The 288358-nt window shown below is 42.0% G+C and overlaps 2 protein-coding genes and 1 non-coding gene across 3 annotated transcripts; 2 read left to right on the plus strand and 1 right to left on the minus strand.

Moving 5' to 3' along the window:
* Nucleotides 1-14311: 14311 nt before the first annotated feature.
* LOC120059530 (dystroglycan-like) lies at nucleotides 14312-35136 on the plus strand. Its single transcript, XM_039008657.1, has 3 exons — nucleotides 14312-14546; nucleotides 19831-20419; nucleotides 30937-35136. Exons 2-3 carry the CDS (start codon nucleotides 20051-20053, stop codon nucleotides 33220-33222), a joined length of 2655 nt encoding a protein of 884 aa, XP_038864585.1. The 5' UTR covers nucleotides 14312-14546; nucleotides 19831-20050; the 3' UTR covers nucleotides 33223-35136.
* A 15200-nt stretch (nucleotides 35137-50336) lies between these two features.
* On the plus strand, nucleotides 50337-50413 carry trnag-ucc. The gene has a single exon. It is a non-coding gene; the product is annotated as a tRNA-Gly (tRNA).
* A 47607-nt stretch (nucleotides 50414-98020) lies between these two features.
* On the minus strand, nucleotides 98021-224219 carry LOC120059531 (metabotropic glutamate receptor 7-like). Its single transcript, XM_039008658.1, has 10 exons — nucleotides 223632-224219; nucleotides 151634-151850; nucleotides 142289-142424; nucleotides 140257-140411; nucleotides 139421-139558; nucleotides 137558-137758; nucleotides 120355-120494; nucleotides 113774-114709; nucleotides 102660-102912; nucleotides 98021-99110 (listed from the first exon to the last, which is right to left on the minus strand). The coding sequence occupies exons 1-10, from the start codon at nucleotides 224139-224141 to the stop codon at nucleotides 99061-99063; spliced, it is 2736 nt and encodes a 911-aa protein (XP_038864586.1). The 5' UTR covers nucleotides 224142-224219; the 3' UTR covers nucleotides 98021-99060.
* Between the last annotated feature and the right edge of the window lie 64139 nt (nucleotides 224220-288358).

Below are 288358 nucleotides of genomic sequence, written 5' to 3' on the forward strand. Positions count from 1 at the left end.
GTTAGATTTTTTAAATTAACGTTACTACGACATACAGCGTGCGTTAAAGCGAGACCGCACCGAAATGAATGGCGGAATATGAGTTTTACATTTTTCAACAGAACAACGAATTAACATCATGAATAGAGCTCCCATCAGAATCTTGGGCAAGTTGTCCTTTGTCCAAAAGAATCGTTGCTCGGTTGTAGATTGTCGCCTTCAACTTTGGAATTAGCAGTAAACATTAGCCATGTGGCTAAGACGTGTCCAACTCACTAGAACGCAGCACAAATAAATACCCGAAAATCGCAATATACTGATATAAACTGATATAACTCGGTTTAAAATAACAACATTATGATGTCTTTAACACCTATATCGAATAAAAACAGAGCCGGATATATCTAAGGGCTATAACCGGAGCTTTCTAGAACGACATCCTGAGGTCCTTTTTGCGTCATGGCGAAGAGAAGAAAGGAAGTACACCACGTTGCCAGCCTATTTATAAGGCCTCAGATCTGTCTAGCGACTCCATTTCAATTCTCACTATTCGCTGACATCCAGGGGAAGGCGTATGCAGTGCATCTCAACCAATAGAATACATGCAAATTAACCTGTTATGGCTGCAAGGGGCAGTATTGAGTAGCCAGTTAAATCGTGCCCATTTCAAACGGCCTCGTACTCAATTCTTGCTCGTACAATATGCATATTATTATTACTATTGGATAGAAAACACTCTCTAGTTTCTAAAACCGTTTGAATTATTTCTCTGAGTGAAACAGAACTCATTCTGCAGCACATTTGTCATCTACAAGACCCTGCTAGGTAAAGTCCCCCCTTATCTCAGCTCGCTGGTCACCATAGCAGCACCTACCTGTAGCACGCGCTCCAGCAGGTATATCTCTCTGGTCACCCCCAAAACCAATTCTTCCTTTGGCCGCCTCTCATTCCAGTTCTCTGCTGCCAATGACTGGAACGAACTACAAAAATCTCTGAAATTGGAAACACTTATCTCCCTCACTAGCTTTAAGCACCAGCTGTCAGAGCAGCTCATAGATTACTGCACCTGTACATAGCCTATCTATAATTTAGCCCAAACAACTACCTCTTTACCTACTGTATTCATTTATTTATTTTTGCTCCTTTGCACCCCATTATTTATATCTCTACTTTGCACTTTCTTCCACTGCAAACCAACCATTCCAGTGTTTTTTTTACTTGCTATATTGTATTTACTTCGCCACCATGGCCTTTTTATATTTTTATTTATTTTTATATATATTTTGTTTGCCTTCACCTCCCTTATCTCACCTCACTTGCTCACATTGTATATAGACTTATTTTTTCACTGTATTATTGACTGTATGTTTGTTCTACTCCATGTGTAACTATGTGTTGTTGTATGTATCGAACTGCTTTGCTTTATCTTGGCCAGGTCGCAATTGTAAATGAGAACGTGTTCTCAATTTGCCTACCTGGTTAAATAAAGGTGAAATAAAAAAATAAAATAAAAAACATTTCCTGATCAGGAAGTGGAATGTCAGAAATCGATGCTCAGTTCAACTTCCTGCCTATACATGGGCATGATACATAAGAGTCTACGTACACTTCATACACCTTCCCCTGGTTGTCAAGAGGCGGTGAGAGAAGAAATTTCGTGTTTATCTTGGTCTGAGGTGGAATAAAAGCTCTTTGTTTGACGTGACCGTCCATATCCTGTTTCTGGAGCGTGCGAAAGAGGACATGGATTTGCCTTCTGTTTAGCTGTCGTTATGAACGACTAACATCTCCGGGATAGATTTTATTTGATACATGTGACCATATCATCGTAAAGTATGTTTTTTTCAATATAGTTTCATCAGATTATTGAAAAATTTTCGGGAGTTTTGCCGTGTTCCGTTCTCTGACTTTGTTGACGTTGGAGAACTTTGTGCCACTTGGCAAGTGCGCTTCCTAAATCGAGAGGGAAAATGAAGGTTCTAAATCCAAACACCGACTGTTCTGGACAAAGGACACCTTGTCCAACATTCTGATGAAAGATCAGCAAAAGTAAGAAACATTTTATGATGCTATTTCATATATCTGTCGAACTGTGTACTAGTCGTGGACGGCCAACGTTTTGGCTACTCTAAGCTATACCGAAGCTGCATAACGTAATGAAGTTATTTTTAGAATTCGAACACTGTGATTTCATTAATAACTAATGGATCTATCATTTCCTATACAACATGTATTTTTTAGTTATGTTTATGAATAGCTATTTGGTCAGAATATGTGTGTCAGAAAAAGTGTCAGTAAAATATCCGAACGTTGTGGGAAATAGTAGCTACGTTAGCATAATGGGTAACCACTGATTTCAGCTCTAAATATGCACATTTTTGAACAAAACATAAGTGTATGTATAACCTGATGTTATAGGACTGTCATCTGAGGAAGAAAATCAAGGTTAGTCAAAAATTATATATATTTTGCCTGTTTGTTACGATCGCTTACTTTTGCTACTGGGAAATTGCTTGTGTTTTTGGCTATTGTGGCTACGCTAATATAACGCTATATTGTGTTTTCGCTGTAAAACACTTGATAAATCGGAAATATTGTCTGGAATCACAAGATGCCTGTCTTTCAATTGCTGTACACTATGTATTTTTCAGAAATGTTTTATGATGAGTATTTAGTTATTTGGCGTTGGTGTCTGTAATTTTTCTGTCTGCTTTCGGTGCAATTTCTGACTGTAGCTGCAATGTAAACTATGATTTATACCTGAAATATGCACATTTTTCTAACAAAACATATGCTATACAATAAATATGTTATCAGACTGTCATCTGATGAAGTTGTTTCTTGGTTAGTGGCTATTTATATCTTTATTTGGTCGAATTTGTGATAGCTACTGATGGAGTAAAAAACTGATGGAGTAAGAAAAGTGGTGTCTTTTGCTAACGTGGTTAGCTAATAGATTTACATATTGTGTCTTCCCTGTAAAACATTTTAAAAATCGGACATGTTGGCTTGATTCACAAGATGTGTACCTTTCATATGCTGTATTGGACTTGTTAATGTGTGAAAGTTAAATATTTAAAAAAAATATCTTTTGAATTTCGCGCCCTGCACTTTGAGCTGGCTGTTGTCATAAGTGTACCGGTGTCGGGCTTGCACGCCAAACAGGTTAATAAACCGACCTCAGAACAGCTTGCAGATTTCAGCATTCTCACATCCTCATAGGAAAATTGCTCCAACTCGAGTTCTGTTTTACTCACAGATATAATTCAAACGGTTTTAGAAACTAGGGAGTGTTTTCTATCCAATATCCTATCCTATCCTATCCTAATCCAAAGATGAATAACTGGAGGCAGATTACGTCACAGTATCTACAACGATGTATAGTCACTGCTAGTAACCAACTTTGCAGATATTGGCATGACCTACTAGTGTAATAAATGCAAACCTGAAAGATCTTATGCAATATACAATTATAGTGTTGCTTAAATAAAAAAGAACATTGAATACATATTTGTAGTTTCTTTGGTGTATGTAACGAGAGAGAGAAAGGTGAAAGATAACCCCAACTCAGTGCTTGACTTGGGCAGGAACTCACCGGAGCTGAGTACTGGCACCTCAAATATTCCACTGCTTGAGCACCTGTTCCTCTCATAGAATACTAGATAAACATTATTGCAGAGTTCCTGCACCTAAATATAAACAGTGCCAGCACCCAAAAAGAGTACCGGCACCTATTTCAGTCCAAGTCAAGCACCGCTTCTACTCCCCCTAGCCCAATAGTCTACTCTCTCTTGCCCTCCCACTAAGTCTCTTGGAAGGACATGGGGTGTCAGCTGATTCCTAATCTGCTCCCCTTCTCGCTCTGTGCTCACACATCAAGCGTCAGATTGATCTGTGCAATCACATGGAAGCCCCTTGACAAATCATGCTATGTTAGACCTGTGCGAGGAGTGTGTGTGTGTTTTGTGTGTGTGTGTGTGTCTGCGTGTGTGTGTGGGGAGATCCGTTTATTGCAATCAGGTGAAGTCATTTACTCGTGACTTACTGGTCCACTGTATCGAGGGAGGTTGGCTGAAAGACACGTTTTCTGACGAGATGATATCAGTAACATGCCTTACTTTGATTAGTTAAGAAAACCCACAATGAGATCAAACACAAAAATAGTAACCTTATGTAATATGTGCACAGCTGAATGTGGTACTGTTATATTAAGAACAAGAACAAGAACCCACAGACCACCGATCTTTATGCACATTCAAAGAAGGATGATGTCAGTTTTATAATTTGTGCACAGTACAGTATAGTTATGTAATGCTTTATAATGTTAGATATTCTCTCTCTTACAGACACACTCTCTAGCTCCCATTTAAGCAGATACTGTGCTCTCTCTCTCTCTCTCTCTCTCTCTCTCTCTCTCTCTCTCTCTCTCTCTCTCTCTCGCTCTCTCGCTCTCTCGCTCTCGCTCTCGCTCTGTCACGCCCTGACCTGAGAGAGCCTTTTTATTTCTCTATTTGGTTAGGTCAGGGTGTGATTTGGATGGGCATTCTAGTTTTTCCATTTCTTTGTTGGCCGGGTATGGTTCCCAATCAGAGGCAGCTGTCTATCGTTGTCTCTGATTGGGGATCATACTTAGGCAGCCATTTTTCCACCTTTAGACGGTCTACAGTCCAGAGTCTCCAGCGACGGTCGGCAGTCCGGAGCTATCAGCGACGGTCGGCAGTCCGGAGCCACCAGCGACGGTTCCCTGTCCGGAGCTTCCAGCGACGGTTCCCAGTCCGGAGCCTTCTGCGACGATCTACGGTCCGGAGTCTCCGGCGACGATCCACGGTCCGGAGCCTCCGGCGACAATCCAGGGTCCGGAGTCCCCGGCGACGATCCACGGTCCGGAGTCCCCGGCGACGATCTACGTTCCGGAGCCTCCGGCGACGATCCACGGTCCGGAGCATCCGCGACGATCCACGGTCCGGTTCCTCCGCCGACAATCCACGGTCCGGTTCCTCCGGCGACGATCTACGGTCCGGAGTCCCCAGAAACGATCTACGGTCCGGTTCCTCCGGCAACAATCCAAGGTCTGGAGCCTCCGGCGACGATCCACGGTCCGGAGCATCCGCGACGATCAACGGTCCGGTTCCTCCGGCGACGATCCACGGTCCGGTTCCTCCGGCGACGATCTACGGTCCGGAGTCCCCAGAAACGATCTATATGGATCATATCTCTTTTTCAAGGCTGAGGGAACTGTGATTTTTGTCAGTACTGGGATCATAAATCAAATCAAATTGTATTGGTCACATACACATGGTTAGCAGAAGTTAATGCGAGTGTAGCAAAATGCTTGTGCTTCTAGTTCCGACAGTGCAGTAATATCTAACAAGTAATCTAACAATTCCACAACAACTACCTGATACACACCAATCTAAAGGGATGGAATAAGAATATGTACATATAAATATATGGATGGGCGATGACCGAGAGGCATAGGCAAGATGCAAAAGATGGTATACGATACAGTATATACATATTGTGGCAGCCGGCAGGGAGTGGTGATTGAGGGGAGATATCTGGCAGTCCGTTGGCTCCATCCCCGGGCCTTATATGGACTTCTTGCCCCAACGAGGCAAGACTGTAACTCGTTAAGCCAGGGAGGGTTTGGAGATAAAAGGGGGAAGCAGCCTGCAAAACAGGGGAGAGTAGGAGAGAACCAAGCGTGATATGAAGAGTGGGAGAAGAGAGCACACTATCTGTGAGATTACATTGTGACCTGGACTGTCGGACTAACCCCCTTGTGTACTGGACCGGATTGGCTGAGAACCTGAGTGTGAGGATTACCCCAGGGAAAAGGAACAGACAAAGAGAACAGCTTGTGGACTGTGAGGTGATCAGTGAATGTCCCCTTCTTTCCCCATGTACAAAAATCCCTAATAAACTTCCCCTTAGCATTCTATTTGTGCTACTAGTGCCTGTTTGTTATTTAACTTGGTGATGTGGAAACCCCACACCCTTGATCCTGCTACAATGTACAGTCGTGGCCAAAAGTTTTGAGAATGAAAAATAATATTTGTGTCACAAAGTCTGCTGCCTCAGTTTGTATGATGGCAATTTGCATATACTCCAGAATGTTATGAAGAGTGATCAGATGAATTGCAATTAATTGCAAAGTCCTTCTTTGCCATGCAAATGAACTGAATCCCCCCAAAACATTTCCACTGCATTTCAGCCCTGCCACAAAAGGACCAGCTGACATCATGTCAGTGATTTTCTCATTAACACAGGTGTGAGTGTTGATGAGGACAAGGCTGGGGATCACTCTGTCATGCTGATTGAGTTCGAAAAACAGACTGGAAGCTTCAAAAGGAGGGTGGTGCTTGGAATCATTGTTCTTCCTCTGTCAACCATGGTTACCTGCCAAGGAAACACGTGCCGTCATCATTTCTTTGCACAAAAAGGGCTTCAGAGGCAAGGATATTGCTGCCAGTAAGATTGCAGCTAAATCAACCATTTATCGGACCATCAAGAACTTCAAGGAGAGTGGTTAAATTGTTGTGAAGAAGGCTTCAGGGCGCCCAAGAAAGTCCAACAACGCCAGGACCGTCTCCTAAAGTTGATTCAGCTGCGGGATCGGGGCACCACCAGGACAGAGCTTGCTCAGGAATGGCAGCAGGCAGGTGTGAGTGCATCTGCACGCACAGTGAGGCGAAGACTTTTGGAGGATGGCCTGGTGTCAAGAAGGGCAGCAAAGAAGCCACTTCTCTCCAGGAAAAACATCAGGGACAGACTGACATTCTGCAAAAGGTACAGGGATTGGACTGCTGAGGACTGGGGTAAAGTAATTTTCTCTGATGAATACCCTTTCTGATTGTTTGGGGTATCCAGAAAAAAGCTTGTCCAGAGAAGACAAGGTGAGCGCTACCATCAGTCCTGTGTCATGTCAAAAGTAAAGCATCCTGAGACCATTCATGTATGGGGTTGCTTCTCAGCCAAGGGAGTGGGCTCACTCACAATTTTGCCTAAGAACACAGCCATGAATAAAGAATTGTACCAACACATCCTCCGAGAGCAACTTCTCCCAACCATCCAGGAACAGTTTGGTGACGAACAATGCCTTTTCCAGCATGATGGAGCACCTTGCCATAAGGCAAAAGTGATAACTAAGTGGCTCGGGGAACAAAGCATCGATATTTTGGGTCCATGGCCAGGAAACTCCCCAGACCTTAATCCCATTGAGAACTTGCGGTCAATCCTCAAGAGGCGGGTGGACAAACAAAAACCCACAAATTTTGACAAACTCCAAGCATTGATTATGTAAGAATGGGCTGCCATCAGTCAGGATGTGGCCCAGAAGTTAATTGACAGCATGCCAGGGCGGATTGCAGAGGTCAACACTGCAAATATTGACTCGTTGCATCAACTTCATGTAATTGTCAATAAAAGCCTTTGACACTTATGAAATGCTTGTAATTATACTTTAGTATTCCATAGTAACATCTGATAAAAAATATCTAAAGACACTGAAGCAGCAGACTTTGTGAACATTTATATTTGTGTCATTCTCAAAACTTTTGGCCACGACTGTACACATATGAGATATGTAAACATTATTAAAGTGGCATTATTTAAAGTGACTAGTGATCCATATATTAAAGTGTCCAATGATTTGAGTCTGTATGTAGGCAGCAGCCTCACTGTGTTAGTGATGGCTGTTTAATAACAGTCTGATGGCCTCGAGATAGAATCTGTCTCTCGGTCCCAGCTTTGATGCACCTGTACTGACCTCACCTTCTGGATGGTAGCGGGGTGAACAGGCAGTGGCTCGGGTGGTTGTTGTCCTTGATGATCTTTATGGCCTTCCTGTGACATCGGGTGCTGTTGGTGTCCTGGAGGGCAAATAGTTTGCCCACGGTGATGCTTTGTGCAGAGACCGCACGACCCTCTGGAGAGCATTGTAGTTGAGGGTGGTGCAGTTGCCGTACCAGGCGGTGATACAGCCCGACAGGATGCTCTCAATTGTAAAAGTTTGTGAGGGTTGTAGGTGACAAGCCATATTTCTTCAGCCTACTGAGGTTGAAGAGGCACTGTTGTGCCTTCTTCACCACACTGTCTGTGTGGGTGGACCATTTCAGTTTGCCCGTGATGGGATAGGGCAGTGTGCAGTGTGATGGCGATTGCATTGTCTGTGGACCTGTTGGGGCATATGCAAACTGAAGTGGGTCTAGGGTGGCAGGTAAGGTTGAGGTGATATGATCCTTGACTAGTCTCTCAAAACACTTCATGATGACAGATGTGAGTCATTTAGTTCAGTTACCTTTGCCTTCTTGGGTACAGGAACAAAGGTGGCCATCTTGAAGCATGTGGGGACAGCAGACTGGGATAGGGAACGATTGAATATGTCCGTAAACACACCATCTAGCTGGTCTGCGCATGCTCTGAGGACGCAGTTAGGAATGCCGTCTGGGCAGCCTTGCGAGGGTTAACACGTTTAAACGTCTTACTCACGTCTGCCACAGAGAAGGAGAGGGGGGGCCCACAGTCCTTGGTAGCGGGCTGCGTCGGTGGCACTGTATTATCCTCAAAGCAGGAAAGAAGGGGTTTAGTTTGTCTGGAATCAAGACATCGGTGTCTGACGTGGCTGGTTCTTTTTGTAGTCCGTAATTGCCTGTAGACCCTGCCACATACACTACCGTTAAAATGTTTAGATTCACTTAGAAATGTCCTTGTTTTTGAAAGAACCACATTTTTTGTCCATTGAAATAACATCAAATTGATCAGAAATACAGTGTAGATATTGTTAATAATGTCAATGACTATTGTAGCTGGAAATGGCAGATTTTTAATGGAACATCTACATAGGCGTACAGAGGCACATTATCAGCAACCATCACTCTTGTGTTCCAATGGCACGTTGTGTTAGCTAACCCAAGTTTATCATTTTAAAAGGATAATTGATTATTAGAAAACCCTTTTGCAATTATGTTAGCGCAGCTGAAATCTGTTGTCCTGATTAAGCAATTAAACTGGCCTTCTTCAGACTAGTTAGTATCTGGAGCATCAGCAGTTGTGGGTTCGATTACAGGCTCAAAATGGCCAGAAACAAATAACTTTCTTCTGAAACTCATCTGTCTTTTCTTGTTCTGAGAAATGAAGGCTATTCCATGTGAGAAATTGGCAAGAAACTGAAGATCTTGTACAATGCTGTGTACTACTCCCTTCATAGAACAGCGCAAACAGGCTCTAACCAGAATAGAAAGAGGAGTGGGAGGCCCCGGTGCACAATTGAGCAAGAGGACAAGTACATTAGTGTCTAGTTTGAGAAACAGAAGCCTCACATGTCCTCAACTGGCAGCTTCATTAAATACTACCCGCAAAACACCAGTCTCAACGTCAATAGTGAAGAGGCGACTCCGGGATGCTGGCCTTCTATGCAGAGTTCCTCTGTCCAGTGTCTATGTTCTTTTGCCCATCTTAATCTTTTATTGGGTAGTCTGAGATATGGCTTTTTCTTTGCAACTCTGCCTAGAAGGCCAGCATCCAGGAGTCGCCTCTTCACTGTTGACGTTGAGACTGGTGTTTTGCGGGTACTATTTAATGAAGCTGCCAGTTGAGGACGTGTGTACTTTTCTTTCAAAAACAAGGACATTTCTAAGTGACCCCAAACTTTTGAACGGTAGTATATGTGACTCCACTTTGTCCCCTTTACCGAAATGTTGCTTGTTTGATTGCCTTGTTGAGGGAATAACTACACTGTTTATATTCGGCCATGTTCCCAGTTACCTTTCCATGGTTAAACGCGGTGGTTCGCGCTTTCAGTTTTCCGCGAATGCCACCATCTATCCACGGTTTCAGGTTAGGGTAGTTTTTAATAGTCGCAGTGGGTACAACATTTCCAATGCACTTCCTTATAAACTCAATCAGCGTATAAATCAATGTTATTCTCTGAGGCTGCCCGGAACATTTCTCAGTCCACGTGATCAAAACAATCTTGAAGCGGGGATTCCGACTGGAATTACAATATGCTTCCTGAATATTTGAGCAACTGCACAATGGTCTGTGAAGAGACTTCTCTGTTTTAACAAGCCATTCTGGAAAAACAGACAGATAGCCTAGAATATTGTCATTATGGCATTTGCCTATTTTCAAGGTCTTTTTGCTAGGCAGTGTGTGTGATGAAAATTGGTTATTGCTGTCATAGCTTGAGGATGTGTCTGCGAGCTGTCATTATGCCTCAACTTTCCCTCCTTCTTTCATGCGTCAATCCCAAAGGAGCCTATGTCCTATTTAAAAACATATTAATGTGTTGGATAATATAACCAGCCACTCACATCAACTCAAAAGGGCCCTTCTGAGCCAATAACTTTAATTATCTTTATCTGGAACCACCCCAAATAAAAAAGGACGCAGACAAATATATAATTATAGTGTTTCTAAAGGATGTGTCTTGAGGTCGACCATTTTTAGCAGTCTGGTTGAAGACATGTTTGGCGCGGTCAGAAAGTCTACTCAGAGAGTTCGGTCCAGGTGTTTGGAGACAGAGAGTGTTGTGTGTTGGGAGGTCCAAACAGCTGACTGACCCCCCCCCCATTGAGTTGTCCAGCAGAGAGGATTTCGCCGGCGGCCCCAGACTGTTTCTCTCCCCTGGAGGATCTAACCCGCCCCATCTGCTGTGACATCTTCAGGGACCATATCCTCTCCTGTAGAGCTCCAGCTTCTGCGTATCCTGCCTTGAGCAGATCTGGAGCCCAGGAGGGCCAACCTGGCCCTGAGACCCTGCTGATGGAGAGGAAGCAGTTGTGCAGGTGTTGTAGGAGGATGGAGGAAAGAATGAAGGAGATGAGAGAAGTGATGTCATCATTGTCAGACAGGATCTGTGAGAGGCTGGTGAGGATCAGTAGGGATCAGTGAGTATCCATGAGGAGAAAGCCAAGAACTTGCTTCCGGATCCAGAGCTGGCCTTGGGACCAGAAGCACTGATTTACAAATAAAGATGTTATTATTCTTAAGAATGAATTCCATTAAATGAAGATGATATGGTCACATTTTTTTATTGATGTAGTGTGGGGGCAAATATAGAAATGAGTGAGAGCAACCCTAAATAGAGAATAATGGGCAATAATTTTATGAATAAATCATTCATAACCTGTTTATAAGTAAGGTCTGTACAGTATGTACTATTAATACATGACAATTGTTACTGGATGTTGATTTGGCAGTAAAACCAAACCGGCACACTAAGGGCAAGGATCGACCAGCGTGAAAACAGCTGCCATCTGACAAAACGGACTAACTGAACCTTGCTCCCGAGGAATTGCTGCACTGATCAATGAATGAGTGTCTTACTAGCAAGTGATGCCCCACTTGACAGAACAATCAATAGCATTATTCCTGGCTAATAAGACAACGTTTCCCATGTCTGTTTGACAAGCCCTGACCAACTACACAGCCAGAATAGGCACCTTTCCCTTTTTCCAGAATGGCTTGTTAAAACAGAGAAGTCTCTTCACAGACAATTGTGCAATTGCTCAAATATTCAGGAAGCATATTGAGATATTGTTGTACCATGGTGTTTAGTGCACTACTATGAGCTTACTTTTCTGTTGACTTGGAAAGTCAATGTGCACTGCATGTATGGTTTGCCTTTGGCCCTTTACATTTTCAACATCCACATTGTATTTGAACCTTCTGATCTTCCAGCTAGGTGTTCACTCAGCCAATTAACTGCCTTTTATGTTATTGCACATATTGATCATGTTTGTAGGCCTATTGGTTTGCACATCGTTACATGCTTGTTATCATCTCTCAGAGCAGATACAGATAAATCAATGTCATGATAGTGAATATGACTTCATCTGGACATCTGGGACTTTTTCTTCCACTACCCCAGGAGGATCCTGCAGATCAATTAACAAGTGTGTTTTGTGGTGCGGTTTAGAGGGAACATCTATTGGGAAGCCACAATGGAATGTTTGCATAATAAATGAAAAGACAAGGCACTGGCCATAGGCACTGCCCAAAAATGAACTTAAAAGAAGTAGCCTATGCATTTTGCACAAACGAAAAATCTGTACCACTCCACTTGTAAATATTTCCTAATCTTATTTGCCAATAACAGCAAGACAGACATAAACCTTCGGACGTAATAGTCAACTTGTTTCTCTTTCTATAGTTCTTTTTTCCAGAGGAACGGATGATCATGACTGACAGGCTGTTTGAAGACAAGCAGTACATTTCAACCAAAGAATCACCAACCATAAATAGATGGCTTCTTGAGTGCATTTGTTTATGGATTCATGACATACCTTTAAGTAACCTATACCCTTCAACTTTGAATATAACATTAGAGAATTCATTTTCCTCTGGCACTTCATCAGAGAGATCACATTTTTATGTGAGGTAAAAAGGCACATATAAAGGGATACCTTTCCATTTTTCAATCTTCATTATTAAATGAAAAGTGTGAATGGAGTGCAGGGGTCCAACAATAGCTTTCATTTATGCCTCATGTTCCTCAATTATTTAGTAGGGAAAGTGTTCCACTCAAGGATTGTTCAGGTTAATTTAAGTTGAAGTGCGCCTCTTATTAGGTGGAAGTACAAAGTCCTTGTGCAATCATTCCCAATCACATTTGAATATAACATACAAATAAAAACAGCATTTGTTATATTATATGATGATTAAGACTATGGTTAAAATGCCATCATTGAATGATCTTACAAAACATCCACAGACTGTAGGCTAGGCTATGTGATCTGTATGCAAAATAAAATTATGAACTTGGCTCCCTTACATTTGTAAGATTTATAGATTTATCAAAATTACATATTCATCAAAAATAATCTGAAGAGGGTTTTGTATCAAATAATGTTGGCTAAATGTTGAATCAACACATATCTTCTTCTCAAACTATAGTGTTGCAAAAACAATTACCACCTTCCCACTGGGCACACAGTGGGAAGGCAACAATTTGCAACAATTTCCAAGATTTTATTGAGTTACAGTTCATATAAGGAAATCAGTCAATTGAAATAAATGAATTAGGCACTAATCTATGGATTTTACATGAATGGGAATACAGATATGCATCTGTTGGTCACAGACACCTTTTTAAATAAGGTAGGGGCATGGCGGATCAGAAAACCAGTCAGTATCTGGTGTGACCACCATTTTCCTCAAGCAGCACAACACATCTCCTTCGCATAGAGTTGATCAGGTTGTTGATTGTGGCCTGTGGAATGTTGTCCCACTCCTCTTCAAAGGCTATGCGAAGTTGCTGGATATTAGCTGTAACTGGAACACTCTGTGGTGCACGATCCAGAGCATCCCAAACATTCTCAATAGGTGAAATGTCTGGTGAGTAACGTTGAAATGTCTATTCATAACGTTGAAATCAGCAAACCGCTCACCCACACACACTATTTGCCATCTGGCCTGTACAGTTGAAACCAGGATTAATCCGTGAAGAACACACTTCTCCAGAGTGCCAGTGGCCATCGAAGGTAAGCATTTTCCCACTGAAGGCGGTTATGACGCCGAACTGCAGTCAGGTCAAGACCCTGGTAAAGGACGACGAGCACACACATGAGCTTCCCTGAGACGGTTTCTGACAGTTTGTGCAGACATTTTTTGGTTGTGTAAACAGTTTCATCAGCTGTCCGGGTGGCTGGTCTCAGACGATCCCGAAGGTGAAGAAGCCGGATGTGGAGGTCCTGCGATGGCGTGATTACACGTGGTCTGCGTTTGTGAGGCCGGTTGGACGTACTTCCAAAATTCTCAAAAATTACATTTGAGGCGGCTTATGGTACAGAAATTAACATTCAATTCTCTTGTAACAGCTCTGGTGGACAGTCCTGCAGGAAGCATCCATGCTCCCTCGAAACTTGAGACATCTGTGGCATTGTGTTGTGACAAAACTGCACATTTTAGAGTGGCCTTTTATTGTCCCCAGCACAAGGTGCACCTATGTAATGATCATGCTGTTTAATTCATCTTCTTGATATGTCACACCTGTCAGCCCTAATGGATTATTTGGGCAAAGGAAAAATGCTCACTAACAGGGATGTAAACAAATGTGTGCACAAAATGTGAGAGAAATACGCTTCTTGTGTGTATGGAACATTTCTGGGATCTTTAACTTCAGCTCATGAAACATGGGACTAACGCTTCACATGTTGCGTTTATATTTTTGTTCAGTGTAGATGCATTTATGGCCCATTTTACCTGGGCCCTGTCAAAAACAAATGAGGGTGCGAATCTGAAAAGGGGAGGAGTCATCTACAGGCAGAACAATGATGGCCACAACCTGAAGATCCGAAAATGATGGGAGAGCAGAGCAGCAGTGGGGGAGGAGACTTGCACAGTGGTAACCTTTTCAGCTGACTATGCTACGATGTTTAAAAATACCTTGAAAACTAAGCAGGGTAGCGGTGACTTTTCAGGTTTGACCAACCAATTTGTCTTTATTTCTTGTGACACCCAATACGTTTAAACGATGGATATGTAGGCTTTTGAGTTGGTTTTATTTTCATACAGAGGAGAAAGTGAAAGGGAGAAAAGAGGAATGTCTTACCAAAAATAACAAGGTCAGTTTGGGGTTTCATCTTCTGCATCTCTCAATATTATAGGTAGCTATTTCACAAAATGAATCAGTTGTATCATTCAGCAGTGTCATATTTAACGTTATTTCCTAAATTATTAGTCTCTTTCATTACCATCCATTCTAAAGACTAACTTAGCTAGCACACTCCTCGATTAGACTGCATCTTCTCAGCGGAAGGTTAACAACAGTGGTCATACTTCGTTTCTCGTCAACATCTTCAAATAATGGATGGAAACGGGAGAAAATAGGCCACACGTTCGTATTTTGCATTGAATCGATTGTCTACATGGATTTCATAACTAACCTAGTTAGCTAACTACTTTGGGCAAGATAGGGTTTTAGTGTAGCTTGAGCCTACCTAGGTCGAGCACACGACTAGCTGGCTAAAAGCGCGAGCCGTTTTCTGCGTATAACAGGTGCATCTCTCGCTCGAGCACTGTTGTCTGCTTGGAATAATTTCCAAATCCTTTATTACACATCATTTATTACATATTTGCTACCAAAACAATCCGTTCATGTTCGGAAATGCATTTTCACTGATAAAAGGTTGCGTTGCGATTGACGTTTTGCAAGTGTTTAGCTAGCTAACGTTATAATGTTGAAGTCTAAAACGGAAGCTAGCTAGTTAGCAATGTCTAGCTTGCGAATTGTCCACGCGAATCGGGGCAAGTAGGGCCCACCTTTGTAATGACAGATTTTGGTGTATTTTGGTGTATCTGGACTATTTCGAGAATTCAATGTTAAATAATTTATTCTACTAACATGACCTAATTTATTAGCTATGTTAGCTGTTTGCCAGTTCTGTGAATATAGGGTTATTGCTAGCTTTATGAATATGAACTTATTTAAGTAACGTTAGCTACTTTTTAGCGCGCATATTTTGCATACCGGGGGCCTTTATTTATTTGACCTAGACTCGTTTAGCTAGCTAGATATTTAATTTAGGACTAGTTAGCTACATTGTCTCACCCTACAGCTAATCGTTTGGCTTTCAGACCTGGGATGTATTCATTACGGTAATTCTGTTGCCAAACGCTTCATAAACGGAAGCAAATGGAACGAAACGGGGAGGGACTTGCCCTAATTTGTCCAGTAGAATCTCTCGTTTTAGTTGAACGTTTTTCAACCGTTTGGATTCATGATTACACCCCTGATCGGCTCAAGTAACTAGCTAAATCAGTTGAGTTCTCTCTAACTCTGTTTTATTGGCTATATTGTCTTACAATTTGAATCGCATGACACTACTGCTTGGATTTTATTTTCACCCCTTTTAAGGTAGCTTACATACCCCCTATGTCAAGGTCAACATTGATAAGCCTACTTACTACTAGCTAGCTAAATTACTTGCAACTAGCTAGCTGTTCAATGGTTGGGGTCTGATTGGTTAACTTCTTAGAGAGGGATTTGGAACATCCAGTCATCTGAGATTGCAAGGTAAACTTGTCTAGTGGAAATATTTAATATTCAGATCATGTGTTATCCAATGGCTGCTTTGGTGGCTGTGGGATATGTCAATTAAATTTACTCTTAATGCCACTGCATTTGAGGCCCAATTATTTTTTATTGTTTTAAATTATTTCCCACTGTACAGGTCAAATAACAGGCAAATAATTGTAAAGGGGAATGAAGCATAGAATTTAATGTAAACTCTTCTTCCTTAATAGGAACTGTATGGAGCAGACACGGTCTATATGGGGATGAACAGAGCTATACTATTCTGACTGCAAATATACAGTAGGTAGGAAATCATTGGCATGGTAATAACATTTGCTTTACCTTACACAATTATTTGCGCAGCCCCAAGGCCTTATTCAAATTATATATAAAAAAAAAAAAACTGTTTTTAGTTTGAACCCTTTGTTTTATGTTATTGTATGAGTGGGGAGGATCTATATTCACAGTTTGGTTGTGATTTAGGCGACTGACAAACCTTCTCAAGATTACAACTTTCCCTGATTGCAACTTTGCCAAACTTGAAATCTTCAAAGTATCAATTGTATAAAGCTTCCAGAGGACGTTCTTTCTTAGGCCTATATCATCAAGGCCTATTATTGGAGGATGTGTGTTACTCTATAGTGAAAGTGCTCCTTGGCATTTTGTTGAATTTAAAGCACCTGCTGTTTAACAGATGGCCTAATTTTGGCTAACTGAGGCTTCCAACTAGGGCCTATGTCAATGATCTATGTTCTCAGGAATGGCTGTTGAATATAGGCTACGACTGAAAAGAGATGCACTTGTTTTAGGAGAACAGACAGACACAATAGACACATGAGTTAAAATCTACTCAAGTCTTTACAATTTGGTGTAACACGTCTGACTCCTTATGAAATTCACTGCTTTTGTGTTTGTTTTGATTGCATCATATTCCTCCTTGCTATTGCACTGTAGTTACGTATGGCGCGAACAGCAACACATAAAATACTTTTCTTGCTTGTTTAGGAAATGGGCTTTGAAATCAATCCTTGGTTTGAACACATGATTGAATCATGTTCAGGAAATGGGAACATGATAGAATCTAGGCCACAGTGACTAGAGCGCTCGCTTTGATGCATACTGTGGCACAAAGAGCTTTTTGCATGTAGAGCATTGCAAGGTGTATTTGCTAAACAAAATATAAACACATTTATGTAAAAATGACAGGCGTGTTTTACTTGCTTGTGCTCTTACATTTTAAGTAAAGGGAAGTGAATTGGATGATTGAGTCAAACAGTCCATAATGTAGGCCTAGGCCTGTTTTTTAATTTTTTTATTTGGAATTAAACAGCCTCTTCGAATGTAGGCCCTACCAGTTTGCCAGCTTGGCCTTGTCTCTTTCAAGGAGGCAGCTTTAGAAACCTATAGAAAGAATGACTCAACTGTGTTTCTATTCAGACTGCTCTGAGTCAGGGGCTCCTAGCAGAAGAGAGGAGAGAGCCTCATGCGGGGAGTGTATCGGGAGAGTGCAGACTAGAATCATCTCTGATGGTTTGATTGGGATCTGTAGCCTACTTCAGCATGTCTCAACATGGTTAAGGAGTAAGGCATCAGTGGGCCAAAAAAACAAGCCATCTACTGGTCAAACAAATGGTTAACAATCTTCTCAAGTTGAAAAGCAGATGACTGACAACTCAGTCTAATAGAGATTTAAGAACTTGCCAATTGCTTCAAATTATGCTTCATCAACAAATGGGAAATATGTATCCTTGCCTTGTAGCGGTACATTTTTGAGTAAGCCATGCATTTGAGATGGTGTTGTGTCTGCATCCAGCAAGGCAGATTAGATGCAGGACAGTGCCGATCGAAGGAACCCTGTGGATGGGGCTTAATTTAACTTTCCAGTTTACCCAGCTGGTGATCTAGTCATAACAATCCCATTCTATGGCAAAAACACTAGTGCTTGCTGCTGGCAATGGTCTACCTACCTCTGTAAAGATATCCATCTCTGGGCCTCCCGAGTGGTTCGATCCCAGGCTGTGTTGCAGCAATTGGCCCAGCGTCGTCCGGGTTAGGGGAGCGTTTGGCTGGCCGTGATGTCCTTGTCCCATCGCAATCTAGCGACTCCTTGTGGCGGGCCGGGCGCATGCACGCTGACTTTGGTCTCCAGCTGTATGGTGTCTCCTCCGACACATTGGTGTGACTGGCTTCCGGTTTAAGCGAGCAGTGTGACAAGAAGCAGTGCGGCTTGGCAGGGTCGTGTTTTGGAGGACGCATGGCTCTCGAGCTTCACCTCCCGAGTCCGTAAGGGAGTTGCAGCGATGGGACAAGATTGTAACTACCAATTGGATATCACAGAATTGGGGAGAAAAAGGGGTAAAATAAAAATAAGATATCCATTTATACCTACCTCTGTAAAGATATCCATCTCTACTTACCTCTGTAAAGATATACATCCATCAAAAAGTGTAGAAGTAAGATATGGTGGCCGACTGAGATTAAAGGTATGATATATTGAATGAATAAAAGCACGAAAACGTTACACTTTTCATTCCATGCTCAAATGATCGGCTCTCATCTTTGACTGTAGACTGAATCACTATGAGTGAAGGCTCCCTTGGAAGCACTTAACCCTAATTTTAGATGATTTGCTGCCTTTGCATCTAAGTTGAGGTTCTGCCATCGATCGCATCTGATAGCGAAAGCAATGTGATGACAGCGTTTGGCCTCTGAGCAGCGTTGGCCGGGCTGGCGGAGCAGAGTCAACAGACCAGGGATCTCTTAATTTCTTCACAGAAACTGAATGATGTTGACAGGTGTTTTAAAAGGGGGGAGAAAATGCTTAGATGCATTGTATCCTAATCCTCATCAGTTTCCTTTTATGAAGGGACAATGAATATTGGATCTAAGCTATATATATATATATATATGCCTGTGGTGCTGAACTTTCTCCTTTAATTAGCAACCAGGCAATAACATCTGTCAGAGTTGTAAAGAGTAGGTCTACTTTTCCCCAATAGGCCAAGTAAATGCTCTTTTATATGCAAATGTTCCTCCTAAAGATGGTCTGTTATAGTTCTGATGAGCTGACGTCACAGCCTAGCTTGCTTAGCATTAGGATTCTAGGCGATTGGCCGACCCTGGGCTGCCTGTCTTAGCACTACAGGATTGGGGTTGGCACAGTCGAGGCTCTAATTCCCACCCCCAGGGCACCTAATTAAAACTTACAACCAAGACAAATGACCTTTGACTCTGTCTGCCATCTCACGAGAACTGCTATTCTAAAAACTCCATGACATGCAAAGAGGAGATCAGTGGGAGATCAACATACCCTCTTAGCAAATGATTATGGCACTTGAAATGTTTCGATTTTCTCAGTCAGTATCGTAATAGTACTTTTGCTTGGTCTTCTGTATTTTTTTCGCACTTGCTTGTACTTAATCTATTGTTTTAGATTCTGCTTGTTCATTTAGTCAGACCTCCCATTAGATTGCTAGTTCATCATTACTATGACAAAGGCAAAAACAAACTTGTACATATGTAAATATACTCGTAAATATGTTTTAGCTCTCAGTTTTGCCCCAGTCGTTTGTTTTGTTGTCATTGATACATTCCCCCACTTCATGGGCCATTGCATTGAAATATTGTTGGCAAAAGTTACTTTCTCACTCTCTAAAAAATTTGTAAAACCCAACCCTGAATATCTGCTGAGAATTTTCTTTGTTATTATACAGTTGAAAAAGGTCACGCTCGCACAAGCATGAGAGGTCTTTTGGAGGCAAATAATGCTTGATGAGTTTATTAATTTAAAAAACGATCAGATTCTTACACGAGTTGATTCTCTTTCTTTGCAGTGGCTGACTAACATGGCTGACTAACTACCTGCCACGGACTCTTCATGGATAATAGAGGAAAACAACAAAGGAAACACAAAATAAAACCTCATTAATTATCAACAAAGACATTAAACATCCAGAAATAACAACCCACCATCGTTCCATCACTTTGACTTCCAGTACATGTGGCCTGAAATAGTCCTAAGAGAGGAGGTGGGGAACACATAGGCCTACCACTATGCACTGTAAACAGAGAGGCTGGGACTGTGGAGGTGTAGGAAGAACCAGGCCTCCAGGCAGAACTATCCCCCTGGTGCTGGGTGTCCTGGTGGCTCTGGTCCAGGGCATTGTACCTGGGAGACCGGAAGTGGAGGGCCTGGGGGAGATGGTGTTGGTGGACCTGGAAGCCTCCATGCACTCCTCTGTCCTCTCCGACTTGAATGCTGCAGCCTCTGTCACAGAGGGACCTTCCATGGGTATCCCAGAATCCCTGGCTGTGGTCAAAGAGGTGGCCCCCGTAGGCATCCCAGACTCTTCAGCGGTGGTGGGCCAAGGGTTCCAGTTGAGGATTCCACCCAGGTTGACGAATGGCAGTTGTAATGTTCAGGTAAGCACTCATGAGTAGGATGTTACTACCAAATAGGATTACTAAGACGTTTCTATTAAATTACTAGAGGGGCTATTGTTATGTAGTAGGTAGTGTAGTGTTAGCACACAGGTAGGCAACACACTATCTAGGTAACACTTCCACACTTGATCCCAGGTGGCAGCAGCCGGGTCCAGGGGTTGCCAAGGTTTGATTAAAGGGATTCTTCAGAATTTTGAGAATGAGGCCCTTTATCTATATCGCCAGAGTCCGATGAACTTGTGGATAGCATTTTTATGTGCATGCGTGCAGTTTGAAGGAAGTTGCTACACGCTAACGCTAGTTAGCATTGGCTCGCGAAACTACCTCTAACTTCCTTCATATTGGACACAGAGACATAAAAATGGTATCCACGAGTTCATCTGACTCCGGGGAAGTAGATAAAGAACATAAATGGTTAAATAAAGGGAAAAAGGCCCTTCTTGAACATAGGATGAGAAATTCGTACCAATTTACTAGAGAACCCTTAGATTTAAGTATAACTTTTGTATGACTGATGCCTTTAGTGAGAGGTCTAATGCTTTAATATTTAATAATTTCTGCATATTCGTTATGTAAATAGGCCCTTTTAATTTGATCTGGCTTGCCGTTCCAAATAAAATGGAATATTTTTTGTTCATATAATTTAATTTAAATAGCAGGTCACTAGGTGTAGGCAAAACCATAAGCAAATAGGTAAACTGTGATATGACTAAAGAGTTAATCAGGGGGATTTTTCCACAAATAGACAGGTATTTTCCTTTCCATGGTAGCAAGATCTTATCTATTTTTGCTAACTTTCTATAAAAATTTATTGGAGTGAGATAATTTCTTTCTTTTGGGATTTGTATACCGAGTATGTCCCACATCTACGTCAGACCATTTAATTGGTAAACTACATGGTAATGTAAAATTAGCATTTTTTTGTGATCCAATACGTAATATAGTACACTTATCATAATTTGGTTTTAATCCAGAGAGGATAGCAAAAGTATCTAGATCCTCTATGAGGCCGTGGAGAGACTCTAATTGTGGTTTTAAAAGAAAACATGAATCATCAGCGTACAATGACACCTTAGTTTTTAAGCCACGGATTTCTAATCCCTTAATATTATTGTTTGATCTAATCTTAACAGCTAATTAGATGGCAATAATAAATAGATATGCCGATAGTGGACAATCTTGTTTTACTCCTCTAGATAGTTTAAAACTTTCTGAGATGTAGCCATTATTTACTATTTTACACCTAGGGTTACTATACATAACTTTAACCCATTTTATAAGAGATTCCCCAATATTGAAATATTCGAGGCATTTATATATAAATTCCAGTCGTACTTTATCAAAAGCCTTTTCGAAATCAGCTATGAAAACCAGGCCTGATGTCCCCGATATTTCATAGTATTCTGTTGTTTCCAGTACTATTGTTTCCAGTTCCAGTATTCTATTGTTTCCAGTCTTATATTATCTCTAATGTATCATCCATGTTAAAAACCTGTCTGATTAGGATGAATAATATCTGACAATACTTTTTTAATTCTATGCGCCAAGCATTTTGCTAGGATTTTTGCATCACAACACTGAAGTGTAAGAGGTCTCCAATTTTTTAAATGGCCTGGATCTTTATATATACCACTTGGGTCCTGTTTCAGTAATAATGATATCAGACCTTCTTGTTGCGTGTCTGATAATCTACCATTTATATAAGATTGGTTAAAACATGCTAATAATGGTCCTCTGAGTATATAAAAGAAAGTTTTGTATACTTCCACTGGTATGCCATCCAGCCCTGGAGTTTTCCCATCCTTAAAGGCCCCAATTGCATCAAGCAGTTCCTCCTCTGTAATTTGGCCTTCACATGAGTCTTTCTGTGCAGATGTTAATTTTACATTATTATTAGGGAAAAAATCCATACAATTAGTTTCAGTTACTGGAGATGGAGGAGCCTGAAACGAAAACATATCCTTAAAGTACTTTACTTCCTCTTTCAAAATATAATTTGGTGAATCATGCGTGACTCCATCATTTGTAACAAGTTTTAATAATTTTTTTTGGTAGCATTTCTATATTGAAGATTGAAAAATAATTTGGTGCATTTTTCCCCATATTCCATCCAGTTCACTTTATTTTTACAATATATTACACTGGATCTTTCTTGAAGAAGTTCCTCCATTTCTTTTTGTTGGTACCGTTTTTATTGCTATCTAACTGTACTGTTAGTCCTTCAATTTCCTCTGTTAATATGGACTCTTTTGATCTAAATTGCTTTTGTTTTATAGATGAGTACTGAATTGCATGGCCTCTAAAGGTACACTTAAAAGTGTCCCATACCATACGGGGATCTGCTGTACCTATGTTATGTCTGAAAAAGTAAGTTATAAATTCTTCTGTCCTAGTTCTAAACAATTTATCATCTAGTAGGCTTTGTTTCAATTTCCAATATCCTCGCCCACGTGGAACTTCTGTAAGAGTAATATATATGCCAATTATGTGATGATCCGACCGCATTCTGTCCGCTATCAACACTTTTTAAACTTTTGGTGCCAGAGAGAATGGCAAAATAAAGTAGTCAAGACGACTAGCTTGATTAAGCCTCCGCCATGTATATCTCACTAGGTCAGGGTATTTAAGTCTCCATATATCCAATAATTCCAATATTTCCATGACATTCATGATTTCCTTAAGTGCCTGAGGGTGATAGTTTGTAGTGTGATTTCCTTTCCGGTCCATAGAGGTATTTAAGACCGTATTAAAATCTCCCACCATAATAATAGAGTCTAGTGTTGCTTGTAGAGTTGATCAATTCTTATATATATTTTCAAAGAAGCTTGGATCATCATTATTCGGACCGTATAGGTTAATAAGCCATATCTGTTTATTGTCCAATAACATATTTAAAATAATCCATCTACCTTGAGGATCTGTTAGGACAATTTGCACATTTGGATCAAAATTATTGTTAATTAAAACCATCACCCCTTTTGAATTTCTTTGCCCATGGGAGAAATATATTTTGCCCCCCCCAGTTCTTTTTCCACAAAACTTCATCTAAAACTGTTGAATGGGTTTCCTGTAAACAATAGATATTATATTCCTTCTTTTTTAGCCAGGTAAATACTGATAGTCTTTTCTTATTATCTGCTAGGCCATTACAATTGTAACTGGCTATACTTATTTCACCACTTACCATAATGAGACACAACTTTCAATTATTTTTATCAAAATATATGTTTGTAAACGTACCATTAAAAAGTAACATGATGATTGAGTGTCTATATAGCTGTACCATGATATTTGCATTGCTACTAAGTAAACCTCCAATTGGTCCCTACTATTCCACCCGCTAAAAGCCCTCCTCATCCCGAGTTGGGTTGTCATCCCAATGCCCGGCAGACCACCCTCGACCCCCTGTATCCCATAGCCCTGAACCGACTGGGATCCATCCTTTGAAAAGAGCACTCAGTGCCATTTACCGAATTGAAGTAGATCAATTGCCAAATGCATTTCCATCGCCCTCACCTCGATTTGTATTATATATAGCTGTGGATCATCCTCTATTGTCCCTAACATATTTTACTCCTTCGCAACAGTTGTGGGATACACACATACACCCACACACACTCAACCCTTACCCCCACACAACCATAAGCTCACTTTCTCAACAATTGCACCATCCCAGAGCCCAACTCAAGATAGGAGAGACATTCTTTGTTGGGTTGAGTGACACTGATACGCTAGGCTCTATTTGTGTTCTGAGAAATTAGTTGGTTTCCCCAAGTGATCTGTTGAAGTCAGTTTGTCAGTGAGTCTTTTGTTCCATTAGCTGACATGTGCTTTGCCACAGTAGAGGAGGTTCATCAGGTTTTGATTTAGCTGACACTTCTCTGTGTGCTATTTTATTTATTTATTTTTTATTTCACCTTTATTTAACCAGGTATGCCAGTTGAGAACAAGTTCTCATTTACAACTGCGACCTGGCCAAGATAAAGCAAAGCAGTGCGACAAAAACAACAACACAGAGTTACACATAAACAAATGTACAGTAAATAACACTATATAGAAATATATGTACAGTGTGTGCAAATGTAGAAGATTAGGAGGGTAAGGCAATAAATAGGCCATAGAGACGAAATAATGACTATTTAGCATTAACACTGGAGTGATAGATGTGCAGATGATGATTTGCAAGTAGAGATACTGGGGTGCAAAAGAGCAATAAAATAAATAACAATATGGGGATGAGGTAGTTGGGTGTGCTATTTACAGATTGGCTGTTTACAGGTACAGTGATCGGTAAGCTGTTCTGACAGCTGATGCTTAAAGTTAGAGGGAGATATAAGTGTCCAACTTCAGTGATTTTTGCAATTCGTTCCAGTCATTCCAGTGCAGCAGAGCACTGGAAGGAAAGGCGGCCAAAGGAAGTGTTGGCTTTGGGGATGACCAGTGAAATATACCTGCTGGAGTGCGTGTTATGGGTGGGTGTTGATATGGTGACCAGTGATCTGAGATAAGGCGGGGCTTTACCTAGCAAAGACTTATAGATGACCTGGAGCCAGTGGGTTTGGCGACTAATATGTAGCGAGGGCCAGCCAACGAGAGCATACAAGTCGCAGTGGTGGGTACTATATGGGGCTTTGGTGACAAAACGGATGGCACTGTGATAGACTACATCCAGTTTGCCTGAGTAGAGTGTTGAAGTCTACTTTGTAAATGACATCGTCAAAGTCAAAGATCGGTAGGATAGTCAGTTTTACGAGGGTATGTTTGGCAGCATGAGTGAAGGAGGCTTTGTTGCGGAATAGGAAGCCGATTCTAGATTTAATTTTGGATTGGAGATGCTTAATGTGAGTCTGGAAGGAGAGTTTACAGTCTAACCAGACACCTAGGTATTTGTAGTTGTCCACATATTCTAAGTCAGAACCGTCCAGAGTAGTGATGCTAGTCGGGTGGACGGGTGCAGGCAGCAATCGGTTGAAGAGCATGCATTTAGTTTTACTTGCATTTAAAAGCAGTTGGAGGCCACGGAAGGAGGCGAATGGCATTGGAGCTCGTTTGGAGATTTGTTAACACAGTGTCTAAATGTAGATGTATACAGAATGGTGTCATCTGCGTAGAGGTGGATCAGAGAATCACCAGCAGCAAGAGCGACATCATTGATATATACAGAGAAAAGAGTCGGCCCGAGGATTGAACCCTGTGGCACCCCCATAGAGACTGCCAGAGGTCCGGACAAAAGGCCCTCCGATTTGACACACTGAACTCTGTCTGAGAAGTAGTTGGTGAACCAGGCGAGGCAGTCATTTGAGAAACCAAGGCTATTGAGTCTGCCGATAAGAATGGTGTGATTGACAGAGTCGAAAGCCTTGGCCAGGTCGATGAAGATGGCTGCACAGTACTGTCTTTTATCGGTGGCGGTTATGATATCGTTTAGGACCTTGAGCGTGGCTGAGGTGCACCCATGACCATCTCGGAAACCAGATTGCATAGTGGAGAAGGTGCGGTGGGATTCGAAATGGTCGGTGATCTGTTTCTTAACTTGGCTTTCGAAGTTTTTCGAAAGGTAGGGCAGGATGGATATAGGTCTATAATAGTTTGGGTCTAGAGTGTATCCCCTTTGAAGAGGGGGATGACCGCGGCAGCTTTCCAATGATACAAAAGAGAGTTCGAACAGGCTAGTAATAGGGGTTGCAACAATTTCGGCGAATCATTTTAGAAAGAGAGGGACCAGATTGCCGAGCCCAGTTGATTTTTAGGGATCCAGATTTTGCAGTGCTTTCAGAACATTAGCTGTCTAGATTTGGGTGAAGGAGAAGAGGGGGGGGGTTGGGCAAGTTGCTGCAGAGGGTGCAGAGCTGTTGGCCGGGCTAGGGGTAGCCAGGTGGAAAGCATGGTCACCAGTAGAAAAATGCTTATTGAAATTATCGATTATCGTAGATTTATCGGTGGTGACAGTGTTTCCTAGCCTCAGTGCAGAGGGCAGCTGGGAGGAGGTGCTCTTATTCTCCATGGACTTTACAGTGTCCCAAATCTTTTTTAAATTAGTGCTACCAGGATGCACATTTCTGTTTGAAAAAGCTAGCCTTAGCTTTCCTAACTGACTGTGTATATTGGTTCCTGACTTCCCTGAAAAGTTGTATATCGCGGGGACTATTCGATGCTAATGCAGAACGCCACTGGATATTTTTGTGCTGGTCAAGGGCAGTCAAGTCTGGTGTGAATCAAGGGCTATATCTGTTCTTAGTTCTACATTTTTTGAATGGGGCATGCTTATTTAAGATGGTGAGGAAAGCAATTTTAAAGAGCAACCAGGCGTCCTCTACTGACGGGATAAGGTCAATATCCTTCCAGGGGACCCGGGCCAGGTCGATTAAAAAGGCCTGCTTGTTGAAGTGTTTTAGGGAGCATTTGACAGTGATGAGGGGTTGTCGTTTGATCGCGGACCCATTATGGACGCAGGCAATGAGGCAGTGATCGCTGAGATCCTGGTTGAAGAGAGCAGAGGTGTATTGAGGGCAAGTTGGTCAGGATGATATCTAAGAGGGTGCCCATGGTTATGGGAGGGAGGAGATTCTTCCCAGTCATGTTGCAACATTAGTGAGGATTCACAGGAAGACTGACTCTGGGGTTTTCGGGGTGACAAAGCTGTGTCTTGTGATGAGAATCAGGAGCTGGCGGAAAAGCTAGATCCACTGGTTTTGTCACTTTTTTTTATTTCACCCCTTTTTTCTCCCCAGTTTCGATCTTGTCTCATCGCTGCATCTCCCCAACGGGCTCGGGAGGTTAAAGGTCAAGTCATGCATCCTCCGAAACATGTCCCACCAAACCGCACTTCTTAACAGCCGCCTGGTTAACCCATAAGCCAGGTGCACCAATGTGTTGGAGGAAACACCGTTCAACTGACGACCGAGGTCAGCCTGCAGGCACACGGCCCACCACAAGGAGTTGCTAGAGCCAAGTAAAGTCCCCATGGCCAAACCCTCCCCTAACCCGGACGACACTGGGCCAATTGTGCGCCGCCCTATCGGACTCCAGATCACGGCCGGTTGTGATACAGACCAGGATCGAACACAGGTCTGTAGTGACACCTCTAGCACTGCGATGCAGTGCCTTAGACCGATGTGCCACTCGGGAGGCCCTCGGTTTTGTCACTTCTGGTTGTTGAGGAGCTGTTGACAGTTCCTGCAGCATGTAGACCTAGTGCTTCTGCTGTTAAGGTGGAGGAAGGTGAGGAGAATATGGCTAACGGTTCCATTTCAGTGAGTGCTTATGGCTAAAAAAGGTTTTACCTGAGTACAGAGCTGTGATTTCGATGGTTTTGTTTTGACTGGGTTCTGGATTTGAGAATGGCTTTCTTGAGGGTTTTTGTTGTCTGGTTGTGTAACCGTAGCTCTAGGGATTTATAGTGTACATATTTTGTCTCTTCAGTTAAGGAAGTTTTATGGAAAGAAAGAGGAAAAAAATGTATAAATGTTTGGAAAGTTAAGGGAAATAGATATGGGTGACCTATAGCTAGGTTTCCATCCAATTGGCGACAGATTTTAATGCAAATATTCTAAAATATATATTTTTTGTTTCCACCAAACTGACTGAAGATACAAATCAGTATGTGATGATGTAGTGCACACAATGCACCTTTTTGTTTAAGTTTTCAGGTACCGAATAAAAATGTAAAGTTCAATGTTTCCATCGCATTTTCAACTCTGCTGATAGTTTTGTTACAAAAACTTTTGCGTTAAATAGCAAATGCGCCTACTCTGGTCTTGGCACATGCACTCTAGCCAACAGCTCACAGATACGGTGCGCGTAGGCTGTGCAGGGAGGCTAGTCTACATGAGGAGATTATTATGGATAATATTTTTCTTTGTCAAACTGCAGTCAAGCATTGATCATCATGTCACCAGAATAAGACCCTCAATATTTATTGGAAAGGAGCATAGTTTAATCAGGATTTTTCTTTTTTGATTGCATTGGGCCTTGAAAGTGTCCTGATGGACTTCATATTGAAAATACAAACAAGATCTTTAGTTTTCTCCAGAGGCGATACCGTGAACATAGAGTGCATTCGGAAAGTATTCAGACCCCTTGACTTTTTCCACATTTTGTTATGCTACAGCCTTATTCTAAAATGTATTAAATAAATGTTTTTCCTCATCAATCTACACACAATACCCCATAATGACAAAGCGAAAACAGGTTTTTAGATTTTTTAGCAAATATATAAAAATTAGGGATGCACCGATATAAAACTTTCGGCCGATACCAATATCCGATATTTTCCTTGCCAAAAAACCCGGTACCGATAACCAATATAACATTTAATTCTTAAACATTGTGTTCTTAAACGCCCTTAAACATTCTAGTACAGTTAAATATTTGAAACACACACACACACACACACACACACACACACACACACACATACACACACACACACACACACACACACACACACACACACACACACACACACACACACACACACACACACACACACACACACACACACACACACACACACTGACCAAAAAGTTATTTTGTTGGCATTAGCAGTAAAACATAATCAAACCTATTTCATTCATTCACTTGCTTGCTTTGCTGTTTCATTGTTCATTTGTTCAGTTGTTTCATTCTCAACCAGGATTTCATCATACATGTCAAGCAGTGAAGTTTCAGCTCTGTCTATCCGTAGGGCCTCTCTTCCTCAGTACTCACTGTCACTGTGTCTGTTTCCATTTCACGTAAACCCTGTTTCTTGTCGAAGTATCATTCCTTGTACCTAGCATCGAGCATGGTGTCGAAACAGTAAAGAGGCTCAGAGAGAATGCCACCGACTCACTTGTTCACAGCCTCTAGTAGAGTACTTTACCAAGTTAACCCCATGGTCTGCGTCGGCAGTTTTGTTGAGCAGGCGTTTCAATGCCATGACAGAGGGTATCACGTCTGCTGCAGACGCAGTTGATGAGCTTATTTCTCGAGTCAGTTGTTCGAATGGAGCTAGGAGTGTGTTCATGTTTCCAAGTTTCAAACATGTTCTCAAATGCCATTGAAATGGCAGCAGCGGTATGAGAACCAGCACATTCTTAAGCATGCAACTGTTCTGTCACACTCAGCATGCTCATGGGTCTGGCATCGCTGGTCCAAATGTCAGTCGTGAATCTAATAGCAGTGACACCCATAGCAAGTAGCTCATGGATGTGCGTTTCAACAATACTTTGTAACTCCGGTAGGGCAACATCTGAAAAATAGTGCCTACTTGGTAGTGTGTATCGGTGCTCGACCAGTCGGAGAAATCCAACATCATCCACGACAGAGAACGGTTGATTGTCAAGGGCAATGAATACTGCTCGAGAAGTTGTGGCTCGCGGGAGCATGGTGGTGCTTGAATGAACATCCTATATCTCAAATACAAATAGCACGACATTCCCACATGTAGCCCTGAATTGTTTTCAATGGTAGATTGCGACAGGGCAGGTAAATGTTGAACTGGAAAGCAGAAATGCGCTGAGAATTTACTGGCCCGACTACGGGCCATTGTTAATGTCAGACCCTGACTCTATGTTCCTCTACCTCATTTCTGTAATTGTTTGTGCCCAACTTCTTGATCACAATACCGTACTTATTCCAGTCTTCCTGTTTATGCTGAAATACGTTTGAGGAGTTTACCTTGCACATAAGAGCCAGCTCTCAACATCTCTTTGTAATTGGGAACAACTATTACAGCCGAACAGAAAATGGCCTTCAATCTGTGTGTGGATGGAGAATGGAGAGAACCAATACTTTTTGGGAAGCATTGTAGTCCAGCTCAATAAGCTTAACTTTACGGAGCCACAACCGCTTGATTATTTCCTATTTCCCCTTCTACTTCTCCCAGCTCGTATGGCTATTTTGAACCTTACTGCAAATATTTCTGTTTGATATTTAACATACTCTAGGCCAGATCATTCTGTTGCAGCAATTTGTTTCAGCCTTAGGCTTCTCAATAACTAGCCAAATATTTACATATTTGCAATGCTATGCATAATATTATGTCTGTGTGTTTTTCTCTCTCACTGTATCACTGCTGGTTGAGGTTTACTGTGGTGCAATTTGTTCAATAAGGAGTTTATGAATGGGATAAGATTAATATTGGCTCCTTGTATTATTGGGAATGATATCCTGTCACATCGTAATGTCTCAAAATGAAGGGGTATGACTCGGGCGGCTGTCATTTTGTGAATAGGTGGTAACTGAGCCGAGCTTCCAGCTCACTTCAACAAAAGGTTGGTAGAGACAGCAATACACAGATTAAATGATTGAATGGAAAAAGTAAGACTGGGTTTTCCATCTTCAGGGCTGTATGATAAACCCTTTCATAATAATACCCTTAAGATTACTGTACAGTTGGGTAAGTTTTTATTGGCAGAATCTGCCTTTTGTGTGAAACACCCTCTCTTTTCAGAGTTTTATCTATGAGCCATAACTTTCCCCCATGTCTAAAGCGTTCTTCTCTCCTATTGCAGTTAACTGAGGTGGGAAAGGACAGCTTACCCTCCTGGCTGCACTGGGACACTGGGAGCTGCATCCTACAAGGCCTAGCCCTGGAGCAGGACAAAGGTGTCCACCATATCTCCCGCTCTGAGATAAACAGTGGCCATGGCCTGGAGGCCTTCTCTATTGAGGTGCACCTAGAAGAGCGAGCCGACACTGAGCCGGCCCTGTTGGCCCTCAAGGCTGAGAGCAACAACCACCAGTCCTTCATCTGCGGCAACGAGGAGCCCGTCACTGTCCTCACCATCATCTTGGATGCTGACCTCACCAAGATGGACGCCCAGCAGAGGGTAGGCCTGCTGGCCAGCATGAAGAAGTTTTCCGGTGTCCCTCTGGAGCACATGAAGGTGGTCCCCGTCGTCAACAACCGCCTGTTTGACATGTCCGCCTTCATGGCCGGGCCTGGAAATGCCAAAAAGGTGGTGGAGAATGGGGCCCTGTTGTCGTGGAAGCTTGGCTGTGCCCTTGACCAGTCCAACATTCCGAATATCAACAGCGTCCAATCACCTGCCAAAGACGGGTCCATGTCGTCCAAGTTAGGCTACCCAGTGGTGGGCTGGCACATCGTCAACAAGAAGCCCCACTTGGTGAAACGGGTCAGGAGGCAGCTGGGAAACACCCCCACTCCTGTGCCCTCCCTTCTCCCCCCAACCACTCATCCCGAGCCCCCTACTCGTATCATTCCCACCCCCACATCCCCTTCCATCTCCCTAGCCACTGACAGCTCTGTCCCCCCTGTCCGTGGCCCCTTGCCCTTGCCGGTGAAGCCCACTATCAGGCTAAGAGATCAGATAGCCCACACTCCTACTATAGGGGTTCCTCAGCCCACTAGGATCCTGGGCACCACCAGCACCATCCTTATACAGCCTACTATGACCCAGCCTGCTATTCCAGAGGCTACTGCTCTGCCCACCCCACCAAGCACCACTAGAAGGCCCAAGACTTCCACCACCAAGAAAACCAAGAAGCCCAAGATCTCCACTCCAGCGCCTAAGGAACCTACAACCACGACTAAGCCACCCAGACGCACCACCCATCTGTCTCCGGTTCCTGACTACAACAACGAGAAGCCCCAGCTACGCAATCCCATCGACGAGGTGAACGCCTGGGTCGGGACCTACTTTGAGGTGAAGATTCCTCCAGATACCTTCTTCGACAAAGAGGACGGCACCACAGACAAGCTGCGTCTGACTCTGAGGAAGAACCACAACGAGGCGGTGAGCGAGACCTCCTGGATCCAGTTCAACAGCACCATCCAGCTCCTTTACGGTCTCCCAGAGAAAGAACACATGGGCAAACATGAGTACTTCATGCTGGCCACCGACAAGGCAGGCATGAGCACCATAGACGCCTTTGAGGTCCATGTCAACCGTTTGTCAGTCAACGACAAACCCTCTGTCGTTTTTGCTGCCCGTTTCTACGGCGAACCCAATACACTGACCAACGACGTCCACAAGAAGATCCTCCTTACTAAGAAGTTGGCGTATGCACTGGGTGACCGGAACACCAGCACATTGACCCTGCGGAGCATCACTAAGGGCTCCATTGTGGTGGAGTGGACCAACAACAGCCTCCAGCAGAGCCCCTGTCCCAAGGACCAGATCACCGTCCTCAGCAGAAAGATCTCAGACCCCCAGGGCAGGCCAACTCTGGCCTTCTCCAATGCCATGGAGCCAGACTTCAAACCCATCAATATCTCCGTTCGCGGCACCAACAAGTGCCATACCTACACGTTTGTGCCCCCAGGAGAGGTGATTATCCCTGTTCCCCCTCCAGCCACTCCTTCCCCTGGCACGGGTCGTAGCACCAGTGACGATGTCTACCTGCACACGGTTATCCCGGCTGTGGTGGTGGCGGCACTACTGCTGATCACCGGCGTCATCGCAATGGTCTGCTACCGCAAGAAGCGCAAGGGCAAGATGAGCATTGAGGAGCAGGCCACCTTTATCAAGAAAGGGGTGCCCATTATCTTTGCAGATGAGCTAGACGACTCCAAGTCACCCCCGTCCTCTAGTATTCCCCTAATCCTGCAGGAGGAGAAGCCGCCACTGCCCCCTCCGGAGTACCCCAACATGGCGGGCCCTCACAGTACCCTGCTTAACCAGGATCTCCTGGAGTACTCCATCTACCAGGATGAGGACCCCAATGCACCCCCCTATCAGCCCCCTCCACCCTTCACTGTCCCCATTGAGGGGAAAGGGTCCCGCCCCAAGAACATGACATCATACAGGTCGCCACCTCCCTACGTTCCTCCGTAACGCTCTCAAAAGCCTGGGCTTTGGGATGGATGAGAGCAGTTGTTTGTATGAAAACAATTTACGTAGGGATTTTACATACGTACTGCAGATTAAGATGGCTTCGACATGGACGGAGTAGGCGACCACACCTGTATACGTCTACTACTGGCACAGGAAAACTACAGAGACAGTTTGAAACTCCAGCACTCTTTCTTTTGTTGTCCATCATAGTTGTGCTTTCGACTCTTGCTTAATAATCTTATTTTTAAATCTGTTCTTGCCAAGAATAATAATTTTTATCTTTGAAGATGTACTGTTTCTATTGTATAGAAAATAATGAAAATGCGGAAGAGACTGGAGGCTGCAGAGGCCTTGGATCAAATGTCACCATGACAACAGACTAGGAGGCTGTCATTCACAAAGTGAATCTTTATACAAATTACAGTGTATTGCTTTTATCTTTCTTTGGGCTAGATCTACTAAGATTTTGCAGCTGTTATTTTTAGAAGGGAGTCTAAGACAAAAAGGCAAACTAAAACCATGTTTTATTTACATCATAATCGTACATTTATATTATTCTCTTCATCTCTAGCCACGTTTCCACCCACAGTTTTTCTCAGAGTAAAGTCAATCTGTATAAATAAAATAAAAAAATGGCAGCTGTGATCGAAACAGGTAGTTTCGGTACAATTTTATAAATCATATCAAAGTTAACTTGGAGTCACACAATGATATGGTGTGTGTGGTCCTCCATGCAGTTTATTAGGCTACAGATTAAATAATTTATGACGAACTTCACAGGATGGTGAAAGTGCATGGTGATCTTGATGCTCTTTTCTAATAAATATTGAGGGTCTTATTCTGATGACAATGATGATCAATGCTTGACTGCCATTTGACAAAAATATTCTTGCTCTTATCCATAATAATCCCATAATGTAGACTATCCAACCCGCACAGCATACCCGCATTGTATCTGTACACATACTGTACCAAGGTACATATGCTATTTAACAGTTTTCGGGACAAAATGTTTGGTAGAGTTCAAAATACGATGGAAACACATTGAACTTAAGCGAAAAAGTACATTTTGTGTGCACTTTCTACATCACGCACTGACTTTTATCCTCAACAAGTTCGTTTGGTGGAAAAACACCACTGATGTGAAAATGCTCATGTTTCCTTAATGCCGATTTTTTTGTTGTTGATTTGCATGAAATCTATCTCCAATTGGATGGAAACTTAGCTTATGTTACCATTTGTTTCTCCTTGTAGGTTGTATCCCCTCTTGAAAATGACAGGTGTAAGACACCTAGTAAAACTAGCCCGTTGTGTCTTGCAGAACTAAACATTTGTAACTGGTAGCCTAAAAAGGACATGATTAAAAAAAATGTTTTCTTTAACAAATCATGTGACTGAAATATTCTCTGCTATACAGGTACTTGATCAACAAGTAAACCATAGACTCATAGTGAGTGACCCACACTTGTTCTTAATGTAATGGGATTACAAAACAGGAGTAATAATTACATTATATTCAGTGTATTAACGTGCCGCTGATCTCGTCCCTGAAACGGAGAGATCACTAAGTAGGCTAGCTGACTTTGATTATTGCGGGGTTGCCAAGGTAGTGACAAAGCAAAGCATGGCTGGTTTGGGCCCATAATGCTGAGATTCTGTGACTAGATAACAGAGAGAACTGACGGAAGTAAAGAATTAGGCTACTAGATTGATCAACTGTTTGTTGCTGTTGTTGATGCAAGTTTTGGGGACCAGTTCTCCCTTGGACCAGAGAGGTATACTACAAAGCAGGATGAATGAGTAGGGTAGCTGACTTTGATTTAAAAAATATATATATATATTATATAGATTTTCTGGTTCATTAAGAAAGCTAAACATAGACATGTGTTTTTGGTTGTTGAGTCATTTAGACCATGCCCATTTCAAGCTTATCTTTCCAAAAAATAAGTTATTTCAGAATATGTTAGCTGGCTAACTCATTGATCCTGCTTTGTAGTATTACACCCCCCCGGTCTCTTTAATCACAATGAGAGACTAACCATTAAGTAAATGAAATAAGAAAATTGAGGGGGAACGAACTGTAATATCACTGCCCTCTGCCTCTATGCTGCTGCACTGTATCGTTAGTGTTCTGCCTGCCTCTGTCATTATCAGTTGAGACAAGGCATGGGGACAAGTATATGTACATAATGGTGTGCCTATGAAACTGAAGATCTCCAAAATGTTACTGTTTTATCAGTAGAGTTGGTTTGGGAGGGTGGGTGGAAATCATTTTATATTTTGTTTGTCTAGATTTATGATCACGCTTTCATAAAACAAAAACAACTTTAATAGTTTGTGGGGGAAGGGAGATACATTTTTTGTTTTTTACTTTTCCATCACTGAAAATATTGCATCCTGTAAAGAATACGATGTGGGATGAAAACAAGTGAATAATGTACGTTTCATATCTTATGTCACCATAAGGAACAATGGTTGAAAAAATCTAATGTTTTTACAGATTTTTTGATACAGTCTCAAACTTGTTTTATGAAAATATATTAATAAAGTATATTAATAAATATATTAATAAAGATGAACTACTATTTGTAAAGCCTCAAAGACACTGTATGTTCCCTTCTCTGTTCAGTCTTTTTCCTTGGTGAAAACTGAATTTGACCACCACTGGTTTTGAATTATCACGTTACCATTTCTTCTATTTAATTTTTTTTTTTTTTAAACTTTTATTTAACTAGCCAAGTCAGTTAAGAACAATTTCTTATTTACAATGACAGCCTATGAAAAGTGGGTTAACTGCCTTGTTCAGTGGCAGAACGGCAGATTTTTACCTTGTCAGCTCGGGGATTCAATCTAGCAACCTTTCGGTTACTGGCCCAATGTTCTAACCACTAGGCTACCTGCCGCCCCTATTTCAAGCTTTGTAAACATTTTCTCACATTTCATATATTAATACTTCCATGAGATTGGGTTATTAGCTATGGTTAATGTCCATAAGATGTACCATGTTTACAGTATGTGTACTTAGAGACAGTATGGAGACTGAGACATTAGCTAATGACGCATTTTACATGATCACAATATCTGATGTGAATCTTGCAGTTGAATGAATCAGCAACAAATTTTCTCTTCACAAACTAGCTATCAGTATTTTAAATCATAATCATAAACATATGTGAATCTACAAATACCATGAGTTCATTTTTGTTTTGGATGAAAATGCTTGTAATGGGCCTATTGCTGCACAACCATTTTAAAGACATGCTCCGGTACTTTGGCGACTAAGAAAGTATTTTTTTTAAACTCCCGTTTTGGGCTCGATGTGTCTGTGCATTTCATACATGAAAAATCTATGAGCAGAATTACTGTTTTACATCAATTAGCCACCAAATCCCTAGTTTGAGAGCGACTGTTTTCTTGAAGCCGTGCTGTGCGATTTTCCCTACATTTCCCCCCACGGGGGCCAGCCCCCTATCAATTTAGAGTTCTAGCCACTGAACTTCAGCCCCTCGCATTTGAGGCCTGCCTAGTGTTATCCAATAAGGTTGCAGGTGGGCCCAATGGCTCAGTGCAGACAGCAGAGCGAGCAATAATGTCATGGTGCCCATATCTGCACGTGACGTAGTACACCCTTTTCGGGGACCACTTTTGACTCGTGAATGCTACTTTCAAAAGTAATGGAAAATCTCTTTAAGGGACATGCAGTTGCACAATTAATATATTTTCACATGAACAGGTGCACAAGCTACAAATGTGTATAATGAATGCAAATCAGAATCTTATTTAATCATACACATTGAACATGTGTGTCATTGTGGAGCTACTGTAAGCCAGAGGAGTTGTAGCCCTTCAAAAGGCTTATATTAAGCTTGCCCTACTTTGTCAAGGTTTTAATTAAAACTGCAGGTCTTTTGTACCTTTATCACTAAATGTCGTCCTCTTGTGAGAAACCATTGAGTGGTTGTGTCTACTCTGCATTATTCATGACGATGGTTTGGAAAGGTCTTTGTGTTTTACAAGCGCCACTTTTTAAGTACAAGAGTGATAGATTAGGGCCGGTGTTAGGGCCAACCAGGACCTTGTAAGGACTAAGTACACCACTTTTCTTCTGCCTTAAGAACTACTGAGAGATGGGCTTTTACTTTCCTGACTGATCTGGAATTCCTGATCGTTTGACCTTAGAAAATCCGCACTGCTGTTTCGCACACCTGTATCTAACAATCAAAGTTGACCGATAGCCTTTCTACCCATGATTTTCGTTTTTATTACAATCACATTCCTGATTATATGCCTGATTACTGTAGTATAAAAGCATTATTGAACATCCCAGTTCCTAGCTGGCTACTGCAAATTGGTTTCCACATACAAGCTCCACACATTTGTAGTAGAAATTACTGTATATTTTTGTAATGTAGATCTATTTAAATTCAGTGTAGAGAGGAGCCCGAAGTATAGTATACTATATTTCAGTATATCTTTTTTTAACAGCAGTGCTCCCACTATGTTTTCAGGTGGCCAGATTCTCCTCCAGTGCTTTTGGCTCCTACCTCTTTCCTGGGGTTATCTATTTATAACAATGACTAATCATTGCCTTAGGATTGTAACATTAGAGAGCTTTTGTTATGATGGCTTACTCTGGAAAGGTCAGAAGCAATTCTATTAGCGGTTGGTGACGCGTTGCAGACCCATACCTCACTGACAAACAGCCGTTTTTTGACAGAACATTTCCACATTTTCTCATCTGTCCTCTTCAAACACAATACAGTGCTTGAGAGCTATTCCTCTTCCCCCCCACCCTCAGAAAGCCACAGTTGGTAGAGTATATGACTCATAATTTGCTCCATGGTATGGGAGTCTTATGTGAAAATGTCTTATACTGTAGTGTGTATACTTAAGAGTGAATCATATAACGATGCTCATGTTAAGTTGTCCAATTGGTGCAACATGTATCATATTAGTGTCCTGCCATCCAGGATCTCTATACCAGGCGATGTCAGAGGAAGGCCCTAAAAATTGTCAAAGATTCCAGCCACTCTAGTCATAGACTGTTCTCTCTGCTACCGCACGGCAAGCGGTACCGGAGCGCCAAGTCTAGGTCCAAGAGGCTTCTAAACAGCTTCTACCCCCAAGCCATAAGACTCCTGAATATCTAGTCAAATGGCTACCCAGACTATTTGCATTGCCCCCTCCTCCCCCTCTTTACACCACTGCTACTCTCTGTTGTCGTCTATGCATAGTCACTTTAATAACTCTACCTACATGTACTGTACAGTTGAAGTCTGAAGTTTATATACACCTTAGCCAAATACATTTAAACTCAGTTTTTCAAAAAAAAAATACATTTAATCCTCATAAATCCTCATTTAATCCCCTGTTTTATGTCAAATAGGTCAAATAAAATGGCGCCGGAAGAAATGGCAGCAGTTTTACAGGCGCCCAACCCATTGTGTTATTATGCGGATTTTTTCGCGTTATTTGTAACTTATTTTGTACATAATGTTTCTACAACCGTATCTTACGGCAAAAAAGAGCTTCTGGATATCAGGACAGTGATCACTCACCTCGGATTAGATAAAGATTTTTTCTTCAACAAGCAATGGGCCAATGGGCCAACATCCCCATTATTTGCAAGAGGAAGAAACGCAGGTACAGGGGACACAGAGCGGGATGCCACGTGAGGACCCGCAGAAGGCAGGTAGGAAAGCTGCCGTTACAGTCAATATTACTCGCCAACGTGCAATCATTGGACAATAAATTAGACGAGGTACGATCACGAATATCCTACCAATGGGACATCAAAAACTGTTAATATCCTATGTTTCACGGAATCGTGGCTGAATGACGACATGGATATTCAGCTAGCGGGATATTCAGCTAGCGGGATATACGCTGCACCAGCAAGATAGAACAGCACACTCCAGTAAGACGAGGGGGGGTAGTCTGCATATTTGTAAACAACAGCTGGTGCACAAAATCTGAGGAATGCTAGATTTTGCTTGCCTGAAGTAGAGTATATTGTGATAAATTGCAGGCCACACTACTTGCCTAGAGAGTTTTCAGCTATACTTTTCGTGGCTGTTTATTTACCACCACAGACAGATGCTGGCACTAAAACTGTACTCAGTCAGCTGTATAAGGAAATAAGCAAACAGGAAACCACCCAACCAGAGGCGGTGCTCCTAGTGGCCGGAGACTTTAATGCAGGGAAACTTAAATCAGTTCTACCAAATTTCTATCAGCAATGTTAAATGTGCAACCAGAGGGAAAAAAATTCTAGATCACCTGTACTCCACACACAGAGACGTGTACAAAGCTCTCCCTCGCCCTCCATTTGGTAAATCCAACCACAACTCTATCCTCCTGATTCCTGCTTACAAGCAAAAATTAAAGCAGGAAGCACCAGTGACTCGGTCTATAAAAAAGTGGTCAGATAAAGCAGATGCTAAACTACAGGACTGTTTTGCTATCACAGACGGGAACATGTTCCGGGATTCTTCCGATGGCATTGAGGAGTACACCACATCAGTCACTGGCTTTATCAATAAGTGCATCGAGGACGTCGTCACCACAGTGACTGTACGCACATACCCCAACCAGAAGCCATGGATTACAGGAAACATTCGCACTGAGCTAAAGGGCAGAGCTGCCGTTTTCAAGGTGCGGGACCCTAACCCAGAAGCTTAGAAGAAATCCTGCTATGCCCTGCGACAAACCATCAAAAAGGCAAAATATCAATACAGGGCTAAGATTGAATCATACTTCACCGGCTCCGATGCTCGTCTTATGTGGCAGGGCTTGCAAACTATTACAGACTACAAAGGGAAGCACAGCCGCGAGCTGCCCAGTGACACAAGCCTACCAGACGAGCTAAATAATTGATATGCTCGCTTCGAGGCAAGCAACACTGAGGCATGCATGAGAGCATCACCTGTTCTGTAAGACCTTTAAACAGGTCAACATACACACGTCTGCGGGGCCAGACGGATTACCAGGACGTGTGCTCCGGGCATGTGCTGACCAACTGGCAGGTGTCTTCACTGACATTTTCAACATTGAGTCTGTAATACCAACATGTTTCAAGCAGACCACCATAGTCCCTGTGCCCAAGAACACTAAGGCAACCTGCCTAAATGACTACAGACCCGTAGCACTCACGTCCGTAGCCATGAAGTGCTTTGAAAGGCTGGTAATGGCTCACATCAACACCATTATACCAGAAACCCTAGACCCACTCCTATTTACATACCGCCCAAACAGTTCCACAGATGATGCAATCTCTATTGCGCTCCACACTGCCCTTTCCCACCTGGACAAAAGGAACACTCGTGTGAGAATGTTGAATGACTGGAGTCAGGTTTGTAGGCCTCCTTGCTCGCACACTCTTTTTCAGTTCTACAAATTTTCTATAGGATTGAAGTCAGGGCTTTTGGATAGGTAATTTTCTTCTTCATGATGCCATACATTTTGTGAAGTGCACCAGTCCCTCCTGCAGCAAAGCACCACCACAACATGATGCTGCCACCCCCGTGCTTCACAGTTGGGATGGTGTTCTTCGGCTTGCAAGCATCCCACTTTTTCCTCCAAACATAACAATGGTCATTATGTTCAAACAGTTCTATTTTTGTTTCATCAGACCAGAGGAAAGTGCGATCTTTGTCCACATGTGCAGTTGCAAACCGTAGTCTGGCTTTTTTATGGCGGTTTTGGAGCAGTGGCTTCTTCCTTGCTGAGTGGCCTTTCAGGTTATGTCGATATAGGACTCGTTTTACTGTGGATATAGATACTTTTGTACCTGTTTCCTACAGCATCTTCACAAGGTCCTTTGCTGTTATTCTGGGATTGATTTGCAGTTTTCGCACCAAAGTACGTTCATCTCTAGGAGACAGAATGCGTCTCCTTCCTAAACGGTATGACGGCTACATGGTCCCATGGTGTTTATACCTGCGTACTATTGTTTGTACAGATGAACGTGGTACCTTCAGGCGTTTGGAAATTTGCACCCAAGGATGAACCAGACTTGTGGAGGTCTACAATTTGTTTTCTGAGGTCTTGGCTGAGTTCTTTTGATTTTCCTGTGATGTCAAGCAAAGAGGCACTGAGTTTCAAGGTAGGCCTTGAAATACATCCGCAGATATACCTCCAATTGACTCAAATTATGTAATTTTGCCTATCAGAAGCTTCTAAAGCCATGATAGAATGTTCTGGAATTTTCCGAACTGTTTAAAGGCACAGTCAACATAGTGTATGTAAACCTCTGACCCACTGGAATTGTGATACAGTGAATTATAAGTTAAATAATCTGTCTGTAAACAATTGTTGGAAAAATTACTTGTGTCATGCACAAAGTAGATGTCCTAACCGACTTGCCAAAACTATAGTTTGTTTTAACAAGAAATTTATGGAGTGGTTGAAAAACGAGTTTTAATGACTCCAACCTAAGTGTATGTAAACTTCCGACTTCAACTGTACATACTACCTCAACTAACCGGTGCCCCCGCACATTGACTCTGTATTGGTACCCTCTGTATATAGTCTCGCTATCGTTATTTTCCTGCTGCTCTTTAATTACTTTTTACTTTTATCTCTTATTCATATCTGTTTTTTTTAAACTGCATTATTGGTTAGGGGCTCGTAAGTTAGCATTCTGCACATGTGACAAAAATTTGATTTGATTTGATGATAGGAAAGGCAAGTAAGATTTTTTTTACAGTCTAATGTAGGGTTGCAAAGGGAGGGTATATTACCAGTAAACTACCAGAATGTTGGTATCTTTCAAGAATTGTATGTATTCTATCACAGGACATCAAGTGGCCCTTTTGGGTACTTCAGATTATCACAGGCGTCTGTAATTATCTCTGGTCTTATCACGTAAAATATATACAATTATTAAATAATATAATTAAAAAAATAGAATGCCAAAGCTGTAAAACATTATACTAAATATAAACCATCAACCTTGTGAGTGCCGTTGGTGTTTAATATGAGGGTTTCAGCATGAAATATACTTATACTTTTTTACACACTTTTATTTATTTGACAATGTCAATATGTATTTGATGTCAATGTTTTGATATCAAACTGGTGGCAGTTGTGAAAAAAGTAAATAGTTGGACGAGTTGCAGAAGTAATTGAAATAATGCCGTTGTTGATTACATGCTTTTTTCATTAATTTGGCCATTTTTTCTTGAACCATATGGTCTGTCTACAGTCATGGCCAAAAGTTTTGAGAATGAAACAAATATACATTTTCACAAAGTCTGCTGCCTCAGTTTGTATGATGGCAATTTGCATATACTCCAGAATTTTATGAAGAGTGATCAGATGAATTGCAATTAATTGCAAAGTCTCTCTTTGCCATGCAAATTAACTGAATCCCCCAAAATCATTTCCACTGCATTTCAGCCCTGCTACAAAAGGACCAGCTGACATCATGTCAGTGATTCTCTCGTTAACACAGGTGTGAGTGTTGACGAGGACAAGGCTGGAGATCACTCTGTCATATTGATTGAGTTCGATTAACAGACTGGAAGCTTCAAAAGGAGGTTGGTGCTTGGAATCATTCTTCTTCCTCTGTCAACTATGGTTACCTGAAAGGAAACACGTGCCGTCATCATTACTTTGCACAAAAAGGGCCTTACAGGCAAGGATATTGCCAGTAAGATTGCACCTAAATCAACCATTTATCGGATCATCAAGAACTTCAAGGAGAGTGGTTCAATTGTTGTGAAGAAGGCTTCAGGGCACCCATGAAAGTCCAGCAAGCGCCAGGACCGTCTCCTAAAGTTGATTCAGCTGCGGGATCGGGGTACCACCAGGACAGAGCTTGCTCAGGAATGGCAGCAGGCAGGTGTGAGTGCATCTGCATGCACAGTGAGGCGAAAACTTTTGGAGGAGACAAGGTGATCGCTACCATCAGTCCTGTGTCATGCCAACAGTAAAGCATCTTGAGACCATTCATGTGTGGGGTTGCTTCTCAGCCAAGGGAGTGGGCTCACTCACAATTTTGCCTAAGAACACAGGCATGAATAAAGAATGGTACCAGCACATCCTCCGAGAGCAACTTCTCCCAACCATCCAGGAACAGTTTGGTGACGAACAATGCCTTTTCCAGCATGATTGTAATGTCTCTCGTTGGTGGTAGAAATAGTAGACCAAAGGGCAGCGTGGAAAGTGTTCATGATTCTTTTATTCAAAAAACACTCAAACAAAATAACAAAAGCGAAAACGAAAGCGCACAGTTCTGTCAGGCTAAGACACTAAACAGAAAACAAGATCCCACAAACTCAGGTGGACAAACAGGCTGCCTAAGTATGATCCCCAATCAGTGACAACGATAGACAGCTGCCTCTGATTGGGAACCACACTCCGCCAAAAACAGAGAAACAGAAATCATAGAATTTCCCACCCGAGTCACACCCTGACCTAACCAAACATAGAGAATAATAAGGATCTCTAAGGTCAGGGCGTGACAATGATGGAGCACCTTGCCATAAGGCAAAAGTGATAACTTAGTGGCTCGGGGAACAAAACATCGATATTTTGGGTCCATGGCCAGGAAACTCCCCAGACCTTAATCCCATTGACAACTTGTGGTCAATCCTCAAGAGGCGGGTAGACAAACAAAAACCCACAAATTCTGACAAACTCCAAGCATTGATTATGCAAGAATGGGCAGCCATCAGTCAGGATGTAGCCCAGAAGTTAATTGACAGCATGCCAGGGCGGATTGCAGAGGTCTTAAAAAAAAGGGTCAACACTGCAAATATTGACTCTGCAACTTCATGTAATTGTCATTAAAAGCCTTTGACACTTAAATGCTTGTAATTATACTTCAGTATTCCATAGTAACATCTGATAAAAATATCTAAAGACACTGAAGCAGCACACTTTGTGGAAATTTATATTTGTGTCATTCTCAAAACTTTTGGCATGACTGTACTATAAAACTCATTGACAATATGGACACAGATAAAAACATTTTTTTATACATTATTCAAGTATAAATTACCACATTTCCAAAAGATTGGCATAGATTTTCTGTTAATTACAAAAAGTACTGAAGATTCTTTGGTAAATTACCAGTAGCTTTGCAACCCTAATCTAGTGTACACTTGCAGTGAGTTATATATGATGCACTTATCCACTTGTTGAATCGATTATTCAAAAGTCCAGAGGACCATTATGAGTTTATATTTATGTTGGTCCTCTTCATAGAACCCACAGACATCCACTTCCGTGTGTTATGTCCATGCAATACACATCAGGGGCCTGCAAGAGGGTCCAGCGTCACAAATAATTCAGATAGAAATGAATTGTGCAGAACACATATGATTATATGTCATGTAGAATAGGTAATAATCATGTCAGTTTTATAAAGTTAAATTTCTGTATTATCTGCCACCTTCTGACCTTTTCACCTCACAGTTGAACTGATTTGATCAGAATGCCATTCAAAGTAAATTAACATGATACTTTTATGAAATTGCTTCATGGAATTACTTTTGGATAATATAATAATCTGTTCTTGTAGATCATGAATTAACAGTTTGTCAGACTGACTGTGCTGTAACTAGAGTGCAGTGGTGTGTTGGGAAATTGTGTCCCAAAAATATTTTTCATGCTCTGCCACCCCCACTTCATCCAAAATGCACCCATTAATAATGTACTGGGAATGAAGGTTAATGTATGTGATGAAATATGGATGAGTTTTATGAAAACCTATGCAGAGCTGACTTTTCAGTGGTCAATGCCTCTGATGCACGGGCTCTGAACCGGTTGGGCGGTTCCTGTTTCGGTCCCTTTTTACAGTTCTGTGCACAAAACTCACCATTTCAATCTGTCGCTGTACTGTGGCATTATTGTCACCAGTCACAAGACATGAGTTCATTCAGATTCTCCCTAAGTGAACGTACAACAGCCCGAAACCTGAAGATCCACTAACAATGTTTGTGTGTTGGGTTACATAACATGAGTTGAGCCAAAACACACTTTTTCAGACTAAATTGTGATTTCTCAGCTACATACCACTTGGGAAAGGAACCGTTATAACACTATATTACACACAGAACATACTGTATGATACTTTAATGAACTTACAAGCCTATGAGCAATGAGTTTGAACAACAAAACACACAAACTCATTCAACCACAGATGGAACTACTATATAAGAATAGCTTTACAGTTTATTTTTTTTTTTTTTTACAATCGCTAGAACCCATTTCTCAATACTTAGGTCACTTTTTCAAAACTCTTCACACAGTTCTAACCAACTTTCAGCTTGGCACAGCAGTTCATTTCACATCCAAAATGCACTAAAACTACCAAAACACTTCATACATGTCTCAAATCAACTCATTCTTCCATAACACTAGCAAAGGTTGTCACCCAACAAGCACACTTTGTCACTCATAAAACAATGACCTAAAAAACACTAACAAGTAGCATTACACAATGTTTTATTTTGTAAAATGTCTTTACAAAACAAGAATGACACCTCTCTACTGTTTAGAATTCACTGCAGTATATGTTACAGGAATGAATAAGACATGATGCAATATGCTTCAATATGTATTATGTAATTTTTTTGGCATTGAGTGATCCCAAAATACAATAATTTGTATATACACACCATCTACCGATACAGATACAGTAGCAATGCTAGTCAACCCTGTCTTCTGCATTTGGCCACAGGTTCTGTGACTGCACGGGAATGGTGAAATCCCATATTGCCCCATACAATTACAAACGTTGGCCGATTTCGTCTCACTGCAACCCTTTCCTCACCTGGCACAACCCTTCCATAGAGGTCATCCAGGAATGAAATGAGATGCTCGGTGTTGTATGGCCCAATTAGAGGTTTGGGTAACAGCAATCCATCAGAGGATATTGCTGCACACATTGTTATGTTGGCACGCCTCTGGCCCGGGACATCCACTGTGGCTTTTTTCCCAATCACATTCCTTCCTCGCCGCCGTGTTTTGGCCGAGTTGAAACCAGCCTCATCCATAAAGATGAATATGTGGGGTCTTTGCCTGGCTTCAATCTCCATAACGCTCTAAAATAAATCCACAAGACAACACAAGAGTTAGGCTATTACGGTAGTTTACATTATACCTGCCTCTGCCCTGTTTGGTTTTCTTCAAAACCAGTTCTGTTTTTTTATAGTCATCTTACCTGGACATATTGGTTTCTGAGTTGCTTGACTCGTTCAGAGTTCCTCTCAAAGCGGACAGTGTACAACTGCTTCATCCTGACTTGATGTTGTTTCAGGACTCTAGAAATAGTTATGCTTACATTGTGAATATTTCCAAATGTAACGTTGTCTGTCCCGAATCTCTGTTAGCTTTCTGACATTGTTACTGATGACCATATCAACGATTGCAGTTTCCTGCACAGCGGTGAAAATCAATTACAATTACACACAAGTGGGTTTGGAAGCTTTTCTCAATTTACTTCTGTAATGTGCAGTTCAGTCAGATTCCCTTGCAGAATGCACATCTTACCTGTTCTTTTAATGGAAATCTCTCACAACGGATGCCACTGTTTAGCGTTGCAGATTTGGCTGCACTCTCAGACCAGCCTCTCTCATTGATAGACCATTATTTATTACATGATCAATTATAGTAGCCCTAATCTCATCTGAGACTACAGCTCTTGATCTTCCTCTCAGTCTTCTTCCACCACGCATACGTACTCCTCTCCCTCTCCCTCTTCCTCTTCCTCTTCCAGCCAATCTTCTTTCTCTATCAGCCACTTCTCTATATCTGGCTGTGTACATGTTTACATTACAGTACAGCATTATTCCTAAGATGTCCCCTTTTGTATAGATGGTAATGAAATTGAAAGACTAACACCTGGGTAGGTGTTCAGCTACAATTGGAATCAGGTGTGGTTGGCCTAATTGTTTTGATAGTATTTCATTTTTTAGATTTGAAATATATTTCAATACGGTATTACTATAGAAATGTAGGTAATTGCTGTCTTGTTCAATTTTGTGTTATGTTAGGTTTTGAACTTAAGTTTAATGTGCAAATTGGCCTGTAGGTATATAGAGCTTTGGTGGTGGTTGTGTCTGAGTGAGAAAAGAATTCATGAAATTTGAAAGATATAGTCATTGAATGCATTTTGTGCCAAAGCAATAAAAAATGATCCACAGTTTAGCCCACATAGACTGCTGTAAATATGTTGTTTGTTAGCTTCACCATTTCACCATAAGAGGGTTTTTTTCAGGGTGGGATTAGCTGATGCAAATAAAATCTATCTTTTCAAGTGTTCGGCTGATTCTCTGGAGCCACATGGTGCAACCAGGGCAACCTCTCCCTGCGAGAGGCTGGGTAATTATGCCACTGTAATAATGCTCTCTCTCTCCCATTGACACAAATTATTCTAAAAAGACAATTATAGCTGATCTCATAATTAACATTGCTGGTAATGCATGGCGGCCTTTGTCTCAACGACACCCTATTCTCCATTTCGTGCACTACTTTTAAATAGGGTGTAATTTGGAACAGATTATATATCATTTGGGGCTCTATTTAATCAGTATCGCAAAAGTTCAGCGTTACAGCATGATTGAAATTTAAAGGCAATGTTCCCGCGTTAGCCGGAGACTGCATTCACGGTAAACCCTGCATATGTTGGCTCAATCAGAAATGTACCTTTACATTTCTAGCACGCAATCTGTAACACTTTAGAGATACAAATTGAACAGAGCACTTGGTCTAGACCATGGGTTGTTGTTGACCTTTGCCCTCCTGATGTGAGAGATGGATGTATCAGTTCCTTGCCAATAAAAGCAGCGCACTACTTGGTGATGTGGTGCACTGACTCCTCTGTGAACCAGTTGAAGTATTTTTCATTCTGCCATGCTGATGCAGGGATTCTTACTTACCGGGTAAACAAAAGGTGTCTGGATTGGGGTATAGTGCAGTGTTTTAACTGGGGTGCATTGGCTTTCATGTTTTTATTCCTTTAAGATATTGCGTAAGGTGTTTTGTATTAAGTGCACAGTCCTTTTTCTTCCACATAATGAATAATCTTGTCAGTTATGGTCATTAGACTTCTGCTGTAAAGTTCTGAACATTGCACAGTGTTGAATATCCCCCTTGAGGTTTTCTGCTTATGAGGCATTTTTATGGCACATATTTATTAGCCCATTAATCTGGAGAACTGATAACCTTCAGGTTATGTCAAGGGAAAACAAAAATAAAGAGAGTATGGAAAGAAGAAGAAGAAAAAGAAGAAAATAATTAATAAAATAAATAATAAATTACATTTGATAATTGACCAACTTTAATCCCATCCCATTTTTTTTAGCAGATATTTAAATTCACAAGACACTTTTCTGGAGACCATTAGTAGCTGCATATCAACTATCCACCCTTCTCCCAAAGTGTGCATTTAAACACTTTCTTGCATGGATTTTACAATGGTGGATGGAAACTGCCAATTCTTACACCATTCATATGGTTTTAAACCCATGTGCACACTTCTAGAAAAGGGTGGAGACTCAGAACATAACCAGAAACAAGTTTTAGATTATCTATAGTGATTGAATCATATACCATATAGGCTTGAATGATAATCAATAGTGAACATAGTGCCATCTAGTGAAAAAGTCAGTTATTACATAAATACCTCGCTCACTCCTGTATATTATTACTGAAACTCACAAACCAAAAGATGGCAGTAACACACCTTTAAAAGAGAGTGGAGAGGATTGGCCAGCAGCATACCACCATCCATCCCACTGCTGGCTTGCAGTGGGGCCAGTAAGAGGCACCCTTTTCTCTGGTCTAAAAAAAATATCCCAATGCCCCAGGGCAGTGATTGGGGATGTTGCCCTGTACTGTAGGGTGCCGTCTTTCAGATCGGATGTTAAACGGGTGTCCTGAATCTCTGTGGTCACTAAAGATTCCATGGCACTTATCCAGGCTATATCAAATAAAATGTATTTATAAAGCCCTTCTTACATCAGGTTGATATCTCAAAGTGCTGTACAGAAACCCAGCCTAAAACCCCCAAAAACAAGCAATGCAGGTGTAGAAGCACGGTGGCTAGGAAAAACTCCCTAGAAAGGCCAGAACCTAGGAAGAAACCTAGAGAGGAACCAGGCTATGAGGGGTGGCCAGTCCTCTTCTGGCTGTGCCGGGTGGAGATTATAACAGAAACATGGCCAAGATGTTAAAATGTTCATAGATGACCAGCATGGTTAAATAATAATAATCACAGTGGTTGTCGAGGGTGCAACAGGTCAGCACCTCAGAAGTAAATGTAAGTTGGCTTTTCATAGCCGATCATTGAGAGTATCTCTACTGCTCCTGCTGTCTCTAGAGAGTTGAAAACAGCAGGTCTGGGACAGGTAGCACGTACGATGAACAGGTCAGGGTTCCATAGCCGCAGGCAGAACAGTTGAAACTGGAGCAGCAGCACGGCCAGGTGGACTGGGGACAACCAGGAGTCACCAGAACAGGTAGTCCTGAGGCATGATCCTAGGGCTCAGGTCCTCTGAGAGAGAGAGAGAGCGAGAAAGAAAGAAAGAAATAAAGAGAGAAAGAAAGAGAGAGAGAGAGAATTAGAGAGAGCATTTTTAAATTCACACAGGACACTGGATAAGACAGGAGAAGTACTCCAGATATAACAGACTGACCCTAGCCCCCCGACACATAAACTACTGCAGCATAAATACTGGAGGCTGAGACACTGTGGCCCCATCCGACGATACGCCCGGACAGGGCCAAACAGGCAGGATATAACCCCACCCACTTTGCCAAAGCACAGCCCACACATCACTAGAAGGATATCTTCAAAGACCAATTTACCATCCTGAGACAAGGCCGAGTATAGCACACAAAGATCTCCGCCACGGCACAACCCAAGGGGGGCGCCAACCCAGACAGGAAGATCACGTCAGTGACTCAACCAACTCAAGTGACGCACCCCTCCTAGGGACGGCATGGAAGAGCACCAGTAAGCCAGTGACTCAGCCCCTGTAATAGGGTTAGAGGCAGAGAATCCCAGTAGAGAGAGGGGAACCGGCCAGGCAGAGACAGCAAGGGCGGTTCGTTGCTCCAGTGCCTTTCCATTCACCTTCACACTCCTGGGCCAGACTACACTCGGTCCCGTGTGGCTCAGTTGGTAGAGCATGGCGCTTCCAACGCCAGGGTTGTGGGTTCATTCCCCACGGGGGGACCAGGATGAATATGTATGAACTTTCCAATTTGTAAGTCGCTCTGGATAAGAGCGTCTGCTAAATGACTTAAATGTAAATGTACACTCAATCATAGGACCTACTGAAGCGATGAGTCTTCAATAAAGATTTCAAGGTTGAGACCGAGTCTGCGTCTCTCACATCGGTAGGCAGACCATTCCATAAAAATGCAGCTCTATAGGAGAGAGCCCTGCCTCCAGCTGTTTGCTTAGAATTTTTAGGGACAGTTACGAGGCCTGCGTCTTGTGACCGTAGAGTACGTGTAGAAGTGACAAAAGCATCGATACATTTTTCTGCATAATTTTTGGACAGAAAGTTTCTGATTTTTGCAATGTTACATAGATGGAAAAAAGCTGTCCTTGAAACAGTCTTGATATCTTCGTCAAAAGAGAGATCAGGGTCCAGAGTAACGCCGAGGTCCTTCACAGTTTTATTTGAGACGACTGTACAACCATCAAGATTAATTGTCAGATTCAACGGAAGATCTCTTTGTTTCTTGGGACCTAGAACAAGCATCTCTGTTTTGTCTGAGTTTAAAAGTAGAACATTTGCAGCCATCCTCTTCCTTATGTCTGAAACACAGGCTTCCAGCCAGGGCAATTTTGGGGCTTCACCATGTTTCATCAAAATGTACAGCTGTGTGTCATCCGCTTAGCAGTGAAAGTTAACATTATGTTTCCGAATGACATCACCAAGAGGTAAAATATATAGTGAAAACAATAGTGGTCCTAAAACGGAACCTTGAGGAACACCGAAATTTACAGTTGATTTGTCAGAGGACAAACCATCCACAGAGACAAACTGATCTCTTTCTGACAGATAAGATCTAAACCAGGCCAGAACTTGTCCATGTAGACCAATTTGAGTTTCCAATCTCTCCAAAAGAATGTGGTGATCGATGGTATCAATAGTAGCACTAAGGTCTAGGAGCACAAGGACAGATGCAGAGCCTCGGTCTGACGCCATTAAAGGTAATTTACCACCTGCACAAGTGCAGTCTCAGTGCTATGATGAGGTCTAAAACCAGACTGAAGCGTTTCGTATACATTGTTTGTCTTCAGGAAGGTAGTGAGTTGCTGCGCAACAGCTTTTTCAAAACTATTTGAGAGGAATGGGAGAATCGATATAGGCCGATAGTTTTTTATATTTTCTGGGTCAAGGTTTGGCTTTTTCAAGAGAGGCTTTATTACTGCCACTTTTAGTAAGTTTGGTACACCTCCGGTGGATAGAGAGCCGTTTATTATGTTCAACATAGGAGGGCCAAGCACAGGAAGCAGCTCTTTCAGTAGTTTAGTTGGAATAGGGTCCAGTATGCAGCCTGAAGATTTAGAGGCCATGATTATTTTCATCATTGTGTCAAGAGATATAGTACTAAAACACTTGAGTGTCTCCCTTGATGCTAGGTCCTGGCAGAGTTGTGCAGACTCAGGACAACTGAGCTTTGGAGGAATATGCAGATTTAAAGAGGAGTCCGTAATTTGCTTTCTAATGATCATGATCTTTTCCTCAAAGAAGTTCATGGATTTATCACTGCTGAAGTGAAAGCCATCCTCTCTTGGGGAATGCTGCTTTTTAGTTAGCTTTGCGACAGTATCAAAAAAACGTATTTTCCTCAATTAAGTTGGAAAAATAGGATGATCGAGCAGCAGTGAGGGCTCTTTGATACTGCACGGTACTGTCTTTCCAAGCTAGTCGGAAGACTTCCAGTTTGGTGTGGCGCCATTTCCGTTCCAATTTTCTAGAAGCTTACTTCAGAGCTTGGGTATTTTCTGTATTTTCTGTATTCTTATGACAAATGTTTTTTGTTTTTAGGGGTGCGACTGCATCTAGGGTATTGCCCAACGTTTAATTGAGTTCCTCAGTTAGGTGGTTAACCGATTTTTGTACTCTGACGTCCTTGGGTAGGCAGAGGGAGTCTGGAAGGGCATCTAGGAATCTTTGGGTTGTCCGAGAATTTATAGCACGACTTTTGATGATCCGTGGTAGGGGTCTGAGCAGATTATTTGTTGCGATTGCAAACGTAATAAAATGGTGGCCTGATAGTCCAGGATTTTGAGGAAAAACATTAAGATCCACAACATTTATTCCACGGGACAAAACTAGGTCCAGAGTATGACTGTGGCAGTGAGTAGGTCCGGAGACATGTTGGACAAACCCACTGAGTCAATGATGGCTCCGAAAGCCTTTTGGAGTGGGTCTGTGGACTTTTCCATGTGAATATTAAAGTCACCAAAAATTTGAATATTATCTGCCATGACTACAAGGTCCGATAGGAATTCAGGGAACTCAGTGAGGAACGCTGTATATGGCCCAAGAGGCCTGTAAACAGTAGCTATAACAAGTGATTGAGTAGGCTGGATATATTTCATGACTAGAAGCTCAAAAGACGAAAACTTTGTTTCTTTTGATAAATTGAAATTTGCCATCATAAATGTTAGCAACACCTCCGCCTTTGCGGGATATGGTCACTAGTGTAACCAGGAGGTGAGGCCTCATTTAACACAGTAAATTCATCAGGCTTAAGCTATGTTTCAGTCATGCCAATCACATCATGATTATGATCAGTGATTAGTTCATTGACTATAACTGCCTTGGAAGTGAGGGATCTAACATTAAGTAGCCCTATTTTGAGATGTGAGGTATCACAATCTCTTTCAATAATGGCAGGAATGGAGGAGGTCTTTATTCCAGTGAGATTGCTAAGGCGAACACCGCCATGTTTAGTTTTGCCCAACCTAGGTCGAGGCACAGAAACGGTCTCAATGGGGATAGCTGAGCTGACTACACTGACTGTGCTAGTGGCAGACTCCACTAACCTGGCAGGCTGGCTAACAGCCTGCTGCCTGGCTTGCACCCTATCTCATTGTGGAGCTAGGGGAGTTAGAGCCCTGTCTATGTTTGTAGATAAGATGAGAGCACCCCTCCAGCTAGGATGGAGTCCGTCACTCCTCAACAGGCCAGGCTTGGTCCTGTTTGTGGGTGAGTCCCAGAAAGAGGGCCAATTATCTACATATTCTATCTTTTGGGAGGGGCAGGAAACAGTTTTCAACCAGCGATTGAGTTGTGAGACTCTGCTGTAGAACTCATCACTCCCCCTAACTGGGAGGGGGCCAGAGACAATTACTCGATGCCGACACATCTAGCTGATTTACACGCTGAAGCTATGTTGCGCTTGGTGACCTCTGACTGTTTCATCCTAACATCGTTGGTGCCGACGTGGATAACACTCGCCAGTTTTAGCTTTAGCCAGCACCATCTTCAGAGTAGCCTTAACGTCGGTAGCCTTGTCCCCTGGTAAACAGTATGATCGGCCGTGATTGGGAGTCCCATTGTGCGGCGCACAATTGGCCCAGCGTCGTCCAGGTTTGGCCGGGGTAGGCCGTCATTGTAAATAAGAATTTGTTCTTAACTCACTTGCCTAGTTAAATAAAGATTACATTTAAAATGTTTATATCGTAAGAGTAGCGGTGTTAACCCCGGTGTCCTAGCTAATTTCCAAATCTGGCCTTCATGCCATCATGGCCACCTAATCATCCCCAGCTTACAATTGGCTCATTCATACCCTGCACCTATTCCCCAGGTCATTGTTGTAAATGAGAATGTGTTCTCAGTCAATTTGCCTGGTAAAATAAGGGTTACAAAATTAAAAGCCAAACAACACTGAACATAACCCAAAACAATCGTTTGTATGACAGTCAGTCATAAAATACAATACTTCAGAAATAACATCAGAACCAGACATGCCATAAAGTCACACTAAAATGGACAGCAGTAGGAACAGGGACATGTATTAATAATGTAGATGATAATTATCCTCTACGGGATTGGTGTCCGCGGGACATAGAAGTATCTCATATGGCCAGAACGCTTAAATTCGTCTTAATCTAACGGCACTGTCCAATTTACAGTAGTTTTTACAGTGAAAGAATACCATGCTATTGTTTGAGGAGAGTGCACAATTATGAACTTGAAAATGTATTAATAAACCAATGAGGCACATTTGGACATTCTTGATACAACATTTTGAACAGATATGCAATGGTTCATTGGATCAGTTTAAACTTTGCACATACACTGCTGCCATCTAGTGGCCAACATCTAAATTGCGCCTGGGCTGGAATTATACGTTATGGCCTTTCGCTTGCATTTCAAAGATGATGGTACAAAAAATATATATGTTTCTTTGTATTATCTTTTACCAGATCTAATGTGTTATATTCTCCTACATTAATTTCACATTTACACAATCTTCAATGTGTTTCCTTTCAAATGGTATCAAGAATATGCATATCCTTGCATCAGGTCCTGAGCTACAGGCAGGAACAGATCCTTACAAGTTTGACTGTCAATTTCATTCAAAACAATGTGGTTGCTGACTGTTTTGGAGACTTTATTTAATTGAAAAGTAACAGGGCTGTGTTACCTAGTGGGCCTTGGTGTTCAATGATGACATTTTGTTAGGATATCACTGTTATTTTACCATTCACCTCCAAACATGTGTGCCTGAAATTAACTATTTGTTAATAATAGCCTATAAGTAATGACATGATCCTCATTTAATTCAGCACACAATAACAAGTGTAAAGTCATCTCCGGGGTGACAGTAATAATTAGACAAATGTGATAAATTGGAACAACTGTGAGACTCCCTCTGTAATTCTGTTACTGATTTAGAAAGTTTAGGCTAATTGCATTTTCCCTTATTATCTCCTAAATTGGATTCATTCCAGAGACCGGAGAGAATATTTTTTTTGTCACTCATATATGAACAGTAAAGCTCCCATTCATATGAAAGGTTTGAATTATCTGTGGAATATTCTTGGAAGGGGGCTTGGATACGATAAGCAACGGGAAGAGACATACGTGTAGTCTTGGTTGTACTGACTTCTCCCCCTGATTTATAAAGCATGAGCCGCATTCCGAATGATACAATACCTTATTGGAGGCCACGGCACGAGTTTGAAGCAACAGTGCAAACTGTCATGTGGAAGGTTATTGGGGATATTTGCTTGAGAGTAGAACAGGGGGAGGAGAACACCAATAAAAATGACACCTGTTTAACTATCTTTAACCTTTAGAAATTATGTCCAACAAATCATCACTATTGCAACGTGTTTACTGTCTATTTACTTTTTAGATAAATTAAACTACATTTATCCCCCTAACATCGACATATTTTAGTAAGGTTGTCCTGTGCGTCTCAAAACAAAATCCTGCACATTTTCCTCTAGCAATTTTACTGTATTGAGTTTAATCTGGAATTAGTTTATCTCAGCATTAGTTACTCAACACAAAAATATTGCCCATTTTCACCTACAGTATTGTACTGTGTAAAGGTCCACCCTCCTGTGCCATGTTTGCACAGTGCTTTCATGTGTGTCCTCTCTGTTTCCCGGTGCACTGATAACCAGATGGGTATGTGTGGGTCAGTGAGTGTGGAGATGGGGCTTCGCCAGGCCCCTTCTGTTCTCTGTGTGGGGCCACTCAGGGGACCGCAACCCTGGGGAACAGGACATTAGAAGCTGCATCAGAGGATGGATGGATCACAGAGAACGATACACACACACAAGCACACATACATATCATTACATAAGGATATGAATTATTGCTAAATTAGAAATGCTGTACGTAGATGATCAGTGGAAGAACTAAAGACAGAGTATGGTCAGCATATACAGAATTGTCACGGCCATCGAATGAAGTAGACCAAAGCGCAGCGTGGTGAGCGTACACATTCCTTTAATTTAGGATGACGCCAACAAAAACAATAAACAATACAAAAACGACCGTGAAGCTTAAGGCTATAGTGCCACAAACAAAGACAACTTCCCACCCTGAAAGGAGGGAAAAGGGCTACCTAAGTATGGTTCCCAATCAGAAACAACGATAGACTCCTGTCCCTGATTGAGAACCATACCCGGCCAAAACATAGAAATACAAAATCATAGAAAACAAAAACATAGAATGCCCACCCTAGTCACACCCTGACGAAACCAAATAGAGACATAAAAAGGCTCTCTAAGGTCAGGGCGTGACAAGAATAGAGAATATGAATGAAAACTGTACTCACTCTCGTTTTTTCACAGATGATGTGGAAGATTGCTCCATTCCAATAATTTGTTATTTAAAATGTAAAAGGCACTCGCACATCTGAGCAATCGTTGTTGCAGGTGCATGGTAACAGTTTAATAACATGAGAGAAAAAATAAGAAACCCGCACGCTGCTCTTACTAGCAAGAGCAGTGTGCAAGGTTCTTCTATTTTCTCTCAATAATTTGAAATCATGGCATGAGGAATTTTTTGTAAAATCATCTTCAACTACATACCACTGTAGTCCATTACCTCCATTGTGATTATACATAATTACTGTAGCCTTTGGGAAGAGTTTATTCAAATATAGAGTGACCTGTCCTTCAGAGACAACTGCAAAATGAGTCACACTGTTATCAATTACATTTGAGTCCACAATAGAAGATAATTATTTGAATTTGGAACAGCTGTATGTCAATTTGACAGTACAGTACATTTCATGGCCAAATACAGACTGGTATTATAAGAGCACGTAACTCAATAAATCATGCAAGGCCTCAGTGTCCAAGAGCGAAACGTATGAAAATAAAAACAAAACACTGGACTGGTGGTTTTCACTGGACATAATTGTTTCTATTTAAAAGGTGCTTTATTGTCTGATTGTTAAGATACACCACTTCCTTTCTTCGTCAATGTCACATTCCTCTCATTTCTCCACAACACTCACTTTCTAGTTCTATCTAACCTTTCATTCCTTTCCACTCGAAAAGCGGTGACCTGTGTGGGTTGGGGAAATGCATTGTTTGTGCCATGCTCCTTGAAATCAAGGGCTTAGCTCTAATCATATTTCACAGCCAGTGCGGACTTATCTCTGTCACCTCTTGTTTAGACCACAGATGTGTCTGCCTTCACCTAAACACTGTTGGCTGTTCCCTCGCCATGGACCGGTGTTATGTTTCGCTTTTAAAATACATTATTTTTGCATTACATGTGCAGGCTCTGGCCATGTGAACATATTTTGCAGCATATTCACAGAAACCGTCATGTCAACATGCAGCAGTCATTTCAAATCCAATTTTATTTGTCACATGCGTCGTAAAACACAGGTGCAGACTAACAGTGAAATGCTTACTTACGGTTCCTTTTCTAACAATGCAGAGTTAAATATAAAGATTGAAAAAATATACTGAAATAGTGACACGAGGAATAAGTACACAGTGAATAACAAATAACAATAGAAAGAAAAAAATAGCATGGCTATATAAAGGGAGTACCAGTACTGAGTCGATGTGCAGGGGTACGAGGTAATTGAGGTAGCTATGTATATATAGGTAGGGGTAAAGTGACTAGGCAACAGGATAGATAATAGCCTGAGCTATAGCAGCTGCGTATGTGGAGCAGTGTGTGTGTGTGTGTGTGTGTGTGTGTGTGTGTGTGTGTGTGTGTGTGTGTGTGTGTGTGTGTGTGTGTGTGTGTGTGTGTGTGTGTGTGTGTGTGTGTGTGTGTGTGTGTGTGTGTGTGTGTGTGTGTGTGTGGTGTCAGTATGCATGTGTGCACATGTTATGTGTGCAGTGTTTGTGTATGTGTGTTTTGGGGTGTCGTAGTAGTCAGTGCAAGACAGTCAGTTAAAAAAAAGTGTCAATGCAGGTTGTCCAGGTAGCCATTTGATTAGCTATTTAGCATTCTTGTTTAGCAGTCTTACGCCTTAGGGGGTAGAAGCTGAAATAGTGACACGAGGAATAAGTACACAGTGAATAACAAATAACAATAGAAAGAAAAAAATAGCATGGCTATATAAAGGGAGTACCAGTACTGAGTCGATGTGCAGGGGTACGAGGTAATTGAGGTAGCTATGTATATATAGGTAGGGGTAAAGTGACTAGGCAACAGGATAGATAATAGCCTGAGCTATAGCAGCTGCGTATGTGGAGCAGTGTGTGTGTGTGTGTGTGTGTGTGTGTGTGTGTGTGTGTGTGTGTGTGTGTGTGTGTGTGTGTGTGTGTGTGTGTGTGTGTGTGTGTGTGTGTGTGTGTGTGTGTGTGTGTGTGTGTGTGTGTGTGTGTGTGGTGTCAGTATGCATGTGTGCACATGTTATGTGTGCAGTGTTTGTGTATGTGTGTTTTGGGGTGTCGTAGTAGTCAGTGCAAGACAGTCAGTTAAAAAAAAGTGTCAATGCAGGTTGTCCAGGTAGCCATTTGATTAGCTATTTAGCATTCTTGTTTAGCAGTCTTACGCCTTAGGGGGTAGAAGCTGTTCAGGGTCCTGTTGGTTCCAGACTTGGATGCACTGATACCGCTTGCTGTCTGGTAGCAGAGAGAACAGTCTATTTGTTGGGTGGCTGGAATCTTAGAAAACATTTTGGGCCTTCCTCTAACATTGCCTGGTATAGAGGTCCTGTATGGCAGGGAGCTCGGCCCCAGTGATGTTCTGGGCCGTACTAACAACACTCTGTAGCATCTTCTGGTCAGATGCCTTTCAGTTGCCATACCAAGCGGTGATGCATCCAGTCAACATGCTCTCAATGGTGCAATTGTATAACTTTTTGAGTATCTGAGGGCCCATGTCAACTCTTCTAGCCTCCTGAGGGACAAGAGGCGCTGTCGTGCCCTCTTCACAACCGTTTGGGTGTGTGTGGATTAGGGCTGTTACGGTGACCATATTACCGCCACACCGGCGGTCACGAGTGATGACGGCAGTCAAATTCCAAGTAACCATTTAGGCACGATAATTTGGTTTCTCCAATCTCTGATGCTGCTGATGGTCATTTGTATCCTACCAAACTTGCTAACTGCCTTAGCCAAATACATTTAAACTCAGTTTTTCATAATTCCTGACATTTAATCTGAGTAAAAGTCAGTTAGGATCACCACTTTATTTTAAGAATGTGAAATGTCAGAATAATAGTAGAGAGAATGATTTATTTCAGCTTTTATTTCTTTCATCACATTCCCAGTGGGTCAGAAATTTACATACACTCAATTAGTATTTGGTAGAATTGCCTTTAAATTGTTTCACTTGGGTCAAACTTTTCGGGTAGCCTTCCACAAGCTTCCCACAATAAGTTGGGAGAATTTTGGCCCATTCTTCCTGATAGAGCTGGTGTAACTGAGTCAGGTTTGTAGGCCTCCTTGCTCGCACACGCTCGCACACACAAAGTCAGGGCTTTGTGATGGCCACTCCAATACCTTGATTTTGTTGTCCTTTAGCCATTTTGCCACAACTTTGGAAGTATGCTTAGGGTCATTGTTCATTTGGAAGACCCATTTGCGACCAAGCTTGAACTTCCTGACTGATGTCTAGAGATGTTGCTTCAATATATCCAAATAATATTCCTTTCTCATGAAGTCATCTATTTTGTGAAGTGCACCAGTCCTTCCTGCAGCAAAGCAACCCAACAACATGATGCTGCCACCCCCGTGCTTCACGGTTGGGATGGTGTTCTTCGGCTTGCAAGCGTCCCCCTTTTTCCTCCAAACATATTATGGCAAAATAGTTCTGGTTTTGTTTCATCAGACCAGAGGACATTTCTCCAAAAAGTACGATCTTTGTCCCTATGTGCAGTTGCAAACCGTAGTCTGGCTTTTTTGTGGCAGTTTTGGAGCAGTGGCTTCTTCCTTGCTGTGCGGCCTTTCAGGTTATGTCGATATAGGACTTGTTTTACTGTGGATATAGATACTTCTGTACCTGTTTCCTCCAGCATCTTCACAAGGTCCTTTGCTGTTGTTCTGGGATTGATTTGCACTTTTCGCACCAAAGTACGTTCATCTCTAGGAGACAGAACGCGTCTCCTTTCTGAGCGGAATGACGGCTACATGGTCCCATGGTGTTTATACTTGTGTACTATTGTTTGTACAGATGAACGTGGTTACCTTCAGGCGTTTGGAAATTGCTCCCAAGGATGAACCAGACTTGTGGACGTCTAAAATGTTTTTTTTGCTGAGGTCTTGGCTGATTTCTTTGGATTTTCCCATGATGTCAAGCAAAGAGGCACTGAGTTTGAAGGTAGGCCTTGAAATACATCCACAGGTACACCTCCAATTGAATCAAATTATGTCAATTAGCCTATCAGAAGTTTCTAATGCCTTGACATCATTTTCTGGAATTTTCCAAGCTGTTTAAAGGCACAGTCAACTTAGTGTATGTAAACTTCTGACCCACTGGAATTGTGATACAGTGAATTATAAGTGAAATAATCTGTCTGTAAACAATTGTTGAAAAAATTACTTGTGTCATGCACAAGAGAAAATGTCCTAACCAACTTGTCAAAACTATAGTTTGTTAACAATAAATTTGTGGAGTGGTTGAAAAACAAGTTTTAATAACTCCAATCTAAGTCTATGTAAACTCAACTGTACATGTGATATGAGTAATGTAAGATATGGAAACATTATTAAAGTGGAATTATTTAAATTGGTATTGTTTAAAGTGACTAGTGATCCATTTATTAAGGTGTCCAGTGATTCGGTCTCAATACAGTATATATATGTGATATGAGTAATGTAAGATGTGTAGACATTATTAAAGTGGCATTATTTAGAGTGGCATTGATTAAAGTGACTAGTGATCCATTTATTAAAGTGTCCAGTGATCGGGTATCAATGTGGGCAGCAGCCTCTCTGAGTTAGTGATTGCTGTTTAGCAGTCTGATGGCCTTGAGTTAGAAGCTGTTTCTCAATCTCTCGGTCCCAGCTTTGATGCACCTGTACTGACCTTGCCTTCTTGGTGATAGCGGTGTGAACAGGCAGTGGCTCGGATGGTTGTTGTCTTTGATGATCTTTTTGGCCTTCCTGTGACATCGGGTGCTGTAGGTGTCATGGAGGGCAGGTAGTTTGCTCCAGGTGATGCGTTGTGCAGACCGCACAACCCTTTGGAGAGCCTTGCAGTTGAGGGCGGTGCAGTTGCCGTACCAGGCGGTGATACAGCCCGACAGGATGCTCTCGATTGTGCATCTTTAAAAAATTGTGAGTGTTTTCGGTGACAAGACAAAATTCTTCAGCCTCGTGAGGTTGAAGAGGCGCTGTTGCACCTTCTTCACCATCCTGTCTGTGTGGGTGGACCATTTCAGTTTGTCTGTGATGTGTAAGCCGAGGAACTTAAAACTTTCCACCTTCTCCTCTACTGTCCCGTCAATGTGGATAGGGGGGTGCTTCCTCTGCTGTTTCCTGAATTCCACGATCATCTCCTTTGTTTTGTTGATGTTGAGTGTGAGGTTGTTTTCCTGACACCACACTCCGAGTGCCCTCACCTCCTCCCTGTAGGCTGTCTCGTCGTTGTTGGTAATCAAGCCTAGCACTGTAGTGTCGTCTACAAACTTGATGATTGAGTTGGAGGCGTGCATGGCCACGCTGTCATGGGTGAACAGGGAGTACAGGAGAGGGTTGAGAAAGCACCCTTGTGGGGCCCCAGTGTTGAGGATCAGCGGGATGGAGATGTTGTTTCCTGCCCTCACCACCTGGGGGTGGTGCGTCAGAAAGTCCAGGACCCAGTCGCATAGGGCGGGATCGAGACCCAGGGTCTCGATCTTAATGACGAGTTTGGAGGGTACTATGGTGTTAAATGCTGAGCTGTAATCGGTGAACAGCATTCTTACATATATTTATATTCCTCTTGTCCAGATGGGTTAGGGCAGTGTGCAGTGTCATCTGTGGACTTATTGGGGTGGTAAGCAAATTGGAGTGGGTCTAGGGTGTCAGGTAGGGTGGAGGTGATATGATCCTTGACTAGTCTCTCAAAGCACTTCATGATGACGGAAGTGAGTGCTACGGGGCGGTAGTCGTTTAGCTCAGTTACCTTGGCTTTCTTGGGAACAGGAACAATGTTGGCCCTCTTGAAGCATGTGGGAACAGTAGACTGGGATAGGGATTGATTGAATATCAGACCAGAGAACCTTGTTTCTCATGGTCTGAGAGGCTTTAGGTGCCTTTTGGCAAACTCAAGTGGGCTGTCATGTGCCTTTTACTGAGGAGTTGCTTCCGTCTGGCCACTCTACCATAAAAGCCTGATTGGTGGAGTGCTGCAGAGATGGTTGCCCTTCTCCCATCTCCAGCGAGGAACTCTAGAGCTCTGTCAGTGTGACCATCGGGTTCTTGGTCACCTCTCCTTGACCAAGGTCCTGCTCCCCTGATTGCTCAGTTTGGCTGGGCGGCAGAAAGATGGAGGCCACTGTGTTCTTGGGGACCTTCAAAGCTGCAGACATTTTTTGAAACTCATAGCAAAGGGTCTGAATACAAATATAATTAAGGTATTTCTATTTTTAATTTTTTAACAAATTTGCTCAGTTCAGAAGTGCTGCAATAATTAATTGATTAGAGAGGGTGGTGGGAGCCTTGCCCCGTGCAAATACTTATACCCATTTCACACCAAGAAACAGGGTTTTACCCTGTATATTTGAAGTGGGTTTAACCCGTGTCAGACGCATTCATACTTAACCTACGACACAGGTAATAAGCATGCAGGGTCATTCATGGAAAATACCTATTCAGCACACAAGTTGTGCTGTTGAGCTTGGACATTACTGACTACGGATCAGTAAACACAGATCGACCCATACAGACCAACGGCTCACCCATGTTTTAAACGTGTTATTAGGCCCTAAATCTATCTTGATTGTTTGTGTTTTGAATATTGCGGAGGAAAGAATGGTTATCCGACCTGTTTGTGTGTATCACAGATCTGTGCATCAACCAGGCTATACATTCTAAAAAGGGCATGCCGGTCCATGGCCTAGTGGTTGGGAATCCCTGCTGTAAACAATCATCTGTTGGCTGACATTAGCCTGAATGTTCCCTTTGTTTCTCCCTTTAGGACATTTTTATAAAAACATTTTACTTAAACAGGTAGGCCAGTTGAGAACAAGTTCTCATTTACAACTGCGACCTGGTCAAGATAAAGCAAAGCAGTGCGACACAAACACAGAGTTTCACATGGGATAAACAAACGTACAGTCAATAACACAATAGAAACATCTATATACAGTGTGTGCAAAGGTAGTAAGATTAGGGAGGTAAGGCAATAAATAGGTCATAGTGGCGAAATAATTACAGTTTAGCTATCAAGGCACAAGGCAAGACCCAGATGCAGACACAGGAGGCAGATGGTGGGAGTCTTACAATATTTATTAATCCAAATGGGTAGGCAAAAGAATGATCGTGGACAGGCAAAAAGGCCAAAGTCCAGAAACAGGCAAGGGTCAAACCTGTTTTCCAGTTGTATGGTAAGATAATGTCTGTAGTCTGTTTCCATATCTGTGGATTTTTGCTAACATAATTGCTGTCAAGCCAACCCAATTTGTCATTAAAGAAGAGAAGGTGGCTTATTTCACAGCCAGTCACCGATAATGACTGTAACCAATCCTCTATTGGCTGACATTAGCCTGAATGTTCTCTTTATTTCTCTGTAGTACAGTAAAGGGGGTCAGACTCTATCCCTAAGACCAAGTCCTGCCTCTTCTGTTGGTAAGTTTATTTGCATTGTTTAATGGCATCTTTAAAGTGTTGTTTTTAACTAAGGGACAGAGAACTTTCACATCCAACACGAGTGATAGTAAGTAAGATGATGACAATGATGATAGCTACAAGTTCCTCTGACCTTGTTTCCTCAGACATGTTTTAAGAAGTCTTCCTAAGTGTCTTGGTTTTGTTCACTCCAAATTAGGCAAATATGACTCTGTGTATGCTACTTGAACACTGCTATTCATAAATGTGTCATTTCACATCAGAAAAGGGGCGGGCCCAGGTTCACAAATGCATTCATGATCCAATTTCAGCAGAAATGTGCTGCCAGTGTACACTACTGCCTGATTGGCTTGGCAGAATTCATGCAGAAAGGAAATTCGGTAATCTCATGGAGGTATTATAATAACAAAAACACTTATGTTATTCTGCATACAGTACTTATTAGTGTGCTTGCTGAAAGTTATTGTTCCTCTTCCGCCCACTTTATGCTCTTCCTATCTACTGTAAAAACATTTTAAACTATTATCACCACTTGAACTGTATTCTGTCCAGGGTTACATTCTATTTCCAGCTATGACTTTTCTTCTTGATACTACTTTTACATTTTATGTTACAGACCTTTCAATACCCCAAAATCTCCCATAGACTCCTATTCAATTTCCTCAACATTTCAAACTGGCCATTGTTAAGTCTGCTGAGTCTATTTATTGTAATTTCAAATTAAAAAAGCTCCTGAGTACTTTAAGGGCTGCTTAACTCCCACTTTGATACCATTTGTTTTCTTTCTTTCACTATCCTAAATACCCCAACTGCCCCAACTACTCTAAATACCCTAACTACTAATGAATGTAATTATATGAGAGAAACACTTTTAAATCGTCACATGCACATTGTTTAAGCTAGAGACTCCATTTATCTTTCCAGAGCCTTAAAGAGTTTTAATATATACACTGCTCAAAAAAATAAAGGGAACACTTAAACAACACAATGCAACTCCAAGTCAATCACACTTCTGTGAAATCAAACTGTCCACTTAGGAAGCAACACTGATTGACAATAAATTTCACATGCTGTTGTGCAAATGGAATAGACAAAAGGTGGAAATTATAGGCAATTAGCAAGACACCCCCAAAAAAGGAGTGATTCTGCAGGTGGTGACCACAGACCACTTCTCAGTTCCTATGCTTCCTGGCTGATGTTTTGGTCACTTTTGAATGCTGGCGGTGCTCTCACTCTAGTGGTAGCATGAGACGGAGTCTACAACCCACACAAGTGGCTCAGGTAGTGCAGTTCATCCAGGATGGCACATCAATGCGAGCTGTGGCAAAAAGGTTTGCTGTGTCTGTCAGCGTAGTGTCCAGAGCATGGAGGCGCTACCAGGAGACAGGCCAGTACATCAGGAGACGTGGAGGAGGCCGTAGGAGGGCAACAACCCAGCAGCAGGGCCGCTACCTCCGCCTTTGTGCAAGGAGGTGCACTGCCAGCGCCCTGCAAAATGACCTCCAGCAGGCCACAAATGTGCATGTGTCTGCTCAAACGGTCAGAAACAGACTCCATGAGGGTGGTATGAGGGCCCGACGTCCACAGGTGGGGGTTGTGCTTACAGCCCAACACCGTGCAGGACGTTTGGCATTTGCCAGAGAACACCAAGATTGGCAAATTCGCCACTGGCGCCCTGTGCTCTTCACAGATGAAAGCAGGTTCACACTGAGCACATGAGCACATGTGACAGACGTGACAGAGTCTGGAGACGCCGTGGAGAACGTTCTGCTGCCTGCAACATCCTCCAGCATGACCGGTTTGGCGATGGGTCAGTCATGGTGTGGGGTGGCATTTCTTTGTGGGGCCGCACAGCCCTCCATGTGCTCGCCAGAGGTAGCCTGACTGCCAATAGGTACCGAGATGAGATCCTCAGACCCCTTGTGAGACCATATGCTGACACATGCACATTTGTGGCCTGCTGGAGGTCATTTTGCAGGGCTCTGGCAGTGCACCTCCTTGCACAAAGGCGGAGGTAGCGGCCCTGCTGCTGGGTTGTTGCCCTCCTACGGCCTCCTCCACGTCTCCTGATGTACTGGCCTGTCTCCTGGTAGCGCCTCCATGCTCTGGACACTACGCTGACAGACACAGCAAACCTTTTTGCCACAGCTCGCATTGATGTGCCATCCTGGATGAACTGCACTACCTGAGCCACTTGTGTGGGTTGTAGACTCCGTCTCATGCTACCACTAGAGTGAGAGCACCGCCAGCATTCAAAAGTGACCAAAACATCAGCCAGGAAGCATAGGAACTGAGAAGTGGTCTGTGGTCACCACCTGCAGAATCACTCCTTTTTTGGGGGTGTCTTGCTAATTGCCTATAATTTCCACCTTTTGTCTATTCCATTTGCACAACAGCATGTGAAATTTATTGTCAATCAGTGTTGCTTCCTAAGTGGACAGTTTGATTTCACAGAAGTGTGATTGACTTGGAGTTACATTGTGTTGTTTAAGTGTTCCCTTTATTTTTTTGAGCAGTGTATATCTAATTTGGAACAATTAACAGAATCGTTGAGGAATCGGATCGTGAAGTATATGAATCAATGAAATCGTATCAATACCAAAACATAGTGTGTGTGAGTGCCAGTGAGTGGGAAATGGAGAGATTCAATTCAATGCTATGATAGCTCAACTGTGTAATTATCTGAACACAAATCATTTTGGGGAAAAATTACTTGTTTAACAGGTTGTTAAATTAAAAAACAAATTTAGATCATTTATTCATTGATATCAAAGAACCCTAGATACTTTTTAAATGTTTAATGGCAAGCTAGCACAACTATTTTGCATGTATATTCAAGATACACTCATGAAAAAAGTTTCCAATTTAAAGTTCTCTCAATACTACTATAGAGTAGAAATTCAACCATATTTGCCCACCCATGAAAAGTCCCAAGGTCACGTCATAAAGGCCCGATGATTGTAAGGGGAACGCTAATGGCACCAGCAGTCCAGTCTATGATGGGATTGTGTCGCTGGAACCAGGAGAATCCCAATGCCACGGAAACTTGAGGAAACTTAATCAGCATGAATTGGATTGCCTCGCTGTGGTTTCCTAACACTTGTAGGTTGATGAGAGTGGTATGAGTGACCCGGCCTATAGAGCGCCCATCCAGCACTCTAACGTCCATGGGAATGGAGAGGGGCTGAGTGGGGAAGACCCAGCTCTGACGCCAGGGTAGCGTCCAAAAGTACGCGGAGAGAGGACGACTGGTTCCCCCACAGCAGGATGGCATGGAAAGGGGTGTGAGTAATTAGAGAGGAAAAGTTCTCCATAAGGCCCACCAGAGTACTCGCCCCTTCTTGATGAGCCTGGTTTTTTAATTGGCAGTTAGCTATGAAATGTCCCGTAGCTCCACAATATAGACAGCTCTGCGTGTGGAGTTGGCGTAACCGCTCAGCCGGAGTCAATCTAGCCCTGCCCAGGTGCCTGGACTCCGAAGGAGGCGAGTCGGCAGCCCTCTGTGATTCCCGAGAGAACTCGGGTGACGTCAGGTTCACTCGGATATGTAGACTTCGGGGGTCTCCGGGATTCTTCGGAGGAAAGTTGGGAATCGGCGAATGAGGGCAACAGGGCAGAGATTCCCTCTCCCTCCTACGTTCTCAATGACGCCCATCAATCCGGATGGTCAAGGCTATGAGGGAGTCAAGGTCCATGGGCAGCTCCACACCTCTAGACTGAGGCAGATGGCCAGGCGAGTGCCCTCCCGGACATCAGAGTTATGATGTACGCTATCCTCGAGCGGTCCGAGGGGGCAACGAAGAAGGCTGCAGCTCGAAAATGAGGGAGCACTGGGTGAGAAAATCCCGGCAGGTTCCGGAATCTCCAGCGTAGCACTCCGGACGGAGGAAGAAAGCAGGGTTCTCAGGACAATGGGGTAGGCTGGGAGATTACGGATGTGACCCGCTGCCCAGTGATGGAATCCGCGGAATTGCTCCAGCAAAATCTCGAACGCCTGGTCATTGCGTTTTGCCAGGGTTTGGAGTCCCTCCATAAGATATTGCAGTAACTCCTCGTGTCGTCCAATGGTGGCTCCTTGCAGGTAGACAACATTGTGGAGCTGGTCTGAGTCTGCTAGGTCGGTCATGGCCAGTTCGTACTATCACGTTTAAGGGAAGACCCAGATGCAGACAGTGTCGAAGTAAAAAAAGTGTATTAATAGAACAGGGGGCAGGCAAAACGACAGGTCAAGTGCAGGCATAGGTCAGTAATCCAGATCAGAGTCCAACAGGTACAGAACGACAGGCAGGGTCAGGGCAGGCAGAGGTCAATAATCCAGTTTGGTGGGGCAAGGTACAGGACGGCAGGCAGGCTCAGGGTCAAGGCAGGCAGAACTATAGAAAAGACAGGAGCAAGGGGAAAAACACTGCTAGGCTTGATGAACAAATCGAACTGGCAACAGACAAACAGAGAACACAGGTATAAATACACAGGGGATATGAGGGGAGATGAGAGACACCTGGTGGGGGGTGGAGACAAGCACAAAGACAGGTGAAACAAATCAGGGTGTGACAAGCTCCCTTGTAAAAATTACTACATTTTACAACTAAGGTCATATGTCTTTTGAATTGTTGTCAGCTATTTCAACAAAAGCCTGCATACATGTCAATACATACTGTACCTACTGTTTATGTCAACACATATTCCTGTTAATTTACTAAAATCAGTTTGAAGTGCAGCTTGCTCACTCCTGCACAGGCATGAGTTAGTTAGAATGAGTTAGCCTTGTTCTTTCATTGCTTGGCTTACCCTCCTGTCATAAAAAAGTGCATTATGGGTAGAGTTCTGAAACAGATGTCCAGATGCAGTAGAAAAATATGATGGATAATTTAAATTTGACTTTTAAAACACTAAAATAAATGTTTCCTTTTGGGAAATTTCAACTGCTTAGGGGTTCTGTAAGTGATCTAAGTTGTTACTTTTGTGGATTTGTTAGCATGGAACCTTGTCTTTAAGGGCAAGTTTTAGGCATAATGCACATGGGCAGTTGTCACTAAGGCTAAAACGCACCAACCGGACGGTTGGCTGACTGCCCCTTACCCCGCACAGGATAGAGCAGACCAGAGTTAACCACAAAATCATTATATAAACACAGTTTTTCTAGCTTAAGCTTTATTTGAGTTATGGCAGAAGGAAATATATATATGTGTATGTTTAGAATAAATGCTATTGTGTTCAGATTTCAGTTTTATATGTTGACAGCCAAAACCCTGGACAACATAGGAAAAAGGTACAAGAAGGTCCTGGCGATCAACAAAAAGAAGGGAAGCATACAGTATCCACTGCTTCCACAGTGACCCTCTGGCAGCGATCATGCTAGTGGCACCGGAGTTCCTTCGCTCACAACCAGCGTTTGACAGCTCTAAAGAGATGCTCAACCAATATGCAAGAAGGATCACCTAAAAATGCGACAGCAGAGGTGAGCGATGCTATAAAAGAGAAGAGTCATTATGAACTGCTCCCTATCAGTCCTGTGAACTTAAAAATAACAACATCAACACAATACAATAAATACAACAAGAATAATCAAAACAAACACAATTATCACATATTATCTTCTTCAAAATGGATCTTAACTGTCCAATGGAGACCAGTAAGTGCAGCTTCAAGGTGGCCGGAAGGTTATTCCATGAGCTGGGGGCATAGAAATAAAAAGCATTTTTTCCAGCTCAGTGGAGACCCGTGGGACCTCCAGAACCAGCCAGTCCAGAGAGAGGGTCTGAAAATTGCTAGATCTCCAATTAATACGTGACCTGAGGTAGTGGGGGAGTCTCTGAAGAATTGCTTTATTTACAAAAAGTAGCCAGTGCTCGGCTCTTCTGGTAGGCAGACACTCCCAGCCATCAGAACTATACAAAATGGAGTGATGCGTATGAAAATTGTCCCAGTGTTAAAAAGCAGTGTTGAATGATAGCCTGAGTCTAAAAGTTTTTTTAACAGAGGCTGCCACATGCATGTATGTAAATTATATCACTATAATCAAGTACTGGGAGAAGCGTTGCTTGAACACTCTTCCTTCTACTTTCCAAAGTGAGGCAGAATATATTAATATAAAAGAAACCAATCATAATTCTCAGCTTTTTTGTCAGTTCTTCAATGTGTGTTTAAAAAATGTCGGCTCCCTTTAATATGCAAATACACAGGTCCTTAGGGTCAATATTACGAGACCTAGAGAACAAGATCAGTAAGTGATTTTCGAATTGAGTCCAAGCATGTTCAAGGTCATGAATGGCCTGCTGTACTGAGGGGGCACAAGAGTAAATAACTCTATCTGTGTAGAGATGAATGTTCCAGGTTTTAACAGATAAACCAGTGTTATTTATAGAAATAGTGAAGAGAACTGGGCCCAGAATCGACCCCTGCGGAACACCTTTCGTAATATTGAGGAAACTACATTTGATACCAACAGTAAGCACACATTGTGTACTGTCCAATAGATAGTTCTTGAACCAATTGCAAGATACCTGATCTAGGCCTATTTCAGACAACCTTTGAACAAGTAAGTAATGGTCAACATTTTTGCTTGGATTCCGCAAGTGCTAGCTGGCTGTACTACAGACACCTGTCGTCATCGTGGGAAAGACTTATTGTTATCTTTTCGTAAAACAACTGGTTGCAGTAAATAGCCAACCTGGATACTAAGGAGATCCTGAGGGAAATTGACGAGTACCAACAGCTTTAGGTTATGGAGGAACAACACACTCCATCATGCAAAGATCCGACTACCTCGCAAATAACTTTAAAAAAAAGAAAAACAGATTAATCTACAGACACAGACGATTACCGTTGAAGTAGAGGCTAGTGTTCTGGCTGGAATCCATGCAACACTGGACAAGTTGTGTGAGGAGGTAGCAAGGCCGAAGAGGAGTTATGATAAGTGTACAATATTACATATTGGGTCTTTAGAAAATACAACTTTTACATTACCCTGCAGTTTACCTATAAAATTGGCTGATAGTGAAGTAGACATACTTGGTATTCATATCACAAAATATATAAATAAGCTCTCCACAATGAATTCTAAAGTAAACTTCTGAAAATAGACAAGATCCTGCATCCATGGAAAGGTAAAAATCTGTCTATTTATGGAAAAATTGCCCTGATTAACTCTTTGGTCATATCTTAGTTTACTCACTTACTTATGGCGCTGCCTACTCCTGACGATTAGTTTTTCAAATCATATGAGCAAAACATATTTTACTTTATCTGGGATGCGAAACCAGACAAAATAAAGCGTGCCTATCTATATAATGAATATGAATTGGGTGGGTTGAGATTATTAAATATAAAAGCACTAAACGTCTCTCTAAAAGTTACACTTACTGAAAAGTTTTACTTGAACCCTAAATGGTTCTCAAATAGATTACTAAGAAAATCTCATCCATTAAAAATCCTACAATGTGATTTTCTGGATTTTTTCCCCTCATTTTTTCTGTCATAGTTGAAGTGTACCTATGATGAAAATTACAGGCCTCTCATCTTTTTAAGTGGGAGAACTTGCACAATTGGTGCCTGACCAAATACTTTTTTGCCCCACTGTAATTCACTGTATCCCAATTCAAGTGGGTCAGAAGTTTACATACACTAGGTTGACTGTGCCTTTAAACAGCTTGGAAAATTCCAGAAAATTATGTTATGCCTTTAGAAGCCTCTGATAGCCTAATTGACATAATTTGAGTCAATTGGAGGTGTACCTGTGGATGTATTTCAAGGCCTACCTTCAAACTCAGTGCCTCTTTGCTTGACATCATGGGAAAATCCAAAGAAATCAGCCAAGACCTCAGCAAAAAATTGTAGACCTCCACAAGTCTGGTTCATTTTTGGGAGCAATTTCCAAATGCCTGAAGGCACTATGTTCATCTGTACAAACAATAGTACGCAAGTATAAACACCATGGGACCATGCAGCCGTCATACTGCTCAGGAAGGAGACGCGTTCTGTCTTCTAAAGATGAATGAATTTTGGTGCGAAAAGTGCAAATCAATCCCAGAACAACAGCAAAGGACCTTGTGAAGATGCTGGAGGAAACAGGTACAAAATTATCTATATCCACAGTAAAACGAGTCCTATAACGACATAACCTGAAAGGCCGCTCAGCAAAAAGAAGCCACTGCTCCAAAACCGCCATAAAAAAGCCAGACTACGGTTTGCAACTGCACATGGGGACAAAGATCGTACTTTTTGGAGAAATGTCCTCTGGTCTGATGAAACAAAATTAGAACTGTTTGGTAATAATGACCATCGTTATGTTTGGAGGAAAAAGGGGGAGGCTTGCAAGCCGAAGAACACCATCCAAACCGTGAAGCACGGGGGTGGCAGTATCATGTTGTGGGGTGCTTTGCAGCAGGAGGGACTGGTGCACTTCACAAAATAGATGGCATCATGTGGGAGGAAAATTATGTGGATATATTGAAGCAACATCTTAAGACATCAGTGAGGAAGTTCAAGCTTGGTCGCAAATGGGTCTTCCAAATGGACAATGACCACTTCCAAAGTTGTTGCAAAATAGCTTAAGGACAACAATGTCAAGGTATTGGAGTGGCCATCACAAAGCCCTGACCTCGATCCTGTAGAAAATGTGTAGGCAGAACTGAAAAAGCGTGTGCGAGCAAGGAGGCCTACAAACCTGACTCAGTTACACCAGCTCTGTCAGGAGGAATGGGCCAAAATTCACCCAACTTATTGTGGGAAGGTTGTGGAAGGCTACCTGAAAAGTTTGACCCAAGTTAAACAATTTAAAGGCAATGCTACCAAATACTAATTGAATGTATGTAAACTTCTGACCCACTGAGAATGTGATGAAATAACTAAAAGCTGAAATAAATCATTCTCTCTACTATTATTCTGACATTTCACATTCTTAAAATAAAGTGGTGATCCTAACTTTTTACTAGGATTAAATTTCAGGAATTGTGAAAAACTGAGTTTAAATGTATTTGACTAAGGTGTATGTAAACTTCCGACTTCAACTGTATTACAACAAATATTATGTTCAGGAATGGCTGAAAATGCATAGCATTCATCTAAAATTGACCCTATAAATAGTACAGTTTGAAGATCTGGAAAAACCGGGTCAGTCAATTACTAATTTACTAATACTCACAATCTGTGAATTCTATTTGATTAGATTGATTGAAATTGTACGTTAAACATCATAGCATAGTAGAACGATATTAGTTGCGTAGAAATCCGAAATGGGTTGCCAGCAGAGATAGGTGGGATGGGCTGAGGGAAGCTGAGTTTTGGGATGTGGAATTGAAGACAAGTGGGAGTGGAGTTGCTGTGCGGGAGATAGAATGATGGTCAAAGATAATAAAAAAATAAAAAAAGTCAAACTAAAACATAATAAAAAGTATGTTTGATTGACGCTGTGTTTTTACAGCTATTACCGGTTTGCCTGAGGCTGATGCTGTGCAGGTGTTTGTACACATGCATATACACACACTCTCATTCAAATAAATTGATACAAGAACACACACATAAATGTAATAGTGCCAGACAAACATATACATTTGGCATTGCTGTTATGATTTTAGTTGTCCTTGATGTCCTTTCTTTTTTCATTTTTTTTGGCAGGTTTTTTTGCATTGTTGTTTGCTGTTTTCTTCTGTCTTTTTATTTTTTCTCTTTAGTTCAGTCTCTTGGTTGTTGGTGCACTGGGGGTTCTTGGGGGTGGGGAATGAATTGTATTTTTTATTTAAATGTTTCTTCTTGGGGGGACTGTGGGAGGTGTCTCGAATGGTTGAGGGACAGCTATTGGGGAAATGTGGAGGGATCTTGGAGGGATCTTGGAGGGTTTGGGTTCACGTTTTTTGGCCTGGTGGGAGATCTGTCAACGTGCCTTTGAGCAGGGCATTGACCCTGGATGCTTCTGTGTGTCGCTCTGAATGGAAGTCTGTTGGATGACTGGTATGGTGTAGTTGTTGAGCGGCTTCACTGCAAGTATATTGTATGTTTCGGATATTCAATAAAAAAGAAAAATATATATATATATTTTATATAGTAAGAGTCAACTGTATCAAACGCCTTCGACAGCTCAATACATAAGGCAGCACAATGATGTTTATGGTCTAAACAATATAGCACATCATCTAAGACAAGTGTATCCGCTGAAACAGTGCTGTGTCCAGGTCTAAAACCAGATTGCTGCTCATTAAGAATACAATGAGAAGTTAACAAGTTCTAAGCTGAGAATTGGCCAGAGACAAAATCTTTGGCTCGACAAGATAGCGTTGAAATTGGATGGCAGTTATCCAAGTCAGAAGGATCTCCACCTTTGTGTAGGGGGAGGATTTATGCCGTTTTCAAGATTTTAGGAATAACCCCAGAAACAATAGTCAAATTTAAATTGATAGGTTAATGATTCTGTAATAGGTTGTGGCAGAAAGCTGCAGCAAAAAGGATAAAGTGAGTCAGGCCCAGTGGATTTTTTTTTTTACATTGATTTTGAATAAGAGGCTCCTGAGTGGCGCAGCAGTCTAAGGCACTGCATCTCAGTGCTAGAGGCGTCACTCTAGCACTGAGACACCCTGGTTCGAATCCAGGCTGTATCACAACTGGCTGTGATTGGGAGTCCCATGGGGCAGTGCACAATTGGTTAAATAAAGGTTAACATTTATTTAAATTTTTTAAGTAAGCCACATAGTACATCCTAGACATCAAATGGTTGAAATGAAAATAAGGGATGTGTATCTGAGAATATATCATTCTCTGCAACCTGGCTCGAGTTGAGTAAAGGACTCCCTCTGCAGGGATCAGAGTTTTCAGAAGCTGTTCTATCAAATACGTGGCCAACTAAGGAAAAGTGGTTATTAAAAGCACCACACATTTCCAAATGATCTGTTATGGGAGCAGAGGCTATCATAACCTGCTGGGGTAATGAGGACAATGAGTTTTGTTTCAGAGATTTGACTACATTCCAGAAGGCAGCTGGATTCCCAACATCCTCAAATAAACATTTCAAAAAGTGTTGTATGTCAATTTAGCTTTTCTAAGGAGGGATAGACATCTATTTCTCAAGCATCTGCCCATTGTATCTGGCAGTCCGCCAGTCAGACGTAGAATCAGTTAGATTTAGCCCAAGCTTATTTTCTCTCCAAAAGTTTCTCTAATAGTTAGTGCGTGAGCCAGGGATTAGCTCTATGCTTTACACTTCATTTACTAAATGGTGCATGCTTATCTGCAGTAGAGTAGAGCAAATAAGTAAATACTTTTTAGGGCCGGATCCAAGTCAGAGATATCTGACACAACCTCCCATCCACACAATCCCAAATCAGACCAGAATTGTTGTACATTAATATTCCTATAATTTCTCTTTGTAATAATGCAAGGGTGAGATTTAGGTAGCTTTGCATCTCTTACGCCGGCAATGGGACAATGCTCACTGAACTCATTATCAAACATTCCATTGGCTGCATACAGTACTTATGAGGGGTGTCTATCAAAATAATATTTAAAATGTTAGATTTTTCAGGGTGTTCAAAGTTGGGGCGGGTTGGTTCAGTTATCAGCGGAGTTAGATTTGGCTCAATATATTTCAGCCTATCAGAAACTGGAAATGAATCCAAATTAAGATTACCCAAAATTAATAATTCAGATTTAGCATAGTTAGATGGCAAGTCAGACAATCGGCTAAGAGCACATGTTGAGGCAGAGGGAGGGCGATAAATTCCCACATCTGCCAACTCTGTCAGATCTAAAGCATTATAACCAGTCAGAGACACATCAGTATCCGGCACAGAATGATTTAACCAAGTTTCAAATATTACCAGAAAATCCACATTGGTTTGAGAGGCCAGAGTTATAATGAAGTCCATTTCGAGATCAAATTTCTGTCATTCACATGAATCAGTCGAATGCCGCAGCAGTGGGATTTCAGATCAGACTGAGTCTCTAATACAAGCTACTATGCTCATTTGGTAACCCCTCATTTGAAAATACCAGCTTGAATTGGTATAGATTCAAGATTGTCAAGAACTGTATCACATGCGTTAAAACAAGAGTCAATGATGGTTTCCTGTTTTCCTGACTCATCCCAACAAACATCAACCTGCTTAGGAGGCATTAGAAGCTAGACAACATGTATATAACTAATTGAACATCTATTGCAAGATACGTCAATGTTAGAGTTTACATAGCTGGCCATAAATGGATGTTATGTTTTACTTTAAGGGTTGGCTATGTAGGCTTCTTCAAACCCATTGCTTTCTACTACAGATAATAATATGATTAGGTTATGTCTTCACATAAAACAAACAACAGAGTCTGTCAGATTTTCAGTCATTCCAATTAATTTAATACCCATTGATCTTCAAAAATAAGACTTGGAAATATGGAAATATAGATTAGCCTAACTGTTTTACCTGAGCATAACTCAGAAATGAACTAATTAACCTACTCTGTTGTTTTTGATTCATGATTATGATGTTGTTGTCATGGACGACTGATTAGGAATAATTGGGCTCATTGCTTTGAGTTGAAAAATAAATGCTGCTCTCGGAATGGCATGCTTTGAGCTCTACCGAAAAGTGTTATTTGCATGTGAGAAATGTATTCCATTTGGTGCATTTGCTATAGGCCTATTGTTTAAATTTCTGTAGCTGTTTTTTTTTTTTTACCTTTATTTATACAGGTTTTTCTCATTGAGATAACGTCTCTTTTCCAAGAGAGACCTGGTCCAATAGCAGCAGGGGGAACAACGTTTCAGATAAAACAGCTTACATACACTAACACAGCGTTAAACAAAACTATAAACACACATACAGTACAACTGTGCTGCCATCCTGTTAGAAGGTAACAGATTATTTTATTACAAATGGTTAAGATGGATTTTCATTGTGTTCCATTGTGTTCCAACTGTGCAGCTCATCACGGCGGGCTCAAGCTCAAGAATAACCACACACGGTGGTTTGTTTCTACATTCATCAGCCAACAAAGCCTCTGTTCCTATGGAAGACCAGCAGTCTACGGTACAACAACCAGAGCCAAGAGTTCGACAGAGAGAGATGGAGGAGCCTCTTCAGCACACTGGGACCAAGTCTCAATCTACAAGATCAAGGTCATCAAAACAGTCATGCAGATCTTCAACGGCGAGTTCTGCAGCCATCAAAGCACGCGCCAAGGCAGACGCAGCGCGTGCACAAGTCTCCTATGCTGAGAAGGAAGCTTCTGTGATGAAGCAAAAAGCTGACCTCGAGGCAAGTTTATATGTTCTCCAATTTGAGAGAACAGCTGCTGCTGCATTGGCTGAAGCTGCAGCCTTTGAAGAAGCTGTAGAATCAGAACACAGAGAACTTCGCAAAGAACTAGACACAGGGACACAGCCCTTAAGTCCAGTCCAGCGTACTTGTGAGTATGTGCAACAACATGCTAGGCCCTACTTTGCTGAACTTCCATTTGAAGTGGAGAAACAAGAGCTTAGTGTTGACCCAGCTACATGCCATAATCCAGAAAGTAGCAAACAACAGAGCATGAGCAGAGACTCTCCGTTCAAAAGAAATGAACAGCAGCATGGTGTAAATGGGAAACAAGCCCACTTCCAGTCACACACACAAAGCGTCCCTGAGTCACAAGTGGCACCAGACCTCATCAAGTACCTCCTACGCCGTGAGATGGTGAGTTCCGGACTCCTGAAGTTTGATGATCGCCCTGAAAATTATTGGGCATGGAAAGCATCCTTTCTCAATGCGATCAGAGACTTGAATTTATCAGCCAGGGAAGAGTTAGATCTAATTACCAAGTGGCTAGGGGCAGAGTCGTCTGAGCAAGCAAACAGAATTAGATCTGTCCATATTTTCAACGCAACAGCAGGGCTTAACATGGTCTGGCAACGACTAGAAGAGTGCTATGGTACACCCGAAGTGATCGAGAATGCACTGTTGAAGAAAATTGATGATTTTCCAAAACTGGCTAACAAAGACAATCACAAACTAAGAGAACTAGGTGACATTCTTCTCGAACTGGAGTGTGCTAAAGTAGAAGGGTACCTTCCAGGCCTCGCTTATCTGGACACATCTCGGGGGGTAAACCCTATAGTAGAGAAACTTCCATTCAGTTTACAAGAAAAATGGATTGCACAGGGATCCAAATACAAGGAGGACTATCGGGTAGCATTCCCACCATTCTCGTTCTTCTCGAGATTCATCAGGAACCAGGCGAAAACTAGAAACGAACCCAGTTTCACCCTCTACACCTCAACTAACCAGGTGTCTATGAAAAGTGAGAAACCTGCCAGGTACAGCAGCAAGACACCTGTGACTGTATACAAAACCGATGTGTCATCTGAGCCCTCAGACCACCAAACCAAACCCAGTAAGACAAAGATTGAAAACCCTGACCATCACTGCCCGATACATAACAAACCTCATCCTCTTAAAAAGTGTCGTGGGTTTAGATACAAAACTCTAGATGAGCGCAAATCATATCTCAAAGAGAATGGAATTTGTTTCCGATGTTGTGGGTCAACTCAGCACAGAGCTAAAGACTGTAAGGTGTCAATCAAGTGCTCTGAGTGCAACAGCGACAGACATCTTGCTGCTCTGCATCCAGGCCCAGCCCCTTCAAATACAGACACTGCTACAGCAGAGAAAGAGCATGGCGGGGAGCAAGGTGACGATGCTCTTCTATCTGTCACCTCAAAGTGTACGGAGATCTGTGGTGAGGCAGTTAATCCAAGATCATGTTCAAAAATATGCCTAGTTAAAGCTTATCCGGCTGGGAAAAGAGAGAAAGCTGTCAAAATGTATGTAGTGCTTGATGAACAGAGTAACAAATCTCTGGCCAAGACAGAGTTTTTCAATCTCTTCAACATCAATGACAACTCTGCTCCATACACCATGAAGACCTGTTCTGGGGTAACAGAGACTTCAGGCAGGAGAGCCGTCAACTTCATGGTGGAGTCTATAGACGGACACATGCAGCTATCTCTCCCTACTCTGATAGAGTGTGATATGATGCCAGACGATAGGACGGAGATTCCCTCCCCCGACATTGCGTATCATCATCCCCATCTGCAACCAGTTATGGACAAAATTCCAGCTGTGGACCCAGACGCTCCCATCCTCCTGCTCTTAGGACGAGACATCTTAAGGGTACACAAGGTACGAGAGCAAATCAATGGGCCCCACGACACTCCTTATGCACAGCGACTCGACCTCGGGTGGGTCATCGTGGGTGAGGTCTGTCTGGGAACGGCTCACCGACCAGCCAATGTTAACGTGTTCAGGACAAACATACTTCAAAATGGTCGCACATCCTATCTGAGCCCTTGCCCTGACATCATCCAGGTAAAAGAGAACTACAACAGCGTAGCTCAGAAACACATCTCTCCCTCTACAGTGCACTCGAGAGATCCGAGCACAACTGTGAACACAGACAGCCTGGGATGTTCCGTGTTCGACAAAACACAAGACGATGATAAACCAGCACCATCAGTGGAGGACAAAGCCTTTTTGGACATTATGGACAAACAGGTTTTCCAGGATGATGGAAACAACTGGGTGGCTCCACTACCCTTTCGCCCCACTCGACGTCGCCTTCCTAATAACAGGGAGCAGGCCATAAACCGTCTCACATCACTTCGCAGGACGTTAGACAAAAAGCCTGACATGAAGCGTCATTTTATTGACTTCATGCAAAAGATGCTGGATAACGACCAAGCCGAACCTTCACCGCCACTAGAGGGAGACAAAGAATGTTGGTATCTACCCATATTTGGTGTTTACCATCCACAAAAGCCTGATCAAATAAGAGTAGTATTTGACTCCAGTGCTAAGTGTCAAGGCGTGTCACTTAACGATGTTCTGCTCAGTGGTCCAGACTTAAACAACACACTCTTGGGTGTCCTAATGCGCTTCCGCAAGGATTGCATTGCACTAACAGCAGATGTGCAACAAATGTTTTACTGTTTTGGTGTACGTGAAGATCACAGAGATTACTTAAGGTTTCTCTGGTATGAAGACAATCCAGATAGAAACATAACTGAGTACAGGATGAAAGCCATCTACTGCATGAGACGAGCAGCGCTACAGGGTGAGAAGGAACACGGATCAGAACCCAAGCAATATGTAGTGAGGAACTTCTACGTCGATGATGGGCTGACATCAGTAGCTACTACAGAAGAAGCTATCAACATTCTAAGAAAAACACAAGCAATGTTGGCGGAGTCCAACATGAAACTACACAAGATTGCATCCAATAGCAAAACAGTTATGGAAGCCTTCCCTATGGAGGACCGTGCAAAAGACTTAAAAGATCTGGACCTAGGAGTGGATCCTCTCCCCTTTCAACGGAGTCTGGGACTTTCCTGGAACCTGGAAACAGACAGCTTCTCATTCCAGGTGTCCCACAATGAGAAGCCTTTTACGCGGAGAGGCATCCTGTCCACAGTGAATAGTCTTTATGACCCCCTTGGGTTCGTGGCTCCAATTATCAATGCGAGACCCCTAGTGTCAGTGTCAACCGACCCTGACATGCCTGCCATTCTCACACCCTCAATGTTACTGACACAAAAGACCAGCGCTACCTCAGCCCCTTCTGGATACTTCAGCATGAACGACCTTCATGGAAAACAGTGGAAGCAAGTCCAGTGTCTCGCTGACACCCTTTGGAAAAGGTGGAGACAGGAGTACCTGACAACGCTGCAGAGACGCAGAAAATGGACAGCAGAAAAGCCAAATGTAAAAGTGGGAGACGTTGTCTTATTGAAAGACAGTCAGGCACACAGAAATGACTGGCCAGTCGGGCTTGTGGTCAAAACCTTTCCCAGTACTGACAAAAAAGGTTAGGAAAGTAGAACTAAAAATTGTCAAGCAAGGAGCTGCTAAGGTGTTTCTGAGACCAATCTCAGAGATTGTTGTTCTTCTTTCTGAAGCATCCTAGAGACAAAAGATACAAATAGAAAGGACATTATTTGTTTCTTGATATGTTTTATTTCATAGTGGCACAATTTCATTATACCAGGCGGGGAGTGTGCTGCCATCCTGTTAGAAGGTAACAGATTATTTTATTACAAATGGTTAAGATGGATTTTCATTGTGTTCCATGGTGTTATTTGCCCCCTAGTGGAGCTTTCTGGTACTTAGAATGTACGCAAACAGGAAGTAGAGAATTCGTTCTGCACGCATAGAAGCAGCTAAAAACAACGCTACGGTGCAAGTCTTTCAGTGTAGTTATTTCTTGTCACGCTTCAGCCTTGGAAAATATTTGTTTGTAAGTTCGATTCAAGCATTTAGCTAATGATGATAATCTTGTTATTGATAGAGTTTCTTACATATCAATGTTGGTTGGTTGCATTTACTTACACAAATTGCAATGCTTTTCATGTATGCCGTTAGCTGTATTACTTTGCTCGTGCGTCATGCAAACGAATTGTAAAATATACAATACTGTAGTTTTGTTACCGATTCTAGTGTAATATGCTTTGTTATTCTACATAGATGGTTGTACATTATTAGAGTAATGAAAGGAGTTAGTCAATTACCATATGAGTAGCAATTAGCTATATGGTTTGGCATCATGCCAGATGCATGGTACCTTAGCACGTGCTTTCTATTCATGCAACTTCAAATGTATAATGTGCAGCTACAGTATGTCGGTCTGAATTGAATACTAAAGTATATTCTTTTCTGTATTTTGCAGTTTTACAACTTTAACGCTTTCAGTATATTCATTCAAGAAAAGTCACGCCTTGGGAGTTTTATTGAAGACTTAGTTGTTAGCTATCTGTCTAGTTTTGCATGGGAACGCAACTCAAGGGCAGAATAACAACAAAAACATTTTACGTTAAAAACACGAAAGTCTTGACTAAAAAGAGCTGGCCTAAAAACAATTACACTCTTCTATGATATATACATTGATCAAGTGTTTAAACTCCAGTGTTTAAACTGTTTAAGTCTATCAAAAGTGTGTTTTGCTCTGTTCGCTTCCATTTGGTTCTCAAATGGTTAACGGTTTCTGTAATGAATAGGCTACACCTCTGGTTGATTGATAGGCAACTTAAACATCTTCAATTAACCATTACTAGGATAATGCATACTTTGAAATTATATTATGTGAGCTAAGTAAAAAAATAAAAAAATAATAATAAGATTTAAAAAAAAAATTTTAAATCACCGTAATTTGGGCTCTTTATGGACTTTTAACCACTTTTTAAAAAACGTAGAGTCGATTGACACACCGGTGCGTCAATCTAAGTAACATAATAAAAAAATCCACTTCTGCATCTGTGGTGAAAGGCGGGAGAACTAGAGCGGTGTTTGTCAGACATCCCGAAAATCGGTCTTCTCACAAAAATATCTCCAGAGTCTGAACGGTTTGACCTAAAATCTATTATGACCACTCTCATGAACATGATGGTGTCCTCCGTTTTACTCTACGACCCCCACAAGTGTCATGGGACTCGTCTCAAGATGGTACCGTCGATGTGCCAACTTCTGTTCGTAGCATCTTGAAACTTTTGGGCTACAAACGAAATGTGTACAGGACTCCTCTCAAGGTAACCAGTAACGTATTTTTTTTTTAATGGAAGTATGAAGGTTGTTTTGTGCCTATCCAAAATAAGGGGTTAAATAAAGTATATATATATATATATATGTAAATTTCCTGAACTTTCTTATATCTCCTAGATATAGGATGAACACTATTTTATTAATACCTGAAGGGGTCCTAGAATTCTAAATCAAATATCTAAATGATCCATAGTATGACCATCTTTAAACAATTCCATATGTCAGCTTGGAACCCGTCCCCCAACAGCTTAGACTTCTAAAAATGTAAAATGTGTTTTAGCTTAAAACTTCTGGGTTGTACCATTGGATTCGTCCATTAGTCTTTGTGTTTAACGGCGGCTAAGCTAGAGTGGTTTTTGTGAGACAAGGGTGGATCCCGAAGGGGCTTGGGGTCGGGACTTTTTACAAAAATGTCTGTAGAGTCTGAATGGTTTGACCTACAAACTATTAAAAGCTATCCATGAAAAGATGAGACTCTCACGAACATGTGTATGCAATAGTGTAATAAGCTGTTACAAACTCCAAACTCCACACAGTTGTCACTGACTAGTTGGATATTAATTTCCCAGTGAGCAAACAATTTCTTTACTTACAGCATTCAAATAAATACATTTTTATCAGGATGTTTGCTTTGACTGACAATTTTTAAAATGTCAATAAAACTCATATGAATGAAACTGTTAATGTGAAATTGTGTAGTGTTCTACTTGTAGCCCCGGTTGTCCTGAAAAGAAAATGCTGAAACAATTCATTGTGGGGCTAAATATAAGAGCTGGAGATGCAGCTAAATGCAAGTCAGATAAATGAAAAGCCGACGTTTAGGTTTAATTTTTCGAGATTAATAATCGTACTGTCCACAATACAACAAAAATTACAAAAATACATGTAATTTTGTCCTTAAACATTTAATTGAAATTCTGTAGAATTCCAATAATTCCTATGGAGGACTGCTCCTACTGGGGTGAGCCAATATGGCCGACCGGAGGCTTCAAAGTCTCTCAATAGCCAATACAGAGCAATCCAGGATTTATATACATTATATACAGTTGAAGTTGGAAGTTTACATACACCCTACCCAAATACATTTAAACTCAGTTTTTCACAATTCCTGACATTTAATCCTAGTAAAAATTATCTGTATTAGGTTTATTTTAAGAATAATACTATTAAGAATAATAGTAGAGAGAATTATTTATTTCAGCTTGTATTTCTTTCATCACATTCCCAGTGGGTCAGAAGTTGACATATACTCAATTAGTATTTGGTAGCATTGCTTTTAAATTGTTTAACTTGCGTCAAATGTTTTGGGTAGCCTTCCACAAGCTTCCCACAATAAATTGGGTGAATTTTGGCCCAATCCTCCTGACAAATCTGGTGTAACTGAGTCAGGTTTGTAGGCCTCCTTGCTCGCACAAGCTTTTTCAGTTCTGCCCACAAATTTTCTATAGGATTGAGGTCTGGACTTTGTGATGGCCACGCCAATACCTTGACTTTGTTGTCCTTAAGCCATTTTGCCACAACTTTGGAAGTATGCTTGATGTCATTGTCCATTTGGAAGTCCCATTTGCGACCAAGCTTTAACTTCCTGACTGATGTCTTGAGATGTTGCTTCAATATAGCCACATAAGTTTCCTCTCTCATGATGCCATCAATTTTGTGAAGTGCACCAGTCCCTACTGCAGTAAAGCACCCCTACAACATGATGCTGCCACCCCCGTGCTTCACGGTTGGGATGGTGTTCATCGGCTTGCAAGCCTCGGCCGGCGTTTGGCGGTCGGCGTTGCCGGTCTTTTAGCCATCATTGATCCACTTTTCATTTGTTTTGTCTTGTCTTCCCACACACCTGGTTTCAATTCCATCATTACATGTTGTGTATTTAACCCTCTGTTCCCCCCATGTCCTTGTCCGGAATTGTTTATTGTAAGTGCTTGTGCACGTTATTCTGGTGTGCGACGGGTTTTGTACCCAGGGTTTGACTGTTCTGTTTTACGGAGATTTTTATTATTAAACTGCGCTGTTGTAACACAGTTTTTGCTCTCCTGCGCCTGACTTCTCTGCCGCCACCCCTTACAAAAACTATAGTTTGTTTAACAAGAAATTTGTGGAGTTGTTGAAAAACTAGTTTTAATGACTCCAACCTAAGTGTATGTAAACTTCCGAATTCAACTGTAACTTGTGGTCAGACTCTCAGGCGGAAGAAATGTAAACTTGTGCCTTTTTTGAATACTGTCATGACGTTGGCCTGGGGGTAGGTTTATGACAGTCATAAATGCCTCTCTCTCTCTCCCCCCCCCCCCCCCCCCCCCCCCCCGTTCCTCTCCCTACTCTACTGATGTGACATTAGAAAGCCCCTTTGGTTAACATAGAGATTCTGGGAACATTAGAAGTTGGGGGGAAATGAACTATATTCTGGTAATCCGACCAACTGAACATATGCGGTGGTACTTAAGGTATATTATGTCAGTTCAGTTGTCCTTTGGCACATTCTCATCAATGATAGAATGACATAAACTCTACTGTGGAAAGTCTAAACATCAGAGGTATCGGATTCACATGGAATTGTTGTTTAATTCAAATGTTTGAATATGAAATTATTTGTGAAGAGATGAAATGTAATTTTAGCTTCCAAATGAGAGATTTGGGTTTTCATAAGTTTGCTCAACCAGTGGCCCGCCCCTGTGAAGAGACATGGGTTATAAACTTTTCAGACACACCCCTCTCCCTCCACTATATAAGCCATTGACGAAGATTTAACTTCCTGTTCCGAGGATATGAGGGTGATGATCCCATGTCAGAATGGTTCAGGTAATAACTACAGAACGAAACCAACCTCAGCATGAGCTTTGGTTGCGACTGGTATGAATTTATGAAATGGTATGAAATCTTATTCACTACAGAAGTGATACCTCCTAGCCGTTGAGTTAGCAACAGCTGCTACAAACGCAGGTTAGGAAGGACAGTCAGAGTATCCCGTCTACTACACAACGACGTTACTACAACGTATCCAGTGTCCACCAGAGACATTCTTCAAAGGACAGAGGACTCGGTTTGGGAACACGGTCTTCCATCTACCACCAACCTACTGAAGCGCAGCTCAGAGTAAATATTTATTGCATTTTCCTTTTCCAAATGGGCGGTAATTTAGAATGCATAAGATGCTGTATTTACGATAGCACAGCTCGCCTCTGTTCCAGTCTCCCGCTCTTTCACTCGAACCCATCCCCTTTTCCTTTGTGTAACAAGCTGTCATATCTGTTCCGCCCGCAAGGGACGTTTTCCTTTATGACGGCAATTTGTAATCAAGTTATGATTTAATTGTGTATGTGTGATTCTGTGTGATTAGTTAGGTATTTAGTAAATAAATAATTAAACCCAATTTTGTATTGCTGATTCAACTTGTTAGCCAGGGTTCGTGAAGATAACCAAGAATTTACAACTTTCAGATGAGACTAAAATAAGGTGACGATTAATATTGACTGCTATTGATGTAAAATATTATTAGGTCTTTAAGAGTTTATTCGGAAGATAACAGCGCTATAAATATTATTTAGTGGTGCCCCTCCTCTCTAGTTAATTACATTTACATGATTAGTTCAATCAGGTAATATTACTTACGGAGAATGTATTTTATAGAATAGCATGTCATAACACTTAATCCGGCATAGCCAAAGACACGACAATACCAATGAATGTCATTGAGAAAACCGTAAGGAGTAAAACATATTTTTTTGCAAACATCCTTTCTGAATTTTAAAGTTATCCTAAAAGCAATCATCTAGCTTTCCAAAACTATCTGTAATCCGATTACAATATTTTTGTTGGTAACGTAACGTATTACAGTTACCGTTTTTTGTAATCTGTTATATATAACAGATTACATGTCATCCCTTAATCCCCAACCCTGCCTACAACTATGAGCTGGTATTTCTATTGGAGAAGCAGTTTTTGTCTATCTTCATAATGTACTGTCTTACTGCTATTTCTGTCTCAAATGTGTTGTGATTTTAAAGGTTTATGTTTAACCTTTATTAACAAAGTTGGAAAATGTGTTGACATTAGGCTAGCTACATTAGTGAATGATAAAAGATGGAGAAATGCTAGCAAGCTAGCTTTACCCCCCTGTGTTTTTACTAGCTAAAATAGTTTTTGCTTTGAATCTGAAATTGGGAATCGAATTTGAATAGTTTAAATATTAATCTCCTGTCTCCTTATTTCTCCTGGTTACTCTATTGTCTGCAAAATGTCACATTAAAATGTCACACATTGGAAGTACAATTTGTTTTCCTCTCTCCTAATCTCTCCTCGTTAAGCTAATGTCTGCAAAGGTTGTTACATTGTAAGTGTATAGTAATTATAAAGGTTATACCCTACAGGGTTTCACTTTACATTAAGTTGTTTGCTCCTGGGTAGGTAGATGCTAATTACAAATATATTGTACCTAACTACATTGCTGTTAACACAGTTATTACTGTGTTAGTTGCATACTACTAGGGGCAACTTAATGTAAAGTGCTATCATTTTATTTAATCTCAGCCCACTTGAATCTCCCACGCGACTGTCTACAAAACGAGCTCTTAAGCAGATACAGCAGAAACTTCTCTATGTGTCTTTAGAGTTTGGAACAAAAAAAGGAACCTGATTTCAATTGTTTTGAAGTGGCAGGAATTGCCAGAATGCCACGTTGTTTTTAACGATTGCTGACTTGTCTTGAATTTCCAAGTACTGCCATCTCTTCAAGTCTGTCTGCCCACTTGTTATTGAGATACAGTATTGTTTGAGGTGCAGATCTTTTTTTATTTATTTGTTCTTTCATATTTTTTTCCTTCATTTTCTTTGTTTATGTGTTGTTGTTTTTGTCGCACTACTTTGCTTTATCTTGGCCAGGTCGCAGTTGTAAATGAGAACTTGTTCTCAACTGGCCTACCTGGTTAAATAAAGGTGAATTTTTTATTTATTTTTTATTTGCTCTCTGAGTTTGCTTGATTCGTTTTTGTTTGTTTTCTTTCTCAGTGGGATCTGTCCCCTACTGATTTCCTCAACACATGTGACACAGGCAATTCATTTGGTGGAGAAGAGGCTTGTCTTAATTGGGCATAAGTGGGATTTGTTTTGGCTGCACGCGAGAGGAATAACAGACTATGCGTTTGAGAAGTAAAGACTATCTGGTCCCAAAGGAACCTGGGAGTTGCCAGACGCAGCTAACAACAGAAACTCTGTGCTGGGATTCTCACACACATGCAGAAGATTCAGCAGCAGCAGCATCATGCCCAATCATTTGTCATGTCATGTGTCTACATCCACAGGTGTAATCGACTCCAGGGGGTCTTACATGGTAATTAAACAGGTTTCCTTCATACATGTGTTTCTCAGGGGATGTAGCTATGATGCATTGTAATCAATAAATAATCATGTACATTTTCAGGCACAAACAAGACGTGAACAGTGTTTAGCTTTATTTTCGTACATGGACAAATTGTTCTGCCTTATGTCATTTTCAACATACAGTACATTGATGTTCGGAGAAGGGGTGGTGGTGAGACTGGAAAGGGAAGAGAGATGTTGGAAGAGAGAGAGAGATGATGATGAATAGAGGCAGAGATGGAGAGAGGCATAAAAAGAGAGAAACAGAAACACAGAGGTGTAGTGGAACACATGGGCCGGCTAGTGGGAATCCTTTCTCTTACTCTCTCCCAGGAACCCATCTCCTCTGCATGACAGCATAGCTCAGTGAGCCTGATAATGTGGCATTCACGGGGTGAAACACAAGACAAGCAGATTACATTTCCATCAGTTTACAGGAAGCCGTAAACAATACACTGATTTAAAGTTCTCGGTCTTTCTGTTAGACACATATGCAAGCACAAACACAAACTCATGCATGCAAATGCAAGCATGCACACACACACGCACACGCACACGCACACACACACACACACACACACACACACACACACACACACACACACACACACACACACACACACACACACACACACACAAACACAAACAGGAACTAACAAAGAGTCACTAATAACAACCTAAATGAAACAGGTAGGGGTTTCTAAGGTGTTCTCAAATACACTATTGGGGGTGCCCACTAAAAGTAGCAAGCCATAAGTGCCCACTACATTTGCCCAAGAAATAAAAACCCATACAAACTTTTTTATATGGAGTAAAAAGAAAGTGGAGGAAACCAAATAGGGAGACAAAATAAAAGTATTTGTTTTCACAAATTTAACAGAACCTGGTATGGGCCTTCCCAACGGGACTGCTTCCAGTCTATTCTCCTCAGACCCTGGATCCACACCCCGTCTCCTGGTTGGATTGAGTGAATAACCTTCTCCTGTAATTCACCTGTTGGACACAAAATCTTGGACATACGGGTTTTGTTAACAAACAGTCTTCTCATGTGTTCTGCATCTTCAACTTCTATGTCTATCTGTTCTGGTCCCTAACTTTGGAATCGTGTCCGCCAAGTAAGTTGGGAACGCTTCTACCCATTTACTATAACTATTATAAATATATATTTTTTTAAGTAGTTCATTATCCAATAGGCCACAAAGTGTGTCCTAACCTGCTCTATCACCTGCTCCACTATCCCCCCTGTTGATACATGGCTCTGCCCATGTATCAATATTGCCGCATCTCTAAACAATGACTTAGGTAAGATTAGTAAATTATCCTTATGTCTGACATTATCTTGTAGGATCGCCCCTTTCATTTTCCACATGTCCAATTCTCCCTGGGGCGTTCGTTCTTGGCTATCCTGTAACAATTCTCTGTCAAGTGTCTTATCTTCTTTAAGATTTATCTGTGCTGCTTTGTATGGTTTTAAATGCCTATGTGCTTGTCTGTGTAAATAGTAACCTTTCTCTCCTTTCTTATTTCTTATATCTTCATGCTACTCCCCAACCATCAAGGTCTCAGCAGTGCGGGGAGGGCTTCTCCGTCTGCCCTTCCTTCTATCTGTCTGTCGCTCTTTCTTATAACAGTAAGTCAGTATCAAGTATGGGTTGTTTCTAAATATTGACTAAATGTCTCACTGTCACCCTGTCTGCACTCATGGATTTTAGAAAAATCAACCTGTCTATAGTATTAAACCTGTTTGGGCTGCAGGGGCAGTATTGAGTAACCAGATAAAAGGTGCCCATTTCAAACGGCCTTGTACTCAATTCTTGCTCGTACAATATGCATATTATTATTACTATTGGATAGAAAACACTCTCTAGTTTCTAAAACCGTTTGAATTATATCTGTGAGTCAAACAGAACTCATTTGGCACAAACTTCCTGACCAGGAAGTGGAAAGTCTGAAATCGAGGCTCTGTTCTACTTCCTGCCTATAAATGGGCATGATACGTATGAGTATACATGCACGTCATACACCTTCCCCTGGATGTCAAGAGGCGGTGAGAGAAGAAATTTAGTGTTTATCTTGGTCTGAAGTGGAATACAAGCTCTTTGTATGACGTGTCCCCCATTTCCGGTTTTCTGGAGAGCGCGAGGTGGTACCTGGATTTGCCTTCTGTTTAGCTGCCGTTATAGGTGACTACTATCTCCGGCTTTGATTTTATTTGATACATGTGACCATATCATCGTAAAGTATGTTTTTTCAATATAGTTTAATCAGATTATTGAAATTTTTTCGGGAGTTTTGCCGTGTTCCTTTCTCTGACTTTGTTGACGATGGAGAGATCCGTGCCACTTGGCTAGTGTGCTTGCTAATTCAAGAGGGAAAATGGACGTTCTAAATCCAAACAACGATTGTTCTGGACAAAGGACCCCTTGTACAACATTCTGATGGAAGATCAGCAAAAGTAAGAAACATTTTATGATGCTATTTCATATATCTGTCGTAGATGTGAACTAGTCGTCGGCGCCCAAGTTTTGGGTACTCTAGCTATACCGAAGCTGGATGTCGTAATGAAGTTATTTTTTAGAATTCTAACACTGTGATTTCATTAAGAACTAATGGATCTATCATTTCCTATACAACATGTATTTTTTTGTTATGTTTATGAATAGCTATTTGGTCAGAATATGTGTGTCAGAAAAAGTGTCAGAAAAATATCCGAACGTTGTGGGAAATAGTAGCTACGTTAGCACATTGTATAACCACTGATTTCAGCTCTAAATATGCACATTTTCGAACAAAACATAAGTGTATGTATAACCTGATGTTATAGGACTGTCATCTGATGAAGAATATCAAGGTTAGTCAAAAATGATATATCTTTTACTGGTTTGTCACGATCGCTAACTTTTACTGCTGGGAAATGGCTTGTATTTTTGGCTATTGTGGTAAGCTTATATATCGCTATATTGTGTTTTCGCTGTAAAACACTTAATAAATCGGAAATATTGGCTGGAATCACAAGATGCCTGTCTTTCATTTGCTGTACACTATGTATTTTTCAGAAATGTTTTATGATGAGTAATTAGGTATTTGACGTTGGTGTCTGTAATTATTATGGCTGCTTTCGGTGCAATTTCTGATTGTAGCTGCAATGTAAACTATGATTTATACCTGAAATATGCACATTTTTCGAACAAAACATAGATTTATTGTATAACATGTTATAAGACTGTCATCTGATGAAGTTGTTTGTTGGTTAGTTTGGTTGGTTCTTGGTTAGTTAGGTTGGCTTTGTGCATGCTACCTGTGCTGTGAAAAATGTCTGTCCTTTTTTGTATTTGGTGGTGAGCTAACATAAATATACGTGCTGTTTTCGCTGTAAAACATTTTAAAAATCGGACATGTTGGCTGGATTCACAAGATGTGTACCTTTCATTTGCTGTATTGGACTTGTTAACCTCTAACACCTCCCAAACCCGGATCCGGGAGCACCCCCATCAGTAGAAAAGCTACTAGCATAGCCTAGCATAGCGTCACAAGTAAATAGTAGCATCTAAATATCATTAAATCACAAGTCCAAGACACCAGATGAAAGATACACATCTTGGTAATCAAGCCATCATTTCTGATTTTTAAAATGTTTTACAGGGAAGACACAATATGTAAATCTATTAGCTAACCACGTTAGCAAAAGACACCACTTCTATACTCCACCATTTTTTTTACTCCATCAGCAGCTATCACAAATTCGACCAAATAAAGATATAAATAGCCACTAACCAAGAAACAACCTCATCAGATGACAGTCTGATAACATATTTATTGTATAGCATAGGTTTTGTTAGAAAAATGTGCATATTTCAGGTATAAATCAGAGTTTACCATTGCAGCCCCCATCACAACTCTCACCAAAGCGACTAGAATAACTACAGAGACCATCGTGTATTAGCTAATTACTCATCATAAAACATTTCTTAAAAATACACAGCGTACAGCAGATGAAAGACACAGATCGTGTGAATCCAGACAATATTTCAGATTTTCTAAGTGTTTTACAGCGAAAACACAATATAGCGTTATATTTGCTTACCACAATAGCAAACATCACCCCAGCATTGATTCAAGGCAAAAAGAGCGATAACGTATAAACCACCAAAATATATTAATTTTTTCACTAACCTTCTCAGAATTCTTCAGATGACAGTCCTGTAACATCATATTACACAATGCATATAGAGTTTGTTCGAAAATGTGCATATTTAGCGGCACAAATCGTGCTTATACATTGAGAATAGTGTCCAAATACTCAAGCAATCTGTCCGGCGCCATCTTGGAAAGGCCCCTATTCTTATCGAAAACTATTCATAAACTTGACAAAAAAAATACAGGTTGGACAGCAATTGAAAGACAAATTAGTTCTTAATGCAATCGCTGAATTACATTTTTAAAATTAACGTTACTGCGCAATACTGGGTGCGATAAAGCAAGGCTACACTGCACGTAATGGCGTCTTATGCATTTGATTTTTTTCAACAGAACAATGAATTATCAGCATAAATAGTTCTTACTTTTTGATGACCTCCCATCAGAATCTTGGGATAGGTGTCCTTTGTCCAAAAGAATCGTTGCTAGGTTGTAGAATGTCGTCTTCCACGTTGCAATTAGCAGTAAACATTAGCCATGTGGGCCAGAGATACCCAACTTCCTACAGCGCCAAGAAAATAAATACCCGAAAATCGCAATATACTGACATAAACTGATATAATTCGGTTCAAAATAACAAGATTATGATGTCTTTAAAGCCTATATCGAATAAAAACAGAGCCGGATATAACTAGAAGCTTAAACGGGAGCTTCTAAAACGACATGCCAAGGTCCTCAGTGCGTCAGCGCGAAGAAGCAAAAGAAGGGACACATCGATTCCAATCAATTTATAGACTTTCTGATCTGCCTAGAGACTCCATTTCAAGGCCCTCTATTCGCTGACACCCAGGGGAAGGCGTATGCAGTGCATCTCAACCAATAGAAGACAGGCAAAGTTATACACAGGTCTGAGAACAGGTTGGAAAAATCTGCATTCTCAACTCCACATAGGGAAAGTCCAGTTCTGTTTCACTTACAGACATAATTCAAACGGTTTTAGAAACTAGAGAGTGTTTTCTATCCAATAGTAATAATAATATGCATATTGTACGAGCAAGAATTGAGTACGAGGCAGTTTAATTTGGGAACATCAAGAAAAAAATAGTGCTAACAGCTCCCCCTATCGACAAGAAGTTAATGTGTGAAAGTTAAATATTTAAAAAATATATATTTTGAATTTCGCGCCCTGCACTTGAAGTGGCTGTTGTCATAAGTGTACCGACGCCGGGCTGCAGCCATAAGAAGTTAATCTCAAAGATTATTACATAGTTCATTAATAACCTCTTGGCGCACGGATCCCTTTAGCGATTTCATCAACAACCGCTGAATTGCAGAGCGCCAAATTCAAAATAAATTAATATAGCAAAACACAGTTTAGCTTGTTGTTAATCCATCTGTCGTGTCAGATTTTGAAAATATGCTTTACAGCGAAAGCAATCCAAGCGTTTGTGTGAGTTTATCGATCACTAGACAAAACATTACAAACACCTAGCAGCAATGTAGATTGGTCACGAAAGTCAGAAAAGCAATAAAATTAATCGTTTCCCCATCCCCTTGTTTACACTCATGTATCTTTGAAATATCTTTGAAAAGTCTGCATGTCTATGGTAATAGTCCCTAAGATTATTACAGAGCTGTGTCAATTTGTCTGCATAATCCCCATCTCCTGCCCATGGTAAAACCAGTTCTCCTCCTTGCCCTGGAAACCAGGCGCTCACTGCTGCCCAGTCTTTCTCCACTATCTGTCGGACAGCCCTTTCCAATTCTCCTGTATTTAGTTTAAAACTCTCGGTCAGTCCCTCCATATCTCTCCTAAACCCTTCTATTCCTGTTTTTGGATGTACTATTCCCTCAACACCGCTCTTGCTACATCTCTCTGAGTCCAGGGTCGATACACTTGTAAGGTATCCGATTGGTCAGCTTCGCCTGCTCTAGGATTAGGAAGCTCTATGAGAGGACACTGATCCTCTTCCCAATCTGATTGAACCTCCCTCAGCCCTGGCTTATTATACGGTGCTAATCACTTTTTAAGGTTAGACTCTCTTGGTTCTGGCTCTTCTTTCCTCTCCCTGGCTATGGCTTGCTCTCTCTGTTCGTGTTCATATCTTTCTCTCTCTCTCTCTCTCTCTTTCCCTTGTTCTCAATCTATCTTTCATTGTTTCTTCCTGAATACTTTGCTCTCTCTCTCGAATCCTACTTGGCTCTTCCTTCTTTTCACTTGCCCTCTTATTATTACCTTCTACTCTTTTCCGGGCCTCTGACAGCCACACCCTGGCTGTATCCAAACCTTCTGATTGTTGTCTCTGGATGTTATTACCACAGGTTTCATGCATCTGTTCTATTATAACCTCCAGCTTGTCCACATCTAGACACCCCATAAACCTGTATTTCTTTCTCCATTTCTTTCTCCATTTCGGACCATAATACCCATTCCTCTTCTCTTCAGACTGCATATACCTCTCGTCCCTGGTTAATTCCGGGACCTCCTTTGAGGATTTACCACCCATGTTTATTCAGTTACTGTTATGCTTATTCTCACAATCTATTTGTGTACTTACTCAATTACTACATTTATTTTCTAATATGTATTCTCACTTTCTATGGGTGTAACCTCCTTCATCCTGTTTGGAATAATCATATCTATTTTGCGCGCCTCCGGTAGATCTCGACTATCCTCTCCAAAATGTATTTCGACAGGGGATCTATATTCATAAAAAATTATGTCCCTGACCTACTTTCTTATAATTTTCCAGCAGATGTCAACAGTCTTTAGAAAGTTGTTTGAGGCTTCTATTGTGGACGGGGGTCGAATAAGAGCTGTTTCAACAAGTGGACTAGGCTGAGGCCTAGGACGTTTGCCTGCATCTGCGCGAGCGTTTGGACATGTGTACTACACATGCTAGCAAAATTAGCTAATTGGACATAAGTAATGGACATTATCGAACAAAACAACGATTTATTGTGGAACTAGGATTCCTGGCACTGCATTCTGATGAAGATAATCAAAGGTAAGGGAATATTTATGATGTAATTTCATATTTCTGTTGACTCCAACATGGCGGAGAAATGTTGTTAAATCTGAGCGCCGTCTCAGATTATTGCATGGTGTGCTTTTTACGTAAAGTTTTTTTTAAATCTGACACAGCGGTTGCATTAAGAACAAGTGTATCTTTAACTATATGTAAAACATGTATCTTTCATCAAAGTTTATGATGAGTATTTCTGTTATTTGACGTGGCTCTCTGTAATTACTCCGGATATTTTGGAGGCATTTCTGAACATGGCGCCAATGTAAACCGAGATTTGTGGAAAAACATAAATGTATTGTGTAACATGATGTCATATAAGTGTCATCTGATGAAGATGTTCAAAGGTTAGTGATTAATTTTATCTCTATTTCTGCTTTTTGTTACTACTATATTTTGCTGGGAAAATGGCTGTGTTTTTCTGTGGCTATGTACTGAGCTAACATAATTGTTTGGTGTGCTTTCCCCGTAAATCCTTTTTGAAATCAGACATGTTGGCCGGATTCACAACATGTGTAGCTTTAATTTGGTGTCTTTCATGTGTGATTTCATGAAAGATTGATTTTTATAGTAATATATTTGAATTTGGCTCGCTACATTTTTTCTGGATTTTGGCCAAGTGGGAAGCTACCGTCCCACATATCCCAGAGAAGTTAAGAACAAGTTTATCTTTAATTCTATGTAAAACATGTATCTTTCATCAAAGTTTATGATGAGTATTTTTGTTATTTGATGTGGCTCTCTGCAATTTCTCCAGATATTTTGGAGGCATTTCTGAACATGGCGCCAATGTAAACTGAGGTTTTTGGATATAAATATGAACTTTATCGAACAAAACATACATGTATTGTGTAACATTGAGTCCTGGGAGTGTCATCTGATGAAGATCGTCAAAGGTTAGTGATTCATTTTATCTATATTTCTGCTTTTTGTGACACCTCTCTTTGGTTGGAAAATGGCTGAATGCTTTCTGTGACTAGGCGCTGTCCTAACATAATGATATGTTGTGCTTTAGCCGTAAAGCCTTTTTGAAATCGGACACTGTGGTTGGATTAACGAGATGTGTATCTTTAAAATGGTGTAAAATACTTGTATGTTTGAGGAATTTTAATTATGAGATTTCTGTTGTTTGAATTTGGCGCCCTGCAATTTCACTGGCTAGGCGTGAAAGGTGGGACGTTAGCGTCCCAAACGATCCCAGAGAGGTTAATTAATTTTAGAATAAGGTTGTAACGTAACTGTAACGTCCTGACCAGAGTTCTTATGTGTTTTGCTTGTTTAGTGTTGGTCAGGACGTGAGCTGGGTGGGAATTCTATGTTGTGTGTCTAGTTCGTCTGTTTCTGTGTCCAGCCTAATATGGTTCTCAATCAGAGGCAGCTGTCAATCGTTGTCCCTGATTGAGAATCATATATAGGTGGCTTGTTTTGTGTTGGGGATTGTGGGTGGTTGTTTCTTGTCTCTGTGTTTTGTCTGCACCAGATAGGACTGTTTCGGTTTGCCACATTTTGTTGTTTTATATCGTTGTAAGTGTTCACTGTTTTTTCGTTTAATTAAACATGTTGAGCACTGGCTACGCTGCGTGTTGGTCCGATCCCTGCTACACTCTCTCTTCTAGTGAAGAGAGGGAAGGCTGCCGTTACAGTAACAAAATGTGGAAAAAGTCAAGGGGTCTGAATACTTTACAAATGCACTGTATGTTGCATTAACTTCTCCAATTTAACCAAAAATAAAAGTAAAACAATAGGATTAAGCCAGTTTCTCAGATGAAACTATCTCCTTTAAATGTTGATATTTGTCAACCTAACCCAATTCTAAATGACTTTAGTAATGCAGTAAATAGCCTAAAGTTAAGGCTATCTTACAAAGTAATGTACTAGTTTACATTTAACATTAAAATGAATAACTCATCCATGGCCACATTTTGAGGTTACTGTAACTATTATTATGTAATCCTAGAAAACGTGTATGTTCAAGATTGCCTCCAAAGGTCACAAAGGTCGCAGGTCTGTGGAGAACTTCGAACAGCATTGATATCTTGCACTTTTAATGTAATCTCAACAACAATCCAGGTAATTTGGTTGTGCTATTAATGTAGATGAAGCACAGTGATAACACATCAAGTTGTTGTATAAATACAACATATCTGACATTGTATTCCCATTTGAACTTTGTTGTGCTTTTAAATGGTTGAAAGTGCAGTAATAACACATTTAGAGTGTTAGCAGTTCATGTTATTCTTCAATAACACAGACCCCAAAGCAAATCAGGGGGAGAAAAATAGGTTTATTCAAATCATAGATGTTCTATAGATGTTATACTGAAAAGTAGACATTCATTCTTCCCTTTCCTCAGTTTTCTCCACAGAACAAAGCAAAAGGGTGTAATTTATAACCCCCCACCATAGCCTGTGGTTGACCAATTAAAAGTCCTTGCAGTAAAATTGGGCAAATGGCCAAATAGAAGTATCCTGCCTCAGGCTCTAAGTACAGACGATTCAGACCAATGAAAACGTGGCACACGTAGCTATGAGTCCAGGACTGACATTCCTACACAGGTTCTAAACAGATGTTGAACTGAAAACAACTATTTCCATTGATAATTCCCTATTGACCGTTAGTACTCTCTGACATTTAGTCATCTCTTGACCTTTAGTCCTCTCTTGACCTTGAGTCCTCTCTTGACCTTTAGTCCTCTGCGTTGTGTATTTATCTTCGAAATATTCTTACAATGACAACTACATAAGAGTGCATAAATATCACCTGTACCAGCATGAGTGAAACTAACGTCTGACAATGGAGGTGACAGGTGCAACATGTTCTGCCCAACGAGGATGGTACCCAATCAGTATGGGTCCACATCTAAACAGAACCAAGCGAATATTGACGAACACAAACACACACGTACTCACACGTGCACACACACAAATAATGATTGTATATTCATTGTTTGATTGTATAAAAGATGACAAAATGATTTTATTTCATGTTGATAATTGGACAGACAACATCACAGCATACTTGCATGAATGTTTCAATATGAATGTTTTTTTCCCCCACTCCATTGATAATTAAACACAATGTACTCTGTACAAAACTATATAAATCAAACATGCTTGCAGATGCAGAGGGGTCCATTTTAATAACAGATTAAAGCCATATTCTCTTGTGAATCAGGTAATTTCTTTAAAATAACTGAATAAACTGCAGAATGATAGTTAACATCATAGTCATTTTAAGAATGAATTTATCTTTTTTTTGTTTTACATCAAATAGAAAACACAAACATTGGCTCATGCAATGTGAACACTTTGTGCTGCTTTTCCCTTACCATCTAAAGCCAATCAAACATAGACTGGATATTTTTTTGTTGTCATCCAAACACGAAAATACTCTCAGATATTTACAAAAAAATATAGATACATTGCCCGTCACTCTGACATAGTTATTTGTGTTAAAATGGCTGATTTGAGTTGATTTCATAAAACAAAATGCATGTGGCGGAGCTTGCTAATTAAAGTTATTCAAACAAAATTCAACATAATGTTATCTCAGAAAAAATGAAAGATCAGGCACAAGGAACTCAGAAGAAACCTCACTTAACTTAAAAACAAACCATGAGCACTGCAAGAGAATATGACTTTAATGGATATTACAAAAAATATTTTGAAAACTGTTGAAATAAACTGTTCAGACATATTTTTTTCAGCGATTACTTAGTCCCACACCTGTATCACAGAGGTTGTTCACTCACTGTTAATGGAAAACCCTACAGAGAGGTTCCAGGGTCTGGTTCTAGAACAGAACAGAACAGAATGGACCAGGGCCCAGTTACCATCTTACAGCTGTGTTTGTATCTTCATCATTCATTCACTCCTCATGTCAAATATCTCCATCCCTCCGTTTTCCCTTTCCCCCTGCCATCCTCCTCTTCAGAAGACAAAAATGATAAAGGTTGACACCAACCACAGTCCTGGAGTGCATAGGTAGGTAGTGTCCCTGTCCCGGTATTCTCTTCCTGTGATCCCTAGTCTTGGTCATCATCACAGAGTAAGGACATGGAGCATTCCCTGGGAACCCATCAGATCCTGAGGTTGTTGTAACTCACATATGTTTTCTTCGTAGCTTGACCTGAGAAGCGAGGTAGGTCAAAGATTATAATGGCATCCAACAGCGCAACAAATTACAGTACAATAAGCAATGCACAAACATACACAGACATACACAAAGTAAGATATTTACATGCATAATATATAAATACCCTCCAACTCTATCATACATTCATGCAAGTGAACGTACACTGTTCACAATCATTGCACAATAGCTGCCTGGTTTAGTGCATTGTGTCCCTTCAGCAACACGACTGAGTCAAACTCTGGTTTCTATTTTCAGATACTAACCAGCAACAAAAAAAACACACACACACACAAGTGGTCACCTAACAAACGCTAGGGCAGGTGATGTGATCCCAGTCTCTATATTGCCATGGAAACGGGCCAGACTGTTGCCGAGAATCAAGGTACTGTGCTTGACTCCACCGATGCAGTGTTATCGCTCATGCCTAGCGGAGAAGGTCGATGCACATTGTGCTTGTTAAAGCAGAGACATACTGTAGCTTTGTAAACTCCTCTTCTTAATGCTGTAAATGTTGCCATGGTGAACTCCCATGAGATGTGCAATTAGTCTTACCACCTCCTTACAGTATTATTTTGTAGTCTTGGTCATTGACTATGATGAATAAAACATGTGTAAATGTACAATATATTTTTGCAGTTAGCCCATAAGCAGGCTTAGCTGTATGTGTGTGCGGTTGGTATAAAAAAAAGCTCGTATTTTCAAGGAGAAAGCAATGATTTTGCTGTGTGTGTGTGTGTATGTGTGTGTGTGTTTGTGTGTTTGTGTGTGTGTGTGTGTGTGTGGCACTCATGCATACAATGCATGTGTGTGATATACTGTATGTAGATATCTACATATCTCTTTAACCTTCCAAAATATAGTGCAGTGTATTCAGCTCACTGGAAACTACTGACTTCTTCTCCATCTGTCTCAGCCTCTCTCTTCTCGGTCTCGGTTGGGTGATAATTCCCTTTTCATGGTATTGATTGGTCATCATACCAAAATTGACGTAAAAATCTTAAAGTCATTCACACTGCTAATAATCACTATGGGGACAGCGAAGATACATCTCCAATATCTCAAAATTACAGGGCAAATACTCACATCTCTGCAAGGGATAATCATAGAGATATTAAGACTAATATCGATAGTGATGTACTGTAGAATCATCAGAGCTACTAATGCTCTTACTTAATAACTCTAAATCATTATGAGTCAGATCAGTCAGAGATGATCCCTCCTGAAAGGCACTATTTGGCGCTGTGACGGTTACAGGGGCTGACGGACAGTCTCCAGGGGCCAGGGAGCTGCAGTTCAAGTTTTGGGGGCGGTCATGCGCATACATTTGCCATTAATAAATGTAATTTCCACTGCTGCTAAAATAGAAGGGCGATGGGAGGAGAGAGATGGGGCGAGGGGAGGGGAGGCGATAAGAAGCGTGTGTAGGGGAGAGAGAAGGTGAGAGACGCACAGAGCAGATGACACAGTGTACATTTGGGAGTGCCTCTCGGAGATGAGCTCCGTCCGTGTTCCGCCAAGCCTTGCTTGGGATGTGCTGCAACGCCAGCTGTTGGCCCCCTACACAGTGTGTTCGCTCCACGAGCCACATGTGTCACTGGCAGGGAGACGATGTTACTCTCCTGACGCAAGCTCTCTCTCTCTCACTCACACAATTACACACATACACACACACACTCATTACACAGATGACAATGAACATCACAGTGCATTTGGAGGAATGTCCATGGAAAGCTGTCATATCAGAGCTGTAATTGAGAGAGGGGCACACCTGTGGATACCATGTGTGGTGTGTAAGGTTGCAAAATTCCTGGAGAGATTGAAGGATTCCCGGAATCAGGAGGGAATAAGCGGGAATTTTGCAACCCTATTGGTGTGTACCATGTGATTGGTAGAGATATAGGGCCAACGGGAACTGTGTTATTACCATGGTCTGTCAATCATTTCTTGATTTAGTGTAGAAAAATAAGACAAGCATGGAGCTCATATAGGGGCAATATACACTGAGTGTACAAAACATTGGAACACCTGGTCTTTCCATGACATAGACTGACCAGGTAAAAGCTATCATCCCTTATTGATGTCACACTTAAATCTGTGTAGACCAGTTAAATAAGGATTTTTAAGCCTTGAGAGAATTGAGACATGGCTTGTGTATGTGTGCCATTCAGCGAGTGAATGGGAAAGACAAAAGTTTTAAATGCCTTTGAACGAGTAGTAGTAGTAGGTGCCAGGAGCACTGGTTTAAGTGTGTCAATAACTGCAACGCTGCTGGGTTTTTCACGCTCAACAGTTTCCCGTGTGTGTGAAGATTGGTCCACCACCCAAAGGACATCCAGCCAACTTGACGAATGTAGGCTGTTCTGAGGGCAAACGGAAGTGCAAATCAATATTATTTTATACTCAGTGGAAATTAGAGATTCATGGTTTACATTAATCCTGCCCATCACAGGTATAATATTAATATCTTAATCCTCACCAGTCATGTTGGTGAGGATTATACCACACACTCTGCATTTCGACATTATGATATTATGATAATTAACACCATCAAGCTCACTTCATCACACAAACAGTGGTGTCAACGACACACAACTGGTGTTATAGATCATCTTTCCTCATTACTAGTCTTTAACACAGACCTCCTGTGCTCTTAGCTCCCAGCTACACTAAAGCAAAAGGCCTATTAATAATGTCACTCTACAGGAAAGGCCCTCATTGTAACGGTATTCCTCCTCCTCTACAACCGAAGAGGAGGAGTAGTGATTGAACCAAGGCGCAGCGGGTTGTGATGACATAATTTTAATAAAACAAGATGGGAAAAACACGAAACGAAACCACTTGAAATAATTAACAAAATAACAAAACAAATGTAGACAAACCTGAACTATACGAACTTACATATAACACTAAGAACGCACGAACAGGGAAAATAGACTACACAAAAGGAACGATGTACAAACAAACCGAACAGTCCCGTATGGTGCGACAAACACTGACACAGGAGACAACCACCCACAACGAACACTGTGAAACAACCTACCTAAATATGACTCTCAATTAGAGGAAACGCCAAACACCTGCCTCTAATTGAGAGCCATACCAGGCAACCCTTAAACCAACATAGAAACAGAAAACATAGAATGCCCACCCAAACTCACGTCCTGACCAACTAACACATACAACAAACTAACAGAAATAGGTCAGGAACGTGACACTCATATTGGTTAAGCAGTCATATACGAATGGAATAGCATGCTCCCGTGTGTACTTCCTGAACTTTTGGATGAACGTTTGGATGAATTTATCTCTGTCTGATAGCATATTATCTAATTATCGGCACAGTGGGCTCTGCTATGTGATTGACTCATGGTGAGCAGGGATCTCACTCCTCTCGGTATGATGTCACAAATACCATGGGGTTACATGTAAACAGCAACTAGGAATATAAATATTTAAATTGTGCTGCTACTTAAACTACTGGAGATACTATGCAGCCAAATGTGGTTGTTAAAGAATAAGTTCATTGCCATTTGCATGACTCACTCATGGGGTCGGTGGGCGGGTTTTCACACAGCTCAGATTTGGCCTCTCCGTTGGGCCTCTCGCTGGGCTTCATAGAGAGACGGGAGGACATGGTGGCGGCAGTGACCACAGCCTTGAAGCTCCTCTTCCTCTTCTGCACGTTAAGCTCTGGGTGGAAGATGATGATGTACACCTTGGGCATGTAGAGCATCCCGAGAGCTACAGAGGCACTGAGGTTCATAGAGATGGTGAGGGTAGTCGTCTGGATGTACAGCTGTGGAGGAGGGGAGGGGGAAAGTTGGGTGAGAGGGGGGTGAGAGAGAGAGAGAGAGAGAGGGAGAGGAGGGAAAAAGGGGGTGAGAGAGAGAGAGAGAAGCCACACTAGTTAGAATATAGTCTCATGCAGTAAAACCCCACATAACCCTTATCAAGCACTCACCCAGCCCTATCTACAGGTTGGTCTTGATGTATGGATGAGGGAGAGAGGCAAGAGCGAAACCTATCATAGTCATACCACAGAGATGCCTGTAGGTGGCTTGATGGATAACCACTGACGAAAAATTGGCCTTACCTAGAGTAAAGCAAAAAGCACCACACATTTCCTTATTGTTAATTTCTCCATTGGTGGTTCTATGTTTGCGTTCTGATGCTGTGGGGGGAAAGATACCACTTGTACTCCAACCATTCATACTCCTGTAGCATTTATGAGGCACTTACTATCCATAGTGTATGTAGCAGCAGTAACTGAGCAGTTGGCTGTGTCTTAATTGGCATGATTCACTCATTGCCTCTCCACTGCAGCACACACACACACACACACACACACACACACACACGATAACATACGCACTATACATACACATGGATTTAGTACGGTAGATATGTGGTAGGGGTGGAGTAAGGGCCTGAGTGTGTTGTGAAATCTGTGAATGTATTGTAATGTTTTTAAAATTGTATAAACTGCCTTAATTTTGCTGGACCCCAGGAAGAGTAGCTACTGCTTTGGCAGCAGCTAATGGGAATCCATAATAAATACAAATACAAATACACTGCGATAGCTGATGTATATTGAGCTTTTTGGCTCAAAATAGTGGGTTCTATATGCCCTTATACGACTTCCTTCCTTCACCTTACTCTTTGGAGACCATTGACCAGAAAGAACTGAATTAGCTAATTTAACTCCATCTAGCACCTTCAGATTAGTCATTGGACTGGCATAGGTCTGACTGATGTATTTAACTGTAGATTTAAAGTCCAATGCAGCTGTTTTTATCTCAATATCCAATACCTTCTAGGTAACAATCAAGTACTTTAATGTGATTGTTTTCAATAAAAATTGTCAAAAAGAAACAAAAAAAGCTTCTTAGCAAAAAGCTATTTCTCATACAATAATTTTGCTAGGACTGTCTGGGAGTGGTCTGAATGAGGGGCCTAATTGGAGGCACCTACTGGTAACCTAAAAACTAGCTGTTATTGGCAGGGAGGAGGCAAATACTATTTGTTATTGGTCTATTAACTTATACTGCCTGGTTATGTCGCCAGGCAGTCCAAAACCCCACCCATGGAAAACCTGATATTTCAGGTGGTCTTTTCATAATTTTCACAATTTGACAGTATTATTCCAACCTCAGTGTGGAAATAAACTCAGCAAAAAAGAAACGTCCTCTCACTGTCAACTGCGTTTATTTTCAGCAAACTTAACATGTGTAAATATATAAAAAGATTCAGCAACTGGCCTCTCGGCTGGCGCAGTGGTCGAAGGCACTGCAACGCAGTGCTATCTGTGCCACCAGAGACTCTGGGTTCGAGCCCAGGCTCTGTCGCAGCCGGCCGTGACCGGGAGGTCCATGGGGTGACACACAATTGGCCTAGCGTCGTCCGGGTTTGGCCGGTAGGGATATCCTTGTCTCATCGCGCACTAGCGACTCCTGTGGCAGACCGGGCGCAGTGCACGCTGACCAGGTCGCTAGGTGTACAGTGTTTCCTCTGACACATTGGTGCGGCTGGCTTCCGGGTTGGATGCGCGCTGTGTTAAGAAGCAGTGCGGCTTGGTTGGGTTGTGTTTCGGAGGACGCATGGCTCTCGACCTTCGTCTCTCCCGAGCCCGTACAGGAGTTGTAGCGATGAGACAAGACAGTAACTACTAAAAATTGGATACCACAAAAAAGGGGGTAAAAAAATAAAAGATTCAACAACTGAGACATAAACTGAACAAGTTCCACAGACATGTGACTAACAGAAATGGAATAATGTGTCCCTGAACAAAGGGGGGTCAAAATCAAAACTAACAGTCAGAATCTGGTGTGGCCACCAGCTGCATTAAGTACTGTAGTGCATCTCTTCCTCATGGACTGCACCAGATTTGCCAGTTCTTACTGTGAGATGTTACCCCACTCTTTCACCAAGGCACCTGCAAGTTACCTGACATTTCTGGGTGGGAATGGCCCTCACCCTTTGATCCAACAGGTCCCAGACGTGCTCAATGTGATTCAGATCCGGGCTATTTGCTGGCCATGGCAGAACACTGACATTCCTGTCTTGCAGGAAATCATGCACAGAATGAGCAGTATGGCTGGTGGCATTGTCATGCTGGAAGGTCATGTCAGGATGAGCCTGCAGGAAGGGTACCACATGAGGGAGGAGGATGTCTTCCCTGTAACGCAGGTGCTGTGATGCTGTGACACACCGCCCCAGACCATGATGGACCCTCCACCTCCAAATCGATCCCGCTCCAGAGTACAGGCCTCGGTGTAACGCTCCTTCGAGGATAAACGTGAATCCGACCATCACCCATGGTGAAACAAAACTGCGACTCGTCAGTGAAGAGCACTTTTTGCCAGTCCTGTCTGGTCCTGCGACGGTGGGTTTGTGCCCATAGGCGACGTTGTTGCCGGTGATGTCTGGTGAGGACCTGCCTACAGGCCTACAAGCCCTAAGTCCAGCCTCTCTCAGCCTATTGCGGACAGTCTGAGCACTGATGGAGGGATTGTGCGTTCCCGGTGTAACTCAGGCAGTTGTTGTTGCCATCCTGTACCTGTCCCGCAGGTGTGATATTCAGATGTATCAATCTTGTTACACGTTTTCTGCCACTGCGAGGACAATCAGTTGTCCGTCCTGTCTCCCTATAGCGCTGTCTTAGGCGTCTCACAGTACGGACATTGCAATTTATTGCCCTGGCCACATCTGCATTCCTCACGCCTCCTTGCAGCATGCCTAAGGCACGTTCACACAGATGAGCAGGGACCCTGGGCATCTTTCTTTTGGTGTTTATCAGAGTCAGTAGAAAAGCCTCTTCAGTGTCCTAAGTTTTCATAACTGTGACCTTAATTGCCTACTGTCTGTAAGCTGTTAGTGTCTTAACAACCGCTCCACAGGTGCATGTTCATTAATTGTTTATGGTTCATTGAACAAACATGGGAAACAGTGTTTAAACCCTTTACAATGAAGATCTGTGAAGTTATTTGGATTTTTACGAATTATCTTTGAAAGAAAGGGTCCTGAAAAACGGACAGAAAATCATGATTTTGACTGCACTGCCCCTTTACGAAGATTAAGCTACATAAACACATATTAGGCTTGCCTTTTTCAAGCAACAGTCAAAGACCAAAGACATGTACTGTAGTGGGCGGTTCAGGATTATTTCGCAAAATCATCACGTTGCTCATGTTTGTCAGAATTGTATAAAGACCACTAGGTGCTTTTATCTTTTTTTAAACTTACGTAACACCATTTATACTTACATTTTTAAACACTCTGGGCTATATCTTGGGTTTGTTCTGAATTATGTAACCCTATTCTTAAAAGGCAATCATCCTTCAATCAGCCATGTAGTTCACAGACCCACAAGAGGTCCTTCAAGAGTCTTAGATTAGGCTGAAACACATTAGAGGGCGTATCTCTGTGTTTGAAGTCCACCAAAAGCTACTCAAAACTGAGCTATGACACTTGAGAGTGAAATGACACTCTTGTACCTTTTCTGACAACCTGTAGCAAAGAGGATACAGTTGTAAAGGTCTGCATGGTAGAACAACTCTGAATCGGTTGGAGAGAAAATGTCACCATTTGCATAGTGTTTTCCACAGTAAATAGCACCAGCCATAGTAATGCCTTGCACACAATCTACAGAGAGACATTTACATGCCAGTCATGCCATCTGATCTCCGCAACTCATTCAAATACCAATATCATCAACATGCCAATAGCTTCTAGTATTGCCTCTCCTCTTGCTCTCTCTCCCTCGTTCACACTGTTTATCTCTCTCTCCTCTCTCCTTTGCACACTCTCTCCCTCTCGATCTTTCCCCTTTCTCTCTCTCCCTCTCTCTATCTCTCTGCGGAGAAACATCAGAGCAAGAGATCTGGCTCACCATGCATTAATAACCATATGAATACCATGATGCTCATATCAAGCTCTTTTCAGCACGTGCCTTTCCGCACCATTGTAAACAGAAGAGAATGGAATTCTGGGTTGCTGTCAATTTACAGCGTGTGTGATTGGTTTTATAATATCTCATCACCAGAGGATCTCCACCCCTCGCTATGCTTCCATGTTTGGTATCCATAGCAAGACCACCACCACCATATAGCTTGGTCAAAGCTACTAAAACACTGCTAAAATAAGCTTGTAATGAGATTATCTACTGCAATGCTGACCATGTCAAAATAGATTTATTGACTATGTAAGAGACTATATTTTTATACTGTACAGTAGCCCACAAGAAGTGTAAGAGTCATACACACACAGACGCATGCATGCACATGCACATGCACAAACGAGCACACACGCACATACATGCACGCACGCACGCACGCACGCACGCACGCACGCACGCACGCACGCACGCACGCACGCACACATTAACACAATTTTGGTCGTTAGCTGTCCTAGCTGCTGTCACACAGACAGGGTTTTTCAGAGTGCTTCAGTGGGAGCTTGACCCAAATTCGCATTCCCTCTCACCCACCACATGAATGTTTAGCTTGTCACAGAGCATTTATAATGAATTCCTGTTGCTTTAACATAAATAAATACATGAATTAAATTTCCCAACTGCTTGGCAACTCTCTATTTATAGCTGCAGTAACGATTTATTAAGATTCAGGAATCAAATGATTGAGCCTGAGTTTTACCATCTCAATCACGAGCATCGCCAAATGCCAACATCCAGATAACGGAAACCAAACCACCAACCGCCTTCTATCTACCCAGACAAAAAACTGATGAAAGGTTGTTAGATAATTATATCCACTAGGGATGTACTTACAGCACAGGCAATTTTGTCTAGTATAAAATGTGGATTATAAATGCACACAGCGATAAAGACACCATTCAGAAAAGTGACAATTAGGATGCTCTCCTGCCCTGGTGGAGAAAGCCTTCAATAATGGATCTAGGGGATTTGCATTCTCCTCTCATCTACCTGCAAGTCTCTTTTTGTTTTGGGTGGCCTACTTTCCCAGCCTGGCTCAGCTTAGCCAGTTCAGGAAGAAGTGTTGTCTGCGTGCTGCTCTGGGGACCCGCTTCTCCCGAACTGCTTATGAATGGGCTTCTCATAAACTATCTAATTGGATGTCACTCACCTGCTGCAAATGTCCATGCCTGGGCTGGGCTGGTGTAGATGTACTCAGCTTATTATATCCTTTAAGGTTACCCTCTTGGCCTGGTGCTTTCTTGTTAAAAAGATATCCCCCCTTTCAGAAGACGTTCTCAATCTCTAACCACTAAAATAAGGATGAGGCTTAACTTAATGCCCCTGGTTCCCACAGTTCTCCTTCTGTTGATTGTAAAAGCTTTGATGAGCATTGCATGTTGTTTGAGGTTCCATATGTGGAATCCCAGGCAGACACAGTCAGTAGGCATCCAGAGTATCAATTCAGGAAGGCAGAGCGCCTTTAACAAAGAAAATGTCAAGTCTAACTCTTGTCAAATAAAGTTATTTGCTGAAATACAAGCGGATTGGGAGATGCAACTGCAGAAGATGCTATTTTTCCGCCCCCTTAAAAGTTAAAGGAGGAAATGCTTCTTGCCAGACATCTTTAACCCCGGGAAATCTAACTTGGCAGCTCGACTTTAAGAAGTTCAGATAAGCACAAGTGCCATCTTACAAGACTTTAAGTGTTTGTAAGACGTGTTGAGGTATAAAAGCTTGGTTTAACACGAGTTTCCCTTTCCGGGTGTGGTTAACTCTTGTGGAAGTTTCTATACTTTCAGGGAAAAGTTTGGTTGTGTGATGTTTGATGTCAGGAGTCAACACAGAGTTCTTCACAAAGGTGGTTTTCACTTGGTCAAATGTAATGAATGATACACAGTTAGAGATTACTTAGAGATTCTTTAAACATTCAAATAAAATAGGTAAACCTGGAACCTGATACCTGATCACTCCAGAATGTTTTACATTTTTGTAAAAAAACAGCTGACAATGACAGTAATACCCACATTTTCCAATGTTATTTGCGTCTTTGCTTTAATTAAACACAGGTACACATGCTTATTACAGAATTATTCACAATCCCTTACATGTACAGTGCATTCAGAAGGTATTCAGACCCCTTGACTTTTTCCACATTTTGTTACATTACAGACCTATTCTAAATTTTTTTACTTATCAATCTACACACAATACCCTATAATGACAAAGAGAATACAGGTTTTTATACATTTTTGCAAATGTATTAAAAATAAAAACAGAAATACCTTATTTACTTAAGTATTCAGACCGTTTTCTATGAGACTCGAAATTGAGCTCAAGTGCATCCTGTTTCCATTGATCATCCTTGAGATGTTTCTACAACTTGTTTGGAGTCCACTTGTGGTAAATTCAATTGATTAGACATGATTTTGAAAGGCACACACCTGTCTATATAAGATCCCAGAGTTAACATTGAATGTCAGAGCAAAAACCAAGCTAGAGATCAAAGGAATTGTCCGAAGAGCTCCGAGACAGGATTGTGTCGAGGCACAGACCTGGGGAAGGGTACCAAACATTTATGCAGCATTGACGGTCTGCAAGAAGACAGTGGCCTCATTCATAAATTGAAAAAGTTTGGAACCACCAAGGTTCTTCCTAGAGCTGCCCGCCCGGCCAAACTGAGCAATCGGGAGAGAAAGGCCTGAAGGGCAACAATCTCTGCATCACTCCACCAGTCAGGCCTTTATGGGAGAGGGGCCAGACGGAAGCACCTCCTCAGTAAAAGTCACATGACAGCCCGCTTGGTTTGCCAAAAGCCACTTAAAGGACTCACCGACCGATGAGAAACAAGATTCTCTGATCTGATGAAACCAAGATTGAACACTTTGGCCTGAATGCCAAGCGTCTCACTTGGAGAAAACCTGGCACCATCCCTACAGTGAAGCATGGTGGTGGCAGCATCATGCTGTGGGGTTGTTTTTCAGTGGCAGAGACTGGGGGACTAGTCAGGATCGAGGGAACGATGAGCGGAGTAAAGTACAGAGAGATCCTTGATGTAAACCTGCTCCAGAGTGCTCAGGACCTTAGCCTGTTTGGGCTGCAAGGGGCAGTATTGAGTAGCCAGATAAAAGGTGCCCATTTCAAACGGCCTCGTACTCAATTCTTGCTCGTACAATATGCATATTATTATTACTATTGGATAGAAAACACTCTCTAGTTTCTAAAACCGTTTGAATTATTTCTCTGAGTGAAACAGAACTCATTCTGCAGCACACTTCCTGTCAGGAAGTGGAAAGTCTGAAATCGAGGCTCTGTTCTTCTTCCTGCCTATAAATGGGCACGAGACCTATTAGTATACATGCACGTCATACACCTTCCCCTGGGTGTCAAGAGGCTGTGAGAGAAGAAATGAGGTGATTATCTTGGTCTGAGATGGAACACATCATCTTGGAATGACGTGTCCACCATTTTCGGTACTCTGAAGAGCGCGAGGTGGACAGTGGGATTGCCTTTTGTTTAGCTGCCGTTATAGGCGACTACTATCTCCGGCTTTGATTTTATTTGATACATGTCACCATATCATCGTAAAGTATGTTTTTTCAATATAGTTTCATCAGATTATTGAACATTTTTCGGGAGTTTTGCCGTGTTCCGTTCTCTTCCGTTTGTTGACATGGAGAGCGTCATGCCACTTGGCTAGTGTGCTTGCTAAATGAAGAGGGAAAGTTGCCGTTCTAAATCCAAACAACGATTGTTCTGGACAAAGGACACCTTGTCCAACATTCTGATGGAAGAAGTAAGAAACATTTTATGATGCTATTTCATATATCTGTCGTAGATGTGAACTAGTCGTCGGCGCCCAAGTGTTTCTGGCTATTGTGGTAAGCTAATATAACGCTACATTTTCTTTTCGCTGTAAAACACTTAATAAATCGGAAATATTGGCTGGAATCACAAGATGCCTGTCTTTCATTTGCTGTACACTATGTATTTTTCAGAAATGTTTTATGATGAGTAATTAGGTATTTGACGTTGGTGTCTGTAATTATTATGGCTGCTTTCGGTGCAATTTCTGATTGTAGCTGCAATGTAAACTATGATTTATACCTGAAATATGCACATTTTTCTAACAAAACATATGCTATACAATAAATATGTTATCAGACTGTCATCTGATGAAGTTGTTTCTTGGTTAGTGGCTATTTATATCTTTATTTGGTCGAATTTGTGATAGCTACTGATGGAGTAAAAAACTGGTGGAGTAAAAAAAGTGGTGTCTTTTGCTAACGTGGTTAGCTAATAGATTTACATATTGTGTCTTCCCTGTAAAACATTTTAAAAATCGGACATGTTGGCTGGATTCACAAGATGTGTACCTTTCATATGCTGTATTGGACTTGTTAATGTGTGAAAGTTAAATATTTAAAAAAATATATCTTTTGAATTTCGCGCCCTGCACTTGAAGTGGCTGTTGTCATAAGTGTACCGACGCCGGGCTGCAGCCATAAGAAGTTAGACTGGGGCGAAGGTTCACCTTCCAACAGAATAATGACCCTAAGCACACAGCCAAAACAATGCAGGAGTGGCTTCTGTACAAGTCTCTGAATGTCCTTGAGTAGCCCATCCAAAGCCCTATCCAACATCTCTGGAGAGGCCTGAAAATAGCTGTGCAGCGACGCTCCCCATCCAACCTGACAGAGCTTTAGAGGATCTACAGAGAAGAATGGGAGAAACTCCCCAAATACAGGTGTGCCAAGCTTGTAGCTTCATACCCAAGAAGACTCTAGGCTGTAATCGCTGCCAAAGGAGCTTCAACAAATTACTGAGTAAACGGTCATGTAAATGTCATATTTCTGTTAGAATTTTTATAAATTTGCAAACATTTCTTAAAACCTGTTTATGCTTAGTCATTATGGGGTATTGTGTGCAGATTGATGAAGAAAAAAAACAATTTCATCTATTTTAGAATAAGATTGTAACCTAACGAACTGTGGAAAAAGTCAAGGGGCCTGAATACTTTCCAAATGCACTGTAGCTCTATTCCAACAGTACTGTTGGATTATTCCGCATTCCTAGTGAGTGGAAAGCAGCGGAACATTAAGGATTTGGAAGCTGGTGATTCTCACAGTCATTAGCCTGTATGCTGACTGATGAGTGGCTGACTGAGCGACAGCAGGTGTAGATGGGGGCAAAGACCGCTGTGTGATCTTTTGTTGCCGTGTGTACATGGCTTCACACAACATGGGTTTGGGTGTGGGGTAGGCACAGGTGCGAAAAACAAGGGCAGGCATCGGAATGGCGCGGAGCTGTGGAGAATTCAGTCAACACGCAATAGAACTTTGGCTGTGCGATCAAAGCAAGATACAATAACATAAGGTCAACTGGATATCTCAATCTTAGGCTCAATATTAGGAGTTGCCTGGTATCGTATCGCCGCCATGTTGCGACACATCTTTAGATAATCGGAGTTGCTGAATGTCCAAGATAAATCTAAATCAAACGGGGGCTTTTCAGTCGAAAGCAACAAGCGCAAGGTCATTTTGAGATAAGGAGCCTGGTCAAATACAGCAATCAGTCCCTGTCCGCAAAGCAAACACACACAGATATGTACATGCGCAGATGTACACACAAACACACACAAACACAAACACTTAAGGGGTAATGGAGGAGTCCCTGTAAACACCACTCCTCCCTATCTGCTGAAGGCCACAGGAGTGGGCCTACAAATAACCTTCCATCAAGAGGCTAGCACTTTCTTTGTGGCTTAGGAGTATGTAAGACGATAGCCAGTGTTCTGTAAGAGTTAACTGCATGAAGATAGACAAACACATTACAGGTTCTCTAGTCACTGGGCGTAACATAATGAACTCCTAATCGCTTCTGAGAGTGTAATTTATCTATGAAATCAGAGGCAAATTGATGAGGAAAATAATATTGTGATCTCTCTCTTTCCGTAGCCTAGCAGGAAGGATATTGAACGGTGCGGCTCTTTAAAAAGGTTAGGAGTAACACTTTCCTGTCGATGTCGATATTCTGTCAGTGGAAAACATCCACTCAGCTACATCATGTAGCCTGCCAAGCATCACACGCAGCTCATGAATAGCTCATGAATAGAGCAGATAAATGCGTCTGTATTCTGACCAATACTGTTCAGATAAGCAATAACTAGCACAGGGAGACAGGATTCTCAATCAACTCCAGTAGCTGCTGATGTCAAGTGCATTTCTAAAGTGCACCTTGTCAAGGAAGTGAATGTCTTGAGTCAGACGACTTATCCCCTTTCTCTTCTCCTTCTCCTCCTCCTCCTCCTCCTATTCCACCTCCACCTCCTCTTCCTCCACAGGATGAGGCATAATAGTGTTGAGCCCCAGGCGTGAGAGCTAAGATAATTACTACCCCTCTCTTTTCCATGCTCTCCTCAGGCATCTCACAGCATTTATCTTCTTAGAATGCCCCCCTCCCCCTTTACAATGCCTATTTACGTCTCCTGCGGTCCTTGTGTGTGTGTTTTTTTTTGTGCACATCTAAGCCATATGAATTTGAAATCAAAAGAAAATGAGTCTTGAACACACACAGCCACTGTGTGTGTGCGTTTGCTTATGTGCGTGTCTGTTTTTGCATCTCTATGCGTGTGTCAGTGTCAGTGGGTGTGTTTGTATGAGATAAAACACAGGCTGGAAGGAGCGGAAGTAGCGCAGGCGGAGAGAGGGAGAGAGGGATGACTCACCTTCTCTGCAGATTGGGCCGTGCCAAAGAAGATGGGAATGAAGGCCAGCCACACAATACATGTGGTGTACATGGTGAAGCCGATGGGCTTGGCCTCGTTGAAGTCCTCTGGCACGTCCCGGGTTTTGATGGCGTAGATGGTACATGTGACCATCAGAAGGATGCTGTAGCCCAGCGAACAGATCATCTGCAGGTCCGTGATGTCACACTTCAGCACGCCACGCGCCAGGTTGGGGTTCATGGTCTTTTGCTCGTCGTAGTCGATGATGATGTTGGGCGGGTCCACGGCGAACCAGATGAGCACGCCCAGCAGCTGCAGGCAGATGAGGGAGGAGGTGATAGCGATCTGGGAGGTGGGGCTGATGAAACGTGGGGCGGTCACCGTCTGCTTGCCCTGCTCAAAGATCCGGTAGATGCGGTTGGTCTTGGTGAGCAGTGCGGCGTAGCTGATGCACATCCCCAGGCCCAAGAAGATTCTCCGGAAGGAGCACACGCCCACGTCGGGCTTGGCGATCATCAGGAATGTGATGATGTAGCACAGGAAGATGCCCGTCAGCAGCACATAGCTCAGCTCGCGGCCCGATGCCCGCACAATAGGTGTGTCGTTGTAGCGTACGAACGTTGCCATGACGAAGACGGTGGCGATGATGCCCAGCATGGCGAGGAAGACGGGAATGACTGCCCAGGGGGAGTGCCACTCCAGCTTGACGACGGGGATAGGTTGGCAGGTCGTCCGGTTTGGGTCGGGCCTCATGTCGTAGGAGCACAGGCGGCACAATGTCTCATCATATTGGTACTGGTAGCCATCACACAGCTCACAGTGCCAGCAGCATGGCATGCCCTTTACCCTCTTCTTCCTCTCACCTGTCTTACAGGGCAGACTGCACACAGAGATAGGGACATCCGGCTCCCCTTCTGGCCACTGCATCTCCTCGAGCTGAGAGAAAGAGAGAGGACACAGGCCACGGGGTGAGAGGGAGATAAGCAGTGGAGGTAGCACTTCAGATAAGAGGGCTAGTCGATAGGGATGAAGCGGTTTACAGCTACCTGACAGGCAAATGGGCCTGGACTTGGTGTGTGCATACAGGATGAGGTACATATCTTGTGTCACACCATGTCTTACTGGCTAACTCGCTACTACTGCAGCAAGCACAATACTCTAAATGACACTTAATATAACCTCCACTGAGTTGTTGCAGCGGAGAATACAATATCTCTTTCATCAATTATTTTAAGTATTTCCAATCATAAGAACGCTAAGAATAACAAAAATAAGCCAATATACGTTCAAGTAACATTGCAAAAATCAGACATTTTCTGTCCTAAAATGATGCAGAAAAATTAATCCATGCTTTTGTTACTTCTAGGTTAGACTACTGCAATGCTCTACTTTCCGGCTACCCGGATAAAGCACTAAATAAACTTCAGTTAGTGCTAAATACGGCTGCTAGAATCCTGACTAGAACCCCAAAATTTGATCATATTACTCCAGTGCTAGCCTCCCTACACTGGCTTCCTGTTAAGGCAAGGGCTGATTTCAAGGTTTTACTGTTAATCTACAAAGCGTTACATGGGCTTGCTCCTACGAACATTTCCGAGTTGGTCCTGCCGTACATACCTACACGTACGCTATGGTCACAAGACGCAGGCCTCCTAATTGCCCCTAGAATTTCTAAGCAAACAGCTGGAGGCAGGGCTTTCTCCTATAGAGCTCATTTTTTATGGAATGGTCTGCCTACCCATGTGAGAGACGCAGACTCGGTCTCAACCTTTAAGTCTTTATTGAAGACTCATCTCTTCAGTAGGTCCTATGATTGAGTGTAGTCTGGCCCAGGAGTGTGAAGGTGAACGGATAGGCTCTGGAGCAAAGAACCGCCCTTGCTGTCTCTGTCTGGCCGGTTCCCCTCTCTCCACTGGGATTCTCTGCCTCTAACCCTATTACAGGGGCCGAGTCACTGGCTTACTGGTGCTCTTTCATGCCATCCCTAGGAGGGGTGCGTCACTTGAGTGGGTTGAGTCACTGACGTGATCTTCCTGTCTGGGTTGGCGACCCCCCTTGGGTTGTGCCGTGGCGGAGATCTTTGTGGGCTATACTCGGCCTTGTCTCAGGATGGTAAGTTGGTGGTTGAAGATATCCCTCTAGTGGTGTGGGGGTTGTGCCTTGGCAAAGTGGGTGGGGTTATATCCTTCCTGTTTGGCCCTGTCCGGGGGTGTCATCGGATGGGGCCACAGTGTTTCCTGACCCCTCCTGTCTCAGCCTCCAGTATTTATGCTGCATTAGTTTATGTGTCGAGGGGCTAGGGTCAGTTTGTTATATCTGGAGTACTTGTCCTGTCTTATCCGGTGTCCTGTGTGAATTTAAGTATGCTCTCTCTAATTCTCTCTTTCTCTCTTTCTTTCTCTCTCTCGGAGGACCTGAGCCCTAGGACCATGCCTCAGGACGACCTGACATGATGACTCCTTGCTGTCCCCAGTCCACCTGGCCGTGCTGCTGCTCCAGTTTCAACTGTTCTGCCTGCGGCTATGGAACCCTGACCTGTTCACCGGACGTGCTACCTGTCCCAGACCTGCTGTTTTCAACTCTCTAGAGACAGCAGGAGCAGTAGAGATACTCTCAATGATTGGCTATGAAAGCCAACTGACATTTACTCCTGAGGTGCTGCACCCTCGACAACTACTGTGATTATTATTATTTGACCATGCTGGTCATTTATGAACATTTGAACATCTTGGCCATGTTCTGTTATAATCTCCACCCGGCACAGCCAGAAGAGGACTGGCCACCCGTCATAGCCTGGTTCCTCTCTAGGTTTTTTCCTAGGTTTTGGCCTTTCTAGGGAGTTTTTCCTAGCCACCGTGCTGCTGCTCTACACCTGCATTGCTTGCTGTTTTGGGGTTTTAGGCTGGGTTTCTGTACAGCACTTTGGAATATCAGCTGATGTACGAAGGGCTATATAAATACATTTGATTTGATTTGAAGTGTCCTATTCCGTATTTAAGAGTAATTGATATCACCATGGAGACAGCACTTGCATTTATATTAAATAAAATTAAAAGAGAGAAACAATGAAATGCCAGACAAATGCAGTATGTTATGTGATTAATAAAGAGTGCAGAAGCCAGAGAGGTATGAAAAATGGGATTAGTTTAGGAGAATCAGATTTACCACCTTAAAAATGTCAATTCTACAACAGTTTTAAAGGGTGAATTTCTCTTCAGAATCGATATTTTGTCACAAAGATGTGGAGTCCACTACAGAGATAATTTAGAGAAGGTTACTGAATTACTTAAAAGATACTGAGCCTCAACACTCTTGTGGATTTCTTTGACGACAATGTTAGTTTAACCTTAAAGTCAGACTTGAGGTTAAACCTTAAAGTCAGTACAAGTCATCTTATCATGATGACGCCGGAGGGAATGGCTGCCGTTTTATTGGCTCTTAACCAACTGTGCTATTTTGTTAGTTTTTTCGCATTGCTTGTACATAATGTTGCTGCTACCGTCTCTTATGACCGAAAATAGATTCTGGACATCAGACCAGCGGTTACTCACCTCGAACTGGATGAAGAATTTTTCTTTAATGAGGTGGACGGGAAGTATATACTCCAAACACCCGAACAGGCCCTCATCCCCGTCATTCGCTGGAGAAAGAAACTGAGATTTCGATGAAAGAGATCGGGGTGCCTTGTGAGGATCAGACGACGAGTGGCTAATCTGCCTTTGCAATCAGTACTGTAAGCTAACGTTCAATCCCTGGAAAATAAATGGGACGAACTGAAAGCACGTATATCTTACCAACGGGACATTAAAAACTTTAATATCTTATGTTTCAACGAGTCGTGGCTGAACAACGACATCAATGACATACAGCTGGCGGGTTATACACTATCGGCAGGATAGAACAGCAGCCTCTGGTAACGGGGCGAAAGCCTATGCATATTTGTAAACAACAGCTGGTGCACGATATCTAAGGAAGTCTCGAGGTTTTTCTCACCTGCGGTAGAGTATCTCATGATAAGCGGTAGACCACACTATCTACCTAGAGAGTTTTCATCTGTATTTTTTATAGCTGTCTATATACAACCACAGACCGATGCTGGCACTAAAACTGCACTCAATGAGCTGTATTCCGCCATTAGAAAACAAGAAACCGCTAATCCAGAGGCGGCGCTCCTAGTGGCCGGGGACTTTAATGCAGGGAAGCTTAAATCACTTTTACCTATTTTCTATCAGCACGTCAAATGTGCAACCAGAGGGGAAAAAACTCTAGACCACCTTTACTCCACACACAGAGACGCGTACAAAGCTCTCCCTCGCCCTTCATTTGGCAAATCTGACCATAATTCCTGATTACAAGCAAAAATTAAAGCAGGAAGCACCAGTGACTCGGTCAATAAAAAATGTGGTCAGATGAAGCAGATGCTAAACTACAGGACTATTTTGATAGCACAGACTGGAATATGTTCCCGGGATTCAATGGAGGACCGAGCACACCCCCATTGTCTTCCACCAGGGATGTAGTGGAGCAGGTGGAGAGCTTCAAGTTCCTTGGTGTCCACATCACCAATAAACTAACATGGTCCAAGCACACCAAGACAGTCGTGAAGACTGAAAAGAGACTGAAAAGATTTGGCATGGGTCCTCAGATCCTCAAAAGATTTCACAGCTGCACCATCGAGAGCATCCTAACGGGCTGCATCACTGCCTGGTATGGCAACTGCTCGCCCTCCGACCACCGACCACTACAGAGGGTAGTGCGAACGGCCCAGTACATCACTGGGGCCAAGCTTCCTGCCGTCCAGGACCTCTATACCAGGCAGTGTCAGAGGAAGGCCCTAAAAATTGTCAAAGTCTCAGCCACCCAAGTCATAGACTGTTCTCTCTGCTACCGCACGGCAAGGAGTACGGGAGCGCCAAGTCTATGTCAAAGAGGCTTCTAAACAGCTTCTTCCCCTAAGCCATAAGACTCCTGAACATCTAATCAAATGGCTACCCAGACTATTTGCATTGCCCCCCTCCCTTTTCTACGCTGCTGCTACTCTGTTATTATCTATGTGTAGTCACTTTAATAACTCTACTAACATGTACATATTACCTCAATTACCTTGACACCGGTGCCCCCTCACATTGACTCTGTACTGGTACCCCCTGTATATAGCCCCGATATTGTTATTTTCTGCTCTGTAATTATTTGTTACTCTTATCTCTTACTTTTTGGGGGGTATTTTCTTAAAACTGCATTGTTGGTTGAGGGCTTGTAAGTAATCATTTGACTGTAAGGTCTACACCTGTTGTATTCGGCGCATGTGACAAATACTTTTTGATTTGAAGTCATCTCGAAGAACTCTTTGTCATCCCACATCACAACTTGCATAATTTTCCCCATCTCCTGGCTCCCAAAAACCAATGATTCTGTAAATTGCTCTGATAATAATCACATTAAAGACTGTCCTGAGGTTTTAAGATATTACACAACCAAAAACATTCAGCTGTCTTAAAATCTACTCCTTTTGTCTGTACAATACCTTAGTGCAAGCCAAAACCTACAACGACTACAGTGTGTGAGCATTCCTGTACATGCTGCTCCCGCATGTCCTGCAGCTCACATGCACCTGTATGACAAATGTGTTGTCTCAACGCTGTCTCAGTGGATTATGATCCGCTATCAGTTATCTGTGCAGGGGCTGTGATTTGTTATGTGGACAATGTTACTCCCTGGAACAGTTCCTGATTAAACACTGACTCTCCGGCTGGAAACAGTAATGAGCCCAACACCACTGTTGCTATGGAGACCACAAAGCAAGATTTGTCACCTTGGACTGATACGGCTAATTCATTTTTTTGGAAGGAGGGGTGATTTGTTGGGTTTGTTGTTTGTCAGGGTGGATTTAAGTCACTTTTAGACACACATTTTGATGCAGCTCTTCATCAGAGATGACATTGTCAATATCATCTGTCTCTTTAATATTTCTTGACAAACATATTTCAGTAGACAGGTGTCAGTCTTTTTCCGCTTTAGACAACTTATCGTTGTCTTGCCAGAAAGCAACAACTTCATTCTTAGGACTATAGGCTATTTCCTTAATTTGATTTTACATTGCTCTTCCTAAACAAGTTTTGTACTAATTAGTGGCCAATCAATCACCGTTTTCTCAAGTGCCTCGTTTGCACTTACATTTCTCTGATAAAAAGGAAAAAGTCTCTGCACACTTTCAGTCTGATGCAAATTGCTTTAAATAGTAGCTGAGCTTTCAGCCAGTCGACCTTCATCAAAGCCTTCATCAAAGTATGCTCTGATGAAAGTCGACTGACTGAAAGCTTTGATACTATTTAAAGAAATGTGGATTTGACTGGAAATGTGCATCGACTTTTTCCTGTTTTGCCTTCTGCCTCCAGCACCTTCACAAATCTGCTTTGGTTATGTGGTAGATTCGGCCTATTATCCACTTACATTTTTCTAAAATGAATGAAATGTATCTCTACAGATCATAAATATAATCAAATAAGGCCATTATAAGTATTCTAATGATTCTTGGACCATGTGTCCTTGGTCCAAGCCAAGATTACAGGCCTTAAACTTACCCTGAGTTGGAGTGTCTCCACCCACTGTCCGATGGGCCTGTACTCAGGAACACTGGAGTTGTTCATCTGAAACTGGAACAGGTCGTAGCGTCCCGGAGCGTCACCGTTTTTATTAAACATAACCGACGTGCCTGCACTACCTGCAGGAAGACAGAAGGAAGGAGAAATTGAAAATTAATGTGTTCGTTTTTATATTGAGTACATATTTGTGCAAATAAATACATTACACATGCCCTTTTTATTTTAAGATTCAACCATTAAAGGCCTGTGGTTGGTCTTCATTGGGCCAACAGTACATACACCCCTGCGAGAGAAACATTGACCTTTAACCTAGTGTCCCTTGTTCTGTCGTTTACAAGCTATAAACGGTTCTGTGGACATCGAGGGCCACAGGGTGTGCTCATGTGCTAATGGCCTATTCATAATGACCATGACTCATATCCTGTCCCCATTAGAAGGCTAGCAAGTCAGCTAACTCCCTACTGACTGAGATGATTGCTCTGCTGTGAAAGAGTGTGTACTAAGGCAATCCAACACCACACCGCAGCCCTACATTTCACATCTGAGCACTTCAGCATCAGAGCTGTGTGATACATCATTAGGTCTATGCGCAGCATCAATGAAGCAGTGTTCAGCTTTAGGTTATCCCATCTGTGCATTAGGAATATCATACGGTGCCCGTTCTTCAAGACGGATGCACATTTCCTCAGTTCAAAAGTAAACCATCTCAATTACACATGCTGAACAGGAGATGAAGCAAAGTAAGATAAATAGGTCAGCCAAAGCATCATACGGTCCCCATATGGTCGCAGTTTGTAGCAAGCAGAGGACCGCAGGCTAATTAACTTACTGAAGGTCCTGGACACCTGCAACCCAGTATTCGAGAAATTAAGTCTGTGGCCTGATTTGTGTGTGTGTGTGTGTATGTGTTTGTGAGTGTGTGTGTGTGTGTGTATAGTTGTGTAGGCTATCTATGTGCATGTGTATGTGTGTATGACCTCGCCATAATGAAGATGTGCGTGAGAACTTTCCGTAAAACCAACTAAGAAGAAATGTGTGGCCCTGCTTTTTTGATGTGACATGTACATATTACCTCAATTACCTCGACTAAACAGTGCCCCCACACATTGACTCTGTACCGGTACCCCCTGTATATGGCCTCGCTACTGTTATTTTACTGCTGCTCTTTAATTATTTGTTACTTTTATTTTAGATTTTTTTACTTGACACATATTTTTCTTAAAACTGCATTGTTGGTTAAGGGCTTGTAAGTAAGCATTTCACTGTAAGTTCTACAGCTGTTGTATTCAGCGCATGTGACATATAACATTTGATTTGAATTGATTTATACAACACACAGTGAGGTCGATGCCTCTCATCCTGCCATTGTAAGACGGACTATTACTTTGTCAGTTCAACAGTGAGTTAACCTTGGCAGTGCATACAATAACTCAAAGGCATAGTATACACCATTTCTAAAATCGTACGGGGACGGGGGGAACACGAATCAGATGTGGCATGGGAAATGACTGCAATAATAGTCCTGACTATAAAAAGTCTAAAAGGGGAATGACCAATAACACCTGTCCAAAATGGTTGTGGGGGACATGTTGCCTTTGTGTTTTGTGTAGGCCTTTGGCTTTGTTAGGTAGAGGCTGTACCCCAATTCTGAACACCATCCCTTTTAGTTTTTGTCAAGAGGGAATTTTAGTATCCTACACGGCAGTTTTTTTCAAGGACATTTGTCATTGAACATTCTACAAAAGAGCAAGGCCAAAGTCTCCCCTCTAGCAGCAAGAAACGAGATTATGGGGAGTAAAACCTCATTTAGATGCACCATACATACAGGAAGAGACCTAAAGTATACAGAAATCTCATGGGAGAACCGAATCTGCCACTATATCAAAGTTTGTATGACCATCAAAGTCAACGAGTTGCTTTCGTTTTCTCCTTAAGTTTCCTGCGCATTAGTCACACAGAATATTAATGTGGCCATTTCCAAAGCTGTTGAAGATACTGAGTAGTGTAAGGTGTATTAGCAGAGCTCAAATTAGCTAATTCACTGAAACCACTCTGAATGTGTGTAGAATATTTCGCCGATAAGCAGTGGTTTGTGTCAAGGAAATGTATTGTCAGTTGTCATAAGCTAACATCAGCTGTCATAAATGTTTAGGACACCAATTGTGTCAGTATTATGTCATAATTATGTAGCCCTTAATAAGACAAAAGGCTCATGTAAAGTGTTACGCTACCCATAGTTGTACTAAACATACAGTACCAGTCAAAAGTTTGGAAACACCTACTCATTTGCATTCTCTCAACCAGTTTCATGAGGTAGTCACCTGGAATGCATTTCAATTAACATGTGTGCCTTGTTAAAAGTTCATTTGTGGAATTTCTTTCCTGCTTCAAGCATTTGAGCCAATCCGTTGTGTTGTGATAAGGTATTGGTGGTACACAGAAGATAGTCCTATTTGGTAAAAGACCAAGTCCATATTATGGCAAGAACAGCTCAAATAAGCAAAGAGAAACGGCAGTCCATCTCTGTTTTAAGGCATGAAGGTCAGTCAATCTGGAAAATTTCAAGAACATGGACAGTTTCTTTAAGTGCAGCCTAAATAAATGCTTCACAGAGTTCAAGTAACAGACACATCTCAACGTCAACTTTTCAGAGGAGACTGCGTTAATTGCTGCAAAGAAACCACTACTAAAGGACACCAATGAGAAGAAGAGACTTGCTTGGGCCAAGAAACACGAGCAATGGACATTAGACCTTTGAAATCTGTCCAAATTTGAGATTTTTGGTTCCAACCGCCATCTCTTTGTGAGACATAGAATAGCTGAACGGAGGATTTCCGCATGTGTGGTTCCCACCATGAAGCATGGAGGAGGAGGTGTGATGGTGTTGGGGTGCTTTACTGGTGACACTGTCTGTGATTTATTTAGAATTCAAGGCACACTTAACCAGCATGGCTCCCACAGCATTCTGCAGCGATACACCATCCCATCCGGTTTGCGCTTCGTGGGACTATCATTTGTTTTTCAACATGACAATGACCCAACACGCCTCCAGGCTGTGTAAGGGCTATTTGACCAAGAAGGAGAGTGATGGAGTGCTACATCAGATGACCTGGCCTCAACATTCCCCTGACCTTAACCCAACTGAGATGGTTTGGGATGAGTTGGACCGCATATTGAAGGAAAAGCAGTGCTCAGCATATGTGGGAACTCCTTCAAGACTGTTTGAAAAGCATTCCTTATGAAGCTGGTTGAGAGATTGCCAAGAGTGTGCAAAAATGTAATAAAGGCAAAGGGTGGCTACTTTGAAGAATCTCAAATATAAATATATTTTGATTTGTTTAACATTTTTTGGATTACTACATGATTCCATGTGTGTTATTTCGTAGTTTTGATGTCTTTACTATTATTCTACAATATAGAAAACAGTAAAAATAACAAGAAACCCTTGAATGTAGGTGTGTTCAAACTTTTGACTGGTACTGTACAGTATACAGTAGTTGCAGTATGACAGAATCCGCTTTAGAATGAAATTGAAACAACAGAAAACACACACAGGGGTAGTAGTCAACAATCTGTCACGTCTGCTTCCAACAGACAGAGAATAGAGTTGACATACTGCATCTATTTGTTGACAAGGTGTTGACATAGTACACTGGGAGCAGTTGGTATGTCAGGACTACAAGACTGTCTTGTTCCACGCACATTGCAGTACAAAGAATCCCCCCCCACCCCACACACACACACAGTCAGTAAGCAAATAATTAAGCAGTGTGACTCTCCTTGCAGATAGGAAGCCATTACAAATTCCATTGTATTTTACGTTTCCTGTTATTTCCAAGGGAACAAAATGATCTGTGTAGACAGCTTTGTGAGAGATGAAAGATTCATACATTCGCATGGGGCTCTGAACTAAGACATGACAAAAGTGCATTGCTGCTGTACTGTGTCGAGCAGTGTGGGTGGACTGGGGGCTCTCTTTCCTTCACTCTCTTGAGCTCTGTCTCCAGCGCAGCAGGGAGAACAACAAAGACAACTCACACAGGCACGCACACATGGCCACACAAACATGTATATTCACATACTCTAACATATACACATGTGAACATGCTCGCGTGCAGGCGTACGTGCACACACACAGCCCAGCCAGGATACAGTAAATAGCACAGAGATTTGCAGTGATGTAAAGTACTTATGTAAAAATACTACAAGTACAACTTAAGTGCCTTTTTGTGGTATCTGTATTTTACTTTACTATTTATATTTTTGACACATTTTCAAATCAAATCAAATATTATTAGTCACATGTGCCAAATACAACAGGTGTAGACCTTACAGTGAAATGCTTACTTACAAGCCCCTAACAAACAATGCAGTTTAAAAAATATGATAAGAAATAAAGGAACAAGTAATTAAAGAGCAGCAGTAAAATATCAATAGCCACGCTATATACAGGGGGTAGCGGTACAGAGTCAATGTGTGGGGGCACCGGTTAGTCAAGGTAATTGAGGTAATATGTACATGTAGGTAGAGTTATTCAAGTGACTATAAATAGATAATAACAGAGAGTAGCACTGGCGTAAAAGAGGGGGGGCAATGCAAATAGTCTGGGTAGAAATTTGATTAGATGTTCAGGAGTCTTATGGTTTGGGGGAAGAAGCTGTTTAGAAGCCTCTTGTACTCAGACTTGGCGCACCGGTACAGCTTGCTGTGTGGTAGCAGAGAGAACAGTCTATGACTAGGGTGGCTGGAGTCTTTGACAATTTTTAGGGCCTTCCTCTGACACCGCCTGGTATAGAGGTCCTGGATGGCAGGAAGCTTGGCCCCAGTGTTGTACTGGGCCGTTCACATTACCCTCCGTAGTTCCTTGTAGTAGGAGGCCGAGCAGTTGCCATACCAGGCAGTGATGCAGCCCGTCAGGATGCTCTCCATGGTGCAGCTGTAGAACCTTTTGAAGATCTGAGGACCAATGCCAAATCTTTTCAGTCTTCTGAGGGGGAATACGTTTTGTCGTTCCCTCTTCACGGCTCTCATGTTGCGCTTGGACCATGTTAGTTTGTTGGTGATGTGGACAAGCTCTCGACCTGCTCCACCACAGCCCCGTCGATGAGAATGGGGGTGTGCTCGGTCCTCCTTTTCCTGTAGTCCACAATCATCTCCTTTGTCTTGATCACATTGAGGGAGAGGTTGTTGTCCTGGCACCACACAGCCAGGTCTCTGACCTCCCCCCTATAGGCTGTCTAATCGTTGTCGGTGATCAGGCATACCACTGTTGTGTCATTGGCAAACGTAATGATGGTGTTGGAGTCGTGCCTGGCTGTGAAGTCATGAGTGAACAGGGAATACAGGAGGGGACTGAGCACGCACGCCTGAGGGGCCCCTGTGTTGAGGGTCAGCGTGGCGGATGTATTGTTACCTACCCTTACCACCTGGGGGCTGCCCATCAGGAAGTCCGGGATCCAGTTGCAGAGGGAGGTGTTTAGTCCCAGGGTCCTTATCTTATTGATGAGCTTTGAGGGCACTATGGTGTTGAACACTGAGCTGTAGTCAATGAATAGCATTCTCACATAGGTGTTCCTTTTGTCCAGGTGGGAAAGGGCAGTGTGGAGAGCATAAGAGAATGCATCATCTGTGGATCTGTTAGGGCGGAATGCAAATTGGGGTGGGTCTAGGATTTCTGGGATAATGGTGTTGATGTGAGCCATGACCAGCCTTTCAAAGCACTTCATGGCTACAGACGAGAGTGCTACGGGTCTGTAGTCATTTAGGCAGGTTACCTTAGTGTTCTTGGGCACAAGGGGACTATGGTGGTCTGCTTGAAACATGTTGGTATTACAGTCTCGGACAGGGAGAGGTTGAAAATGTCAGTGAAGACATGCCAACCAGTTGGTCAGCGCATGCTCGCAGTACACGTCCTGGTAATCCGTCTGGCCCTGCGACCTGTTTAAAGATCTTACTCACATCGGCTGCGCGATCGTGATCGCGAGCGTGAGCGTGATCACACAATCGTCCTGAACAGCTGGTGCTCTCATGCATGTTTCAGTGTTATTTGTCTCGAAGCGAGCGTAGAATTAGATTAGCTCATCTGGTAAGCTCGTTTCACCGGGCATCTCTCGGCTGTGCTTTCCTTTGCAGTCTTGAATAGTTTGCAAGCCCTGCCACATCCAACGAGCGTCGGAGCCGGTGTAGTACGATTCGATCTTAATCCTGTATTGATGCTTTGCCTGTTTGATGGTTCGTCGGAGAGCATAGCGGGATTTCTTATACGCTTCAGGGTTAGAGTCCCGCTCCTTGAAAGTGGCAGCTCTAGTCTTTAGCTCAGTGCAGATGTTGCCTGGAATCCATGGCTTCTGGTTGGGGTACATACGGTCACTGTGGGGACGACATCATCAATGCACTTATTGATGAAGCCAATGACTGATGTGGTTTACTCCTCAAAGCCATCGGAAGAATCCCGGAACATATTTCAGTCTGTGCTAGCAAAACAGTCCTATAGCTTAGCATTTGCTTCATCTGAACACTTATTTTATTGCCCAAGCCACTGGTGCTTCCTGCTTTAATTTTTGCTTGTAATCAGGAATCAGGAGGATAGAATTACAGTGCCTTGCAAAAGTATTCATCCCCCTTGGCGTTTTTCCTATTTTGTTGCATTACAACCTGTAATTTCAATGGATTTTTATTTGGATTTCATGTAATGGACATACACAAAATAGTCCACATTGGTGAAGTGAAATGAAAAAATAACGGAAAAGTGGTGCGTGCATATGTATTCACCCCCTTTGCTATGAAGTCCCTAAATAAGATCTGGTGCAAACAATTACCTTCAGAAGTCACATAATTAGTTAAATAAAGTCCACCTGTAAGCAATCTAAGTGTCACATGATCTGTCATATCTTTCCATAGGACCACTTTAAGCCGTACACTCCACAGAGCTGGGCATTACGGAAGAGTGGCCAGAAAAAAGTAATTGCTTCAATAAAAAAATAAGCAATCACGGTTGGTGTTTGCCAAAAGGCATGTGGGAGACTCCCAAACATATGGAAGAAGATACTCTGGTCAGATGAGACTAAAATTGAGCTTTTTGGCCATCAAGGAAAACTCTATGTCTGGCGCAAACCCAACACCTCTCATCACCCCAAGATGGCAGGGACTGGGAAACTGGTCAGAATTTAAGGAATGATGGATGGCGCTAATTACAGGGAAATTCTTGAGGGAAACCTGTTTCAGTCTTCCAGAAATTTGAGACTGGTATGGAGGTTCACATTCCAGCAGGACAATGACCCTAAGTATACTGCTAAAACAACACTCGGATGGTTTAAGGGGAAACATTTAAATGTCTTGGAATGGCCTAGTAAAATCCCAGAACTCAATCCAATTGAGAATCTTAAAGATTGCTGTACAACAGCAGAACCCATCCAACTTGAAGGAGCTGGAGCAGTTTTGCCTTGAAAAAACGGGCAAAAATCCCAGTGGCTAGATGTGCCAAGCTTATAGAGACATACCCCAAGAGACTTGAAGCTGCAATTGCTGCAAAAGGTGGCTCTACAAAGTATTGACTTTGGGGGGGGTGCATGCACGCTCAAGTTTTCAGTTTTTTGTCTTTTTTCTTGTTTGTTTCACACCAAAAAATATTTTGCATCTTCAAAGTGGTAGGCATGTTGTGTAAATAAAATGATACAACCCCCCCCCCAAAAAAAATCTATTTTAATTCCAGGTTTTAAGGCAACACAATAGGATAAATGCCAAGGGGGTGAATACTTTCGCAAGCCACTGTATGGTCAGATTTGCCAAATGAAGGGGAGAGCTTTGTACGCGTCTCTGTGTGTGGAGTAAAGGTGGTTTAGAGTTTTTTTCACTCTAGTATTGTGATACCAGATATTATGCACCAGCTGTTGTTTACAAATATACATAATTCGCCACCGCTTTTCTTACCAGACGCTGATACAGTGTATTACCAGCCAGCTGTATGTAGATAATGTCGTAGTTTTTCCACGACTTCTTGATGCATAAGATATTAGTTTTTAATGTCCCGTTGGTAATTTAATCTTCCTCGTAGGTCGTCTATTTTATTTTCCAATGGTTGCACGTTAGCTAGTAGAACGGAAGGCAGTGGAAGTTTATTCAATCGCCTATGAATTCTCAGAAGGTAGCCCGACCTCCGCCCTCTTTTTCTCTGTCTTCTCTTCATGCAAATGACAGGGATTTGGGCCTGTTCCCAGGATAACAGTGTGTCCTTCACGTCAGGCTCGTCGGGAACCGTTAATCAAAAAAAAGCTTTTGCCAGTTCATGGTGAGTAATCGCTGTTCTGACGGTAGCAGCAACATTATGTACAAAATAAGTTTAAAAAAAAAGTTACAAACAACGCAAAAAAACGAACAAAAACACAGTTGGATAGGAACATGTAAACGTCAGCCATCATCTCCGGCGCCATGATACAAAAGTAAAGAAAATAATGTCATGTAATGTAAATACTCCATTTATTTTCCCTGTCACCAAAAAGTACTCGTTACATTTCAAATGCCTAGGACATGAAAATGGTCCAATTCACACACATATCAAGAGAACATCCCTGGTCATCCGTACTGCCTCTGATCTGGCAGATTCACTAAACACAAATGCTTCGTTTTTAAATTATTTCTGAGTGTTGGAGTGTGCCCGTAAACTTGAAAAACAAAAAAATCGTGCCGTCTGGTTTGCATAATACAAGGAATGTGAAATTATTTCTAGTTTTACTTTTGATACATAAGTATATCTGAATAACTACATTTACTTTTGATACTTAAGTATATACTTTTACTCAAGAAGTATTTTACTGAGTGACTTTTACTTTTACTTGATTATGAATATTGGGTACTTTTTCCACCACTGGAGATTTGGCTGTCAAAGATACAGGAGTACTAATGTTGGCTTACAAGTAGAAAGGTTATTGAATACTGCATCAGTGGGGGTAAACAGAGTAAAGGCACATTTCGTGAGCTGAGCATTCCTCTGTGACAGTCTTATTGCAAGTGTATTTGTCACGCCCTGACCTTAGAGATCCTTTTTATTCTCTATTTTGGTTAGGTCAGGGTGTGACCAGGGTGGATAGTCTAGTTTTTTCATTTCTATGTTGGTCTGCAACCCGGAACCTCCAGCGATGGTTCGCAGTCCGGAACCTCCAGTGACGGTTCGCAGTCCGGAGCCTCCAGTGAGGATCCATGGCCCAGAGCCTCCTGTGAGGATCCACGGTCCGGTTCCATCGGCGACGATCCACGGTCCGGAGCCTCCGGCGACGATCCACGGTCCGTCACGCCCTGACCTTAGAGATCCTTTTTATTCTCTATTTTGGTTAGGTCAGGGTGTGACTAGGGTAGGTAGTCTAGTTTTTTCATTTCTATGTTGGCCTGGTATGGTTCCCAATCAGAGGCAGCTGTCTATCGTTGTCTCTGATTGGGGATCATATTTAGGCAGCCTTTTCCCACTGGGTTTTTGTGGGATCTTGCCTGCGAGCACTACATCAGCTTCACGTATCGTTGATCCTTTATTGTTTTTGTGAGTTTCATTATTAAAGTTGTGGAACTCTACGCACGCTGCGCCTTGGTCCATTAATTCAACCAACGATCGTGACAGTATTACAGGTAATATATATGTTCAGCAACAAATTACAGAAACAGCTTATCTGCTTTTTTCTGATTACTGTGAGAAGCACTTCAGGCTAAATATTGTACTTTTGTACATATGGAAAAAAAAAGTGCTATCAAGAACCGAAAAGGGTTTGTCGGCTGTCCCCATAGGAAAACCGTTGAAGAACCCTTTTTGGTTCTAGGTAGAATCCTTTTGGTTCCAGGTAGGACCCTTTTGGGTTCCATGTAGAACCCTTTCCACTGAGGATTCTATATGGAAACCAAAATAGTTCTACCTGGAACGAAAAAGGGTTCTACCTGGAACCAAAAAGAGTTCTCCTTGGGGACAGCCAAAGAACTCTTTTGGAACCCTTTTTTGTAAGAGTGAATGAATTGTGCGGACCCATTGACAAATAGCAAGGTAACTCATAAGGAAGACTGGGGAACAAAGTAACACAGCATCAGTAGCAACAACAAAATGTTATTCAGTGTGTTAATTAATGCTTGGTTAGTGTATCTACATACCTATGAATTTTTGCTTAAATCCATTGATACATTTTTTTTTACTGACAACAAATTGTTTTTCAGGCAGAATTCAAAATATTCTTGCTGCCTCTCTGTTTTTATTATTGACCTGTGGAACATTCCCCATGTATCTAATTATATATAATTTTTATCAGTAAGAAAGGGTATTTTGATTGGTATAGTTGATAAGACTTAGCCCCTTACCCAAAATTCCATTATGATATACAATGGCACTTCTTTACATCAAGTTTGCCAGTACAACTAAGATAATACCTTAGAAAAATGAAAAAAGGCAAATGTAGATAATACCTTTGAAAAATGAAAAATGTATTAAATGTATACATTTTGGCTACTCCATTTTTGGTCAATATGACATGCGTAAAATATCAAATTAACGCTTTGTTGTTGTCAATATAGTGTATTTTCATTCAAATATCAGTTTCAAATTATAAATACACCACTGGTCAAAAGTTGTATTTCTTTTGTATGTAGAATAATAGTGAAGACATCAAAACTATGAAATAACACATATGGAATCATGTAGTAACAAAAAAAAGTGTTAAACAAATCAAAATATATTTTATTTTTGTGATTCTTCAAATCGCCACGCTTTGCCTTGATGACAGCTTTGCACACTCTTGGCATTCTCTCAACCAGCTTCATGAGGAAGTCACCTGGAATGCATTTCAATTAACAGGTGTACCTTAAAAGTTAATTTGTGGAATTTATTTCCTTCTTAATGCATTTGAACCAATCAGTTGTATAGTGACAAGGTAGGGGGTATACAGAAGATAGCCCTATTTGGTAAAAGACCAAGTCCATATTATGGCAAAAAACAGCTCAAATAAGCAAAGAAAAACGACAGTCCATCATTACTTTAAGACATGAAGGGCAGTCAATACGGAAAATTTTAAGAACTTTGAAAGTTTCTTCAAGTGCAGTGGCAAAAACCATCAAGTGCTCTGATGAAACTGGCTCTCATGAGGACTGCCACAGGAATGGATAACCCAGATTTACCTCTGCTGCAGAGGATAAGTTCATTAGATTTACCAGCCTCAGAAATTGCAGCCCAAATAAATGCTTCACAGAGTTCAAGTAACAGACACATCTCAACTTTATGTGTTCAGAGGAGACCGCGTGAATCAGGCCTTCATGGTCGAATTGCTGCAAAGAAACCACTACTAAAGGACACCAATAATAAGAAGAGACTTCCTTGGGCCAAAAAACACGAGCAATGGACATTAGAACGGTGGAAATTTGGGATTTTTGGTTCCTTCCAGCAAGTCTTTGTGAGACGCGGTGTGGGTGAACAGATGATCTCCACATGTGTATTTCCCATCGTAAAGCATGGAGGAGGGGGTGTTATGGTGATGGGGTGCTTTGCTGGTGACACTGTCTGTGATTTATTTAGAATTCAAGGCACACTTAACCAGCATGGCTACCACAGCATTCTGCAGCGATACGCCATCCCAATGACTCAACACACCTCCACGCTGTGTAAGGGCTATTTTACCAAGAAGGAGAGTGATGGAGTGCTGCATCAGATGACCTGGCCTCCATAATCTCCCGACCTCAACCAAATTGAGATGGTTTGGGATGAGTTGGACCACAGAGTGAAGGAAAAGCAGCCAACAAGTGCTCAGTATATATGGGAACTCCTTCATGACAGCTGGAAAAGCATTCCAGGTGAAGCTGGAAATCAAAATATAAGATATATTTTGATTTCTTTAACATTTTTCATAGTTTTGATGTCTTCACTATTATTCTATAATGTAGAAAATAGTAAAAATAAAGAAAAACCCTTGCATGAGTAGGTGTTCTAAAACTTTGGACCGGTAGTGTATTATTAATTAACATTTTTACAGTGTTACATTTAACCCTGCCTTTGGGGTCAATTGTAACATTTCATTTCCGCCACTTTCAGTTGAATTTTAAATGACTGGTGTACTAGAAACGTATAGTTAGTGTAATGGTAGCTGAGATATATGCATGTTGTTTGTATGAAACAACTAAACCGAGAACACACCAGGTCTGATGCGTTTTTCCCTCCACTTTTCCCCAAAAATTGCAGAACGTCTCCAACACTGCTGCGGTCATTCTCAGTGGCAATATGTTGTTCAAAGTGATTGGAGAGCACGCAGTAATGAGAGAAAGATCATATACTAAGGAAAAAAATACTGAAAATATTAGGATAGGTTGCTCATCCAATAGGATGAATCATTAAAGGAGCTTGGCTACATTTCATTCAGTTGCACCCCATTTAATAAGAGAGGACATGCGAAACTAGCACCTGTCATGATTCCTCGCACATATGCTGACTATCATGACACTTGCTGCCTACAGTTTTCTTTCTATCTGATTAAAGAGATGAAGTCCAGACAGGCTAGGCCTATTTTAGGAAACTCTCTGAATGGAGATAGATAATTAGCGAACTCATACACGCACACCCACCCTCCTAAAAGGACCCATCAATCAAAGCCGCCTGGAGCACATCTCCCTTAGGCACATAAGGGAGCGAACGGAATTTACACAATTGTTACCTGGAGGAAAATGGGAGAGGGTCATGCTTTTTCAATTTCAGTTAGGACGAGGGTGTAGTATATATTTGTTTTTATTACAGGGGTGTCACGACTTCCGCCGAAGTCGGCTCCTCTCCTTGTTCGGGCGGCGGTCGACGTCACCGGCTTTCTAGCCATCGCCGCTCCATTTTTCATTGACCCAATTGTTTTGTCTTGTTCCCTGCACACCTGGTTTACATTCCCCAATCACACTGCATGTATTTATTCCTCTGTTCCCCCTCATGTCTTTGTGTGATATTGTGTCTGTTACGTGTTATTTGTGACGCGCCAGACTGGCGTTCTTATATTCCGTGTTGTTCACAAGGTATGTTTATTTGGTAAACATAATGTTTGTGACTGTTTGCGCGGTTTTGCACTTTTGCCAATTGGCTGGAGGTTTTGACGCAGTGGTGTCCGTCTGTTGGTTTCTCCTGCCTCAATAAAGTGTGCGCCTGTTCACAACCCTCTGCTCTCCTGCACCTGACTTCTTTACCAGTACTCATACCCGTGACAAGGGGAGGGTCATGTAATTTGCAATCGATTAAATGTCATACTGCTTTGGGTTTGATAATTAGCTTATTATATCTCAATGTTTGAGATGCCCCTCATCACTGATTCTCTGCTATCAAGTCTGGTCTCAATCAACTGATCCATACTATAGGCCTAGGCTATAAGAAGAGCAAATATCGGAGAAGCATAGGGCAAAGTTACATTTCTAGGAAAATGTACTTCCTTCCTGCGTTTTTGTGCTGCTGGGGTTGTGTATATAAAAAAACTAGCCACATATCTAGAATGCAAAATCCATGTGTACGTGTGTGTATAGTGCGTATGTTATGATGTGTGTGTGTATGTATGAATGTGTCTGTGCCTATGTTTGTGTTTCTTCAGTCCCCGCTGTTCCATAAGGTGTATTTTTACCTGCTTTTTAAATCTGATTCTACTGCTTGCATCAGTTACCTGATGTGAAATAGAGTTCCATGTAGTCATGGCTCTATGTAGTACTGTGTGCCTCCCATCGTCTGTTCTGGACTTGGGGACTGTGAAGAGACCTCTGGTGTTAAGGCTTGTGGGGTATGCATGGGTGTCCGAGCTGTGTGCTAGTATTTTAAACAGACAGCTCGGTACCTTCAGCTTGTCAACACCTCTTACGAAAACAAGTAATGAGGAAGTCAATCACTCTTCCACGTTGAGCCATGAGAGACTGACATGCATGTCATTAATGTTAGCTCTCCGTGTACTTTTCAGGGCCAGCCGTGCTGCCCTGTTCTGAGCCAACTGCAATTTTCCCAAGTCCCTCTTTGGTGCACCTGACCACACGACTGAACAGTAGTCCAGGTGCGACAAAACCAGGCCTGTCTTGTTTATAGTGTTGTAAAGAAGTCAGAAAAACACTTTATTATGGACAGACTTCTCCCCATCTTATCTACTGTTGTATCAATATGTTTTGACCATGACAGTTTACAATCCAGGTTTATTCCAAGCAGTTCAGTCACCTCAACTTGCTCAATTTCCACATTATTCATTAAGAGATGTAGTTGAAGTTTAGTGTTTAGTGAATGATTTGTCCCAAATACATTGCTTTTAGTTTTGGAAATATTTAGGACTAACGTATTCCTTGCTACCCATTCCGAAACTAACTGCAGCTCTTTGTTAAGTCTTGCAGTCATTTCAGTCACTTTAGTGGCTGATGTGTATAGTTTTGAGTCATCCGCATACATTACTCAAAGCCAGTGGCCTTACTCAAAGCCAGTGGCATGTTGTTAGTAAAGATTGAAAAAAGCAAGGGGCCTTAACAGCTACCCTGGGGAATTCCTGATTCTACCTGGATTATGTTTGAGAGGATTCCATTAAAGAACCCCCTCTGTTCTGTTCAACAAGTAACTCTTTATCCACATTATAGCAGAGACTGTAAAGCCATAACACATACGTTTTTCCAGCAGCAGACTATGATCAATAATGTCAAAAGCTGCACTGAAATCTAACAAGACAGCCCCCTCAGTCACTGTATCATACATTTTTCTCAGCCAATATCAGTCATTTGTGTAAATGCTGTGCTTGTTGAGTGTCCTTCCCTATAAGCATGCTGAAAGTCTGTTGTCAATTTGTTTACTGTGAAATAGCATTGTATCTGGTCAAAAAACATTTTCCCAGAAGTTTACTAAGGGTTGGTAACAGGCTGATTGGTCTGCTATTTGAGCCAGTAAAGGGGGCTTTACTATTCTTGGGTGGAATGACTTTAGCTTCCTTCCAAGCCTGAGGGCACACACTTTCTAGTAGGCTTAAATTGAAGATGTGGCAAATAGGAGTGGCAATATCGTCTGCTATTATCCTCAGAAATGTTCCATCCAGTTTGTCAGACCCCGGTGGCTTGTCATTGTTTTTAGTACAGCTGCCGCATATCAACAAAGGACTTTTTCACTGATGATCAGATACTTCAAGTGTAACTGGTTCTGTTGCGCTCAATTTTTTACACTTGATAGACAACTTTATCACTGTTCCAAACTTAGAGTATGTTATTTTTTTAACAAATCAAAACATCTCTGGTGCTGCAGCATGTGCTCATTCCTTGTCATGCTCTGTTGTGGTATTATGATGTAAAATGATTTAGAATTGCAGGAAATGCATTTATTAAAAGGCTTTTTTCTCAGACTGCAAATAAGATGATATATTCATGCAGTTCTTTCATTATAATGGAAATATTTTCAGCAGTGGTCTGCAAATCCACAACCTCCTGGCTACTTTGCCATGTAATGCTTACAAAACAAAGAACCATTTCTAAAACTGCATAGTTAAGGCTCTGGTCTGTCCTGGGAATGAGGGTAAAAAGGTAGGCATGTTCTCTGTTACCCAAAATAATAATTAAAACATAAAATGTATATAGGGGAGGGTCAGGTAAAAATATATTTTACTGAAGGAAGGGGCATCCATTTTAATTTCAGAGAGGTCACAATTTCTCCAGGTATCCCTCATTATAAATAACGTACAGTCCCTAAGCAAATAACATTTCTCTTTTACAAAAACATATTCAAAACATTGCCTTAGCTTCAAATCCTTTCTGTAGCATATCAAAAACTAGTCTACGTCATAGAATAATGCTAAATCATTGTAGCCTATCATATAAATTGACACGCAAAGTTTGAAGGGGGAGATAGAGACAGCTGTGATATAGGCTATATGAAGATGAAATGTACAACCATTAGAAAACAGAAACACATGCACACAACCTGTCCGTAGTGGCCTAATGATCAGCCGTTGATACATTTTTGTGAAGCAATGGGTGGTTATCTGAGTGCTTTATCTAAATATGTGCAACCACTTATTGATAAGGGTAAACTCTGGTGGATATTTTTTGGTCTCTGTCTTTTAGGGTTGCCTATAATAATATTAATAATAATATATAGCCTAATATATAGGCTATACAAATTATGCATTAATATATTAATTCATTTCTAACTTACACATCTCTCTGCCTTCTTCACTGTTCCCTTCTGGCCCAATTCACTCATCTTCGCTGGCAACTTCACTGGCCTATCTCTTCCCCCTCTCTCTAGCTCTTAACGAGTAGCCTACACTCTTAAAAAAAAGGTGCTATCTAGAATCTAAAAGGGTTCTTCGGCTGTCACCATAGGAGTACCCTTCTAAGAACCCTTTTTGGCTCCAGGTAGAACTCTTTTGGGTTATATGTAGAACCCTTTCCACAGAGGTATCTGGAACCAAAAAGTGTTCTACCTGGAACAAAAAGGGTTCTTCTATGGGGACAGCCGGAGAACCCGTTTGAAACCCTTTTTTTCTGAGTGTATATATAGACAACGAACAGTAATATAGTTTGAAACTCATTTTGAGCAATTATTTTTACACTAATAGGCCTAGGCTTATTCGAGGAGAGAAGCATCGATCGATCCTCTTGCTTGCTGAGTGCCTGTAAAAGAGGCTACAGCATTGGCAATGAACTGGCAGGGAAGTTAGAATGGCAAGAGCGACATGTAGCTCTGGTGTGACGTGATCACATTGGTTAAATTGATACATTCCTGCACTGATGGATTGCAAACATAAAAAACAGGCACAGAGAAATTAATTAATCAATTCACACAACAAAGCCACAGACCTGTCAGTGCGCGGCCTGCCAATGGCAGTGTCCTAGAAAATAATTTATATTGGTCAACAACTTATTTTCGCATGTGAAAAGATGTCAAAATCAAACCTATTTAGAATAAATAATTCACGCAGTATGATATTTTGCAATTGGTGTAAACGACATCATAGATAAATAAGACGTGTTTGAGAGTCCAGTGCCTCTGACTCTGCATGTTCATGCTTCTATCTTTCCTCCCACCTTTCCCTGTTTTTATCTGTACATAATGAATTACAATTACAATGTATCAGTAGTTTTTTAAATAAATACAGTATGTGCTTATTTGAGAAACGTGCTATTTCACCATGCCCATATTTTTATGAGGATACACACATGAACAGGGTCCAGGGATAACAAATGGACTGACCGTTGAAGCTGACGTTGCGTATATACTTGAGCAGGGTCTTCCCCTCGGCTGCCTCCATCCCGGGGCAAATGCCAGAGTGCTCTGGACACAGGTCTCTCTGTATATTGTGGAGGGCATAAGCCATGGCGTACACAGCATCTATTACAAACTGCACCTTCCCCTCCTGCTCATACTTCGAGTCTATCCCGATCCGCTCTTGGCCTGAGGAGAGAGGAGAGAGGAGAGGTCAAGAAAAGGACAGAGTCACACACTGTGAATCAGTCACCCTGTTGTGTGCGTAGCACGGCATGGGTCACATTCCTGCAGAGTTCTGTTGCAGTACCGCAAACCCAAATGCTACCCACGAAGGAGATGAGCAGGTGGAACTGAATACCATATGTACATATGCATATTTCATAGTGAAGTCAGCCCACTATAGGCCCTATAGTTGAGATTAGTATCTTTTGTCCCATTTTAGGAGTGTTCAAGGCCATGACGAGAGGCCTTCTAGAGGAATCTCCTAGCATTGTCAGCAGCACCATGCTCTATTACAGTCTCTCTTCGGTGCTTCTCTTCCCTTTCACTATGGACCAGGGCTTTTCATTTCACTGGTGATACCCTGACTAAATGTGTAATGAATGGCTTCAGGTTGGTGGGGGATTTCTTATCTCTCACTTTTTGTGGGTGGGGATCCTTTGCCTGATGTATATTGCACCTTTTTTATGTGCTAATGTGAACAGGTTATGTCATTAAGCGTGGCATATGGACGCTGAATGTATTCATTTGAAAGACGCAAGCAGTAATTAACAAGGATGCATTAACTGGAAAGCAGCTCGTAAATCCACAGTACAAAATAACAGATGAACTGTGGTGTGCTATACAGCACTGTGGGGAAAAGCTGCCAGAGATCAATGTGTGATTTTCACATGTAAATACTGAATAAAGACTCCCAGTTCACGTTGCGAACTTGATCATGAGAAGAAGGAAAAAAGACAGGCTGTGCCACCAGGCCGAATGTGAATACAACGTGGCAGACTGGCAAAAGCTGAAAAAGTTCAAATGCAATAAATGTTGACATTTTCTCCAGTTTCTTCTCTCCCTTCAACATACATTTCAGCCCACAGATAACCTTTGTTGTTTTCCAGAGCAGTGACTAGAGCGTTGATAGAAACAACCTTGAATGCAAAAAAAAGATCTTCCCTTCAGTCCCTCACATTCATAAATATAGATCGGCTTGGTTAGATGTGAAATAGAAAGACATGGAAGCAGCTATACGCCGACTTCACAGTTAAAAGAGAATATCTTCCTTAGCATGGCTGGAGTACGTGGATGTGAATAAGAGGCATTGTGTGTCTTTGTACAATGCTTATAAGCTTTGTTGATATTCGAAATAAAATGTTTATGTGGTTTATGGAGAGTGCAATGATCTGTAGCATGTGGCACATAAAGAAATGATGAAAGGCGCTATATAACATATTATACCAACAAATCCTTGTCACTCCAACTGCTATAGCTACAAGGACCTTCAGTACTTCAAGCCATATCAAATATATAAATCCCTGTCACTAGCACTGACACAGTGGTATTGTATCTTTTTTTTTAGCTTTGCTGGCATACCTGTAGGATGGATAGATATCACAGTAAGCAACACTTCCACACTACCAATGCTCCCAAGTCCCAACACACCTCATTACAAATAATGCTTGCAGCTAGATTAAAACATTGTCAGTAATAAAGCTCTTTGGGTGCATCAATAGTGACTTACTGTATCTGCAGAGCTTTACTTACTTCATTTCTGTGTACATTGGCAATGGCAATGCCCCCTCCCACAAACAAACACATTAAAATGCAAATGCCCAAGCAAACAAATGTCTGGCTACCTACCTGTGCATTTCCTGCTGGTGTCCTCTCGTTTGGAGGAGCTGAGGAGCCTGCAGTCAAAATTTTCCTCCCAGAACTCGGCGAACCACACATTTCTGCGATTATTCTCCAGGGTGAGCGAGGTGAAGTATTCATCAAACCCTGGAGAATTGAAAAAGAAAAAAGACAATTCTGAAAGTAATTAATAAGCGAGACTTGGGATACGCACACTCAGGGGTTCTGACCTCACCTGTACAATGTATTTTATGTTGCACTCTTTTTAAAAAACGTATTCTACCGTGTGAAAATGATTTACTGTAATAAACAATGAAGTCAATAGATCAGCAGTAATATTAGTTGATACCAAACACAAAGACTGGCTTGATGTATCATTTCCAGCTGTGACGCACTCATAGTCCTACGGTAATGTCTACACAGGTTTCTTCTCTCTCACATAGTCGGTTTTATCAGCTAAATCAGAGAGATGACTAATCATGACTCGGCTGATTTTCTTTTGAAAGGGACATCAATGATGCATGCTGGTTTAATATACTCCTCTTGCCTTCTGGCTCTTACCAGACCAAGTCTTGTCCTGTCTAGACCTGTCTAATTAAACAATCTTCATGAAAACCCACACTTCACTTTTCACCTAGTCCCCAGATTGTAGTGATAAATGGCTATTATTGTAGTGACACCGAGCAGAATGTGCGTTCTACTGTCTCCTACTACTGTGCATATAAGCCTTTGGTCATTATAGTGTGTATGGTCCATATAGTGTGTGTGTGTGTGTGTGTGTGTGTGTGTGTGTGTGTGTGTGTGTGTGTGTGTGTGTGTGTGTGTGTGTGTGTGTGTGTGTGTACCTTTAATAGACGAGCGTTTGGGCAGTATAGTGACTGCTCCCACAGCCACATCCTCTAACTGGTGTATTGGGCTGCTCTTCAACCCCCAACTGTCCGATCCAATCCACAGGAAATGGCCCACCTGATTGGCTCTCTTGGTGGCATTGAGAACTCCCCTGCAAGAGAATAAAATGCAAATGAATTACTTAAAAATCATACAATGTGATTTTCTGGATTTTTGTTTTAGATTCCGTCTCTCACAGTTGAAGTGTACCTATGATAACAATTACAGACCTCTACATGCTTTGTAAGTAGGAAAACCTGCAAAATCGGCAGTGTATCCAATACTTGTTCTCCCCATTGTATATATATCAGTACATTACAGAAGCTGGGTGTCATTTATTGTATATTTACACCATAATATGTATTTATGTTCTCTGTGTTTTAAATCCATTGATAGATATAAGATGTGAAAGCATTTTAAAGGAAAAGTTCAATACTTTCAAACTTTCAATGCGTGTGTAAGCAAGCACGTGCTTTCTGGTTCCCATTGTTTACACGAGAAACGGTAAAGCACGCGCAGGCTCGCACATAGAAAAGCATCGCTTGAGTCCAACAAAATGGAATACAACATTGCAGATAAAGTTCAGAATTATACACTCTCATGCGTACAACATCTAAAGACCTGCATCACTATATTGAGAGCTTTGCCGTTTCTAAAAGGACGTATTTGGGTCCTTTGTTCATGTTGATCCATGGCCCCCATACTGCAGAACAAGCAATGAGGACGTTTATTGCTGGTGGGGTAAGTTTCTCAAAACCAAGTGATTTCACCAACAACAACAAAAAAACACCCCATTTACATAAAAAATAAGCTCTCTCAATCTCTCTCCCTCTTTGTCTTCCACACATTACCGAGGTCTCTCCCTTTTTCTTTCTCTCTGCTTAGTCTTTCTATCCATCCGTCCGTCTATTTCTTGTAGTGTTGAATATCCTCTCAAGAGACATTGTAAGACTCAGAGGCAGTGTCAGAGGCATATACAAAAAATATATATTTTAAAAATATACATATATTCCAAATGGTGACATTTGCGCAATCGGTTTTCTATCGCTCATTTGCACGTCATGTCAATGATATCATGTCACCGTGTGGGCCTGTGGGTTAATTGACCTTGTCGGAGTGGGCGCCCTGATTCTAGTTGGTGAGCTAGGCAGGCTACTGCCTGGGAAGGTCTCCCACTCAGAAGATGGGAGGGGGGCGGGGGTAGGTTGACCTCAGGTCTCCCCACTGGAAGCCCGAGGTAGGGGGAGCGAGGGAATCTATCAAATAGTACACTTCTAACTTTGTACAGTACTAATGCAATTAGTTGTGCAATTTAGTTTGTGTGTTTCTTGTTTGAAGTGCAATAGTGTAATAATCAGGTTCTCTTCTTTATAAGTGTGTTATGCTATTTGTGCATTTGTGTGTATAGGATTTGTGCAATTTAGTTTAATTTGTGTGTTTTTTGTTAGCAATAGTGTAATCGTTCGATTCTCTCTTTTAATTGTATTTATATACTGCAATTTGTTTCTATTTGTCTTTGTTATTTCTTTGTTTACTTGAGTCATATTTTTGTATATATTTTTATATCTTTTTAAATGTTATGATTATTTATTTGTGTTGTTCCAAATGTCTGAATGAAAAATACAGTTAACTAACTAACTAGTGCAGAATGGTGCTTATTTGGGGGGAGAGGCAGAAGGGGAGGATCGCCCAGGGATACATACAAGCTAGAACCGCCACTGCTCAAAGGTATTGTAAATTAAATAATATCTGCTGCTTTGTTGTGATATTCCATATTCTCAGTTCTCCTCCTAGGCACGTTTCTGTTTTGTGTTATTGGAGGCATGTTTGTGTTACAGACACCCAGTGTGTGCACACACACAAAGTATCTGTATGTGCCTCCAACCTGTCTTCAAGTGTTCTACTATGAGATTAAAGAGCTCGACTTGACATGTCATCAAAGCCCCTAAACAACAGATGCATTCGGATGCTGTGTACTGAACTACAAACCGTATGTCTTCTTCACTGGCAAAGATGATGACTGCCCGGGAGTGGTGTGTTTCCAGCAGCTGTTGGATGGCTTTGTCATAATCCTCTAGCTTGGGGTTGTGGGGAATTTTTAAAGACTGTGCGATGCAGATCCCACCTTTAATTCAGAGAGAGAGAGAGAGAAAGAAGGAGAGCTGATGAGACTTCTGGGATGTTTACCCACAGAGACACACACAGAGGCAAACACACAAACATGTACACACATATGAGAACACGTACACACGAACATGCACACACTTGAAACCCTCAAATCAAGATTGTGTTAATCCTTTCTAATGGAAATCAGATCCAAAGTGGTTCTGAAAGACACATATTTTTATTGTTTATTCATCCTCGGAATAGGGTCTCTGTCTTTCCAAGATAGTTGAGTGAGAAAATATACATGTACTATACATCCCATTTACATTTGAGTCATAAATGCTGTGAGCTGAGTTGTTTACAGTAAGTGGTACATCACTGGGGATGAACAACAGCATAAAAATGAACAACTGAAAGAAAAACCCTCACATTTAAGTCATTTAGCAGACGCTCTTATCCAGAGCGACTTACAAGTTGGTGCATTCACCTTATGATATCCAGTGGAACAACCACTTTACAATAGTGCATCTAACTCTTTTAAGGGGGAGGGGGGGTTAGAAGGATTACTTTATCCTATCCTAGGTATTCCTTAAAGAGGTGGTGTTTCAGGTGTTTCCGGAAGGTGGTGATTGACTCCGCTGACCTGGCGTCGTGGGGGAGTTTGTTCCACCATTGGGGTGCCAGAGCAGCGAACAGTTTTGACTGGGCTGAGCGGGAGCTGTACTTCCTCAGAGGTAGGGAGGCGAGCAGGCCAGAGGTGGATGAACGCAGTGCCCTTGTTTGGGTGTAGGGCCTGATCAGAGCCTGAAGGTACGGAGGTGCCGTTCCCCTCACAGCTCCGTAGGCAAGCACCATGGTCTTGTAGCGGATGCGAGCTTCAACTGGAAGCCAGTGGAGAGAGCGGAGGAGCGGGGTGACGTGAGAGAACTTGGGAAGGTTGAACACCAGACGGGCTGCGGCGTTCTGGATGAGTTGTAGGGGTTTAATGGCACAGGCAGGGAGCCCAGCCAACAGCGAGTTGCAGTAGTCCAGACGGGAGATGACAAGTGCCTGGATTAGGACCTGCGCCGCTTCCTGTGTGAGGCAGGGTCGTACTCTGCGAATGTTGTAGAGCATGAACCTACAGGAACGGGTCACCGCCTTGATGTTAGTTGAGAACGACAGCGTGTTGTCCAGGATCACGCCAAGGTTCTTAGCACTCTGGGAGGAGGACACAATGGAGTTGTCAACCGTGATGGCGAGATCATGGAACGGGCAGTCCTTCCCCGGGAGGAAGAGCAGCTCCGTCTTGCCGAGGTTCAGCTTGAGGTGGTGATCCGTCATCCACACTGATATGTCTGCCAGACATGCAGAGATGCGATTCGCCACCTGGTTATCAGAAGGGGGAAAGGAGAAGATTAATTGTGTGTCGTCTGCATAGCAATGATAGGAGAGACCATGTGAGGATATGACAGAGCCAAGTGACTTGGTGTATAGCGAGAATAGGAGAGGGCCTAGAACAGAGCCCTGGGGGACACCAGTGGTGAGAGCACGTGGTGCGGAGACAGATTCTCGCCACGCCACCTGGTAGGAGCGACCTGTCAGGTAGGACGCAATCCAAGCGTGGGCCGCGCCGGAGATGCCCAACTCGGAGAGGGTGGAGAGGAGGATCTGATGGTTCACTGTATCAAAGGCAGCCGATAGGTCTAGAAGGATGAGAGCAGAGGAGAGAGAGTTAGCTTTAGCAGTGCGGAGCGCCTCCGTGACACAGAGAAGACCAGTCTCAGTTGAATGACTAGTCTTGAAACCTGACTGATTTGGATCAAGAAGGTCATTCTGAGAGAGATAGCAGGAGAGCTGGCCAAGGACGGCACGTTCAAGAGTTTTGGGGAGAAAAGAAAGAAGGGATACTGGTCTGTAGTTGTTGACATCGGAGGGATCGAGTGTAGGTTTTTTCAGCAGGGGTGCAACTCTCGCTCTCTTGAAGGCGGAAGGGACGTAGCCAGCGGTCAAGGATGAGTTGATGAGCGAGGTGAGGTAAGGGAGAAGGTCTCCGGAAATGGCCTGAAGAAGAGAGGAGGGGATAGGGTCAAGCGGGCAGGTTGTTGGGCGGCCGGCCGTCACAAGACGCGAGATTTCATCTGGAGAGAGAGGGGAGAAAGAGGTCAAAGCACAGGGTAGGGCAGTGTGAGCAGAACCAGCGGTGTCGTTTGACTTAGCAAACGAGGATCGGATGTCGTCGACCTTCTTTTCAAAATGGTTGACGAAGTCATCCGCAGAGAGGGAGGAGGAGGGGGGGAGGGGGGGAGGGGGAGGAGGATTCAGGAGGGAGGAGAAGGTGGCAAAGAGCTTCCTAGGGTTAGAGGCAGATGCTTGGAATTTAGAGTGGTAGAAAGTGGCTTTAGCAGCAGAGACAGAAGAGGGGAATGTAGAGAGGAGGGAGTGAAAGGATGCCAGGTCCGCAGGGAGGCGAGTTTTCCTCCATTTCCGCTCGGCTGCCCGGAGCCCTGTTCTGTGAGCTCGCAATGAGTCGTCGAGCCACGGAGCAGGAGGGGAGGACCGAGCCGGCCTGGAGGATAGGGGACATAGAGAGTTAAAGGATGCAGAAAGGGAGGAGAGGAGGGTTGAGGAGGCAGAATCAGGAGATAGGTTGGAGAAGGTTTGAGCAGAGGGAAGAGATGATAGGATGGAAGAGGAGAGAGTAGCGGGGGAGAGAGAGCGAAGGTTGGGACGGCGCGATACCATCCGAGTAGGGGCAGTGTGGGAAGTGTTGGATGAGAGCGAGAGGGAAAAGGATACAAGGTAGTGGTCGGAGACTTGGAGGGGAGTTGCAATGAGATTAGTGGAAGAACAGCATCTAGTAAAGATGAGGTCAAGCGTATTGCCTGCCTTGTGAGTAGGGGGGGAAGGTGAGAGGGTGAGGTCAAAAGAGGAGAGGAGTGGAAAGAAGGAGGCAGAGAGGAATGAGTCAAAGGTAGACGTGGGGAGGTTAAAGTCACCCAGAACTGTGAGAGGTGAGCCATCCTCAGGAAAGGAACTTATCAAGGCGTCAAGCTCATTGATGAACTCTCCAAGGGAACCTGGGGGGCGATAAATGATAAGGATGTTAAGCTTGAAAGGGCTGGTAACTGTGACAGCATGGAATTCAAAGGAGGCGATAGACAGATGGGTCAGGGGAGAAAGAGAGAATGTCCACTTGGGAGAGATGAGGATCCCAGTGCCACCACCCCGCTGACCAGAAGCTCTCGGGGTGTGCGAGAACACGTGGGCAGACGAGGAGAGAGCAGTAGGAGTAGCAGTGTTATCTGTGGTAATCCATGTTTCCGTCAGTGCCAAGAAGTCGAGGGACTGGAGGGAAGCATAGGCTGAGATGAACTCTGCCTTGTTGGCCGCAGATCGGCAGTTCCAGAGGCTGCCGGAGACCTGGAACTCCACGTGGGTCGTGCGCGCTGGGACCACCAGGTTAGAGTGGCGGCGGCCACTCGGTGTGAAGCGTTTGTATGGTCTGTGCAGAGAGGAGAGAAGAGGGATAGACAGACACATAGTTGACAGGCTACAGAAGAGGCTACGCTAATGCAAAGGAGATTGGAATGACAAGTGGACTACACGTCTCGAATGTTCAGAAAGTTAAGCTTACGTTGCAAAAAATCTTATTGACTAAAATGATACAGTGCTGCTGGCTGGTGGAGTAGGCTAGCTAGCAGTGGCTGCGTTGTTGACTTAGTTTGAAAGTGTAGCTGGCTAGGTAGCCTCGGTAACTGGCTAGGTAACCTTGACAATTACTCTAAACTACACAATTATCTTGGATACAAAGACAGCAAAGACAACTATGTAGCTAGCTAACACTACACTAATCAAGTCGTTCCGTTGTAATGTAATAGTTTCTACAGTGCTGCAATTCGGTAGACGGTAGACGTTGGCTAGCTGCTGGCTTGCTAGCAGTGTTGCCTACGTTAGGACGAAAATAGCTGGCTAGCTAACCTCGGTAATTACGATAATTACTCTAAACTACACAATTACCTTGGATACAAAGACAGCAACGACAACTATGTAGCTAGCTAACACTACACTAATCAAGTCGTTCCGTTGTAATGTAGAAACTAATGTAATAGTTTCTACAGTGCTGCTATTCGGTAGACGGTAGACGTTGGCTAGCTGCTAGCTGCTGGCTAGCTAGCAGTGTTGACTAGGACGAAAATAGCTGACTATTTTCTGACTCACAACTTAATAGTGGGATCCATTTCTTATTGGAGGGCTGTGGGCGAATAATTACAGTACAACAGAAGACCAAACCAATATGAAACTGTGTCAACAGGGTAGAAGGAACACATAAATACACTTTTCACACTTTGTGACCACAGATTAAAAAGTTGTCCCTTCCCCATTGACTTTTCATTTAACGTCATTATCAGACACACCACAATGGACAGTCAACCAATCAGATCTGGAGACAGGCTACACAAACAAGGAGGATATTGATATTGACAATGAATCATGTTCAGACAGGTCAGTGCTAATGAGTTTGTACAGGATGAAAGGTACTGATTGCTTCCGTGCGTCGCTAAATAGGTATTAGATATTTGGCGAGCCGACCGTGACAGTCACCTCAGAGATATAGCCAAAACTTAGTTGCCAATTGTCCTTGAGGGAATATTGACAAGGACAATCATTTAGCGTAATCCATGGTTGTCTGAATCTTAAATGAAGGGCCTGTAATATGACCTAATTTACTCCTGTCAAGAGTTAAAGGTCATCTTTAAATATTGTCCCGTAGCGCTGTGTTGAGCTGAGGAAAACACTGGTGCTGGAGGAGAGACTGCAGCCACCATTTTGTGAGAAGAAAAATAAACAATAAGTTTGACAGATTTTTTGTCATCCTCTGCACACATTCAACAGCTTATTATGTAAATATAAAAATCAAATCATATCTTAAACAAATACCTTAATTGCATCCCTTCCGCTGGAGCAGATGTGAGAGCATGGGCCAACCTAACCTTTTCCAGCGGTTACTGTACTCATATAGAGTAAATGGACATTATTGTGCACCTGAAGACACATCATAGTTAGAACTAGATGATGAGCGGCAGTCAGGCTTGGTCCTGAGTTAACACCCAGGCTTCTCTATCCAAACCAATTAAAATGTCTCTGACTCAAGCACTCCTAATATCACTCCTAATTTCCAACATTGGGTTGGTTTCCCTGAGTAGACAGAGAAATGGGAGGAATCTCCTAATTGGTCATCTGCTCAGGCTCATTTCTTTGATATAAACAGCTTTTGAGCTTGCAGAAGAGAAACCACACCTCCATCTGTTTACTGGGCTACATCTAAAAAGAGCTCCATCTAAAGGACTGCTTCCTAGCGCTCCCTCTCTCCTCCATACCCCTCTTACAACCCCACAGCAGCAGCCATAGACAGAATTAGAAAATATTGCTGATTCCCAGACAATATATCTCTACAAAGACAGTTAGGATGGCTCCTGTAATCCCCCATAAGCGGACAGAACAAAAATGCTGAGCTCCTTTTGTAGCTTGTTAAATGCTTGGGAATTGGGCTCTCCTGTTCAAATGAAAAGGGCAGTCTGCTATTGTGGTGCATCTGTGGAGCTGTAGCAGCAGAGACAGAGGCAGCAGTAGCAGCAGCCGAAGGGTCTCATAGGGACACCACTACAGCTCCATTTCAGCACTGATATTCAACATGATTCTTCAGGGCTCTAGGGGTGCTTATGCCACTGCTACGAACGAGGTTTACTTTTTGGGAAACTGTCAATGTGACCGTCTGTCTGTCGCTGGGTATTACATGTAATGAGGATTAATTCACCATAAAATGTAGATCTAGATTTTAGGGGCAATACGAATATGCTTGTCACTGTCACAGTGTGTATGGGAAGAAGAGGCCACAATTGAAGCTGGAAGCTGACAGAGACATGGGTCATGGCAGACAGCCACTGATGAAGATAAGCAGCTTTATGAGTGGTTTTCCTTTCTGAGCACCAGGCTTGAACATGCTGTGAGGACTAGACTGCCCCGAAGGCTGTAGACTGGCTGTGTGCTGTGCAGCCAAGGCTAAATTATTGAATGACTGCAGAATTCCTCGTCAGTCGGCCAAGACGGGAAAACCAGGCAGAGCCATCAGAGCCAGAAGTCTACTGCCAGAACTCTGTGCTGTGGGTCTGAGTGTGGCAGAGTGTCTTATCTCTGGACATGAAAGAGAGAGCTCTCCATTCACACAGCAGCCACCTGAATAAAGAGCAGTGCAATGTCTCTTTTGGATAATTTTTTTTAAAACTCAGAGATAAATGCAGGGGATATCATAGAGTGGAGTGTTTTACTCCTCACACTGCTCTATTTGGCGAATTCGAATCTTACATATAGGAGATTCTAAGTATTTGTATTTTGTGAAATTAGAATACTATGACGTTTCAATGTGCACAACACTTAATTTCTATCATAATGGACCTACTGGTTGGTATCTACATTAAACATCCTCCCCCCCACTCCAACTTGATGCTCCACATTTCCCAGTTTGGTTAATATATCACAGATCAAATAATGATTTAATTCATCAGGCTTCTGCTAGGTCTGGGCTAAGTGTCACAGGTTGTGTGCTGCATTAGCAGCTTCACGTGTTCATCCCCATATCCCAAAATGGGGGGGGGGGGGGGGGGGGATTAGACTGTGGCGTTTCAGGAAACTCCCCTGAAATCCGGGTGGTTCCTAATGGACTCAACACCCTCCCTACCCATTTTGCTCTGACCCCACCGCCCCTCCGCAGAACCACCCCACCCCCGAGGGGGATCCATAATTCTCCAATTATATTTATCACCTCCAGAGCAGAGGCAGAACTACTACAGGCTCCCTCCACTACCACTTTCCTCCCAATGCAGCTCCTCCCAATGCAGCTCAAGTGGGAGCCCGCAGAAGTGGAATGCAATTCCTACTCTGTACATGTGAGCCCCTTACTTCATTCCTTCTTTATACCATATTCCATTCCACTGTCATGTTCATCCTAGAAGAGAGACGGGATGGCTGCAGGAGCACACTGTTCCAGTTTAGAACGCTCATCTTACGAGAACACATCAAGCTGTTGGTCAAATACTGAGGGCAAGCCAGTGAAGTCACTTCTCACTGCAAAATATTCGGAGTGTAAATTGACAGGTTTTTTGCAGTTCAAATGAGTGATATGAAAACACGTCTGTGGCAGCATACTGCAATTAATTTAAGAGTGATGTCTGTGGGAGTATCAAACATGCTTGCATGAGTATGTTTATCAAAGAGGAAAAACAAACTCCATTGCTCCGGACCCAAGCCGAGGAAAATGCAAACTAGATGAATCTTTCCTTGCTACACTTCTAAAGAAAAGACAACTCACTCGCATAACTTAACGTAGCAGCCGTAAAAAGACATTGGAGAGGAGTCCCCGCATCCATTTTTCAGGGGGAAACGGAAGTTAAAATGAAAAAACTGTACATCGGTTACGAGGAGAGTGCATTCGCATGAAACTGAGAGGGTGGAAGACTACCCAAACAAGGGGGAAAGAGGAGAGTGGAAAACAGAAGAGATCAATACGAGCTGACCATCAATCTAGTCTCTACTCAGGGTAATGGGCGGCCATATTGCATTAGTCCGGTGGATGCTTGAAGTGGTGAAGCGAGAATGCTACTAATGCATCTGACATTTCACTCTCACCAAAAGAATAAGGAGCCCACAAAACATCTCAAGGCCCTACAGATCAACTCAACCAATATACTGTGGGTGTATTTAGGTCTGAAAGTTTCTCTCTGAATGTTGTTGTTATTTCTTTTGCACCACTGCTGCTTCAGTGCAGATACAGTATGTTGCTCGCTGCAAGTGATGCTGCAACTAGCCCATTCTTTGATGTTATAAATATACAGAGTTATGTCATAACGTAATCAATTATTTTATTCAAATCACAATGCCTAGAGTGTGCAGGGCTTCCATTGGGGTAAATGATTCCTATTTGATTTGTATGGGAATACAGAACATTCCCTGACTGCAGCTCTATTTTAATGGATGAGTCAACAATAACAGCAATATTCTATCATTTCTAACCCCCTTGTCTGTGATATTTTTAAATTCAAGACAATAACATCAATAACATCATTTTGCCGACTCTATGCTGAGACACAAACACCAGTGAAGGAAATACAACAGAGAGAAAACAATCTGGTCGCTGCAGACCCACCGTGTGCATTGGAGGATGTAACAAGCTGAAATATAAACCCAGCCAAAATAACCCACTAAATCATCTAGACTTTTCTTCCCAATTCCATCTCAGTGTTCTACAGAGGCTCCTCCTGCAGCTGTTCTCTCCAGTGCCACAGCAGCCTCTTAAAGTTTTAATGAGTGATCAGACTACACATGAACGTGCACAGATTAAATATTCATGTCGGCTGGACTTCTGATCATCGCTCATGGGATATCGTTAGCTCTCTCCCTTTCAGAGGTTGGCATACACTAGCATCACTCCTCGGTACCAAAGTTCGGAGATTGGTCGACAGGGATCCAGCTAGTAGGTGCAAATGACAGGAAATGGATTGGGATCTGTAGAGGTCAAGATGAGAATCAGGAATTAACCTTGGTTCCCTTGGTACAGCGCTATTGCCAGGGGAGGAGTTGTATGAATGCTGAACCGTGGATCATGGAGTGTAATTTCTTAGGCCAGATGATGAAATATGTCATCCTTTATTAAAGCAGCACCTCTGTCACTTGGATGGAAATGGAATTGAGAGTTAACCCACACAACAAATATTGCCAGCACCCACAGACCAAACTCTTATATTCTTAGAACATATTTTACCCTAGGACACTCACAGAACTGAATGTCACTCACAGAACTAGAAGTCACTATGTTAATTGTTGTCAAGCTAATTAATACCTCATTACAAAATATAATTGTCAGCATGGCATTTACAGCAAATTGTAGGTCCATAGTGATCCCTAGATGGACAAAACAGCCTCCGCCTCATCCCCCATGCGTCTCACCCTCTCTGTGCCCCCCCCCCCCCCCCCCCCCCCCCTCCTCTCCAGCCTTTCAGTGTACTGCCCATCTCAAGACACTCACCTGTCTGTATGGGACCCTGGGTAAAAAAAAGTATTATAGAGGAAAAACACTGCTCTAACTGTAATTACGGCTACAGCACTTTGAGAAATACATCCAAAACTAAAATCGTACCATAGTATCTTAGTAACATTAACAGTAACATTCCCACTACTACTTCCATAACTCACCAGCCTCCTTGGAGATGTGTTGGAAAGTTTCCACACCCTTCTCTCCGTAGCTGCCCTCAGAGGCCACGGTGGACACGTAGGTCCAGCCCAGGGCTCTGATGATGTCCACCATGGCTTGGACCTGGAATGAGTCTGGAGGAACCACCCGAGAGAAGAAGTCATAGCGCCTGTCATCACTCAGTTCCGGGGCCGTGGAGGCATAGCTGATCTGAGGGATCTGATTGGAGGACAGAGAGCAAGTGATGTTTACTCCTCTATTGTTTAAGAGGGTGCAGCAACAGTATACATAATTCAACCCTATTCATTATATTTCTGTCTGCAACGTTCTGAATATTTTACATCACTAAATATGCCTGACTAATTACACTTATTATTGGTGGGAGATGACGTGAGTTCCAAACAGACAGACAGTGAAAACCACTTTGAGACCTAGTAAAAAGCACTGTATAAAAGCAATTCAATATCATCATTATTACTATTAAACTATTTATCATAATTTGAGATGTTCCCGGTTCCCTACAATTATCACAGACCTCCAGGCTCATCAAACCTCCGGTTGACTTTACAGGTGACGTGTTGCTAATTGAAATAGAATGTGAAAAGAAAGGAGATAACCCAGACACTTACCGTGTCCGAATACCCACACTTGCGTCCTAAATACTCACGTTTAAGTATGCGGAAAAATTCAGTTTAATAGTATGCAACATTTAGAAAATCAAGTATACTTTATATGCCCGGATGTCATACTCTTTTCGGCTTTGACAACAGCTGATCCATTAGATATGGGGATGCACTACCGAAATCAACGAATAACAGAAAACTACGCAATCGCACATGACGCATTCTCAGTATGTGAAAATGTAGTATGTGAATTTTCAAAAATCTAGTATGGTTTAAATGCCAGGATGTTAAACTCATTTAGGCTCTTCATCTAGTAGAATTTGATGCACAGATTTCCACAATGCATTGGAAGAGGTGGGCTTCGAGTGATAGGCCCTAGCTCTTTTCAAGTAGCCAAACAACAAAACTAGGCTACTAGCTTCTGCGGTGGTGTTCAAATGTAGGCTAAATAGTTCTTGTTCTCCTTAAAATGATCACGAGTATTGCATCATAGGCTACTGTACATCTTTGAAAACAGAAGTCTTTTTTTTTTCAAAGTGGATTTCTGTTTTCTCATTGAAAAGTGTTTTTTGTTTTCTTGGCCTTCGTCAGAGATTTTAAACAAAATACTACACAATCTTTTATTTCTGAATGTGTCGGCACCTGGGACTTTGGACTATTGATGTCATGTTAATCGGGCCTTTTGATTTGAACATATGGATTGTTTAGGTTTTGTAGTACAGGATACCTATTTAATTATTTAATGTATGGATCAAACCTAAGCAGTCGTTCTGGTCTCGTTACCAAAGATCAGTGCTTTAGTATATTATGTACAGTAGCTAACCAGCGGTTCTGAATTTGCGATCCACTCGACTGTCCACGTGTTTCTGTGCAATAGCCTTTTGATTTAAACATTTAAAAGTTTTGGTGAGTGTACTGACTATTTGATGTAATTTATATATGTTACAGCACTTTGGTTCCACTGATAAATATTTTGAAATGTAACCAAATTATTTGTTTCTCTCTTCAGTCCATTTTAAAATGGCTACAGTATTGGTTGAGTGTGATAGTCTGACTATAACTAGCCTATAGGCCTATAACTCCATTCCTTCTCAGAGTTTAGAGAAATGAATTGAATTGTAAATTAGCTATTATCAGGCTGGTTATTGTGGTACATGTCTGTTGATTTTTGAAAAACCCACCCGCACTCGGCCCCGCCCCACCTACTCAGGCAGTCCGGAGCCGCTACTGCGTTGCGGCCGTGGCATATTGTGTACTTTTTACTAAACGGTACGTGCTAAATAGTATGCGACGATGAGTAGATAGTATGCACTTTAAGTATGTATACGCTAGTATGAGTATTCGGGAAATGGACACTTATCTCCTTACCTCTACTCACCCCTCCTCACCGGTCCACCGTGGAATCACAGAGATCTAAATTAGTGTTCAGGTACAGAGCGGCTAACTTGCATCAGTCAGGTGGGCTGAGAGCAACACATTGATGTGGTTGTTACCCCATCACACCATCTAACCTAAGCCACTGTATGAATGCCATCCATTCTCATTAGGCTGACCAGAAGCAGCTGGACACTGGGGAAACAGGAGAATGAGGACACAGCAGCCCACTGATTGGGATTCCACAGCCCTGCCTCACACAGCACTGAGTGTGAGATATAGTTTGATCCACAACTCAAAGGGGGTCAACTACATGAAGCAGACAAATAGGGGAACGGGAGGTCATGTTCAAGATAACTTAGTAGGTGTTGAACGGCCAAACGTACACGCAAGTACAACATCAGTTGTAGTTGTAAGTTAATTACACAAATTCATAGGAAAGAATACGGTCAGATGTTAGTAGCTGAACCACTTCAGCACTCGCCAGAATTGAGTGTTCTGGGTCAAAAGGATGAGAAGGCAAAGTAATGGGAAAAGCGAACAAAAAAGATTTGCATTTAAAACACACGTGGGCTCACACACACCATCTCTCTCTCTTTCACCTTATTCCTGTCTCTTTCTCTATCTGTCTCTCTCTCTCTCTCTCCAAAAGTATCTATTTTCAGTGTTCGATAGGAGCTGTATCTCATCAATGTTGTTGTTGTTATAATGTGATGCACTCTGGCTTCCCAAAGGTCTTATATAGGTCTGATAGATTGTTGAGTCACATCCCATCTTTCAGGAACAGGGCTCGAAACAAACTAAAATGGTTTTCTCTCCTGAGCTTTTTGCTGCAGGGAACGATTTAAGAATCAGAAAGAGGATTGTGTGTTATTTCGGGAGCACAACCTTGATTTCCTCCATGTCTCTTGGCCTGTTGATATAATTATTCCACACAACTTATTCTGGGTCTAGGAATGTGTTAATCATTCCATCGCAATAATTTACTTTTCCAGAGCATGCTTTTTAATTAGCACTTTGACCTCCCTCTGAATAAAAGGGCTTGAATCAGTAAATTCATGAAAGTGAGACAAAGAGCTTCCCACATTACTACTTCTATGAGACGCAGTGGGTATAAACGGTCTGTGATTAGGATTTCACACCTTTGCACCTCTCTCTGCGCCAGCTAATGGACTACAAATTAAGCGAGATGCCTGTTTGTAATAAAAAAAGGTTTTAAAAACAATTCTTATACATGCAACAGTTGGACAATGGATGAAGAGACTTCAGACATTTTGAATTTGTAAAATCCATCAAATATTGACTGAATTATTATTAAAGCATTAAAAAAAACATTTAAATGCCATGGATAAATAATGGAGTTCAGGGATTTTGGTGGGAATTCAGGTATTACATTTACTGTAACATTTCAAATTTGTTCTTAGAATGCACTCATATATACATTTTCTAATGGTATCAGGTATTCTTTGAATATGTTGTGTTTAAATGAAGAAAAGAATGTGTCCCTCATTTGCATCAATACACTGGCTAAAATAAAGGGGTGGAACAGGGCTGCAACCACAAAACACATGCTCTGTCTTGGCTTACATGACCTGCACTGTCTAGGCTGCTTCATTAATTACTGTTGTCATGTTCTGTTGAATAATTCAACAAGTGTGTCAGTAGCAGGATACCCTAAGATCAAAAATCAACACGCTTGGCTCTAGATTACACCTATCTACAGTATATATATTTTACATTGTCTGCGAGATCAGACATAATCACTATAATCTGAGTGTTAATTTACAGAAGTTGCTTTCATTTTAGCGCATCTTTAAACATTTAAACTGTATTAAATTATAACTTTTTTCAATTTCACAAAAAACGACCACCCATCAAATTAAAGGTATCTTTCTTCTCTTTCTTGTGATGCTAGTATTGAGATGATGCGTTAAATCACCGATGAAGCTTTAGCGTTTTTACAGATGCAACAGAAAGACAATGTGTTCCATTGAGTCCATTTCAGCCATTACCGGGGTGTGTTTGACAGGTCATTACAGTTTTTCTGAGGTCGTAACATTAACGGGGGGAAAACGACAGGCACAAGCAAGAGTATAAAAGAGTTGCAAAAGTAAAATTAAAGCAATCATTTCAGCAAGATTTAAGTGACAAGATGGCTGAAAAAGAGACAGAGCTTCATATGGGCGGGGCATGCGCGTTGCTAAATTTACATCTACTGTGTGAAATAGAGGGATTCAATTACAATCATTTGGAGCATTATTTCTTCCTTCTCCATGTACCATAGGAGCAAAAGGTAAACATGTATTATGCTTGTCACTATTCTGCTTCATCAAGTCAAGCAGATTTTCTTTAACAATAAGCTTTGCAACTCTCCCATTGATCAGACTGTTCTGAGCACTCTTTCTATTAGAGGTGTTTTAAATAGACTTTGCATTCTCAATATTGCATCCGTCTCCAATTACCCATGAATTACCTGCACAGCCAATAGAAAATAAACAGCCTACTCGAAAATCCTCAATCCTCCTGCCCTTGCTGAAGTCTGACTGTGATAAGATGCCTCATAGGGCCTCTACAGTACAGTTGACCCTGTTGCACATAACAGTGCACGATCACATTTCTCCATTCTCTCAGTCCCACCAGAGATAAGGTCGTGTAGAGGTTGCCGCCCTGGAGTCACGCAGGTACTGCAGAAGTTTGTCACAAATCAGCACCACACAGGGCCAACTGGGCTAATTGATCAATTCAGTGATTGCCTAAATTCAACTCACCTGGTCTTCCAGGTTGGTTAGAACAAAAACATGAAGTGCCTGCGACACTCTAGGTCCAGGGTTGCCTATCCCTGGTCTAAACCATAACCCAAGCACAATTAACATCTAAATGAATTGAACATGAGAATTTGAACTCAGGCCCAAAAGCGAGGAAAAAAAGATGCCCCCTTTTCAGCATCACAATTACCCCGAGCTGATGTCTGGCACCTGTCATTTGCACTATGGATCAGAGTTAGGATTGCTATGGGTAATCGCTTGGCTTGCTCTTAAATGTATCTTGGCTGACAGGATCAATGAAAGGAAAACACAGAAGTCTGTTATAGGGGAACACTTTTATTGATTTACCAACGCAAAGTGCTGCCTACCTCTCTGAATAAGAATCTAAAAAGAGAAAAGGAAGGGTGAGGAGAGAGGAGAGAGGAAAGAGGGGGTAGCTGAGAGAGAGTGAGCTGAAAGAGAGAAAAAGTGGGAGAGAGCTGAGAGTGAAAATGAAGCAACAAGAGAAAGAGAAAAAGAGAGAGGGAGAGCTGAGAAAGGTGTGACAGGTACAGAAGAGAGGGAAATAAAGGAAGAGAGAGGTCCAATCGGCTTACTGACATTAAATGAGATTTTTCAACCGGCGTGTTTATAAGGAAAGGTGACTAAGTGGGGTTACTGTGTAAAGGTTAGACACGTTTACTTCAGAAGGAATGTGGTGTGAAGTAAATTAGTGTGGCTTGCCCTTTCCACTGTTATTTCACATACTGCTGGCAACAAAGCAACGAGGTGGACATTTCTAAAGACGTTAGCGGTAATGTTGGGAAAACATTTGTATTGACTGAATATAGAGTCACATCCAGAATTATTGGCATCCTTGTTACGTCCGTTTAGAGATGGATTGGACCAAGGTGCAGCATTGTAGGCGAACATCTTTCTTTTATTCAAATGAACACCGAAAAACAACAAAATACAAAAACGAACGTAAAGTTCTGCAGGTTACATAGCAACTATGCAAAATCAAGATCCCACAAACTAAAGGTGGAAAAAAGGCTGCCTAAGTATGATCCCCAATCAGAGACAACGATAGACAGCTGCCTCTGATTGGGAACCATACCAGGCCGAACAAAGAAATAGGAAAACTAGATTGCCCACCCTAGTCACACCCTGACCTAACCAAAATAGAGAATTAAAAGGATCTCTAAGGTCAGGGCGTGACAATCCTTGATAAAGATACTGTACAGAATACTGTACAGCTGCTACAGAAACATGCTCCAATGAGCCGTTCTGGTTCGCACAAGCCAGATAAAGATAAAGATGAGCAAAGAAAACTGTATAAAACAAATCATAAAAATTCTGAACTATATTGTATGCTCCTAAAATTGGTGAATTATATTATTTTACACTAATGCAATTTGCTCAGAGAAAGAGATTGTTTTGGTGTTAAAACTATTGCCACTTGCGAGGAAAACAGCACAGCCTTTTTCTAATATGTTTTATTAGATTGAAGAACACATTGGGAGGGATCTTAGAACAGTCCTTCATACAGAATCTTTTGGTCTGCTCTTATGAACTGCCCTCTTCAATTAAAACCATCAATGGGGTTCAAGTCTGGAGGCTGAGATGACCATTGCAAAACGTTGATTTTTTGGGGGGCAATTAGCAATTTCTTTGTGGATTTTGATGTGGGCTTGAGGTTATTATCTTGCTTGAAGATCTACTTGTGGCCAAGTTTCAGCCTCCTGGCAGAGGCAACCAGTTTTTCGCTAAAATGTCCTGGGACATGGTAAAGTTCATGATACTGTTTACCATAACAAAGGCTCCAGAACCAGTGGAAGCAAAACATCCCTATTACAGTGCCTTGCAAAAGTATTCATCCCCCTTGGCGTTTTTCCTTTTTTGTTGCATTACAACCTGTAATTTCAATGGATTTTCATTTGGATTTCATGTAATGGGCACCACAACAAACCTGCCAAGAGAGGGCCGCCCACCAAAACTCACGAACCAGGCAAGGAGGGCATTAATCAGTGAGGCAACAAAGAGACCAAAAATAACCCTGAAGGAGCTACAAAGCTCTACAGTGGAGATTGGAGTATCTGTCCATAGGACCACTTTAAGCCGTACACTCCACAGAGCAGGGCTTTATGGAAGAGTGCCAGAAAAAAGCCATTGTTTAAAGAAAAAAATAATTAAACACGTTTGGTGTTCGCCAAAAGGCATGTGGGAGACTCCCCAAACATATGGAAGAAGGTACTCTTGGTAAGATGAGACTAAAATTGAGCATTTACAATTCTTGAGGGAAACCTGTTTCAGTCTTCCAGAGATTTGAGACTGGGACGAAGGTGTCACGCCCTGATCTGTTTCACCTGTTCTTGTGATTGTCTCCACCCCCTCTAGTTGTCGCTTATTTTCCCCAGTGTATTTATCCCTGTGTTTCCTGTCTCTCTGTGCCAGTTTGTCTTGCATGTTAGTCCAGTCAACCAGCGTGTTTTTCCCATACTCCTTTTGCTAATCTCTTTTTGATAGTCTTCCTGGTTTTCACCCCTGACTGACTCTGGACTACTTTCCTGCCTGCCTGATCATCCTGCCTGCCCTGACCTTGATTCTGCCTGCCCTTCTGTACCTTTTGGACTCTGAACTGGTTTTGAACCTTTTGCCTGTCCATGACCATTCTCTTGCCTTACCCTATTGGATTAATAACTATTGTAAGACTCCAACCATCTGCTTCCTGTGTCTGCATCTGGGTCTCGCCTTGTGTCATGATAGGAGGTTCACCTTCCAGCAGGACAACGACCCTAAGCATACTGCTAAAGCAACACTCAAGTGGTTTAACTTCTTGTGGCTGGGGGGAGCATTGAGTAGCTTGGATGAATAAGGTGCCCAGAGTAAACTGCTTGCTACTCAGGCCCAGAAGCTAAGATATGCATATAATTAGTAGATTTGGATAGAAAACACTCTGAAGTTTCTAAAACTGTTTGAATGATGTCTGTGAGTATAACAAAACTCATATGGCAGGCAAAAACCTGAGATAAGATCCAACCAGGAAGTGGGAAATTTGAGGTTTGTAGGTTTTCAAGTCTTTGCCTATCCAATATACAGTGTCTATGGGGTCATATTGCACTTCCTAAGGCTTCCACTAGATGTCAACAGTCTTTAGAACCTTGTTTCAGGCTTCTACTGTGAAGGAGGAGGGAATGAGACCTGTTTCAACCAGGTGTCTGGCAGAGTGCCATCAGCTAAATCATGCGCACGCCCGTGAGAGTTAGCTGCGTTCCTTTTCCTTTCTAAAGACAAAGGAATTCTCCGGTTGAAACATTATTGAAGATTTATGTTAAAAACATCCTAAAGATTGATTCTATACATCGTTTGACCTGTTTCTACGAACTGTAATGGAATTTTTGGACTTTTCGTCTGGCCTGCATGTCATGAATTTGGATTTTTGAACTAAACGCACAAACAAAAAGAAGGTATTTGGACATAAATGATGGACTTTATCGATGAAAAGAAACATTTATTGTGGAACTGGGATTCCTGGGAGTGCATTCTGATGAAGATCATCAAAGGTAAGTGAATATTTATAATGCTATTTCTGACTTCTGTTGACTCCACAACATGGCGGGTACCTGTATGGCTTGTTTTTGTGTGAGCGCCGTACTCAGATTATTGCAATGTTTGCTTTTTCGGTAAAGTTTTTTTGAAATCTGACACAGTGGTTGCATTAAGGAGAAGTTTATCTAAAGTTCCATGTACAACACGTGTATCTTTTATCAATGTTTATTATGAGTATTTCTGTAAATTGATGTGGTTCTCTGCAAAATCACCGGATGTTTTGGAGGCAAAACATTACTGAACATACCGCGGCAATGTAAACTAAGATTTTTGGATATAAATATGAACTTTATCGAACAAAACATACATGTATTGTGTAACATGAAGTCCTATGAGTGTCATCTGATGAAGATCATCAAAGGTTAGTGATTAATTTGATCTCTATTTCTGCTTTTTGTGACTCCTCTCTTTGGCTGGAAAAATGGCTGTGTTTATCTGTGACTAGGTACTGACCTAACATAATCAGATGGTGTGCTTTCGTCGTAAAGCCTTTTTGAAATCGGACACTGTGGTGGGATTAACAACAAGTTTATCTTTAAAATGGTGTAAAATATGTTTGAGGAATTTTAATCATGAGATTTCTGTTGTTTGAATTTGGCGCCCTGCACTTTCACTGGCTGTTGTCAAGTCGATCCCGTTAACGGGATTTCAGCCCGTCTCGTCCCTAAGAAGTTGGGTAAACAATTAAATGTATTGGAATGGCCTAGTCAAAGCCCAGACCTCAATCCAATTGAGAATCTGTGGTATGACTTAAAGATTGCTGTACACCAGCAGAACCCATCAACCTTGAAGGAGCTGGAGCAGTTTTGCCTTGAAGAATGGGCAAAAATCCCATTGGCTAGATGTGCCAAGCTTATAGACACATACCCCAAGAGACTTGCAGCTGTAATTGCTGAAAAAGGTGGCTCTACAAAGTATTGACTTTGGAAGGGTGAATAGTTATGCACGCTCAAGTTATCAGTTTTTTGTCTTTTTTCTTGTTTGTTTCACAATAAAAAAATATTTTGCATCTTCAAAGTGGTAGGTATGTTGTGTAAATCAAATGATACAAACCCCCCCAAAAATCTATTTTAATTCCAGGTTGTAAGGCAACAAAATTGGAAAAATGCCACGGGGGATGAATACTTTCGCAAGCCACTGTACATCAAAGATCCAAATCAAATCAAATCAAATTTTATTTGTCACATACACATGGTTAGCAGATGTTAATGCGAGTGTAGCGAAATGCTTGTGTTCTAGTTCCGACAATGCAGTAATAACCAACAAGTAATCTAACCTAACAATTCCACAACTACTACCTTATACACACAAGTGTAAAGGGATAAAGAATATGTACATAAAGATATATGAATGAGTGATGGTACAGAACGGCATAGGCAAGATGCAGTAGATGGTATAGAGTACAGTATACCATCTACTGCATCTTGCCTATGCCGTTCTGTACCATCACTCATTCATATATCTTTATGTACATATTCTTTATCCCTTTACACTTGTGTGTATAAGGTAGTAGTTGTACATCATGTACAGTTTGATGTACAGCCACTGTACATCAAAGATCCACCACCATATTTTACAGTACGCTTTGCATAGGCATCCTTCTTTCGACGCCAAACCCACCACTGGTGGGTGCGTGGCAAAAGAGCTCTATTTTCATTTAATTTGATCATAGCACAGGTTCCAATCCAAATGCCAATGCCATTTTGCAAACTCTTTGCGTTTACATTTGCTGGTTGCTTGCAATAAAGATTTTTTATGGCAACCCTTCCAAAGAGCCTATTGGAATGGAGGTGTTGTTTATTTATTAATTTGGAGACTTGGTGACCCATAGGGCGGCGCACTGTCACGAACGTCGTCAGGGTGGAAATGACCGGACCAAGGTGCAGCGTGGGGGGCTTACATTTCTTTTTATTTTGAAAGTCGCCAACAAAAACAAGAAACAACCAAAAACGAATGTGAAGCTGACTAGGGCTATACAGGCCACTAACACAGACGACTACCCACAACTAAGGTGGAAAAACAGGCTCCCTAAGTATGATTCCGAATCAGAGACAACGATAGACAGCTGTCCCTGATTGAGAACCATACCCGGCCAAAACATAGAAACAGAAAACATAGAAATAAAGAAACTAGAATGCCCACCCTAGTCACACCCTGGCCTAACCAAAATAGAGAATAAAAGCCTCTCTATGGCCAGGGCGTGACAGTACCCCCCCCAAAGGTGCGGACTCCGGCCGCAAAACCTGACTCTATAGGGGAGGGTCCGGGTGGGCATCTACTTCGGTGGCGGCTCCGGTGCGGGAGGCACCACCTCTGGCTCCCCCCACTTTGGTGGCGTCTCTGGACTGGGGACCCTCACTGCAGGCCCCGGACTGGGGACCTTCGCTGCAGGCCCCGGACTGGGGACCCTCGCTGCAGGCCCTGGACTGGGGACCGTTGCTGGAGGCTCCGGACTGGGGACCGTCGTTGGAGGCTCCGGACGGGAGACCGTCGCTGCAGGCTCCAGACCGCGGATCAATACTGGAGGCTTCGTGCCATGGATCCTTCTTGCAGGCTCCGGGCCATGGACCATCACTGGAGGCTTCGTGCCATGAATCATCACTGGAGGCTTCGTGCCATGGATCATCACTGGAGGCTTCGTGCCATGGATCATCACTGGAGGCTTCGTGCCATGGATCATCACTGGAGACTTCGTGCCATGGATCACCACTAGAGGCTTTGTGCCGTGGATCATCACTGGAGGCTTCATGCCATGGATCATCACTGGAGGCTTCGTGCCATGGATCATCACTGGAGTGAGGAGACGTATGGACAGCCTGGTGCGTGGAGCTGCCACAGGGCTTACCAGGCTGGGGAGACATACAGGAGGCCTGGTTCTGGGAGCAGGCACATGACTCACCAGGCTGGGGAGACATACAGGAGGCCTGGTTCTGGGAGCAGGCACCAGATACACTGGGCCGTGGAGGCGCACTGGAGGTCTCGAGCGTAGAGCCTGCACATCCCGTCCTGGCTAGATGGTTACCTTCGCCCGGCAAAGGCGGGGCGCTGGCACAGGGCCGTAGAGGCGCACTGGCGGCCAGAGACGCACTGGCGGCCGGCACCATCCGTCCTGACTAGATGCCCACTCTAGCCCGGCCGATGCGGGGAGCTGGAATGTAGAGCACCGGGCTGTGAATGCGCACTGGAGACACCGTACAATTGGCCCAGCGTCATCCAGGTTGTCATTGTAAATAAGAATTTGTTCTTAGCTGACTTGTCTAGTTAAATTAAAGGTTAAATAAGATGAAACAAAGTTCTGTATTTCTCCAACTTTGGCAGTTGGATTTTTCTTCAACTCCTTAATTGCTGCCCTGATAGTGGTATTCCAGGTTTTTTAAAACATTTTTGTATTCATTGCCTGATTTATGAAGACAAACAAGATTTGAAGATTTGTCTCTTTGTTTGTGAGTTCTTTGCCTTTTCCCATGGTGATGGATGACAAAGGGATTTTATAGGAAGCCATGGCAGGCCACAATACAGTTCCTTAAGCTGAGGTTAACTTTAAAAAGTAGAACGCTCATGCAGATGTAATTTTATTTTTAAGAATCTTTTGACACCTATCTTTTTGAGAGAAAAAACAATATTACTTTATTAAACAAAATCAATTTTTCTGCGCAATTGGATTAATATAAAATTCTATTGTTTTCCAATTTTTGTAAGCAAATGATATAGCTCAGAATTTGTATTATTTATTGCATAGTCTTTTTTCTCATCTTTATGAAGGGTACAAATCATTTTGGATGTCTGTATAGATAAGAACATTCTTTTTGAACGAGGGGAGGGATGTTTATTTTCTATTTTAAAAAATGTCTCAATTATTGCACTTGACTTGTGTGTCTTCAATATGCATATTGCTCATTCTCTCATGCCTATTGCTCATTCTCTCTCAAGCCTATTGCTCATTCTCTCTCATGCCTATTGCTCATTTTCTCTCTTGCCTATTGCTCATTCTCTCTTGCCTATTGCTCATTCTCTCATGCCTATTTCTCATTCTCTCTCATGCCTAGTGCTCATTCTCTCATGCCGATTGCTCATTCTCTCTCATGCATATTGCTCATTCTCTCATAGCTATTGCTCATTCTCTCTCATGAAGGATGAACCATGCATGGCCCAATGAAAAATGATTTGTAAAACATGGGTAGCATATGCTACACAGCTACAGTATGATTCTCTGAGTAATGGCAACCATCTATCTCTGCTATCACACAAGTGAATATGTTATTGTCTCCAGAGATACAATGCACAACAGACCAACTCAATGGATACCAGAGTGGGCAGTGCATACTCTCAGGGACTCTTAATCAAACCCGATCCTGTATGTAAACCAAAGCCCATCATTCAGATGGAGAATCATGATCTCAGATAGAGAGCCACCCTTAGTGTTAAAACCATTGAGATCTGTCACCATAACTCAAGACTTAGCCACAGAAACTTGGGCCGTGTCCAGTCGGGATTTAGTCTGCATTTCTCACAGAGTTACTCATAGGACAAACTCAGAACACAAAAACTCCAAACTTCCTGTGACAGGAGCTGAAATGTTTCCCCTAAATAGAGCTCGCCAGCTTGTAGTCCTAAAAAACTGAAATTAGTTACCTCTGGTTCGTTCAGCCATTCCTCGATGTGTGAAGGTGTCTTTTCGGTAGGGAAGCTAATTGTCCATCATTTATGACATTTCTGGGAGTGTGTAAACTTATATTTTTAATACAATATTATTTTTGTATGTTCTCTATAGATATGTACAACTAACCAATTTGGCACATTTGGGAAGACTTGATACAACATTTTGAACAGTAATGCAATGGTTCATTGAATCAGTCTAAAACTGTGCGCTTAGACTCCTAAGTAGGGTTGCAAAGGGTCGGAAACCTTCCGGAAATTTTCCATGGGAAGTTAAGCCCGGGAATTTGGGTAATTTTACTTAAATTCATCAAAAAATCTGGCTTATAACAGTTAACCTTTAATGTGGGATACACATAAGGAAATTCTAGGTCTTGTGGCATATTTTGGTTAAATTATCCCCAATTCAATGGAATTGCAACCCTCTGCATGCACAGTGCATTCTTCCATCACATGTGCAGTGCACTCTTCCATCACATGTACAGCTGATTCTCAAGATCTTGCACACTACTGAGATGCTATTGAGACCACACTACTAAACTGTCTGAGCCAAGGACTACATGCTTTCTGGTAAGTTTTGATTACAATACTTCATATATTTCATATGACATACATGATTTTTTGTTAACTACTAAATAGTAGCCTACAGCAAAGTGTGTTTAAATAATGTATAACTTGTTAACAATTTCTGCTAGTTAGTTTTTGCTACCATGTGGATTTTCGCTTGCTTGAGCCTGCTGACTGAGGAGTGTTATTTCACCTGTTTCCGTACATGTTTCATTTTAAAACATGTATCTTACAAATTAGTTTAATGTAACTGCTTAACTATTTATCTGTACATGGAATTGTATTATTTATTTTTTTACTCATTTTTTCTCATCTTTACAGGAAAATTCCACAGGCACTCTGATGACTGGGGACATTTCACTGCAGATAATATAGAAGGACATTTGCAAATACTGTGCCAAATCACATGTGAAGAATGCAACAAAGATGCAGAATCATCAGGCCAAGTGCATAAAGTTCCCTCAGTGCTCAGAACAAGCAACCTCTGACAAAAGTCCCTCTACTTCTTATTCGAGGTGAAAATGATGAATCAGCTCATGGTCATCAGCTCAGCTCATGGTCCTTCTGGAATCAGAAGTTTTTTTGACTCAATGGAGGAACGTAGTCAGAGAAATGCTGATGAATGTTTTGCTCGAGCTGTGTATCCAACTGGTTCACCTCTGATGCTCACAGGCAATGTGTATTGGAAGAGATTTCTGAATTTTCTTCACCCAGTCAACACCCCTCCCACCAGACATGCTTTATCTACTAATTTGCTGGATGCAGAGTTCAACAGAGTTCAAGTGAAAGTCAAGCAAATCCAATGTCCGTGGGTAAGGAATAATTAACTACATCATCTCCACCCCTCAACCAGTATTCTACAAGATCACAGACACAAGGGACAACAGACACACCGGTCTCTACATTGCAGATGAGCTGAAGGCAGTCATCAATGACCTTGGACCACAGAAGGTATTTGCACTGGTGACAGACAATGCTGCAAACGTGAATGCTGCTTGGTCTAAAGTGGAGGGGTCCTACCCTCACATCACACCCATTGGCTGCGCTGCTCATGCATTGAATATGCTCGTCAAGGACATCATGGCACTGAAAACAATGGATACACTCTGCAAGAGAGCCAAGCAAAGTGAGAAGAATAAGAGCACCACATTGAAGCTGCCCAGCAACACCCATCGGGGTGGTGTTGTCATCATGTTTGACAGTCTCCTGGAGGGGAAGGAGTCTCTCCAAGAAATGGCTATATCACAGTCTGTTGATATGGACAGCCCCATCAAGAGGATCCTCCTGGATGATGTATTTTGGGAGAGAGTGGTTGCATGGATTGAGGATGCATGGTTGCATGGATTGAGGGAGACAATGCCATCCTGTCTGATGTTCAGACTCTGCTTTCAGATGTAAGAGAAGAAATCCATTATGCCCTGCCCACATCACTGTTGCTCCAAGCAGAGGAAACTGCAGTTCTGAAATACATCAAAAAGCCTGAAGACTTCTGCCTGAAGCCCATACACGCCGCAGAATACATGTTGGACCACAAATATGCTCGCAAAAGCATCCTGTCTGGTGCAGAGATCAACAAGGCCTATGGTGTCACCACTACTGTGTCTCGCCACCTTGGCAAGGTTCTTGGCAGTCTTGTGAAGTACACTTCCAAGCAAGGGCTTTGGGATGGAGATGCAATATGTCAGACGTGCCAACATATCTCATCAGCCACCTGGTGGAAGGGACTTTGTGGATCTGAGGCTCTTTCCCCTGATGTCTCAATCATCCTCCAAATACCACCAACATCAGCCACATCAGAGCGCAACTGGTCCTTGTTTGGGAACACACACACCAAAGCACGCAACAGGCTGACCAATACAAGGGTTGAAAAATTGGTGGCCATCCGGGCAAATTTGAGGCTTTTTGAGCCTGACAAGAAGCCATCCTCAACAAGGTTGGAAAGTAACCGTGAAGATGAGGCCTCAGAGTCTGATGTTCAAGAGGTGGACATTGAGGAGGTCCAGGGAGAAGACATGGAAGCCTGAGATGAAAGCAACCAAAGCTTTAGTTTCTAGACTATCACTATGTTAAAAACGTTTTTGGGAGATGCGATGGATCGTTGGGGATCATTCAATATTCCCTTCCTTTTGTTGTTCAGTGAAATTATCCCATGTGAAGAGTCAACTCATTTAATTAAAGTTAAATTCGTAACTAAATAGTTTTAATTATTTCTACTGGAAGGATTTAATCATTTGCAATTATGTCTACTTATGATAAGGTAAAATGTTTATGTTTCTGACTCCATATGATATGGTAATTCAATGCAAAAAACATATACATTTAAATGGTATGACTATTAATTTGCGTATATTTCCGTAAATTCCCATATATTCCCGTTAATTCCCATGGAAATTTTCCACCTCTGAATATTCCCCAAAATGTGCAACCCTACTCCTAAGTGATTTATTGGCCTTTCTCTTGCATTTCAAAGATGATTGTATTATCTTTTACCAGATCTAATGTGTTATATTCGCCTACATTAATTTCACATTTCCACAAACTTCAAAGTGCTTTCTTTCAAACGTTAACAAGAATATGCATATCCTTGCTTCAGGTCCTGAGCTACAGGCAGTTAAATTTAGATTGTCATTGTAGACCATTGCCTGTGTGTGAACATTTCAGCCAAAAATGTTTAAAAAAAGGGTCCGATCCTTAATTAACGTGATCTTTATGAATTATGTAGCATGTATGTGCTTTATGTGCTTTTTTTTGCTTACATAAACGCTTAACCCCTTAGTTCCAACTTGTGCCCCCTCAGTTTTAGCAAAAAAGTTCAAATAATTGAGTAACATATCTCCGCTGCGTTTTATCAGCACAATGGACAGAGTTAGCCGCACTGTGTGTAGGGGGGCTATGGAAAGCCACTGGGGCGGTTAGGTATGACACCTTCGAGTTTCCATAAAATGTGTGAAAAAAATATTCTAATTTCTGTGGTAGGCTAAGTGTCTGTAGTAGGCTAAGGCTAAGTGTTGTCTGTAGCTTGTGAGGTGTGGAAACACTTAGTTGCTTTTATGAATTTAGTCTTGCTGCTTTTTGTTCTATGTTGCTCTGTCTGTATGCTACGTCTTGCTTGTCCTATGTTGCTCTGTCTGTATGCTATGTCTTGCTTGTCCTATGTTGCTCTGCGTGTGCTCACTGTTCAATGATTGTCTATATTGTCATTGTTTTTAATAACCTGCCAAGGGACTGCGGTTCAAAATTAGCCGGCTGGTTAAAACCGGCAATTTACTGAAACGTTGATTAATGTGCACTGTCCCTGTAAAAATAAAATAAACTCAAACTCAAATAATGTGATATGCCTCCACCTGTAATATTTGATTTTGATTTATAAGGGCGGGGTTGGGCTCTGGTGAAGATGTCGTGTTGGATGCCGAACTGTCTCCTTCCTGCTCCTCTGCTGTTCTGAGGAGGGGTGCTCTGCAGGAGTGTTTGCCCTATGATGGGGTGTGTGAGGTTTTCATCCCGACACTGACCGACTCTGAATTGATTATGACCTGGTGAGAACAGGGTGTACTCTGATCCTTTCCCCGTGCTTGGAGAGAAAATGACTGCGCCGCAAAATGTTCCTGGGTGTGGCATGGAAGTTGTTTCACTGCTGGGAGGTATGGAGACAACCCCAGTGTCCACTGTACATTATTCAGGAGAGAATGCTCCCTTAGTGCCCCAGCATCACCAAAAGATTAGTGGACATTGTTTAGGACCTGGGTAAAGTGTTAATCTGCCTCGGGGAAAATGCTATGATGTTAATTTATTTACTCCGCCAATCTACATTCACCAAATGCCATGTTGGCCAATATGTATCATGTACCCAGTGCTCATTTGGAATGTGCCATTCTGTCTTGCTGTCACATGTCCATTAGTTTGGGTAGTGTGTGCGATTAAGGGGGGTGGTTAGAAAATACTGAACCGTAATGATTTCAGTTGAAGGAAAAGTGACAACTGCTACATCCTGATATATATACTGTATATCTGTTAAGTTCTGGGACACTGTAAAGTCCATGGAGAATAAGAGCACCTCCTCCCAGCTGCCCACTGCATTGAGGCTAGGAAACACTGTCACCACCGATAAATCCACTATAATTGAGAATTTCAATAAGCATTTTTCTACGGCTGGCTATGCTTTCCACCTGGCTACCCCTACCCCGATCAACAGCCCTCCACCCCCCACAGCAACTCGCCCAAACCTCCCCCACTTCTCCTTCATCCAAATCCAGATAGCTGATGTTCTGAAAGAGCTGCAAAATCTGGACCTCTACAAATCAGCCGGGCTAGACAATCTGGACCCTCTCTTTCTAAAATTATCTGCCGAAATTGTTGCATCCCCTATTACTAGCCTGCAACCTCTCTTTCGTATCGTCTGAGATTCCCATAGATTGGAAAGCTGCCGTGGTCATCCCCCTATTCAAAGGGGGAGACACTCTAGACACAAACTCCTACAGACCTATATCTATTCTACCATGCCTTTCTAAGGTCTTCGAAAGCCAATTTAACAAACAGATTACCTTCTCCGCTATGCAATCTGGTTTCAGAGCTGGTCATGGGTGCACCTCAGCCACGCTCAAGGTCCTATACGATATCATAACCGCCATCGATAAGAGACATTACTGTGCAGCCGTATTCATCGACCTGGCTAAGGCTTTCGACTCTGTCAATCACAACATTCTTATCGGCAGACTCAACAGCCTTGGTTTCTCAAACGATTGCCTCGCCTGGTTCACCAACTACTTCTCTGATAGAGTTCAGTGTGTCAAATCGGAGGGCCTGTTGTCCGGACCTCTGGCAGTCTCTATGGGGGTGCCACAGGGTTCAATTCTCGGGTCGACTCTCTTCTCTGTATACATCAATGATGTCGCTCTTGCTGCTAGTGATTCTTTGATCCAACTCTACGCAGACGACACCATTCTGTATACCTCTGGCCCTTCTTTGGACACTGTGTTAACTTCTTATGGCTGCAAGGGGCAGTATTGAGTAGCCAGTTAAATCGTGCCCATTTCAAACGGCCTCGTACTCAATTCTTGCTCGTACAATATGCATATTATTATTACTATTGGATAGAAAACACTCTCTAGTTTCTAAAACCGTTTGAATTATTTCTCTGAGTGAAACAGAAGTCATTCTGCAGCACACTTCCTGACCAGGAAGTGGAATGTCAGAAATCGATGCTCTGTTCAACTTCATGCCTATACATGGGCGTGATACGTAAGAGTCTACATACACTTCATACACCTTCCCCTGGTTGTCAAGAGGCGGTGAGAGAAAAAATTTCGTGTTTATCTTGGTCTGAGGTGGAATTAAAGCTCTTTGTTTGACGTGACCGTCCATTTCCTGTTTCTGGAGCGCGCGAAAGAGGACATGAATTTGCCTTCTGTTTTGCTCTCGTTATGGACGACTAACATCTCCGTCTTAGATTTTATTTGATACATGTGACCATATCATCGTAACGTATGTTTTTTCAATATAGTTTAATCAGATTATTGAAATTTTTCCGGGAGTTTTGCCGTGTTCCGTTCTCTGACTTTGTTGACGTTGGAGAGATCTGTAGCACTTGGCAAGTGCCCATGCTAAATGAAGAGGGAAATTTGCCGTTCCAGATCCAAACAACGACTGTTCTGGACAAAGGACACCTTGTCCAACATTCTGACAGAAGATCACCAAAAGTAAGAAACATTTTATGATGCTATTTCTAATATCTGTCGTGCATGTGAACTGGCCGTCGGCGCCCAAGTGTTTCTGGCTATTGTGGCTATGCTAATATAACGCTACATTTTGTTTTCGCTGTAAAACATTTAATAAATCGGAAATATTGTCTGGAATCACAAGATGCCTGTCTTTCAATTGCTGTACACTATGTATTTTTCAGAAATGTTTTATGATGAGTAATTAGGTATTTGACGTTGGTGTCTGTAAATATTATGGCTGCTTTCGGTGCAATTTCTGATTGTAGCTGAAATGTAAACTATGATTTATACCTGAAATATGCAAATTTTTCGAACAAAACATATGCTATACAATAAATATGTTATCAGACTGTCATCTGATGAAGTTGTTTCTTGGTTAGTGGCTATTTCTATCTTTATTTGGTCGAATTTGTGATAGCTACTGATGGAGTAAAAAACTGATGGAGTAAGAATAGTGGTGTCTTTTGCTAACGTGGTTAGCTAATAGATTTACATATTGTGTCTTCCCTGTAAAACATTTTAAAAATCGGACATGTTGGCTTGATTCACAAGATGTGTACCTTTCATCTGGTGTCTTGGACTTGTTAATGTGTGAAAGTAAAATATTTAAAAAAAATATCTTTTGAATTTCGCTCCCTGCACTTTGAGCTGGCTGTTGTCATAAGTGTACCGGTGTCGGGCTGCACCCCAAACAGGTTAACAAGTCCAATACAGCATATGAAAGGTACACATCTTGTGAATCCAGCCAACATGTCCGATTTTTTAAATGTTTTACAGGGAAGACACAATATGTAAATCTATTAGCTAACCACGTTAGCAAAAGACACCACTATTCTTACTCCATCAGTTTTTTACTCCATCAGTAGCTATCACAATACTGCCCCTTGCAGCCATAACAGGTTAATGTGTGAAAGTTAAATATTTTAAAAAAATATCTTTTGAATTTCGTGCCCTGCACTTGAGCTGGATGTTGTCATACGTGTACCGGTGTCGGGCTGCACCCCAAACAGGTTAACTAACCTCCAGACGAGCTTCAATGCCATACAACTCTCCTTCCGTGGCCTCCAACTGCTCTTAAATGCAAGTAAAACTAAATGCATGCTCTTCAACCGATCGCTGTCCGCACCTGCGGGAATATGTGGACAACTATAAATACCTAGGGGTCTGGTTAGACTGTAAACTCTCCTTCCAGACTCACATTAAACATCTCCAGTCCAAAATTAAATCTAGAATCGGCTTCCTATTTCGCAACAAAGCATCCTTCACTCATGCTGCCAAACATACCCTTGTAAAACTGACCATCATACAGATCCTCGACTTCGGCGATGCCATTTACAAAATAGCCTCCAACACTCTAATCAACAAATTGGATGCAGTCTATCACAGTGCCATCCGTTTTGTCACCAAAGCCCCATATAGTGCCCACCACTGCGACCTGTACGCTCTCGTTGGCTGGCCCTCGCTTCATACTCGTTGCCAAACCCACTGGCTCCAGGTCATCTACAAGTCTTTGCTAGGTAAAGCCCCGCCTTATCTCAGCTCACTAGTCACCATAGCAGCACCCACCCGTAGCATGCGCTCCAGCAGGTATATCTCACTGGTCACCCCCAAAGCCAATTCTTCCTTTGGCCGTCTCTCCTTCCAGTTCTCTGCTGCCAATGACTGTAACGAACTGCAAAAATCCCTAAAGCTGGAGAATCTTACCTCCCTCACTAGCTTTCAGCACCAGCTGTCAGAGCAGCACCTGTAAATAGCTCATCTGTAAATAGCCCATCCAATCTACCTCATCACCATACTGTATTTATTTATCTTGCTCCTTTGCACCCCAGTATCTCTACTTGCACATTCTTCTTTTGCACAGTCTACCATTCCAGTGTTTAATTTCTATATTGTAATTACTTTGCCACCATGGCCTATTTATTGCCTTACCTCTCTTATCCTACCTCATTTGCACATGCTTTATATAGATTTTTTTACTGTATTATTGAATGTAGTTTGTTTATTCCATTATTTATACCTTTATTTAACTTGGCAAGTCAGTTAAGAACAAATTCTTATTTTCAATGACAGCCTAGGAAACAGTGGGTTAACTGCCTTGTTCAGGGGCAGAACGACAGATTTGTAGCTTGTCAGCTCAGGGATTCGAACTTGCAACCTTCCGGTTACTAACCCAACGCGCTAACCACTAGGCTACCCTGCCGCCCCAATGTGTAACTCTGTGTTGTTGTATGTGTTGTTGTAGGTGTCAACTGCTTTGCTTTATCTTGGCCAGGTCGCAGTTGCAAATGAGAACTTGTTCTCAACTAGCCTACCTGGTTAAATAAAGGTGAAATATATATATATATTTTTTTTATGTGTAATTTAAAATGTAAAGACCAGAATAAGGGGAGGGGTGGGTGACGAAGACGTGCTATAGGCACATCTCTCTCCACTATTGCTCACTGGCTCCAGCCAATAAGTGCACACTATTTGTTTCATTGTCTCAATTGTTTCTTCAATGTTTATCAATTCTCTGTAAAATATACACTCACTGGCCAGTTTATTAGATACAATCATTATGCATTCTACAATTTGTCGGAAACGTTCCACAGGGATGTTAGTCCATGCTGACGCAAAGGCATCATGTAGTTGCTGCAGAGAGGACGGCGGTACATTCATGTTGCTAACAGCCCGTTCCATTTCATCCAAAATATGCTCTATTGGGTTGAGGTCTGGGGACTGTGCAGGCCACTCAAGTAAACTTAACTCACTGCCATGTTCTAGGTGATACTTTTCCACAACTCAACTGTCCAGTGTTGGTGATCGCGTGCCCATTGGAGCCGCTTCTTCTTATTTTTAGCTGATAGGAGTGGAACACTGGTGGTCGTCTGTTGCAATAGACCATCCATGACAAGCATCGACGAGTTGTGAGTTCTGAGATGCTGTTCTGCCCATCACTGTTGCACTGCGCCATTAGTTGTCTGTTTGTGGTCCGCCTGTTTGCTTGTACGATTCTTGCGATTCTCATTCTCATCAACAAGCTTTTTTCGCCCACAGGACCGCAGCTGACTAGATATTTTTTGTTTGTCGCACCATTCTCGGTAAACCCTAGGCACTGTCATGCGTGAAAAGCTCAGGAGGGAGGCCGTTTCTGAGATTCTGGATCCAGCACGCCTTGCAGCGGCGATTATACCATGCTCAAAATCGCTTAGGTCTCTCGTTCAATCGAACAGTAAATGAATGCCTCGATGCCTGTGAAGTTATTGTTACTCCCAACATATTTTCCCCATTTATTTAGAATAATTGGTTGCGTACATTTTGATAATTGAATAAATATAATATACATTCATACCATTCTCATTCTCCAAATGGAAACATTGTTTAGAGAGCTCACAAACTGTGCAAAACACTTGTGATAAAGAACTTTTGGTTAATTTAATGACATTTTCAAGTTCACTGTCAATTTCTTTGTTGTCTTTGTTTGGAGAGCATGTTCAGTTTCCCCGTCATGTTTTATGCTATGTGAACACGCGCTCTTTAGTGTGCATAAATATACACTACATGACCAAAAGTAAGTGAACACCTGCTCGTCAAACATCTCATTCCAAAATCATGGGCATTAATATGGAGTTGGTCCCCCTTTTGCTGCTGTAACAGCCTCCACTCTTCTGGGAAGGCTCTCCACTAGATGTTGGAACATTGCTACAGGGACTTGCTTCCATTCAGCGACAAGAGCATTAGGGAGGTTGGGCGATTAGGTCTGGCTCGCAGTCGGCATTCCAATTCATCCCAGAGGTGTTCGATGGGGTTAAGGTCAAGGCTCTGTGCAGGCCAGTCAAGTTCTTCCACATCAATCTCGACAAACCACTTCTGTATGCACCTCACTTTGTGCATGGGGCCTCCCCAAACTGTTGCCACAAAGTTGGAAGCACAGAATCGTCTAAAATAGCATTGTATGCTGTAGCGTTAAGATTTCCCTTCACTGGAACTAAGGGGCCTAGCCCTCATCATGAAAAACAGTCCCAGACCATTATTCCTCCTCCATCAAACTTTACAGTTGGCACTATGCATTGGGGCAGGTAGTGTTCTCATGGCATCTGCCAAACATAGATTTGTCCATTTGGATTACCAGATGGTGAAGCGTGATTCATCACTCCAGAGAACGCGTTTCCACTGCTCCAGAGTCCAATGGCGGCGAGCTTAACACCACTCCAGCCAATGTTTGGTATTGTGCATGGTGATCTTAGGCTTGTGTGCAGCTGTTCGGCCATGGAAGCCCATTTCATAAAGCTCCCAACAAACAGTTTTTGTGCTGACATTGCTTCCAGAGGCAGTTTGTAACTCGGTAGTGAGTGGTGCAACCGAGGACAGAACATTTTTATGCTCTACACGCTTCAGCACTCGGTGGTCCCTTTGTGAGCTTCTGTGGCCTAACACTTTGTGGCTGAGCCGTTCTTGCTCCTAGATGTTTCCACTTCACAATAACAGTACTTACAGTTGACCGGGGCATCTATGTTAATTGTGATATAGTGTTATATATGCAGAATGCTATATAATACCAATGCAATAACCCCCCAAAAATTTGCTCCCTCTGCAATTTCAATTGTCCCCTTAGTCACTTTATCTTGCCGTTAGCTGCGTTAGCTGATGAAGATTACTTCATAGAACAAAACATATAAGATCTCCTAAGCCTGTGTTTACCACAAACCATATTTATGGCATTTATACAAAAAACATTTATTTCCCCATAGGCTTTTTCCAACGAACCATGGCAGAGTTAGTGCCTACCAAAAGACGCCATTCCTATTGCTCTCTATACATTTAACTAGAGAGATGACCGTTTCTATTTATTGCATGTTTAGTTATCTTCAGTCAGCCTGGCTGCGCTGTTAGGGTGACAGTCTCTGTGGCGATAGCAGAACCGACAGAGTGTTCTCTGACAGAGCGAACTCTGGCATACTGTTTGTGGCCAAATGCCAGGGCACACACTTCACCACACTGCAGCGGCACACTGGGCACGGGGTATAGGATATGGACAAGAAAGCATCTGGGACCACATTCATCATATAATTAGCAAAACAACCATAAGAAATTAATTAGCATTTTTAATTAGAAGATATTGTTTTGATGTTGACAGTGATATGAAGTCATGGCAGCTGAAGAATTGCAAAGTTAATGTAAAATGCAAATTACATAGGACCTCTACAGCGTAACACAACTGTACAGTATAGAACTGTACAGTATGTCTGCAGTGTAAAATATAATATGCACCTACAAAGATATTTAGCTGTTATCATATTTATTTTAATGTACTTCCTGATAGATCAAAGGGACAGCTGAAAACAAAAGGCTACTAGCAAAGCGGGATTGGGCAGCAGGAGATGTGTATTCTGGTAACATTGCCATTTATCAGCAGGCCAAAGGTAACGACTGTGGCCGTACACGGATCCCCGGGCTGGGCTTGGGTAATCTCTCCACACCAGGACCTGCTACTGCCAAACAAAAGAGGGAGGAGCGGAGCTCTCGTTCCGACTGTTGAATCCCTTGTTCTCTCTCTCTTGCACTCTGTCTGTCTGTCTGTCTGTCTGTCTGTCTGTCTGTCTGTCTGTCTGTCTGTCTGTCTGTCTGTCTGTCTGTCTGTCTGTCTGTCTGTCTGTCTGTCTGTCACTCTAGGCTCTTTCTCTTCCATCCATCCATCCCTCCCATCCCTTCCCCTCCACCCTCTCTCTCTCTCTGCATGCAGACACTCCCACACAGATGATGAACAGACACTTCCTGCCCAGGGAGGTCCTGGGGCCGCCAGTTTTCCTGAACAAAGCCACTCTGCCCCTAGCCATTCAGACCAAAGCCTGCCAGTCTTGTCTCTCCCTGCTCCCTCCCTTCATCCTCCCCTGCTCTCCCTGCTCCCTCCCTCACACATTCTCCCTTCAACCACTCTCAATCGAACCAGTCTCTCTTTCTCTATTAATCCCTGGTCTTTTTCCTTTGTACTCCCCATTCTCACAAACCAGTCTCTCTTTTTTGGTTGTTCTCTCTCCCCCATCCCTCTCCCATTCTCCCCTCAGCCATTCTGACATGAGAGCTCCCCCAGCTCCCCCTGGCAACCAGTTCCCAGCCAAAACATACAGCCAACTAGGAAGCTAGTTCGTCTCTTCTCCATTATCTCCCTCCCCCATTCTCCCATCTGCCACTCAAACATATCCCTTTCTCTCCCTTACTCTAGTTTGCCTCCCCCATTCCCCCTTAGCCATTCTCACATGTGTCAATCTCTCTCCCCATCCCCCCAGCCAGTTGCTCAGCTAGTGAGCTAGTTTCCCCCCCCCCCTTCTCTCCATTATCTCCTCTAGTGAGACTCCCCATCAGTTCTTCTAAACACTCTACCCTCCTCCTGTCTCCACCAATCATTATCCTCCTCTCCTAGTAAACCTCCTACGTTTTCAGCCTCTACTTCTATTCCTTTCCCATGCTCTCCCCATCCTTCTTCCGTGTCTCTCCTCTATACCCATCTCTATACCCTCCATACCAGTCCCCTGGTGTGTGCTGGGCCTCAGATTTGCCATGCTTGCCCTGCCAGAGTGTATTTTACCCCTCAAGTCTCTCCCTCCCCCGTACCCCTCCCCTCCCCTGTCTCCCCCTCTAGTCCCCCTGGGTGTGGTGTATGTGTTCTAGGCTGGCCGCTGAGCCTCAGGTCAGCCATGCTTGCCCTGCCAGAATGTATTTTAAGATGCCCAGCATATCTCTCTCCACAGGGACAGAGGCCAGGTATGACTCACAAATCAGATATTTGACCAGAAGAGGAGAGCAGTACACAGAAGTGTATAGCAGCTAGTCACTGTGTGTGGGAGGAGAGTATGGATCACTCACCAAAGGGAACCTAAGCGACCCCCATCTTCCCATCTGGTAAACAACCTGCTATTTCCACCATGTTACTGTTCAGACTGTTAGGAGCAAAGAATCTGTTTCTTAACTGCAGCTTGAGCTCTCAGATAGACACAGAGTCCTTTATTAAAATTGCCTGAGGGACGGGAGAAAATCACATTCTATTGTGTTGTTCATGTATTGTAAAGCCTGCGCTGATAATAATTGCATGCCTGAAGGGATATGTTTATACACATTATGCTTGATTTTATTGTGAACTCTCCCTGACCCAGTCCGTAATACCTGCAACTTTCAAGCAGACCTTCATAGTCCCTGTGTCCAAGAACGCCAAGGTAACCTGTCTAAATGACTATTGCCCCGTAGCACTCATATTTGTAGCCATGAAATGCTTTGAAAGGCTGGTCATTGCTCACATCAACACCATCATCCCAGACACCCTGAACCCACTCCAATTTGCACACCGCACAAACAGATCCACTGATGACGCAATCTCTGTTGCATTCCACACTGCACTCTCCCACCTGGACAAGAGGAACACCTACATGAGAATGCTGTTCATTGACTATAACTCAGTGTTTAACACCATAGTGCCCTCCAAGCACATCACAAAACACCTTCTTCTGCAACTGGATCCTGGACAACCGGACGGGCCGCCCCCAGATGGTGAAGCTAGGCCACAACACATCCGCCACACTGACTCTCAACACGGGGCACCTCAGGAGTGCGTGCTTCGTCCCCTCCTGTACTCTCTATTCACCCACGACTGTGTTGCCGCTCACGACTCCAACACCATCATTAAGTTTGCTAATGACACGACGGTGGATGGCCTGATCACCGACAACGATGAGACAGCCTATAGGGAGGTGGTCAGTGACCTGGCAGTGTGGTGCCAGGACAACAACTTCTCCCTCAACATCAGCTAGACAAAGGAGTTGATCGTGGACTACAGGAAATGGTGGCCCGAGCACGGCCCCATCCACATTGACGGGGCTGTAGAGGAGCGGGTCGAGAGCTTCAAGTTCCTCTATGTCCACATCACTAAAGAATTATCATGGTCCACACACACCAACACAGTCATGAAGAATGCATCTTCCCCGCTTGGTATGGCAACTGTTTGGCACCCAACCGCAAACCACTACAGCGGGTAGTGCGTACAGCCCAGGACATCACTGGGGACCTCTATACCAGGTGGTGTCAGAGGAAGGCCCTAAAAATTGTCAAAGGCTCCAGTAACCCAAGTCATAGCATGTTTTCTCTGCTACCACATGGCAAGCAGTACCAATGCACCAAGTCTGGTTAACAACAGCATCATGAACAGCTCAAGCCATAAGACTGATGAGTAGTTAGTTAAATAGTTAACCAATAGCTACCCGGACTATCTGCATTGACCCTTTTCGCAACTCTTTTGATTCAACACATCAAATCAAACTATATTGGTCACATACACATGGTTAGCAGATATTAATGTGAGTGTAGCAAAATGCTTGTGTTTCTAGTTCCGACAGTGCAGTGATATCCAACAAATTATCTAACAATTCAACAACAACTACCTAATACACACAAATCTAGACGGATGGAATAAGAATATGTACATATAAATATGTGACCCGATTCAGGAAACTAGGCGTATGTCACAAGTCACGACTTCACAGGAGAGCAGTTTGAAAGTAAAAAATGTTTTTAATCAAAATGCGTTTTTTGGGCAGAAATGCCTTCTCGAACATGTGAACTTTCATGTGCCTTAATAACAAACTTGTATGCCATCTGTAAATGACGAGCCTTGTTGGTTAAGCCACAGAAAAGGATTGCAACCTTCCCACTAGCCATGATTGGCTGAGATAATGAGTGGGCGGAACATACCGAGAGAGGAGTTCGGATTGGTCTGCCATATTGAAGGCATGTCTATTTGAGCTCGTCAGTCTGTGTTGGTAATCTGGTCGAACGCGGCTTTTAAAAATGTATTGTGTAGTGGAGCTGCATAAGTGTTGCTCTCCACTTTCTGGAGGTTCAAGTTTTGAAATCAGTGGAATTAGAGTATGATAACTAAAGAGATAAAGAAAACACCTGTCTCCGGATTACATCTTCAAACTAAGGGCAACCGTGGTATGGCATTCCTGACAGGGAGATGCATGAAAAGCATTAAACAGTTATGTAAATGTAGCTAGCTAGCTTGCTGTTGCTAGTTAATTTGTCCTTGGATATAAACATTGGATTGTTATTTTACCTGAAATGCACAAGATCCTCTACTCCGGCAATTAACCAACAGATAAAACGTTAAACCAAGTTAAGTTTTAGTAATGTCTCGTCCTTCCTTCAGGCTCCTTCTTCTTCGGACTTTATATTGCGGTTGGCAACCAACTTTAACCTGTCTGACTCCAGCGTTCCGCCAGCGGAACTCCTCCCACATTCCACTGAAAAGGCAGAGCGCAAAATTCAAAATATATTTTTCAGAAATATTTAACTTTCACACATTAACAAGTCCAATACAGCAAATGAAAGGTACACATCTTGTGAATCCAGCCAACATGTCCGATTTTTAAAATGTTTTACAGCGAAAACAGCACATATATTTATGTTAGCTCACCACCAAATACAAAAAAGGACAGACATTTTTCACAGCACAGGTAGCATGCACAAAGCCAACCTAACTAACCAAGAACCAACCAAACTAACCAACAAACAACTTCATCAGATGACAGTCTTATAACATGTTACACAATAAATCTATGTTTTGTTCAAAAAATTTGCATATCTGAGGTATAAATCAGTTTTACATTGCAGCTACCATCACAGCTACCGTCAAAAATAGCACCGAAGCAGCCAGAGTAATTATAGAGACCAACGTGGAATACCTAAATACTCATCATAAAACATTTCTGAAAAATGCATCGTGTACAGCAAATGAAAGACAAGCATCTGTGAATCCAGCCAATATTTCAGATTTTTTAAGTGTTTTACAGCGAAAACACAATATAGCACTATATTAGCTTACTACAATAGCCTACACACAACCGCATTCATTCATCAAGGCACGTTAGCGATAGCAATAGGCACGTTAGCGTTAGCGAATAAACCAGCAAAATATATTAATTTTCACTAACCTTCATAAACCTTCCTCAGATGACAGTCCTATAACATCAGGTTATACATACACTTATGTTTTGTTCGAAAATGTGCATATTTAGAGCTGAAATCCGTGGTTATCCATTATGCTAATGTAGCTTATTTGTCCCAGAATGTGCAGATATTTCTATTAGACTCTCACCTATTCTGACCAAATAGCTATTCATAAACATTACAAAAAAATACATGTTGTATAGGAAATGATAGATCCACTAGTTCTTAATGCAATCGCAGTGTTAGAATTCTAAAAATATCTTCATTACCACATAAGGCTTACGTTATGTCGACCGAGTGCCCAAAACCTGGGCGCAAAACTACTAGTACACAGTTCGACAGATTTATGAAATAGCATCATAAAATGTTTCTTACTTTTGGTGATCTTCCATCAGAATGTTGGACAAGGGGTCCTTTGTCCAGAACAGTCTTTGTTTGGATTTAGAACATCGTTTTTCCCTCTTCAATTAGCCAGCACACTGCCAAGTAGCTTCGCGCTACTTGGCAGCTCTCCATTCTGAACAAAGGGCACACAACGCAACACGCCTAACGTCCCGAATAAATTTCAAAAATCTAATAAAACTATATTGAAAAAACATACTTTACGATGATATTGTCACATGTATCAAATAAAAACAAAGCCGGAGTTGGTAGTCGCCTATAACGAAAGCTATTCCGAAGGCAATCCCACTGTCCTCTTCGCGCCATCTTGAAAACATGAAATGGGGGACACGTCATTCCAAGAGGATGTATTCCATCTCAGACCGAGATAATCACCTCCTTTCTTCTCTCACTGCATCTTGACATCCAGGGGAAGGTGTATGACGTGCATGTATACTAATAGCTATCATGGCCATTTATAGGCAGGACTTAGAAGAGAGCCTCGATTTCAGACTTTCCACTTCCTGGTCAGAAAGTGTGCTGCCAAATGAGTTCTGTTTTACTCACAGACAAAATTCAAACGGTTTTAGAAACTAGAGAGTGTTTTCTATCCAATAGTAATAATAATATGCATATTGTACGAGCAAGAATTGACAACAGCGCCCTCGGTCCTCATCAGGTTAAGGTGCATTACCACCACCGACTGGAGTGTGGACATCAGTTCATCTTTCAATCACCCACGTGGGTACGTGCTCCTAAAACCCATTGAGGAGATGGCACCTGTGTATTTGCTCCTAAAAACCAATGAGGAGATAGGAGAGGCAGGACTTGCAGTGCATCGAGCGTCACAAATAGAAGAAAGTTCTATTTTAGCACCTGGCTCTGCAGACGCTCGCTGACGAGCGCAAGCAGGGTGGGTGCAATGATTGAATAACGTGTGTGTAAATGTATTTTGCAACACTAACGCACGCTACACATCCGGTCTGGTCCGCATGTTAATCTACAGTTGTTGTTAACTAAGCATCTGACTTATAATACAATTGGATTTGATGCTCGTTTTAAGCAATCAACTTAAATGTGTACACAATCCTTACAGTACTTTAAGTGATTCAGTCTGACAAATGACTCAAATAAAGGGAGATTTAACTTTAAAAAAGAACAGAGAAATGCTATAAGGAGAAGGGTAAAACAGTCTACATTGTGTTGGTAGTAGCACTATATTTGATGGTCTTGCCAGGTGCTGTAGAACCTGAACTGACAGTAAGAATAAACCATAGCCTAAAGCTTTATGACTAAGTGTTAGTCAATGTATTTCTCTCTATCCACCTTCTATCACATTACACGTAGTCTTATTGATTTCCTCCATCCAACAGCTGAAAAGTGCACTGGACCTTACTGTAATCTTTTGCACTGTTCTATACAGCCTTGTTTTGATAACTTTACTTTATCTCCAAAACAACATGAAATATAGTATGCATAAATATGCATGAAAACATTTAACAGCTCAACAGGCCCTTTAGACGCAAGAACACAACAGTTTTCAAATGAGAGAAAATAAATAAAAAAGACTTATCATAATTGACTACATCATTTATATAACTTTCTTTGTGTGTACTTTCTTTGTGTGCGCTTGCGCGGATGCATGAGTGTTTGAGAGATCCTACATCAGAGCCAGAGGAGGGTGACATGGCGTAACACCCGCTCTGCCTCATTTTTCCCATTGGTCTTTGTCTGTCTCTGACAGGTTATTTACGAGGGAGCAGGGATAGGTGCTTGTTTTTTTTGTAGCTACACCTGAAGCATGGATAGGCTTGACACATTTATTGTCTGTCTCCAGTGTTGTGCCTGCAACAACCTGCCCTGCATCCCAATGACTCCCACTCGCTCCCCTCTCTCTCCTTCTTTCCCTCTTTCTCTTCGCCCCCTCCCGCACCACCTCTCTTATTTTTTTGTACTTTATAAATCTTTTACATACAACACAAAATCACAAAAACAAAACACCTACTGTACAAAACATTCTCTAAGATAGTCAAAATATGATTTTCAAATTCTGTCACGTCTGATTTTTTGTTGTTGCAGCAATTAGATCTAGATTACAAAACGTTCTCTGATATTAATCACCAATATTTACATTTCCCAACAAACATATTTGTGGAGCTGGATGGATATAAATTCCTAGACAAAATGAAATGATAAAACATGCTTCATCCCAAAATGGTGTCAGTTTGTCACAGGACCATAGCATATGGAATAGGGTTCATTTGTGCTTTCTGCATCTCCAACAGAGATGTGACATTTCTGGGTGCATTACATATATTCTGCCAGAAGTGTAGTAAGTCCTATGAATGATCTTAAATTGCAGTAGTTTATGGCTTAGGTTGTATGAGCAGGTATGAACATTTTCACATTCTGTATCTGTGACTAATGGTTCCTATCAGTTTCTTCCTTTAGATCTGTTTCCCATTTTTTCCTTATAGGTTCTGAACCATCAGGTAGATGTTCAATCAACCCTTGATATAACTTGGAAATGAACTTCTTTGGCATAACAGTTTCTTTCAGTATTTTTTCTATGCTAGATTTCTTGGTTCATACAGATTCTGTTGAAGCGATCGAATACGATTTTTTGTTGTTGTAACAATTGAAAGAAATCTATCTTTCTTGTAATTGATTGAATGACAGTAGAGATCCATCATAGTACACATGTTCAAAATTCTAAATTCATGATGCCACTTTGGAACAAGGACTTAAAGGTGTTGTCATTAAACACTGGAGGTAAAGTGGGGTTATTCCAATTATTGGATATTTCTAACTCATAAATGTATGTACATCATCCCCAATACGAATGGAATTGAGAATTGGATTGTCTGTTTTTTTATTCAATGAATGCAAAGATGTACAGTACATTGAAGGAAATCAGTCAATTGAAAAAAATGTATTAGGCCCTAATTTAGGGATTTCACATGACTGGGCAGGGGCACAGCCACTTGGGAGCCAGTCCCACCCATTGTGGAGCCAGGCCCAGTCAATCAGAATTAGTTTCTATCTGACAAAAATGCTTTATTACAGACAGAAATACTCCTCAGCACCACCTCAGACGATCCCGCAGGTGAAGAAGTCGGATGTGGAGGTCCTGCGCTGGCGTAGTTACACGTAGTCTGTGGTTGTGAGGTCGGTTGGACGTACTGCCAAATTCTCTAAAACGACATTGTAGGCTGCTTATGGTAGAGAAATGAACATTACATTTTCTGGCAACAACTCTGTTGGCCATTCCTGCAGTCAGCATGCCAATTGCACACTCCCTCAAAACTTGAGACATCTGTGGCATTGTGTTGTGTGACAAAACTCCACATTTTAGAGTGGCCTTTTATTGTCCCCAACACAAGGTGAACCTGTGTAATGATCATTCTGTTTAATCAGCTTCTTGATATGCCACACCTGTCAGGTGGATTAATTATCTTGGCAAAGGAGTAATGCTGACTAACAGGGATGTAAACAAATGTGTGCACAACTTTTGAGAGAAATAAGCTTTTTGTGCGTATGGAAAACTTCTGGGATCTTTTATTTCAGTTCATGAAACATGAGACCAACACTTAACATGTTGTGTTTATATTTTGTTCAGTATAGTAAAGATATTATAAATCATACGGTGTTACATTTCTGGCTTCGATACTTCTCCATGCTCAATGATAGTCTGCTGTCCATTGTTTAAATGAACACAGTTGTGCAGCCCATGGGGTAGTCCAAGACCTCCAGCTTCATAGGGAAAGTGTAAAACAGTCAATTTTACTCGAGGTCCTTCTATTCCAATAAAGTTGGAGAGCAGGCCATTTATTTTATTTAAAACGTTGGATGGAATTGAAACTGGCGAGGCCTGGAATAAATACATCAACCTTAGTAAAATTTACATTTTGATTATCTTGACCCAATCTAACATAGAAATAGGGAGACATCTCCATCTCTAAAAGTCAATCTTATCTATTAAAGGAGAGTTAGTCATTGCTTTTATATACCTCCTCCAGATTGCATGGTATCAGTACATGGTATCAGGGTATTTCATATGTCTTTGTGCATTTCCACTTAAATGTACGTTCTAAGCTTGAAAATTGATAATTAGAAATGGGGATTATTTCAGTTTTCTTCCAATTCACTTTGAATCATGATACAGCACCATGTGTCCAACAGTAGTAAAATAGAATGTTCTGGGTCAGATAAAGTAAAATGTATTCTGCATACAATGATATCACGTTGATCTCCACCAATCTCTACGTCCTGGATTGAGACATGAGTCCTAATTATCGATGCTAGGGGTTCTGTGTCTAGAGAAAATAAATAACTAGACAAAGGGTATCCCTCTCTCTTTGGATAATTTAAATGATTCAAAGTTCTGTCCATTTGTTCATATATGTTCATATATATGTGTTTCAATGTTAAAAGCCAATACCTTAGCAATGATTTGTAATCCACATTCAAAAGTGATACTGGGCAGAAGAATCCACACGACAATGAATCCTTTTCTTTCTTTTTAAGAAGGGTAATTGTAGCCAAACATAGTGACTGAGGAAGTAAATTTCTCTCTAGAGCTACTGTGAGCATAAGTAATTTGGGATGAAAATGTATATAAATTCCATTAGGAATCCATCCTTACCAGGAGATGTCAAAATTTGTAGATTATTGATGGCCTCCAACAGGTCACCTGAGGTAATATTTCTATCCATATACATTTTCAAATCGTGGATTTTCTGTTCTAGTATTTTAAATTGTTTATGGGTCTTCTTTTTCTTATATTATAATATTATATTATAAATACAAGTTCAATCTCTACTTCAATGCACAAATGGTATGCATTATAAAAAAAGAGGAAGAAAGATGAGGTGGGGAGAGAGGTGTAGAAGACAAAAGGGAAGAGGTCAAACAGAGGAGCAGGGAAGACAGCATATGATTAATGAATTACAGTGCTACCCTAATATTCTCTCAGTTCATCACAATTACATAGTGTCTCTAGCGGTGTCTCCTAACCAGCCTTGGGCTCCCAGACGGCCCGAAGGTTATCTTAAGAGTGGGTGAGGTGGCGATGACGGGACTGGCTTCCTCTCTTACATCAAAACATACTTGCAAACAAGAGACAGATGGATAGAGAGAGAGACCATAATTAAGCTTTGTTTTTTTATTCTAACAGTCAGTCCTCATAATCATCAGAAGGTGAAATGCAAAACTGACCTTGGATCATTAACTCTGGAACTATTATATCTCTATCTGTATTTGGCTGTTGTTTACAACGTCATTCTAGTCACATAATCGCATATTGAGCAACAACTGTCCTGGTGTAGGGACACCAATCCCGTCTATAAAAGGTCCCACAGTTGACAGTGCAAATCACAGCGAATACCAAGCCATGAGGTCAAACAAATTGTCCGTAGAGCTCCGAGACAGGATTGTGTCGAGGCACAGATCTGGGGGAGGGTACCAAAACATTTCTGCAGCATTGAAGGTCCCCAAGAACACAGTGGCCTCCATCATTCTTAAATGGGAGAAGTTTGGAATCACCAAGACTCTTTCTAGAGCGGGCCGCCCGGCTAAACTGAGCAATCGGGGAAGAAGGGCCTTGGTCAGGGAGGTGACCTAGAACCAGATGGTCACTCTGACAGAGCTCAAGAGATCCTCTGTGGAGATGGGAGAACCTTCCAGAAGCACAACCATCTCTGCAGCACTCCACCAATCAGGCCTTTATGGTAGAGTGGCCAGACGGAAGCCTCTCCTCAGTAAAAGGCACTTGACAGCCCGCTTGGAGTAGACATGTGTCATGACTCTCCTGTGAGGATACCAAAGGATCAGGTTACAGTGAGTCTGCTCTACAGCACTCTCTCTCTCCCGGAGAGGGGGAAAGGGTGAAGTTGGCCGTTTTATGACGTCGTAAATACCTTGTAGAAACTCTGCCGTTGGGCACTGCAGGATGGAGGGGAAAGGAGATTGCTCCCGCCAAAACTACAACATAAAAAGTTTGAATAATGAAACAATATTTCTGTAATCCAAACAGTTGGAATGGTCCGTGGGTACTTAAAGAACAATTATGTCAGATCAGTTGTTGTTTTAGGATCTCATTAAGGATGGTATAAACAACATAACTGTATCTCTGAATGTGTATATTTCCCAGTTGTCAGCTTTACATCTTGTGGAACTTATATGATTAAATATGAAACTATTTGTGAGAAGATGAAATGTGATCTTGGCCTTTGTAACGGTTCTCTTCTTCGTCTGAGGAGGAGTAGCAAGGATCGGACCAATGTGCAGCGTGGTAAGTGTTCGTCATTTTATTAAACTGAACTGAACACTACAATACAAAGTAAACAAAAAAGAACAACCGAAACAGTTCCTTCTGGTAACTAATACTAAGACAGAAAACAACTACCCACAAATCATAGTAGGAAAACAGGCTCCCTAAGTATGATTCTCAATCAGAGACAACGATCGACAGCTGGCACTGATTGAGAACCATACCAGGCCAAACACAGAAATACAACAACATAGAAAAATAACATAGACTGCCCACCCCAACTCACGCCCTGACCAAACTAAAATAGAGACATAAAAAAGGAACTAAGGTCAGGACGTGACAGCCTTCTAAATGACAAAATGGTTTTTCATGTAAAGTTTATCCAGTCAGTAACCACGCCCACGTGAGCACAGCATTATGCCAAACGTAATGGAACTCCCTTTTTCCCAAAGTGTTTAAAAGGACAAAGAACTCTCTATAGATCAGTTACATGCAGCGCTAGCTGAATATGTTACAAATGGTTAAGAAAACGACATGACTAAAGACCAAGCAGGCAGACAGTTTTGAACCGGACTTCACGAATGGTTAGACTCTATGAGACAAAATGGTAGGAATTTAAATCTCTAGAGACCAGTACATTGCCGGGCTGCTACGGGCGTGTTAAATAGCTCTGGCTCTACATTAGACCAGCGTGAGCTGAAAAGTATGGTATGTAATGGTTAGAAACTCTGAAACTCTACACAGGAACATTCAGTCTGCGGCTGTTTAAATACTTTAGTCTAGTAAACTTGACCGAAGATGAGAAGACAAAGAACAACATACTCTCACCACTATATATACATCTAATCTAATGAACAGAGTCCGCTGAACAATGCGGGGTAGACCTATGGAAGATCCGTTCTCACAGACACTCCGAAACCAAGAAGCTATGACTACACAGGACATGGTGATCTCTGGTGGACAACCAGACTTACACAACCAGAGACTTTCTGTAGAATTACTCCCCGTAAATGGATCTAATGTTTTCAACAGAGAGACAGCAAAGACTTACACACATAGATATGTACATTGCAATTATTTTGAATGAGTGGCCGTTCATATGCAAAGTAGTCACATTTCCATGAGCATAGTTATCAGCTGTATGTACGTTAGTGGAATTCCTTTGTATCCCCCTTTCCCTCTCTATTGAATCCGCCATGTTGTGTAACAAGCCGTCATATCGGTTTAGTCCACTAGGAACTTTTCATTGCATTGTGTAGTAATCAATGTGTAAGCTATCCTGTTCGTGTGTTTATGTAATTCTGTGTGATTATTTAGTTAGTTAGTTAGTTAATAAATAATTAAGCAAATTTGTATATTGCTGATTCATCATTTATGCTAGGGTTTGTACAGATATCCAAGAGTTTTGCGACACTCAGAATGAGACTGATAAGGTAAATAAGAATTAATGTATTGACTGTGACTGATGTAAGAGATATTTCTATCTTTAGAGTTTAGTCGGGAGATAGTAACTCATTAAATAACTTTTCCTGTGGTGCCCCAGATTACTACTTAATTAATTGTTATATTATTAATTTAATTGCGTAATAATTGAACGTGGTATGTAATTATTTGATAAAATAACAGTCAAGGTGTTGAAAGCGTTGCACAGGGATGCTGGCCCATGTTGACTCCAATGCTTCCCACAGTTGTGTCAAGTTGGCTGGATGTCCTTTGGGTGGTGGACCATTCTTGATACACACAGGAAACTGTTGAGTGTGAAAATCCCAGCAGCGTTGCAGTTCTTGACACACTCAAACCAGTGCGCCTACTACCATACCTTGTTCAAAGCCACTTAAATATTTTGTCTTGCCTATTCACCCTCTGAATGGCACACATACACAATCCATGTCTCAATTGTCTCAAGACTTAAAAATCATTATTTAAAAAACAATTAAATGTAAATAAATGTAATCGAAAATGTAATCTACATAATCCCCAGAAATAATGATTTATCATGAGGGCCAAAAACAATAAACTAGTGATGCTGCATACTCAAAGAAAGGTTAAAATCTCACCTTTTTGCTAAAATAGTTAGAAATTGCTGAGGTGTAGTCCCTTTTAAGGACACAAGCTCAAGTACACAGTACAACTATGGCATATTTAATGTAATATTTAATGTATTTAAGTGATGTATTTCCTATTCAACAAACGTTATGAATAAGGATATAACTTATATGCTTTCTAACTATAGTATAATCAAATTATAAATGAGTAACTATAAGATTTCACCTTCGTTAAGATACATATTTGTATGTTTAGTGAAACAGAAAATGTGCATATTTTGTAAAGGTGTCTCGATCAAAACATCTGCCCCCATCACTGTGAACGTCTCACAGAGTTCTAGCTTGGCTTCCTGAACTCGTTAGGAACTTGCTTTTATCTCATATTAATCGTGTCCGTCTATGACGTGTTTTTTGTTGAAACTCTATGAATTATTTTAGATTAGTGGCTATACATCGATCTCTGAATGTGCTACCAACATGAAACCACTCTCTCCTGCTGTGCTACAATGTAACAACTGCAGGTGTATGCTTTGTCAGTGGCTGTGATGTAGGGCAGTGAAGATTTTAGCTTGTAAATCTTAGTGGTGCAAACTCCCCACATTTTCTTTAGATGAATGCCAGCAAAGCCACAACACAACACTAAACAATAGAGTAATTTCACTATAACGGTGACAAACGGTGCCCAAAAACAGTTAGAGCCTACATAAAAGATGTCTCAACAGCAGAGCTTTCTTTTCAGCACAATGGAATGAATCCTTACCACCGCTACACCTGGCTATCAGCGGAGCCTTGTCTGGCAGCAAAATAGTTCATTCAGCCTCATTTACTGCCTTTTAAAAAACATAGCTGATATGGCTGACTTGCTTTCTACTGACAATTGAGATGTACAAACTTTGGCATAAGGGAATGACGAGCGGATAAGAGGCCATCTGTAATTTGATTAAAACATTAATGAGTGAGCTAGGATGGACGTAGTGAATGTGACTATTTGATCAGCACTTTTTAAATGTGCAGTGACAGAATTCAGAACATGGGCCGTTCTTACAGTATTCTCCCTGTACAACAAGTCAGAACCGTAGGATAAACAAAGGAGGCATATAAGCAGATAATGAAAGCTCTTACAATATTGGATGATTACATTTCTCTACAACAGGCTATAGGATACCTGGCAACCACCAAGTCAGAACAGTAGGTAAGTTAATAGGGGGAAAGGGACCAAATTATTAGGGTGAGGAACATGGGCTACTAACAGCTTACTACACAACAAACACTTAGTATTACTGTATTAGCTACAGTGTACATATCTCCCTGGCATATTACATTATTATGCAGCAGCATACAAGACATTTGGACTCATCTTGTTGTTCTGTGATCATTTGAACAGGAAGGGAGTGTGGCAGTCCTTCTCGTGGGCAAACTTTGTCATCAAAGTCTGGCATTCTCTGGATATATGATGCTTTCAAGACAACTGGGAACTGAAAAAAACAAGGTTGAATCATGACGTCAGTGATCTTCAGGTCGGATCTCTAGAAAGAGGCCAGAGTTCCCGACTTGGAATTTCGAGTTGGATGACCGCTCAAAACATATTTTCCCAATCAGAGCTTGTTTCTTTCAGAATTCCCAGTTGTCTTGAAGTCACTGAAGTCTGAGATTTCCCAGTTCCGAGTTTCCAGTTGTTTTGAACGTGACAGAAGTCATGTTGGATTGACAGCATGGCCAATGTATTCAACCTTTTCTGGCCCACAGTGTTGTATGTAAATGTTTATCCTTTGATGCTTGGAAAAGAGACCCTTAAACCCAGACTTGGACCACACACCCACTCCACTGAATAGCAGCCTAGTAATTGCTTTGGAACGCTTGCAGTTAGTCACTGATTCCTTCCAAACCAACTTGTTGTGTATAGTTTATGTCCAATGGCCAATATGTTTTGTCTATAATTTCTCTTCATATGACAAGGATTGAAAAGGATTTGCCAGTAGATTGTCGACTTAGGTATCCATCATTGTACAATCAAATTTGTTCTTAACTGACTAGCCTAGTTAAATAAAGGGTAAATAATAAATGTAAATGTAATTCATGACGATGACTGCTTGTCTAGCTTGCTAGCTAAGATTTTGAAAGTATGATGTTGACATGATCAGTCCAACCAAAGCTACGGTAGCTATAACGTGATTTAAAGTCATTTTACCTGTGGCCAATTACCGTGGGCCTTCTTAGATGGTCACTTCAAATGTAAATCTATGGCAGCAAGTGGCTTGAATTTTCGAGCTCTCCCCATAAATTATGCAGTGATGTAGTGTCCGCATGAGTGACAGAACACTGAGCCAATCATGGCGCAACTAGAGAACATTACCAATCCCTACGCTCTGTATTTTCCCGCTGGCTGCCCCACCACCACAAAATGCACTGAGCATGGCTGAAACATCTACATTTTAGAGCTGCCTTACTCAAGAAAGCAAAAAAGAGACCATGTTTGTATGTGGCTTTATTAACTAAATTAAAACGTTTTTACTTTGTTTGCAAACTGATATGTGACAAGTATCAATGCCAAAATAACAAGCAAAACAGGCACACAAAACAAAAAATACATATATAAAGTACCAGTCAAAAGTTTGCACACCTAGACATTCAAGGGTTTTTCTTTATTTTGACTATTTTACATTGTAGAACAATAGTGAAGACATCAAAACTATGAAATAATACATATGGAATCATTTAGTAACAAAAGAAAGTGTTAAATAAATGCAAAATATATTTTATAAAGTAGCCACCCTTTGCCTTGATGACAGCTTTGCACACTCTTGGCATCCGACTGCAAAGCACTACAGAGGGTAGTGCGTACGGCCCAGGACATCACTGGGGACCTCTATACCAGGCGGTGTCAGAGGAAAGCCCAAGAAATGTTCAGACTCCAGCCACCCAAGTCATAGAATGTTCTCTCTGCTACCCCACTGCAAGGGGTACCGGAGCAGCAAGTCTAGGTCCAAAAGGCTCCTTAACAGCTTCTACACCCAAGCCATTTGACTGCTGAACAATTAATCAAATGGCTACCAGGACTATTTGCACTAGCCTGTACCCCTGCACATTGACTCGGTACCAGGACCCTCTGTTTATAGCCTTGTTATTGCTATTTTATTGTGATACTGTTTTTTACTTTAGTTTATTTAGTAAATATAACTCTTATTTTCTTAAAACTGCATTGTTGGTTAAGGGCTTGTAAGTAGGAATTTCACGGTATTCGGCGCATGTTGTATTCGGCGCATGTGACAAATACATTTGATTTGAACATGCAGTTGCCAACATAACATTTACGTTATTTCTTGACTTTAGAGTCGAGTTCTTTCCTATTAAAGAGGCATATTTCCGTAAAGAAAGGGAATGCCAAACAGATCACCTTCACCTGACTACCTCTCTCGCTCTATCTCTCTCCGCAGAGCAGACAGAGCCCCATCACCGGCCTCATTTCTCCCCTAATAGTGCAGACAAAGCGGTTGAGCCTCTGCGATCTTATCTCTGCCTCTCTGTCTGCTGCTCACAGAGCATTCTCCTCTAAGGGCCTGTAATTACATAGTGATCGCAGCAGCATCACAAAATACAACAGATACAGTATGCCCACTCTTTTCTGTGTCCCCCTTTGTATTCCCTCTCTCGTTTATCTCTTTGTACTTCATCCCCCTCTCTCAGTATTCTCTCTCTCTGTGTCCTATTCCCTATATTTCTGTGTATTCTCTCTGTATTCCCTCTCTCTACCTCTCTCCCTGGGCCTGGGTAGGTACCCCGCACTACTCCAGATGTATGTAACGATCAGAACAAAAGAGTTGAATAGGCACTTATCAGCTCTGGAGGGTGTGCCTGCAGTTACACCTTCAACCTGGTCCGTCAGAGAGATGATTACACTATCTCCTCTCATCAGCCTGATCTGGACCATTACCTGGGAATTATTCACTATTCTTTACTCCAATGCCGTCTGTGTGACACCTGACGGATCTACTGTATATGTTGGGCTGTAGATGTGGAAAGATGCTAGATAAGATGTTTCCCTGCACACTGTTTGTTTGGATGCAGTGTTTACATTTTGGATTGGAAATACTAATGTTTAGTAGTCAACATCACTGGCTAGAGGCATTGTACTATTTTTGTACTTTTTTCTCCCCAATTGGTAGTTACAGTTTTGTCCCATCGCTAAAACTCCTGTACGTACTCGGGAGAGGCGAAGGTCGAGAGCCATGCGTCCTCCGAAACAACCCCACCAAGCCGCACTGCTTCTTGACACACTGCTCACTGCTTTCGGAAGCCAGCCCAACAATGTGTCGAAGGAAACACTGTACAGCTGGCGAACAAAGTCAGCGTGCATGCGCCCGGCCCGCCACAAGGAGTCGCTAGAGAGCAATGGGACAAGGACATTCCGGCCGCCCAAACCCTCCCCTAACCCGGACAACGCTGGGCCAATTGTGCGCCGCCTCATGGTTCTCCCAGTCGCGGCCAGCTGCAACATAGCCTGGGATCAAACCTGGGTCTGTAGTGATGCCTCTAGCACTGCGATGCAGTGCCTTAGAGCGCTGCGCAACTCAGGAGGCTAGTCTTTAATACATTTTACCAGCCAGCTGTTATTTCAATAAAAAGCTTGCAAAAGTCTGTTCTGTGGCACCTCTTGCGAGGGCAGCTCTGTCTCTCTCCAGTTCTGGCAGGGATGAGAATGATCCTGTCTTTAGCCGTGGCCTACTCTGGCCCCCTTGCTCCTGTCTGGTGGTAGGGACTGATGGGTTCTGCCCTAACACCCATCACAGACCTGATACTTCCACATGCAGTGTCCAGTAATTGTCTTTTGAGAATATGTATAGGATTGGGGGTTTTAGGTTTTCCCTAAGATTTGTAGTAGTGGACTAGGCCTCATCAGATATACTGTACCTTTCATGATTCCAGTTTCGTCAAAAGAAGCACACTGATTGGCTATGCATACACCTGGTTTACCAATAAAAAAAACAGTACCTACAGTGGGGCAAAAAAGTATTTAGTCAGCCACCAATTGTGCAAGTTCTCCCACTTAAAAAGATGAGAGAGGCCTGTAATTTTCATCATAGGTACACTTCAACTATGACAGACAAAATGAGGAAAAAAATCCAGAAAATCACATTGTAGGATTTTTAATGAATTTATTTGCAAATTATGGTGGAAAATAAGTATTTGGTCAATAACAAAAGTTTATCTCAATACTTTGAGTTTTCACACACTGTTGCTGGTATTTTGGCCCATTCCTCCATGCAGATCTCCTCTAGAGCAGTGATGTTTTGGGGCTGTTGCTGGGCAACACAGACTTTCAACTCCCTCCAAAAATTTTCTACGGGGTTGAGATCTGGAGACTGGCTAGGCCACTCCAGGACCTTGAAATGCTTCTTACGAAGCCACTCCTTCGTTGCCCGGGCGGTGTGTTTGGGATCATTGTCATGCTGAAAGACCCAGCCACGTTTCATCTTCAATGCCCTTGCTGATGGAAGGAGGTTTTCACTCAAAATCTCACGATACATGGCCCCATTCATTCTTTCCTTTACACGGATCAGTCGTCCTGGTCCCTTTGCAGAAAAACAGCCCCAAAGCATAATGTTTCCACCCCCATGCTTCACAGTAGGTATGGTGTTCTTTGGATGCAACTCAGCATTCTTTGTCCTCCAAACACGACGAGTTGAGTTTTTACCAAAAAGTTCTATTTTGGTTTCATCTGACCATATGACATTCTCCCAATCTTCTTCTGGATCATCCAAATGCTCTCTAGGAAACTTCAGACGGGCCTGGACATGTACTGGCTTAAGCAGGGGGACACGTCTGGCACTGCAGGATTTGAGTCCCTGGCGGCGTAGTGTGTTACTGATGGTAGGCTTTGTTACTTTGGTCCCAGCTCTCTGCAGGTCATTCACTAGGTCCCCCCGTGTGGTTCTGGGATTTTTGCTCACTGTTCTTGTGATCATTTTGACCCCACGGGGTGAGATCTTGCGTGGAGCCCCAGATCGAGGGAGATTATCAGTGGTCTTGTATGTCTTCCATTTCCTAATAATTGCTCCCACAGTTGATTTCTTCAAACCAAGCTGCTTACCTATTGCAGATTCAGTCTTCCCAGCCTGGTGCAGGTCTACAATTTTGTTTCTGGTGTCCTTTGACAGCTCTTTGGTCTTGGCCATAGTGGAGTTTGGAGTGTGACTGTTTGAGGTTGTGGACAGGTGTCTTTTATACTGATAACAAGTTCAAACAGGTGCCATTAATACAGGTAACGAGTGGAGGACAGAGGAGCCTCTTAACCTGTCTAGGATTGGGGTGCCGCTAGCGGCACGTTTCAAAAAAAAAAAAAAAAAATGGCGAAATGTCATAATTATAAATATTTAGCTTCAATTAAATCAGAAGTGTTATACACCATATCAAAACTATACCTCTTGTTAATCTAGCCAATATGTCCGATTTCAAAAAGCTTCACTGCAAAAGCGATTATCGATCAGTAAACAACACATTAGGTACAGTTACAACAAAGTACATTAGTCACGAAAGTCAGAAATAGCAATAAAAATCATCAATTACCTTAGGAAATTTTCTTCTTTTGGCAATCCTAAAGGTCACGACGAAACAATCAAGTGGCTTTTTGTTCGATATAATCCATTTTTATAGCCTAAAACGAAACATTTTGTGAACGGCTTGTGTGGAAAATTCAGCGTCGTTCAACTTTGGACGTAACATTCATTGTAATTACTCACTCTAAAGGGACGTTTATCAAGTCAAGTTCGGTTTCATTAGAATCCTCTGTTTGTTAGTAAAACAACCAAACTTCATGGTTCTTTTCCCGGGACATATTGACCGAAAAAAATTGATTTGAACAGACCAAACAACGACTTCCTGATGCGCCAATCGAATGACCTGTCCTTCGTTGATTGACTGTATTTCGGACCAATGACCACGGATCTTCTTGAAATCTAGCTGGATAGATAGCCAATGAACAGAGGTACATGGGCATATGCAATGGTTCTACCTGGAAATAATAGGCTTCGTTGTAAAGCCATGCGTACACAGCTATTCGCCATTGAAAATTCTACCAGAAGGATCCCTGCCGTTTTACGCGCCGCAAACGTTTTGTTCTGAGCATTTTCAAGTTACAATAATGGCTAATAAATCAGCAAAATCAAAGACCAAGACCAGGTATACAGATATGCACGATATCATTGATGAAATAGAGAGATCTAGTGATAGTGAACAGCTAAATGAATCCAGTGAGATTGAATCCGTGGATTCAGAATTCGAAGACATGTTCCTCCACGGTGAAGACGCAGTTTTGGATCGGTGAGTAACGTTGTTTGAAATTAGTAATATCAAATATAATTCATTTGAGTTGTTTGAGATATTGTATTTTATTTGCCTTATATAAAAATATGACTAGGACATGAAATATAAAAGTACACAAGTATATTGAAATGTAGAAAGTACATATTGCTCTACATTGTGGGTGTATGTCTGTGTGTCTGGACAAAACCTCACCATGGTCACAAATTGTGCTTCTATAATATGTGTCTGTATAATTATTACCTAATTGTTTCCATGTATTTTATCTCTAAAATGAAATGGACAAAACCATCACCATGGTCACAAATTGTGCTTCTATAATGTGTGTCTGTATAATTATTACCTAATTGTTTCCATGTATTTTATCTCTAAAATGAAATGGACAAAACCATCACCATGGTCACAAATTGTGCTTCTATAATATGTGTCTGTATAATTATTACCTAATTGTTTCCATGTATTTTATCTCTAAAATGAAATGGACAAAACCATCACCATGGTCACAAATTGTGCTTCTATAATGTGTGTCTGTATAATTATTACCTAATTGTTTCCATGTATTTTATCTCTAAAATGAAATGGACAAAACCATCACCATGGTCACAAATTGTGCTTCTATAATATGTGTCTGTATAATTATTACCTAATTGTTTCCATGTATTTTATCTCTAAAATGAAATGGACAAAACCTCACCATGGTCACAAATTGTGTATATATAATATGTGTCTTTGTGTCTGTGTCTTTATTTCACAGTCCCAGCGATTCTGATTGGGAGCCAAGGAGAAAATCCCCCACTGAAGCTGGTCCATCCAGCTGGACCCCGGCTGTATCCGGCACCACACCTACCCCCGCCCGGCCATCAAGGGGTGGTAAGCCGGCGGCAAAGAAGCGGAGGAAGGGCAGCGTGGAACCGTCCAGCGTGGAACCTGACAGAGCGGAGGAGGACCGTTGGCACTCTGTTCTTGAGGAGGATGTGGCCCCACCATCTCCACTTTTCCGCCCAAAACGCCCAGTAGGCCCTCAATTGGACACAACCTCTAAATACAGCCCCATGCAACTTTTCCAGTTGTTCTTCACCTCGGCAGTTGTTGATACCCTGGTGATGAACACTAATAAATATGGGGCTAAGAAGCAGGAAGGCAAGACAGAGGCATGGAAGGACATTTCCATTTCAGATCTGTTTTGCTACCTGTCTATGGTCATTTACATGGGGGTGGTGAAGCTGAAGAACCTCAAACACTACTGGGAAAACTGCACCACTCTATCAACTGCCTTTCCCCTCAACGGTCATGTCTTGTAAGAGGTTTCTGACAATTTCACGGGCACTTCACATTAGTGACCCAGAGGTTGATAAGGACAACGAGGCGAAACGAGGCACAGCAGGCTTTGACAAACTATGCAAGATTAAACCTCTCTACCATGATATCGTTGAGGCATGCAAGACATATTTTCAGCCCGCCCAGAACCTTTCCATAGATGAGAGAATGGTAGCCTCAAAGGCCAGAATTGGCCTAAAACAGTACATGCGCAACAAACCCACAAAATGGGGTTACAAGCTGTTTGTTTTGGCCGATTCTGCGTGTGCATACACGTGCAATTTTTTTGTCTATGAGGGGAAGAACACTTGTGCGAGCGGTAAGGGACTCAGTTATGATTCTGTGATGCAGTTATTAGATTTCCAGCTGCTGGGGAAGGGCTACAAACTATTTGTAGACAACTTCTACACAAGCCCTACCCTGTTCACAGACCTGAGGAAGCTGGAGATGTGGGCCTGTGGCACCATTCGGACCAACCGAGTGGGTTTTCCAAAAACCAGGGTAAACGACATGCCTAAGCGGGCTGAGCGGGGTACCATGAGATGGATCCGTGAAGATGGTTTGCTGTTTGTGAAGTGGATGGACACTCGAGAGGTAGTCATGTGTTCCACTATTCACAAGTCGTTCGGTGGGGATCACGTTGTTCGACGTTTGAAAGGTCCTACAGGCGCTTGGACTGCCAGAAATGTCCCCATTCCAGATGCTGTGAGGGATTACAACAAGAGCATGGGGGGTGTAGACCTATCGGATGCGCTGATAGGCTATTATAATGTACTTCACAAGACCATGAAATGGTACAAAACTCTATTCTATCATTTTATTGACATTGCTGTGGTGAATTCCTTCATCCTCCAGAAGGAAATGGCCAAGAACTGTGGACAGCCCCCCATCTCACAGCTACCCTTTAGGGAGCAGCTCATCCAGGAGCTTGCTAACTACAGCAAGAACACTGTAGCACCTTCTGTCCCCTCTACCTCTGTCCCTTCTGCTCCAACCAGCGGTACGCACATGGTGAAGTTCATCATTGCAGGCAGGGATGTGCCTCAGGGAAAAAGGGGCACAGTAGGGCGGCTTCGTTGTGCCCTGTGCCACAAGAAGTCCCCTGTCACCTGCACCACCTGTGCTGTGACCCTCTGTTTCACACCAGAGAGAGACTGCTATGGGATATGGCATCAGGAGCGCAACATTGTTTAGAGGACAGAGAGTCTTCACATGATTGAACATTTGAAGTGTAAATAGTTCCCCTTGTTATTTTTTTTTTTTTTTGAAATATTCATTTTTTTTTCTTGAATTTTTCAAATATATATTTTTTGGGGTATGTTAGAATAATTGTTTTGTATTTTGTATATAGGTTTTGTATCATTGTATCATTGTACCAATTCGGCCACTTGGGTACATTTGGGAAACTTGTGAGGGACACCTGGTTGACCTCATGCTCAATGGCATGTACCTCACTCATTCCTGAATGTATCCATCTGAAACTTTGGTAAAATACTGTTGCCTACCTATGTTCTCATTTGAAATGATCCCCAGTATCATAACTGAATGTTTGGCCTTTCTTGTTGATTTTTAAAGATGCAACAACAGTAAAAGAACAAAAAACGTCTGTTGATTTCCTTGTATTTTCTTCTACCAGATCTATTGTGTTATATTCTCCTACATTCAATTCACATTTACACAAACTTCAGAATGTTTCCTTTCAAATGATACCAAGAATATGCATATCCTTCCTTCTAGGCCTGAGCTACAAGCAGTTAGATTAGGGTATGTTTTCAGGCGGAAATTGAGAAAAAGGGGGGCTATCCCAAACAGGTTAAAGAAGAAGTTACAGGTCTGTGAAAGCCAGAAATCTTGCTTGTTTGTAGGTCAACATACAGGTGGCTGGTTAGAGAGAGAGAGAGAGAGAGAGTCTAGATAGAGAGAGTCTGAAAACACCAAAAGGGTGGGGTCCAGAACCATATTTCGGTAATCCAACCAGTTGAACATATGTGTTGGTACTTAAAGAATATGATCAGATCAGATCAGTTGTCATCTGAGACATTATTACAGATGATAGGATGACAAACTGTATCTTGGAAAGTCTACACATTCTAGTTATCAGATTCACATGGAATTGTTGTGCAATTTAAATGTTTAAATATGAAACTATTTGTGAAAAGATTAAATGTAATTTTAGCTTCTAAATGAGAGAATTGTTTCCATAAGGTAAACTCTGTTCACTCAATGGCGCCGCCCAAGTGAACAGGCATTGGTTGTGAACTATGAAACACGCCCTTCTCTCCCCTACTACATAAGCCCTTTACGAACATTTAACATTTGTGTTCCCGAGGACGTGAGGACGGCTGTCCAGACGTTAAAAGGGCTAATATCAACTATAGAACTAAGCCAACCTCAGCGTGAGCTCAAAGTATGGCAACTTGGTATGAACTTTGAACTCTTATTCACTAAAGAAGTGATACCTCCTAGCCGTTGAGTTAGCAGCAGCAGCTGTAAACGTGGGCTAGGAAAGGACGGACAAAGTATCTGTCCTACCACACGATGACGGTACTACAACGTATCCATTTTACCACCAGACATTCTTCAGAGGACAAGAGATCCCTGCTGGGTAACCCGGCCTTCCATCTACGACCAACCTATTGAAGCGCAGCTTAGAGTAAATATTTCTTGCATTTTCCTTTTCCAAATGGGCAGATATTTAGAATGCATAAGATTCTGTTTTTACGATAGCATAGCAATCTTTTGTTTCTCAGTCTTCCCGTGCTTTCTTTTCACCCAACCCCCTTTCTTTGTGTAACCAGAACAAATATGACATTTGTTCCGTCCGCCAGGGACGTTTTCTTTTATGACATAATTAGTAATCAATGTATGACCCATCCTGTGTATATGTAATTCTGTGTGATTGTTTAGGTAAATAATTAAACCAAATTTTGTATTGCTGATTCAACTTGTTAGCCAGGGTTCGTGAAGATAACCAAGAGTTTACGATGTTCAGATGAGACTGAATAAGGTGACGAATAATAATTGACTGCTATTGATGTAAAAGATTACCAGGTCTTTAAGAGTTTATTCGGAAGATAACAGCTCTATAAAAATTATTTTGTGGTGCCCCGACTTTCTAGTTAATTACATTTACATGATTAGTTTAATCAGGTAATATTAATTACAGTAGTAATGATTTTATAGAATAGCATGTCATATCACTTAATCCAGGATAGCAAAGACACGACACCACACTTGCCGCACTTCCCTGTTGCCAGAGTTCTATCATCAGTATAGGGCCTGCCATGGCTGTCAGAGGGCTGTAGACTGACATGTATTCCAGAGCTGGAGTCAGAGCAGAACGCCATGGCAGCAGACACCATATCCGACTATTACCCCCATAGAGCTTAACCAGAGAACACCACTTATGTTTACTGCCTACTTCCTGCAGAATGAGAGCGAGAGAGAGCAGAGCACGGGCTGTGGGGAGATAGCACAACCAAAACACAGAGACAGAGTAGAAGAGAACATGACAAGATTGGTATTAATGACGACGATTATGATCGCCAAGAAGAAGAAGAAGATTTTAAAATGGTTCTGTTGCAGAGGGAACAGCAGATCCACTAGAATGTTTAATTTAGGATGGAATGATTGTTTGTGGGTTTCAGTTTCATAGAAACGGACAGATTGTCATTTGATTTGCCTTCAATCCCCACTGGAGGCATTATCCATTGATAAATAACAGAGACTATTGACTGAGGATTGTACATTCAGCCAGCTTGGGTGTTAAAACCCCCTAAATTCTCATCAATGGCCAATATCCAGAGGTCACTTGATGTTTAAGCAACTCCATTTACAAGGGAATGAATATGGTTATTTTCTAAACGGGTTGTTCCATTTGATTTTGAAAAAAACGTTCTATACATAGTTGCCCATCATAGAAATGGTCAGAAAGTAACTTTTTTTTACCTAAATGCCTAAAACATTTGACCCATTTTGCATACCCCACCCTACAATGAGACATCCACGTCTTCATAACTGGAAAATATACATTTAAAAGCTTACGAACAGGGTTGATAGTGTCATAACTTGCCAGTCCTGAGATGATGATCGGGGGTGCTGGCTAGGCAAAGGACTGAAGACCCCCCCCCTCTCCCGGAGCTGTTGACCAGCTTTATGATGGTCGTAAATACCTTCATTTTGCCAAGCAGTATGGAGGGAGAGACCTTAGTAGAACAAAGGACCTTCTCCCGCCAAAACTCCTACCTCCCCAAAATTGGAGAATTTAAAAGGATGCGCTGAAAAATGAACATATTAGACCAGAAAGCATGGAGCTGTAGCGATATGTTGAAATGGTTGAGAAATCTACCACTCTTTAGACCAAGCAGACTAAGGCGTGAGCTGGATGTTGTTAAATGGTTCTAAACTCTGAAACTATCGATCACTACAGAAGAAGCAAATCCTAGACGTCGCGTTATCAGTCTGCAGCTGGAAACGTACGTAGCCTAGGACGAGAACATCGACAACCTCTGAAGCATTCTAACGAGATCAACTCTGAGAAATAGTGTACAGGGTACGTTGAAGTATCCATTCTTACCACCACCACGACCAGGAGCTCTACCTAAGGACATGGTGATCTCTGATGGCCGAACCAGAGTCGTACACCCAACATCTCCGTGACCAAAGGATTTGGACGATCAAGGACAGCTCAATCGTATATACATAAATTCCATTCTATTTTTCCGAATTAGTGGTTATTAGAGTGCTTAAGATTTTGTATTTCCGTGAGCGTAGCTTCCCAATGTCCGATAGAGTAACTCCTTTGTCTCCCTTCCTCCCCCCTGCTCTCTCTGAATTGGCCACTGTGCTATAATCAAACTGTCCTGTTTTGTTAGTCTTCTAGAGACTATTTACTGTTTAATGTTAGTGTGTATTTGTGTATTCTGTAATTGTTTAATTAGTTAGTAAATAAATAATTGAGCCAATTTTTGTATCGCTGATTCATCAATAAAGTAGGGTTCATGAAGACTACAAGAAATTACGACGTTCAGAATGACTGATGAGGTAATAATACATTAACAAGTGACTGTAATCAATAAGATATGAACATATCTGAAGAGAGTTCAATTCGGGAAATGTTAACTCTTTAAACAACATTTTTCCGTGGTGCCCCAACTACTTAGCTAATTAATGTTACATGATTAGTTTAATCACGTAATAATAATTACACAGAATTGATTTCATATAACTTTTCATTAATGTGAAGACTGTTATGTCACAACAATAGTTTTCGCATATGTTGTAGCTTAGACCCTAATTCACATAATCTGAGATGTTTGTTCTGTACCTGCCATCGGTTGAGATAGCATACTCTTGAATACACAGGGTGGGTGTTGTGTTTTGGCTGATAAATGTACTAAAATGGGAATAAAATCTAAACGTCAACTTTCAAATGGTAGCACAAAGATAATTGGAGGTCCACACAGCAGAGAATGTTGACTTGGTTGGGAATATCATTTGTTTTAAACTATACTGTCAATCTGCCATAGGAAACCTATTGAAATCATTGAAATATAGATAGTAGAATAGCCATTCCTATTTAAGTGGACCTTTGACGCTGGGTGGACGAGTAGACATCTTTGTAGTAGTATTTGGAAGTAAAAACGTCTATTAAATGTACATTTCAATGATGTACCAGCTAAATTGCAGTGCTCTGAAAGGATATGTCCATTCTATGAATTATATTTCTATTATTGAAATGACACCAACCCTGTATTCAAGAGTATGCTGTGTCTCAACCAATTGCGGGCCTAACATGGCAGGTATCCTAACGGTTAGAGCATTGGGCCAGTAACCAAAATGTTGCTGGATTGAATCCCTGAGCTGACAAGGTAAAAATCTGTCGTTCTGCCCCTGAACAAGGCAGTTAACTGACTTGCCTAGTTAAATAAAGTTTTTTTTTTATAACACAAAACACCTCAGGTGATGTAAAATAGGGTCTAAGATACAATACAACATGTGAAAAGGAAAATTAATATGAGTTAGAGTTTTTAGATCATTAATGTTAAAAGGTATTTTTTTTAAATACTTTTTTCAAGAAATTATCAAATAGTTCAACCGTTTATCTTATTCCAGTGATGAATACATGGATGTCTCATGGTAGAGTGGGTTATGCAAAGTGGGCCAACTTTGAGCACCTCGATTTCCTAAATATTGCGTCATTCAGGTCCAAAAAGTAACTTTCTGATCACTTCTACCATGGGCAAATATGTATGGAAAGTTTTGTTCAAGTCAAAAAGGGGTGCGTTCAAAAAGTGATTGAAATCAAATGGAACAACTCAATTGTCAATTGTGATCCAGTTCTTCCCCTAATGAATGTAACTGTCAGTTGGAGATGGACTTTGAAATCCTCCGGGATTTGCATCTGAAAACAGCAATCCTGTCATCTTAATTCCATTGTTGGCAATTCCACGATAATGAATTACGCTTTGACTCAGATTTTTCACTTTAAAATGTATGCCAAACAAAAACCAGTGATTAACAAGTTTAACAAACCATACAACTCTATGCACAAGGACTACATCTGGATTTACATATGGTAACGGAATTATGGTAACAGAATTACATCATGGGTCCCTTCATGGTGATGCATCTTGAATAGGTAAACAAAGGTAGAAATATGCAATATCCTTCTTTAGCATATATATATCTAATTGTATTAGTCACATGCGCCGAATACAACAGGTGTAGGTAGACCTTACATTGAAATGCTTTCCTTAGAGCCCCTATCCAACAATGCAATTAAAAAAAATAAGAATAAGAAATAAAAATAACAAGTAATTAAAGAGCAGCAGTAAAATAACAATATATACTATATACAGGGGGTACCGGAACAGAGTCAATGTGCGGGGGCACCGGTTAGTTGAGGTAATATGTACATGTAGGTAGAGTTATTAAAGTGACTATGCATAGATGATAACAACAGAGAGAGGCAATGGTGTAAAAGTCTGGGTAGACATTTGATTAGATATTCAGGAGTCTTATGGCTTGGAGGTAGAAGCTGTTTAGAAGCCTCTTGGACCTAAACTTGGCATCCCGGTACCGCTTGCCGTGCGGTAGCAGAGTGAATATTCTATGACTAGGGTGGCTGAGACTTTGACAATTTTTAGGACCTTCCTCTGACACCGCCTGGCAGAGGTCCTGGATGGCAGGAAGCTTTGCCCCAGTGAAGTACTGGGCCGTTCGCACTACCCTCTGTGGTGCCTTGCGGTCAGAGGCTGAGCAGTTGCCATACCAGGCAGTGATGCAACCAGTCAGGATGCTCTCGATGGTGCAGCTGTAGAACCTTTTGAGGATCTTAGGACCCATGCCAAATCTTTTCAGTCTCCTGAGGGGGAATACGTTTGGTCGTGCCCTCTTCACGACTGTCTTGGTGTGCTTGGACCATGATAGTTTGTTGGTGATGTGGACACCAAGGAACTTGAAGCTCTCAACCTGCTCCACTGTAGTCCCGTGCTCAGGGGCGTGCTCGGTGTTCTTTTTCCTGTAGCCAACAATCATCTCCTTTGTCTTGATCACGTTGAGGGAGAGGCTGTCGTCCTGGCACCACATAGCCAGGTCTCTGACCTCCTCCATATATGCTATCTTGTCATTGATCAGGTCTACCACTTGTGTCATCGGCAAACTTAATGATGGTGTTGGAGTCGTGCCTGGCTGTGCAGTCATGAGTGAACAGGGAATACAGGAGGGGACTGAGCACGCACCCCTGAGGGGCCTCTGTGTTGAGGGTCAGCGTGGCGGATGTGTTGTTACCTACCCTTACCACCTGGGGGCGGCATGTCAGGAAGTCCAGGTGTTTAGTCCCAGGGTCCTTAGCTTAGTGATGAGCTTTGAGGGCACTATGGTGTTGAACGCTGAGCTGTAGTCAATGGATAGCATTCTCACATAGGTGTACCTTTTGTCCAGGTGGGAAAGGGCAGTGTGGAGCGCAATAGAGATTGCATCATCTGTGGATCTGTTGGGGCGGTATGCAAATTGGGGTGGGTCTCGGGTTTCTGGGATAATGGTGTTGATGTGAGCCATGACCAGCCTTTCAAAGCACTTCATGGCTATAGACGTGAGTGCTACGAGTCAGTAGTCATTTAGGCAGGTTACCTTAGTGTCTTTGGGCACAGGCACTATTACAAACTTGGACAGGGAGAGGTTTAAAATGTCAGTGAAGACACTTGCCACTTGGTCAGCACATGCTTGCAGTATGCGTCCTGGTAATCCGTCTGGCCCTGCGGCCTTGTGAATGTTGACCTATTAAAAGGTCGTACTCACATCAGCTGCGGAGAGCATGATCACACAGTCTTCCGGAACAGCTGGTGCTCTCATACATGTTTCAGTGTTATTTGGCTCGAAGCGAGCATAGAAGTAGTTTAGCTCATCTGGTAGGCTCGTGTCACTGGGCAGCTCTCGGCTGTGCTTCTCTTTGTAGTCTGTAATGGTTTGCAAGCCCTGCCACATCCGACGAGCGTCAGAGCCGGTGTAGTACGATTCGATCTTAGTCCTGTATTGATGCTTTGCCTGTTTGATGGTTCGTCTGAGGGCATAGCGGAATTTCTTATAAGCTTTCGGTTAGAGTCCCGCTCCTTGAAAGTGGCAGCTCTAGCCTTTAGCTCAGTGTGGATGTTGCCTGTAATAACTGGCTTCTGGTTGGGGTATGTACGTACGGTCACTGTGGGGACGATGTCATGTTTGCACTTATTGATGAAGCCAATGACTGATGTGGTGTACTTCGCAATGCCATTGGAGGAATCCCAGAACATATTCCAGTCTGTGCTAGCAAAACAGTCCTGTAGCCTAGCATCTGCTTCATCTGACCACTTTTTTATTGGTCTAGTCACTGGTGCTTCCTGCTTTAATTTTGCTTGTAGGCAGGATTCAGGAGGATAGAATTATGATCAGATTTACCAAATGTAGGGCGAGGGAGAGCTTTGTATGCATCGCTGTGTGTGAAGTAAAGGTGGTCCAGAGTTTTTTTCCCCCTCTGGTTGAACATTTAACATGCTGATAGCCATTTGGTAAAACGTAGTAGTCCCCAGCTACTAGGAACGCTGCCTCTGGGTGATAGTTTTCTTGTTTGCTTATGGCGGAATACAGCTCATTCAATGCTGTCTTAGTGCCAGCCTCAGTCTGTGGTGGTACGTAAAACAGCTACGAAAAATACAGATCTAAACTCTCTAGGTAGATAGTGTGGTCTACAGTTTATCATGAGATATTCTACCTCAGACGAGCAATAGCTCAAGACTTCCTTAGATATCGTGCACCAGCTGTTATTTACAAAAATACATAGTCCGCCGCCCCTCGTCTTACCAGACGCTGCTAATCTATCCTGCCGGTACAGCGTTTAACCAGCCACCTGTATGTTGACAGTGTTGTCGTTCAGCCATGACTCCGTGAAGCATAAGATATTGCAGTTTTGAATGTCCTGTTGGTAGTTTAATCTTCCGTGTAGGTCATCAATTTTTTTCTCCAAAGATTGCACGTTTGCTAGCAGAATGGAAGGAAGTGGGGGTTTATTCGATCGCCTATGAATTCTCAGAAGGCAGCTGCCCCTGGCCCCTTTTTCTCCGCCTCCTCTTCATGCAAATCACGGGGATCTGGGCCTGTTTCCGAGAAAGCAGTATATCATTCGCGTTGGGCTCGTCAGACTCGTTATGGGAAAAAAAGGATTCTGCCAGTCCATGGTGAGTAATCGCAGTCCTGATGTCCAGAAGTTATTTTCGGTCGGTAGTGGCAACATTATGTACAAAATAAGATTATTATTTTATTTTTTATTTTTTTTACAAACAACGCAAATAAACGAACAAAAAACACAATCGGAAGGGGACACATAAAACGTCAGCCTTCTTCTCCGGCACCATTGTTACTATTATTGTAGTCTCCACCCCCTAACAAGACCACATTTGATTGGTCCGGATCCACTCTCTGCGGGGATGGTAAAAAGCAGATGTTTTCGGTTTTCAGGGATACAGTATTTTTTTTAACCTAAATTACATTTATTCTGAATAACGGATGTGGGGACTCCGCTCAGACGTCTTTTTATGCCTGCTATGTGAGGTTAGTCCAGACCAGACCAAATTTGAAACAATCATAGACATCTATGTTTCACAAGTTTGGACATCACAGTACAGCACAGTAGAGAATAGTAACGTACAGTATAGCACAGCACGGTAGAGTAGAATACCGTACTCCAAGCGGGCTGTACAGAACAGTAAAATATATATATTCAGTACACTACAGTAGAGTACAGTACAATACATTATACTGTACTCTACTCTAGTGTGCTTTACTGTACAGTACTTAACTCTACTGTACTGTACAGTGCTGTCCAAACTTGTGAAACATAGACGTCTATGATCGGTTCAAATTTGGTTCGGCCAGGGCGGACTGACCAAATGTTAACTCTTTTCAACATCCATGTACGTCCGGTGTCGGTCTGTGTTCAGTGGGTGAGAATGCGTGTTAGGTGTCAGTAAGAGCAGGGAGAGGTGACTTTAACTGGAGAGAGAGAGAGAGAAGAGAGAGCGGCAGAAATAGCAAGAGGGAGAGAGGAAACGGTTGTCCAGACTGTTTTTACAGTCTTGCTTTGACCACGAGACGACAGTAAGATAAATAAAATATCACTATGCCAGTGGAAGGGAAGACAGTAGCAGGTGACCCAACTGTGATTTGTGACTACTATGTAATCCCTTAATAAATAATAAACAAACTTGATATCAGTAAAAACACTCAAATTAATTGGCAAGTCTAACTTTACTTTTTACTTCTGTGAACTATCATTATTTTCCCTCCTCATGAAGGAGAGAAATTAGAACATTTTTAAAATATGTGGGTTTTTGGTAATGGCACAAGGCAAGTGCCAGAAGGCAAATAATTTCTCCAAAACTAAATATACAGTGCACTCGGAAAGTATTCAGACAAGTTGACTATTTCCACATTTTGTTAAGTTACAGCCTTATTCTAAAAATGTATTAAATTAAATTTTTTCCTCATCAATCTACACACAATAACCCATAATGACAAAGCATAAATAGGTTTTATAATTTTTTGTAAAAGTATTATTTTTTTGTTGTTGAAATATTACATTTCCATAATTATTCATACCCTTAACTCAGTACTTTGTTGAAGCACCTTTGGCAGTGATTACAGCCTCAAGTCTTTTTGGATATGACGCTACAAGCTTGGCACACCTGTATTTGGGGAGATTATCCTATGTTCTCTGCAGATCAAGCTCTGTCAGCTATTTTCAAGTCTCTCCAGAGATGTTCGATTAGGTTCATGTCCAGGCCCTGGCTGGGCCATTCAAGGACATTCAGGGACTTGTACCGAAGCCACTCCTGTGTTGTCTTGGCTGTGTGCTCAGGGTCAGTGTCCTGGTGGAAGGTGAACCGTCGCCCCAGTCTGAGGTCCTGAGCACTCTGGTGCAGGTTTTCATAAAGTATCTCTCTGTACTTTGCTCTGTTCATCTTTCCCTCAATCTTGACTAGTCTCCCTGTCCCTGCTGCTGAAAAACATCCCCACAGCATGATGCTGCCACCATCATGCTTCACTGTAGGGATGGTGCCAGATTTCCTCCAGACGTGACGCTTGGCATTCAGGCAAAAGTGTTCAATTGTGGTTTCATCAGACTAGAGAATCTTGTTTCCCATGGTCTGATTGTCCTTTAGGTGCCTCTTGGCAAACTCCAAGCGGGCTGTCATGTGCCTTTTACTGAGGAGTGGATTCTTTTACTGAGGAGTGGATTCTGTCTGACCACTCTACAATGAAGGCCTGATTGGTGGATTGCTGCAGAGATAGTTGTCCTTCTGAAAGTTTCTCCCATCTCCACAGAGGAACTCTAGAGCTCTGTCAGAGTGACCATTTGGTTCTTGGTCACCTTCCTGACCAAGGCCCTTGTCCCCCGATTGCTCAGTTTGGCATGTAGGCCAGCTCTAGGAAGTGTCTTGGTGGTTCCAATCTTCTTCCATTTAAAAATAATGTATCTGTGCCTCGACGCAATCCTGTCTTGGAGCTCTACGGACAATTCCTTCGACTTCGTGGTTTTTGCTCTGACATGCTCTGTCAACTGTGGGACCTTATATAGACAGGTGTGTGCCTTTCCAAATCATGTCAAATCAATTGAATTTACCACAGGTGGACTCCAATCAAGTTGTAGAAACATCAAGGATGATCAATGGAAACAGGATGCACCTGAACTCAATTTCGGTCTCATAGCAAAGGGTCTAAATACCTATGTAAATAAGGTATTTCTGTTTTTTACTTTGAATAAATTTGCACACAAAAATCAAAAAATCAGTTTTTGCTTTGACAACCAATTTGACATGCTCCTATGAACTTCACGTTGGTGCTTTATGGTCCTTTTAGATTGAAATGCTCATGTACTGTATGCTCCAAGCCCAGAGGACCACACACACACACACACACCACTGCAAAGCTTAGGCTGAGAGAAAGAAAGGGAGAAAAAACAGAACACTCACTAACCACCATCCCCAGAGAAATATAGCCAAGAGCAAATTTCAGATTATTAAATTCTAAAGCGATAATCTTATACATTTTTAAGGTATGAAATCAACAGGTCTTTAAGCACCTGTGGTCTTAGTTTGTCCTATTATAATAATTTCCTCTCCTTAAATATACACCGTCATTCTGTTGTTTGATGCGGTGCCGATTTATGACTATCCATTGACAGCAGACATTTTTAGATGGCTGTAGGGCTTTCCGTAATAAGATAACTGAAGGACAACCAATGAATCCTAATGAAGGCTTATTGTGTATAATGTGAGAGGATACACACCACGGGTCCCTGCCATCTCCCTAACACACACGTGTGCAGTACATGCGCACACACTTATACACACGCAAAAGCTCTACACAAACTTTGTCCGCAAGACGCTTTTAGCAGTCTGCTAGGCTTTTCTTTCAGTGATGCAGAGCTCAGGTCGTGGTACGTTAGCTATCTTCACATCTCCTGTCAGTCAGTCTTCAGTGTGCATGCCTGTCCGCATTAGTCTCCTCACAGAGACATCCAGCAGTCTCAACATAACAGTCAACATAACAGGGCCGGCCCAGTGCAGTGCCCCCAACCTCTGGGGACACCAGGCAGGCCTTGTGAACAGTGCACTTTCCACTTAGTTAGGCTGCCATCAGGCTACAAAAAGCATCTTGTGGAATGTGACTCTGTGTCTCTGTGTGTGGGTGACTGAGTCTCTGTGTGTGTGTAAGATAGGGGGTAGGAGGAGGTAAATTGAGGCGAAGGGGTGAGTGGCGGTGGAGATTGGGGTTGGGAGGAGGATAAGTTTTTTTTGGCTCCTCTGCATTTCTTCAATTGCAACATCTTTCATGCGTTGAGAGAGAATTTTCCCTGACAAGCAGTTCCACAGGATTAGGATTTGTGGAATAGGACTTCTGAAGCACCATGTATGAAGGAAGAGTAGGAAGAGGGGAGGAAGGGAAGAGGCATCAGTAATGCTATCAGAATGGGAGAGGTGATTTGAAAGTGATTTGCCTCATATTGTATCTATTGAATAAGAGATTAGCTTTAAGGTCATGTACAGGTGTTTGGTAATTCAACTACAGCAGAAGGAGAAGGAAAAATAGATAGCCAAAACATATATGTATTTATTGTACTACATGCTGTATAACTGTAGTATTTGGATTAGGACTTTTCTGTAAAAAAAAAACTTTCTAGTAAATCTGGATACCCAAGGCCAAATATGATATACTATTCATATACTATTTTGTTCACTGAGAACCCAGTAGTCATATTTTAGGTCAGGTTAACTGTTTCAACCCTTACATTCTGCATCGATCGAAGATCATCTACCTACCGAAAAGACCATTTCATTCTCTCCTTTATACCTTGGATTGGTTCCTACGGGCTCGGCGAGGAACGAGGTATTTGAGGTTGTTGAAGTCTGAGATGTGGTGTTATACAGAGAAATATGGGGAAAATGTAGTTAAGACATGCCTGAGGGATGCACTGAAAATATTTATAGGATCAGCTGGAGATGTCTTTATGTGTGGATGTACATGATGTGTACCAGTATTCGGGTGGAACTATACATGTAACATACATGACTCCACATCCATACATTCTGATGTAAGGTGAATAAGGGAGTCAATTTCCCCCATCCCCCATCCATATCCAGGACCAACTAATGGGCAAACAAAGATTCCCAATCTCTCCCTGACATGAAATCTCTGACCTCAGGAACCCCCATGTAAGCCAGTTTGACAGCTGGTTTGAATGAGGAATGTTTTATTTATTACATTAGTCACCTACATTGTACATGTAGGCATGCAAAAGTATTCACCACCCTTGGCATTTTTCCTATTTTGTTGCCTTACAACCTGGAATTAAAATAGATTTTTTGGGGGGGGTTTGTATCATTTGATTTACACATGCCTACCACTTTGAAGATGCAAATATTTTTTAGTGTGAAACAAGAAATAAGAAAAAAAAAAACTAAAAACTTGAGCGTGCATAACTATTCACCCCTCCAAAGTCAATACTTTGTAGACCCACCGTTTGCAGCAATTACAGCTGCAAGTCTCTTGGAGTATGTTTCTATAAGCCTGGCACATCGAGTCACTGGGATTTTTGCCCATTCTTCAAGGCAAAACTGCTCCAGCTCCTTCAAGTTGGATGGGTTCTGCTGGTGTACATGTAACAGTTTAACTTTACGTCCGTCCCCTCGCCCCGACTCGGGCGCGAACCAGGGACCCTCTGCACACGTCAACAACAGTCACCCACGAAGCATCATTACCCATCGCTCCACAAAGGACGTGGCCCTTGCAGAGCAAGGGGAACCACTACTTCAAGGTCTCAAAGCGAGTGACGTAACCGATTGAAGCGCACCACCGCTAACTAGCCACCGTTAGCGCACCACCGCTAACTAGCTGGCCATTTCACATCCGTTACATACAGCAATCTTTAAGTTATACCACAGATTCTCAATTGGATTGAGGTCTGGGCTTTGACTAGGCCATTCCAAGACATTTAAATGTTTCCCCTTAAACCACTTGAGTATTGCTTTAGCAGTATGCTTAGGGTCATTGTCCTGCTGGAAAGTGAACCTTGGTCCCAGTCTCAAATCTTTGGAAGACAAACAGGTTTCCATCAACAATTTCCCTGTATTTAGCGCCATCTATCATTCCTTCAATTCTGACCAGTTTCCCAGTCCCTGCCGATGACAAACATCCCCACAGCATGATTCTGCCACCACCACGCCTCACTGGGGATGGTGTTCTCGAGGTGATGAGAGGTGTTGGATTTGCGCCAGACATAGCGTTTTGCTTGATGGCCAAAAATCTGAATTTTAGTCTCATCTGACCAGAGTACCTTCTTCCATATGTTTGGGGAGTCTCCCACATGCCTTTTGGCGAACACCAAACATGTTTGCTTATTTTTTTCTTTAAGCAATGGCTTTTTTCTGGCCACTCTTTCGTTAAGCCCAACTCTGTGGAGTGTACGGCTTAAAGTGGTCCTATGGATAGATACTCCAATCTCCACTATGGAGCTTTGCAGCTCCTTCAGGGTTATCTTTGGTCTCTTTGGTGCCTCTGATTAATACCCTCTTTGCCTGGAGTTTTGGTGGGCGGCCTTCTCTTGGCAGGATTGTTGTGGTGCCATATTCTTTCCATTATTTTTTACAAGTGATTTTAAATGGTGCTCCGTGGGATGTTCAACGTTTTGAATATTTTTTTATAACCCAAACCTGATCTGTACTTCTCCTCAACTTTGTCTCTGACCTGTTTGGAGAGCTCATTGGGCTTCATAGTGCCGCTTGCTTGGTGGTGCCCCTTGCTTAGTGGTGTTGCAGACTCTGGGGCCTTTCAGAACAGGTGTATATATACTGAGATGATGTGACAGATCATGTGACACTTAAATAAAGTCCACCTTTGTGCAATCAAACTAATTATGTGACTTATGAAGGTAATTGGTTGCACCAGATCTTATTTAGGGGCTTCATAGCAAAGGGGGTGAATAAATATGCACGCACCACTTTTTCATTTCACTTCACCAATTTTGAGTATTTTGTGTATGTCCATTACATGAAATCCAAATAAAAATCAATTTAAATTAATTTGTAATGCAAGGAAATAGGAAAAACGCCAAAATGGTTGAATACTTTTGCAAAGCACTGTATGTGCATACACAAGGAGGCTGGTGTGAGGATCTATAGGAGGATGGGCTCATTGTAATGACTGAATCGAATCAATGGAACAGAGTGAAAAACTTTGTTTATATGTGTTTGATGTGTTTGGTACCATTCCATGTATCCCATTACAGCCATTAAAATGAGCCCGTCCTCCTAGATCTCCTCCCAGCAGCCTCCTCTGGCGCATAAATGTCCGATGGGCTGAGCATGAGTATAAAACAGGGTTTGTTTACAAAGCTGGGGCTGTAAAAGGCCATTGAGGGGCCAAGCGTGTTTGCTTAATAATGCCAATCACTCTTCACCTTTTTGTTAACTAACAGGACTCCATTTTCAGCATAATAACTGCTCCTGGGGGTCTGAATAAATTATCATTCTTATCAGCGTTTTCCTGTATCTGGGAGAAAAAAACTCACTCTCTGAGACCTCTTTGTATCACACTCAGAGTGAAATGAAAGAAATAAAAGCTGAAATAAATCATTCTCTCTACCATTATTCTGACATTTCACATTCTTAAAATAAAGTGGTGTTCCTAACCGACCTAAAACAGGGAATTTTTACTAGGATTAAATGTCAGGAATTGTGAAAAACAGATTAAATGTATTTGGCTAAGGTGGATGTAAACTTCCGACTTCAACTGTATATATATACACACAGTTGATGTCGGAAGTTTACATACACCTTAGCCAAAAACATTTAAACTTATTTTTTCACAATTCCTGACATTTAATCCTAGTACAAAATCCCATGTCTTATGTCAGTTAGGATCACCACTTTATTTTAAGACTGTGAAATGTCAGAATAATGGTAGAGAGAATGATTTATTTCAGCTTTTATTTCTTTCATCACATTCCCAGTGGGTCAGAAGTTTACATACACACAATTAGTATTTGGTAGCATTGCCTTTAAATTGTTTAACTTGGGTCAAACATTTCTGGTAGCCTTCCACAAGCTTCCCACAATAAGTTGGGTGAATTTAGGCCCATTCTTCCTGACAGAGCTGCTGTAACTGAGTCAGGTTTGTAGGCCTCCTTGCTCGCACACGCTTTTTCAGTTCTGCCCACAATTTTTTTATAGGAATGAGGTCAGGGCTTTGTGATGGCCACTCCAATACCTTGACTTTGTTGTCCTTAAGCTATTTTGCCACAACTTTGGAAGTATGCTTGGGGTCATAGTCCATTTGGAAGACCCATTTGTGACCAAGCTTTAACTTCCTGACTGATGTCTTGAGATGTTGCTTCAATATATCCACACAATTTTCCTCCTCATAATGCCATCTATTTTGTGAAGTGCACCAGTCCCTCCTGCTGCAAAGAACCCACAATGCTGCCAACCCCGTGCTTCGCGGTTGGGATGATGTTCTTCGGCTTGCAAGCTTCCCCCTTTATCCTCTTAACATAACGATGGTCATTATGGCCAAACAGTTCTATTTTTGTTTCATCAGACGAGAGGACATTTCTCCAAAAAGTACGATCTTTGTCCCCATGTGCAGTTGCAAACCGTAGTCTGGCTTTTTTATGCCGGTTTTGGAACTGTGGCTTCTTCCTTGCTGAGTGGCCTTTCAGGTTATGTCGATATAGGACTCGTTTTACTGTGGATATGGATACTTTTGTACCCGTTTCCTCCAGCATCTTCACAAGGTCCTTTGCTGTTGTTCTGGGATTGATTTGCACTTTTCGCAATAAAGTACGTTCTTCTCTAGGAGACAGAACACTTCTCCTTCCTGAGTTGTATGGCGGCTGCGTGGTCCCATGGTGTTTATACTTGCGTACTATTGTTTGTACAGATGAATGTGGTACCTTCAGGCATTTGGAAATTGCTCCCAAGGATGAACCAGACTTGGAGGGCTTCGATATTTTTCTGAGGTCTTGTCTGATTTATTTTGATTTTCCCATGATGTCAAGCAAAGAGGCACTGAGTTTGAAGGTAGGCCTTGAAATACATACACATGTACACCTCCAATTGACTCAAAATATGCCTATCAGAAGATTCTAAATGCATAACATCATTTTCTGGAATTTTCCAAGCTGTTTAAAAGGCACAGTCAACTTAGTGTATGTAAACTTCTGACACACTGGAATTGTGATACAGTGAATTATAAGTGAAATAATCTGTCTGTAAATAATTGTTGGAAAAATTACTTGTGTCATGCACAAAGTAGATGACCTAGCCGACTTGCCAAAACTATAGTTTGTTAACCAGACATTTGTGGAGTGGTTGAAAAATGAGTTTTAATGACTCCAAACTAAGTGTATGTAAACTTCTTACTTTAACTGTGTGTGTGTGTGTGTATATATATACAGTGGGGAGAACAAGTATTTGATACACTGCCGATTTTGCAGGTTTTCCTACTTACAAAGCATGTAGAGGTCTGTAATGTTTATCATAGGTCAACTGTGAGAGACGGAATCTAAAACAAAAATCCAGAAAATCACATTGTATGATTTTTAAGTAATTAATTTGCATTTTATTGCATGACATAAGTATTTGATACATCAGAAAAGCAGAACTTAATATTTGGTACAGAAACCTTTGTTTGCAATTACAGAGATCATACGTTTCCTGTAGTTCTTGACCAGGTTTGCACACACTGCAGCAGGGATTTTGGCCCAGTCCTCCATACAGACCTTCTCCAGATCCTTCAGGTTTCGGGGCTGTCCCTGGGCAATACGGACTTTCAGCTCCCTCCAAAGATGTTCTATTGGGTTCAGGTCTGGAGACTGGCTAGGCCACTCCAGGACCTTGAGCTGCTTCTTACGGAGCCACTCCTTAGTTGCCCTGGCTGTGTGTTTCGGGTCGTTGTCATGCTGGAAGACCCAGCCACGACCCATCTTCAATGCTCTTACTGAGGGAAGGAGGTTGGTGGTAAAGATCTCGTGATACATGGCCCCATCCATCCTCCCCTCAATACGGTGCAGTCGTCCTGTCCAATTGCAGAAAAGCATCCCCAAAGAATGATGTTTCCACCTCCATGCTTCACGGTTGGGATGGTGTTCTTGGGGTTGTACTCATCCTTCTTCTTCCTCCAAACACGGCGAGTGGAGTTTAGACCAAAAAGCTCTATTTTTGTCTTTTTGTCACATGACCTTCTCCCATTCCTCCTCTGGAGGAATGTAAGAAGTGTGCCTCTACACCTGCATTGCTTGCTGTTTGGGGTTTAGGCTGGGTTTCTGTACAGCACTTTGAGATATCAGCTGATGTACGAAGGGCTATATAAATTCATTTGATTTGATTTGGATCATCCAGATGGTCATTGGCAAACTTCAGACGGGCCTGGACATGCGCTGGCTTGAGCAGGGGGACCTTGCGTGCGCTGCAGGATTTTAATCCATGACGGCGTAGTGTGTTACTAATGGTTTTCTTTGAGACTGTGGTCCAAGCTCTCTTCAGGTCATTGACCAGGTCCTGTCGTGTAGTTCTGGGCTGATCCCTCACCTTCCTCATGATCATTGATGCCCCACGAGGTGAGATCTTGCATGGAGCCCCAGACCGAGGGTGATTGACCGTCATCTTGAACTTCTTCCATTTTCTAATAATTGCGCCAACAGTTGTTGCCTTCTCACCAAGCGGCTTGCCTATTGTCCTGTAGCCCATCCCAGCCTTGTGCAGGTCTACAATTTTATCCCTGATGTCCTTACACAGAACTCTGGTCTTGGCCATTGTGGAGAGGTTGGAGTCTGTTTGATTGAGTGTGTGGACAGGTGTCTTTTATACAGGTAACGAGTTCAAACAGGTGCAGTTAATACATGTAATGAGTGGAGAACAGGAGGGCTTCTTAACTTCTCTAGGATAGGGGGCAGCATTTTCATGTTTGGATGAACAGCATACCCAAATTAAACTGCCAGCTACCCATCCACAGAAGATAAGATATGCATATTATTAGTAGATTTGGATAGAAAACACTCTGAAGTTTATAAAACTGTTTGAATCATGTCTGTGAGTATAACAGAACTTAATTAGCAGGCGAAACCCCGAGGACAAACCATTCAGATTTTTTTTTTTTGAGGTCACTCTCTTTTCAATGAGTTTCATTGGGAAACCAGATTTCTAAGCGACCTGCTTGCAGTTCCTACGGCTTCCACTGGATGTCAACAGTCTAGAGAAATTGGTTGAGGTTATTCCTTTGTGTAATGAAGAAATACGGCCATCTTGAAGTCGAGTCACTCTAGGTGTCCTGTTTGATTGAAATGCATGACCAGAAGGCATGCTACGGTTGGTTTTAATCCTGTATTGAACACAGATCATCCCGTCATCAACTTTATCGATTATTAACGTAAAAAAATACCTAAAGTTGTATTTCAAAAGTAGTTTGACATTTTTTGGCAAAGTTTACAGGTAACCTTTGAGATATTTTGTCGTCACGTTTGAGCAAGTTGGAACCTGTGTTTTTCTGGATCAAACGCGCCAAATAAATTGACATTTTGGATATATATCGACGGAATTAATCAAACAAAAGGACCATTTGTGATGTTTAAGGGACATATTGGAGTGCCAACAACAGAAGCTCGTCAAAGTTAAGGCATGAATTATATTTTTATTTCTGCGTTTTGTGTCGTGCATGCAGGGTTGGAATATGCTTATCTCTCTTTGTTTAAAATGGTGCTATCCTCAGAAAATAGCATTGTATGCGTTCGCCGAAAAGCCTATTTGAATTCTGACATGTTGGCTGGATTCACAACCAAGGTAGCTTTAATTTGGTATCTTTCATGTGTGATTTAATGAAAGTTAGATTTTATAGTAATTTTCATAGTAATTAATTTGAATATGGCGCTCTGCATTTTCTCAGGCTTTTTGCCAAGTGAGACAGTAGCATCCCGCCTAAACTCAGATTTTGGATATAAATATGAACTTTACCGAACAAAACATACATGTATTGTGTAACATGAAGTCCTATGAGTGTCATCCGATGAAGATCATCAAAGGTTAGTGATTAATTTTACCTCTATTTCTGCTTTTTGTTACTGCTCTCTCTGGCTGGAAAAATGGCTGTCTTTTTCTGTGACTTGGCTCATACCTAACATAATTGTTTGGTGTGCTTTCGTCGTAAAACCTTTTTGAAATCGGACACTTTGGCTGGATTTACAACAAGTGTAGCTTTAAAATGGTGTAAAATACTTGTATGTTTGAGGAATTTAAATTATGGGATTTCTGTTGTTTTGAATTTGGCGCCCTGCAGTTTCACTGGCTGTTGACGAGGTGGGACGCTACCGTCCCACATACCCTAGAGAAGTTAAAGAAAAACTAACAGGTCTGTGAGAGCCGGAATTCTTATTGATTGGTAGGTGATCAAATACTTATGTCATGCAATAAAAGGCTAATTAATTACTTAAATCATACAATGTGATTTTCTGGATTTTTGTTTCAGATTCTGTCTCTCACAGTTGAAGTGTACCTATGATAAAAAATTACAGACCTCTACATGCTTTGTAAGTAGGAAAACCTGCAAAATCAGCAGTGTGTCAAATACTTGTTCTCCCCACTGTATATATATATATATATATGGGGTTGTTTGTCTGACCATATGCTTGACAGTTGACATGTACTCGCTGGAGGCATAAATAAAGGTGCTCTAGATGGGACTAATTGACCTGGGCTGTCACAAACATGAATGTGCAAATGGCATACTGTGTTTGAACAAGCAGACACATTTAACCTAAGAAATTTGGTGACAGCTTTGTGTGCCAGTTACGCAACCCATCTCGCCTACATGTCTGTCAGAGCTTCCGGCTGTCAGCTGAATAGATCAGTCTGTCTGTCAGGCTTCAATCTACCTCGCCTCGATTGTATTGATTATTCTTTGGGAAAGGGCGAGAGATAAAAACAGTACCTTGCCTGTCAGGCAAGGACATCAATGCTTCACCTAGACAGCTAGTCCTTAGGGGCCCAGTCCCCTGACAGAAGGACAAGAAAGAGTTCACCTGCATTCAAAACAAGTAACGCCTCTCTCTTTGGGAAAGAGAGGAAGAAAATAGCAGGCAGCCCTCCTCTGATATAAAATGTCAGCCGGATAAAAAAAATGAGTTCACCAGTCATTCCACAGGCCAAGAGTTGCAAATGGACACTGACACTAAGGATTTTGGGCTGAGGCAGAGGCTTTTCTCATAGCGTGGGAGAATGTCTCGAAAACAGAGAGCGATGAAAAACAATTAAGATCATCTCTCAAAGGTTGAGAATAACAAGTCTTTCGTTTGAACATCGCGCCATAATATATTTTAATAATATTTTTTGTATTTTGGCTGAAATTGTTGTTTCTCATTTCCGGGGCTCTGTGGAAGAACAGGAAAATAAAAACATCTTCAGAGCAAATCGGCCTTACCATGGCAACAGTATTGATCAACTCTCCTGGGTCCTCAGAAAAATCTATCCCTCGTCAATTTCCCAGCATTAACAGTTCAGCGGCCACTCACACCTTAAATAGACAACAGCGATATTTAGTGTCTGGCAATAAAACCTACAATCTGTATTTAACTTCCCTGATGTTCCATTTATCACAGGGGGGAGATTAACACAATGGTAACTTTCACTGAAATCCTCACTGAAGGATCACAACACTGATCCACTGCTCTATGAAGATCATCGACCCCTCTGGGACTCTGTCCATACAGTTTCACTGCAGACAAAGAGAATATTCCACCACATTCCACGATTTATGGGATTGTGCACTGACTGGATTTGAAGAGATTATGACAACGATCATGGTTGACCGATACATCCCAATGGTTTAACCGTCATCTAAATAAATAATTGTACTTTTATATGAAGAGTATTTGACTTTGTTGGTATGTATTGTTTACTTAGTTTACATTGCACAACTACAGTTGTTCAAGCACAGACTACTTCATACTCTTTATCCCTGACAATGTACAGAAAATGACATCAGGCGCAGCTTGTCTGATAGAACAAGATGTAATTTATGAAGTAGGGAGCTTTTTCCTCCCAATTTTAAAAGCAGAAATTGCACTTGCTTTCTCAGTCAGGCTTGAACAGGTGTTTCATCCTGTTTTCGAGAAAACGTATTCTCATCTTGATGGATTGGAGTTGAAAACAATCTCTGAAACTTCTAATTGCTATCAGAAATTAATCAGTTGCAGTGAGAATGATGAGTGTAAATGGGCAGGGAGCTGTCATTCCCAGATTATATTGATTACCGCTGGGACTCATAGCCAATTCCTCTTGATGAATGTTTACTATCAATATGATCATCATGACTAGAACATGAGAGGGAGAGAAAGAGCAAAAAAATTAAAGGAGACCATATTGTCTCAATATTGAAATCTGTTGAAAATCGAGACTTTTAATCAAATCTACTGTATCCTCCCCGGGATTTGTGTAGAATTTGACTGTGGGGATCAACATAGCCAGTGACAGCTATACGACAGCAGCCAGAGCGGTGCAGTGGTGGAAATTAACATAAATGCAGAGTGACTGCCTGAGCAAATGCAGGAAGGAGATTTGTGACAGCGCCTGTCAACCCACTGATTCCCCGAGCCTGATTACTACGCCGACGCTCCGGTGCCACTGCAAACACCCCACCTACGCTACTGCTGCAGCCTGACACACAGACAGACACTGGAGCACCTGGAGACACCAGGATTAGGGGCTTAGTATCCTCCCCCCCCCCCTCCAAGGAATCGTATATGATCTCCAAGTCCCCTGACACCCCCATATCTTTTCTGTGATGTGGATGAGTTCTAATGCTATACTCAAGGAACATCTTTTAGACATAATCACTTGCATTTGGGAAAGACACAAACAAGTATTGTCCTTCAGGTGCCTTCACTCTAACAAAGAATCCTGATTCCAACCTTGCAGAGATAATGGTACAGCGACTTTAACCCCATCACCCAGCATATCCACCCAACAGAGCCACAAAGCCCTTGAGACCAGCATGACTTGATTGGTCTGGTAAAGATTGGTATTAAGAGAGAGAGGGTAATAGTGTGTGTGCGTGTGTGTGTGTCTGTGGCTTTCATAAAGCAACTAAACGGATGTCAAGTACCTTGATGGCTTCAGTCTCTTTTAAACAGCTACTTAGTCCTGTGCTGTGCTTGGTTTAATTGATCTGGGAAAACACAATTATGGCATTGACTGTAAGTCACAATCTGTTACCACAAGACACTACCGCAAACACTAACGCTCATGTTTTCTTGGCCTTCTGAACAGCACATCTTATATCTTCAGACAAGAGAACTTGCTTAGATGTTGGCTTGTACAGTGGCACATTAATGCACACTATTTCAAGTAATTGCATATTTTGGTCTAAACATGTGTTTTTAATAATTAATTTGCTGTATTGGAGCTCTGCTGGGTGCCTCATTCCACTTCAGTACTAAGAGTGGGCAGACTGTATGTCTGTTCTCTTCTGACTCTCAACAAGGCTAAAGGACAGGTATGCAGGCCTGTGTGAAGAAAACAGGGAGTACTTAAACATTCTACTGAGGTCACTGTGTCTCATTATAAACTAAAACATTACAGATTCTGGAATTAGCCAAGTCAACATGGTGACATTGACAAACATCTCGAAAAAAAACTAAATAATCATGGGGCACAAAATCATCGTAGGCTACTTAAAAAGACAGCTTGGGGAGACCTCATTTTCACTCAAGAAATTGAATAAATTGAAAGTTCAAATTGTTATCCTGTGCTACGATGTCAGAACCACAACAGTTGTCAAAAATGCCTGAAATAACTTAACAACCGCTGGTGATACGTGTGTAGCCTTCGTCATTCGGTTCCAATAGTGTTTTTTTACTAGTGCATGGGTGTGAGTGTGTCAGTCTGTCGAAAAGCCCTTCACAGCGCATTCAACCCACCATGGAGAAAGGGAAAGGCAGACTGAGGGAGAGGGAGGGATAGGGAGGCAGCCGGGAAGCGGGGGCTTTTCTTTCAGCACCACCAGGGAAGCGCAACAGCCCACCACTCAAACGCTCTCAACCTTTTCTCATTCTCCTCAATGTAACTAAGAGAGCACTTGAGAAGTATGTAGACCAAGGATTTGGTTGGATTTGTAGAGGCTAGGATTCTCTCATTTTCTTTTCTTTTAGAGAAAATAGGGGATCAAAATATAACCTAATAGATTGTCAAATAAAAGTAGGCTAGACAAATAACATAATAAAATAGGACTAGTTTGCACATGTTGTTTCAAACACATTTAGCTAAACTTAAAACTACATTTCATCCACAGATAGGCCTACGGGGGAAGTCCCAGAGGTGAACTCACCTGAAAGAGGCGCAAAATGTTGGCGACCATAATCGATACAGAACTTGCCGAGGCTCCAATGACTCCAACCACTTTCTCGGGCTTGACGAACACGGGCGGTTCTCCATTGGTGCACCTCACATCTGAAGTGTCCTTCTGTATCAATGCCTGAACGAAAGTTAATGATTGTTCAAGCGCATAAGTATCCCTCGAACAAGTGTCTAGCACCCGGACGCCTAGGGTGATGTTGGGTAAAAGTTGATCGTCGAGGTTAATTTGATCCAGAGCATACAGCATGGCCTCCAGCCGATGGATCCCGTTCTCCTTTTTGATATCTCCACAAGGCGTGCTTTCGGCCCCTCTGGTGTGCACAGGGAAGAGGCCACCGAGGGTGAAATGTCCCTCAATCCGGATAGAATGGGGTGCATAAACCTCCTGCGACAGCGCAAAATCCACCAACGTTCTCGTCAACCAAAACACTCTCCATAGAAAGCGAGGGTGTTGCTTCGTTCCGAGAGCGTAACGAGCCATGATGCTCCGACGGTTGAGTTAGTTCTAGCGAAAGGGGAGGCTGCAATCCGCATATATTACTACCTAAATGGCAGTAAAGTGTGTTAATACGAGCCAATTCCTATTACCAAGGAGGAGATTCAACAAGCTGGATGAAAAAATCGAGACGCCTTCGGTTCCTACTCAGGCAAACTGCGCCCATCGCTTGACTGCCAGGAGTGCTTGGCGTAGCTTGTTGAATCGAAAAACACCCTTTGACGAGGATTCAACATTGATCAGGTTAACGAGGCAATTGACATCATTTTTGTCTTAGAAAACATCAATAATATAGACTTTACTCAAGGGTTCCAGTGTCACAAAACTATTTATGACTGTAGGCTAACCAAAGCACTGAAATAAACACCTATCACAGTAAAAGTAAAAGGGGTCTGATCATAACAATCTGAGGAAAAAGCATACGGTAAAATGCTTTCACAGAACTAATAGATCAACAAGATCGAACAGCCTTTTTTTTTTTAAATGCTCTTTAATCTTAGGTCCAGCAGAACTGGGTGACATTATTTTTGCAGAGGCCAACTTCACATGAGCGCAGTGACGGATCTGGCGTGTCCGCTATGATCTGCCTGCTGCGTCTCGGTCGACCAGGAGTCTATATCATCACAAAAAATCTCCAACTACGATCGTTGGATCGACATATAGAAGTGAACAAAAACGCAAACACGCTATTCTTCTTTCTTTATCGTCAAAAAATCGTATATTCATAAAACAAATGAATGACTCACAGAATAACTCACCACGCGCGATTAGTTTTCACCCGCTATCATTGAGAGGCGTCATTCAATCTGCTTGAAAAACCCTGAGGTGAATTAGCCTACTTCTCAAGATGGGTTCCAAATATTCTACCTGTAGAAAGTCATCTTTAGGAGGTTTGGGCAAGTCTTTAAATCCTCTCTGACAGTGCGTCGTCTTTAGGCTACATTACTCAGTCAAGGCAAAACATTGTAAACCACAAGTTTTTAATCCATTCCTTCCTTTCCTGCCTTCACATTATCGACGTCGGCGCGCACTGAGCCTTTTGCCTCACGCAGTCGTTTGGGGGTCCGTTGAAATCCCGAATCTCTCTCTCTCTCTCTCTCGCACTCACTCACTCACCCACCCACCTAATTATACATTTGTGGAAACAAATATCTGAAATGGCCACCATAATAATCAGCTCATCTGGGATAATTTTTTATAATTTGACAGTGCTGATTATGTAGACGTTTCACGAGTACAATACATGACAGGAAGTCCAACTGTGTTGAGAATACTGCCTACTTGTTCAACTTCAAGAGAGATATGAATATTTTACAATGATCCTTAGCTGTGGATTGTATATCACTTTCATAAAATGATACTCAGGTATATAGGCCCAATTTCTCTGAAGTTAATTGGTAAAATTAACAATGTATTCTTATTTTCTTGGGGTGGGGGGGTAGTATTATACAATAATTATAATATATACACTGAATAGAAATATAAAAGCAACATGCAAAAATGTCAATAACTTTACTGAGTTCATATAAGGAAATCAATCAATTGAAACAAATTCATTATTCCTTAGGCCCTAATTGTTACGGCTGATTTCCTCCTCTTCGTCTGAAGAGTAGGGAGGGATCGGACCAAGACGCAGAGTGGAAAGTGTCCATGTTTTATCATCAATAAACTGAACACTACACGAAACAAAATAACAAAAGAGAATCTAACCGACAAACAGTCCCGTGTGGCACAACTACTGACACGGAAAACACCCACCCACAAAACACACGTGAAACCCCGGCTGCCTAAGTATGATTCTCAATCAGGGACAACGATTGACAGCTGCCTCTGATTGAGAATCATACCAGGCCGAACACAAAATCCCAACATAGAAAATCATACATAGACAACCCACCCAACTCACGCACTGACCATACTAAATAAATACAAAACAAGGGAAAACAGGTCAGGAACGTGACACTAATCTATGAATTTCACATTACTGGGAATTCTGTTGGTCACGGATACCTTAAAAAAAGGTAGGGGTGTGGATCAGAAAACCAGTCAGTATCTGGTGCAACACATTTCCTTTGCATAGAGTTAATGAGGATGTTGATTGTGGCCTGTGGAATGTTGTCCTACTCCTCTTCAATGGCTGTGTGAAGTTGCTGGATAGTGGTGGCAACTGGAACACGCTGTTGTACACACTGATCCAAGCATCCCAAACATGCTCAACGGGTAACATGTCTGGTGAGTATGCTGGCCATGGAAGAACTGGGACATTTTTAGCTTCCAGTAATTGCGACATGGGGGTGTTTACTATCATGCTGAAACATGAGGTGATGGTGGATGAATGGCACGACAATGGGCCTCAGGATCTCGTCACGGTACATCTGTGCTTTCAAATTGCCATTGATAAAATGCAATTGTGTTTGTTGTCAGTAGCTTGTGCCTGCTCATACTATAACTCCACCGCCACCATGGGGAACTCTGCTCACAATGTTGACATCAGCAAACTGCTTGCCCACACGACCCCATACTCCAGGGATAATCAACTTGATTCAGCCACGGGACGATTCTTTCTTGAGCAGATGGTTGGCGGGCTGAAACATACACTGAACAAAAATATAAAACACAACATGTAAAGTGTTGGTCCCATGATTCATGAGGTAAAATAAAAAATCCCAGAAATGTTCTATACACACAAAAAGCTTATTTCTCTTAAGTTTTTGCACAAATGTGTTTACATCCCTGTTAGGAGCATTTCAAAGTATTTCTCCTTTGCCAAGACAATCCATCCACCTGACAGGTGTGGCATATCAAGAAGCTGATTAAAAAGCATGATCACTACACAGGTGCACCTTGTGCTGGAGACAATAAAAGGTCACACTAAAATGTGTCACACAACACAATGCAAGAGATTTCTCAAGTCTTGAGGGAGCATGCAATTTGTATGCTGACTGCAGGAATGTCCACCACAGCTTTTGCCAGAGAATTTAAGGTTCTTTCTCTACCATAATCCGCATCCAACATCGTTTTAGAGATTTTGGAAGTACGTCCAATCGGCCTCAGAACCGCATGTCACTTGTAACCACGCCAGCCCAGGACTTCCACATCCGCCTTTTTCACCTGCAGGATCTTCTGAGACCAGCCATCCGGACAGCTGATGAAACTGTGGTTTTTGCACAACCGAAGAATTTCTGCACAAACTGTCACAAACAGTCTCAGGTAAGCGAATCTGATAGCTTGTCATTCTCACCAGGGTCTTGACCTGACTGCAGTTCGGCGTCGTAACAGACTTCAGTGGCCTTCAATGGCCACTGGCACGCTGGAGAATTGTGCACTTCACGGATGAATCCCGATTTCATCTGTACCAGGCAGATGGCAGACAGCATGTACGACGTTGTGTGGGCGAACAGTTTGCTGATGTCGACGTTGTGAACAGAGTGCCCCGTGGTGGCTGTGGGGTTGTGGTATGGGCAGGCATAAGCTACAGACAATGAACAAAATTACATTTTATCAGTAGCAATTTGAATGCACAGAGATACCATGACGAGATCCTGAGGGCCATTGTCCTGCCAATCATCCGCCGCCATCACCTCATGTTTCAGCATGATAATGCATGGCCCCATACCGCAAGGATCTGTACACAATTCCTGGAAGCTGAAAAATGTCTCAGTTCTCCCATGGCCTGCATACTCACCAGACATGTCACCCATTGAGCAAGTTTGGGATGCTGTGGATCGACGGGAACGACAGGGTGTTCCAGTTCCCGACAATATTCAGAAACTTTGCACAGCCATTGAAGAGGAGTGGGACAACATTCCACAGGCTACAATCAACAGCCTGATCAATGCTATGCGAAGGAAATGTGTCTCGCTGCATAAGGAAAATGGTGGTCACAACAGATACTGACTGGTTTTCTGATCCACGCCCCTACCTTTCTCATAAATGTATCTGTGAGCAACAGCTGCATATCTGTTTTCCCAGTCATGTCAACTCCATAGATTAGGGCATAAGGAATTTATTTCAAATTACTGATGTTCTTATATGAACTGTAACTCAGTAAAATCTTAGAAATTGTTGCATGTTGCATTTATATTTCTGTTCAGTGTAATTACAAATTATTTGTAGACTGCAATTTGACCGCAAGAATCCCAAACATATCATTTCAAACCTTGCTTACATGTGTATACAATCACTTGGCTACCCAGACTATTGGCATTGCCCCCCCCCCCTCCCTCTTTTACGCTGCTTCTACTCTCTGTTATTATCTATGAATAGTCACTTTAATAACTCTACCTACATGTACACTACCGTTCAAAATTTTGGGGTCACTTAGAAATGTTCTTGTTTTTGAAAGAAAACCACATTTTTTGTCCATTAAAATATCATCAAATTGATCAGAAGTACAGTGTAGACATTGTTAATGTTGTAAATGACTATTGTAGCTGAAAATGGCTGATTTTTAATGGAATACCTACATAGGCGTACAGAGGCCAATTATCAGCAACCATCACTCCTGTGTTCCAATGGCACGTTGTGTTAGCTAATCCAAGTTTATCAGGCTATTCCATGTGAGAAATTGCCAAGAAACTGAAGATCTCGTACAACACTGTGTACTACTCCCTTCACAGAACAGCACAAACTGGCTCTAACAAGAATAGAAAGAGGAGTGGGAGGCCCCGGTGCACAACTGAGCAAGAGGACAAGTACATTAGAGTGTCTAGTTTGAGAAACAGATGCCTCACAAGTCCTCAACCGGCAGCTCCATTAAATAGTACCCACAATACACAAGTCTCAAAGTCAACAGTGAAGAGGCGACTCCGGGATTCTTGGTCAAATAGCCCTTACGCAGCCTGGAGGTGTGTTTTGGGTCATTGTCCTGTTGAAAAACAAATTATAGTTCCACTAAGCACAAACAACATGGGATGGCGTATCGCTGCAGAATGCATTTATTTGGCTGCAATCTGAGGTGCAGTTATCTCTAACGTCCTGACCTTAGGTCCTTTGTTATGTCTCTATTTTGGTTTGGTCAGGGCGTGAGTTGGGGTGGGCATTCTATGTGTTTTTTCTATGTTTTCTATTTCTATGTGTTTGGCCTGGTATGGTTCCCAATCAGAGGCAGCTGTCTATCGTTGTCTCTGATTGAGCACCATACTTAGGTAGCCTTTTCCCACCTGGTGTTTGTGGGTAGTTTTCTGTTTTGTGTCTGCACCAGGACTGTTTCATTTTGTTCACTCTCTTTGTTGTTTTTTTGTTGTTTCAGTGTTCAGTTTATTTATAAAATTTTAAATGAACACTTACCACGCTGCGTTTTGGTCTCCTCCTTTAGACGATCGTTACAGCTTGATGGTTTTTGTGAATGCACTTGAAGAAACGTTCAAATTCTTGACATTTTCCGGATTGACTGACCATCGTGTTTAAAGTAATGATGGACTGTCGTTTCTCTTTGCTTATTTGAGCTGTTATTGCCATAATATGGACTTGGTCATTTACCAAATAGAGCCATCTTCTGTATACCACCCCTAGCCTTGTTACAACACAACTGATTGGCTCAAATGCATTAAGGGATGAAATTCCACAAATTAACTTTTAACAAGACACACCTGTTAACTGAAATGCATCCCAGGTGAATTCCTCGTGAAGCTGGTTGAGAGAATGCCAAGAGTTTGGGCTCCTGAGTGGCGCAGTGGTCTAAGGCACTGCATCTCAGTGCTAGGGCCATCACTACAGACCCTGGTTCAATTCCAGGCTGTATCACAACTGGCCATGGTTGGGAGTCCCATAGGGCAGTGCACAATTGGTCCAGCATCATCTGGGCTAGGGTTTGGCCGGGGTAAAATAAGAATTTTTCTTAACTGTCTTGAATAGTTAAATAAAGGTGAAAAAAAATCAGGAGTGTGCAAAGCTGTCATCAAGGCAAAGGGTGACTACTTTGAGGAATCTCAAATATAAAATATACTTTGATTTGTTAAACAATTTTTAGGTTACTAAATGATTCCAAATGTGTTATTTAATAGTTTTGATTTCTTCACAATTTTTCTACAATGTAGTAAATTGTAAAAATAAAGAAAAACTCTGGAATGAGTAGGTGTGTCCAAACGTTTGACTGGTACTGTACACACATTCTACCAGGGGCATCTCTGAGTGGTCGGGTAGGCTGTTTGGAGTGTTTAATTGACTGGATTTAAGACCATGTGGACACCACCGAGCGGGCTGACAGGCTGTGTGAAAGCAAAGCTTCTGGAAGGCTGGCTAGACCAGCACGGGAGAGTTGAGCATAGTTCAGTGTAGACGTTGCCCTCTTTCATCAAGTCATAAAAGGAACAGAAACTCAGTTGACTGGTGTAGCTGGCAAGGTAACTGCTGTTTAATTTCGAAGAAAAAAACTAAACTAGTGCTAATTTGCAGTGCTGAGCTAGTAATGTAACTGACATGTAACATTAGCTAATGTTTCATCCCCTCTAGACTGAGGTGAATGAATAAGCTACGCTAGTGAATAGCTACAACACCCAGGTCAGCTCTAGCATCTAGTTATCTGTCAGAAAGTAATAATAGCATCCGCATATCTGTCACGATCGTCGTAAGAACATTCGGACCAAAGCGCAGCGTGATATGGGTTCCACATATTTATTGACATGAAACGCACAAAACAATAAAAAGCAAACGATACGTGAAGCTATGGAGTGCTCACAGGCAACTACAAATAAACAAGATCCACAAAAAAACTGTGGGGAAATGGCTGCCTAAATATGATCCCCAATCAGAGACAACGCTAAACAGCTGCCTCTGATTGGGAACCATACCAGGCCAATATAGAAATAAAACAACCTAGAATACTCACCCTATTCACACCCCGACCTAACCAAAATAGAGAATAAAAAGTCTCTCTATAGTCAGGGCGTGACAGTACCCCCTCCCCCCCCCCAAAGGTGCGTACTCCGGCCACAAAACCTGACTCTATAGGGTAAGGTCCGGGTGGGCATCTAGCGTCGGTGGCGGCTCCGGTGCGGGGCGAACTAGCGGATCCGCAGCATCGGTGGCAGCTCTGGTGCGGGATGACGAACCCGCTCATCCCGCGGATCCAGCATCGGTGGTGGCTCTGGTGCGGGACTTTGCCCCCGCCCAGACCACGGGTCCGGCCATGGAGCCGGGTAGAACGCTGTGCCCGGACTGGGCAGCGGCGCAGGGGAACGCTCCGGCCTTGGAGATGGACTGGACGCTGTGTCTGGACTGGGCACTGGCGCAGAAGAAGACTCCGGCCACGGAGCAGGACTGGACGCCATGCCTGGACAGGACATCGACGCAGAGGATGGCTCTGGCCTTGGAGCTGGACTGGACACCGTGCCTGGCCTGGGCACCGGCGCAGAGGGAGGCTCCTGCCATGGAGCAGGACTGGACGCCGTGCCTGGACTGGGCACCGGCGCAGAGGAAGGCTCCTGCCCTGGAGCTGGACTGGATGCCTTGCCTTGAAGCTCCGGACCGTTGACCCTCACTGGAGGTTCCGGAATGTTGACCGTCGCAGGAAAAACGCAAACACGCTATTCTTCTTTCTTTATCGTCAAAAAATCGTATATTCATAAAACAAATGAATGACTCACAGAATAACTCACCACGCGCGATTAGTTTTCACCCGCTATCATTGAGAGGCGTCATTCAATCTGCTTGAAAAACCCTGAGGTGAATTAGCCTACTTCTCAAGATGGGTTCCAAATATTCTACCTGTAGAAAGTCATCTTTAGGAGGTTTGGGCAAGTCTTTAAATCCTCTCTGTCAGTGCGTCGTCTTTAGGCTACATTACTCAGTCAAGGCAAAACATTGTAAACCACAAGTTTTTAATCCATTCCTTCCTTTCCTGCCTTCACATTATCGACGTCGGCGCGCACTGAGCCTTTTGCCTCACGCAGTCGTTTGGGGGTCCGTTGAAATCCCAAATCTCTCTCTCTCTCTCGCACTCACTCACTCATTGAACCTGGCTCGATGCCCACCCTAGCCCGGCCGATACGAGGTGCTGGAATGTACCGCACCGGGCTATGCACACGCACCGGGCACACCGTGCGCATCTCTGCATAACACGGTGCCTGCCCGGTCGCACTCTCTCCACGGTAAACACGGGGAGTTGGCTCAGGTCTCCTACCTGGCTTAACACCACTCCCCGTGGGGCTGCCTCTCTGGCTTCCAGCCACGCTTTCGTGCAGCCTCCTCATACCACCGCCTCTCCGCTTTCGCTGCCTCCAGCTCAGCTTTGGGGCGGCGATACTCACCAGCCTGTGCCCAGGGTCCCTTACCGTCCAGAATTTCCTCCCATGTCCAGGAGTCCTGTGTACTTTGCCGCTGCTGCTGCTGTCCTTTACCGCGCTGCTTGGTCCGGTTTTGGTGGGTGGTTCTGTAACGGCTTTCGTCTTCCTCCTCGTCTGAGGAGGAGAAATTAGAAGGATCGGAGGACCAATGTGCAGCATGGTAATTGTTCATCTTGATTTAATAAAAGTGAACACTCAAAATACAAAAAACAACAAATGTGAAAAAACCGAAACAGTTCTGTCTGGTGCAGACACACGAAGACTGAAGACAACCACCCACCAAAGCCCAACACAAAACAGGCTACCTAAATATGGTTCCCAATCAGGGACAATCAGGGATTGACAGCTGCCTCTGATTGAGAACCATATCAGGCCAAACACAGAAATAGCAAAACATAGAAATACAAACATAGACTGCCCACCCCAACTCACGCCCTGACCATACTAAGTAAAGACAAAACAAAGGAAATAAAGGTCAGAACGTGACAAGAATACCCACCCTAGTCACACCCCGACCTAACCAAAATAGAGAATAAAAAGGCTCTCTATGGTCAGTGCGTGACAATATCGCTATTTAAAAGCAGTTGTTTGTACAGTGGTTCCTTCTTTAAAAGTTGCGTCATACTGCAGCACACCTGCGTGTTGGAAGGCTCCCTCTCAGAGGAGAAGCTGAGTGCCAGCTGCATGACGCCAGGTCTAATGGCATCTGGGAACAGGGAGAGGAGATTGAGCCCACGCATTCTGTGGCACGTCATTTAATTGTCACCATTTTTTATGTTACTGCAAGTTATTGCTAGTTTGACCACCAGAGGGCATCTTTGAGAAGCATTTGATAGTCTTCCATATTGGCATTGCCAGACATGGAGGGCACGCGGGAGACTGGGGTTAAAGTCCCCAATGGAGAGGAATGAGTAGGCTGTCCTTGTAAATAATAATTTGTTCTTGACTGATTCCAAATGTGTTATTTCATAGTTGTTATGTATTCACTATTATTCTACATTGTAGAAAATAGTAAAAATAAAGAAAAATCCTGGAATGAGTAGGTGTGTCCAAACGTTTGACAGGTACTTGATTAATTAATTTGATAAATATTATGGTGTTTCTATTCCATGAAAAACGAAAAACCCTCTGGGTTTCTGTTTCGGATGGAACGGAAAATATGGCACTGTACAAGGTGACGCTCATAAATTCAGACCGTTTCGCTCTCACGTTGTTGGGTTGATTTGAGCGTTCTGGCCTTACAACGGCAGTCAAGCATCCAAGCAAACATTGGCTAGTTTGCTAGCTACTTCCAGACACAAATGAGACCACTCTGACCATTTTACTCGCCGTAGCAGAGCTGGTTAGGCAGTTTTTGTGTTAACCAGAGTGTTGGTGACTAACTGTGCTTCTGGAAACAATTTACTTACGCTTTTTTGCCGACATTTACTGACACCGGCCGTATTAAATGGGTGTTGAGCGCTCGTAAATTCATTATTCTTTGCTCTGGTAGTCAGACGAGAGTGCTCTGACATCGGAGTAGATAGCCAGAGTGAATTTACGAAAGCACCCGAATGTCCATTGAGAACGCACAATGACTATACCATTTAGCTAAGATAAGAATGACTGGAGTAATCAAGTCAATAAACGTTGGGTAGTTAGATATCCTATAACTAATATACTGTCAAGTTTGATGTATAACTACTAACGTTAGGTAGATAGCTAACATACCGGTACATACTGCTTTAATGATACGCTATGTGGTTCGTAAGGACAGCGTAGCTAACAAATTGTCAGCCAACATAACGTGTAAGGTAACTTATTTGATAAGTCATTACTTTATTCCATTGAGTAGCAAGCTACCGCGAGAACGCGCTCTATCAACTCTGCGGCTTGAGCATTCGAAACCAGGGTTCGAAACCTGCTGCCTGCTTGTTTCATTTGAAGTCGTGCACATTATCAGTTTATTATTTGGTTTATATTGCCCATTCATTGTCAGTTAGAGACACACTAGCGCATTGTGACCCAAAAGCATAATCAGTGCTCTAACTCCCAGTTTGTAGTTAGGGGAAATCTGGTCTGTGATAGGACGGGGGGTTTTCACACCTAGCTCGGTTATTAGACTATTCTTCAGTAAAGGTTGAATAGTCTATTGTTCAGTTATTAGCCCCCCTCCCCAACTTGCAACAAATGGATGTCTTTTTGTTGAGAGCAAACTTTTTTTTATTTTTAATCCAAAATAATTGTTCTGAAAGCAGTTGGCTTTCAGCAGTTTGGCTACAACCAATACAGTTCAGCCTTTCTTTCCGACACAACAGAAGTCATAGTTGACACCTACGAAGAAGGACTGTGTGATGATGGCATCTCAGGTAAGCAGCACTGGGCGTTCTTCCGTCCAACTTTTACATAGCTAGTAATTAGCTCCTACGATTCAGTGTCGGTTCATAACGTTCTACTATATTACATACATACATACATAGTGTAGAATGATAAATCATGTCATTATTATTCTCAAGCTAACCAAAAGCATTTAGCTATGAACGCCTGTGCTTACCATTTTCAGTTGAATGAATCTAACTTTCTGTCATGGCAACTCATAACCAGGCCATGTCTTATTTGTTTCATAGTTGATATATAATCATTTTTCTTGACAGTGTAACAGTTAGCTTTTTTTACAGAAGGATGAAAAAACACAATATGCTATTCAGGGAATGCTATTCTTGTCACGACTCCGACCGAGGCAGGCTCTCCTTCCCGTTCGGGTGGCGCTCGGCGGTCGTCGTCACCGGCCTATTAGCTGCCACTGATCCTTTTCTCCCCCTCCTTATGTGTTTATTGGTTACACCTGTTTTGTATTTGTTTGTAATTAGTTGGGCTTATCAGTCAGCCGGCCCGCCCGTTTCTTTGTGCGGGATTGTTAGCTGGTAAGCGTGGTGTTTGTGTCAAACTACTGGTACTGGACTGTTTTCGTTCCCCCCGTGTCTGGGGTAGTTTTATGAGAGCACCCAGTGTTTAGAAGGGTGGCCTAAGTTTCACAGTGTTCATTAAAAGAACATTTGTTATTGCACCCTCTGTTTCCTGCGCTTGACTTTGCACTCCGACACCCAGTCCTTACAATTCTGATATGTCAGATGAAGAGTTAGACCAGAAAGTCAGCGCCATTAAGGCAAAGATGCCCCATGCAGGCTTTAGAATGGTCAAAGGAAGTCTCCTAACAATGGGCCATAGTGTACGAAAAGTTAGGGAGTCTTTGCAGCGAAGAGTTTTAAGAGTCTTTGCAGCGTGTAGATGGTGCAGGTATCATTGCCAGAATGACCCAGCTTCGTTGCTTTGCTCGAGAAAATATTCTGTTCATGCTCCGTCTCTCGTCCACATTGACACAAATCATAAATTAATAAGGTACTAAGATGTATAATGTCTCCATCAAATCTAAGAAGTTATTTAAACTTTTTTATTCTTACTTATTCGTAGACAAATTTTAAATGATTTATGAAATTGGAGTTGTTTCTCATCAACTGGTAACACATAAATAATGAAGCAGGTTAAAACTTCTTAAGGCTAGGGGGCAGTATTTTGACGTCCGGATGAAAGCGTGCCCAAAGTAAACTGCCTCTAACGTTAAAGTGTGCACACTCATGTTTTTGTATTTTTTAAACTTTTTGAAAAAGACATTTCCAAGATAAGAAGAAACCTAGATAAATATTATGATACACATAGATGTGACTTCTCTTCTTCTTGTATACTCACCACAAGGCGAATCATTCTGTCATTCTGCCAAAACTAAAGTAATTCATCCTTTTGAATTGGCAGAATGACAGAATGACTCATAGTGGGGCGGGACTAATGACAGGGTCATCAATCATACAGAAGTTGACAGAAGCCACAGGATACACACGCTAACATTTCTAAAACTGTTAAAATAATGTCTGTGAGTATAACAGAACTGATTTGGCAGGCGAAACCCTGAGGACAAACCATCCAAGGAAATTGAGGTCATAGGATTTCCCAATTGATTTCTATGGGAAGCCCTATTCATGAGGAACCTGGTTGCAGTTCCTATGGCTTCCACTAGATGTCAACAACCTTTAGAAATTGTTCGATGTTTTTCTTTTGAGAAAGGAAGCAGTAGTGCTATTCATTGTATGTGTCACTCCAGGTGGACTCTACTGTTTCGCTGCGCTGGAACGCGCTTCACGTTGTTTTTATCCGGTATTAGAAACAGTTTATTCCATCTTAAATTTTATCGATTATTAGCATTTTAGGGTACCTGAGGTTGGATTAGGAACGTTGTTTGAAATGTTTGGACCAAGTTTACAGGTAACTTATTAGATACTTTGTAGTCATGTTGGGCGAGTTGGAACCAGTGTATTTCTGAATCAAATGCGCCAAATAAATGGACATTTTGGGGATATAAAGAAGGAATTTATCGAACAAAACGACCATTCATTGTGTCACTGAGACATTTGATATTACAAAAAGAAGAAGATCTTCAAAAGTAAGGCATTTATTATATGGCTATTTCTGACTTTTGTGTCGCACCTGCCTGGTTGAATAATTATTTTCATGTGTTTGTATGCGGGGCGCTGTCCTCAGATAATCGTATGGTCTGCTTTCGCCGTAAAGCCTTTTTGAAATCTGACACAGCGGCTGGATTAACAAGAAGTTAAGCTTTATTTTGATGTATTACACATATATTTTCGTGCATGTTGAATTTTGATATTCCTGTAGTTTGAATTTGGCGTGCTGCCATTTCACTGGATGTTGTCAAATCGATCCCGCTACAGGGATTGGCGCGTGAAGGGATCACTAAGAGGTTAAACTTTCTGTGCTGTATTGATGTATCCTGAAAATGACATCTGCTGCTTTAGATTGAACGGTCATATCTCAGTTATTGTTTTCATATCTACAAAAAAATAAGCTATTTTCTTTACTTTCAATGTGTGAGTTGATCAAGGGGTCGCAAATGTAGGTATTGCCAGATGTTCCCTGTCCGAGGAACAGACCGTGGAAGCTTAATTGCTGACTAAAGTGTCCATAACCAAAGGTAATTAAACTGTTCTGTGTTGTTTTTCTCTCTTCCTCTCTGCCTGTCTTGTTGTAAATGGAACCTGTCTCACATGCACAGTTTGGAGGAAGAAGGATACCTTGACCTGTCGAATTCTATCCACCTCTTCTGTGTGGGATATGTGTTCCTACCTCGTCTGCGGGCAGATCTGCAGCATTTCACAGAGAGTTGGAATAATCACACTAATTACAAACCTGACACCTCACCAGCTGTGGCATATCGGAATGCTCCAAACACCCGTGGACATTTTTGTTTTTGCCTTAACACTACACAGCTGATTCAAATGATCAAGTCATCATCACACTTCAAGTGGTATTTATGTCTAATAATGACATTATCTTCTATTGTTTGTCCTTATGTGTCTGTTTTTCAGCACAAAGTACTCTGTAGTCACTTAGTGTGGACACCAGGTGAGACCACACACACACAATAACAGCCTCTCTCCTTCACGTCATCCCTCTCCCCCTTCTCCCTAAATCCTCTAGGCTATATCAGCTGTGTTGGTGAACCCCTCCCGCATCTTAACTTTTTAGGGATAGGGGGCAGCATTTTCACTTTGAACTGCCTCCTACTCTGTCCCAGATGCTAATATATGCATATTATTATTACTATTGGATAGAAAACACTCTGAAGTTTCTAAAACTGTTTGAATTTGTCACGTTCTGACCTTAGTTTATTTTTTATGTCTTTGTGTTAGGTTGGTCAGGGCGTGAGTTGGGGTGGGCAGTCTATGTTCTTTTTTCTATGTTGTTTTTCTATGTGTTGTTTTATACGTTATATTTCTATGTGTTTGGCCTAGTATGGTTCTCAATTAGAGGCAGGTGTCAATCGTTGTCTCTGATTGAGAATCATACTTAGGTAGCCTGTTTTCCCACTATGGGTTGTGGGTAGTTATTTACCGTTTCAGTGTTTGCACCATTCGGGACCGTGTTGGTTTTCATTTATTCACTTGTTCTTTTTGTATTTTGTATTCATTTTCGATTAAACAATATTATGGATACGTACCACGCTGCATTTTGGTCCTCCTCTCCTTCCACCAACGAAAGCCGTTACAGAATTATGTCTGTGAGTATAACATAACTCATATGGCAGGCAAACTTCCAAACAGGAAGTGGACATTTTGGGGCTGGTTGATTTTTAACTCATCGTCTATTCACATCCCAGTAAGATATGGATCTGTTCGCACTTCCTACGCCTTCCACTAGATGTCAACAGTCAGTAGAACGTTGAATGAAGCCTCTAGTGTGATGTGGGGCCGGATGGCAGCTATTTGAGTCAGTGATCTGGCAGAATGCAAGTTCCTGGTCATGCGCATTACTCATGATATCGCCATGCGTTCCATTACTCTGTAGACAAAAAGGAAATCTCCGGTTGGAACGTTATTGGATATATATGATAACAACATCCTGAAGATTGATTCTCTACTTAATTTGACCTGTTTATTCGACCTGGAATATAACTTTTTGAAGTTTTCGTCCGAGTTCGCCTGGACCGGCGCCAGCGTTTGGACATGTGAACTAAACATGCTAGCAAAAGTAGCTACTTGGACATAAATAATTGACATTATCGAACAAAACAACAATTTATGGTCGAACTAGGATTCCTGGAAGTACATTCTGATGAATATAATCAAAGGTAAGGGAATATTTATGATGTAATTTCGTATTTCTGTTGACTCCAACATGGCGGAGAAATGTTATTGATATCTGAGCGACGTCTAAGATTATTGCATGGTGTGCTGTTTCCGTAAAGTTTTTTTGAAATCTGACAAAGCGGTTGCATTAACTTCTACTTCATCACAATCCCGGATCCGGGAGCACCCCCATCAGTAAAAAAGCTGACTAGCATAGCCTAGCATAGCGTCACAAGTAAATACTAGCATCTAAATATCATTAAATCACAAGTCCAAGACACCAGATGAAAGATACACATCTTGTGAATCCAGCCATCATTTCTGATTTTTAAAATGTTTTACAGGGAAGACACAATATGTAAATCTATTAGCTAACCACGTTAGCAAAAGACACCACTTTTTTTACTCCACCAGTTTTTTACTCCATCAGTAGCTATCACAAATTCGACCAAATAAAGATATAAATAGCCACTAACCAAGAAACAACTTCATCAGATGACAGTCTGATAACATATTTATTGTATAGCATATGTTTTGTTTGAAAAATGTGCATATTTCAGGTATAAATCATAGTTTACCATTGCAGCCACCATCACAACTCTCACCAAAGCGACTAGAATAACTACAGAGAGCAACGTGTATTACCTAATTACTCATCATAAAACATTTCTTAAAAATACACAGCGTACAGCAATTGAAAGACACAGATCTTGTGAATCCAGACAATATTTCAGATTTTCTAAGTGTTTTACAGCGAAAACACAATATAGCGTTATATTAGCTTACCACAATAGCAAACATCACAACAGCATTGATTCAAGCCAAACATAGCGATAACGTATAAACCACCAAAAGATATTAATTTTTTCACTAACCTTCTCAGATTTCTTCAGATGACAGTCCTATAACATCATATTACACAATGCATATAGAGTTTGTTCGAAAATGTGCATATTTAGCGGCACAAATCGTGGTTATACAATGTGATTAGTGGCCAAAAGTTCAAGCAATCTGTCCGGCGCCATCTTGGAGAGGCACCTATTCTAATCGAAAACTATTCATAAACTTGACTAAAAAATACAAGTTGGACAGCAAATGAAAGATAAATTAGTTCTTAATGCAATCGCTGGGTTACATTTTTAAAATTAACGTTACTTCAAGCATACAGCGTGCGCTAAAGCGAGACGCACCGAAATTCATGGCGGAATTATTATTTGACATTTGTCAACAGAACAACGAATTATCAGCATAAATAGTTCTTACTTTTTGATGAACTCTCATCAGAATCTTGGGAAAGGTGTCCTTTGTCCAAAATAATCGTTGCTAGGTTGGAGAACGTCCTCTTCAACGTTGCAATTAGCAGTAAACATTAGCATTTGAGCAAGAGATACCCAACTTCCTACAACGCCACGAAAATAAATACCCGAAAATCGCAATATACTGACATAAACTGATATAATTCAGTTCAAAATAACAAGATTATGATGTCTTTAAAGCCTATATCGAATAAAAACACAGCCGGAAATGTCTAAGATCTATAACCGATGCTTCTAGTACAATATGCCAAGGTCCTCAGTGCGTCAGAGCGAAGGAGGAAAAGAACGATACACCTCTTTGCCAACTGATTTATAACCTTTGAGATCTACGTAGAGACTCCATTTCAAGTCTCCCTATTCGCTAACAACCAGGGGAAGGCGTATGCAGTGCATCTCAACCAATAGAAGACAGGCAGAGTTATACACAGGTCTCAGAGCAGCTTGGAAAATTTGGCATTCTCACATACACATAGGAAAATTGCTCTAAGTCCAGTTCTGTTTCACTCACAGATATAATTCAAACGGTTTTAGAAACTAGAGAGTGTTTTCTATCCAATAGTAATAATAATATGCATATTGTACGAGTAAGAATTGAGTACGAGGCAGTTTAATTTGGGAACGTCATAATTACAAAGTGCTAACAGCTCCCCCTATTGACAAGAGGTTTTAAGGAGAGGTATATCTATAATTCCATGTGTATAACTTGTATTATCATCTACATTTATGATGAGTATTTCTGTTGAAACGATGTGGCTATGCAAAATCACTTGATGTTTTTGGAACTAGTGAATGTAACGCGCCAATGTAAACTCAGATTTTTTTATATAAATATGAACTTTATCAAACAAAACATGCATGTATTGTGTAACATGAAGTCCTATGAGTGTCATCTGATGAAGATAATCAAAGGTTAGTGATTAATTTTATCTCTATTCTACTTTTTGTGAAAGTAAATCTTTCGCTGGAAAAATGGCTGTGCTTATTGTGGTTTTGTGGTGACCTAACATAATCGTTTGTAGTGCTTTCGCTGAAAAGCATATTTGAAATCGGACACTTTTGTGGGATTAACAACAAGATTACCTTTAAAATGATATAAGACACATGAATGTCTGAGGAATTTTAATTATGAGATTTCTAGTTTTTGAATTTGGCGCCCTGCACTTTCACTGGCTGTTGTCATATCGGTCCCGTTACCGGGACTGCAGCCATAAGTGTCACGTTCCTGACCTGTTGTCTGTTATTTTTGTATGTGTTTAGTTGGTCAGGGCGTGAGTTGGGGTGGGCATTCTATGTTTTGTGTTTCTATGTTTAGGCCATTGGTAATTAGCCTTATATGGTTCTCAATCAGAGACAGGTGTTTGTCGTTTCCTCTGATTGGGAACCATATAAAGGTAGGGTGTTCACACTGTTTGTTTGTGGGTGGTTGTCTTCCGTGTCTGTATTGTATGTTCGTACCACACGGGACTGTAGCGTTTTGTTTGTAGTCTATTCCTGTTCGTGAGTTCTTCGTGTTATATGTAAGTTCTCTATTTCAGGTCTGTCTTCGTTCGTTTTGTTATTTTGTAATTATTCCAAGTGTTGTTTCGTGTTCGTCTTCGTGGTTGAATAAATTCATTATGTTCTCAAAACCCGCTGCATTTTGGTCTGATCCCTACTCCTCCTCTTCGGACGAAGAGGAGGAGAACAAGCGTTACAGAACCACCCACCACCGAAGGATCAAGCAGCGGGTTAACGGACAGCAGCAGGTGTACAAGGAGGAATGGACATGGGAGGAAATCCTAGACGGAGAAGGACCCTGGGCAGAACCAGAGGAGTGTCGCCGCCCCAAAGCGGAGCTGGAGGCAGCGAAAGCGGAGAGGCGGCGATATGAGGAGGCAGCACGGAAACAAGGCTGGAAGCCCGCAAGTCAAACCCAAAAATTTCTTGGGGGGGGGCTCTCGGGGTATATAGTTGGGTCAGTCAGGGGACTTGAGCCAACTCCTCCTGCTTTACATAAGGAGCCGGTGAGGGCGGATTTGGAGGTGAGTAACGCAGAGACAGTAAAGGAGCTAATGGAGAAATTGAAGGAGAAAGATATGAGGGATGTACTGGTTTGGTGCATGAGGCACGGCATCCGTCCGAATGAACGTATTGGTGAGTTAATGTCACTGGGAACAGCTCTCCATACTCGTCCTGAGGTGCGTGCTAGCCGTCTGGTTAAGACAGTGCCTACACCACGCACCAAGCCTCCTGTGCGTCTCCAGAGTCCTGTGCGTCCTGTTACTGCTCCCCGCACTAGCCCTGGGGTGCGTGTCTCCAGCCTAGTACCACCAGTGCTGGCACCACGCACCAAGCCTCATGTGCGTCTCCAGAGCCCTGTACGCACTGTTCCTTCTCCCCGTACTCGCCATGATGTGCGTGCCCTCAGCCCGGTACCACCAGTGCCGGTATCAGGCACCAGGCCTATAGTACGCCTTGAGAGTCCAGTGTGCCCTGTTGTTGTTCCCCGCACTAGCCTGAAGATGCGTGTCCTTAGCCCGGTGCCTCCAGTTCCGGCACCACGCACCAGGCCTACAGTACGTCTCAGCCGGCCAGAGTCTGCCGTCTGCCCAACGGCGCCTGAACTGCCCGTCTGCCCAACGGCGCCTGAACTGCCCGTCTGCCCAACGGCGCCTGAACTGCCCGTCTGTCCAACGGCGCCTGAACTGCCCGTCTGTCCAACGGCGCTTGAACTGCCCGTCTGCCCAACGGCGCCTGAACTGCCCGTCTGCCCAACGGTGCCGTCTGCCCAACGCCGCCTGACCTGTTCGTCTGCAAAGCGCCGCATGAACTGCCCGTCTGTACTGAGCCTTCAAAGCCGCCCGTCTGTACTGAGCCTGCAAAGCCGCCCGTCTGCCATGAGCCTTCAGAGCCGTCCGCCAGACAGGAGCCGCTAGAGCCTTCCGCCAGACAGGAGCCGCTAGAGCCTTCCGCCAGACAGGAGCAGCCAAAGCCTTCCGCCAGACAGGATCAGCCAGAGCCTTCCGCCAGACAGGATCAGCCAGAGCTTTCCGTCAGACAGGATCAGCCAGATCCGTCAGCCAGCCATGAGCAGCCAGATCCGTCAGCCAGCCATGAGCAGCCAGATCCGTCAGCCAGCCATGAGCAGCCAGATCCGTCAGCCAGCCATGAGCAGCCAGATCCGTCAGCCAGCCATGAGCAGCCAGATCCGTCAGCCAGCCATGAGCAGCCAGATCCGTCAGCCAGCCATGAGCAGCAAGAGCCCGCCGGACAGGATCCGCCAGAGCCCGCCAACCAGGATCCGCCAGAGCCCGCCAGCCAGGATCCGCCAGAGCCCGCCAGCCAGGATCCGCCAGAGCCCGCCAGCCAGGATCCGCCAGAGCCTGCCAGCCAGGATCCGCCAGAGCCCGCCAGCCAGGATCCGCCAGAGCCCGCCAGCCAGGATCCGCCAGAGCTCGCCAGCCAGGATCCGCCAGAGCCCGCCAGCCAGGATCCGCCAGAGTCGCCTTCCAGTCATGAGTCGCCTTCCAGTCATGAGCTGCCCTCCAGTCATGAGCTGCCCTCCAGTCATGAGCTGCCCTCCAGTCATGAGCTGCCTTCCAGTCATGAGCTGCCCTCCAGTCATGAGCTGCCCTCCAGTCATGAGCTGCCCTCCAGTCATGAGCTGCCCTCCAGTCATGAGCTGCCCTCCAGTCATGAGCTGCCTTCCAGTCATGAGCTGCCCTCCAGTCATGAGCTGCCCTACAGTCATGAGCTGCCACTCAGTCATGAGCTGCCACCCAGCCCGGAGCTGCCACCCAGTCCGGAGCTGCCACCCAGTCCGGAGCTGCCACCCAGTCCGGAGCTGCCACCCAGTCCGGAGCTGCCAGTAGTTCGGAGCTGCCCCTCTGTCCTGAGCTACCTCTCTGTCCTGAGCTATCTCTCTGTCCTGAGCTATCTCTCTGTCCTGAGCTACCTCTCTGTCCTGAGCTATCTAGGGGGGACCGGTGTGAAGGTTCCTAGACCAGGGTTGGGGGCGAGGATCGCCACTCGGAGGACGCTAAGGATGGGGACAAAGACAATGGTGGAGTGGTGTCCTCGTCCTGCGCCGGAGCCGCCACCGCGGACAGATGCCCACCCAGACCCTCCCCTTGAGTTTTAGGGGTGCGCCCGGAGTTCGCACCTTGAGGGGGGGGTTCTGTCACGTTCCTGACCTGTTGTCTGTTATTTTTGTATGTGTTTAGTTGGTCAGGGCGTGAGTTGGGGTGGGCATTCTATGTTTTGTGTTTCTATGTTTAGGCCATTGGTAATTAGCCTTATATGGTTCTCAATCAGAGACAGGTGTTTGTCGTTTCCTCTGATTGGGAACCATATAAAGGTAGGGTGTTCACACTGTTTGTTTGTGGGTGGTTGTCTTCCGTGTCTGTATTGTATGTTCGTACCACACGGGACTGTAGCGTTTTGTTTGTAGTCTATTCCTGTTCGTGAGTTCTTCGTGTTATATGTAAGTTCTCTATTTCAGGTCTGTCTTCGTTCGTTTTGTTATTTTGTAATTATTCCAAGTGTTGTTTCGTGTTCGTCTTCGTGGTTGAATAAATTCATTATGTTCTCAAAACCCGCTGCATTTTGGTCTGATCCCTACTCCTCCTCTTCGGACGAAGAGGCGAACATTCACCCAACTATTGTGGGAAGCTTGTGGAAGGCTACCAGAAATGTTTGACCCAAGTTAAACAATTTAAAGGCAATGCTACCAAATACTAATTGAGTGTATGTAAACTTCTGACCCACTGGGAATGTGATGAAAGAAATAAAAGCTGAAATAAATAATTCTCTCTACTATTATTCTTACATTTCACATTCTTAAAATAAAGTGGTGATCCTAACTGACCTAAGTCAGGGAATTTTTACTAGGATTAAATGTCAGGAATTGTGAAACTGAGTTTAAATGTATTTGGGTAAGGTGTATGTAAACTTCCGACTGTAACTACTGAAAATCATTTAACCTTTCAGCTATGAATGCATTACGGTTCTCAGGGTTGTTGAATGTAATGGTTATATTCAGAGTAACATTTTGTGTCAATGTTGAACACATATCAATTCTGGTCAATTAAGAGATTAGATGGCAGCATCATGTCGCTGTAATTGAAACATGGCCTATTGACATTACAGGCATGAACGGACACATTTCTAATGAATTATCTCGAAATAGAGATTTTTTAAATAACAGATAATCAACTTACCTACTCTGCGTCTCACAAAGACACGGGTGTTGGAACCAGAAATATCACATTTTGACTCCAAAGGACTGATTTTCACCAGTCTAATGTCCATTGCTCATGTTTCTTGGCCCAAAAAATTCTCTTATTATTATTGGTCACCTTCAGTAGTGGTTGCTTGCAGCAATTCGACCATGAAGGCCTGATTCACGCAGTCTCCTCTGAACAGTTGTTGTTGAGATGTGTTTGTTACCTGAACTCTGAAGAATTTATTTGGGCTGCAATCTGAGGTGCAGTTAACTCTGAACTCTGCAGCAGAGGTAACTCTGGTTCTTCCTTTCCTGTGGCGGTCCTCAAGATCTGGCTTCATCATAGCACTTGATGGTTTTTGCGACTGCACTTGAATAAACATTCAAAGTTCTTGAAATTTTCTGGATTGGCTGACCTTCATGTCTTAAAGTAATGATGGACTGTCATTTATTTTTGCTTATTTGAGCTGTTCTTACCATAATATGTACTTGGTCTTTTACCAAATATGGTTATCTTCTGTATATCATCCCTACCTTGTCACAACACAATTGATTGGCTTAAAAGCATTAAGATGGAAAGACATTTCCCAAATTAACTTTAGCAAGTTAATTGTTACCTGTTACCTGTTAATTGACATGCATTCCAGGTGACTACCTCATGAAGCTGGTTGTATCACGTTTTAAGGTATGACCCAGGTGCAAACAGTGTAGAAAATACAAAAGTTTATTCTTTAATTAAACGGGCAGGCAAACGACAAGTCATGGCAGGCAGGGGTCAATAATCCAGAGAGGGTGTAAGGCCAGAACAGCAGGCGGGCTCTGGGTCAGGTCAGGCAGAGGTTGGTAATCCAGAGTATTGGGGCAAAGGTACAGGACGACAGGCAGGCAGAACGGTCAGAACCGGGAAAACAGGAGTAAGGAACAGGCGGGAGCAAGGAAATAAAAACGCTGGTAGGTTCTATGAACAAAACGTCCTGGCAGATAAACAGAGAACACAGGTATAAATACACAGGGGAAGATGGGCAACACCTGGAGGGGGGTGGAGACAAGCACAAAGACAGGTGAAACAGATCAGGTTGTGACCGGTTGAAAGAATGCCAAAAGTGTGCAAAGCTGTCATCAAGGCAAAGGGAGGCTACTTTGAAGAATCTCAAATATAAAATATATATTTTGATTGAACACTTTTTTGGTTACTACATGATTCCATATGTGATATTTCATAGTTGTGGTGTTTTCACTAATATTCTACAACAAAAATAAAGAAAAACCCTTGAATGAGTAGGTGTTTCCAAACTTTTGACTGATACTGTATATATTTTTAATAGCTATATATAAAGCAATATGAGTTGAGAACATTGGAAATACTTTTAGCGATTGATCTACTTCTGTTTCGTGGGTGGCACTGTGTGCTCTTTTCGGAGGATGGATCCTGGCCTCTCGGCCAGGGGTCCGGGGGGATGGGGGTGGTCTGCTGGTTACTGCTGCTGGTTACTGGGATGACAACCCAACTAGGGATGGGGAGGGGCTTTAGCAGATGGAATAATGGAGAACAATTGGAGGGTTACTTGGTAGCAATGCAAATATCATGGAACAGCTATACTGACACTCAATCACGATGGTACTTTTTAATGGTACATTTCCAAACATAGATTTGAAACTTGTATCTCATTATGATAAATTATGAAATACAGTGGGCTCCAAAATTACTGGCACACCTGACTGGCAATGCACAAACAATACTTTAAAAAATATAAACAATATAATTATGGAGATAAACTCAAAATACCAAGATGTGAGAAATACTGTACTTTATTAATGTTTCAATGGAACCCACCCAAATCATACAATTATTTAATACAAAATACATTTCACCAAAATCAAGGTTTCATAATTATTGGCACTCCTCATTTAGTACTTAGTGCCACCACCTCTGGCAAGGATAACAGCATGGAGTCTTTTCCTGTAATGTTTGACAAGGTTAAGGAACACATTTGGAGGGATTTTGGACCATTCCTCTATGCAGATCCTTTCAAGAACCCTCACATTCTTGGGTTTGCGCTTATCAACTGCCCTCTTCAACTCAGCCCACGGGTTTTCGATTGGATTGAGGTCCGGCGACTGAGATGGCCATGGCAGAACATTGATTTTGTTGTCACAGAACCATTTCTGTGTGGATCTTGAGGTATGTTTTGGGTCATTGTCTTGTTGGAAAGTTCACATACGGCCAAGTCCCAACCTTCTGGCAGAGGCAACCAGATTGGTTGGTGGAATTCATTTTGCCATCAATCTTAACCAGTGCTTCTGGACCTCTGGAATTAAAACAGCCCCAAAACATCACTGACCCACCACCATATTTCACCGTGGGTATGAGGTGCCTCTCCTTGTATGCATCTCTGTTTCGACGCCAAACATGCTGATGCTGTATCTGACCAAAACTTTCAATTTTGGTCTCATCTGACCAGAGCACCTTCTTCCAATCATAATTTAAATGACGTTTGGCAAACTCCAAGCGCTTGCGTCTGTGTCTTGGGGTCATTAAGAGCTTTCTTCTGGCAACCCTTCCAAAGAGCCTGTGGTTGTGGAGGTGGCGTCTGATGGTGCTTTTTTAAACCTGGTGACCCCAAGACGCCACCAAGGCCTACAATTCTTTCACAATTCTTTCACAGTGATTATTGGGGATTTTGTTGCTTCTCTCACGACTTTTCCATATCTTTTGAATTTTTTTATAATTGCCCTGAGAGTGCTCAGTGGTATATTCAATCGTTTGTGGATCTTCTTGTAGCCATTACCAGATTTATGAAGGTCTATGACCATCTGTCCATTTTGAACTGCCAGTTCTTTTGTTTTCTTCATGGTGTTGGATGACAAAGGGATATTGCATGCGTGTTACCTCTTTTTTATACCCTAGTGAAAAAGGAAGTGAAGGAACTATATTGAGCCATTACATAACACTTAGATAAACTTAAATAAGTGGAATATAATTCCTTGTTTAATTTTGGTAGATGTTATTTACAATAACATTTAAGGGTGCCAATAATTGTGAAACCTTGATGTGGAAGACATTGATTTTTAATTAAATCAATAAATTATTTTGGTGGGTTCCATTGAAACATTAATAAAGTACAGTATTTTTCACATGTTGGTATTTTGAGTTTGTCTCTATAATTATATATATATATTTTTTTAAGTATTGTTTGTGCATTGCCAGTCAGGGGTGCCAGTAATTTTGGATCCCATTGTAAGTAAAAGCCAGTTATAATTTTAATGGCTTAGCTAATAAAAAGAAAAGAATATCAATATTTTTCCTGGCTCAAAGAGAAGGAATATAATATCTATCGTTTACAGGAAACTCATTCAACAGTTTCAGATGAAGTTGCGTGGGAAAAGGACTGGGGGGGCGGGTGAAATACACTCCTCCCATGGGCAAAGAAACTCAAAAGGGGTGTGTATATTAATTAACAGTAATTTTGATCCGAATGTGCAAATTGTCCAACAGATCCGCAAGTTAAATGGATGATTTTAAATATGTTATTGAACCATAAACAGATATGGCTCATTAACCTTTACGGACCAAATAATGATGATCCACGCATCTTACAGCAGGCCCATAAAACAGATAAGGACTTCTCTTTAGTGTATGGGTCGCTCAGGTGGGTGTCTAGGGTATAGGGTTGGGGAGCGTTCCATCATGATAGGACAATAAATAAATATAATAGATGTATATTTTATTTTTAAATGTATATCCCTCATCTGCACAAAATTGAAAGCTCTCTCACAACCCCTGCTCACAGACACACATTGGTTCTGGGATATGCAACCATTTCCTTCTCACTCACTAATCGCCACACTTTTCCAAACACAAAAACACACACCACACCTTCATCACAATACATCCACCGATACCCACATACTGTGCCTTGTATGTCTTCTGTTTGCTGTGTTTTTATCTCCACCATGTTGGTTGAGTACTCTGTGTTCCAATTAGTTATATTTATTATTACAATCCCTACCATGGCTAGTATTAGGTGTTCTATTATTCGACTCCTCTATGAGAACTTTGTAATTAGAATAGCCATGGAGTAGTCTTTGTGTCTCGGAACATTTGGTTGTCAATATACACTTTATTGAGTACAAGAGCAACACACTTACCTTTTCATCTATTCTCCTTGAAGATTGGGTACAGAACTTTGCGCCATTCTGCAATCTCTCCCGGGAACTGATCATTCATGCCTATTTTCGTGCCAGCTTTTAACCATTACTTTATCCTTAAAGAAAGCAAATTTGGAGATCAAATCTGTGTCTTCTTTGTCCGAAACGGTGGACACATTCGAGTTGGATTTTATCGACATCATCGAGTGGGATTTGAAGCGCTGTAAGAAATAATTCCTTCACTAACTTTTCGGGAACTTTTCCTTCTCTTTCTTGGATACCTGTAAGTACTATATTTTCTCTCATAAATCTAGTCTGTATGTCTAGTAAGGCTTCACTCAGAAAGATCTTCTCACTTTTAGCTTGTTTGTTTATTTCTCCAATATCACAGCTTTTTCGTCACTCATTTCGAGGCTCGCCTTCAACTCCTTTATATCCTTACTGACTAATTCAAGTATGCCCAGTTTGTCATTTATCGACTTTAACAGATCGCTTTCCACCCTTACCAGTCCCGGTGGTGAAAAGCATAAATCGTTTCTATCCGTCAAGAAGTCACGTTTTCTTTTGCAGATTGATTCTCCTAATTTACTCTCAGCCATGTTTGAGTATTGCTTGTTTTCATAATATTTGTTAACAATTTTCTCTATGTTTTGTGTTGTTATCCATATTGCATGTTATTACCCACAAGTATATGAAGTGTTAATATTTAGTCTAACTTACTGATATTGAATATTACGTTTTTATCTTGAGGCGATCTGAACTGCTTTGTTCAGTCCGTCATCTTAGCCCCGCCTCTACTGTGTTAACAGAAGAAGAAAAAAAGTACTAGGAACTAGAACTTAATAATCAGGACTGGTGCCTGCTCTTAGCCCCCTTTTTTTCAATGTTCACTTCAAATGACATACCCACATCTAAGTGCCTGTAGCTCAGGCCCTGAAGCAAGCATATGCATATTCTTGGTATCATTTGAAAAGAAACACTGAAGTTTATGGAAATGTGAAAGGAATGTAGTAGAATATAACATTAGATCTGGTAAAAAAAAAGATAATACAAAGAAAAAAAATAAACGTTATTTTGTATTTTTTTTATACCATCATCTTTGAAATGCAAGATCAAGGCCATACTGTATTATTCCAGCCTAGGTGCAATTTAGATGTTGGCCACTAGATCGCATCAGCGTATGTGCAAAGTTTTAGACTGATCCAATGAACCATTGTATTTATTTTCAAAATGTTGTATCAAGACTGCACCAAATGTGCCTAATTTGTTTATTAATAACTAACCATGTTCAAAATTGTGCACTCTCCTCAAACAATAGCATGGTATTCTTTCACTGTAATAGCTACTGTAAATTGGACAGTGCAGTTAGATTAACCTCTCTGGGACAGTGGGACGCTTGCGTCCCACTTGGGGAGCACCCCCCACCCACCCCCCACTGATTAGCATCGCTAGCATAGCGTCACAATTAAATAGTAGCATCTAAATATCATTAAATCACAAGTCCAAGACACCAAATGAAAGATACAGATCTTGTGAATAAAGCCACCATTTCAGATTTTTAAAATGTTTTACAGGGAAGACAAAATATGTAAATCTATTAGCTAACCACGTTAGCAAAAGACACCATTTTTCTTTGTCCACCATTTTTTCTCTCCACCAGTAGCTATCACCAATTCGGCCAAATAAAGATATTGATAGCCACTAACCAAGAAAAAACCTCATCAGATGACAGTCTGATAACATATTTATTGTATAGGATAGGTTTTGTTAGAAAAATTTGCATATTTCAGGTATAAATCATAGTTTACAATTGCACCCACCATCACAACTCGACTAGAATAAATACACAGAGCAACGTGTATTACCTAATTACTAATCATAAAACATTTCTTAAAAATACACAGCTCACAGCAATGGAAAGACACAGATCTTGTGAATTCAGACAATATTTCAGATGTTCTAAGTGTTTTACAGCGAAAACACAATAAATCGTTATATTAGCATACCACATGTGCAAACGTTACCAGAGCATTGATTCAAGCCAAAGAGAGCGATAACGTAATCATCGCCAAAATATATTAATTTTTTCACTAACCTTCTCAGAATTCTTCCGATGACACTCCTGTAACATCATATTACAACATACATATAGAGTTTGTTCGAAAATGTGCATATTTAGCCACAAAAAAAACGTGGTTATACAATGACAATACTAGCAAAACTAGCCTGAAAATGTCGGGCGCCATATTTGACAGTGATCTTGTCTCATGATTAACTATTCATAAACTTGACTAAAAAAATATAAGTTGGACAGCTATCGAAAGACAAATTAGTTCTTAATGCAATCGCTGAATTACATTTCTAAAATTATCCTTACTGTGCAATACAGGGTTCGCCAAGCGAAGCTATACCAAAGAAAATGGCGGAATATGCGTTTAAAATTTTTCGACAGAACAACGATTTATCATCTTAAATATTTCTTACTATGAGGTGATCTTCCATCAGAATCTTGGGCAATGTATCCTTTCTTGGGTCTAATCTTCTTTTGGTCGAAAGATGTCCTCTTGTCCGTCGAAATGCCCACTAACGTTCGACCGGTACTGGAAACGTGCCCGGCGCTTCAAAGTGCATCACCAAGAATTGCCTCAAAATCGCACTAAACGGATATAAATTGCTATAAAACGGTTTAAATTAACTACCTTATGATGTCTTTAACACCTATAACGAGTAAAAACATGACCGGCGATATATAAGTGGCTAAACCAAAGCTTGGAAAGAGAGCCAGTCCAACGTCCTTCGTGCGTCAGGCGCAGGGAGCAAAAGAACGGTACATCCGGTCTTTGGCGTTTTATACAGGCCCTGATTGCGCAATCGACTCCATTCAAATTGTCACCACTTACTGACATCTAGAGGAAGGCGTGGGCAGTGTTTGTATCCTCATAGGATTTACAGGGACTTTAAAACTGACCTGGGACCAGAGGCCAACATTTCTGAAATCTCACTCCCTATCAGGAAAAGTGCTGTAGAATGAGTTCTGTTCCACTCAGAGACATAATTCAAACGGCTATAGAAACTAGAGAGTGTTTTCTATCCAATAATAACAATAATATGCATATTGTACGAGCAAGAATTGAGTACTAGGCAGTTTAATCTGTAGAGCAAATTATGCTAATGCGAAACAGCACCCCCTATATCCCCAAGAAGTTAACAAGAATTTAAGCTTTCTGCCAATAACAGATATGTCTATGTCCTGGAACATGTTATTGTTACTTACAACCTCATGCTAATCGCATTAGCCTACATTAGCTAAAGACCCACAAAGTGTGCAAGACTTAATAGAGATTAATTATACCCCACTCTACTATGTTTAGTATTTATCTCAGTTTTGTATTTGTATTTATTATGGATCCCCATTACACTTACTGGGGTCCAGCAAAAATAAGGTAGTCATAAAAAATAGAAAAACGTTACAATACATTCACAGATTTCACAACACTCTGTGTGCCCTCAGGCCCCTACTCCACCACTACCACATATCTACAGTACTAAATCCATGTGTATGTGTGTGTATAGTACAAATGTTATCATGTGTGTGTGTGTGTGTGTGTGTGTGTGTATGCATGTGTCTGTGCCCATATTTGTGTTGCTTCACAGTCCCCGCTGTTCCATAATGTGTTTTTTAATCTGTTTTTGAAATCAAATTTTACTGCTTGTATCAGTTACTTGGTGTGGAATAAAGTTCCATGTAGTCATGGCTCTATGTAGTACTGTGTGCCTCCCATAGTCTGTTCTGGACTTGGGGACTGTGAAGAGACCTCTTGTGGAATGTCTTGTGGGTTATGCATGGGTGTCCGAGCTGTGTGCCAGTAGTTCAGATGGACAGCTCGGTGCATTCAACATGTCAATACCTCTCATAAATAAAAGTAGTCAATAAGTCAATCTCTCCTCCACTTTGAGCCAGTAGAGATTGACATGCATATTATTAATATTAGCTCTGTGTACATCCAAGGGCCAGCTGTGCTGCCATGTTCTGAGCCAATTGCAATTTTCCTATGTCCTTTTTTGTGGCACCTGACCACATGACTGAACAGCAGTCAAGGTGTGACAACTAGGTCTGTAGGACCTGCCTTGTTGATAGTGTTGTTAAGAAGGCAAAGCAGCACTTTATTATGGACAGACTTCTACCCATCTTAGCTACTGTTGTATCAATATGTTTTGACCATGACAGTCTACAATCCAGGGGTACTCCAAGCAGTTTAGTCAAATCAACTTGCTCAATTTCCACATTATTTATTACAAGGTTATGTAATGATGATCTATCCTATATACAAATGTTTTGGTAATATTTAGCGCTAACTTATTCCTTGCCACCGACTCTGAAACTAACTGCAGCTCTTTGTTAAGTGTTGCAGTCAATGCAGTCGCAGTAGTAGCTGATGTGTATAGTGTTGAGTCATCTGCATACATAGGCACTCTGGCTTTACTCAAAGTCAGTGGCATGTCATTAGTAAAGATTGAAAAAAGCAAGGGGCCTAAACAGCTACCTTGGGGAATTCCTGATTCTACCTGAATTATGTTTGAGAGGCTTCCATTGAAGAACACTCTCTGTGTTCTGTTAGACAAGTAACTCTTTATCCACATTATAGCAGGGGGTGTAAAGACTTGCTAGGGCGTTGTGGACAGGGATTGACATGCACACACAGCTGGACGTAAACATCTGCCTCTGATTCTGAGGGCATTGTGGACAGGGATGCCAGACGAGCGTAAGCATCTGCCTCTGATTCCAAGGGGTTGCAAGTTTGAATCCAGCGTTAGAAAATAGTTTTTTATATTTTTGTTTCAAGCCTATCCCAAACCTTAACCATTCAGAGTTAATGCTTAACCTTAAGATTTCGGGGTTAATGCCTATACCTTAAACACTTAAAAATGTAAAGTTTGCAACAACTTCGAAATGACATTTGAGAAACATGAATGAATGTCTAATTCTGACATGAAACTGGGAGAACTACTGAAGTCGAAAGCATCACCATTTAGCCCAGAGACCAGAGTGTAAGAGCTGCTAAGGACACATTGCTGGAGAGAGGAGAGGGAAGAAAGAGAGGGAAGGAATAGAGGGAGGAAGCTAGAGGGAAGAGAGAAGAAAGGCAGATGGTCTATTCCACTATGAACACACTGCGACAGGCAGGACTGTGAGAAATGCAGCAACAGCCTGTACAAATGACACCCTGGGAGACTGCCATCTACGCACAACACTAATTCCACTGCTCAGACCATGTGGAAGGAGCCTGACTCACACTTACACTGTCAACGGAAAGGTTACTTTTGAAAAATGGGTCCCACATTGTGATTTAATTCACTGACTAACCCCAGGAAGAGGAGCCCCTTCCCATGGGGACACGCTGTGATTTAGACTGAGATTACACTTAGGTTTGGATCCTCTCTCCTTCCCTCTCTCTCTCTCTCACCCACACACACAGACCCACATACACTCATGCTTCATTTCAATTTCACCAAGAACAGGGGGTGAAGTACAAGGTGCCAAGTGATGAGGTAATGTATCTGCCAGGGGAAGAGGGTATGTATAATGTATAAGTGATCACACACGCACATAGACAGACAAGCACCGACAGAAAAGCACACAAGCACACTTGTCACAGGTGTGACAAATACCTTTAACTACTGTGCATGCTTTAGCCCTAATTGAGTGTTCCTAATTGATTGATTCATGGAGCAATGTGATTGGCTCTGTTTATAACTCTTGTTTGAGGTGTGGCTGCCCACTGGAAGGTGCAGGTGAGAAGGAAGTGATGTATTGTCTTGATTAAAAATGTTTAAGTTAAAGATAATGTCCCTGCACTGAAACCTGTTATTGTTTGTATTTGTGCTAAAGTGGGTATGGAAACTGAACTTAGGAGATAAAACAAACTGTGAATTGTGACATACCTCTGATCCTCAATTCATGTTCTTCCACTCAACCTCCAACTGGAAGAAAATGTGTATGCAATGATAGTGTTATTCAGAGCTCCCTCTAAACCTAGGGTGGTGTAGTTGGCTCTATGGTACTGAACTGTGTTTAGTACAGCCCCTCTCAGCCAGGATCTGGGCCATTGAGTGGGCAGTTGTGGAGCAGGGACCAGTTTTCCTTTGACTGTCGTGTTTCTTTGTTCTGCAGTGTCTCCTGTGGGTGGTTCTGGCGGTAGCCGGGGCAGAAGAGGAAGCCATCCCCTGCAGTTATGAGACTGACCTAACTGGCCTGGGGTGTGTTAAGGTGCACTATGGGTGAAGGCTGAGTAGCTCTAAGGATGTGGCTGAAGGTGTAGCAAGGTGAGGTTGAGGGATGCGTCAGCCAGGTGGACAGGTCAACACTGATGTGGGGGCTGCCAACACCTGGACAGAGTAGTCCACTCAAAGTGGGTGAGCGAAGGGGCTGAGGTGACCTGGATGGGCAGGTGCTGGATGTCACACCCATCGTTACCTGACAGTCAGGATGCCAGGCAGTGGCAGTCTGGGGCTACCACAAACCTGAACCAGGTGAAGAGGCAGGGGATGGCAAAAGCCTAAATGGCCCTGGCTGCCCCAGGACACCATGTGGGAGAGCTGTAAAAAGGTATTGGAGCACTGTATTTGTATGCAGTTTGCGACACATTTGCTTTTTCTAACTGTGAAATCTATTATGGCATGTGTGTTTATGCACTATCAAGTATGACGATGTACTCCTTAAGTGGGTGAGTGTCACAGGTGTGACCTAGTTGCATGCAAGCCAGATAATTGAGTCATGTGATTTGGATTCTGTGTATTTAAACCAATTTGTTTTCTAGGTGTCCGCCCTCAGGAAGTGAATGCAGTCTGGAGGCGTGGTGGATCCCATGTTTTGCTAGTGATGGAAACTGAGGCTTTTTGAAGCTTTTGCCGCTTTCACCAAACTGTGCTGAAAAATGGTTAATTACTCTGAGCTTTTAACACAATGCACATTAGGGACATCTGCTGGTAAGGAATGAAAAGCAGCGTTTATTGTGGAAAGACTGAACATCAATCATTACATCTCCATAGTGCAGTGGTTAATCGTGGGTCTTAGTAGACTACTATCAGTTACAGGTTTGCACCTTCTATCATGCTACCCTTTGCTGTCAATCCCTCTCTTTGTTGCTGTCAAACTGAATCTATGGTATTATTTAAGATAGAAGCTTATACTTCACGAACAATGTGCAGAAAGTGTGATATAACCATTTTTAATATACATTGCATTTGGAAAGTATTCAGGCCCTTGACGTTTTCCACATATTGTTATGTTACAGCTTCATTCTAAAATTGATTTGACAGTCTATACACAATACCCCATACTGACAAAGCAAAACAGGTTTTTAGAGATGTTGAAAGTTTTTCATATTTTTATATATATATAGAAATTTGTAATGATGTTTGCATAAGTATTCAGACCCTTTACTTAGTACTTTGAAGCACCTTTGGTAGCGATTACAACCTTGTGTCTTCTTGGGTATGATGCCACAAGCTTGGCACATCAAGCTTGGCACCCTTTTTTTCTCTGCAGAGCATCTCAAGCTCTGTCAGGTTGGATGGGGAGTGTCGGTGCACAACTATTTTCAGGTCTCTCCTGAGAAGCATCCGAAAGTCTTCCATATTGCAGGCACGTGGGAGACCGGGGTTCAATTCCCCGACCGGGAGGAAGGAGTAGGCTGTCCTTGTAAATAACACATTTGTAATCAGTTAAAACTTCTTTGGGTAGGTGGGACGGTAGTGTCCCACCTGGCCAAAATCCGGTGAAATGGCAGAGCGCCAAATTCAAATAAATTACTATAAATATTAAACTTTTATGAAATCACAAGTGCAATACATCAAAATAAAACTAAACTTGTTGTTAATCCAGCAAAGGTGTCAGATTTCAAAAAGGCTTTACGGCGAAAGCAAACCATGCGATTATCTGAGGACAGCGTCCAGCACACAAATGCATAACAAATAATTTTCAACCAGGGAGTTGCGACACGAAATTCAGAAATAGCGATATAATGTATGCCTTACCTTTGAAGATCTTCTTCTGTTGGCACTCCAAAAGGTCTGTTACATTACAAATGGTCATTTTGTTCGATACATTTCTTTATATCCATAAAAACTCAGTTTAGCTGGCGTGCTTCAGTCAATAATCCCCTCGGTTTCCATCGGTCAAAATGCATACAAAATGAATCCCAAGCGTTACCAATAAACTTATCCAAACAAGTCAATCAACGTTTATAATCAATCCTTAGGTACCCTAATACGCAAATAAACAATACAATTTAAGACGGAGAATTGTTATTGTCTTTACCGGAGATAAAGAAAACAAAAAGAACGTGCTATCTCGGCCATGTGCATGGAAACACTACAGCCAAAATGGGAGCCCTTAGAAAAAGTACTACTTCTCCCTCATTTTTCCAAAAACCAGCCTGAAACTCTTTCTAAAGACTGACATACAGTGGAAGCCCTAGGAACTGCAATCGGGCATGATTTCAGCCATTGAAATAGAAATACATATGTGAATATAACAGAACTGAACAGAACTGAAATGGCAGGCGAAACCCCGAGGACAAACCTTTCCCCAAAAAGTTTTTTTTCATCCTACCACTGATTTCAAAACACAATATAGAATAATATTAGCTTACCACAATAGACAAATGCATTTATTCACCGCAAAAGGTAGCTATCGCAAAAACCAGAAAAAGATATAAAATTAATCACTAACCTTGAACAACTTCATCAGATGACAGTCTTATAACATCAGGTTATACAATACACTTATGTTTTGTTTGAAAATGTGCATATTTAGAGCTGCAAACCGTGGTTATACATTGTGAATATGTAGCAACATTTCCCCAGAATGTCCGGAGCTATTTTGGACACTCACCTAATCTGACCAAAGAACTCATCATAAACTTTACATAAAAATACTTGTTGTATGGCAAATGAAAGATACACTGGTTCTTAATGCAACCGCCGTGTTAGATTTTTAAAAATAACTTTACCATAACAAACAGCTTGCGTTATTGCGAGACAGCGCTCGCCAAAACGGCGGAGAATAGGAATCAACATTTTCCACAGAAATACGAAATAACATCATAAATGATTCTTACTTTTGCTGAGCTTCCATCAGAATCTTGTACAAGGAGTCCTTGGTCCAGAATAAATCGTTGTTTGGTTTTAGAATGTCCTTTTCTTCTGTCGAATTCGCGCCACAATGCTAGCCAATGTTGATAACGTTCCCATTTTCTCTCGACGCAAAGAACGGAAAACTCCAAAAGTCCCAATAAACGTTGAATAATCTGATAAATCTCGGTTGAAAAAACCTACTTTACGATGTTATTATCACATGTATCAAATAAAATCAGAGCCGGAGATATTCGCCGTGTAAACCGAACACTTATCAGAAGACAATATCGAGGTACTTTGCGCGCCTTGGTAGACAAAGGAAATTCCTGACCTGCCACTCCAAAAGCTCTTGTTCGACCTCAGATCAAGCTAGACACCCCATTCCACCTTCCACTGCCTGTTGACATCTAGTGGAAGGCGTATGAAGTGCATGCATATCGATAAATATAAGGCAATTGAATAGGCAGGCCCTGAAACAGAGCCTCGTTTTCAGATTTTTCACTTCCTGCATGGAAGTTTGCTGCAAAATGAGTTCTGTTTTACTCACAGACATAATTCAAACAGTTTTAGAAACGTATGAGTGTTTTCTACCCAATAGTAATAATAATATGCATATTGTATGATCTAGAAAAGAGTACGAGGCCATTTCATTTGGGCACGATTTTTTCTAAAGTGAAAACAGCGCCCCCCTATTGACAAGAAGTTAATTAATTTTATTAATATTATTGTGTTTCTATACCATGAATACCGAAAACCCTCTGGCTAAATTCAGACCGTTTCGCTCTCGGGGCGCACAGTAGACGTTCGGGCCGAGGAGTAGGGTTGATTTGAGCGTTCTGGCCTTACAACGTCAGTCAAGCACCCAAGCTAACGTTGGATAGCTTGCTAGCTACTTCCAGGCACAAATGAGACCACTCTGACCATTTACTCGCCCTAGAAGAGCGAGTTAGGCAGTTTTCGTGTTAACCAGAGTGTTGGTGACTGTAACTGTGCTGCTGGAAACAATTTAATTACACTTTTTTGCTGACATTTACTGACACCGGCCATATTCAACGGGTGTTGAGCGCTCATAAATTCATTATTCTGCGCTCTGCTACACTCAGACGAGTGCTCTGAAATCGGAGTAGATAGCCAGAGTGAATTTACGAAAGAACCAAAATGTCGATTTGAGAACGAACGAATACTATACCATTTAGCTAAGCTAAGAATGACGAGAATAATCAAGTCAAAAAACGTTGGGTAGTTAGCCTATAGTTAATATACTGTCAGGTTTGATGTATAACTACTAACGTTAGGTAGATAGCTAACATACTGGTACATACTGCTGTAATGATATGCTATGTGGATCGTAAGGACAGCGTAGCTAACAAATTATCAGCCAACATAACGTGTAAGGTAACTTATTTGAAAAGTAATTACTTTTACGTTGAGTTGCAAGCTAACGCGAGAACGCGCTCTATCGACTCTATGGTTTGAGCATGCTTTTGGTACACAGTCGATAGCGGGCTGGACGTAGGGGAAGAAGGTTGAGGGTTCGATTCATTTGAAGTCGTGCACAAATATCCATTTATCATTTGGTTTATATTTCCCATTCATTGTCAATTAGAGACACAGTAGTGCATTGGGATCCAAAAGCATAATCTGTGCTCTAACTACCCTTTGGTTGTTAAGGAAAATCTGGTCTGTTTTTTTTCACACCTAATATATTATTCTTTAGTAAAGGTTGAATAGTCTATTGTTCAGCTACTAGCCCCCCTCCCCAACATGCAACAAATGGATGGTCTTCTGTTCGAGAGCAAATTTTTTTTTTTTTCAATCAAAAATAATTGTTCTGAAAGCAAAAACGAGGCTTCAAGGTAAAAAAAAATGTTTTGCAATGAAATATTTTGCAGTAGTGCGCAAAACCTTATCCATTTTATTCCCCAAAAATATTTTGAAGACCTTGTGCTATCAACCACCCTCCATTTTGGCAATTTTTTGAGTGTCAGTTTGGCTACAACCAATACTGTTAACCCTTTCTTTCCGACACAACAGAAGTCATAGTGGACACCTACGAAGAAGGACTGTGTGATGATGTCATCTCAGGTAAGCAGCACTGGGCGTTCTTCCGTCCAACTTTTACATAGCTAGTAATTAGCTCCTACGATTCAGTGTCGGTTCATAACATTCTACTATATTACATACATACATGCATACCGTAGAATAATAAATTATTATTCTCAAGATAAACAAAAGCATATAGCTACGAACACCTGTTCTCACCATTTTCAGCTGAAATAATCTAATTTTCTTTCATGGCAACTCACAAGCAGGCCATGTCCTATTTGTTTCAGAGTTGATATAGAATCATAAACTCAGCAAAAAAAGAAATGTCCCTTTTTCAGGACCATGTCTTTCAAAAAAAAATAAAAAAATAAAAAGAACTTCACAGATCTTCATTGTAAAGAATTTAAACACTGTTACCCATGCTTGTTCAATGAACCATAAACATTAACATTAACAGCTTACAGACGGTAGGCAATTAAGGTCACAGTTATGAAAAGTTAGGACACTAAAGAGGCCTTTCTACTGACTCTGAAAAACACCAAAAGCAAGATGCCCAGGGTTCCTGCTCATCTGTGTGAACGTGCCTTAGGCATGCTGCAAGGATGCATGAGGACCGCAGATGTGGCCAGGGCAATACATTGCAATGTTTGTACTGTGAGACGCCTAAGACAGCGCTACAGGGAGACAGGACGGACAGCTGATCATCCTCGCAGTGGCAGACCACGTGTAACAACACCTGCACAGGATCGGTACATCTGAACATCACACCTGCGGGACAGGTACAGGATGGCAACAACAACTGCCCGAGTTACACCAGGAACGCATAATGCCTCCATCAGTGCTCAGATTGTTCGCAATAGGCTAATAGAGGCTGGACTGACGGCTTGTAGGCCTGTTGTAAGGCAGGTCCTCACGAGACATCATCGGCAACAACGTCGCCTATGGGCACAAACCCACCGTCGTTGGACCAGACAGGACTGGCAAAAAGTGGTCTTCCCTGACGAGTCGCGGTTTTGTCTCATCAGGGGTGATGGTCGGATTCACGTTTATCATCGAAGGAATGAGCGTTACACAGAGGCCTGTAATCTGGAGCGGGATCGATTTGGAGGTGGAAGATCCGTCATGGTCTGGGGCGGTGTGTCACGGCATCATCGGACTGAGCTTGTTGTCATTGCAGGCAATCTCAACGCTGTGCGTTACAGGGAAGACATCCTCCTCCCTCATGTGGTACCCTTCCTGCAGGCTCATCCTGACATGATCCTCCAGCATGACAATGCCACCAGCCATACTGCTCGTTCTGTGTGTGATTTCCTGCAAGACAGGAATGTCAGTGTTCTGCCATGGCCAGCAAAGAGCCCGGATCTCAATCTCATTGAGCACGTCTGGGACCTGTTGGATCGGAGGGTGAGGGCTATGGCCATTCCCCCCAGAAATGTCCGGGAACTTGCAGGTGCATTGGTTGAAGAGTGGGGTAACATCTCATAGCAAGAACTGGCAAATCTTTTGCAGTCCATGAGGAGATGCACTGCAGGACTTAATGCAGCTGGTTGCCACACCAGACACTGACTGTTACTTTTGATTTTGAACCCCCCTTTGTTCAGGTACAGATTATTCCATTTCTGTTAGTCACATGTCTGTGGAATTTGTTCAGTTTGTTCAGTTTGTTTCATTTGTTGAATCTTGTTATGTTAAGTTTGCTGTAATAAACGCAGTTGACAGTGAAAGGACGTTTCTTTTTGTGTAACGGTTAGTGTAACGGTTAGCTTTTTTTACAGCAGGATGAAAGAACACAATATGTCTGTCAGGGAATGCTATTCTGATATGTCAGATGAAGAGTTAGACCAGATAGTCAGCGCCATTAATGCAAGGATGCCCCATGCGGGCTTTAGAATGATCAAAGGAAGTCTCCTAGCAATGGGCCGTCGTGTACAATGGCGACGAGTTAGGGAGTCTTTGCAGCGTGTAGATGGTGCAGGTATCATTGCCAGAATTATCCAGCTTCATTGCTTTGATCGGCAAAAATACTCTGTTCCTGCTCCCTTCTCTCGTCCACATTGACACAAATCATCAATTGATAAGGTACTAAGATGTATAATGTCTCCATTAAATCTAAAAAGTTATTTAAACTTTTTTATTCTTATTCGTGGACAAATTTTCAATGATGTATGAAATTAGAGTTGTTCTTCATCAACTGGTAATAGATAAATAATGCAGCAGGTTAATAGGTTAAACATTTCACTTTTAATTCTAATGCTTTTTTTCAAGATACAACATTATCATCTTTGACGGTATAGATGGATTTTCAAGGAAGGTAAGTATAATATTTTGTTTAAGTATTGCGTATTTCCCGATTTTTCTAATGAGCAGCCACAATACCAGTCTGGTGTTAAGCTTTCTGTGCTGTAATGACGTATCCTCAAAATGACATCTGCTGCTTTAGGTTGAACGGTCATATCTCAGATATTGTTTTCATATCTACAAAAAATAAGCAATTTTCTATACTTTCAGAGTGCGAGCTGATCAAGGGGTCAAAAATGTAGATATTCCCAGATATTCACTGTCCGAGGAACAGGCCGTGGAAGCTTTATTGATGGCAAAAGTGTCCATAACCAGAGGTAATTAAACTGTAGTGTTCTTTTTCTCTCTTCCTCTCTCCCTGTCTTGTTGTACATGGAACCTGTCTCCCATGCACAGTTTGGAGGAAGAAGGACACCTTGACCTGTCGAATTCTATCCACCTCTTCGGTGTGGGATATGTGTTCCTACCTCGTCTACGGGCAGATCTGCAGCATTTCAGAGGGTTGGAATAATCACACTTTAAGTACAGAGGGAAACTTCATCAGCTGTGGCATATCGGAATGCTCCAAACACCTGTGCACATTTTTTGTTTTTGCCTTAACCTTTTGCCACTATAGGGGGTGCTGTTTCGCATTAGCATAATTTGCTCTACAGATTAAACTGCCTAGTACTCAATTCTTGCTCGTACAATATGCATATTATTGTTATTATTGGATAGAAAACACTCTCTAGTTTCTATAGCCATTTGAATTATGTCTCTGAGTGGAACAGAACTCATTCTACAGCACTTTTCCTGATATGGAGTGAGATTTCAGAAATCTTGGCCTCTGGTTCCAGGTCAGTTTTAAAGTCCCTGTAAATCCTATGAGGATACAAACACTGCCCACGCCTTCCTCTAGATGTCAGTAAGAGGTGACAATTTGAATGGAGTCGATTGCGCAATCAGGGCCTGTATAAAACAGCACAAGGCGGAAGTGGATTTCTTTTCCTGCTGCGCCTGACGCACGAAGGACGTTGGACTGGCTCTCTTTCCAAGCTTTGGTTTAGCCACTTATATATCGCCGGTCATGTTTTTACTCGTTATAGGTGTTAAAGACATCATAAGGTAGTTAATTTAAATCGTTTTATAGCAATTTATATCCGTTTAGTGCGATTTTGAGGCAATTCTTAGTGATGCACTTTGAAGCTTTGGGCACGTTTCCAGTACCGGTCGAACGTTAGTGGGCATTTCGACGGACAAGAGGACATCTTTCGACCAAAAGAAGATTAGACCCAAGAAAGGATACATTGCCCAAGATTCTGATGGAAGATCACCTCATAGTAAGAAATATTTAAGATGATAAATCGTTGTTCTGTCGAAAAATGTTAAACGCATATTCCGCCATTTTGTTTGGTATAGCTTCGCTTGGCGAACCCTGTATTGCACAGTAAGGATAATTTTAGAAATGTAATTCAGCGATTGCATTAAGAACTAATTTGTCTTTCGATAGCTGTCCAACTTATATTTTTTTAGTCAAGTTTATGAATAGTTAATCATGAGACAAGATCACTGTCAAATATGGCGCCCGACATTTTCAGGCTAGTTTTGCTAGTATTGTCATTGTATAACCACGGTTTTTTGTGGCTAAATATGCACATTTTCGAACAAACTCTATATGTATGTTGTAATATGATGTTACAGGAGTGTCATCGGAAGAATTCTGAGAAGGTTAGTGAAAAAATTAATATATTTTGGCGATGATTACGTTATCGCTCTCTTTGGCTTGAATCAATACTCTGGTAACGTTTGCACATGTGGTATGCTAATATAACGATTTATTGTGTTTTCGCTGTAAAACACTTAGAACATCTGAAATATTGTCTGAATTCACAAGATCTGTGTCTTTCCATTGCTGTGAGCTGTGTATTTTTAAGAAATGTTTTATGATTAGTAATTAGGTAATTCTCGTTGCTCTCTGTATTTATTCTAGTCGAGTTGTGATGGTGGGTGCAATTGTAAACTATGATTTATACCTGAAATATGCACATTTTTCTAACAAAACCTATCCTATACAATAAATATGTTATCAGACTGTCATCTGATGAGGTTTTTTCTTGGTTAGTGGCTATCAATATCTTTATTTGGCCGAATTGGTGATAGCACCTGATGGAGTAAGAAACTGATGGAGTTAGAAAAGTGGTGTCTTTTGCTAACGTGGTTAGCTAATAGATTTACATATTTTGTCTTCCCTGTAAAACATTTTAAAAATCTGAAACGGTGGCTTTATTCACAAGATCTGTATCTTTCATTTGGTGTCTTGGACTTGTGATTTAATGATATTTAGATGCTACTATTTAATTGTGACGCTATGCTAGCGATGCTAATCAGTGTGGGGGGGGTGGGGGGTGATCCCGGATACGGGGTTGAGAGGCGGTAAAAGTTAACAATACACAGCTGATTTAACTTCTACTTGCACACAATCCCGGATCCGGGAGCACCCCCATCAGTAAAAAAGCTGACTAGCATAGCCTAGCATAGCGTCACAAGTAAATACTAGCATCTAAATATCATTAAATCACAAGTCCAAGACACCAGATGAAAGATACACATCTTGTGAATCCAGCCATCATTTCTGATTTTTAAAATGTTTTACAGGGAAGACACAATATGTAAATCTATTAGCTAACCACGATAGCAAAAGACACAACTTTTTTTTCCCACCATTTTTTTCCTGCATAGGTAGCTATCACAATTTCGACCAAATAAAGATATAAATAGCCACTAACCAAGAAACAACGTCATCAGATGACAGTCTGATAACATATTTATTGTATAGCATATGTTTTGTTAGAAAAATGTGCATATTTCAGGTATAAATCATAGTTTACCATTGCAGCCACCATCACAACTCTCACCAAAGCAACTAGAATAACTACAGAGACCAACGTGAATTACCTAAATACTCATCATAAACCATTTATGAAAAATACACAGCGTACAGCAAATGAAAGACAAAGATCTTGTGAATCTAGCCAATATTTCAGATTTTTTAAGTGTTTTACAGCGAAAACACAATATAGCATTATATTAGCTTACTACAATAGCCAACCACACAACAGCATTGATTCAAGCCAACAATAGCGATAACGAATAAACCAGCAAAAGATATTAATTTTTTCACTAACCTTCTCAAACTTCTTCAGATGACAGTCCTATAACATCATATTACACAATACATATAGAGTTTGTTCGAAAATGTGCATATTTAGCGGCACAAATTGTGGTTATACAATGAGAATAGTAGCCAAGCTGCCAACAATATGTCGGGAGAAATCTTGGGAAAGGCACCTAATCTAATCAGTAATTAATCATAAACTTGACTAAAAAATACAGGTTGGACAGCAAATGAAAGATACATTAGTTCTTAATGCAATCGCTGTGTTAGATTTTTAAAATTAACGTTACTACGACATACAGCGTGCGTTAAAGCGAGACCGCACCGAAATTAATGGCGGAATATGAGTCAACATTTTTCAACAGAACAACGAATTAACATCATAAATAGTTCTTACTTTTTGATGAGCTCCTTTGTCCAAAAGAATCGTTGCTCGGTTGTAGATTGTCGCCTTCAACTTTGGAATTAGCAGTAAACATTAGCCATGTGGGCCAGACGTGCCCAACTCACCAGAACGCAGCACAAATAAATACCCGAAAATCGCAATATACTGATATAAACTGATTTGGAATGATATAAACTGATTTAAAATAACAACATTATGATGTCTTTAACACCTATATCGAATAAAATCAGAGCCGGATATATCTAAGGGCTATAACGGGAGCTTTCTAGAACGCCATCCTGAGGTCTGTCTTGCGTCATGGCGAACAAAGGAAAGAGAGGACCCCACGTTGCCAGCCCATTTATAAGGCCTCAGATCTGCCTAGCAACTCCATTCCAATTCTCACTATTTGCTGACATCCAGGGGAAGGCGTATGCAGTGCATCTCAACCAATAGAAGACATGCAAATTAATAAACTGACCTCAGAACAGCCTGCAGATTTCAGATTTCTCACTTCCTCATAGGAAAATTGCTCCAACTCGAGTTTTGTTTTACTCACAGATATAATTCAAACGGTTTTAGAAACTAGAGAGTGTTTTCTATCCAATAGTAATAATAATATGCATATTGTACGAGCAAGAATTGAGTACGAGGCAGTTTAATTTGGGAACGAAATTTTTACAAAGTGCAAACAGCACCCCCTATTGAGAAAAGGTTAAATGATCAAGTCATCAAGCTTAAAGTGGTATTTATGTCTAATAATGACATTATCTTCTATTGTTTGTCCTTATATGCCTGTTTTTCAGCATAACGTACCCTGTAGTCACTTAGTGTGGACACCAGGTGAGACCACACACACACAATAACAGTCTCTCTCCTTCACTTCATCCCTCTCCCCCTTCTCCCTATATCCTCTAGCTTATATCAGCTGTGTTGGTGAACACCTCCCGCTCTTAACTGGCTGACACAGAGGGCACAGCATGAGAGTGAGAGGTCACTTGGTCGGTTCAACAGGAGGTATTATTAAAGAGATGCTTTACATTGAAATACAGATAGAGATGTACAGTTGAAGTCGGAAGTTTACATACACATTACCCAAATACATTTAAACTCAGTTTTCACAATTCCTGACATTTAATCCTAGTAAAAATTCCTTGTCTTAGGTCAGTTAGGATCACCACTTTATGTTAAGAACGTGAAATGTCAGAATAATAGTAGAGAGAATAATTTCTTTCAGCTTTTATTTCTTTCATCACATTCCCAGTTGGTCAGAAGTTTACATACACTCAATTAGTATTTGGTAGCATTGCCTTTAAATTGTTTAACTTGGGTCAAACGTTTCGTGTAGCCTTCCACAAGCTTCCCACAATAAGTTGGGTGAATTTTAGCCCATTCCTCTTGACAGATCTGGTGTAACTGAGTCAGGTTGTAGGCCTCCTTGCACGCACACGCTTTTTCAGTTATGCCCACAAATCTTTTATAGGATTGAGGTCAGGCCTTTGTGATGGCCACTCCAATACCTTGGCTTTGTTGTCCTTAAGCCATTTGGCCACAACTTTTGAAATATGCTTGGGGTCATTGTCCATTTGGAAGACCCATTTGCGCCCAAGCTTTAACTTCCTGACTGATGTCTTGAGATGTTGCTTCAATATATCCACATCATTTTCCTACCTCATGATAACATCTATTTTGTGAAGTGCACCAGTCCCTCCTGCAGCAAAGCACCCCCACAACATGATGATGCACGGGGGTGGCCAAACAGTTCTATTTTTGTTTCATCAGACCAGAGGACATGTCTCCAAAAAGTACAATATTTTTCCCCATGTGCAGTTGCAAACCGTAGTCTGGCTTTTTTATGGTGGTTTTTGAGCAGTGGATTCTGTGCTGAGCGGCCTTTCAGGTTATGTCGATATAGGACTCATTTTACTGTGGATATAGATACTTTTGTACCCATTTCCTCCAGCATCTTCACAAGGTTCTTTGCTGTTGTTCTGGGATTGATTTGCACTTTTCAAAGACTACTCCATGGCTATTTTAAAAATTACAAAGTTTTTATAGACGAGGAAAATAATGAAACAATTCTAGCCCGGTTATGGATTGTAATAATACAATAAAAAAATATAGCTTTTCTATACATCTTCAAATATAACTAATTGGAACACAAAAGCACTAATTCAACATGTCGAAGATAAAAATTCAGTAAACAAATCCACAGTATGTGTGGATGGTGGGGGTTTTTTATGCTTGGGAAAGTGTGGCGTTGAGTGAGAAAGGAAATGGTTGCATATCCCAGAACCAATGTATTGCTGTGAGCGGGGGTGTGAGAGAGCATTCAATGTTGGTCAGATGATGGATATACTTTTTATAATTAATTATACGTCTTTATTTTATTTATTTATTGTCCTATCATGGTGGAACAATGTTTTACAATAAATTATACATTTAATTTATTTATTGTCCTATCATGGGGAACTACATTATTTAAATAAATTATATATCTAATTTATTTATTTATGATCCTATATTGATGGAATGGTCCATAACCCTATACCTTAGACACCCACCTGAATGACCCAGATACTAAGAAGAAGTCCCTAACTCTTTTATGGGCCTGCTGTAAGCGGTCTGTATGCAGCCGAAATGTGGTCAGAGACCGAGAGCAGCACTGCCCCCTCAAGATTCTGAGCCTGCTTGGCAGGGTTGGTCCTGCAAAGACAAAGCCCCCTAAAGGGAGAGCATACTATACAAGAACATTCTCAAGCTGCTAATGAGAACCTTGACGACCTTGTACCTAACCGGTGGGGTGCCCCCACCCAGGCAGTGGCAGTGCTGGCAACACTAGCTGCAGTAACCCATGGGGAGGGGGTCACACTCGGACATTCGGTGAGGGGGTATATTATTGTGGCCCTGGTGGCACAAAATCAAAAGTCTGACTGCATGGAGATGCTTGTGTTTCAGGGGAAAGGTGTACATTTGACCTCCATCTAGGACGTGACAATGGTTAATAAAATCTCTCCATTTCTGCCCTTTTTCTTTCTTTTTTTGCACAGTCTTGCAGGCCTTCTCATACAGCTGCAACTGTATATGCATTCGTAAATCAAGACCTTTCTTGAGTTGGGCTCTGGGATGGTGCAACTGTTGAGAATGTGAGCCTATGTTTGTGTGGGGGGGAAAGGGTTGAGTGTGTATGTGCGTATCCCACAACTGTTGCGAAGGAGTAAAAGATGTTAGGGACAATATAGAATGAATCACAATAATTGTTTGCTAATATAATTGCTTGCAATTTAATTTTAGTAATGGCGAGACGACTGGTGAGGTAAAATCCTTTGCATAAATTGCCTACATTACTACAAACATTAATAGCTAATTATGGAAATTAAGAAACAGGATTAAAAAAATATATTTATATTTTTTGATTGCTATATATAATACAAATCGAGGTGAGGATGATGAATGCATTTGGCGGTTGATCTATTTCTGTTCTGTAAATTGCACTGTGTGCTCTTTTCGAAGGATGGATCCCAGTCTTTTCAGGGCTATGGGATACGGGGGGTCGGGGGCGGTCTGTCAGACATTGGGATGACAACCCAACTCGGGATGAGGAGGGCTTTCAGCGGGTGGAATAGCGGGGACCAATTGGAGGTTTACTTAGTAGCATTGCAAATATCATGGTACAGCTATATAGACACTCAATCATCATGTTACTTTTTAATGGTACATTTACAAACATATATTTTGATAAATAGAATTGAAAGTTGTGTCTCATTATGGTAAGTGGTGAAATAAGTATAGCCAGTTACAACTGTAATGGCTTAGCAGATAATAAGAAAAGACGATCAGTATTTACCTGGCTAAAAGAAGGACTATAATATATATTGTTTACAGGAAACTCAATCAACAATTTTAGATGAAGTTTTGTGGAAAAAGGACTGGTGGGCGAAATATATTTCTTCCATGGGCAAAGAAATTCAAAAGGGGTGATGGTTTGAATTAACAGTAATTTTGATCCAAATGTGCAAATTGTCCAAACAGATCATCAAGGTAGATGGATTATTTTAAATATGTTATTGGACAATAAACCTATATGGCTTATTAACCTATACGGTCCAAATAATGATGAGCCAAGCTTCTTTGAAAATATATAAGAATATATCAACTCTACAAGCAACACTAGACTCTTATTATGTTGGGAGATTTTAATACGGTCTAAAATACCTCTATGGACTGGAAAGGAAATCACACTACAAACTATCACCCTCAGGCACTTAAGGAACTCATGAATGCCATGGATATATTGGCATTAGTGGACATATGGAGACTTAAATACACTGACCTAGTGAGATATATATGGCGGAGGCTTAATCAAGCTAGTCGTCTTGGTTACTTTCTTATGCCATTCTCTCTGGCACCAAAAGTTAGTGTTGATAGCGGACAGAATGCGGTCGGATCTTCACATAATTGGCATATATATTACTCTTACAGAATTTCAACGTGGGCGAGGATATTGGAAATTTAATCAAAGCCTACTAGATGATAAATTGTTTAGAACTAGGACAGAAAAATGTATAACTGACTTTTTCAGACATAACATAGGTACAGCAGATCCCCTTATTGCATGGGACACTTTTAAATGTGCCTTTAGAGGCCATACAATTCAGTACTCATCTATAAAACAAAAGCAATTTAGATCAGTGCCCATATTAACAAGGGAAATTGAAGGACTAACAGTACAGTTAGATAGCAATAAAAACGGTACCATAGAGGCACAGAATATGTTAGAGGAAAACCAAAAAGAAATGGAGGAATTTATTCAAGAAAGATTCAGTGTAATATATTATAAAAAATAAAGCAAACTGGATGGATTATGGGGAAAAATGCACCAAATAATTTTTCAATCTTCAACATAGAAATGCTACCAAAAAATGTATTGAAACTTGTTACAAATGATGGAGTCAAGCATTATTCACCGAATGATATTTTGAAAGAGGAAGTAAAGTACTTTAAGAATATCTTTCAGTTCTTCATCTCCACTAACTGAAACTAATTGTATGGATTTTTTTCCTAATAATAATGTAAAATTAACATCTGTACAGAAAGACTCATGTGAAGGCCAAATTACAGAGAAGGAACTTCTTGATGCAATTAAAGCCTTTAAGGCTGGTAAAATTCCAGGGCTGGATGGCATACCAGTGGAAGTATACAAAACTTTCTTTTATATACTCAGAGGACCATTATTAGCATGTTTTAACCACTCCTATGTAAATGGTAGATTATCAAACATGCAACAAGAAGGTCTGATATCATTATTATTGAAACAGGACCCAAGTGGTATATATAAAGATCCAGTCCATTTAAAAAAATAGGAGACCTCTTACACTTCAGTGTTGTGATGCAAAAATCCTAGCAAAATGCTTGGCGCATAGAATTAAAAAAGTATTGTCAGATATTATTCATCCTAATCAGACAGGTTTTTACATGGACGAAACATTGGAGATAATATAAGACAAGTACTGGAAACAATAGAATACTATGAAATATCGGGGACACCAGGCCTGGTTCTCATAGCTGATTTTGAAAAGGCTTTTGATAAAGGACGACTGGAGTTTATATATAAATGCCTAGAATATTACAATTTTGTGGAATCTCTTATAAAATATGTTAAAGTTTTGTATAGTAACCCTAGGTGTAAAATAGTAAATAATGGCTACATCTCAGAAAGTTTAAAACTATCTAGAGGAGTAAAACAAGGTTGTCCACTATCGGCATATTTATTATTGCCATCGAAATGATTGCTGTTAAAATTAGATCCAACAATAATATTAAGGGTTTAGATATCCGTAGCTTAAAAACAAAGGTGTCATTGTACGCTGATGAATCATGTTTTCTTTTATAACCACAATTAGAATATCTCCACGGCGTCATAGAGGATCTAGATACGTTTGCTATCTTCTCTGGATTAAAACCAAATTATGATATTACGTATTGAATCCCCCCAAAATTTTACATTAGTGTAGTTTACCAATTAAATTGTCTGACAGATGTGGACATACTCAGTATACAAATCCCAAAAGAAAGAAATGATCTCACTCCAATAAATGTTTATAGAAAGTTAGCAAAAATAGATAAGATCTTGCTACCATGGAAATGAAAATACCTGTATATGTGGAAAAATCACCCTGATTAACTCTAGTCATGTCACAGTTTACTTATTTGCTTATGGTTATGCCTACACCTATTGACCTGCTTTTAAAATTATATGAACAACAAATATTCAATTTTATTTGGAATGGCAAGCCAGACAAAATTAAAAAGGGCCTATTGATATAACGAATATGAATTCGGAGGGCAGAAATGATTAAATATTAAAGCATTAGACCTCTCACTAAAGGCATCAGTCATACAAAAGTTATACTTTAATCCAAACTGGTTCTCTAGTAAATTGGTAGGAATGTCTCATCCTATGTTCAAGAATGGCCTTTTCCTTTTATTCAGATTACACCTAATCACTTTCGGTTGTTTGAAAAGGAAATAATCTCAAATATCGTTAAGCCTTAGAAAGTTGGTTGCAACTTCAGTTTAATCCAACTGAAAAGACAGAAGAAATAATTCAACAAATATTGTGGTTAAACTCATATATACTATACTATTGATTAAAAAAACATATTTTCAAAGAAATGTTAAAAAATTGTATAAATTTAGTGAATGATATCATAAATAGGACTGGTGGAGTTATGTCATACATGCAGCTAACACTCAATACTCAATACTCAAAATTACAACCAACTAATGGCAGCATTACCACAAAAATGGAAGAGGCATGTAGAAGGGAAAAAAGTAAGGAACTTTTATATTGGCCCTGTATTAAAGAACATAAATGGTTAAAGAAAAGTGTGATAAATAAAAACATATACCAATTTCATTTAAGAACCAAAAACCTGACAACTGTGCCATTATAAATTGCTAAATAGTTGGGAAGAGATTTTCGATATACCTATTTCATAGCACATGGTTTATGAATTGATTCAAATTTTTCAATTTAAATTACTATGCAAAATTCTTGCAACCAATAGAATGTTATTTATATATATATATATGGGGGATTCAATCTTCCCAGCTCTGCAGATTTTGCTGTGAGGAGGCAGTCATTAGATCATTTATTTTGGTATTGTCCATATGTAGCTCGTTTTTGGTCACAGGTCCAGGAATGGCTGAAAAATTACAACATTTGCCTAGCAGATAGCAATACTGGGTGATTTGAAAAGCCATAGTCAATCAATCAATAATATAATAATTATTTTATCTAAAATGTTTATTTTTAATTTACAATCTGTAGAAGCTATGAGAATAGAAAGGTTCTGTACTTTTGTCAAGCGTCACAGCACAGTTGAAAAATATATGGCAAATAGAAATCCAAAATGGATGGTGTTGAGAGATAGATGGGAGAGGTTGAATGGAGCTGAAGGATGGTACTAATAACAAGATAACCAAAGTAAAACATTCGGGGTCTGTAAAATGTATATAGGTTGAGAAATTTTGTGAAATAGCACAGTTACAAATAGAAATCAAACTGGATGGACATAAGAAATAGAGGAAGGACTAAAAACAATCAAAATCTAACTATTGTAAAATAGATTGTGTCTTTTTAAAATGTTTATAAGATGTATAAACTGAAGGTAGAAGCCTAGTGTTATTGTTTATTAGTTTACTCCAATTGGGGGAAGGGTGGTAGGGTTTGCGGGGAATGATAAAAGGTATTTTCTAAACAAAGTATGTATGTCTATATAGGTATGTGTATGTATATATGTGTATGTGTATGATTATATATATTCACCCCAAAAATATGGGGGATTGGAAATGATGCAGATAATTACATTGTTGGAAGCAAAAAACTTTCCGCAATATTAAGTTGATCCACCCCTTAAAATTAAAATAAAGGCATGCCTTGAAATACATCCACAGGTACACTTCCAATTGACTCAAATTATGTCAATTAGCCTATCAGAAGCTTCTAAAGCCATGACATCATTTTCTGGAATTGTCCAAAGGCACAGTCAACTTAGTGGATGCAAACTTCTGACCCACTGGAATTGTGATACAGTGAGTTATAAGTGAAATAAGCTGTCGGTAATGTAACGGTCGTCTTGTGGTGAATAAGCGGACCAAGGCGCAGCGGGTGATGAAGACATAATGAATATTTATTAACAGAACGACGAAACACGAAAACTCTTAAACAAACTACAAAACAAATAAACGACGTAGACTGACCTAAAACATGAGAACTTACAAATACACGAAGGCGGCTTTGAAGGCTCAGGACAGACGGGCAGTTCAGGCGGCGCTTGGCAGACGGACAGCTCAGACGGCGTTGGGCAGACGGGCAGTTCAGGCGCCACTGGGCAGACGGCAGACTCTGGCCAGCTGAGGCGCACTGTGGGCCTGGTGCGTGGTGCCGGAACTGGTGGTACCGGGCTGGGGACACGCACCTGAAGGCTAGTGCGGGGAGAAGGAACAGGGCATACTGGACCCTGGAGACGCACATTAGGCCTAGTGCGTGGTGCCGGAACTGGTGGTACCGGGCTGGGGACACGCATCTCAGGGCTAGTGCGGGGAGCAGCAACAGGATGCACAGGACTCTGGAGACGCACAGGAGGCTTGGTGCGTGGTGTAGGCACTGGTGGTAATAGGCTGGAGACACGCACCACAGGGCTAGTGCGTGGAGGAGGAACAGGGCTCTGGAGACGCACAGGAAGCCTGGTGCGTGGTGTAGGCACTGGTGGTACTGGGCTGGGGCAGGGAGGTGGCGCCGGAAATACCGGACCGTGCAGGCGTACTGGCTCCCTTGAGCACTGAGCCTGCCCAACCTTACCTGGTTGTATGCTCCCCATCGCCCGACCAGTGCGGGGAGGTGGAATAACCCGCACTGGGCTGTGTAGGCGAACCGGGGACACCATGCGTAAGGCTGGTGCCATGTATGCCGGCCCGAGAAGACGCACTGGAGACCAGACGCGTTGAGCCGGCTTCATGGCACCTGGCTCAATGCCCAATCTAGCCCTGCCAGTGCGGGGAGGTGGAATAACCCGCACCGGGCTATGCACACGTACAGGAGACACCATGCGCTCTACTGCGTAACACGGTGTCTGCCCGTACTCTCGCTCTCCACGGTAAGCTCAGGGAGTTGGCGCAGGTCTCCTACCTGACTTCGCCACACTTCCTTGTAGCCCCCCCCCCCAAGAAATTTTTGGGCTTGACTCACAGGCTTCCGTGCTAGTCGCGTACCCTCATAACGCCGGTTCCTCTCTCCGGTTGCCTCTGCTCTCCTAATCGCCTCCAGCTGTTCCCATGGGAGGCGATCCTTTCCAGCCAGGATCTCCTCCCATGTGTAGCAACCCTTGCCATCCAAAACATCCTCCCATGTCCATTCCTCCTTCGTGCGCTGTTGCTTTCTCCCGTTACACCGCTGCTTGATCCTTTGTTGGTGGGTGATTCTGTAACGGTCGTCTTGTGGTGAATGAGCGGACCAAGGCGCAGCGGGTGATGAAGACATAATGAATATTTATTAACAGAACGACGAAACACGAAAACTCTTAAACAAACTACAAAACAAATAAACGACGTAGACTGACCTAAAACATGAGAACTTACAAATACACGAAGAACGCACGAACAGGTACAGACTACAAACAAACGCTACAGTCCCGTGTGGTACGAACATACATACAGACACGGAAGACAATCACCCACAAACAAACAGTGAGAACAGCCTACCTTAATATGGTTCTCAATCAGAGGAAACGTCAAACACCTGCCTCTAATTGAGAACCATATCAGGCAACACATTAAACCCAACATAGAAACACAATACATAGAATGCCCACCCCAACTCACGCCCTGACCAACTAAACACATACAAAAACAAGAGAAAACAGGTCAGGAACGTGACATAACCCCCCCCTCAAGGTGCGAACTCCGGGCGCACCACCAAAAGTCTAGGGGAGGGTCTGGGTGGGCATCTGCCCACGGTGGCAGCTCAGGCTCTGGGCGTGGTCCCCATCCCACCATAGTCAATCCCCGCTTTTGTAGCCTCCTCCCAATGACCACCCTCCAAATTAACCCCACTGGACTAAGGGGCAGCACCGGACTAAGGGGCAGCACCTGAATGAGGGGAAGCTCCAGACTAAGGGACGGCAGCTCCGGACTGAGGGACGGCAGCTCCGGACTGAGGGACGGCAGCTCCGGACTGAGGGACGGCAGCTCCGGACTGAGGGACGGCAGCTCCGGACTGAGGGACGGCTGTTCATGGCTGGCTGACGGCTCTGGCTGCTCATGGCTGGCTGACGGCTCTGGCTGCTCATGGCTGGCTGACGGCTCTGGCTGCTCATGGCTGGCTGACGGCTCTGGCTGCTCATGGCTGGCTGACGGCTCTGGCTGCTCATGGCTGGCCGACGGCTCTGGCTGCTCATGGCTGGCCGACGGCTCTGGCTGCTCATGGCTGGCCGACGGCTCTGGCTGGTCATGGCTGGCCGACGGCTCTGGCTGCTCATGGCTGGCCGACGGCTCTGGCTGCTCATGGCTGGCTGGCGGCTCTGGCTGCTCATGGCTGGCTGGCGGCTCTGGCTGCTCCTGTCTGATGGAAGGCTCTGGCTGCTCCTGTCTGGCGGAAGGCTCTGGCTGCTCCTGTCTGGCGGAAGGCTCTGGCTGCTCCTGTCTGGCGGAAGGCTCTGGCGGCTCCTGTCTGGCGGAAGGCTCTGGAGGCTCCTGTCTGGCGGAAGGCTCTGGCGGCTCCTGTCTGGCGTACGGCTCTGGCGGCTCCTGTCTGGCAGACGGCTCTAGCGGCTCCTGTCTGGCGGACGGCTCTAGCGGCTCCTGTCTGGCGGGCGGCTCTGAAGGCTCAGTGCAGACGGGCGGCTCTGAAGGCTCAGGGCAGACGGGCGGCTTTGAAGGCTCAGGGCAGACGGGCGGCTTTGAAGGCTCAGGACAGACGGGCGGCTTTGAAGGCTCAGGACAGACGGGCAGTTCAGGCGGCGCTTGGCAGACGGACAGCTCAGACGGCGTTGGGCAGACGGGCAGTTCAGGCGCCACTGGGCAGACGGCAGACTCTGGCCAGCTGAGGCGCACTGTGGGCCTGGTGCGTGGTGCCGGAACTGGTGGTACCGGGCTGGGGACACGCACCTGAAGGCTAGTGCGGGGAGAAGGAACAGGGCATACTGGACCCTGGAGACGCACATTAGGCCTAGTGCGTGGTGCCGGAACTGGTGGTACCGGGCTGGGGACACGCATCTCAGGGCTAGTGCGGGGAGCAGCAACAGGATGCACAGGACTCTGGAGACGCACAGGAGGCTTGGTGCGTGGTGTAGGCACTGGTGGTAATAGGCTGGAGACACGCACCACAGGGCTAGTGCGTGGAGGAGGAACAGGGCTCTGGAGACGCACAGGAAGCCTGGTGCGTGGTGTAGGCACTGGTGGTACTGGGCTGGGGCAGGGAGGTGGCGCCGGAAATACCGGACCGTGCAGGCGTACTGGCTCCCTTGAGCACTGAGCCTGCCCAACCTTACCTGGTTGTATGCTCCCCATCGCCCGACCAGTGCGGGGAGGTGGAATAACCCGCACTGGGCTGTGTAGGCGAACCGGGGACACCATGCGTAAGGCTGGTGCCATGTATGCCGGCCCGAGAAGACGCACTGGAGACCAGACGCGTTGAGCCGGCTTCATGGCACCTGGCTCAATGCCCAATCTAGCCCTGCCAGTGCGGGGAGGTGGAATAACCCGCACCGGGCTATGCACACGTACAGGAGACACCATGCGCTCTACTGCGTAACACGGTGTCTGCCCGTACTCTCGCTCTCCACGGTAAGCTCAGGGAGTTGGCGCAGGTCTCCTACCTGACTTCGCCACACTTCCTTGTAGCCCCCCCCCCCAAGAAATTTTTGGGCTTGACTCACAGGCTTCCGTGCTAGTCGCGTACCCTCATAACGCCGGTTCCTCTCTCCGGTTGCCTCTGCTCTCCTAATCGCCTCCAGCTGTTCCCATGGGAGGCGATCCTTTCCAGCCAGGATCTCCTCCCATGTGTAGCAACCCTTGCCATCCAAAACATCCTCCCATGTCCATTCCTCCTTCGTGCGCTGTTGCTTTCTCCCGTTACACCGCTGCTTGATCCTTTGTTGGTGGGTGATTCTGTAACGGTCGTCTTGTGGTGAATGAGCGGACCAAGGCGCAGCGGGTGATGAAGACATAATGAATATTTATTAACAGAACGACGAAACACGAAAACTCTTAAACAAACTACAAAACAAATAAACGACGTAGACTGACCTAAAACATGAGAACTTACAAATACACGAAGAACGCACGAACAGGTACAGACTACAAACAAACGCTACAGTCCCGTGTGGTACGAACATACATACAGACACGGAAGACAATCACCCACAAACAAACAGTGAGAACAGCCTACCTTAATATGGTTCTCAATCAGAGGAAACGTCAAACACCTGCCTCTAATTGAGAACCATATCAGGCAACACATTAAACCCAACATAGAAACACAATACATAGAATGCCCACCCCAACTCACGCCCTGACCAACTAAACACATACAAAAACAAGAGAAAACAGGTCAGGAACGTGACAGGTAAACAGTTGTTGGAAAAATGACTTGTGTCATGCACAAAGTAGATGCCCTAACCGATTTGGAAAAACTATAGTTTGTTAACAAGAAATTTGCGGATTGGTTGAAAAACGAGTTTTAATGACTCCAACCTAAGTGTATGTAAACTTCTGACTTCAACTTTACTTATTTTTTTACCTTTATTTAACTAGGCAAGTCGGCATGTGCAATGTGTAATCCTCACAACGTATCCTCTTGCACATCAAGACCCACTGCAGGGTTTGTATTCCTATAACAATTCGAATGTTTTCAATAGAATACCATATTCCCTTTACAAAACCTATGATTTTACAGCACGTGACATAAATCACATATTCATAGTGAAAGTGTGATAACTGCTAAGAGGGAAGGCCATGCTAGCCAAAGAATACTGTATTTCTCCTCTATACATGATGCAAAACTTGTAGGAAGTCGTGACTATTTGAATTTCACAGATGAAAACATTGGAGCCCAGAGCCAATTATGCATATGCAGCACCGGCATCCACAGTGGCAATCCATTCCAGTGGTTTTTGTTTATTTACGCAACCAGTGTTATTTCCAGCTGGTGATCCCGGTTTTCTCCAGAACCTGTTCAGATCTATTTCCTGTCTGACAGAGGAGGGGCGGAGAGAGTGTGAGATGAACAGTGAAAGCTGTCTTATTAGTGCTAACTCCAGTGCTTATAGGCTGCTAGATTGACAGTGAAAAGCTGAGGCACAAACAGGCGGGCAGTGAAATATCTGCTGTCAGTTCCAACATGAATCACTTATCTGAGTCTCTGCATTACAGAGAAGACAAAGGGGGTTAGCTATACAGCACACTGATCATTATCAGATTGCAGATAATAGTTGCAGTCCATTGAAGTGTATACATTATACACTTATTATAAAATATCCTGATACTCTATGCTGGTATACAGTGCTGTTAAATCATGATCTGATTACAGGTAATAGATTTACTCCAAATAAAGATTACCCCCTACACAATAATACTGAATAATGTACTTGTGTTGGGAAAGTGGAGTACATTGATGTGTAAAACACAAAGCCTGTTTTATTAGTCATTTTACAGGAATTGTGCAACAACACAAATCCTAAAAATCTCAGTAAAACTCTCCAAGTACTCTCTTCAGTGTATGGGGCTGTTTTACCAGTCTCCTTCCATTCGTACCTTTGCCCTTCTCTTATAAATGACCACTCCACATTATCATCACCGGAACCATAGGGGACTGTGTCTAGCCTACTGCAGGACATCGTTTAGTATGGATGATAGTAGCACAGTGCAGGTCAGAGATGGAATAACTGCAGTGAGACCAGCTATAGGTCATTTTCTACACTTCCAAACAATATATCCCATATTGTCTATGCCTGTAACATGCAGGGAATTCAGCTGGTATTCAATCAAACCCATATTTGGTGCAATTGATTATGCCTCGTTTTGTTATACACTCCATGTGCTCGCCAGAGGTAGCCTGACTGCCATTAGGTACCGAGATGAGATCCTCAGACCCCTTGTGAGACCATATGCTGGGACATGCACATTTGTGGCCTGCTGGAGGTCATTTTGCAGGGCTCTGGCAGTACTCCTCCTTGCACAAAGGCGGAGGTAGCGGTCCTGCTGCTGGGTTGTTGCCCTCCTACGGCCTCCTCCACGTCTCCTGATGTACTGGCCTGTCTCCTGGTAGCGCCTCCATGCTCTGGACACTACGCTGACAGACACAGCAAACCTTCTTGCCACAGCTCGCATTGATGTGCCATCCTGGATGAGCTGCACTACCTGAGCCACTTGTGTGGGTTGTAGACTCCGTCTCATGCTACCACTAGAGTGAAAGCACCGCCAGCATTCAAAAGTGACCAAAACATCAGCCAGGAAGCATAGGAACTGAGAAGTGGTCTGTGGTCACCACCTGCAGAACCACTCCTTTATTGAGGGTGTCTTGCTAATTGCCTATAATTTCCACCTTTTGTCTATTCCATTTGCACAACAGCATGTGAAATGTATTGTCAATCAGTGTTGCTTCCTAAGTGGACAGTTTGATTTCACAGAAGTGTGATTGACTTGGAGTTACATTGTGTTGTTTAAGTGTTCCCTTTATTTTTTTGAGCAGTGTATTTATTTTATTTGACCTTTTTTTAACTAGGCAAGTCAGTTAAGAACAAATTCTTATTTTCAATGACGGCCTAGGAACAGTGGGTTAACTGCCTTGTTCAGTGGCAGAACGACAGATTTGTACCTTCTCAGCTCGGAGAGTCAATCTTGCAAACTTTCGGTTACAAGTCCAATGCTTTAACCACTAGGCTAACCTGCCGCCCCTCCTGTATGTTAGTAGTTACGACAGATCTGCTTCCAGGCAATGAGTCAACTTTGGGTTTGAGTAAAGTGCTATAAAAATGAAAATCATAATCCTCACAACAGAGTTTGAAACCTACTTTTTAGCTATTGCATTTCTGTCAGAATAAGGTTTGGCTGTGAAGACAGACTCCTAGCTTTTCACATTGTTTATACCTGGAGCGTAGCAGATGCTCCGCAGGAATGATAATTGAGATGTTCTACACTCTCAATGATCCTAGTAATCCATCTGTCATACCTGCTCCTCTCCAATTATGTCTTGTGCCCAGCTATAGGCTCACAAGGTGACATTGAAATGTTGGATTCAACGATAGAAATCTATAGAGATCATTACTTGGGAATAACCTGGTTTTTTTTCATGGACATTGCTATTGAGGGCTTTCACCATTTTAAAGAAGTCAACTAGGTGGGGATTCCTATGGGTTGGAAACGATCAGCCAATTTTAAGAGCATTGTCTTCTTCAAATTGGTTTGCTTAGTTTGGAAATGGCTTTAAGCTATATCACTCTCCATGTACTGGCTACAATAAATTAATTCCCCACAAGATTTGGTTCAAAACTAAACTTGTTGTAATCATGGCAAATTACCGACCGGGCACGCAGGGAAAGTGCCCCTGACATACAGGGGGGCCTCATTGATTTTGTTAGGCACTCTCACTCAGAGATCATATTAACCTGGCATAAGTCATGGCAAAAATGTATAGAATTGCAGGAAATTACTGTAGCTTTGAAATGGCAAAAATCTCTCCCCACCCTATGGCAAAATCTGTAGTACTGCACAAAATATGCTATAAAACTGCAACAAAAAAAAGTTCTGTAAGTTCTGTGTCGGAACCTATAAGTACTTGGATGTGGCTTACACCTGTTACTGAATGATATCTTCCTGGGGAACCTGAAGATGCACAAGGCTTCTGGGACATTTTCATCGGGTCGTGCTGTTTTACCATTTGTTAATAAAATACGTTTTCTGCCTACAGATCCCACAGTACGTATTAAATTATAGATTTTAATCCGGTGCTGAGTTGTGCAGCAGCTAATTGTATAGCTAATAGCCTATGTGTTTAGATGGACTGAGGTGTATGAAGCTACAGAAACCAATGTAAAAATGGCTGGTGATTGGTACGTTATATGCACAGTACAGCATGCCAGTGAAAATACCTAGAAACAAAATCTTTGCTGTTTCCTTTCATCATTGACATGGCATTTCCAGTCTGTTCTGAATAGGGAAAAGGAGAGTGTATTGTTGTGTTAACAACCGGCAACGTATAATGATTGACAGTAGAACAATCTGGAGGTTCTGACCTTCAGCAGATTCAGTTCTGTAATCTTCCGGGGGTTCTATTAGTGAGTGACTGGGCCTTTGTTACTATGACTAACCTGCGTGACCCAGCACAGCGGGCTCAATGGTAAGCTGTGTCTGCCATGTTTTTTAGTGAGAGGGACAATAGCCACACATTTGATTGCGATAGCGAACCCCCTTGTATTGTGTTGGTTAATTACTTGACCTTCTAAGTAGCTGTGGTCCTGAGTGTGAGTTATTTTATAAGGATGTGTTTATAGAATATTATAATATTGAATAATTCATAATCATCCCTTTATTTCGTATAATGACAAGTATGTGTGTGTGTGTTTGTGGGTTAGTAGAGGTAGTGGCACAACTGTTGTCACCTATATAAAGGAGAACGTATTTTTTGCTCCACTTATTCAGTTATTCTGTCTAATAATATGACAGTGTTAAGACTGACACGTGCTTCAGTCTAAAGAGTTTGCGCATATACAGTGAGCTCCAAAAGTATTGGGACAGTGACATTTATTGTAGTTGTTTTGTCTCTGTACTCCAGCACTTTGAATATGAAATGATACAATGACTGTGGGGTTTAAGTGCAGACTGTCAGCTTTAATTTGAGGGTATTTTTATCTATGTTGAGAGAACCGTTTAGGAATTACAGCACTTTTTGTAGATAGTACCCCCATTTTAGGGACCAAAAGTATTGGGACAAATTGACTTATACACTGAGTATACCAAACATTAGGAACACTTTCCTTATATTGAGTTGGGTCTGTAACTTTCTCACTCATCATTATTCACAATTCATTCAGGATTATCCGTAATCATGATAGCATCCACATTAATGTAGAAATGTTTAGAAATAGCCCAAAATCTTCCTTAAGTAGTCTATGTTGATGCTACAGTGGCTCAAGAAGGTCAAACAAATATTTGTACTATTTTCTCATTTTTCAAACAAAGGTCTTTAGAGAGTATACCAGCACAGATGTTCGTTTCGCTTAGCCGAGTTCTGCTAGGAGAAAATATAACCTACAGTATGTATGCGGACGCCTTTAATGGTGCTATTGTAATGTTGTTTTGAGTAAGTATGAGCATAAGTATTATTAGTGTATTAGTGAGAGTGAGCTATGTATCTAAAGATAATAAACACAGTACAGACAAGGACATTCATCATTCACTTCAGTGTCTGCAATTGAAAATATTTTCCTTGTCTTTTCTTCTCTGAGATAATTGTTTTTATCATTCCACAATGGATAGGTTTGAAGCAGCTCTATGCGTTTAACAAAGTCAGGTTTCCAATAACATTGGCTGTTCTATATCCTCTTATTTTTACGTGAAATCATCCTCTCTTACACAACTCATGTTTTGCTAGAGTGTGCGTGAGTATAAATGACTGTGCAGAATATGCACTATTTCACATTGACTTGTGAATCTGCATTATTCAATATTTTACATTGCTTAACACACATTTGTATGAGAAAGAGTGAGTGTGCAGAATAGGCACATTTTCACATTTTCAGACTGTGAATATATCTGCATTCAACATCCATATACATATAAATTATTCTGATGTAATGATTAATTATTGAATTGCGGTGGCAAATGCTGTCCCATAACTTTGGCACCATGTAAAACATTTTTAAATGACAAAAAGATGATAAATAATACATTTTCCATTTTATTTAAATGTTATTTCATACGAAAACATATGTAAGTCCTTTATACTGCAAAACATATATTTGTAAATGTTGTAGAAATCACTGGGTGCTGGCGAATGGGCTTGTCCCACTGGTAATGTGTTGAGGTGTAGTGACATTTTGGCGATATCTATCTATTATTTTGAATGCTAGACAGTGAACAAAATTGTATATATTGTATAGATCAATAAAAACAAAAATAACGCTATTAAAATATAAATGTTTAGTATAATGTGTGCCTCGGTTTTATGTAATTGATGTTACCACCTTGAAAATCACTGATTACAAAGATACAGTGCCTTCAGAAATGATTAATACCCCTTGACTTATTTCACATTTTGTTGTTACAGCCTGAATTCAAAATGGATTAAATATTTTTTTTTTCTCACGCAACCCATCTACATAAAATATCCCATAATAACAAAGTGAAAACATGTTTTTTAGAAATGTTAGCAAATTAATTGAAAATTAAATACAGAAATAGCTCATTTACATAAGTGTTCACACCCCTGAGTCAATACTTTGTAGAAACACCTTTGACAGTGATTACAGCTTTGAGTCTTTCTGGCTAAGTCTCTAAGTGCTTTCCACACCTGGATTGTGCAACATTTGCCCATTATTCTTTAAAAAATGATTCAAGCTCTGTCAAATTGGCTGTTGATCATTGCTAAACCAGGCAGTATTTGGTTATGTTTCCTTGTCAGGCGTTTCTCTTTTGTATTGGTCATTATTATTAAACTCACTAACTGCACCTGCTTCCTGACTCCCTACGTCAACGTTACTATAACAAAGGGGTTGAAATCTTATTGACTCAAGACATTTCAGCTTTTAATTTGTCAAATTAATTCCACTTTTACATTATGGGGCATTGTGTGTAGGCCAGTGACAAATCTCCATTTAATACATTTTAAATTCAGGCTGTAACACAACAAATGTGGAAAATGTCAAGGGGTGTGAATACTTTCTGAAAACCACTTGATACAATGACCTTGTTTTCTCTCCAGTGGCAAACTGTCATGAGGGGAGTGGTCTATATTAAAGAAAATTCTTAGTTAATCCCTCCCTTGTTGTATGTCCTAAATTTGAGAATTCCATTGATAATTAAGTGTGTCTAACTCCAAAGTGTCACATGGTGTTCATTTACATTTTGGAAAATAACATTGTGAGCAAAATTATGATTCATAGCACGTTAATAAAACCAAATTAAAGTGTTGATTTTTAAACTGTAGATTTGAACATTTGTGGCCTCCTTTTCAGAAAATCCTCATTTACCTCAAATATGTAACTGTTTCAATCATTGGTGTTACTAGTCGTACTAGTGGCACAATTATCATGGTGGTAAAAATAATTTAAAATCCTTAAGCTAATATATTGGTTGATTTTAAAATGGGATGATGTATCTAAATACATTTAAACATGTTTTTTTTTTTTAAATGGAGGTCGTTTTGTGTGTGTTAAATAGCATATCATTCTCAAATAGCTCATTAACATACAGAGGGTGGAAGTAAAGACCATGGTTGAGGGCAGACCTACTTATTCCAGCTAAGTGCCCCTGGTGTAGTCTTTCCCCACAGACTCCCACAGGCACCGCTTTGCTTGGGTTGGCATCCTGCTGATGAACCATTCATCATGCACATGAATTAATCGGTCATACTCATTAGAAGGAAATGAACTCTGCTACAAATTATCTCAGAGATATTGAATAAGGTTGAACAATAAATCACCAGATTTTTGCTCCCGAGTGGCGCAGCAATCTAAGGCACTGCATTTCAGTGCAAGAGGTGACACCACAATCCCTGGATCAAATCCAGGTGGTTTCACATCCATTCACATCCATGATTGGAAGTCCCACATCTAAAGGAACATGTGCATAGACTGTCATTGTAAACAAGAATATGTTCTTAAGTGACTTGCCTAGTTAAATAAAGATTAAACTACAAAAAATATATAGTAATTATGTATGGATGAGTACCGTCCACTAAAATCCGCAATTATGGCGACTGCCTTACAGATGAGGTCGGAAGTTTACATACACCTTAGCCAAATACATTAAAAAAAATCACAATTCCTGACATTTAATCCTAGACAAAATTCCCTGTTTTAGGTCAGTTAGGATTACCACTTTATTTTAAGAATATGACATGTCAGAATAACAGTAGAGAGAATTATTTATTTCAGCTTTTATTTCTTTCATCACATTCCCAGTGGGTCAGAAGTTTACATAAACTCAATTAGTATTTGGTAGCATTGCCTTTAAATTGTTTAACTTGGGTAAAACGTTTCGGGTAGCCTTCCACAAGCTTCCTACAATAGTTGGGTGAATTTTGGCCCATTCCACCTGACAGAGCTGGTGTAACTGAGTCAGGTTTGTAGGCTTCCTTGCTCGCACCAGATTTTTCAGTTCTGCACACAAATTTTCTATAGGATTGAGGTCAGGGGTTTGTGATGGCCACTCCAATACCTTGACTTTGTTGTCCTTAAGTCATTTTGCCACAACTTTGGAAGTATGCTTGGCATCATTGTCCATTTGGAAGACCCATTTGCGACTAAGCTTTAACTTCCTGACTACGATCTTTGTCCCCATGTGCAGTTGCAAACTGTAGTCTTGCTTTTTATGACGGTTTTGGAGCAGTGGCTCCTTCCTTGCTGAGCGGACTTTCAGGTTATGTCGACACAGGACTCATTTTACTGTGGATATAGATACTCTTGTACCTGTTTCCTCCAGCATTTGCACAAGGTCCTTTGCTGTTGTTCTGGTTTTGATTTTCACTTTTCGCACCAAAGCACGTTCATCTCTAGGAGACAGAACGCGTCTCCTTCCTGAGCGGTATGATGGCTGCGTGGTCCCATGGTGTTTATACTTTCGTTCTATTGTTTGTACAGATGAACGTGGTACCTTCAGGCGTTTGGAAATTGCTCAAGGTCTACAATTTCCCCATGATGTCAAGCAAATGTAACCGGGTTGGTTATGTGTCCACTTGTCTCTAAAGAAAGGTGTATTTAATGTTCAAGCATTCTTATTGGTTGGTTAAATTCCGATGACAATAAGGCGTGTTGTTATTGGCCCCGCTTGCAGATAGGGGGAGATCGCGAACTTCAGGTCTCCCCAGTATGAAAATGTGATGCAAAGGGTAGGTCACGTTCTGAATACTATTTTCTATATTTCTATTTTACAATGTGTACAAGTTTGCTGTACATTGATGATTTATACATGTGTGGGTATAAGGTACCTGTTAGGGATTGAGGGGCTTTCTGGGATGTGCTTTGGTATATGATTGCTGTATATAAGTGTGTTAGCTAGCAAGCACCGATGTAATAAGCTCACTGCTAACACAGTTGTTTATGCTACAGATTTGACCATTGACAGCCATCAACATCGTTAAGCCCTGCACAACTAACGTGCTGTTTCCGATTTAACAACAGATAATAATGTTCAACTGGGACCACTGGCAGGGGTGCTTTATTTGGACAAAACACAACGCAAGGAGAGTACGATTAACATCTGTTACACAAAGAGGCACTGAGTTTGAAGGTAGGCCTTGAAATACAGCCACAAATTATGTCAATTTGCCT

Source organism: Salvelinus namaycush, chromosome 14 (assembly GCF_016432855.1).
Source record: "Salvelinus namaycush isolate Seneca chromosome 14, SaNama_1.0, whole genome shotgun sequence".
NCBI lineage: Eukaryota > Metazoa > Chordata > Actinopteri > Salmoniformes > Salmonidae > Salvelinus > Salvelinus namaycush.

Coding starts and splice junctions, on each gene's coding strand:
- LOC120059530 (XM_039008657.1), top strand. CDS start 20,051: ATGCACTGTAAACAGAGAGGCTGGGACTGTGGAGGTGTAGGAAGAACC. Junction 20,420..30,936: donor ATGGCAGTTGTAATGTTCAG/GTAAGCACTCAT, acceptor CTCCTATTGCAG/TTAACTGAGGTGGGAAAGGA.
- LOC120059531 (XM_039008658.1), bottom strand. CDS start 224,141: ATGGCTCGTTACGCTCTCGGAACGAAGCAACACCCTCGCTTTCTATGG. Junction 140,412..142,288: donor GCCAGTGAAGAAGACATACG/GTTTGTAGTTCA, acceptor ATTCTCTTGCAG/GGGAGTTCTCAATGCCACCA. Junction 102,913..113,773: donor CGGCCCAATCTGCAGAGAAG/GTGAGTCATCCC, acceptor CCTCCTCCACAG/CTGTACATCCAGACGACTAC.